The sequence below is a fragment of the Pipistrellus kuhlii genome, unplaced genomic scaffold, assembly GCF_014108245.1.
Source record: "Pipistrellus kuhlii isolate mPipKuh1 unplaced genomic scaffold, mPipKuh1.p scaffold_m20_p_13, whole genome shotgun sequence".
Lineage (NCBI taxonomy): Eukaryota > Metazoa > Chordata > Mammalia > Chiroptera > Vespertilionidae > Pipistrellus > Pipistrellus kuhlii.
The window spans coordinates 49,952,640-50,240,997 of record NW_023425438.1 but is presented as its reverse complement, the minus strand read 5'-3'; the positions used below and the strand labels follow the sequence as shown (position 1 = coordinate 50,240,997).

The 288,358-nt window shown below is 45.9% G+C and overlaps 2 protein-coding genes and 1 pseudogene across 3 annotated transcripts; 1 reads left to right on the top strand and 2 right to left on the bottom strand.

Moving 5' to 3' along the window:
• Nucleotides 1-8,414: 8,414 nt before the first annotated feature.
• Nucleotides 8,415-9,534, bottom strand: LOC118717681 (annotated as a pseudogene).
• Nucleotides 9,535-16,380: 6,846 nt separating this feature from the next.
• BUB1 (BUB1 mitotic checkpoint serine/threonine kinase) lies at nt 16,381-60,225 on the bottom strand. 2 transcript variants are annotated; one of them, XM_045580991.1, is made up of 25 exons: nt 60,218-60,225; nt 56,422-56,481; nt 56,208-56,346; nt 54,994-55,190; nt 52,563-52,606; nt 51,782-51,870; nt 47,351-47,403; nt 47,082-47,266; nt 44,470-44,621; nt 39,685-39,944; nt 38,121-38,179; nt 36,318-36,446; nt 36,113-36,223; nt 34,830-34,929; nt 33,856-33,937; nt 31,972-32,146; nt 30,224-30,311; nt 26,993-27,231; nt 25,163-25,306; nt 20,572-20,687; nt 20,112-20,273; nt 19,516-19,673; nt 19,243-19,417; nt 18,608-18,714; nt 16,381-16,728 (listed from the first exon to the last, which is right to left on the bottom strand). In XM_045580991.1, exons 2-25 carry the CDS (start codon nt 56,478-56,480, stop codon nt 16,533-16,535), a joined length of 3,219 nt encoding a protein of 1,072 aa, XP_045436947.1. In that variant the 5' UTR covers nt 56,481; nt 60,218-60,225; the 3' UTR covers nt 16,381-16,532. The 2 variants fall into 2 exon arrangements, with proteins under 2 accessions (XP_045436947.1, XP_036291928.1); XM_036436035.2 differs by lacking the exon at nt 60,218-60,225 and adding an exon at nt 59,123-59,271.
• Nucleotides 60,226-75,649: 15,424 nt separating this feature from the next.
• Nucleotides 75,650-261,870, top strand: ACOXL (acyl-CoA oxidase like). The gene is given in 16 exon segments (XM_036436138.1): nt 75,650-75,724; nt 85,652-85,690; nt 85,693-85,730; nt 86,210-86,315; nt 91,483-91,597; nt 92,309-92,347; nt 92,350-92,380; nt 95,661-95,793; nt 127,601-127,635; nt 178,471-178,581; nt 185,892-185,947; nt 187,282-187,376; nt 209,718-209,807; nt 228,842-228,951; nt 234,679-234,790; nt 261,757-261,870. Coding segments are annotated over 16 exon segments (1,299 nt in total).
• Nucleotides 261,871-288,358: the final 26,488 nt, after the last annotated feature.

Here is a 288,358-nt window from a genome sequence, read left to right as displayed (position 1 = left end):
CCTGAATTTCCTGGTGAATTTCTTGTGACTCCATTTCTTTCAGAATCAGTGGACCAAATCTCTTATGTTTAGCAATAGCACTGACTTTAAATGAGTACTTCTTGTCAAGGCAGCCTGCTCGCAGTGCATTTGCAATGCAACTGTCGGTGATTTTCTCCCATGAATTCTTCACCCAAGTCACAACTTCTTGCAGTTTAGGTTCCACAACATTTCCACGCTGAGTTCTCTCCATTCTATTTTCAATGTAGTCATTAGTTTCCATGCGCAAATTGTCTTTGAATGGCTTGTTTATTGCAATATCAAGAGTCTGGAGATAGGCCGTCATTCCTGCAGGAATCATTATCTGATCTATTTTTCTTTCGTGAGGAAATATCTTTGTGTCTTTAGCGTGGTGAGTGCTGGCTGCATCCCAGACTAGCAGACCTCTTTGGCTCCCTCGCATAACAAGTGGCAGCATTAAATCAACCCACTTCCTTATAACTGCTTGTATGGCCCAAGCTTTTCAGTTTCAAGAATAAAAATGCCCAAAACACGTTCAATCTTTTCCTTCTTACCCTTAGAAATGATTAAAGGTGGAATTTTAGTGCCATCCAGATGAATTGCCAAAATACAGGAAACACGTGCACTTTCATAAGCAGTGGAGGGAATGTACACTAAGGAGGCACCCCGCTGTTCAATTTTTGTTTGAGATGATTGGCCCATAAAAACTGCAGTTTCATCCATACAATCATGTTGAAAAGATTGTATTTAGAGAAGTCAGCATCATCAATAAAGGACTTGAATGCAAGTGCTCGCTTAATAACTTGAGTATCTTCCAACCTAAACAATGTTGTAGATCTTCTTAAGATCACTTCGCTGAAGGAAATTATCCAGCCAGTGTTGTGATGCTTTGAAGTCTTCGGGGACTATGTCAAACTGTGGTGCCATTGCAAGGGCAAATTCTTGAATCTGAGCCCTATTCACAACCAAAGCCTTTGCTCTCCTGTCAGCAACCCATTCACAGATCAGGTCTTCCAGCTCGGAAAATAATGGTTGCCAACCTGATCCACACTTGTGCTTTTTAGCATTTCCCTTGTCCACTTGTTCTCTGCTCGCTATTTTCGGACCAATCAGATATGCAACATCTTCTCTTTGCAGAAAGCAGTAAGATTTTGGCCCCCAGAGTCTTCCACGATTCCTTTCTTGTACTCCACGGAGTAGCTTTTTCTTTTTGCACTCATTTCTAGGGGTAAAAAAAAGGAATTGGGGTATCAAGGTGGGGGGAGGGGGATCACTTAAAATGACACGGGAGGATCAGAGGGGGCAATAAAAATGACACAGGAAAATCAAAAGGGGTTACTAAAATGGTAATCCCCCCTTTGATTCTCCTGTGCCATTTTGATTCCCCCCTTTGATTCCCCCTGTGTCATTTTAAGTGATCCCTCTCCCCCCACCTCTGTGCCACTGAACACCTTCACCAGACATCCCCCTTACCCCTTTATCAGACATTTACACCCTAGGGCCTGTCTGGGGACTGTCACTGGGCTTGCTGGGGCCTGGATCTGGGCTGGAGCAGGGTCTGCCACTGACTGAGAACCTTCAGTCATCATGAGGGAGGCCGAGAGCATCAGGTAGTGTCACCAGAGACAGACCAGCACTCACTACCTTCGCCAAGTCTCATCCGCTCTAATCCTCCTGTTCTTCTACACGCATCTGCGAAAGTCTCCTCCTCTTTCCTGCCCTGTGCTCACCGCTCACTCGGACCTCTGCTCCTCCTCCACACAGCAGTGACGTCAAGACTCTGCATAACATCACTGGTTGCTAGATGCCAATCGGGACGGCCCTAGCGACCAGTTTACAGTAAATTAATTTTCATTCTGAGACAGAGCCTGGTGGGGGGCCTTATTTTCAGGGGATGCCTTATATTTCACTCAGAAGGAAACCTGTAAGTAGGTCTTATTTTCGGAGGATGTTTTATTTTCGGGAAAACACGGTATTTGTTCAGTAGAGACGTATTGAGCATGTCCTATGTGTTAGGCAGCACGCATGATGCCTGCTCCCCACTCCCCAAAAACAAAGGAAACCTGTTCGATAGCAAATTTTGTCACATACTTGCTAGGTGCCTGGTCTTGTGGTTGGTCCTGAAGGCAATGCAGTAGGTCCTCAGGTTATGTTGGCGATCTGCTCCTACAGCTCCAGGTAACTCGATTTTCTTCGTGAGTCAAAACCCACCTACATAAGCACTGGTGTCACTCACAGGGAGCACAAACACAGCAGTGATGAAGTTAAACAGTAAAAAGAATTTAAAAGAGAGATAATAATTCCTGAGTTTTACTTGTGGTAAAAACAAAAAACAAAACAAACAAACAAAAAAAACCTTAAACACATACCTATGCACATACATCGAAATGACAGAACTTTTTTTTTTATATGTAAACTAGAGTTTTGATGCATGAAATTTGTGCAGGGGGGGTCCCATCAAGCCAGCCGGCACCCTCTCCAATTCAGGACCCCTCAGGGGATGTCCAAATACCGGTTTAGGCCTGATCCCCTGGCAGGTAGTTGGACATCCCTCTCACAATCTGGGACCACTGGCTCTTAATTGCTCACCTGCCTGCCTGCATGCTCCCAGATCGCCCCTAACTGCCACTTCTGCTAGCCTAGTCACCCCTTGCCAACCTAATCACTCCTAATTGCCCCTCCCACCATCCTGCTTGCCCCTCAATGCCCTCCTCTGCAGGCCTGTTGCCCCTCAGTGCCCCCTCGCCCCCAGCCAGCCTGCTCACTGCCCACTGCCCCTCCTATGGGCCTAGTCACGCCACACAGGCTGCTGCTTAGTCATTCGGTCAGCCCTCACTAACCCCCCTGAGGGCCTGGTTACCCCACACAGGCTGTTCAGTCATCCATTCCTTTGTGATGGCTGTTTAGGCTTTTATTATTATAGATGGGTGATGACGATGTAACCACAAAACGAAGTATGTTGAGTCCGATGTAACCCGAGGACTGCCTGTATGTGCATATCTCTGCCTCCTGTTATTTCTGTTTCTGTCTACAGAGCACTGTGCGCCGGGGGCTGGAGAGAGACCAAAGCCCTGCCCTGGAGTTCATGGTCTGATGCTGTGCTTCTCAGACTGCAGCCTGCTGCATGCTCACCTGGGCTGCCTGGACACAGGCTGGACCCGGGGTTTCTGGTCAGGGGCTCTGGGGTGGGGCCCCCTGAGAACTGGCATCACTGTGTGTGGAAACCACAGGACAAGATTCAGAGGACACCTGGCCCTTTCCAGCCTCAATGAGACCAAAGCAGCCTCGCTGTAGGTGTTGGCTGTGGAACCTGATGCTCCCTCCTGAGACCCCCCTCCCTCCCTCTGTGTGACACTTCTGAGCAGGCCTGAGGAGGTGGGATTCACAACTGTGCCCCTGCCCATGCTCCACTCCCTGAGTGTTGATGCTGGGAGAGGGTGTCACAAGATGGGCCCTCTGGGTGACCAGGCAGGTGCTCTCATGAAGGTGGATGTCAGATTTAGAACTGTGCAGAGAGGGGCTGGTGGTGGGAAAGACGGCTGTAGAGCCGGACAGCTGTGGGTTCAACGCCCACCTGCCACTCTCTGGATGTGGGACCAGCTGAACTGTGACCTCACTTGCCTTACCCATTGAAGGGTGTTTTAATACAGCCTTGGGAGGTTCCTTTGAGAATTGAATGACTTGGAGGATAGTGTTTATTTTGTTCTTTTGCAATTGCACCTGTGGTTTCTAGCAAAGTGCCTGGCACAGGGGAAGCAGGTGATAAATGGTACCTGTTGTGTTAGTGACCGCAGGACTTCCTGGACAAACACCCAGGACATGTGACTCCTAACCAGCATGTGAAGCAGCAGGCTGTGTCTCTGGCAAGTTGAGCGTCCAGATGTCTTCATGGGCCAGGAGTTGACAGGTGGAGGTGTCCACTGGGCTGCTGTGCCATCCTGTAGACTGAGGCTGCCTGAACCAGGTCTGGGGGCCTGGGTCTGAACCCTGACTCATCTTCTCCATGCCCTCCTTCCCTTGCTCTTCTCTGGGTGGCCCTCCTTCTAGGAGACGCCTGCACTAGGCTGCTCCAGGCTGGGAGGTGCTGGCAGAAGGCGGCAGTCACCAGAGCAGGGGCAGACCTGGGCCTCCATGGGCTCTGCTGAGTTCCTGCAGCTTCCAGATGGGGACAGGGCTGGGAGTTCCGGTCCATCATGGTCAGAGGACACGGGGTGAGTGTGATTCCTTTACAGTGTTTAAGCTTGTTAATGGTGCAGAAGATGGTCTGTCTGTGCTGTCCCAAGGGCTAAGGAGCGTGGTGCTTCACAGCTGTTGCTAATCTCAGCTTTAGTAGAAGCACTACACTTTGCTCCCACCTTATTTTGTTTTTAAACCCCACTGTGAACTTCTAAAGAATTCCAGCATGTCCTTGACATCCCCAATGCCAGCCTAGGAGAAGTGTGCTCTGGGTTCCCCAGCAGGGCTCCCTTTGTTCTGTGAGCAGGAGGCAGCACAGCCCACCGGAGGCAGGTGAGCCAGAGTGAGAGACTGACGTGTGTCCCTCTGTGTCCCTTCCCCCTGAGACCAGGTTCTTCCGAGGCAGCCCAATCCACTGCAGGCCTGAGAGCTTCCCCTGTGAGGACCTGATGCCCAGTAGGGACACAGCACTCTGCCCCGCCCCAAGATGCCAGGACACAGTACCCTCAGCCACCAGGAGGCATCCAGAAGAGGGGTGTGGCCCAGCACCAGGCGTGGGGGTGGCCCTGTGCCCCCTGAGTAGAAGATTACTTCTCCAATTACCTTGGAGAAATTACTGAAAGAGTGTGACTGGGCTCCCCCTACTCTTTGTGGAGCGCTCTCTTTCCTCACTCTCCCCTCAGATGGACCTAGACCAGAGGGGAGACCTGGACAGCAAAGTCACAGACAGGGATGGGGTGGGGCTGGCAATCTGGCAGCAGAGCTGGCTGGATGGGACATAACCACTAGCCAGAAAGTGACTGTAATGGCGGCCCGCCCAGACCTGGGAGGCTGTTCTCTCCATCAGTGCAGGGAGCGGCAGAAATGCCAACATGGAAGGTTAAGCCATGTAGTCTCTGTGGCAGTGACTCTATGCTGCCGCTGGGCAGGAGGTGGTCCTAGGCCCTCTGTCAATAAATGGGCAAGGCTGTGCTCCAATGACCCTTTCCTCATGGACATTGTCCTTTGAATTCTATAGAGCTGTTTTTAATGCCATTCTTTAAAAAAATGTTTTAATCATTTAAGAATGTAAAGACTTATTAGCTCCCAGACCATACAAAAATGAGTGGCAAGTCCTGGCTATCTTGTACAGTGGTTAGAGCCCATGGACTGAAGGGCCTCGGGTTCAGTTACCAAGCACTGTTTCACATCTTGGTTTCATTATAAGTAAAAATTACTTAATGAGCTACATTCCATTTCCCTCACTGTTTTGCTTGATTTGCTATTTGAGCAGCAAACAACCACCAGAGTAGCTGTTTACAAAATTTTAAATCACTAAGGATAGAAAGAACATTGCTTTGATTGCAAAAGAAATGATTCAGAACAACTCCTTCCTCCTCTTGCTGAAACCAGTTTGGCTCAGTGGATAGAGCATCAGCCTTCAGACTGAAAGGTCCCAGGATTGATTCCGGTCAAGGGCATGTACATGGGTTCCAGGCACATCCCCAGTGGGAGGTGTGCAGGAGGCAGCTGATCGATATTTCCCTCTCATTGATGTTTCTATCTTTCTATCCCTCTCCCTTACTTTCTATAAAAAATCAATACAATATATTTTAAAAAGCAAACAAACAAACAAACAAAAAACAACTCCCATCCACTAAACACTTCCTTAATTATTTTCCTTCCTCCAAAGAATGCCATCTGTAGGTGAATGTTTCAGAAGGAGATGCCCTGCACCAGAGGGACCCATGCAAAGGTGTGGCTGAATCAGCCAAAGGTGCTCATTCTCATGTGAACACTCTTGCTCTGAGGGAGGCACATTTTCTCTCATTTCTATTTCCTGTGAATGGAAGCCAGCCGGTCTATACACCAAGTCAGCACTCTCCAGGTATCCAGAAAGGGAAACCTAAATGTATAAGGGACCTTTACATTTTACTTCATTTTAATCAGTATAAATTTAATTTTATAAAGTTATATGTGGCTTCAGGGCTGGCATAGCTCAGTGGTTGAGCATCCAACGCATGAACCAGGAGGTCACTGTTTGATTCACAGTCAGGGAACACTCCTGGTTTGCAGGCTTGATACCTCATAGGAGCTTTGCTGGGGGTAGCCAATCAACGATTCTCTTATCATTGCGGCTTCTATCTCTTTCTCTCCCTCTCTCTGAAATCAATAAAAACATATTTTTAAAACTTTTTTTGTGGCTAATATTGACAGTATTGGACAGGTAGTTTAAGGCAGCGTTTTTCAACCGCTGTTCCGCGGCACACTAGTGTGCCGCGAGATGTTGCCTGGTGTGCCGTAGGTGCAGACAAGACAAGGATTTTATAATTTTTCACTATTTTGTTTACTTAATATTTCATAATAAAGTAATTATAAAATACTTTCTTTGTGTTTATTTGATTCCTATTCAAGAGAATTACTTTATATATAGTCAATATAGGCACAGAGTTAAATTTTTTAACATTTTCTAATGGTGGTGTGCCTCGTGATTTTTTTCATGAAACAAGTGTGCCTTTGCCCAAAAAAGGTTGAAAAACACTGGGTACTAGAAAATCGATTTAAAACAGGCATCTCTGATCTCGGGACATATTTTTTTTCTAAATGTCTAAAACGTGTTTACAGATTTTTCTATACTTTACAAAAATATATGAATGGATCATCTTCATCTCAGACCATCTTAGTGACCTAAAATCTTTCTTAAAGCTGACTGGCAACCAGCTCTCCCGTGTTTCTTTCTTTGTGTTTCCTCTGTTTTTGTCTGTAAATCACTGTCGTGCCTCCCCGTTAGGAAGCCTGTTCCCAGGAAGCATTCTGGCCGTTTGATGACTGCTTTTTGACATAACATCATGGCTTTTTTGGTTTTGACTTTTATTCCTTTCTTTGTAAGAAAATAAAGGAAAAGTGTCCTTTTCTACTCGATTCCTCTTTGATTTATAGGAGATTTTTTTTTAATTTTTTTTTTTTTACCTAATGCCAGAAAAATATTTTTTCATTCATTTTTTAATTTTAAATTTTTATCGTTAAAAGTATTACATATGTATCTTTCCCCCATTGACCTCTCCCTGGCTGCTCCACTGCACGTGGGAGCCAGGGGCCTGCCTATCAGCCCCTGTGCTGTGCTGTGATCCTAGGATAGGCCCCCAAGGACTGCCCTTTTCCTCTCTAAACCAGGATTCCTGCCTGAAGGAATGAACTCTTAGGATGTCAATGCAAAGTGAGGGTGGGGGACGCACCTTCTCTCAGGTCCTCCTTTAGAGAAGAGTCTGAGTTATAGGGAAGGGCATGAACTTCGGGAACTACAGTTAAACATACAATGCGAGCCTACAGCCCGGGTGACACCAGGCAGTTGGAGAGCTGAACTGGCATCAGAAGACCTGGGACTCCGGGCCACCTGTCCTGGCTGAAGCTTGTACCTCCTCAAACACCTCCCAGAGGGCCATGTTGTCTGGACATGTCCAAGTCTGGCCTGCCCTGGCTCAAGCAGGTCAATGTGGGGCCATGTCCCATGAGGTTTTTAGCTGATGGTGGAGATGCAACATTAGGAAGGACCCATGATGCACCAGGCAGGAGCGTGCTGAGCAGGACAGAAAGGAGCAGCTGAAGGGCCTCCTGGCAACAGATAAAGGAAAGCCCTGGTCTGGGAACTGCGGTCCCTCCTTCCCACCAGGGGCTCGGAGCCAAGACTGGCCTCCAAGGGCTGTGGCAGGATTGCCATGGTGTCCTACAGGGAACTGATGCAGAGAGGAGGCAGGGGATTGGACCCCAGAGACAGGGCTAAGGAATCATGCGAGGAAGTCCCCTCTCGACCCCCACTCCAACAAGTCCTGTGTGTGCAGAGGAGGGACCCTAGTGAGCCCTGAGGGCAGGAGAAGTGTCAGCAGTCATCTGTTAGGCCTGCCAGGAGCTGGGCCAGAAGCTATAGCACAGGCCTCTTAGGCTCACCCGTGAGGACCAGTCTCGTTGGAGGTTTTTATCTTTCTAAAAGTCAAGTCTTTCTTGATATCCAATTATGGCAAAATCCAAAGAGCAAGTCAATGAACTTAATGTTCTCCATGAAGTGAAACAATATAATTAATCACAAACCTCACCAATAATTTTTCTCATATGTTAGTAAAACCAATCATTGAAATTCCATTTTCTCATATGTCTACAAAATACTAGTATATTTTAGACTACCAACCTGAATGTTTTTTATTATAGACACAAAATGTAATTCACTAATAAGCATGTTCTTGCAATACAATAGGTAATAGATTATTAAAATATTTGCTTTATGATACAACCAATACATATAATATGTGCTTTCCTCAATTTCTAAAACGATTAGGAATTGTATAACTTTTTTTTTTTTGCATAAAACACCTTCCTCTTCATGAAATCCTGAGGTGTAAGAATATCAATGTAAAATAGTAAAAACAAGTCTTCTCATTTCTGAAATAGACTATAGCTATATGTTCAAAAAATTTTATAAAGAAGTGTGGCAACTTATAAAACTATTCTCTACAGTTTGAACAAAACATTTCCAGACCAACTTAGTCCAAAGGACCTAGGATGGCCCTTTACAAACAATGTCCTTTCAACACTTGTTAGTTCCAAGATAAATGCCACTTCCCAGCTCTACTGCTGTCTCTTCTGCTATCCGGATCATGGCTCCAGCCATTGCGATTCCTGTCTGCATAGCAGTCATCACTTTTATGTCCTCTGCAATGCTGCTCAGGGCTGTAGTGTCTGTTTACTAGGGAGGGATGAGGACTCTGCCTGGCTTTACACAGTGATGATGGTGTATCTTGATGCTATTTGGGATCTTGGAGACTCCTTATAACTATGATTATGTGACTGAACTGATGAGGAAAATCCTGATTGATCAAGATGTGGAGAACCCAATTTCCCACCATATGACTTCTGTCTCAAAAACGTTGTTCATTCCTGCTTGTTTCAGAAAATTTTCTGGAGAAGAGACAGATCTCTGAGTGACCTGTGGTGATGGAGTCATGTTATCCACAGTCCTTTCATGTCTGTTAGGAGATGGAGAGGCAGGGCTTGAATGCCCAACGTGATGTTGAGAATATGGCAAACCAACCTCCTGCAAGGCATGGCTGCTTCCTGATCTAAACTGAAAGTTGATGGGCCTTCCAAAAAGTTTTATTCCATTAAGGAGATTCATGGCCTAAGGAACAGACACTTCCTGTTTGAAATTCACAAATGCAAACTGCTTTGTTTACCATCCTTATGTGTTGGAATTTTCACTTGGATCACTTGCCCAGCCTGGTGGAAAGGCTGGGAAAGGAGCTCCTGGGTCACTTTAGTATGTAGGTTGCCCACTAAGAGAATAGGATCTCCTTCCGCGGCTACTGCCCCCATCTCGGCATCGCCCTCTCCCAGGAGGACTCCAGGGGTCCTCGCTGAGGCTCCCACTGCGCACTCTCCAAAGCTCAAGTCCTTGGGCTCCCAGACGTCGGCCACGCAAACTTCAGTCACCTCGCTCCTGCCTGGCTTCAACTTACACTGACAGAGTGTGCAAGCTCTGAGGAAAGTGCTGGTTGAAGGTCATGGCTCACGGGGCAGGCTGTCTCCATGCCGGACATGGGAGATCTGCACTGACTCGGGAGATCGGAGGCCTCCCTGAGCCCATGGGCATGAGGCAGATGCAGCGGCCACATTTGAAGATGGTCCTGAACCATGTGTCCCTGTGCACTGGGAATACAGTGGCCCATCGCACCCCCCTCCGTGACCCACCGGGGATCTCCTCCTCCACAGAAGACACAGCTCGGCTTTCAGACTAGAGCTCTGAGCAACTGGCAGCGGCTGGAGCCCACCTTTCTCAGTGAAGGCAAGGGACCCGGATGGGCCGTGCCAAGGCCACAGGTGAGACTCTCCCTCTACCTGATTCTTGATGTGGAACTGGACCTGCTGCGGAGCTCGTGCAGGATGCTGTGAGGGTGACCCTGCCATTGTGTGACCATGGCCCGCATTTCGGCCACACCTGGTGCTTCCTAACAGGGCGCTGCTCTCCTTTCCTTAGGCACTTACCAAGAGCTGGGCCCTTTGCCTGCACTGACTCACACCATCCTCACCACGCCTGCTAGGGGGGTACATCGTTAACAGATGAAGGCAGTGAGGCACACAGAGGTCCATTGGGTGTAGTCTCACTGCTGCAGGGACACCTCATGCTGCTTCATTAAGCCTCTCCAGGAGGACTCCTGTCCCCTTCCATAACAGGGGCTACACTGGACTCTGCCTTTCCCCCGCTGTGAATGCCCACTGACCTCTGGGTGCTCCACCTGGCCACTTCCATACCCCTAGGTTCTAGACACCACCCACGGGTACCTGCTTGCTGAGCTGCTGGAGGCTGCTCTCCTGCAGGGCCAGGGAGGCGTCCCTCAGCCCCTGGATGGCTCTGCTTCTCTTTAGTCCAGGTTCAGGAAGCAGCTGGAGCATGAAGAGCAAAGTGGAGTCAGAGCCCAGAGTCCAGGGGCCTCAGCTTATGCTCTCTGGCTCTGGCCCTGAGCCAGCCATCACCCCAAGCCTTAGGTTTGGGGGGCCTGGATGCTCAGCTGGATGACCTCCCTTTTTCCCAGTCTGCACCTGAGGGCTCCTCGGGTGGTTATGGCCCCTCTGCTGACTCAGCTGGATTTACTAGGGAAGCAACCAGAGCTTAAGAAGAAAGCAGGTGACAGTGGAGAAGCCAATGCAAAAGTACAAGATGATGGAACTGCTGGATCCACTTTTTACAAAGTTATAATCTGACCATCAAGTCAAGAATTTCACAAACTAACAGAGATGGCAAAGAGAGTGCACTCTCTGTGCCAGCCTCAGAATGGTGGGAGTCCAAGTGGCTCAGCAGAGGGGGTAGGGGGGACACAAACATTGACCCGCATGTCTGTGGGTGGTAGAGGCAATGGGGTGCATGTGCCCAGTACTCTCCATCTCTGGGTAAGGTCCTTCAGACAGAGATTTCATTTTGTCCTTTCACAATTGCATTGGAAAAGAATGAGACCATATATCTAAGTTGCTTTAAAAATTCTAAGTGAGATCAAAACAAGGTAAAGCCAGAAAAAGGCAGATTCCCTTCTTTGCTTTGAAACAGCTTGAATGCAGAACAGAAAAGGGAGCACAGACCTGAGGAGAATGGGAGTTCTCGGCCCCTCCCTGCCACCAGCAGGTGTGTGACTTTGGGTAAGTCCAAGGGCTTCTTCAGGAGGAAAACATGAATGCAAGAGGGGTAGGGTTCTTCCCTCAGCTGTCCCTCCAAGTCCACACACTCAGCCCTGGGAGCCTTATCACACTGTACTGCTAATAGGGCTGCTCACGAGCCCCCCAAGAAGCAGAGCAGTGGGTATTTTTGGGTAAGACAGGGGCCATAAGAACAGCCCTCCTTAGTTGGTGCCCATGGGCCAGACACAGCCTAATGCTTTGCTGTCTCCTCACAAGATCCCCATAGCAATCGGGTAGGCAGCTTCATTGCCCCATTTTGCAGGTAAGAAAAGTGAGGTTTAGGAGAGGTCACTTGGCTAACAATAGAGAAGCCAGGACTTTAACCAGGCCTTTCTGACTCAAGAAGCCACCACACCAACGGCCCAAAAGCACATTCACGCTTTGTCCGTGAGCTGCCAGCTGAGCAGGAGGAGTGGGAACACCAAGCAGAAGTCAGTCACCGGCCTGAGAGGGCTCACAGGCTGCTCTCAGCATCGGACTCAGGGAGGCTTTTCAATCCCATCAGCCACCCCGCTCTCTTGACTGAAGCACATTTGGTCTGAGCCGGTCCCTGCCAGTGGCACCGCTTCTGTGTCCCACCAGGGGGCAGCGGTGCTCCCAGCAACCTGAACTCCCAGAGCCTGGGTTCCCAGGAGTGCGGAGACACCAAACCACAGAAAGAACTAACTCCCACACAGACTCCTAGTTCAATGGACTGACTTTAGGCTTGGAGCAGATGGGAGGCCTTGAAGAGAAGGAATACCCAGCTGCTTTCAACAGCCTTTCCATTGAAGCTTAGGAATGTTGCTCAGAATTGAAAAAGCAGCTCCTCCCCAAACCAGCCAAAGGCCCTCCTGGCTCTGCAGAGCTCTAAGCGAGCCCTCACCTGCACTCTCAGGTGCACACGTGCGATTGTTGGACACAGGAACTGGCTTGTTGCAGCAAGAGCCTCAGCTCCCTGCACTGTAGGCTGCCCCACCCACCTTCCCTGGCCAATCTCACACTTCCTCTGGGAGCTGGGAGGGGGCAAATGCCAGAGGGAGAGGAAGAGGACTGGGTCCCCTTAACAGCAGCCACTGAGCAACCCCTGCCCAGGAAGGAGAGCAGACTATACCCATCTGCCTCATTATGAAAGCAATGGAGGAAACCATGGCCCAGGGGCAACTATAATGGAGGTTAGTGGCCACTAAGGACCTCTCCTGCATGCAGAGCTTCTAGTGCTCTTTGGGGAGATCTGAAACACCCTCTGGGTGTCAACGTGCTGTCATCTAGAAGCTACTGGGCCTGGCCCAATGGGAACTGAGAAATCTGGCAACACTTCCTTTAAATTTCATGTGCTGACTTTAAGGCTGCCAGGCCCTTCATGTTCTTGGGAGAATTGCAATGAAACAGTTCCAAATGGCCCTTGAATAAAACACTATTTACTTGGGCTGAGGATGGGCTGACACACATGATTCAGAGCCAAGGGCTCAGCTCCCTGGGTGAGGGAGAAGGCCCTCGGGAGCCATTAAAGTGTAATTGTCTTCTGTTGGACTGGCTCCCAGGCACCAGGGGCTGCTGCCTACTGATAGCTGCTTTCAGCTCCCAGCGCAGGTGGGTGGACTCCTTCACACTCTGCGCCTTGGGGCCAAGTTCTCTTCCCACAGCTCCTTAAGGCATTTCTGGTCTGTGTTTTCGGCCTAGTGAAGAAAGGGGTGGGGGTTGGGGTGAGGATACAGCCTGAGGCACAGGCCCCAACCCCCGTGCATCTGCCCTCGTTTCCCCAGGATGAAGGCCTCCATGCCCCTGCTCACTTCCAAAAACACTGCTGCACAGAAATGACCCCAGCACACAGCCCAGCTGTGACAGTTACAAACAATGAAAGGTATGCTGACCCAGTGACCTAGAGGTGGAAGACACCCAAGGTCTCTGAGCGGTGCCTGAACAAAGTGACATACAGCACAAGGCTTTAAAGCAAGCACTATGATGATGGCAACTCTGTGGCCCCTGAGCAGGCCTAACACCTTGGAAAGGCCATAGAGACTCACACAGCATAGCTCCACCCACACCATAAACACCAGCAGAGACCCTTTTGCAGAGGCTAAGTTAGCACATCCTTGGAGAAACAAGAGCCAGTGTACCCAGGGGTAAGAGTAGGACAATCCAGATTAAAACTCCTCAGATCCATAAGGGACATACTCAGGGGGCAGACTCAGTGAGCAAAAGCCCCACTGAAGCAAGTCTTGTCTCATAAGGGTGTCTCCAACACACAAGTTCTCCCACTGTAGACACAGCTGAGCCTCACAGCCAATTGGCTTGGAGGTCAATTCTTCCCAGGGATAACAACAATCAAGGCTTAACTACAAGACTGTGCACACAGCCCACAAAGGAGTGCATGCACCAAGAGTGTCCATCTCAGGTAACTGGGGAGGCTGAGCCACTGCACCCTATAGGACACCTACACTACAAAGCCACTCTTATCAACACAGGGAAGCAGCCAAAATGTGGAGACAAAGAAAGAGGTCACAAATGAAAGAAACAGAGGAAAGTAAACTACTGGATATAGAGTTCAAAACCATGATTATGAGGTTTTTCAAGAATTTTCTAGAAAAGGCCAATAAATTTAGCAAGACCCTCAAGGATATGAAAAAGGACCAACTAGAAATTAAGTATACACTGACTGAAATAAAGAATAATATACAGAGATCCAACAGCAGACTAGATGATTGTAAGAATCAAGTCAAAGATTTGAAATACAAAAAAGCAAAAAACACCCTACCAGAAAAGCAAAAAGAAAAAGTAATCCAAATATATGAAGTTGTGTAAGGAGTCTCTGGCATACCAACATCAGAATTATGAGGGTGCCAGAAGAAGAGAGAGAAGAAGATACTAAAAACCTATTTGAAGAAATAATGACAGAACACTTCCCTCACCTGGTGAAAAAAATAAACTTACAAGTCCAGGAAGCACAGAGAATCCCAAACAAAGGGAATCCAAAGAGGACCACACCAAAGCACATCATAATTAAAATGCCAAGAGCAAAAGACAAAGAGAGAATATTAAAAATAGCAAGAGAAAAACAGTTATCTACTGTTGTCAGCTGATTTTGCAACAGAAACTATATAGGCCAGACGGGAGTGACAAGAAATATTCAAAGTGATGAATAGCAAGAACCTGCAACAAAGATTACTATACCCAGCAAAGCTATCATTCAGAATTGAAGGTCAGATAAAGAGCTTCACTAATAAGAAAAAGCTAAAGGAGTTCATTACCACCAAACCAGTATTATATGAAATGCTGAAAGGTATTCTTTAAGAAGAGGAAGAAGAAAAAGTTAAAGATAAAAAATATAAACAACAAATACATTATCAACAAGTGAATCTAAAAATCAAGTGAATAAAAAATCTGATGAACAGAATAATCTGGTGAATATCTTATTATATTAATTATCTATTCTATTAATCAGGGCCATAGAAAGGGAGTGGACTGACAATTCTCGGGGGGAAAAGGGTGTGGGGGTGTAGGAAGAGACTGGACAAATATGGATGAGGACAGTTGTGGGGGGTTAAGGTATGGAGTGGGAACCGGGTGGAGGAGAGCCATGGGGGGAAAAAAAGGAACAACTATAATAATCTGAACAATGAAGATTTAATATAAAAAATAAAAAATTTTCCTGGCAACAGAAATGTTAAGCCAAAAACAGATAATAAACTGGAACAAATATTTGCATCTCATACATCAAGGGCTCTGACAAATTAACCTGAAAAAGAACAATCCAAATAAAATGTGCACAAAAGATTCACAGAAATACACAGCTCTTGAATATATGAATGTATTTGGTGTAATTCCTGAGAATGCAAATGAAGACAAGGAAATCCCATTTTTCACCTGTCATAGCAGTAAAGGTTACAGAGCTGTGATGTTAGTAGAGGTGTAGGGAACAAAAGCTTCCATGCAGGCTGGCACAGGCCCCATGGGGGCAGTTTGCTAATATTGACACAAAATGTTAAATTCACTCACCTTTAACCCAGCAATTTAAATTCTAGGAATTTACAGATGAATCAGATAAGTATTACACAGCCATTAACATTCAATGTGACTATGCCATATATAGTTACTCTATACTATACATTAAGTGAAAAAATAAATTTCTGCTAGTTGTGTCAGAAATACATAGAAATATGCATAAAGTCATTTTTGGAAAGATTCACAAAAAGTGGATTGTGCCCTGGCCAGCATTGCTCAGTGTCAGCCCACACACAGAAGAGTCTCAGGTTTGATTCCTGATCCAGGGCACGTACCTGTATCTTTAGTGTGTTTCAGTTTAGCTCACCACCTTATTTGGGCGAGGGAGCTAACCCTCATTGATGTCTCTCTCTTCCTGTCCCTCCCTCCCACTCTCTCTGAAAAGACAATGAAAAAAATATCCTCAGTTGAGGATTAACCAAAAAACAAAACAAAAAGGAGTGGGAGTCAGTGTAGGAGGAAGCAATTGTATGGATTCTTGAATTGGGTGCTGCCTGATTGGCTCTCCTTCATTATGCTAAAGAAGAAGGAAGTTCAGTACAGGTTTTAGGACCTACCAGGTTTAAAATTCATAAATGATAAGTTGGCTACTATGACTTTAGGGCTAACGTAATGATTTATACATCTTATAACATCATTTTCAAGATGTGAGATTTTCCTTTAAATGTTATTTTTAAATAATGAAGAAGCCTAAGATTTATTACTTTAATATTTCCCATAGATAGCAATGCAGAACAGCCAATAGGACAGGAAAACTATTCATAACAACTTGAGTCTCTTGGCTATGTTTGGGGAATTTTTGTTTATTTTACATAAATATAAACCCTCAAATTTGGAAAAAAAAAAAAAGCTGTTTTGGCCCTTTTTTGGCTTAGAGTGAACAGGTAAGTGTTTAAACACTGATTATAGAGAATGTCCACACCCCAATTCTTCTCATGAATGTTTATGTCCAAAGAGCAGCTATGCTACACAGGAACCATATCAAGCTGTGTATTTTGTTGAATTATTGACATAACCAAGTGCTCACATGAATATATTTTATAGACATTTAAAAAAGAAACATTTACAAAAAGAAAAAGAAAGAAACATTTACACAAACAATAAACATGAAGGCACTAAGGCTCAAAGTGAGCAAGCCAGCATTTACAAAGTCATTTTTCAGGAGAGGTCGAGTCTTATTTTCGAGAACGTTTATGTTCTAAGAGCAGTACAATTAGCCTGTTACGGAGGGTCTTAATCTTGTTTGTATAGTGTTGTTGGAATATTTTCTTTAGCTTTTGCCTTAACAAATCCAAAGATGGAAGATGATTACAGTCTGGTATATTCAACATGATGTGGAAAAATTCATTCCACATATCCAAATGCGGGAGCCTGGGAAAACAAAGCACAAATAAAAGATAAAATGTATTGTAGCATTCAAAATGCAGGACCCACTCCTGGCTCTGACTCTCAGTATTGGAGAACTGAACATTAACCACCTTTATCTATGTGCAACTCAATGCATAAAAAAAAAAAAATGTTCAATCTATTTATAAATAAGAGATATAATTAAACATCTATAAATATCTTGTTCTCAAAAAGTGATTAAAGAAAAGTAGTCTTAGTAATAATAGCTCTTCAGTGGAAAACCTTTCTCTTTTAAAATTATTTTTAAAGAATATTGATCTGTTCTTCACTATGGGTATTTCCAATACTGTCAGATCTGGTAATCTGGTCAATGGCTCTAACAAGCCTTACTGCATCCATGCTAGGAACAGGCAGACAGGTTAAGCTGCCCAGAACCGAGCACTGATTTAAAGTTCTAACCACTGTACTGGTTAAAGCTAGCTGCAAATATTCCAGAACGTGGAGATAATGTACTGGGGGAAATTTGTGTTCCAGGCAGGAAATCCAGCCCGTTATTAACAGGCCTGCTTAGAGTTAACTTATGGCTACTCTGGTCAGAGATTGAAGCCTCTGAATAACGCTCTGATCCTTCCATGACAAGCAAGAGAAAGCATACAGTAGTTGATAAGTTTAATGAGTCATGCAGAATAAAGCATATTGTACGTTTTCCTCTGGGGCCTCTTATTTATGTACAGACACTACATTTGATAAAATTTCTATTGACAGGTCTTCTTGTAAGGTCTGTAAAAATCCATTTGGGCTATACACTTAGGGTGAATGTCTTTTTCAACGTGTTTTCATATTTGAAAAACATTAAAAAAAAAAGTATCAAATATAATAAAAGCTCAGCGACCCTTACAGTGGAACAACCAGAACCACCGGTCACTAGGATGTGCATTGACTACCAGAGGGCAGACACTCAATGCAGGAGCTGCCGCTGGTGGTCAGTGCACTCCCACAGTGCTCTGCCAGAAGCCGGGCTGGTGAGCACAGTGGCGGTGGTGGGAGCCTCTCCCGCCGCCACAGCAGCACTGAGGAGCGGTGAGCCAAGAGGTAAGGAGCGAGCAGGTGGGCAGTTAGGAGCAAGGGGTCCCGGATTGCGAGAGGGATGTCCTACTGCTTGTTTAGGCCCGATCTCAACTGGCAGTTGGACATCCTCTGAGGGGTCCCAGAATGTAAGAGGGCGCAGGCTGGGCTGAAGCGCCCCTCCAACCCCCGCACAAATATGCGTTAGGCCTCTAGTAAATGATATAATGAGCATACATGTACCGAATGCTCAGCTTAAACATTACCAATAATTCACTCACAGATTATATTAAGAGAGCCATCTGTGTTGAAAGGAAGAATCCTAGTCAGCCATGAATTGCCACTGTGATCTTATAGATGAGAAAACAAGCTCAGAAAAACTACAGTCATGCAGGGGTGGGACTTAAAATGCTATCCTGTGATGTATAGTTGCCTCATCATATTATTCTATAATTTACAAAGCACTTTCGCATGCATTATTTCTCTTGCTTTTCATAATAAACATCTAGGGTAAGCAGGAGGAATATAATTTCCATTTCCATAGGCAAGAAGACAAGCAACTGGAGGCTTGGTAACACTAGCTGATTGGTGCTTACAGGAGGCAACCACTCAGCCAGGGGCTTTCACTGCTTCCAGGAGGGCCTTGGCTGCCACGCTGGCACAGGGGAACAGAGTAATGAAGCTGTGGAATTTGCTCACTGTACCCAGCACCCAGGACTGTGCCATGACACCATAGTTTGCCAAGGCATAGGTTTTCCATGCAGTGGCAGAGATCCATTTCCCCGAGATGGAACTCAACACACCACCACATTTATTCTCTCCTAGCACTAATACTCACCTTCTAAAAAGACCTTCAGGCTTCCAGACTCCTCCTTCATTTTTCACTTTCATGTAAGAGCCAAAAAGCATGCAGTACACGGTTGCAGCAACTCCGAAGTAATCAATCTACAAAGAAAATATCGGCTTATATATCTAAAATACTAATTCACACACCAGTATATTATTATTTCTAATTTACTTAGAAGCTGCTGAGTTACAAGATGCTTTTGAAGAATCTGGACATCATCTGATCTGTATCCCCCTGATGTGCCCTCCTGAATGCCTATCTAGGCTTTGCTGGAAGCACCCACTGGCCCCTGAAAGCTCGCTTCTCCTTGAGCTGTTGTGTCCTTTTAAGTCCTTTCTTTGTCACCCAGAGGCAAATATAACACCCGAATTCCCTCCCCCAGGGACAGTTGAGAAGGCCTAACTCCTGGCCCTAGGACCCCGGCCTCTGCTCTCACTGCACTCCAAAGCCTCGTGCCATGGAATATGCTCATAACTGAACACAACACTCAAGTATGGCCTAAATCCCAGGACAGGAGACTAGAGCGGCTCATATTAACTAGATGCACAAATTAATTCTGAAAATATAATTAAGTTATAATATAATAAAGAAAAATGTTCCCAAATCTCTCAAGTTAACTCTTATACCTGGTAGTTCCATGGTTTGTTACTGAGCATCTCAGTACATTGAAAACCAGATGTTTCACACTTTGCTGTAAATGTAGTTCCTTTTGGAAAAAGTTTCATATCTATACTCTGACCCAGATCAATAAGTGCCAAGCCATCAGATAAATTATCATCTTCTCTGTCCTGTTCCAAAAATCTGTATTAAACAAAACAAGAACAGGCCACATGAGCACAATAAAAAAGTCTGTTAGCCAAATGGTAAGAGGAGAGCCCTGTTAAAAACATAACACTTGCCTGCTTCCAAGTATGAAGTTGTCTGGCTTAATGTCTCCATGAATGATCTCGCAGCCGTGGACTTGTTCAATCATATGCAGCATTCTGATAGCAAAGGAAAGCACTAGAGCTTGAGGCATCACTTTCTCAGGGGTGTTTTTATAGAGATTGATAGCATTCTAGAAACAATGGAAAGTAGAATCATGAGTTGTTACACAAGATTAATACAATTTCAAGTCAAGAGCTTTGCCCCAGCCTACCACTCCAAAAAAAGCTCCAACTAGCCGAGACTGGTTTGACTCAGCGGTAGAGTGGTCCCAGGTTCAATTCTGGTCAAGGGCATGTACATTGGTTGCGGGCACATCCCTAGTAGGGGGTGTGCAAGAGGCAGCTGGTAGATGTTTCTCTCTCATCAATGTTTCTAGCTCTCTATCTCTCTCCCTTCCTCTCTGTAAAAAATCAATAAAATATATTTAACAAACAAATAAATAAATAAAATCCAGCTTTGTAAAAAAAAACAAAACAAAACAAAACAAAACTCCAACTATACAAGGTATGTGCAAGGCATAAGATAGAGAGCTTCAGACTCATATCCACATCAATGTGAATACACCTACCAGTAATGTTCCATAGCTGTAGAGATCTCCCACTAACACACTGCCGTCCTGGAAGAAGTGGGCAGAATAGAACTTGATAAACATGTGCCGCTCACTGGGTGATAGTCTCTCCATCAGCTGGGTCCCAATGTAGAATTCCCAGGCATTGGCGGGCTTCTGGACCTGCAAACCAAGTGTGTCACATTCAAAGCCAGTCTCACATTCTGGAAATGATGGCAGAAAAGCAATTTCTATCCCAATGAAGGACATGGGTGGGAAGTGACAACAAGCTGTGTGGTATTGCTGCATTATGGAACCTGCTAAAACATAATTTTAGTGGCAATTCTGAGTCCGTGTAGGATAATTTTGGTTCTTAAGTGGGGGATATAAACCTAAATGAAAGAAACCACCAGTCTTAAAAAGAAAAAAAAGTTCTAAGAGGGAGTTCTCTATTAAACAAAAAGCTGCCCAGATCACTTACCTTCAAAACAAATTTCTGTTTGCTTTTGGTATCCTTCACATCTCCATGGGTAACTTCATAGACTTGGGCAAAAGCCCCTTCTCCAAGAAGGTGATCAATGTAGACGAGCAAAGAACCTGAGGACACGAATATGTCAAAGGGGGGGGGAGAAAAGACTTTATCAAAATGATTAATTAAATCCAAAGAAAGAAGGAAAAAAGAACTAGAAAAAAAAAATCAATGAAGTTGAAAACAGAAAATCAATAGAGAATATAAAAAAAAAAAAACCCAAAAGCTAATTCTTATAAAAGATCGATAAAGACTATAAGCCCATACCCAGGTTACCTAAGAAAAAGAGAGGACACACAATGTTAATATCAGAAGTGAATATGTTACTATTATTAATGAAATGAAACAGAGGCATCACTACAGATTCTATGAACATTAAAAGCATAATAAAGGAATACTATGAGCAATTCTATGCCCACAAACTTGATAACCTAGATAAAAAATGGACCAATTCCTTAAAAGAAACAATGTACCACAATTCACACATGAATAGACAATCTGACTAGACTTATATCAGTAAAGAAACTGAATCAATGATTAATAGCCTTCCTAAACAGAAAGCACTAAGCCCAGATGGTTTCACTGGTGACTTTTACCAAACAAAGGAAGAAATTATACCAATTCTCTACAATTTCTTTCAAAGGATTGAAGCAGAGGAAAAACTTACTAACCCATTCTATGAGGTCAGCATTACCCTAATATCAAACCAGGCAAACACATTACAAGAAAAGAAAACTAAAAATCAGTATCTCTCAAGAACACAGATGCAAAAATTCTCAACAAAATATTAGCAAATAAAAAAAAAAAGTAAAAAAAGTCACCAACAGACTAAAAATAAAAATCATATAGTCGTATCAACAGCTGCAGAAAAAGTATTTAATAAAATTCAACATTCAATCATGATAACAATTCCCTGCAAACTAGGAATAGTGGGGCACTTCCTCAACTTGATAAAGAACATCTACAAAAAACCTACTGCTAGCACCATACTTACTGTTGAGAAACTAGATATATGTTTCCCCACTAAGATCAGGATATCTCTTTATTATTCATATTCAACATTGTACTAAATGTCCTAGCTAATGCAATAGGTGAAAAAAAAGAAAATAAGATGCATACAAACTGGGGTAAAAGAAATAAAAGTCTTCGTACACAGATGAGATTTTTCTGTCTATCCAGAAAAATCTCAAAGAATTAACAAAAATCTGTAGCTAATAAGTGATTATAGCAAGGATGCAGGATACAAGATTAATATACAAAAGTCAGTTGCTTTCCTATGTACCAAGGTGAATAAATACAATTTGAAATTTAAATCACAATACCATTGACATTTCATTCCAGGTAATGGAAGCTTATTAAAACACTTAGGTATAAATCTAACAAAATATGTACAAGATCTGCCCTGTCCACTGTTGCTCTGCAATTAGAGCATTGGTCCATATACCAAAGGATTAAGGGTTCGAGTCCCAGTTAAGGGCATGTTCCTTGACTGCAGTTCGAGCCTATGCCCCAACTAGGGGACATGTGCGAGGCAATCAAGGCAAACAACACTGGTTTTTCCGCTCTCTCCCTTTTTCTCTCTCCTCCCTTCCACTCTAAAAAAGGAATGAGAAAAACAAAAAAAACAGACCCAAAATAGCTAGCACAATATTGAAGAACAACAAATCAAAGAACTGACACTACCCAACATCAACATCAAGACTTACTATAAAAGCTACCACAATCAGGACACTGTGGTATTGGTGAAAGGATAGACAAATAGGTCAATGGAACAGAGAGAAATAGACCCAGAAACAGACCCAAACAAATATAGTCATCTGCTCATTGACAAAGAAGCAAAGGCAATTCAATTAAGAAAGCAGTCTTTTCAACAAATCATGATAGAATAACTGATCATCAACATGCAAAAATAAATCTAAATAGAGAACTTTTCACAAAAGTTCAGTCAAAATGGATCACACACCTAAATGTAAAACAAAAAATTATCAAATACAAGACCCAGAAGACAACATAGGAGAAAATCTAGGTGACCTTGGATTTGTAAATGACCTCTTAGATACAACAAAAGCATGATCTGTATGCCTTGCACCAGGAGGTTGCCAATTTGATTCCTGGTCAGGGCACATGCCTGGGTTAGAGCCTTGATCCCCAGTAGAGGGCATGCAGAAGGCAGCTAGTCAACATTTCTATCTCCCTCTCTGTCTCCCTCTCTCTCTAAACCAATAAAATGAAAAAAAAAAAAGTTTTGAAAAAAGCATGGTCTGTGAAAGAAATGAATGAAAAATAAAATGAAAAAATAAGTCAGAGACTGAAAGGAAATCTTTGTAAAACACTTATTTGATAAAGCACTATTATCTAAAAAGTACAATGAACTCTTTTACTCAACACTAAGAAAAAGAACCACCAGATTTAAAAAGAGGCAAAAGATTTATAACTCACCGAAGAAAATAAACAGATGGCAAGCAAACATATAAAAATGTTCAATATCATGTCATTAGGCAAATTAAGAATAATAATAAAAGCCCAATGGTGGGACAACCGGCACACTGACCATCAGGGGGCAGACGCTCAACACAGGAGCAGCCCCCAGCCCCCAGGCCAGCCAAAGCAGGTGAGGGGGGGTGGGGGCGGCGGTGGCGGCACAGGAGTTTCCCACAGATCAGCTCTGATCACTGGCCAAGCCTAGGGACTCTATCCATGCACGAATTTCATGTACCAGGCCTCTAGTCTATTAAGATAGTTAATATTGAAAACACTGACACCACCAAATGCTTGTGAGGATGGGAACAATAGAACTCTCATTTTTGCTGGGGGGGGGGATGCAAAATGGTAAAACCCTTCTGGAAGACAATGTAAACATATTCTTAGAATATAATCCAGCAATCAAAAACTCCTTGATATTTACCCAAATTTACTGAAAACTTATGTCCACACAAAACCTATATTGGGATATTTACTGCAGCTTTACTCATAATTGCCCAAAACTCAGACAGAGACAAGATAGCCTTTAATAGGTGAATGAATAAATAAATAAATGACAGTGCATTCATACAGTGAATTACTACTCAGCAACTGAAAAGAGCTATTAAGTCATTAAAAGACATGGAAGAATCTTAAGTGCATATCGCTTAATGAAAGAAGCCAATCTAAAAAGTCTACATATTGTATGAGTTAAAGCTATATGACATTCTGGAAAAGGCAAAAACTATGGAGATAGTAGTAAAAAAGATGGATGGTGGGCAGGGTTTTAGGCGAGCACAAGGCACATTTAGGGCAGTGAAACTACACTGTATGATATTATAATGATAGATACAGATCATTTCACATTTCTCAAAACAACACTAAGGAAAAGAACCTTAATATAAACTTTAGTTAATAATAATGTAACAATATTGGCTCATCAACATCAACAAATGTACTGCACTGAAAGAAAATGTTAATAAAGGTATCTGTGTATTATATATGGAAAGTATGTTGTTAGAATGTTATTCCCATTGTTATCCACATCCACTGTTTCTCGCTCCCATTTTTATTAATTTGGAATACCTTTCAAAAGTTCTCTGGAAATATTACCAAATATGAATATACATATGCGTGATCTTTTTAAGAAACTAAAAGCACCCTGCCCAGCATGGCTCAGTGTGTCGACCTATTAACCAGGAGGTCACAGTTTGATTTCTGGTCAGGGCACATGTCTGGGTTGCAGGCTCCATCCCCAGTGTGTGGCATGCAGGAGGTAGCCAATCAATGATTATGCAAATTGAACATCACTTCACAACACCCTCCAGGCAATCATGAGTAAGTATGCAAATTAACTCAATAAAGATGGTGGCAGCCCCACCCTCCAGCCTCTCTGGGCCTCTGGCAGCACACATGCAGGCACGGAGTAGCCAGGCAGGGCGGGACGCTTTTATGATGGGGAGGATGGGGAGAAAAGGGGGGAGGAGTGGAGGGAGCTACAGGAGCAGTGCTCCAGCCAGAGTAATGACTGAAAGCTCCAAGACTGAAGGCGGCGGCCAGAGCGAAGACCCGGGTGCCAGAGGAAAACTGGTGCTGGCAGCCAGAGGAAGGAAGGCCTACTGCACGAATCTTCGTGCAACGGGCCTCTAGTATATATATAAAAGAGCAATACATTGTACTACTCTGCCCTTTGTCTTAACAGCATGTTCTGGAGGCCATTCCCTATAAATACAGAGAGTTGTATTTCACTGCAGAGATATTCAGTTATTTAATGAAGCAGCCCCCATTGGCACCTATGTAACCTCCAATCTGCTGCTTTTACATGCACATGTTATTTGGGAATATACGCAGTATATCTGTGGGAAATCCATAGAAATGATGTCTGTATCTAAAAGTATGTGCATTTTTAATTTTGATAGGTATTGCCAACTGGCCTTCTAGACATCAGAGCCCCAATAGCAATCAAAGTGTTACCTACTATTATGGCTTAATATCCTTCCCAAGGTGATGGTGGTGCCAGAAGCAAAATCGCCAGAAGCAAAATCACCATAAGAGTTTAAAGTTATTACCACATAGCTCTTACCAAGCTGAAACTCAGTCTTGGGCTTGATGGCAGGAAGTTTACATTGCCACTCAAAAGCATTTGGACTGGAACGCACTGGTTGAGAAAGCCCGGACAGAAGCTTGAAAATCAATCGATCGTCCCATGGATTCTCAACAGTGAAGTCTTAAAGAAATGAGAACAAAATAAATCAATTTAGTACCTAAGATATTACAAATAAAGCAAGTAGAGACATGCATTAAGCTGTCAAAAGCCTCACCTATAAAGAGCACCGATTCAAATAATAAACACCATATTCAAAAGTCCAAATAAATGGTTCTATATAGTTCACTGTAATTTTAGATATATAACTTAAACCAATATTCAGTTGAAACAAAGGAAATCAATACCAAAGGTACCTGTTTCTCATTTGAACTGCCAGATACTGCCTTTAGCACAATTATGGGTATATGTCTTAAAGGGATACTTGCATATTAGTTAGGTACTTCGAATATGCTCTGATATATATTCTCTAAATTGCTTTTTCACTTATGTCTACAAAAGATGTTGCCTTAAAAAAAAAAAATCTCACTTGAGGATACATTTATTGATTTTAGAAAGAGAAACATCAATGTGAGAGAAAAATCAATGGGGGATAGGACTCCCAACCTATTTGGTATATAGGACGACCCTCCAACCGAGCCACCCTGGCAGGGCAAAAGATGCTGCCTTTTAATATGGACACTACCTATGTGCAATTTGTATGTATGAGATATTTTGGGTTCACAAAAGAGAAATCATTTCTAAGGGAAGAAAAAGTTAGTGGCAGTTATCAAGCCTAATCCAGCATCATCAACATTTACTTAGGGCTAAGCCTACATAGGACCCTGTTCTGAGTACTTTACAGTTAGTAACTTACTTGGTCCTTACAATAAGACTAAGTAGGTACTAGCATCATCGCCACTTTACAGAAAGGTCACAGATGACTGAAATAATCTCAGCTAAGATCACAGGACCTCATAGGCAGGGGAGCCAGGATTAGAACCTAGCCAGCCTAGCTCTAGAGGCTGGGCTACTAACCATTATTTAAGATAATTTTTGTGCAGCCTGGGTTGGCGGATCTCTTAACCTAGAACCGGACTACTTTTCTGTAAAATGGATACAAGAGTACTAAACGCTTGAAACACGGTATGCCTTCCAAGTCCAATTTCCTCTTCCAACAGGTATTTTTGACACTTCCTAAAATTAAAATGAATCACCCTAGTCAGTCTGGTTCAGTGGATAGAACATTGGCCCTTGGACTATAGTGTCGCAGGTGATTCTGGTCAAGGGCATATACCTCAATTGCAGGCTTAATCCCTGGCCCATGGGGAGCCAACCAATTGACATGTCTCTTTCATATCGATGTTTCATTCTTTGTTTCTCCCACTCTCTAAAAAAAAAAAATCAATGGAAGCAGAAACTGGTATGCCTCAGTGGATAGAGCGTTAGTCCGTGGACTGGAAGGTCCCAGGTTCGATTCTGGTCAAGGGCATGTACATTGGTTGTGGGCACATCCCTGGTGGGGGCGTGCAAGAGGCAGCTGGTCGATGTTTCTAGCTCTCTATTCCTCTCCCTTCCTCTCTGTAAAAAGTCAATAAAATATATATTTTAAAAATCAATGGAAAATATCCTTGGGTGACGATTAAGAAAAAAATAAAATTAAATTAAAATGAATGAACTTGCCCTCTAGCATTGGCAAATGTGATAAAGTATGCAAATTCTTTCTGAATGACATTTAAGTCCCTGCTCTTTGAGCTTTTCATGAAGCAACTTTTACTGAGTGATTATCCTTATTCAGGGGCACAATGAAGACTGAGAAGCTGTTCATACTTGAGGTATTAACATTCCCAAGTGAATGAGGCTGCACCCATTCTGCTTGGAGTCCAGCACTGGTGTCTGATGGCTCTCCCACAACAGTAAGGTTAGTATCTGTGAGTGTACAAGCTTTCAGGTTCCGCTCTGCCTCACTGGTCAGCATGCCACCTGCTGCTGGCTGGCTCAGATCAAGTAAGGATGCTGAAGACGCTTTGATGGGGAATGCTGCTTCTGGGCTTTTCTCTTGAATTGGACTGTATGTGTGAAAAGAATGAGAGAGGAGAAAACTAAACACCACATGATTACAAGACTACTAGATTTGACCACATAAAAGCCTCACAAAGCAGTTTCCTTTTCATTCTAGGAATGACATTACAAAATTGCTTCACAGAGTTGATTAAAGTATTTTCTTCAGACAAAACAAAAATATACAAATACACAGCTAGTGCCATATGATTATAAATAAATAAAAGATGTGGTAATATATTCAATAAATTGGTAGGTAATACAGGGTATATTCTTTAGTGGGAACACTGAGAGGAACCAGTGTATACCCGCCAAGTTATTATATGAGCATTAGTACTGTCACCAAGACTGAACACTTACCTTTAAACAAAATGCCTTCTTTTATAACACTGAAATAAACAGAAAGTGTGAACCACAATTCAACAATCTAACACTGGTACATTTCACACACATATACATCTGTACATTCAACCTCATTACTCATGGATTCCATATTTATGAATTCACTAGAGGCCCGGTGCATGACATTTCTGCACGGGGAGGAGGGGTCCTCAGCTTGGCCTGCGCCCCTTCCCAGCAGTCGGACATCCTCTGAGGGGTCTTTAGTGCTGCCTAGGAGGCGGAAGAGGCTCTGGCCGCTGCTGCTGCACTTGCCAGCCGTGAGCTGGGCTTCTGACTGAATGGCGCTCCTCCTGTAGGAGCACATGGACCACCAGGGAGCAGCTCCTGTGTTGAGTGTCACCTCTAGTGATCAGTGTGTGTCATAGTGACCAGTAGTTCCCATTCGGTTGATTTGCATATTAGGTTTTTATTATATACGATGTGCATGCTAAATATTATTTGTAAACCATAAATCAATACTCAACCTGCAGAGTGGTATATAGATCAATGAAACAGAACAGAGAGCCCAGAAATGAATCTCTACACATATGGTCAATTAGTATTTGAAAAAGGAGGCAAGAGCATACAGTGGAGTAAACTCAGACTCTTCAAGAAAAGAAACTAGTCCACCAACTTACACTATACACAAGAATAAACTCAAAATGGATTAAAGACTTACATGTAAATTATAAAACCATAAAAATCCTAGAAGAAAACATGGGCAGTACAATTATAGACATCTTTCATAGTAATATTTTTGCTGATGTCTTCTATGGCAAGAGAAACAAAGGGGGAAAAAAAATAAATGGGACAAAGCTTCTGTAGAGCAAAAACAAATCAACAAAATCAAAAGGGAACTCACTGTATGAGAGAACATATTTGTCAAGGATATATCTGATAAGGGGTTAATTTTCAATTATATAAAGATATATATTACCAACATATATAAAGAACTTATACAATTCAACATTAGGAAGACAACCCCAATTAAAAAATGGGCAAAGGGCCAGAATAAATACTTCTCCAAAGAGAACATAGAGCTGCCAATAGACATATGAAAAAATGGTCAAGAAAAATGCAAATTACATTCACTATGAGATATCACTTCACACCAGCCAGAATGCAACCATCACCAATAAATCAACAAACAACAAATGCTGGAGAGGATGTGGAGAACAGGGAACCCTCATGCACTGCTGGGGGGAATGCAGACTGATGCAGCCACTGTGGAAAAAAATATGGAGTTTCCTCAAAAAATTAAAAATAGAACTGCCTTTTGACCGAGTGATCCCACTTCCTAAGAATCCTGAAACATCAATTGCATCCCTATGCTCATTGCAGCATTATTTACAATAGCCACGATCTGTAAAACAGCCCAAGTGCCCCTCAGTCAATGAATGAATAAAAAACCATGCTATATTTACACAATGGAATACAATGCAGCATGGAAATAAAAAAGAAGGAAATCTTATCTTTTGTGACAGCATGGAAGAACCTAAAAATTATTATGCTAAGTAAAATAAGCTAGTCAGAGAAAAACAAATACCACATGACCTCACTTACATGTGGAATCTAATTAACCAAATTAACTGACAAATTAAATAGAAACAGAGGCATGGATATGTGGAGAGGCAGGGCAGAGGACTGGATGACAGAAAGCGAAGGGATTCGCCAAAGAACATACGTATAAGCATAGCCCATAGACAGAGGGCAGTGTGGTGATGGCCTGAGGGAAAGGGGGAGGAGAGTGGGTAGAAGTGGGCAAAGTGGAGGGAAGATGGGAACATCTGTAATAGTGTCAACAATAAAAATAAAGTAAAAAAGAAAAAAAATATTAAAAATGTACCAGAAAAAAGAAATCCATTTTCTCTAATTAAAAGAAAAAGGGGTGAGGGATTGGTAACAAGAGCACAGCCCAGTGGTGAGAGCCGGGCTTCTAAAATAAGAGGTGTGTTTTAAAGTTCCCGTGCATCCAATAAGAATCTGTATGACTTTAGGTCATTTATTTAGCCTTCTAGGCCTGGTTTCGTCTGTAACGGAAGAAAAGACTGTAACTGAAGTTACTGTAAGATTAACTAAAAGATATAGCATATGAAATGCAAAGCCACTGTTCTGGGATATAATAAATGCTTAAAATATTATAGCTACTTTCAATGTCTAACAGACTACTCATGTATGTTGGAATTTTACTTCTGCAAAACATTAATTATGGTAAGTCTGCATTGTGCACCAATTCCTAAGTTTAAATACTGTATCTTCTGCCTCATAAAAGAAAGTGACTGATTGTCTTAACTACAATGGGTATAGAGAAGGAATTCTGTTTGCTCAGTTCTCAGGGTCTTTGTCTGTTAAGCGTACTGCAGTTCTACTCCCAAAATGAGTGGAAATCAGATACAGAAACGCTTCCCACAGGGATTCTCTGCTACCTCACTGCTTTTCTCACAGCCTCAATGAACCCCATATTTAGATTAATTATTCTATTTATCTACAGAGAGGACCTTCTGACTTAAAGCTGAGAGTCCATAAAAAAGCTAGTAACCTTTAAGGACTGGAATTCTATTACATCTTGAAGCAAAGTTAGAATGAAAATGGAGTGACAGAACCACATGCTTACCATACCTGAACTTTCTGTCCTTTGAGGGCTGCACCACGTTTTCTTCACGTGAATCCAAAGTCACATGGGTGCACTGTGCTGCTATCACATTTTCTGAAACATAAAAAATTAGAGGCAGACGTTATGTGGACACGTGTGTACACACGAGTTTGTTTATAAAGTCAAGGATTCCTTTTTATAGTGACTTTTGTTATAATTTAAGAATAGTGTTCCATAGTAAATGTGCTATAAGATTTTTTAAATGGGGGGGGGAAATCATTTTAAAAAACATTCTATTACTAATATATGTGAGCATTTCAACTTTATACATCTAATCCATACAATCCTTAAGAGAATAGGGCCTGGAGAAGGGCAGGTCCACTGTGGGGAGGATGACCAGATCATGGGAGGTTACTGGTATGGGAGGCAGGCCACACCGTGCTTTGGGAGAACCTGATGACAAGAACATGGAGTATAAAAAGCTGCTAGGCTTCAGTCTTTGTTGTCTTTCAGTCAGTTGTTTAGTTGATTGAATAACATAGTATGTTTACATCAGAAAGCTCCCTGGCAACAGTTACCACTCCTTTTAACTAAGAAAACAACAACACACACACAAAGCTCCCACACATCTATTGTTAACAGAGGAGATAGGGCAGAAATAAGAATTAATTTCTACCAAGTGATGTTAATACTATGTAAAGCCAAGTATTACACTGGATTAAATTTTATCAGATATTGCCTCACCAAATAGATGCTAATATTTTTAAAAACTACAACATTAGCTCCTATTTATAGAACCAAAGTGGCAAATACTATAATTGTAGCCAATTTTTGACTGCTCTGAAAGTTTTCCTGAGGGAAAAAAAATTTAAGAACATTTCTTTATTAAAGTGGCAAACTTGTGGTAATAATTGGCAATTGTCCAGGTTTCAGCTGACATCCTCTTTGAAATTCAGAAAAGAATTTGACAAAAAAATATTTGACAAAAATTTTTTTATCCCTTTAGTTAAACATTTTTAAGCTAGGGGAGTGAAATTCCTTGGCAATTCTTTTACTGGCATGCTTCAGTGAACAATTGCTTTTTTTTTTTTTTTTTTTAAAGCGTCAGCAATGACAAGAGTTGGCTAGTAATTCAGTAGTGTTCCAAAAGGTAAAGTAGTTTCAGATCTCATTATATATATATTTTGTAGGCCAGCAGTTAATAAGTAATAACTATCTGTGCTCAATGAGAATGTTATGTATTATGGTACAATTCAAATATATAAAGATCTTGATACAGAAATATTACATTTGGGGGAAATAAGGACTATTTAAGTTTTCTCAATAGTCTCACTAAATCAGATCACTAAAAAATAAAATTTCCTGCATGACGGTGTGGCTTAGTAGTTGAGTGTCAACCCATACATCAAGAGGTTACTGGTTCAATTTCTGGTCAGGGCACATGCTCGGTTGCAGGCTCAATCCATAGAAGGGCATGCACGAGGCAGCTGATCAATGTTTCTCTCCCATGATGTTTCTCTTTCTATTCCTTTCCCTTCCTCTCTCTCCAAATATCAATAAAAACATATTTAAAAATAAATAACATTTTATTAGTACTTGGCTATGCCTCTAAATAAGATCTGTAGACATATCAAGAACTAAAAATAGCTATTTGTTACTCTTATCAAATTAATAAAATATAAATGTTAATTAATTTTTATTTAATCTGTCTGCCGTGGCCTTTCTGTTTGTTGTAAAACATAAACCTAAACCCTGTAGAGTTTTGTTATACAACCTTTATCTTCCAGAGCGTGTGCTGAGTCCACCGGAAGTTTGTGGAAAGGAGTAGATGCAAGCTGTGCAGCAGCCGTAAAGTCTCCAGGGCTCTTCGGACTGGGTGCCAGTGTCTTGGTGCAGCGGACACCCCATACTGTCGAGTCATCCCAAAACTCTTCAGCATGAGGTACTTCCTGCAACAAATGAACTGAAAAAAATCAACTATCTCCCTGTGTCATCCATGAAATTTAACACATTAATGCTTTTGAAGACTCAAAAATGAGGAATGAAAGAAGAAACAGTTGTAATTCTGGCTAACACACAGTTACTTTCCCTACTCTGTTTGTTAGAAGCAAGTCAGTAAGTCCAGCCTACACTCAAAAGTAAACTAAGCTCCACTTTCTGGAGAGAGGAACATTAAAGAATTTGTGAACAAAGGCTAAAACCACCACAGTAATTAATAATTTGGGTGAGCTACTTTGCGGCTACACTAATATCCTGTTTTCCTCTTAAAGTTTCACTAGCTAATTTTAATATTCACCTGTGGATCTTGCCTGAAACAATTATTATCGCTGTGACTGACAGCCAGCCATTTTCTATAGCCACTCATTCCTTCTATCTGACTTGGAGTTCTTCTATAAGGATGCTTTGTTCTTTCTCTGCCATTTTATTTATAGCAATATGAGTATTTTATTTCTTGGGTTAGAATTTACGTAACACTACCCTATTGTTCTTATTTTCTTGCTTATGTTGACCCAGGTTTGGCCATTGGCTGCTCAGATTGGCTCCCGTGTTCTTTTCCTGTGTTCCATCTTCTTTGCAAACACTTCCTTACTTTCTGGCACTATAAAATATTCTAAGGTTGTTTGTATTTTTCTAGCCCCAGCCTAGAATCAGCTATTTCTACAAGAACACAAAAGTCAATTTTAAGAGTCTATGACAAAAGCAGAAACTGCTAAGTCAGAATCACACTTGACCATAGCTCTTTAGTTGCCCATACAAATGCCAACCCTGGTTTTTATATATACTGTGGTCTTCATAAATTCCACCATGTCTCTTCCAACATGGCAGGAAAAGCTGGTTGATTGTTTTATCAGCTGAAAACAGGATAAAGCAATTGGCCTAGGCTTAGGGCCAGAATGTATGGATAACTCATTGTGGGTTTTTTAGTCAAAGCACATGTAGTTGAATAGTCCACTAAAATGCACCTATGAGATAATACTACTATATTTGAAATTTAGCCCATTATTTGAGAAATTGTTAAGGTAAAAAAGTCCACCAGAAGCATTAGAGAGCTGGGTAATTAATTCAAAAGAATCCACTATGGGATGAAAACCACAACTACTCAGGGTTTAGCAGAGCTTCTTAGCACCTCTGACACATCAACACAGAGGGCAGATTGGGGTAAATGAAGAGAAGTACAGCTTGGTAATACTCAGGGCTAGAGTGGAAACTCATTGTGGGCTGGACACAGAGCTGCTATAACAGAGAAATACTTTGGGTCAACAAACAGGTGACACCTGTCTGCTGCCATACCTGACAATGGATCATTCCAATTTAATGTTTGCTAACAATCCATTTGTAGGCCTCACTTCCCAGGTCTAGGAAACATGTGTATTTCTCTTCCCCATTCTTCACCCCTGTCCTCCTATATGAAGGGCAGGATCTTTGAGGGCAAGGATCACAAGATTCTTTTTCAGTTTCTATACCTATAACACTGTCTGGCACATACTAGATACTCAAAAAATTGCAGAATAATATACCCCAAAATTGCACTCTTCATATGACATATAATTTTTCAGCAGTTTTACAGAAACTATCTAATTTATCAGTCACCAGTATTTGGTAAAACAAAGAGGGAAGATTGGTCAGACCATTTCACAGATGAGCAGACATTACTTACCTTTGGTCTTGGAGAAACTCTGCTTATAGAGCGTTCTCCAAAAGTCCTCGCTCCTGTGGGTTTGTTTATAGGTTGTGGTAATCTAAGAAAAGATTTGTAAAATTATAAATAATAAAATATGCCAAGGAAATAAATGCTACTACCTGAGTGTTAGAAACATTCTCCAGTTATCCTATTTAACTAGTTAGTATTTAGCTATATATTCCCTACTTTTGCAATAGTTGTAGCAAAACTGAGTGCAAACTGAATTAATGGGACTATGTAGATAAGAGTAGAACTAGTTACTTCAGTGAGAATGGAAAATACAAAAGTTTCTATTACACCGAGTTATAAGTTTTAGGAATAAAAAGAGTTAGTGGTGCGGCCACAGGTCAGGGATGCCATGCATTTGATTTATTTCCAGTGCTTGGTCTAGTTAAGGGATTTCTGAGAGCTGGGCAGGCCCTTTCTCCATTCTGCCACAGTATAAATCACATCTATGTGGTGGCATCTTTAATTCATGGCTGACACTTCTCTTTCCATGGTTTAAATTATTAACAGAGAAAATTCCTGAAGCTATCCTCTCTAATGTAATTTCCCCTAGCCTTCAAACATATTATCTCTGCAGTATGAATCTGTATAAGCCACCTCCTTTTCTAACTGATCCTGCAAATATAAACAGATCATGTACAGATTTCAGGACTGGTGAATTCATTCATATCCAATAAAAGCTCAAACCCACAGAACCCCTCAGTTCTCTGATAATTTACTACTATAAGCTTTAACTATAGGTCTGCTTTCTTTTGGCTCCTGCATAGCACTGAGGATACGGGGAAGGTTAGCAATAATCTGGTCATGTGGTCAGAAAGATCATCAGTAGCCAGTTGGGACTGTAATGCAGATCACTTGATTGGCAGACCACTCTACTGCCACTTCACTACGTTGAGACACAGAAGAATCTCCAACAAGGTGATTTTAACTAGGTGTTTCTTTACCCGTAATTTTCTTTGTTTCCATCTTCAAACACGGAAAAAGCAGATGGCAAAGAAGAGACAATATTATTGGCTCCCCAAGTTCCAGAAGATCTTGCCTTTTCTGAAATATAGAAAAAACAGCATTTAATTATTGCATTGGGGAGAAAACATTATTCTTTATGCTAAACTTCAACTCTAAATAAGAAAATGAAATAATAGTTCACAGAAAAGAAGTGATAGCAGCTTTTCAAATACTAGGTAATGTGATAAGCCACTATGTATTGAGATAAAGTAACTTAATTATAGTCAAAGTGGTCCGCATTCAAGTTCTTGCCACATAGAAAAACATGGTGTTTATCATTCTCCTAAAACTGTGGTCGGCAAACTGCGGCTCATGAGCCACATGCGGCTCTTTGGCCCCTTGAGTGTGGCTCTTCCACAAAATACCACAGCCTGGGCGAGTCTATTTTGAAGACGTGGCGTTAGAAGAAATTGAAGTTTAAAAAAATTTGGCTCTTAAAAGAAATTTCAATTTTTGTACTGTTGATATTTGGCTCTGTTGACTAATGAGTTTGCTGACCGCTGTCCTAAAACTTTGTTATTGTCACCTGACTCACTTAACAAAGCTCTCGGTGGCTTTGTTTTCCATTTTGTTTAAGAAAGAATTAACCATTGTAGCTTTATATTTCAGATCTTCCTGAATCTAACTGGTCTTAATATTGTTTTTCTTTTAAATTTATGTTAAAGAGAGAAAAGGCGAGATAGAGAGAGGGAGGGAGGAAGAGAGAGAGAGAGAGAGAGAGAGAGAGAGAGAGAGACAGAGACAGAGAGAGACAGACAGACAGAAACATTGATTGGTTGCCTCCCACATGTGCCCCAATCTGGGATTAAACCCACAACCTGGCTGTTTGATCTGACCTTTTGGTACACAGGACAATGCTCCAACCTAGCCATTCTGGCCAGGGCTTATTTATCATGATCTCCCCCTGGCTTCCAGCAGGAAGCCTGATTCCAGGCAAATGCAAGATAGTTGCTGGCCTCCGGCACTCCACTCCTCCCATTCTACCATCAGGTAAGACTCGAGTCAGACTTTAAGTACTCAACCCTTTCTAGCTGTTTCTACCCATGGGGATCTAGTCCTTCTTTGGCACTATTATTATCATATTTTTTAATTTCACACCTTCCCTGCCCTTATGTGGCAAGCTAATCAAGGGTAGGGCCACTTCTTGTATAATCCTTGATATTACTATGACAGCCATCTATAATGCTATGTATGTACTTAGCAGTTTTAAACAAATTCTTACTTTGAAACTGAGCTTCAAATGCACCTTCATTTTGATCTAGAGATGGCCATTCATCTTTGTCATCAGAAACATCAGGAAGTGTAGGAGCTTGAAACATATTCATGATGAACCCTTAAAGGAGTAGAAAGAATAACTGTAAACAAGGCTGCAAAAACCTTTCATTAATCTGCTGTCAGAGGCTACACATTCCCATCAAAGGCTTTACCTAATGCTTCTTTTGTGTGCACGGTGGGTGATGGCTGCACTTTGGATGGTGTTGCCTGAACCATCCCCAGGGATGTGTTCGGAGTTGTATGAAAAGAACTTGTGTTAACAACTCTGTGTGTTTCACACCCTATTAAAGGAACGGGGACAAGATGCAATATTAGTAGGGAAATCAAAATTATTTAAAAGGTATACAATATAAGAAATTTATTCCATTAAAGCATTTATTATAGTCGATAATTATCACTAAGGATTTCCATTACTAACGTACTTACATTTTTTTATCCTACCTAATAAAAGAATAATATGCAAATTGACCATCAGTACAACACACAAGATGGCTGTCCCCATGTGGACACAAGATGGCCCTCTCAAGATGGCCAGCAGGGGAGGGCAACTGGGAGGGACCAGGCCTGCAAGGGAGAAGGCCTGCAAGACTAACAAGTAGGTTTCTATCTTTAGGGGCAATCAAGCTTGCAGAGGAGGGATGTTTGGGGCGACTGGGCCTGCAGGGAAGGGCAGCTGGGGGAGACCGGGCCTGCAGCAGCCTACAGGGGAGAGCAGTTAGGGGGACCAGCCCTGCAGGGGAGGGCAGTTAGGGATGACCAGGCCTACAGGGGAGGGCAGTAAGGGGTGACCAGGCCTGCAGGGGAGGGCAATTAGGGGCAAAGAGGCTGGCAGGGAAGTAGTTAGGCATCAATCAGGCTAGCAGGGGAGTGGTTAGGGGGTGATCAGGTTGGCAGGCAAAAGCAGTTAGGGGCAATCAGGAAGGCAGGCAGGGGAGCAATTGGGAGCCAGCAGTCCTGGATTGAGAGGGATCCAAGATTAGAGAGTGCAGATTGGGCTGAGGAACACCCTCCTCCCTGGGCACGAATTTCATGCACCAGGCCTCAAGTCTTATTAATAATCCCATGAGGTAGGTAAGGCCCAGATCTCTCTCTTCCTCCTCCTCTGTTCACTCCAGTCACACACACCACCACTACAACCCCCCTCCCCCTGCTTTGCTTAGATACATCAGGAACATTCCCACCTGAGGATCATTCTGCATGGGCCTGAAACAGGTTTTATAAGCTAGCCACATGAGCAGCCCCCTCTTCCAGACTTTGATCACTAAATATTACTTTCTTTTTGGACATCTTCCCAGGTCACTTCTATAATTTTGATCCACCTCTCCAACAGCAATATTTCCTTTACCCTCCACATAGGTAGGTTTTGTCCTTTCTGTTCATGACTACACCTAACTCCCTACTATAGTGCCAGGCTCCTAGAGAGTGCTCAGGAAGTCTGGGTTCAATGCAGGGGTCTCCAGCTGTTTTTGAGTAGCTCTGCTCCCAGAGAACTGTCATTGGAAAGGATGTCACAGTCACATGCAGAGAGGGGAAGGAGAGAGTGAATGTACAAGTTATGTGTTTTAGTCTTCTTATAAAACTTACATAACTTCAGTGCAAATGCCTCTAACAAATACCAAATAGAACTATTATATAACACCCCTAATTAAACCTTAATCACATTTCCTACCTCATGACATATTAAAGTTGACTCCTGTTTTAGATGAACTTGAGAAATTTACAGTAACAGTAAGGTTTTCACAAATCAAGTTTCCAAAAAATTCTAATGAGTAAGATGTGACTAACAAGTAGGTTTCTACCTCTATTTGAAACAGTCTAGGACTCATCTAACCCCTATATTCTAATAGGAAAGCTAACACACAGCTTCATGAACCACGCCACCACACAGATCTTTGAGTGACCTGGAGAAGTCTGAAAAAAAGGTCAGAAGCAAATGTATTGTAACTATACATTACCTTCTTTCATCTCTGCTCTGCTCTGTGGCTTGAATTCCTGAGTAGATCTAGTAACACATCTGGAAGAGAAAACTCTTAAGACACACTAACTCTCAAGAAATAATAGTAAAAAAATGCCAGCAATTATAAACCTACTGGTAAAAAAGAAAAAAAGAAAGCACAGAACTACTTAGGTCTACAGTATAAATAAATAAAACGTCTGTTTTACTTTTTTCCATTTCCTTTTGAGGAAAAAAATTCTTACAATTATAGGCCAGGTACTAATGCTTGCCTGACACAGTGATTATGTATTTTAATAGCATGCTAATCATTCCTTTATGTGGTACTGCAGGATAATGACTCACTAATTCAAATGTTCCCATTCATCACTTAGGCTAACAGGCTAACACAGCTCTCCTGAGTCATGGTGAGAAAAAGCACTGGTGAGCTTTAGCTGCATGGCTACCTCTCGTCATAAGCCAGTTGACACAGTACATTGTTCTCCAGATTTTAATGATTATTAAAAAGAAAAAATGGCGCAAAAGACACACTTATATTAGTTTAAGTATAGTTGTAATAGTGGATTTAATCCATTTAACACCACTAACATTTTCTTAATAGATCATGTTAAGATGTAAATTAAAAGTGACACTTGGCCCCACGCATGCTGGATTAACCTGTCATGTTAAGCAAACAAAAGCAAAGCCATGAAGTCCTTGTTAGGGACTGCTGGACAGGCATCATTTTTACAAGGCATGTCACTGCTGCTGTTATAATTTTTTAGGTGCATAAATTAACTATGAAGACCTAATGGAATCATGACTCCCATACAATAGTCCTCTTCTTACATACATGGTAAAGTAACCAGGTCTGAATTATTATCTTAATGTTAGTGGAAAAGCATGATGATTTTAAATCTTATTTCCAGGGGGAATCATTGACAAAAGTTAACTGCAGACAATAAGGGAAAACAGTATTTAAGAACCATAAGATGTGCTAAAGAGTTTAGCCCAAAGGGAGAATGTGAAATTGTAGCTTTTATTTTTTCTAATAGATCAATAAAATGGTTATATGTTGAAAGAAACTGAAGATAAAAATGTAAACAAAACAAATGATATAATACTCTATTTTAGAAATCTAGGAAAATCCCTCAAAATTGGGGATACCTCTGCAGCAGTATATAGATATTGTGAAATGAATATTAATCTCAAACTACTTCTGGTGGGAAGACAGAAGGAAGATGAGAACATATGTTAAGAAACTGCTTGGACTGTAATAATCCTATGTGTACTCAGTTAGAGGTAGTAAGCAAAGGCAGTTTCAGTTTAACAGATGTATATTCTTCTGTTATAAAAAGATTGTTGCGTTTCAGGGTAGTGAAAATTTTTAATTCAAGAGAGCAGTTTGAAGTAAAACACATATTCTAAAAGAAGTATGAAAGAAGTTAAATCTGCAAGATTTGGGGCTAAAGTTTTGGAACAGGAATTAGCTGTCTTTTACATCTTGCTCCTAACTTTGTAAACTATGTAGAAAACTGACAGATACCATTCACAGCACTGTCATCACTGGACCAACTCTGGCTCACCTGGTATCATTTCCGGCCACTGAAAACATGGAGTCTGTCCCTGGCTGGGCTGCCAAAGGAGCAGGAGGAGCTGCACTCTGGCTGATGGCTGGGGATACCAAAGCCGCAGTGACCACACTGGATTCAGGAGGAACAGCAGCAGGTGCCTGTCTGGGTTTCTCTCCCATGCCCTCTGAGGTCTGCTGAGTTATGGTTGGCAGAGACGGAGTGCTCAGTTCCTGCTGGGAGGTGACACTTGGCCCCATGCATGCTGGATTAACCTGTCATGTTAAGCAAACAAAAGCAAAGCCATGAAGTCCAGAATCTTAGTAGTTAGGTGCTACAGCGTTTCAAACACTGGCATCTGTCTTTTCCTTTCTCCTTGAGGTATTCTGAAATGAAGTCGACAAGAACACAAAGGACCATTCCACATGATGGATGGTTTTGTAGTTTAGCCATAGACACAACTGGCAGCTCAAACTTCAAACCAATGAAATAGCACCTCCTCTAGTTTTATTAGTATTTAAGAACAGTTTTATTTCTCTTCACTTAATTTTGGGAAAAGACCAAGTAAATTTATCAAATACTCATAATAATGTTTCTTTCATAAAGATTTTACCTTTGGTAGCTATCTTCTCTTTAAGGAATAGTAAGCCTGAGTATAAACTACAATTATAACCGCCACACAAACAAACATGGCTTACACAAGACAGACAACAAACTCTTCACTTAAAATCTTTGTTTTCCTATTCAATGTAGAGTGTAACTGTATACTCTCTTGTTACCAAATTTAAAGAGAGAAGAGTGAATTCCTCACCATATAAAAATATTTTTACAAATTGTTAATACCCAATATCTAGGGCAAAAATAGTTATTTCACAGACAAAAGGACAAAATATAAGACGTTCATACTCACAGCTATTGGTCTAGATGGCAGAGTAAGTAAATGGTGTTTTGGTTTACTCACATGACCACATAAAAATCACAACTAAATTATAGAACTACCCTAGAAAACTACCTGAGGACTAGGTGAATAGAAGTCTTATAACTAAGGACATAAAGAAATCATGCTGAGATAGGTAAGAGGGGCAGAGAGACACAAGGCAGGTAGTTCCAAATCCACGTGTGGCAGTTAAGAATCGGAGCAATATCTCAGCTGCCGAAGTCCTCTCCGAGGTGTGAAGGGTCCCAGCACCACACCAGGCTCCTCATCCAAGAGCACTGTGTCAGGAAGTGAAAAACCGGAAGAGTCCGTCTGGGTGAGACACAGAGCTGCTATAGTCTCAGGCATCCTCTTAACGGGTCTGAGCACAAACACTCCCCCTAATCTTCAGAGAAGGGACAGCATCTTGAAAAGTTCCAGGAACAGCCAAAACCGGTTTGGCTCAGTGGTAGAGCGTTGGTCTGCAGATTGAAAGATCCCAGGTTCGATTCCGGTCAGGGGCATGTACATTGGTTGCGGGCCCATCCCCGGTGGGGTGTGTGCAAGAGGCAGTTGGTCGATGTTTCTCTCTCATCGAGGTTTCTAGCTTTCTATCTCTCTCCCTTCCTCTCTGCAAAAAATCAATAAAACATATTTAAAAAAAGAAAAAAAAAGAAAAAGAAAGAAAGAAAAGTTCCAGGAACATACTTGGAGGAACTGAATGGTAAGGCTCAAGGTGAGGCCTAGAGGGGCAGTTATATCCCAGAAAGAAGTGCTAGCAGTTCCTTTGATTGTACCACAACTCACACAACCTACAGTTGGCACAGGTCAGGTCCATATACAGTCAAGCCTCATTTCTCAAATGTCTTCTATCTTGAACAATTTGATTCTTGACCAAGTTGTTTACTGAAAAATGTCTCAGTTATCAAACTTTAAACTTTGGTTTTTGAACTCACAACCCTTTCAAGCTGATACCTCAGCTTAAAAAAAAGTTTCTCTCAGGCAACAAAGGAGAGAGTGTTTTTGTTGCTGGGGAAATCAGGGATTAGCACAATTGTAAAACATAAAGAGGCCATCAAGAGTGGTAATGTTGCTATGGATGTGAAAGAAACAATGATCACAGATAAAGAGGTAGAAAAACTTTTGTTGATTGGATAAAGAAAAGCAGTTGGTTAACCAGTAACAGCATTTCAGAGGCAATGACATAGGAACAAGCAAAAATGCCCCATGCTGATATGAAAGACTCCTCTGGAATGAGTGCTGAAAGTGATTTAAGGCTAGTAGGGGGTGATTTGATAAATTTTTAAAAAAGTGTTTATTTATAGATTAAATAGTATATTAGATTTGTACTATATATAAGAAAGGTTAAAACAGGAAATCATTTGGGAGTTTAGAACGGATTATTTCAATTTACATGATTTTTAATGGAAAAAATGATTTGGTTTTCTAACAAATTGGTTCTTGAACAGCCTTCTGGAATGAACTGAGTTGGAGAATTGAGATTCTACTATAGAGCTATCCATTAACTGGGCTAACACAATTCTCACCCCACCTGATAATTCTCTAACCCTTGCCCCACTAGACTCACACACTGACTGAACCTCTTGTGGCTCTGATTGCCCTGTTCCTCTTACTAATCGGCCCCCAGGCACTAGTGGTAGTGGCCTGGGTTCACAGCATAATTTCACCCAGGTGTCTCTATCCCCAGCAAAGACAACTACCAATTGGAGATTACTTTGTAGCTCTTACCAGATGGCACTGGGCTGGATACAGGAAGCAGATGACCTTGGCTTGTACTGAAGATATACCCAAGAAACTCCAAAAAAAATACAGCTGGTGGCCCGCTTCAGATCACACTAGACCACCAACCAATCAGCATCACAAATGACACACCCAAAGGGTGGACTGACAGGCATTAAAGCAAGGCCTGCTCCATGGGGTCAGCCCCTGCAGAACAGCTGGTCCACTATAGTATCATGGCCAGTTTTCACAGCCAATCAGCCTGAGGATCAGTCCCACCCACTGATGTGCCCTCACACTCAGTTACAACAAGGAGGGCACACAAATCTCCCACAAGGGACAACCCTGGATCGTCCGACTCAAGTGAACAGGGAGACTGTGCCATTGGACCCCACAGAACCCCTACTACACAAAACCACCCTGCTGAGACGTAAAGGCATAACAGATAGCTTGGCCGGCGTGGCCGAGTGGCTGGCTGAACACTGACCTACGAACCAGGAGGTCATGGTTCAATTCCTGGTCATGGGCTTGATACCCAGTGAGGTAGCTGATCAATGATTCTCTCTCATCATTGCTGCTCTATCTCTCTCTCTCCCCCCTTCCTTTCCTCTGAAATCAATAAAAATATATTAAAAAAAAAAGACATAAAAGATACATCACTACACAGGAACAAACAGGGAGGCAGCCAAAATGAGGAGACAAAGAAACATGTCCCAAATGAAAGAATAGGACAAAACTCCGGAAAAAGAACTAAATAAAATGGAAGCAATCAATCTATCAGATTCAGAATTCAAAACACTGGTTATAATGGTGCTCAATGAACTTAGAAGAACAGATGATCTCAGTGAGAACATCAACAGAAACAGGAAATGGAATAAAAAATGAAAAATAACGAAAATGAAGCATATATTAGATGGAATCAATAGCAGATTAGATGAAAAAAGCAATAAATCAGCAATTTGGAATACAAAGTAGCATAAAACATAGTTAAAACAGCAAAAAAGAAAAAAAAAATTAAATGAAGATCATTTAAGGGATTTCATAGAAGTACCAGAAGGAGAAGAGAGAGAGAGAACAAAAGGTTCAAAACCTATTTGAAAAAACAATGATGGAACGCTTCCCTAACCTGGTGAAGCAAATAGACATACAAGTCCAAGAAGTACAGAGTGCCAGTAAAGATGAATCCAAAGACACTCACACCAAAATACACCATAGTCAAAATGCCCAAATTTAAAATCAAAAGAGAAAATCTTAAAAGCATCAATTGAAAAGCAGTTAAGTACAAAGGAGCTCCCATAACACTCAGCTGATTTCTCAACAGGGGTTCAGCGCCTTCAAGGATGAGAAAATGTGGTGACTTACCTTCCAGGACATCCTGAGCAACCAAGTTATCACCCAAGTGTGAGGGTGGAATAAAGGTCTTTCAAGTGTGAGATCTCAAAAAATTAACCCCCAGATATGCTTTTCTACAAAAAGCTCTTGGAGACTATGTGCCGCCAAAATGGAGATAGATATTAAGGAGCAACAATGACAAGGGAATGAGAAAACAGGGATACAACATAGGAGTTGAGCAGCTGCCCCAGGCCAGCCTAGAGGACCAAGACAGAAGGTTATGGGGGATATATGGCCAAGAAAAGTGAAACTAAGAATATATCTGATGCATTTGAACACAATGAACATTGGAACATAATTGAACAGTTTCTTTACAGAGTGTGGGGATATAGAGGTGGTAAGTACCAAGAAAATATAGCAAAAAAACCCCCCAAGATAATTCTTTTAACAATTTCTTGGAACTATCACAGGAAAAAAATTATGCAAAAAAGGAAATTCAAATAAATGAGAAAAAAACACACAAACCATTCCAATAGAATCATAAGTATATAAATACAAGGTGCAGCAAAAGTAAGTTTACAATTGTGAGTACTCAAAATGCAGAGTTTATTCTTGTATTATTATTTATTATTGATAACTACTGTATTATTATATTTTCCATATAGCACACTTTTGCCCCACACTGTACAGAAATATATAAACATGTACATGCATACTTAACACCAGAATCAACTAAAAATAGGGCCTAGAAAGGAACAAATAAAAAGGAAAAAATCAATGGCATGGCAAGTGTCAGTATAGAGCACACATACCTCAGGACTTTCCTGAAAAGCGGGAAGGTGCTCCTGGGATGTCTCTCCTGCTTGATGCAATTTCTTATAAAGTTTATCCATTTTCTCTTTCAGTAGTTGTTCTTCAAAAGCATTTGCTTCTTTTATTTGCATATAATGTCTATCTTCATTTACTTTAGAAGAGATAAATAGTTTGAATGCAAAGTTTAAATTTAGGCCATAGGATTGCAATTTTTTTACTAGTCTTTTCCATATATATTAGGTTATCAGCACTAAAACATAACATTACATTTATTTTGCCAGCCATTTATTTAAATTATGGTATAACTGACATATAACTATTAGTATTAGGGATGCAATATGATTCTATATTTGATCACAAGGTAGTTAGTAGTTAACATCTGTCACATTACATGATTATAAAAAATGTTTTTCCTATGATCAGGACTTTTAAGATCTACTCTCTTAGCAATTTATAAATGTGCAAGTTTATTAACTATAGTCCCCATGCTGTACAACATACCCCATGACCTATTTATAACTGGAACTTTGTACCCCCTTTACTCCTTTTACCCTAACCCCTGCCAACCATCAATCTGTTTGTATTTATGAGTTTTTTAATTGCAAAATAAGTGATATCATAGTTTTGTCTTTCCCTGACTTACTTCTCTTAGAATAATGGCCTCAAGGTCCAGCCATGTTTTTACAAATGGCAATTTTACATTATTTTTCACAGATGAATAATATCCCAGGGTGTGTATGTATGTAGATGCATCTATCACAATTTCTTTATCCATTTTTGCATTGATGGACCCTTATCTTGGGTATTAGAAACAATGCTGCAATAAACATGGGGGTGCATATATCTTTTTGAGTGTTTTCATTTAGCATAGTGTTTTGTATACTAACTTTGTATCTTGTAAGTTTACTGATTTTTTAAATTAATTCTAACACTTCTTTGATGTTTTTCCATAGTACACATATCATGCTATCTGCAAATAGTGAAGTTTTACTTCTTCCTTTCCAATTTGGATGCCTTTTGTTTTTAAGTGTAATTGTTTTGTGTAGAACTTCCAAAACCATGTTGAATTAGAGTGGTGAAAGTGTGCATCCTTGACTTGTTCCTGATCTTAGAGGAAAACCTTTCAACTTTCATCATTGAATTTGGGGTTAGTTAGTGGGGTTTATTATAGTGAGGTACATTCCCTTTATACCCACTTAGCTGAAAGTTTTTATCATAATGGATGTTGAATTTTGTCAAATGATTTTTCTGAATCTATTGAGATGATCAATGATTTTATCCTTTTGTTTAGTGATGCATCATGTTCAATGATTTGTGGATATTGAACCATCCCTGCATAAATCCCACCTGATCCGGGTGTATGGCCTTTTAAATGTATTCAGTTTGCTGGTATTTTGTTGAGGATTTTTGTATCTATGTTCATCAGGAGAATTGGCCTGTTATTCTTTTTTTGTGGTGTTCTTGTCTGGTTTTGGTAGTATTGTAGAATCAAGCTGGCCTTATAATAATATGAGTTTGGAAGTATTTTCTCTCTTCTATTTTTTGGAAGAGATTGAGAAGATTCGGTATTAACTGTTCTGTGAATGTTTGGTAAAATCCACCAGTGTAGTTTGATAGAATTCACCTTTTAATTATAATTTTTACCTGCCATCAGCATGGTTACTTTTACAATCAGGGCATGTAAATTACAAAATTTACATGTTGATCAACAATATTTGGTAACAACACAGTATGATACCAAATACTTCTAAAACAAACATGATTGTGGAAATCATGTGAAAATGGAATTATTTTTAAAATATTTAAATCTAAGAAGAAATAAAACTCAAGCTCTCTGAAGGGTCAGTATGTCAAGTACATTGCGGATAATCCCACTTACAATGACCGGGTTACATGACCATGTCATACAAATCAAATCATCTGGCTAAGACTTTAGGTCACAACATGTGAAAGAAAAATGCATCTGTGCATGGCACAAATTGGGTCCTCCATAGGTGTTAATGAATGAGAAAAAAAGGAAGGCTAGCAGAGTGACTACAGTACAAATAACTGAGATGGTATAAGTCCTGAGTGGAACAAAGGCTCATTTTCCTCCACGGTTTATATGATTACAGAAAAAAAAAAAAAAAAAGTACAAATGTTGGTATTAACATTCAGTTTTCTCTATGAGAAAACCTTGGATGCCTCCACAGTCATAAGTAATATAGCACTTTATCAGAGGATTCCTTCTAAATGTCTTGTTTGTATTAATTGAAGATCTTGAAAAAAATCTCTTAACTCCAATTACTAGCTTAATTCTTTGACAGTACAAATAACTGACCCAGTGATTTAGAGTTGCTATATATAGAAGTTCACCTATACAGGTAAATCAAGTTTTAAAATAACTATTTCAGTAAAGCTAAAGCAACATTGGTGTGGATATCTATGTTAGTGCTGTTTCGACAACAAGGCTACCACAATATCAATGAACAAAGATGTCTAGGCTTCTGATAGGATGAGCTGGAGTCTTTGCAGATTCTTTTACCACATCAATTATCTGTTTAAAAACGTTAGTTACTTGGAAGTAAGGATTATTTTAGTGATATAAAAATAACAAATAAAACTGCTGTACCCCACTGCTCATGCTTTCTCCGTTGATTGTACTTGTGGGCTCTCAGCTCTTCAAAGGAGAATTCTGACTCTCCACAAATGAGCTTCTCTTTGCAGTACATAACAACCTGCTGAATGTCAGTTCTGGCTGTCACAGAGGGATGTGCAGAGTATTCTGATTTAGAAATCAAGACCACCCTTTGTTCCCTATAATGGGAAAAAACACATTATTTACAACACTATACAAAAGCAGCTCTTCATAAAAACTATGGAATAAATTAATGTACTTACATATTTGACTCTTTATCACAAGCTGAAGATGTTAGTTTAGAAACTTCTGAACCCTAAAAAGACAAAATAAACAACAACAAAAAAGCCACTCACATACCTGAAAAGAAACCATCACAGAAATTATTTCACAAAACAATATGAAAATGCTTAAAGGGCCTCTTCATGATCACACAGATTTATTTATGTTCCATTAAGTTATAATTAACTAGGAGCCCAGCGCACAATTTGAAATCACGCAGCACCACCCACCCTGGAGTTGCCAGTCCAGCCTTACCTCCCTCTCCGGCCCTTGAAGTAGCCCTGTCCACTGCTGATCAGGCCACCCCCCAGCACAGGCGCACAGAGTCCCCTGCCACCCCGCCCCTAACCTCTACCTGTCCAGTTGACCAGTTACAGCGTTCCAATTAATTAGCTTATTTCTCATTTATATATATAAAGATAACTGAAACTAGAGTTTGCATTACTGGTTGTAACTTCTACTAAAAAGTCCAATAGAGAGTTTTACAAATTCTCTACTTGGTAATAGAGTAGGGCAGGCACTTATTCTTTTCAATCCAGTCTAGGAGCTGGGCCACAGTGCCTGTCATTGCAAAATGCCACATTTTAAAAAAAATATATATATATATATATATATTATTGATTTTTTAGAGAGGGAGAGGGATAGAGTTAGACACATCGATGAGAGAGAATCATCGATCAGCTGCCTCTTGCACATTCCCTACTGGGGACGTGCCCGCAACCAAGGTATATGCCCTTGACCTGAATCGAACACAAGACCTTTCAGTCCGCAGACCGACGCTCTATCCACTGAGCCAAACCAGTTTTGGCCAAAATGCCACGTTTTTAATCATTAAGATTTTCTTCTGCTACTATTCTATCCTTACAAGTTCCCAATGCTAGCATCTGTTCACTAAACAATTATTATTTTTTTAAAATATATTTTATTGATTTCTTACAGAGAGGAAGGGAGAGAGATAGAGAGCTAGAAACATCGATGAGAGAGAAACATCGACCAGCTGCCTCTTGCACACCCCCTACCGGGGATGTGCCTGCAACTGATGTACATGCCCTTGACCGGAATGGAACCCGGGACCTTTCAGTCCCCAAGCCGACGCTCTACCACTGAGCCAAACCGGTTTTGGCCACTAAACAATTATTTACTAAATATTTCATACATGGCCTGTCCTGAGTTAGGTCCTGGGAATGTAGTAATGAAGACCCATCACTGCTGTTTAAAAACTCAGGCTGGGCAATAGGAAGCAGCAAGGAGGCTGGCATGAATGTGTAAAATGTAAATTGGAAGTGTGAGTATCTATCAAAATTAGAAATTAATAATCTACTTCTAGAAATGTTATATTAAGAAAACATGCCATCTAAGATAAGATCAGAGCCATTTCCATTGGATTTAGCTTAAAGGAGGTCCCAGAAAACTCCGAAAAAGCAGTTGTGCAAGGAAAGATGCTGGAAAAAAGGCTGAGCGAAGGGAAGATGAGCATTTTAAAAAATATATATTTTATTAATTTTTACAGAGGAAGGGAGAGGGATAGAAAGTTAGGAAAATAGATGAGAAACATGGATCAGCTGTTTCCTGCACACCCCCTACTGAGGAAGTGCCCGCAACCAAGATACATGCCCTTGACCAGAATCGACCCTAGGACCCTTCAGTCCGAAGGCTGATGTTCTATCCACTGAGCCAAACCTATAAGGGCAAGATGAGCATTTTTACACTTCACTGAGCCATTAGGGCAAAAGAGATCTTGATAGGGCAAAAATCTTGAGGAGTAAAGACAAGTTCAGGTAAAAAGCTGCCTTTTTCTATGGAGATGGCAGGGAAGGGTGCAGTTACATTTATGGGTTGATGGCAAATTACAGATGTCATTTGATGGCTTCTGCTGTTATCAATGAAATGGTATTTTTGCCAGTTTCTGAGGAAGAGGTAGAGTCACATCCCAAGTACCAAATTTGAAGAGCATAAAAAGGGGTTTAAATCCTACCTAATAAAAAGCAATATGAAAATTAACCATCACTCTGCTACACCCACCTGCCACGCCAACCAGCCAATCAGAGCGAGTATGCAAGTAAACCCAACCAAGATGGCTACAGCCACAGAAAGCAGGAGGGAGGCTTGGGTTTCCCAGGCATTGGAGGAAGTCAAGCTTTCCACCTGCCCTTGCCGTCCTAAGCCTCCACTCAAGGCTACAAAGTTTTGCCGAAAACGGTTTGGCTCAAAGGATAGAGCGTCGGCTTGGGGACTGAAAGGTCCCGGGTTCCATTCCGGTCAAGGGCATGTACCTTGGTTGCGGGCATATCCCCAGTAGGGGGTGTGCAAGAGGCAGCTGATCGATGACTCTCTCTCATCGATGTTTCTAACTCTCTATCTCTCTCTCCCTTCCTCTCTGTACAAAATCAATAAAAATATATTAAAAAAAAAAAAAAAAGACAAAGGACTGTAAAAAAAAAGGCTACAAAGTTTCAATGATAGAAGGTAAACAAATCCTAACAGAAATGGCAGCAGCCATGGAGCTGGAAAGAGCAGGAGGCTAGGGTTGCCTGTGGCAATGGAGGAAGCAAAGCTTTCTGCACACCCTGGCCAGCCCAGGCCTCCACTCCAGGCAACAAAGTTTCAATTACAGAAGATACATAAATTCCAACAGAAATGGATGCTAGCCTGGGAGAGAGCAGGAGGCTTGGCTCCGCTCCAGGCTACAAAGTTTCAATTGTAGAAGGTAAATAAATTCCAGATATCAGGGCCTCCACTTGAGTCACCAGGGAGCATGGCTGGCCTGCAAACCACCACGGACCACCCCATGCCCCAAGGGAACCCCAACCTGTGCACCAGGCCTCTAACCTTCTAATAGAAGAGTAATGTGCAGATTGACCATCACTCCAACACACAATATGGCTGCCCCCATGTGGTCAAAGATCCTGCCCCCATGTGGACACAAGATGGCCACCACAAGATGGCCAGCAGGAGAGGGCAGTTAGGAGGGACCAGACCTGCAAGGGAGGGCAATTGAGAGGGACCAGGCCTGTAAAAGAGGGCAGTTGGAGGTGATCAACCCTGCATGGGAGGGCAGTTAAGGATGACCAGACTGGCAGAGGAGGGAAGTTGGGACAAACAGGCTGGCAGAGGAGCAGTTAGACATCAATCAGGATGGCATGGGAGTGGTTAGGGGGTGATCAGGCTGGCAGGTAGAAGTGGTTAGGGGCAATCAGAAGGCAAACAGGAGAGCAGTTTGGAGCCAGCAGTCCTGGATTGTGAGAGAGATCTCCAATTGCCCGTTTAAATGGGCAGTAGGACATCCCTCAAGGGGTCCCAGATTGGAGACGGTGCAGGCTGGGCTGAAGGACACCTGCACCCCCTTACCCCGCCCCATGCCCGAATATCCTGTACTGAGCCTCTAGTTCATTATAATTAGGCATTAGAGTGAAATGGGAAACAAGATATACATAAGAGTGCTTGAGAAACAGGAAATACAATTGCCTGAAGTAGTAGAGCCTGGGTTTGATGTTACAGATACCAATATTTAAAGCTGAGGTTTTTTTTTTTTAAAAAAAATTATTCACTGATTTTAGAGAGGGAAGGAGAGAAACATCAATTTGTTGTTCCTCTTATTTATGCATCCATTGGTTGATTCTTCTATGTGGTCTGACCAGAGTTCGAACCATAACCTTGACATATTGAGAGGACACTGTAACCAACTGAACTAACCAGCCAGGTGGTTTTATTTAAATTGATTTTAGTGAGGGAGGAAGAGAGAAATTAAGAGTGAGAAAGAGAGAGAAACATCAATCTGAGAGAAATCCATTGATCAGTTGCTACAATATACACCCTGACCAGGGGTTGAACCTGCAACCTAGATATGTGCCCTGAACAGGAATGGAACCTGAGACCTTCCATTGCTCAGGACAACACTCCACCAGATGGAGTCACACCGGCCAGGGCTCAGTTTTTAAAGCTGGGATCAGGAGCCTCCAGGTGAGAAGGCCAGCAGATCAAAATAAAGAAGCTGCTGGGGAGCTTCTCAGTGTATGGACACAGGAGGTTGTATAGAGGAGTGCCTAGGTCAGGTAAATGTAAGATGGTGTGGTCAGTCAGTAAGTTATTTAAATTTAATATTGGAGTCCTGGCCAGGTAGCTGTTTGTTAGAGCATTATCCTGATACACCAGGGTTCCGGGTTCAATCTTTGGTTAGGGTATATACAAGAATCAACCGATAAATGCATAAATAAGTGAAACAACAAATCAATGTCTCTCTTTCTCATTTAAATGTTTTTAAAATTTAATATTGGAAGTGAGTAGTGATAGATGACAACAGGCCAGAAAGTCACCACAGGTGCAAGTAAATGACATGGAGGTTAGGGTCATAGGATGTGTAAGGCAGAAGATTACTGTTCAATACCATCCCCAGTTTACAGAAATGTTATTACCTGATTCTTAGAAACACAGGCTGGATTTGATTTTGATGTCATCATTTGGTTTATAATCTGAGCATTATGAAGAGGTTCTGAGGTTCTAGCTACAGGACAGGGGGAATAATGAAATAAAGAGGAAAAAAAACCATATTAAAAATTATTACAAACATATTCTCCCGATCTTTCAATAGAAGTATTACAAAATAAATCAGCTCTTTCAACACTGTCTCACAAAGTAGAACTAAAACATTTTTTGGATAAGAGAAATATTGTAGAAACGGTTTTCTGATCAATTCAAAATGCCCAAGGAAATACCCAAAAATAATGTAAACTTTATTTATTTATTTATTTATTTATTCATTTTTTAAGGGCAAGTTAGTCGACTCTTACTGCTTAAATATAATCTTTATTTCTAAGGAAGAAAATGACTATATTTCTTTAAAGTTGCATTAAACACATTTGATTCAAATCAAAATAGGTAGACTCTAGAATAAGTACCACTCTCAATTTGGGGCAATTTTTATTTATTTTTTGAAATCCTAAGAATACAGTGAAATCAAGTCTTTCTTGTGGGTTTGCTCTTTTAAAATGCTAAGGAAGAGCCCCTGATCTCCAGTGCTATTTAAGCAGGCATTAATATGATTAAGAGTACCTTCCCCATTGCCTAAGACAATACAATCAATTAAACTGGAAAAAAAAAAATTTGTTTGAGGAGGATCATGGGGGTGAGAAAAAGCAGTGCAAATCTGAGACTAAATTAGCAACAATTTAAATATTTTACAGAACATTATTTTACCTTGAGCTGGCAAATGGGTTTTGGTAACACGTGTCTGAAATAACCTAAATGACAGTAGAAAGGCACAAATAATCAATATAGACAATACACTTCAATTTAATACATATTTGCAAAAACTAAATATGCCAAGTAGCCGGGGCCCCTTGTGCTTTTTTAAATAGTAATTTTGACAGTTGAACTTGTTTTTTCTATGGAGAATTTAAAGCAAATCTAAGAAAGCAATTTTAGAATTGCTCCAAAACTTAAAAGAAATTCTGGGATTATCTTCGGATCCAATAGTTTCAGATTAGAAATTCATCTGTTTGCACAGTTTTTATCAGTATTTCTTAAGCCCATATAGCAAATGCACCCTTCTTCTCTGTGTACCAAGTATGCCAATGTTCCAACATGGGGTACTTAAACACTCTTTTTAGGCATTCTATCTACCTGGAACATAATGAGTATGTTTGGGAGAAGCTACTACTTATAAAGGCACATATAGAATTGTTCACACTGTGAGAACTTAAATGTCATTCATTTTATGGCACTTTTGAACATCGATCCAATCTGTCAAGTCACATGCAACATCCAGAGCTGACGTTTTTGAATGATGTGAGCAAGAGTGCCTAGTATGAAGAGACTAAGAGACATATAGCCAAAAGTAACCAGATGCCAAATTTGATTTTACTCTTAATTCAAACAAACCAATGGTTTTTTTTTAATTACATAGCAATGAATAACTGAAAATTAGATAATAAAGAATTATTGATAATTTTTTTTTAGTGAAAATGGTGTAAGGTTCCACAAGAAATCAACCTTTACAGATGTTTATGGAAGTAATTGGGATAAAATATTTTGCTGTCTTAGATTTGCTTTAAATTCTTCATAGAAAAAACAAGTTCAACTGTCAAAATTACTATTAAAAAAAGCACAAGGGGCCCAGGCTAGGTATCTTAGTTGGTTACCGGTAAAGCATCATCCCGATACGCCAAGATTGTAGGTCCAATCTCTAGTCAGGGCACATATAAGAATCAACCAATGAATGCTTAAATGGGAACAATAAATTGATGTTTGTCTCTCTCTCTCTCTCTCTCAAAAAAAACCAAAACCAAAACCAAAACCAAAACCAAAAAAAAAAACACATGAGGACTATAACGAAGTAGAATAATAATAATAAAAAAAAAGACCATATTAAATACTGGAAGGGGTGCAGTGAGATAAACTCTCTCATATGCTGCTAAAGAGGGACCAACGGGACTCTGGTTTAACCTTTCCAGTAGGAAATCTGGTGATATATATCACAAGCCTTAAAACTCTTCCACTCAGTAGTGCCAATTCTGAGAATTTATCAGAAGAAACTAGCTAAAATTAGGAAATATATTAGGAGATACTTTAATGATGTGGGGAAAATAATCTTGACATAAGGCTGCATATGTACATAAAGCATGGCTGCTATCCTGTAAAAAGCAGAGAAATGCCAAAGGCCAACTAAAATGCCAAGAAGTTTCTTCTGCTTTATTAGTTTTCTGTACCTTTCAAATTCCCTAAATGAAGGATACTAAATAATCACAGAAAAAGTAAACAATTGTGCAAACCAAAATTATCCATTAATGTATGTTGTTTTGCCCTGGCCAGGTGGCTTAGTTTGTTAGAACACAGTCCCATACACCAAAGGGTTGCAGGTTCAATTCCCAGTCGTGGCACCTACCTAGGTTGTGAGTTTGATCCCCAGTTGGGGGACCTACACGAGGTAACGGATTGATGTTTCTTCCTCTCTCTCTCCACCCTTATCTCTCTCTAAAATCAGTAAAAACATATCTTCCAGAAAGGGGAAAAAAAGAAGAGAGACTATAGATTTGGTTGTTGTTAATCCTCACCCAAGGATATTCTTCCCATTGATTTTTAGAGAGTAGAAGGGAGGGAGACTGGGAGAAAAAGACAGAGAGGGAAACATTGATGTGAGAGAGATATAGATTGGTTGCCGCCTGCACATACTATGATGTGACCAGGGATTGAACCTACAACCCAGGTATGTGCCCTTAAACAGGAATAAAACCCACAACCCTGCCAATGCTCTAATCACTGAAAATATTGACCTGGACTATTATGCTGTTCTTTATAAAAATGTTTAACTATTAAATTGTGACAGAACTCTGGGACAGATTTATCAATCACTTTATAGGTATATAAAAGTTCATAATTTCTTAACAGCAGTATAAAGCTCAATATATACAACCTGACATACAGTACAATTTACTGTTAAAATGCAGAAACAAAACACACACAGAGGCAGAAGAAAAGATATTGGAAGTATTATTTCTGGGCAGTTTCTTTCCTTTCCACTCTATTAGCCACATTTTCCACAACAAGGAGATGACAAGGACATTATCTCCAGAGCAAATATTACATTTCAAAGCAGGAAACACCACACAGAGCTTCACTTTCTAACTACCTGTATTGTTCCTGCAGCAGCTCTTTAGGTTCCGCCTGGTTGTGAATTCCTCTCCGGAAGACGGCACTGGCATGTTGCAGCTGTCCTTGGCCCTCCAGATGCTCAGCCCAGGCTACATACAGAGGAGAGGACAGCTTTCCAACCCCATGGTTGTACAGAAATTCAAAAAACTGATGGGGGTCAGTGTTGCACTCAGCCTATAGAAACCCAAAGCAAACAGACATGAGAACAAAGGAACCTGTCTAGCCAAACCAACCAGAAGTTTCAGGCTGTACTGCATAGGGGAAAGCCCTTGTTCTGATGACAAACTTAAAAGTGAAGCTCAGCTGAAACCGGTTTGGCTCAGTGGATAGAGCATCGGCCTGCGGACTGAAGGGTCCCGGGTTCGATTCCAGTCAAGGGCATGTACCTTGGTTGCGGGCACATCCCCACTAGGGGGTGTGCAAGAGGCAGCTGATTGATGATTCTCTCTCATGGATGTTTCTAACTCTCTAACCCTCACTCTTCCTCTCTTAAAAAAAAAAAAAAAAAAAAAAAATCAATAAAAAATATATTTAAAAAAAAAGTGAAGCTCATTTCCTTCCTAATACATTCAGTATCCCCATAACTACCCAGACTATTGCCCAACATAGTGAACTCTATAATAACCCACTATATAAAGTATTGCTTTTGTTTAATTGGAGCTTGCTCAAGTTCTATAGGGTGACTCTATTTTGTAGTGACCCAATCCATGTTCATTCTAGCTATTACACTTATGATTTTATTGCTATTGTAGAATTCATGTTCCCAAGCCATAATTTCAAGATTAATGAGACCAAACCTATTAAAGTCTATAAGCTACGGCAGCCTTATCCTTTGAATACTAAATTTAGTTTCTGAGAGCTCATACTTTCTTAATTATTTGGAATGAATTTAATTTATTCTCAGGACCCATCCCCAAACACACCTGTGACAAAGTTTTTAATTGATAGTTTCTACCTTGTGTTGTAACATTTATACCCTGATACACAAAGAAGGAGGGTTTTAAAATTAAATCAGACTCTAACATACAGAAGCCAAAAGGTTCTAAATTACACATCTCTGACCATAAAAGTTTATCACTGAAAACACGAGGAATTAAGACAGTCTAAAATCATCTTAAAACCTGGGGGGGACGGGGGAAAGCAGAAGTATAATATGATTATGAATTTGAGTATACGTGGATCTATACTTACAAATTTTAAACAATAATTGATGAATCTTGGATCATTATGGTATCTCTTGTTTTCTAAAAATTCCTTCATTAAACGTTCTAATAGAACTGTAAAGTATTCTTTATTGTCAGGAAAATTCTCTTCTATCCATTGCATATAACTAGAAAAATATGGATAAAATTAGTTTTCAAGGCAACATAAAAATTTGTTTAAAGAAAATAAACTAAATGCTTACCTTTGCCATACACTAAGTGGATCATTGCCCTTGTAGCTCTGCATGTGGGCTTCAAACATTCTAGAAAAGAGAAAAATATGCACATGGGATATTGGGGATAATACCTAAAAGCAAAAAATGTATTTTATATTTAATGCTAGAGGACCAATGCATGAAATTTGTAAAAGGGGCTCAGCCCCCGCCACCATGGTGGCTGATTCTGCCTCAGCCCCCATTGGCTGTGGCCCCTGCTGTTGCAGCTTCATCAGGAAGGTCATGTGGAAGGACATTTGGTCTAATTAGCTTATTACACTTTTATTATTCTAGATACCTTAAGACAAAAATCTTAAATACCAATTCAAATGCTAACTATATAGATAAAAGGCTAATATGCTAAGTGTCCCTCCTACCATCTGACCTGTCGCTATGATGCGCACTGACCAGCAGGGAGGAGGGAGCACCCTGACATTAGAGGGGAGGGAGCACAATTCCTTGTGGGGCTGCACAATTCCCTTTAACTGTGGGTTATGCCTTTGCTGGGGCACTGAAGTCCCAAATCTGATTTACTGCACACTTGCTGTTTGCATTACACACCCTGTGCTTCCTTGCAGAGTGCCTCCGGTACTCCAGAGCCCCTCAGGAGAGGTCGGAGAGCCAGTTTTCCCTGAGGGACCCCGCTTACTCTTCAGACACCAGGGAGGGACCACTGGAGGTTGACTCTAGGGCGTGTCCAGCCCATCTTGCCCAGTCCCACCCCAATGGCCACCTTCTAATTAATTTCCTTCAATGTGCACGAATCCGTGCACTGGGTTACTAGTATAAAAATTAAGAAAGCCATCACTCAGGATGGTTAGAAGCAGCACTTTTCCAGATAAAAGTAAGACCAAGGCCTAGAGCTTACTCCTAAAACACACAGCTGGAGAGAGCTCCCAGCCCTATCCCCAAGACTTCTTCTCCCCGACTGATCCCGTCACCACCAGCGCCATGAGAGTGCCCACAAGTTTGCTGCTTCCCCCCTTACTGGTGGATTTATTTTTTGATTTAGCAAACCCTCTTCTGTAAATCTAGAAGACAATACATCTGTGTAGGTGCACAATGCCACAAATACTGGATTTTCACTGCAGCAAAATCTGTAATAGCAAGAGGCTGTCAACAACCAAGTAGGCACCAATGGAGGACTTTTCAGATCAATTATGGTACATGAAATATTACACAGTTGTAAAAAAAAATGATAAAGAGCTCTACATATTGCTAGAGAAATCTCCAAGGATAGTGTTAAGTAAAAAATGTAGTATATACCCCGCTACATCCTATGTGAGATAAAGGTAGGAATTGTACACATACAACCATAGATACATTAACATTAATGTATTATTAAAATATAAATATTTATATTTGCACAAGAAACACTTGAAAAGTAAACTAGAAAATGGTTATATATGAGATGGTGGGAGAGTAAACAGGTATAGATCTCAGTGAATACTTTTCTAAACTTTTTTTGCAACTATATTAATATATTAGTTGTTTTTTAAAAAAATCAAAAACTTTTAAATTATGAATCTCCCTTTCATGCCTCATAGCAGATAAACTCCTACAAGGTCAGGTCCAAGGCAAACATTTCATGTGTGATATCAACCCCATTTCCCTAGAAACATGACAAGTCCACTCTATATTGAAACACCCAGTTCACTAGAGCGGAGGCCAATGTAAAAGTCTTCAGAAAGTAAAAATAAAGTCAGAAATGCCCGATTTCTCCTTTTAAGGGTGGGGAGGGAAGCAAGCTTCTGGAAGTGAAATCCTTGGCGGCTACATGGAAGGCTAAAGAAAGTCTTAGAGAAAATAGATGTTTATTTTGACTGAATCTCCTGATCCCAGAGAGTAAGATCCCTCTGGTGCTGTCACATAGGTTTAACTTTTAAGTAATCTTGAAACCGTAGTATAGTCGCCTAAGTCATAGATCAAAGGCTTGGGAATTTAAAAAATGTTTAGGGGCTGACATCAATAACAATAAATGCGGATTTTTTTTTTTTCTGAAAGTGCACGTCATTCAAAGGCTTTTAAAAGTTGACTGTGAAGTAATCGGTAAGAGCAATTTTAAATTCTCCCTATGCCCTGTAGAGGCCAATTGATGCCTGCCTACCTGTCTGTCTGTCTCTCTCCTGTGTGTGTGTGTGTGTGTGTGTGTGTCCCTCCTCCTCTTCCCTCTCCCTCCTCCTCCTCCTTCTGCTTTTCTCTCTCTCTCTCTCACTCTCTCTCTCCCTCCCTCCATCCCTCCCCTTCTTCCCTCTCCCCCTCCCTTTCTCGTACTCTCTCTAAAAAGTATTACCTCAGATGAGGATTAACAACAAGAGTGAGTGGCCTTGAAAGCTCCTCAGGAAACCTACAAGAGCTTTAGGTTCAGACCGCGCTGGGTGTGTCCCCCTGAGGCGCAGGCCCAGAGCGGGCTCCTCCCGGAGGACGAGCGGGGCTCTGAGGGCCTCACAACTGCCCCAAGCTCCCCGCTCCACAGGCCGGGTTTGGGCGGAGGCGCGGGCACAGGGCGGAGACGGCCCACCACGCCAAGGGCCACAGCCTGAGGGGGAGAACGAGGGGGCGGGGTCAAAGGTGGAAAGGGGCGAGGGGGGCAGGAGCAGAACCGGCAGGCCGGGACATGCGGACCCCAGGCTGGAACCCAGGTGCCCCAGCGCACGCACGCCCACCCACCCACCAGACCCACACTCACTGCAAGACGTTTTCCGGGCCGTCCATGGCGAGAGGACACGCCGGCACCGGCCCCACCAGCGCCCCGACTGAGGAGCCGCCGCGAATTCGAATCTCCAGCGCAGCCGCAGTAGCAATGACGAGCGTTAGCCAGGCTCCTGGCCATTGGCCTCTGCTGCAGTGGAACTGGCCAACCACCGGGGCCGTTGCCAGGAGACCAAGTCCCGCCTCACCGTGATGAACATTTGCCAGGCGCCTGGCTATTGGCCTCGGCTGCAGTGGGGTTGGCCAATCACCGAGTCGTTGCCAAGGAGACCAAGTCCTTCCCCCAGGGCCGCAGCTCCTCCCACTTCCCGCGGCCTTAGACAAACCGGAAGCTTGCAGGTGGCTGAGGGGCTGAGGCGCGGGGGCGTTCTCTATGTTGGCTCGGGCGTAGGGAGTGGATCTTTTTTTCATAGCCCTTCAAGTTGCAACTGGCTCCCCCAGGGGTCATCCCAGGGAAGTCACTGTGGGAGATGAATACCTAACCTGACCCTCCCACACCCAAGCTCCGCCCCGTCAGGCGAAAAAGTGGGGCCTCGGCCCCCAATCCCAAAAGTGGTGCTTTTTCGACTCCTCTCAAATACGTGAACCAGAATCACTATGGTTCATGGAAAGAAGAAAAATCATTTATTTGTGGTACAGACAGTGGCGTCGTTCGAGGCCGGGGAACCGGGTATAGGAGATGGGCAGGTGGGGTGAACTCAGCACCCCGCAAGAATATGCAGTTCACATCCCGCAGCCTTCCGTTCAGTGTCTTCCGCTGTGAGGAGAGAAAGGAGAAGCTACGGTGACGTTTCGCCCCACAGCCTGGCATGCAGTGGCCAGAGTTAAGGCAGTTCATCAGTGACCCAGAAAACACTCTCGCGGTTGTTGGCTGAGTGACCAGAGCGGAGGGCAGGCTGGTGGGCACTTCGGGCTAGGTCATACACAGCATAGGCGCCCTCGGAGACTTCCGGGCTTGATTGAACAGATCTGATTGAACTGATCTGAAAAGTTGCGTGGGTGTCCTGGAATGCCAGCTTTCAACATTTTTTGTGGAAGTAGGAGCTCTGGAGACCAAGTTCTCAGGAATTACAAACTTATAAACAAACAAACAAACAAATAAACAAAGAGACCCAGTAGGGGGTGTGCAAGAGGCAGCTGATCGATGACTCTCATCGATGTTTCTAACTCTCTATCTCTCTCCCTTCCTCTCTGTATAAAATCAATAAAATATATTTTTTTTAAAAAAGTAGAAGATACCTAAAGGCTGGCAAAAGTGTTGTTTGTTTCTTAAAAGTTGCTAATTGGAGCCCTAGCCTGTTTTGCTCAGTGGATAGAGTGTTGGCCTGTGGACTGAAGGGTCCTAGGTTCGATTCTGTTCAAGGGCACATGTCCAGGTTGTGGGCTCATTCACCAGTAGGGGGGTATGTGGGAGGCAGCGGATCAATGATTTTCATCATGGATGTTTCTATCTCTCTCTCCCTCTCCCTTTCTCTCTAAAGTCAATAAAATTATATTTTAAAAAAAGAAGTGTGCAGTTACAACCTTCTTTTCCTTTAAAGCTCTAATTTACCTTATCTGCTAATTTCAATGTTTCAAATTTCTATCTATCTAAAATAGATTTTCTAAATTATTAGGAAGTCTAAATTAAGTGAAATATTTTTATTTGTATTTGGCCTTTCAGTGGTTTGTTATTCAAACATCATCCTATCTAATAAAATAATAATTTGCAAATTGACCATCACACCGAGACACAAGATGGACACCCCAGGTGGACAAAAGATGGCTGCCACAAGATGGCTGCCACAAATGGCCTGCAGGGGAGGGCAGTTGTGGGAAGTTAGGGGTGACTAGGTCAGCAGAGGAGGGCAGTTAGGGGAGACCAGGCCAACAAGGGAAGGCAGTTGGAGAGAGACCAGGCCTGCAGGGTAAGGCAGTTGTGGGGAACCAGGCCAGCAGGGTGGGCAGTTGGGGGAGCAGGAACTAGGCCTGCAGGGGAGGGCAGTTATGGGTGATCTGGCCAGCAAAGGAGGGCAGTTGCGGGGAGACCAGGCCTGCAGTGGAGGGCAGTTGGGGGAGGGGGGGCAGGTCTCTAGTGGAAGGCAGTTGGGGGGGGGGGCAGGCCTGCAGGGGAGGGAATTTGGAGGGTAGGCCTGCAAGGGAGAACAGTTGGGGGGGACTAGGCCTGCAGGGGAGGATAGTTGGGGGAGACCCAGGCTTATAGGAGAGGGCAGTTGTGGGGGACCAGATCAGCAGGGGAGGGTAATTGGTAGCCAGCAGTCCTGGATTGTGAGAGGGATGTTCGACCACCCGTTTAGGATTCAGTGGGATCAGGCCTAAGCAGGTGTTCGGACATCCCTCAAGGGGTCCCAGATTGAAGAGGGTGCTGACTGGGCTGAGGGACAACCCCCATCATGCACAAATTTTGTGCACCGGGCCTCTAGTAATTTCATAAACTTATTGAACAAGGAAAAGCAGGCCATATCAGAGGACACGAGCTCCAATCTTGACTTTCTCAAGAAGCAGCAAATCTGGGAGTCAGTTTCCCGATCTTTAAAATGAAGACAGCATGCCGTGACTGATTTGGCTCAGCGGTAGAGCCTCGGTCTGAGGATTGAAAGGTCCCAGGTTTGATTCCGGTCAAGGGCATGTACATTGGTTGCGGGCACATCCCCAGTAGAGGGTGTGCAAGAGGCAGCTGGTCGATGTTTCTCTCTCATTGGCGTTTCTGGCTCTCTATCTCTCTCTCTTCCTCTGTAAAAAAATCAATAAAATATATTAAAAAAAAATAAAATGAAGACAGCGGTATCATTCCTTGTCTTCATAATGATTTTCTAATGTCCCCTGTCCTATAACCTCACAAAGTTCTTTACTCAGTTTCTGAGCAACCTTGTGTTGTCACATGATATCGAAGTGTTATATTTACATGAAAAAAATGATTATTTTCCATAGGTTCAGCCTATTTGACATAAGCAAATAATCACAGATGGACAGTTACCTATCTTTCCCTGGGAAATTTAGAGCTACTTAGAATAGCAGTATTAGATGTGTTGCTGAAACCTCATATAAAAGTGAATATTTATTAGTAGACAATACAGAAAGATGATGAATAATTTAGGGGACTATGAAATATTAACAGTAAAGTTGCTATGTAGAAAGGATGATAGATATAGTCTCATCTTAGAAAAACCTTGTTCACCCTCGAGTGTGTTGTGAGTTCAGAAGATGCCCATGTGGTCAAAACTCAGTGTCCATACTGTATTGTTGTAGCCTGGGAAGAAAAATGGGAGTCTGGGAGGACCCCAGCACCCTGCCCACAACACCCTCCTCAGAACCTGGGATAGAATATTCAGTTGTGCATGCTGTCCTGGCATTTATATGAAGGACCCAAGTGATACCTACATAGCTGTCATTTCCACCTGGGCGTGGGTCTAGAGAACAGAGGACTTATTTCTTTCCCTTTCCCAGTCCTTACTGATTGGAGGCCACTTGGTTCTTCATAAGTTTAGTCTTGCAGCCTGAGCACTGATGAATGGCAGGCTGCGTTCTTTCCAAACTGGCCTTAGCTCTGTGCACCTCCTTACCACTCTGGTCAGTTACGGAGCCTTTCTTCAGTTTCTTCTGTGGAACATTGAGTGAATCCTTCGGTTGCTGTGCGAATTGTTTTAGTGCTTTCCAGTGGCACCTGCTAGAGAAGTTTTCAATCTTGTGCTTAGTGATGGAATGTGTTTTCCCCACTAAATCCCACATGGAACATCGACAGATAAATCAGATGATGGTAGAGCTGTTGGGGGTTGAGTTGGGCCCTCTCTGTAACCCCACAGTTGACCCTGAGGTGTCCCCAGCCTATGAGGCTCAGCTCCTAATCTTGACATCAATGTCATCCACCCAGGACCTGTCATGGCTCTTAATTCCCTAGGGCCTCTCTCTATAACCTGAGGCCTGGAGATGAATATTTGCCATATCTTCATATTTTATGGACCCAAGAAAACAGAAAAGAGAAATGATATCTATTAAATTACATTACTGTTTAGGATTCATTCGCTGTTATTATACAAATGTTATTTGAGGTGGTCTACTATGGTTGTTAAATGTGGAGGTTGATATTTAAAGACAGAAAATACGTAAACAACTAAGCATGTTGTGTAGGAATTTGGAGAGCTTCCGGGGCTTCCTAAAACCCCGACTTTTCCGTCACCTTTTTTCTTGAAAAATGTTAGGAATTTAGATATTCTTAATGTTCAAGTTTTCAGGCAGATAGTTTCTAAGACTTTTAAATCCACCTTTCATTCTGTAAAAAGGAAATTACTTGTGGTCTCAGCTCAATGAAGAACAAGCGCCATCTAGTGGTCATTTTAAGTGTACAATTTAAGTTTTTTGTTTTTTATTTTTTGTTTTTGGTGTGTGGTTTATTTTAACATGGTCCAAAAGTCAGAATGCATAAAAAGGCTCCTTGCCTGCTATATTTTCCCCACATCTATGCTACGTACACAAGGGATAAACACTGCTATGAGTTTCTGGTGGATTCTTTAAGAGATTAAAAAAAAGAAAAAACAGTGCAAATGCAAGCAAATATATAGTCTTTCCTTCCATTTACAAAAATTGGATAGCATGGCTGTAAAAATAATATATTCACTTGTTTATACCTTGCTTTTTTCATTTAAAACACACTTTGGAAATTTCCCCATATTGGCATATTAAGAGATTTTGATTTTTATGTAGTATCCCATTGCATGGTTGTACTGTATTTGTATTATATTTTACCCACTCTTCTGTTGTTTAACTTTTAGATGTTTTCAATGTTTGCTGTTATAGCTCTATAGTGAATAGCTATTTCTGCTCATGAAACATTAGAATCACTCCAGTAGTGCATTTTGGGGTAAGGGTGGGAAGATGAATGGGAAAAATAAGCCTTAATTAAAATGTCCTAATGTGTCTCTGTTGAGAAATTTCTTTTTAAAATTTTATATTTTTTAAAGTATTTTATATAGTATTATATAAGTCTCTCCCCCCCCCCCCCCAATTGACCTTTCCCCGGCCACCCCCACCCCCCAGCACATACCCTCACCCCCCTAGTATCTGTGTCCATTAATTATGATTATATGCATACATACAAGTCCTTTGGTTTATCTCTTTATCACCCCTCTCCCCCCGCCTTCCCTCTGAAGTTTGACGGTCGGTTTGATGCTTCTCTGATCTATTTTTGTTCATTGTTTTATGTTGTTCATCATATTCCACAAATGAGTGAGATCATGTGGTATTTGTCTTTCTCTGACTGGCTCATTTTGATTAGCATAATGCTCTCCATGTCTATCCATGCTGTTGTAAATGGTAGAGAAATTTCTTTAATGTAAGGAACATGGGTATTGATTATTGAGAGCTGTTTATTAGTAACCCAGCTTTCTTGAGGCATGTTAGTTTTATAGTTTTAGATAATGTTGCAGTTCCTTTGGTCGGTGTGTGTATTATCTGTGCATTAATGGTCCTCCTCTGCTCTTCATTGTGTCTTATTTTCCTACATAGATTGACATAAAATCATTGCTATCATTCTATTCTAATGAGATGTTTGGTATCACTATGAGCAGTAAACTTAGTTTATGTGAGAACAAATTTGGGATTTAAAAATAGATGAATTGTAATAATTTCATTGAAAAGTTACTGGAGTGGAAATGTGAAGAAAATAAATAATATGTTTTAGAATTTTGTCTGAATAACACATTTCCTGCCATTCCCCTAGGCTTTACTGTCTGGTCTCTATAGTTTGAGGTTTCTCTTGATCCACATTTTTCTTTTTTGATTACAGAACTTATAATTAATGAACACTACAGGTAATTATAAAAAGAAGATTCATTGTTTATATTATTCTAACTTATGCATACTCTTCACATGTAAGAGGACATCAAGGATAAGTCTTTAGAAGAGCAATCACCAAGTCAAAAGACAGGTTCACGTGTAATGTTGGTATATATTGTCTGGTTGAGCACAGATAGATTGTATCAATCATATCATACCTACCCCCTTCCCAGCTAGTGCATGACAGCCACCTTGCCAATGCAGTATGTTATCTGACTGTCTGGGTTTTGCTCATATAATAGGTAAAAAATTGCCATTTCAGTGCAGTTTGAATCTGTGCTTCTCTAATTGCATGTGACAGCAGATGTATAAAAAATATATACGTATCATTGGTATTTCTTATTCTGTGAACCAGTCAGTTCAAGTCATTGGCCTACCTGTTGGTCTGTTTTTGATGAATTATAGAAACTAATTAAGGAGATTGGCCCCTTTGCAATGATACCAGTAACAAATATTTTATCCAGTTTGTCATTTGTTTCTTGACTGCTCTTATGGTGCCTTTGTCATTCAGAAGTTTTTGTTATGTAGTCACATTTATTGATACTTTCCTTTAAAAAAAATTCCATGTTTTCTTTATGGCCTGTATATAGTATACTAGAAAGGATTTTTTTTTTTTTGCATTAAGATTATGAAAAATTCTTCATGTTTGATTTTAATTCTTTGTGGTTTTGTTTTTCTCCATGGAAATCATTGATCTGTTTCAAATTTATTCTGGTATATGGTGTGAGTTAGGGATCCAATTCCCCACTCTCTGTCCTGAGTTGCTAGGCAACTGCAATGTCCCCAGTGCTTTGTTTTTCCCAGTGACTTGTTATCCCAGCTTTGACTTACATATACTGAGTTTTCATGTGTATTTACTTGTTACATTCTATTTCATTCCATTGGCCTATCTGCCTGTTTGCACCTGTTGAATTAATGAGGCCTTTTCACAATCTGATTATTTGATACAGATCACAGGTCCTCAGTTTTAGAATTTTTCTGGCTGCAAAGAAGAAATCAATGCGTAATAGGCCAAATAGTGTAATATAAGCAGTGGCTAAGCCTCCCTTCTTTAGGGAGATAGAACTTTGGATATGAATTTCTTGTCTCCTTTACTTGCTGCAAGTAAATAAAACTACCCGGGACAGCCTCATCTCATTTTTGAATAGAGCACCCCAAGCAGTAAACCCCTTGAATTCTATAGAAAAACTGTTGCGACCCAAATAAGTGTAAGTTCAGCTACCATCGCAGGGGGCTTACTCTTTGGTTCTGGGACTGTCACAAAGGGTCTAGCAGTTCCTGCCCTGGAGAGGGAGGAGGGGGATAATTAGAGTATGAATGGCAGCTGATATTCCTGGGCACTTACCATGCATGTGCAAGCACAAGCTTAATAAGCATTGAAATGAGGATCCTCTGAGTCAGGTACAGTTACTGTTCTCATCTTATGAGCAACAGAGGCACCGGAGGCCAGGCCACTTGATGCTGGTCACACGGGCACAGAGCCGGGACGTCGAGTTTTCTTTCAGGCTCAGGCCGTGCTTTGCATTGAGACACGTTTAGTGGCAGAGTAGGACCTCCCCTCCTGTGTCAGTTTAAGTTCGTTGAAAAGCAGACATCAGGGTGAGACTAGACGTGCAAGTGATTATGGGGGAACCATCTTTGAAGGGCGCTGGCTCCGGGGAAGAAGATACGTACCAAGAAGGGCTCTTGGGAAGCTGGGCTCACATTTCAAAAACAGAACCTAGCAGCCACTTCTTCATGAGTGAGAGGCCCCTGTTCCTGACTAGTCCATCCTCGTGCAAATATGGACTCCAATGCACAGCCTTTGGTCCTACACTGACACAGGAGGGAGGCCCCTCCGCTAAGGGCTGCTCCTTCCCCAGCTGAAACCCTGGAGATGTGCTGCAGGACCAGGGCGGAGCCCAGCAGGAGGAGCAGGAGGAGAGGCCGCCTCCCGCCATGACCCAGCTGAGGGGAGCCTCCTCCTTCATTGCACCCCGAGCTGGAGAGCCCTGTTGATGTTGAATTGGAACCAACGACCTGTCGACCTGTTGAGGGTAATGAGGGTAAGGGAGCTGGAGGTGATGGGAGGACCTCCAGAATGTGTGCAGGTAGGGCTGAGCCCTGGGAGGAAGGAGAGAAGAAAGGGTACAGCTTGGTTGTGAGGAAGCTGCAGTGCTCCTGGGGGCATTGCTGGACAAAGGTTACCTGAACAAGAAAGACCTGGCTTTAGAACCCTGCCTTCTCAGCCACCTGCCAGGAGACTCAGGCGGACTCTGCAGGGAACCCCAAGGGTGCCAGCTGGAGGTTGGTAAACTCTGCTCCGTAGGCCTAAGCGACGCTCCTTGTGGCCACCACAGTACAGCTCCCTTCTCCCCTGTGTCCCCAGTGCCGCTCTTGGGTCATCACAGACACACAAAAATGTCTTTTCTACCTGGAGTCTTGTCAGGAAATCCTTCTTTCCTTCCATTTTGACCACTGGGATGGACCACATGGTCTGTTATACACACAGGGGGCTTTCTCGGCCGTGACCCTTTAATACAGTTCCTCATGTTGTGATGACCCCCAACCATAACATTATTTTCGTTGCTACTTCATAACTGTAATTTTGCAACTGTTAATGAATCCTAATGTAAATATCTGTGATTTCCAGTGGTCTTAGGCTCTACAGAACCACTGCATTAGGAGATGTCTGTTTGACCAGAGCCACCAGCAATCCAATCAGTGTGGAGTCAGTTTCTTTTAAAAATATTTTTATTGATTGTAGAGAGAGAGAAAGGGAGAGAGAAACATTGATGTGAGAAAGAAACGTCCACCGGCTGCCTCCTGCACACCTCCTGCCAGGGATCTAGCCTGCACCCCGGATATGTGCCCTGACAGGGAATCGAACTGGCAACCTTTAGGTGTACACCACGACACCCAGCTCACTGAGCCACACTGGCCAGGACCAGTTCAGCGTCTTAACACACATTGTGAATCTCGCCTTCACAGGTACGACCTAAGTGGAGGAGACGAGTGCTTTGACATTTGAGAGAGTGAAGTTCACCCTGAGTCTGACTGTTAAGATGTGCATTTCAGGAACAGGTGCGTGTTTTTGTAATTTTGCTGTTGTGTGTCCTGGGGAACTGCCAGTGTCACCTGCATGGGGTGTGCTTTCCTCAGCCCCCCTTTCTGCCCTGCTCTCCCTCTGCCCTGGGCCACTCACTTCTCTCAGTCTAAGGAACCAGGAGATCAGCAGAAGCAAGGAAGTATTTGTTCACAAAACCAATATAATTTTAGGCACAAAACTCAAAATACCTGTCTCCAGCAATGTAAACAACCGCTTTTAGAGGCTTTTAAGGCATTTTAGACTTCTCTGAAGTGTGTGGGCCTTGTTTGTCTAACCATTGCCATTCTAAATTCAGTGAGGTTATTTTAATTTAGCCTCATTACAAAGTGTGTGCTTTGAGAGTTCCTCTCTGATGCATTAGGAGCTATACATTTTAGCCAGGTTTAAGACTATTTCCATTTTATTCAGCTTCACGGTGTCCTTGAACCTAACACTTTACATGGAAAAAGCAAACAAACAATCTTCCTGGTGACCCACCTGGGGAGGGGGCTGACTGGGGAGAGACTTCAGCGAGCAGGTGGCTGGGAAGTGGACCGGCCTGCAGTGAGCCTGTGGAGTCTGTGGGGTAGAATCTGAGGTTTTGGGGGGTGGGGGTCTTCCATTTCAGGGGACTGCTGGAGGCTTGCTTCTCTGTGGACTGAGGGTCAGCTCTGCTGGGGGAGTCTGAGGTCCTTGTTTAGAACAGATCTCCACCCTGCCACCCCCTTTGGTTGGCGGTCCTGAGGATGCCAGGACAGAAAGTGGCATCTCAGAGCTTTGGCACCTCCTGTTAAGGTGCTGTGGCCACCTCCAAGGTGATGATTGTCACCTTACATGACGAATGTGTGGTAGGAAAGCACCCGGATGACTGAGGGAAGTGTGCTCACAGAGCCTGTAAATCATTCCGTACCAAGTTAGTAAGTCGCCTGTCAGTGGAACATAATGCTTAGAATACAGCCAACAAAGGAAAGAAAAAAAGAAAACCCAAATCGTTTTGCTTCCAGCCACTTTCTCTAGCAGAGTCTGGTTTCCGAATGCAGCAGCCTGGGGCGGGCTGCAAGGCGAAACCCCATCATGCAGCCTGGCCCCTGTCCCTTAATCAGCCCAACGCGCCTGTGGCTTTTCTCAGTGTCAGTACCTGGGACCCGGACGTGAGGGTTAATCCTTTAAAGATGTTGACTAATTGCCGCTCGACCCAGAGTCTGAAGGATTAGCCAGTGCAATCTCGCTCCTTCCTGATGAGGCGTGTGGACTCCTGGATCCAATTATCTTCCTGTTTTCTCGGTGCCCTTCGTGGCCTCAGCAGCCCGGACAGCCCTGGCCCGGGTGATCAGCTCTAATTCCTCCAGGAGGCCCTGGGCGAGCCCTCCGGTATTCACGTCTGTTAGTTATTTCAGCCTGTTTGGTGCTTCTCTCTGTGGGAATTTGCAATAGCCAGTGAACCCGAAGGAAATGGAACGAGTCAGTCATTGGTGCTGCGGGCTCATCTCATCGGGCGGAGGTCACGAGACTCAGCAGCACATCTGTGCTTGAAGGTTCTCGAGTTCCACCCTGTAAACAGCTGGAGGAGCTGTCGGTGCCCAGTAATTCTAGAAGAAGTGTTACATGATTCATCCTGCCTCTTAATAAAAATAGTGAGTCATGGCCGTACTGCCTGTTCAGAGAGCGTTCCAGGTCCTTCCCCGGCCCCTCTCTCGTGTTTCTGTTAACATTCGTGGCTGATCCGATGAGCTCCAAGGCAGAACGTGGTGTGTCATGTGTAATGATGATGTTCTCAGGACAAATGAGGAGTGAGCCCACTCGTTCCAATTCTCTGCGGACAGTCCCCAGGCCAAGAATAAGCCATTAAAATATTTCCACTGTGTTTTCCCCTTTGCCATCTGCAATAGATTTGAGATGTTCCAATAATTTTAAAAGGAAAAAGCAGTGTCTGCGTTTGACTACAGAGTGTGCATGCACACACGCACGCCCATTGTGAGCACCATTGTTGCACCTCCTCCACTTCCTATACCTGTCCCCAGTGACATCCCTTTTGTGCCTCTCAGCTACCTGTTTCTTCTCTGCCTGAGCATTCTAGCAGTGGATCCCGTGTGTGTGTGTGTGTGTGTATGTGTGTGTGTGTGTGTGTGTGTGTGTGTGTGTATGTGTGTTTGTGTTGCTGATTCCCTGAATTTCCAGGTGACACAGGACCAAGGGGTGACATTTATCTTGTGGCAATGCTGGGACTGGATCCCCTGGGTGACTTGTTCTGTGTGTGCAGCCACTTCCTCAGAGACACTTATCCCTGGAAGCTGATAGGCTGATGACCTGCATCCAAGCCATCATAACAAAAATAACAAACAAACAACAAAAAACCAGCTCAGTCCTACTGAATACACACTCTATGCCACAGTGCTAAGAACTTTCAATGAATGAACTCATGCAATAGTCACAATATCCCTAATGGTATTCCCCTTTTACAAATTAGTAATTGGCCTGAGGTTTTACAATTAGCAAGTTGCAATAAATTCCATGGAGCAAGGGTTCAAACCCAGGTGGTCTGCTTCCTGAGCATCTTACATCTGGCAGTTCTTGGCCCTGGCTGCCCGTTAGCACTGTCTGGGAGTTTTCCAAACTCATGCTTACTGTGCAGACTTTTACTCAGGCCAGTGCACTCAGCATGGAACTCTCCCGGGGGAGTGATGTGGGGTGCTGGCTGGCTGGAATGCTGCTGCACAGCCCAGCACTCTCCTGGGTCCCTGAACTATCTCCCCCGAATCATCCCCGTTTGGCATTTGGCCCCTGCCAGTCGTAGTTCAGGCCTGACTCCTAGGAGCACTCCATCCCAATGCTTCTTGCCCCAGGAGGGAGCCTGTTGGCTGGGGAAGTGGAGTGAGGAGTGGGGACAGATATGTGGATAAATGAAGCATCCACTCAGCGACCCCCCCGCCCCCAGCCACCTTTCTTCCATCCTGAGCTCTGCTTGATCTCCTCCCTATGGTCCACATGAGCGGCGGGCAGGGTAGCTCCATCATTGTCTAAACCAGTGGTTCTCAAAGTATAATCTCAGGACCCTTGGGGCCCCCAAGACACATTCAGGTTCTACCTTAAAAGTAGACATTCAGCTATCTGTGTGTATGACACCAGGTTTTCATCATAAACGTCAACCGGAACAGCATATTGTTGAAGTGTAGGGACAGGTCTGAGAGTCCAGCTATCTTTTACTAAGCCAGATGCTAAAATACTTTTTGCAAATATGTAAACAGTGCCACATTTTTCACTGATTTTTTAGGGGGTTGGAAATTATGGTTATTTTATATAAGAATCATGTCATTTACATTAACATGGGTTTATTTTTTAAATGAATAAATATTTAAGTTTTTTCCATTTTATTTTATTTTTTAAAATAAATCTTTATTGTTCAAATTATTACAAACGTTCCTCATTCCCCCCCCCCCTCCATTGCTCCCCTCCACTAGGTTCCTCTGCCCTTTCCCCACTCCCCATAGGTGCACAGTTTATGTTCAGTCTCTTCCGTACCCCCCCACTCCCCTTCCCCCCCCCCAGAATCATCAGTTCATTCCCCTTCCATACCTCTGATTCTATTATATTCACCAGTTAATATTGTTCATCAGATTTTTTAATTCCCTTGGTTTTTAGATTACTTGTTGATAGTTATGTATTTGTTGTTCATAATTTTTATCTTTATTTTCTTCCTCTTCCTAAAGAACCCCCTTCAACAATTCATATAATTCTGGTTTGGTGGTGATGAACTCCTTTAGCTTTTTTTAAATTTTTTTATTTGTGAAGCTCTTTATCTGGCCTTTGGTTCTGAATGATAGCTTTGCTGGGTAGATTATTTTTGGCTGTAGGTTCTTGCTATTCATCACCTAGAATATTTCTTGCCATTCCCATCTGGCCTGCATGGTCTCTGTTGAGAGATCAGATGATAATCATATGGGTGCTCCTTTATAGGTAACTACCTGCTTTTCTCTTGCTGCTTTTAATATTCTCTTTGTCTTTTGCTCTTGGAATTTTAATTATGATGTGTCTTGGTGTGGTCCTCTTTGGATTCCTTTTGTTTGTGGTTCTGTGAGCTTCCTGGACTTGTAAGTCTAACTCTTTCACCAGGTGGGGGAAGTTTTCTGTCACTATTTCTTTCAGTATGTTTTTGATATCTTGCTCTCTCTCATCTTCTGGGACCCTCATAATTCTGATGTTGGTTCGCTTAAAATTGTCCCAGAGGTTTCTTACATTATCTTCAACTTTCTGGATTCTCTTGCCTTCTTGCTTCTGTGGAGGAGTGTCTTCTGGCTCTTTATGTTCCAAATCTTTGACTTGATTCTTGCAATCTTCCATTCTGTTTTTAGGACTCTGTATAATATTTTTTATTTCAAACAATATATTCTTTATTTCTTGTTGATCTCTTTTTATTTCTAGTTGATCCCTTTTCATATCCTCATAAGTCTCATTTATTTTATCAACCTTTTCTAGGAAATTCTTGAAAAACCTTATAAGAGTGGTTTTGAACTCTATATCCAGTTGCTTTTTGTCCTCCATTTCTTTCGTTTGTGATCTGTTTCCTTGTCTCAGCATTTTCGCTGCTTCCCTGAGTTGGTAGGGTGGCTTTGTGTGTTAAGGTGTCCTATACGGTTCAGTGGGTCAGTCTCCCAGTTACCTGAGGTAGACACTCTTGGTGCCCCCTTTTGTGAACTGTGTGTACAGCCTTGTTGTAGTTAAGTCTTGATTGTTGTTGATATCACTGGGAGGAACTTACCTCCAGGCCAATTGGCTATGAGGATCAACTGTGTCTATGCCAGGAGAAAGCCTTATTCAACTAGACTTGGAAAATTGCAAAAGCCTCTGTGCTCAGCTTGGATGGGGCGGAGTTTCAGGGTGGAGCCTACAGCCTTGGCTTACCATCAGCCCTGCCCTATGAGGTTCCTGAGTCTCAGTGTTCCTCAGTGTCCTTTGGTACTTGCTGCAAGCACCTCTGAGAGAAAGGTGCCCTCAAGTTTCACCCACTACCAAACAGTCTAGGCTCTCCCCCAATGAGCCTGGAAATGGGGTTCAGTGCAGTCGGAACTGGGGTTCAGCACAGTCTGGAGCTTTTATCTCCTTCCTGCTAGGGAACGCTAGCCAGGCACTCAGGCTCCCCCTCCTCTTTAGCTCCTTCCTCTCCCCACGTGCACTATGTCTCTGTACCTTAGGCTTTTACAGCTACTCTGATTTTCCTTCTGGTTTTCTCTTTCCTTCTAGTTGTAGAATTTCCAGTCAGTCAACTTTCCTGTAGTTCTGGATAATGTCCATTTTGTATTTTAGTTGTATTTTTTTGAAATTGTTGTGTGAGGCTGCAGTTAGGTGTTTACCTATGCCACCATCTTGGTTTTTCCCTCAGTTTTTTCCATTTTAATCACTGGATGGTAAGTTGATACTATAACCCACATAAACAAACACTTTTTGGAATCCTTGATAATTTATTGTTGTTGTTGTGAATCCTCACCAGAGGCTATTTTTTCCCCCTGTTGCTTTTTAGAGAGAGTGGAAGGGAGGGAGGAAAGTGTGGAGAGAGAGAGAAGGAGAGGGAGAGGGAGAAAAGGGAGAGAATGGAGAGGGGGAGAAATAGAGAGAAAAAGAGGGAGAGAGAGAGAGAGAGAGAGAGAGAGAGAGAGAGAGAGAGAGAGAGAGAAACATCAACTGGTTGCCTCCCACACAAGCCCCAGCTGGTGGTGGTGTAGGGGATTGAACCCACAACCAATATATGTGCCCTTAACTGGGAATCAAATCCCCAGGACCCTTTAGTGTGTGGGCTGATGCCCTAACTATTGGGCACACCAGCCAGGTGGAACCCTTGATAATTTTGATCAGTGTAAAGGGGTCCAGAGACCATAAACTTTGAGAACTACTGATCTAAGTTACCCATTGTTTTCTCAGGAAGCCAAATCTCAGCTCAGCATATAGGAGAATTGTCAGAAGATGTGTGGCTTTAGTGTATATTTATTATACTACAGTTACCTATCATTTCTATCAGCATTTTAGGTAGTCTCCATTTGGAATGGGTTTTGGTTTTGTATTTAGAGAAGTACCGGGTGGGTGATCAGATCTAAAGTGAAAGCAGATTCTATGATCAGAATCTGAGAGGGCACCAGGCAGTGACTGAGTGCCAGCTGAGTTCCTCATTGACCCTGGAAGGAGCAGCCTTTCCCAGGAGCCATGACTCTGAAGCCTGGGACTGAGGGGTGGGGGCTAGAAAGGAGCAGGGAGGATGCCAAGAGACTGAGGATGTCTATGCTCACTCTCTAAACCTTGCTACTGGCCCTTCACCCCAGCCCGTTACTCCCAGGCCTGCCCTGCTGCCCACAACCCCCAGCTGACTGGTCCTGCAGACTCTGAGGGGCACCCCCCCCCCCACCTCAGTGCTCCTGACCTACTCTGAGCTCTTGGTTCTGCCCTTGGCCCTCTGGCTTCTGTTTGTACTGGACCCAGGCCTTTCCTACTGGGCTGTGACGGGCTGCCCCTGGCTCTATCCTGTGTGCTGTCTCTGGCTGGAGTCCCTGTTCCAGCTTGAGCTTCATGGACTTGGACACCAGCCACTTGGCCAGTACCCTGGCCAGGCCAAGAGAGGCTGTGGAGGATGTGAGCAGAGATAACAGGACAGAGCAGCCTGTTTACAGAAGTTCTTCTGTATAGATTGGCACCTCAACCTACTTGTCACCTGTGATGGCCACAGGGATCACTTGAAACGGAGTGCCAGGGAGTGAGCTGGGACTCTCCAGGGACTCACCTGCAGCTGAAATTCTGAACTCTAAACCATTCTACATAATGAAATAGTCTCATTTTAAGTCACAATTATTCTTACAATGAAATAGTATGCTAAAAATAATTTGCTAACCTTTGCTAATTTCCTCCTATGTGCCGGGTGAAATGATTCATTTGTTTTACAATTATTTATTGAACATCTATGTTGTTCAAGAAGCTGTGAGCAAAGCAGGCAAAAATACCTGTTTTTATGGAGCTGGCATTTTAGTCTGGGAGGAGGCAGACTAAACTCACAGACAAGAAATGTTTAGTGTGTCACATGGTTGTAAGTGCTGTGGGTGAAAATCAAGCATGGGAAACTGGAAGAGAAGTAAAAACGATCTCTGTCCACAGGCAACAAGATCTTATATGTAGAAAACCCTAAAGATTGCGCGCTCGTGTGCGCGCGCGCACACACACACACACACACACACACACACACAAACACACACACAATATTAGAACTAATAAACTCAACAAAATGGTGGTATTCAAAATCTACTACTGTTTTTCATTAAAAGGAAAGTAAAGTCATGCACTTTCCATGAGCAGAAGAGGAAGTGCCCGTGTCAACCTGGCAATGTCACTAGGATATAGATTCATCGTTACTTGCCATCGATATTGGTAAGTTAGTGATTGCAGAAATAGTCAGAAAACTTTCCATAGCAGCAAGGAATTTGGTAGGAAGAGGAACTGTCAGAATGCTACAATATTGTTATTGTGAAAGGAGAAATATATTTTTAGACAGAGCCATGAGGCTGCCACCTTACATCATTCCTGCATGGGGCTTTCTTGGAGTCTCCAGGGTCCCAGGAGAGCAGAAGCCAAATGGAGAAGTACAGCATATATGACAGACCTTCCAGCACTCTGTCCAAGTTCCTGACTTTGAGGCCCCAGCAGAGAGTGAGCAGAGATTATGAAGGGCCCCACGTGGGGGCCACAGAGAGAAGGTTGGATTTTCTTGCTTTTGTAGTCATTGGAGGGTTTTTACAATGGAGGGGGAGGGGAAGGAGGGAAGTAGAACACAATGCTTATTTTAAAAATACTGTAGTGCCTTTATCAAAACTTACAAGTTGATTAAAAAACCTATGGAAATTAAAAAACAAACAAACAAACAACAACAAAAAAAAAACACCCACCCTAGAATCATTAAAGCAATTATGAAAAAGGACACATGGGAAGGTTCTCATTCCTTGATTTCAAGACTTATTATAAGACACTCAGATTATGTAGTATTGGCACAGGACAGACAAATAGATGAATGGAACAGCTGGAGAGTCCTGAAATGAACCCGCAGGCACACGATCAGTGGATTTTTTGACAATGTTGTCAAGGCAATTCCATGGGAAAAGTCTTTTCAATAAATGGTATGTGAACAACTAGATAAACGCAGGAAAAGTTGGCCTTGATCCCTACCTCACACCACACACAGAAATAAGTTGAGACATGTGATACACCCTTATATACATTCTTAAATTACGAACTTTGTAGGAAGACAAAGGAGACCATCTATGTGACTTTAGGATAGGCAGAGGTTTCTTCAAGAGGATCCCCAAAGAGCTAAACATGTAAACAAAAGAACTGTTGTTCATCAAAAGACATTGTTTTAGCCGAGACCGGTTTGGCTCAACGGATAGAGCATCGGCTTGGGGACTGAAGGGACCCAGGTTCAATTCCAGTCAAGGACATGTACCTTGGTTGCGGGCATATTCCCAGTAGGGGTGTGCAAGAGGCAGCTGATTGATGACTCTCTCTCATCGATGTTTCTAACTATCTTTCTCCTTTCCACTCTGTATAAAATCAACTATATATATATATATATATATATATATATATATATATATATATAAAACATTGTTTTAAAAAATGTTAAAAGACTTGCACAGGCAAGCTCTAAAACTATAGAAATGGCAATAAACATATAAAAATGTGGTCAACATATTTAGCCTTCTCAGAAATGCATATCCTACCTAATAAAAGAGTAATATGCAAATTAACCACCACTCTGCTACACTCACAAGCCCTGCCCTCCAGCCATGCCCACCAGCCAATCAAGTGAATATGCAAATAAACCCAACCAAGATGGCTACAGCCCCTGAGAGCAGGAGGGAGGCTTGGGTTTTCCAGGCAAGAAACCAAACTTTCTGCCTGCCCTTGCCAGCCTAGGCCTCCACTCAAGGCTACAAAGTTTCAATTATAGAAGGTAAACAAATCCAAACAGAAATGGCTGCCAGCCACAGAGTGAGCAGCAGGCTTGGCTCTGCTCCAGGCTATAAGTTTCAATTGTAAAAGGTAAATAAATCCCAGATACCAGGGCCTCCGCTTGGGTCTCTGGGGAGCATGGCTGGCCTGAAAACCACCACAGGCCATCCCATGCCTCAAGGGAACCCCCACCCTCCTCTGGGCCACCCTTCAGGGCAAACCAGCTGGCCTCCACCCATGCACCAGGCCTCTATCCTATCTAATAAAAGAGTAATATGCAGATTGACCATCATTCCAATACACAAGATGGCTGCCCCCATGTGATCAGAGATTCTGCCCCCATGTGGACACAAGATGGCCACTACAAAATGGCCAGCAGGGGAGGGCAGTTGGAAGGGACCAGGCCTGCAAGAGAGGGCAGTTGTGGGTGATCACGCAAGCAAGGGAGGGTAGTTGGGAGGCACCAGGCCTGCAAGGGAGGGCAGTTGGGGGTGATCAACCCTGCAGGGGAGGGCAGTTAGGGGTGACCAGGCCAGCAGAGGAGGGAAGTTGGGGGCAAACAGGCTAGCAGAGGAGCAGTTAGACATCAATCAGGCTAAAATGGTTAGGGGGTAAGGCTGGCAGGCAGAAGCAGTTAGGGGCAATCAGGAAGGCAGGCAAGTGAGCAGTTGGGAGCCAATAGTCCACCGGGATCAGGCCTAAATGAGCAATCAGACATCCCTCAAGGGGTCCCAGATTGGAGAGGGTGCAGGCTGGGCTAAGGGACACCACCACCCCCTTCCCCTTCCCACTCTCCCCTGTGCATGAAATTCATGCACTGGAACTGTAGTCCTATATAATAAAAACATAGTATGCAAATTGTCTCTGTCAACCAGAGTTCTTCTAGGAGTTGGACCAGGGGCAGGAGGGCAGGGGGAAGGGAAGGAGTACCTGGCTGACAGCTGACAACTGCTAGGGACCCTACCAGTGCATGAACTTTATGCACTAGGCCTCTAGTTTAAACCATAATGAGTCCTGGTCAGTGTGGCTCAGTTGGTTGAACATTGTCCTATGCACCTAAAGGTCATGTTTTTTTTTTTACTGTTTAAATTATTACACACAGTAGTACATGTATCTCCCTTTTCCTCCCCATTGACTTTCCCCCAGCCTTTCCTACCCGCTGTCGCATTCCCTCATCCCTCCTCACTCCCCCCAGTGTCTTGTGTTCTGTTACTGGTCAGGGCAGATACCCAGTTTCAGGTTTGATTGTCAATGTTTCTATCTCACATTGATATTTTTCTCTCCCTCTTTCTTCTTCTCTTTCTTAAATCAATAAAAATAATCATATTTAAATCATAATGAGATGACCTCTCACTCTCTTCAAAATAGCTGAAAATGGGAAAGACTGGCTATCCTGATGAGGACGGAGAAGCTAGAACTCTCATAGGTTGTTGATTGTAGAGGAAATGGTACAACCATTTTGAAAAAATATTGGGCAGAAACTTGCCCTTTAACCCAGCAATTGCATTCCTAGGGAAATATGTCCACAAAAAGACTGGTCCATGAATGTTTATATAAGCTTTATTCATAATAAGTTTAAACTGGAAACACTCAAATATTCATCAGGAAGAGATTGGACAAACTGTGGGAAATTCATATGTGGCAAACGGCTCAGTCCTAAAAAGAAGGAACTGCCAATAAGCAGGAATACTTCTTCGCATGAAAGAACACAGACAGAAAAGAGCACATTCTTACTGTTCCCTGTAAGTCAGGAACCGGCAAAGCTAATGATGGTGATAAGAGAGAGCGGTGGTTCCCTGTGGCGGTGGGATGCTCTGAAAAGGGGCCTGGGGACACTTCCTGGAGGTGATGGGGACATTCTGTGATTTTTTATTTTATTTTTATTGTTGCACGGGTAGATAATTGACCAGAACTCCTGCACTTAAGCTCTGTGCATTGCACTCTATGTCAATATTATCTTAATGATATTATTAATAATATTAGTACCACCACAGTGTCTGATGTTTGAGGCAGATGAAGCAGGAAGGCCAGTGGGGAGGCTATTACCAGAGTCCAGTCAGCTGATGGTGGGAGATGCAGGAAGGGCCCAGCTGGGGCTCTGCCCTGGAGGGAGGTTCAGGACTTGTTAGCCTGGAGGCAAAGGTCTCTTTCCACCAGGATCAGTGAGTCCAAAAGCCCATTTATTTATTTTGTTTGAACATTTTACTCTGACCCCTTCTCTTTCTAAAATAATTTGAGGCTAACTATAGCAAAGGGCTTGTATTTAATAAAACTGAGAAGACACAACTAAAATAAAAAATTGAAACCAGAAGGCAAAAGAAGCAAATATGTCTGTTTGGAGACTGATATGAGAAAGCAGAGATCAGGCATCTGCTCAGTCTCCTTGGCTGGCACCTACCAGGGGCTGCTGATGGGTTGCCAGGGGGCAGCGAGGGTCTTTAATATCAGAGGAAAGACAGCTCAGATGATAGACCCCGCAGTGCTGGACCAAGTTGACTTTAGTGGAAGAAGAATATATCTGCCTTTTAGCTAGATACTCTCTGGGACTCATAAAACTAAAAATATACATTTTTGTAGAATTTGATTTGTGACAGATGATTATTATGCCATAGAGGTCTAAAACATCAAGTGCTCTACAAAGAAATGGGGGCTGTTTTAGGGAAAAGTACCTGCCTTTTGTTTGAGACTGAACTTAATAAGCAGAAATGTAAATAGTGTGGGGTGTAATTTAGGATAAATTCCAAGCCTAAGTTTATCCCCCATGCATTTATGGAACCATTATCATTTAGAATTACTACAAACTAACATTCTGATATGATCATTGAGCATGGTTTGAATATATCAAGTCTAAATGAAGGCAGCTATTGACACGGAAATACTGTGCAAGTGTATGGTGAAATACACATCATTTACTGATTGATTATTATCTATACAGACAGTTCATTATGTGGCCAATTGAATGAGAGTCCCCTTGTCCATATTAGACATTCCTTAATTAAGAACAATGAATAGCCAAAACCAGTTTGGCTCAGTGGACAGAGCTTCAGCCTTCGGACTGGAAGGCCCCAGGTTTGATTCCAGTCAAGGGCACATACCTTGGTTGTGGGCATAGCCCCTGTGGGGGGTGTGCAGGAGGCAACTGATAGATGTTTATAACTATCTCTCTCCCTTCCTATCTGTAAAAAAATCAATAAAAATATATTTAAAAAATTAAAAAAATAAAAATAAAAGAACAATAAAAAGATCAGAAATGATTAAAGAAAGGGGAGAATTTATGTGTAGGGAAGATGTTAAAAACAAATACCAGCAGGGCAGTCAATCAAATTAAGCTTAGTCTAAGTTCTGGAACTTCTGCTGGACTCTGGAAGGGGATCAAACCGAAGGAGTGCTTAAGTCAACATCAGTGGATCAGTGGCAAACTCCTGCTGGCATTGCCCGTCGGCTCTAATAGCAAAGTTTGCCGTCTCGTGCAGAGACTGGGGAAGGAAAGCAAGCGTCAGAAACAATTTATATGCCCCAAGAAAGCTCAATTCGGGTTGAAGCTTTAGCAAATATGATTGCAATTTATTTCAAACTAGTGGGTAATGTGACCAGATGTATACCACTAATGACAAGGTCATACTCCTCCATCAACAGTATAAATGGAGAGAATGAAATGTGAAGAAGACTATGACTCGTTGGAGGTTTTGCGGGATTTGCTTACTCATGGTGGTTTAGGTTGGCAATAACTGAGTGGTGCTGTAAGGGGAAGAAGGGCTTGCTGCCATCATGCAGAGGTGGGTGCCCTCAGGAAGATCACCTGGTCACAGGGATGCATTGATGTCAGGTGCTCACTGGAGTATAAAGTAGGGATGTACCAGTGATGAAAGGTAGGTCTCCAGAGTCCCAGGTTTCCTGCAGCTTAATCACACCACAAGGGTCAGTAGGGAGCAGGAGGGGAAGGGAAGGGGTAGACATTCGTGAGGAATCTGAAGATCTGGTTTCGGGCCCTTGTGCCACTTACTGGGTGACTCTGGTTGGACAAGCTTTGTGAGCTCTCTGAGCCTAGACATTTCCATCTGTTACATGGGGTCAGTGCCTCCTGTCCTGCTTAGCCTCAGTGGAGGGTTGTTGTGGGCATCAGGGGACAGAGGACACATGGGCCCTTCCAAAAAGCCTGCCAAGATCTGCTCCAGTTGTTTTTTATTATTTGATGGTAACCAGCTCTCCAGTGGGAGCCAGAGCTGGAGCCGGAGCCATGCGATGGTTCTTACTACAGCCTGGAGATATTTTAGGAAATAACCAATACAAGATGCACTGGGTTGGAGCCACGATAAGACTAATAAGTCTTGACAGTCTGCTGTTTGATAAAATTAATAATTCTTGAGAGAACCATTGTAAAACCCTACAGGAGGGAAAAGCAAAGTGCAGCTGGAAGAGAGCTTAAACCCATGTGGAAACTTGAGAACCATACACAGAAGGTCGGCTCTCATCCAGCTGCCATGAGGCAGGTTACACACATGTGCACACACATGTACACAGATATATACACACAGTCACACATGCTCATGTGCATACAAATACACACCCCACACAATACATCTACATGTACAATGCACATAGCACACATGTACACACACACACACACACAGACACACACTCACCCACATGTGCGCACAGGCCACAAGCACCAGCTTTGCTGGCTGGGTCACAGGAGACACTGGTGAATAAGGAAGATTAGTAGTAATGTTAAGAGTGGATCAGTGCCCCCAGCTTTAAGGAAATGCCCTGACTCTGAAATTTTAAGGCAAAGCAGTGACAATGGTTTGCACCGTCCAACTTCTCGCTGCTGGAGAAGCGAGTGCTCTTGTCACTTTGGGATTCGTGGCTGCTGTGTACAGCCAGTGAGACAGGGCAGTGAGGGGTGGGTTTCAATGAGCAACGTCTGAGATGATCTAGGTTACAAAGGGAAGTAAAGAGTATTGCTCTTCCTGTGTCCTCAACCTTTCGCTCCGCTGTCTTTATCAAGACTGTCCCTTGATTGGAGCCAGGCATTCGGCTGGCCAGAGGTCAGCGCACAGGCTGCAGGCAGAACTGCAGGGCTGGGGAGCGCCAGGGGCAAACCTGCCAAGACAGTCAAGGTCCCGGGGAATCTGTCGAGAGTCTGGCCTGCAGGCAGACACTTCTGCACTGTGCTGACCAAATGGGTGTAAAATAGCACGGCGCCGTGGGCTTGCTTTGTGTGTCCCAGCTCACCAAAGATGGGGACTGAGTGGCTTGAAGGGCATGCCTGCCTCTGCCCCTAATGGTGCCCCAAGTCTCCCGAAAAGGGTCTTTCATGTGGCCCTGCATATATATTTCCCTCCGTGGACACCCCTGGGCCTCAGAATTAGTCCCCGCATCCACACCTCAGTCTGATGTTCCCACAGGGGGAATGAAACCAGAACAGGATGAGAGAATGACCAGACCGGGAGGCCTGTGGATCGATGGTGAGTCCAGGGTGGAAGTTACTTCTATTCTGCAGTGTAGTCATCAAAAATATGTAGGAACTAGAACCAAAGAAATGAATGAGTGCCCCCTAGGGTGATGGCACCCACCATGAGGTCCTTCTGGGGAGACCGGCCTCCCTGGACTTGAGCCAGTCAAAGTCTCTTCCCTTCTGGATGCATCAGCTATGGCCCCAGAGAGAAGAAATTCAGCTGAGATGCACCAGATAGTCCCTCCTTTCATAAACAGTGAAGGACCCTGCTCTATACTCAGGGTCCCTCTCGCCCTTCCACCTGCCTTCTCTTCAGCCAGGTCTGGTGGAGTGTGACCTGGGAAATCTCCACGGGTGTCCTGATTTGTGGGCTGGGCCCTTTTGGAATCTCCAGGGTCTGGCATTGAGACTGGCGCATTGAGTCCTGCAGGGAATGTCTGACTAAATCGGGGTGGGGTGGGAGGGGAGGCAGCCTGTGGTCCATGCTGACTTGAGGAATATTCTGCCCAATTGCAATGTGTGCACATTACTTAGATCCTGGTTCAAGCAACGAACTAAAGAAAAATTACAAGCCAGTTGGGAAATGAGTACATTGCATATTTGGTGATACTAAAGAATGGTTATATTCTAGGTGGGATAATGGTTTTAGGGTTATGTTTTTAAAAAGAGTATTTCTTTTTCACAGATGGATAGAACCTGCTTGGAGAAGAAATGACAGGGCATCTGGGATAAACTTTAGAATTACCTGGGGCGTGGAATGGGGGCAAAATGGGCTGTGAGGTCGGTCACCTTTAGTCCATCATACTCTTCTATTTTGTTTGAAATTTTTCTTAATCAAAAGCTTTTTAAGAAGCTGGTCTCTTGAACAAAAATCTGAGTAGATATAGAGAAATAGATATTTTTAAACGCTTCTCTTATCACTGTGCTGCTTAAAACCCTTCCTGGCGCTGCAAGGATGGTGCAGCGTGCTGGGAGCAGTGCCTGTGAGCTCTGGGATAGCGTCCCCCACCTCCCTGCCAGCCTAGAGCTGCTGGTGGCCTCTGCCTCCTTCCTTTCACCTTCCCCTGAGCTGGCTGTTCACCTGAGCAGGGATGTCAGCATCAGTTTATCTCGTCATCTGTGCCCATAGGCCTGGCCTTCCCTTCCCTCCATGTCTGTTACTCACAGACTCGGGTGTCCCTGAGCGCTCTGGACAAACACCGCTGTGCTCACACAGCCAAGTGCTGCCCGCCAGGTTGGCTCGGCAAACAGCTCACAGTGAAGGGCAGGAAAGAGAGAGAGGTGCCAGGGGAGCGTGGAATCCTCACTTAGTTCGGGAGCCGCCCAGCACCTCTGCCAAAAACACTGATTCGGTCTGGAGGGACTCAAGGCTGAAAGAAGCGTGACCAGCTTCCTTTTCCTCTTCCCACAACCGGTCCCTCCTTACTTGAGCCATCTTACTATCCGTCTCAGTTTGCCTGGGCTGCGATGATAGAATACTATAGGTGAGTGGCTTAAACAACACACATTTATCTTCTGGCCATTCTGTAGGCTGGACATCCAAGAGCAGAGCCAGCAGGTCCAGTTGCTGAGTAGGACCCTCTCCCTGCAGATGGCTGCCTTCTCCTTGTGTCCTCACAGGAGGGTTGATGGTGAGAGAGAGACTGAAAGAGGGAAGGAAGCTGGGAGGGGGCGAGAGAGAAAACTAGCTCTCAGATATCTCTTCTAGGAACACTGATTCCATGGTGAGGGCCCCGCCCTCATGACCTCATTAAGCCTAATTAGTTCCCAAAGGTCCCATATCCTAATACCACCTCATTGGGGATTAAGGCTTCAGCATATGAATTTGGGGGTGGGGTGGCCTACAGTTCAGTCCATAGCACTGTCCTTTCTGGGGTCACCACTGTTGCAAACAGTGCCTCAGTGCATCCCCTTGGCTCTTGAAATGAAAAGCGTCGGATGCTCACAAGGGTTCTTTGGGAGACCTGCCTTCACTGTTGTGTGGGAGAGGCCTGGCCTGCCACTGCCTGGCGCTGGCTGCTTCCTGGCCCACACGACAGACCCCTGGTCCCTGGCAGCAGGGAGACCAATGACCTGGCACACGTCCAGTCTCTGGGGTTTAGTACCAGGTCTAGCGCGTCCCCTCTACATCTGAGGTCATAGTGAGTGGCCTGAGTGGCCTTGTTTCTCTCCCATGAAAATGGTACTGCCAATGCCCATTCGTAGGCTGTGTTCAGATGGAAGCTGGTGACACCTGTGATATGCTCCATGCCAGACCTGGGTGCATGCTGGGGCTGTGACTCCTGAGATGTGGCTGAGCCTTTCCCAGTGCTCTCCAGGGAGTGGCTCACTTAGTAGACTGAGGTGGGATCAGCCTGCACCCAAGCTCTTTCCCAGCTTTCCCTGCTATCATGGGTCATCCCTCTATCTAATCCCCATCTAGAGCTTAGAGGCCCAGCCAGGGGATTCCCTTCTTCTCCCTCCACCAGTAATACTTTCTGAGATTTACAAAAGACAGGATGAAGTCTTGACTGCTGACCTTCACCGAATCCTTGCAGCAGCTTTATGAAGTGCTCTTAGATGCCAGGCAGGTTGGGTTTGAACCCCAGCCCTGCCCATTTCCTCCTGCACAACCCTGCCAGGTCACTTCCCTCTCCTGATCCTTAGAGTCCTCATTTGACAAGTAGAGTGATGTTTTCTTCTCTGAGTTGTCATGAGAACCAATGACCTCGTGTGAATGGAGCTCAGTGCTCAGAAGGCGTGGGTGCTCATTAGTCGGGGTTCTCATCATTCACTCTGTTGTTGGATGGGGAACGAGGGCTTCTGTGTCATTTGTCCCAGGTCCCACAGCAGGGGGAGCTGCACGGGGATCCCACACAGCCAGCCTCCTCGCCTTCCTGTTGCTCAGTTGCATGCCTTTCATCCCCGGCCTCGTGAGCTGGACCCTGAGCACACGGGCAGAATGAACGTTCAGAAGAGTCATTTGATGGGGTGAACAGGGCACCTGGGATGGAGGACTGATTCTGTGGTGTTGGAGTGGCCTCTCTCTCCAGTGAACAGTGAGCCCTGTCTGCCAAGAAGAACTGGAGTCTGACAGGGCTGAAGGGAAGGGCATGGTGTTTGACTGGGGGCTAGCTGCTACTCAGTTGTTGACTGTTGTTCACCATGTCCTGTGCTGTCCTTGTTTCCAGTGTGGAATAATTTATTGGCTATTTGGTGGTTCAGGCAGGATATCAGAAGTCTGGGACATGTAACTAAGAGGCTTCAGCCTTCTTTTATGGAGAGCCTTAAAAATTCACAGTGCCGCGTGCGTGTGTGTGTGTGTGTGTGTGTGTGTGTGTGTTTATGCATGCTTAAGGAATGAGAATTTCTTACTCATTTTTTTTTTGTATTGCATTGAGCCTGTCATATTCTTAGCATCACATTAGCTGTCACCAGGATGGATTATAATTTTTTAAAATATGTTTTTATTGATTTCAGAGAGGAAGAGAGAGATAGAAACATCAATGATGAGGAACCAAACCTGTAATTCAGGCATGTGCCTTGACTTGGAATTGAACCATGACCTCTTGGTTCATAGGTTGATTCTCAACCACTGAGTCATACTAGCCAAGCTGGATTATAATTTTTTATAATTATTTCCAACACACCTCTTCCTCTCTCACCAACATTCCTAATGATCTGAAAGGCCTATAGTTAAATAGTCAGATTGGCCACCTGAGTAGCTAACCTCTTCTAACATCTGGTTAACTGCAGGAGCAGAAATACACTGGGATGTTTGCAATGGCAGAGAGGGACCCAGGGAGCAACGTGAGAGGGATCCAGACTGAAGCCACTTTTGACCTCTCTGCACAGGTGAGGATTCTTTCTCTTGAGTGGTTCTGGGCAGTAGGTCACCTGCACAGAACCAGTGTCTCTCTCTGACCGAGCCCAACTTCACACACTCTGGCATGAGGCACTTGGATTCACAGCAGTCATCTAAGTGCTTCAGCGGAGGTGGACTTGTGCTCACCTCCACAAGTCTAATACCAGTGTTTACACAGCACCTACTATGTGCTGTATCCACCTCCAGGAGTCTAATATCAGCAGTGCTTACACAGCACCTACTATCAATATGTGCTATGTCTCCCTCCAGGAGTCTAATACCAATATCACACAGCATCTACCATGTGCTGTGCTTACCTCCAAGAGTCTAATACCAGTCAGTGCTTACACAGCACCTTCTATGTGGTAGGTGCTGTTCTAAGCACCTTCCATGCACTCAATAAATAATGCCTATGACAACTCTATGAGAAAGGTGCCAAAGCCGCTTGGGTGTCCTTCTTGACAATAGCAGTGAGTGACAGGAAGGGATGTCGTTGTTGGTACTCTTCAGCACACTGTGCATCAGGAGGGCACTGTCCGTGCTACATCTTCCTCACCTGGAGCTAGGTCTTCTGTGCTGGCACTGTGCCATGCTCTTATTTGTTACCTGCACAAGAATTCATAGGACAACCAAAGCTAACATTTCACAGTCATACCTTTCCTATCTACTACATGTGATGAACTTCAAGAGTTTCTCTCCCCTTCTCATTAATTAAAAGTTGCTTGAGACAAATGACCCTCTAGATTTATATTTCCACTGTGGGTCACAATCAATCAGCCACATGCAACCCTACTCTGCAGATTCCCCCCCCCTCCCCACCCCCGCAATTCTTTACCTCCTACTCCCCCTGAAAAGAGAAAACAGATGTGTACTCATTTCACTTTCCTTTATAGTTTCTTGTTTGATATTGGGTATCCAGAAGAACTACAAAGGAACAAACACATTTAGAAGTTCTTTCTAGAAATGACTTTGTGTACATGTAAGTATGCAAGCATGTGCATGCGTGTAGGTGTGGCTGATACATGTGTGTGTGGCTGGTCGACCAGGTCTTCTTTTCTGCTGAGTTTGGACTTTAGAGCCTGGGCTTTGTAAGTAGGTTTCCTGACCCACAAAGACTAGGTGCTCAGTGTTGAGAATGACAGGTTCTGTGAAGGCTGTGTGGGAGGGTGCCCTGCCTTTCCTCCTGCCCTGGTGCTGGCCGTCTTCAGCAGCCAGTGATGTCCAAGGCCATGATAACAGCAACATGAGGACCGCCCTTTAGTGAAAGCTCACTTTGAGCTCGGCTCTGTGACAGACGCCCTCTGCACCATATACTGTATCCCCCCACAGCCCAGAACTGTCAGCGAGCGGCTTCTGTTCGTTGAGCACGCGCATGCTGGGCCCAGGCTTATCCCTCCACCTGCCACATGGTTAAATGTTCTATGCCAACAGGAACGTATTACTGTCCCTGTTTTACAGGTGGAGAAACTGCAGCTCACAGGGGTTAAGAAGCTGATTCTGGCTGTGCACTTCATGAGCAGGTCTTGGGTCCTAGTGTGATGATCCCTCACAGCTTAGCGTTCCTGCTAAGAGATGGGGGCTGACATCTTGTGGGTTTGGGCTGACCAATGTTTCCTCTCCCTAGACATGGTATTGAAGTCACCTTGCTGTTATTAAAGGGAAAAAAATACACTCAACCACATTATTTATTTATATGTTCCATCTTACAATTATTTTTCCCTCAAAATAATTTCCCTGTGCTGGTCCCATTTCCCCTAAACAGCACAAATGATGTAGCTCCCTGGTGTGCACCCATAATGATGCAGGGACTCTGGTGAACACTGAGTCTTCAGAGGACGGCACAGAGGAGGTGGAGGTCTCGTGTGCTGGTGTGCTTCTCCTTCATGTCCCTTTAAACTATTAGAGCGTATCAAAGAGCCTCCACTCCCTTGAGGATTGTCCCAGCTTCTCACAGTTTTGGGTTATTCCTTTCCCTATGTTGGTTGTTTTATTTTATTTTTTTAGGGTGGTGGTATGGATAGTTTAGAGGTAAAAGTTTTATTTTTATACTTTATGCTAAGTTTAACAAATAAATGAGGCTAAATTCTCTCCGGTGGAGGTATCTTCATTTTTATTTATTTATTTGTTTTTTTAATCCTCACCCAAGGATATTTTTTCCATTGATTTTTTAAAATATATTTTTATTGATTTCAAAGAGGAAAGGAGAGGGAAAAAGGCATAGAAACATTGATAATGAGAATCATTGATCAGCTTTCTCCTGCACGTCCTCTCCCCTCCCCCCCACCACTGGGATCGAGCCAGCAACCTGAGCATGTGCCCTTGATCAGAATCAAACTCAGGACCCTTCAGTCTATAGGCCATTACTCTATCCACTGAACCAAGCCAGGTAGGGCATCCATTGATTGTTTTTTTGTGTGTGTGTTTGTTTGTGTGTGTGAGAGAGTGGATGAGAGGGAGAGAGAAAAATTGATGTGAGACACATTGATTGGTTGCCTCCTGCACACACCTTGACTGGGGCTGGGAATTGAGCTTGCAATGGAGGTATGTGCCTTTGACTGAGAATCGAACCCTTGACCCTTCAGTACCAGGGCCAATGCTCTGACCACTGAGAAAACTGTCCAGGGCCATCTTAATTTTTAGAACTTACAGCATGACCACTCTGCTAGCCTTCAGCAAAGCATGATACTGGGAGCCGACACACATGGTGTGCATTATGTAGATCAGCTACAACGCCAGCGTTTGGGCTGATGCAAACTTTCCAAATCAAGTGTTTTTGCCAGAAGTGACAAACCTCCTTTCCCAGAGCATATCAGATGTTTACGGGGCCTGGTGGCCTCCTGCCATTCCTTCCCCCCACATATTTCCTGCCAGGCCAGTGGTTTCTGCTACTACCCCTTTCCCCTCGGGGTGTAATCATCTCACCACACGGGCTGTTGTTGTTTTTTGTTTGTTTGTTTTTTACTGCACCAGCCTCAAACAGTTCCTTTCTTTGAGAAGTCCTGGCTGGCCTGCCAAGACCAGGGCAACCTCCGGAGACTTCTCTTAAAAGGACTCAGCCATGTCCATTTATATCTCTGCAAAGCCCTTGCACATGTGAAAACTTTGCCTGCGCAAACATATGTCAGAACGGGTTTTCTTAGGCTTTGACACTGTGTTTCTTGGCCAGAAGGAAAGTGGAATCTACATACTTTCGAATCTGAAACCTGAGATAATCTTTCCATGATCAATAGCTTGTTGGTTTAGTACAGTCACATCTTCAATATTGTCAGCTCCAATTAAATGTGCGTTTCCCCTGGACTGCCCTGCCTGTCCAGGGTGCCTTGTATTCAGAGCTGGCCATCGTGGTATTTCAGGGTAACACAGGTGGTGAGCCAAATTAGGGAGAACCAACGGGTTAGGGGAGCATGTCCGTTGCGATCCTGTTCTGCTGGCTTCAGGGGGTAAGGGAGGAAAACTGGGTTCTGAGCAGAGACTTAAACAGAAACCTTCACTTCTTCTTACTTCTCCCTGACCAGGATTCTTTTCAGACTATTTTGAGCTGAAATCCTTGATCATGTTAAGGAGACAACCTGCATGCCACATTCTAAGATTCTCTTTCTTTACTTTTTAAAATTTTGTCTTTATTGTTGAAGGTATTACAGATGTCCCCTTTCCCCACTCCATCCCTCCCCTCCCCAGGCCTTCACCACACTACTGTCTGTGGCCATGGGTTATGCATATACTAGTATGTACCGTATTTTTCGGACCATAAGACGCACTTTTTTCCCCCCAGAAGTGGGGGGAAAAAGTCCCTGCGTCTTATGGTCCAAATATAGCCTACACATATACTTTAAAAAAAAAGTTTTTTTACTTGCCCGGCTCTGAGTGGTCTTTGTGTGCTTGCCCGGCTCTAAAATGGTTCTAAATGCTGCTATTTACTTTACAGGGTTGATTACATGTGTTTATGACTGTGATGTTGGGTTTTACTGCACATAAAATATTGCAATATTTTAGGACACTATTTGTTTCAGAATCTTTTTTTCTTCATTTCCCTTCTCTAAAAACTGGTGCGTCTTATGGTCCGGTGCGTCTTATGGTCCGAAAAATACGGCATATAAGTTCTTTGGTTGATCTCTCCCTACCCAGTCCTCCCACCCCTGCCTTCCCCCTGAGATTCCTTAGTCTGTTCCATGCTTCTGTGTCTCTGGATATGAGTGAGATCATGCGATATAAGATTCTTTTTCTTATAAGATAGAGAATCATTTAAAAATGGTTCTGAGGGCTTGTATGTGTGAACCTTTTTTGGGGAAGTTCTGAAAGAGCCATCAAAGCCTTAACTAAATTATATTTCTCTTTATACAAGTCAGAATGGTATGGGCTGAGGGCCTAAGCAGTGTGGGAGCAGGGCATGGCTGCCTGTTGGTTTTGATGGCTTTGAGCACACTGTTTTGGCCTTTGGTTAGTTGGCTGCTGTTTGAATGATAGGCCTTTCTCATGGAGACAGTTATATTCATGGCCCGGGTCACAGGGATGGGCAGGAGGAACCAAGTGATTAGTCCTGAAGGAGTGATGCCCACAGACAAAAGGAAACACATAGGCATGGACCTGGGTCCCAGATCACTGGATGTCCATTCTGTCTTGTGAACCTCATAGGTGGGATGTTTGGGGGACAGGGATGTATGGAGAGCTGAATGGATAGTACTGGGCTTTTAGGGGTCTGGGTGTTGGATTATTTAAAATCAGAGCTTCAGTGTGTCTAGAGAGAAAGATGTTGATCATTGAAGAAAGTCTTTAGACGTTGAAGCCCGGTGGCTCAGGAGTCGCACACCTGTCAGCCCACCATTATCTCATAGAGTCCAGGAAGGAGGTCTCTTACCCAATGAAAATTTATCCAGTGAAAATTGGCACCTTATTTTCCTGATGGAAGAGTCGTTGAGGTGCTTTCATTTCTAGTCATTTTCCCAGGAGATGGAGGTGAGTGTGTGAGCTGAGGTGGTGGCATAGGGCCGTGACCTCACAAGGCTGAGCCAGACGACTTCGTTGTCTCCTCCTCTGCTGTGACGTTTCCCAAGTGGGCGCACTTCACGATGCAGGTGTTTCACAGTCGTCCTTGCACTGAGCCGAGGTGACGGAATGAGCTTTAAGAAGAGAAATGCCGTAGCTTTGCTGTTTCTGTAGGAGGTTGTAATCCACACGCTGTGCGAAGATGCTGAGAAGATGTACGACAGAAATGCCATGCACGGGAACTACGCCTCGGTCTTCGCCCAGCTCGTTGTGGGTGGACGGTCTCAAGGTCAGTCACCACAGAAAACGAGAATGATCCTCCTCATCATCACTGCTCCCCGGTGAGCTCTTGGCCCTCTTGTAATATTTGTGATGATAAAGTCGATCAGACATTTAGATGTTATACACTGTTATCTGCGATCAACTGTGTCTTGCCCCAGGAAGTTGTAAAGCTTTATTCCTATCTTTTAAAAATATATATATTTTTTTATTGATTTTTTACAGAGAGGAAGGGAGAGGGATAGAGTTAGAAACATTGATGAGAGAGAAACATTAATCAGCTGCCTCCTGCACTTGGCACTGCGAGGCCTCAGAACTAGGCTGCAGGTGTGTCTGTGAGGGCTTTGCATGTGTCCTGTGGGAACCGGGACCAAAGCCCTGGCTGGCCCCACCTCTGACAGTGCCCCTGGTGTCACTGTTACTGAGTAAGGGCTTTCCTCGCCTCTCTGGTCTGACATTCTGCTGCCTGGACCACATCCTTTCCCATCACAGCAACTGCTCAGACAGGCAGGTGTGGCCCCAGAGACCCCACCTGAGGCCCAGGGAGACACAGCTGTTTAAGGTAACAGCAAGAGCATCCCCAGCCCCAGCCCCTGCACAGTGCATCACACTGGAAAGGACTTTGCATTCAAGTGGCGTAGGGCCTGGAAGTAGCAGGGACAGCATTTCTGAGGCTGGCGTGGATTTTCCCTGAGGCTCCTTCTCTTTCTGCTCTCTCTAGGTCTGCCTGCAGTGGAGAATGGGATTTTACTATTTGACAAGTTCAGATAGCAAGGGATAGCCTGCTGGATAAGTGAGTGGTCCTTCCTTACCTCATTTCTTGTGTGTGTGATCTCATTGTTCCCAGCTCGGGCCTGGCTCTTGGCCTCTTGGGCTGCAGGTCAGGACTTCGTTCTCATTACCACTCCTGCTCACTGTTGACAACTAACTGGAAAATGCAGGTAAGCAAACAGGACAAAATCAAAATGATCCGAGATGCTACTACTCTGACATAGTGTGTGTCATATTTTAACGTCTTACTTTTTAGATTTTTCTCTCTGGTGGTATACCTTTCTAAAGAGAGAAATGTTTTGAGTTTACTGAATGAGATCCTCTTAGGAATTCTTCTTTATAACTTGAATCTCTGCTTCACCTTATATGTCAGATGTTTCTGTGCAGCAGTAAACACACGTGCATGGTCAATGTTAACACTCCTGTGAAAGACTGTGAACTAAATGATCTATGACTTATGTGCTCAGTCACTATTGTTGGGTATTTAGGGTGTTAGTGTCCGTGTTGCAGGTGATAAAGCGAGCACTGCTGGGTGGTTCCTGTCACAGGTGCTCCGGGCCACTGCCCAGCTTCCCGGGGTACAGCCCAGGTGGCTAGACAGCAAGGTGAAGGCAGCTTCTCCAGCCGTAGTCCGGGGCTCACAGCGCTCTTTGCAGAGGCTCAGAAACATCAGTTCCTTTCCTTTCCTCAGCAGCATTTCCTGTATTCAGTTAAAATTCTGGACCACAGCCACATTTACTAGTAAATCTGTAAAGCAGTCAGGCTCGCTCCTGCTTTCCTATGGATTTTCCATTTGCACTTCACTCCTTTTCGTTGCTTGCAAGATCTTGTCAGCAGATAAATGGCATGGATGCCAAAAGTTTAGTAAAAATGGGCGGGAAACAGACTTAAAGTGGACCCAATTCTGTTTGTTATCTCTCCTGCCCGCAGCCCTTGAATTGCTTGAATGTAACAAAGGCTTCTTTGCAGCATCCCTGGTGAAGCCCTCGGGCCCCAAGAGCTGCCAGTGCCCATGACCCCAGATGCCTACACATTTCCTGACCGCCGTGGCATCACTCCACTGTGATCGGAGGGCAGCAGAACTACAGGTGTGAGCTCTCCCTATCGCCCCCACCCTCAGGGGGCCTCTATGGCTTGGACAGCCCTCTCCCAGAAGGTGGACCCACTGGCTTAGCATTCATCTAATGCACCAGAGATTAGAAAGTAGGTTAGGCCAGAAAGAAAAGTGGTAGGAAGCTACCTCCTCTGTAGAAAATAGGAGCATACATAGAATACTCTTTGATAAGTAAGATTTTATTTTAAAGCCATTCCATTGACATTTAGGCTGCTGTCCTTCCTTCCCCCTCCTCCATATAGATAGTACAGAACAGCAGCAGCAACACAGATGTTTTGTGGGAGGAGTCCCACTTTGAGGGTGTTGGTTTATCACTTAATCAAAAATGGGTCAGTAAATAGACATGATGAAATTGCTATCAAAATCCCAGTTGCCTTTTTTTTCTGCAGAAATTAAGAAACTGGTCCTAAAATTTGTATGGAAATATAAGAGATGTAGAATAGTGATAATAATCTTGAAAAAGAAGAACAAAGATGGTGGACTCATACTTCTTATTTGAAAAGCTATAGTAATCAAGGCAGTGTGGTATGGACATAAGAATATCTATCTATCTATCTATCTATCTATCTATCTATCTATCATCATCTATCTCCACAGTGGAATAGGACATAGAAATGTAGAAATAAACCCTTATATTTATGCAACAATGGTGACAAGACAGTTTAATCAGGAAAAAAAGTCTTCTCAACAAATGTGCTGGGACAACTAAATATTCACATGCAAAAGTATAAAGTTGGATCTTTGCCTCATACCATATATACAAATGAACTAAAAATGGGTCATAGATCTAAGTGTAAGAACTAAAACTATAAATCTCTTAGAAGAAAACATAGGTGTAAATTCTTGTGACCTCAATTTAAGCAATGATATATTATTAGATGTGATACCAAGAACAAGCAGTCAAGGAAAAAATAGATAAATTGGACTTGATCAAAATTAGCAAACTTTTATGCTTAAAAAAAAGACAATTCACAGAATGGGAGAAAATATTTGCAAATTATGTATATCATAAAGCTCTACCATCTAGAATATAAATGGAATTATTATAGTCCCACAATGAAAAAGATATATGACCCAATTAAAAATGGGCAAAAATCTAAATAGATACTTCTCCAAAAGAAAATATACAAATGGCCAATAAGCACATGAAAAGATGCTGAACATCGTTGTTGTTAGAGAAATGCCAATGAAATCACATTAAAATACCACTTCACACCCACTCTAGTCATTCTAATAGAGACAGATAACAAGTTTTGGCAAGGATTTGGAGAAATCGGAACCCTCATAAATTGCTGGTGGGATGTAAGATGGTTTTGCTGATTTGGAAAAGACTGGCAGTTCTTCAAAACTTTAAATGACCCCGCAATTTTACTCCTGGGTACATATGAAAACACTGCCCACATGGGAATTGGAAACATCTGTCCACATAAAAACTTGTACACAAATGTTCATAGCATAATTATTCTTAACAGCCAAAACTGTAGACACAACACAAATAACTGTAAACTGATGAATGAATAGATAAAATATGGTAGGTCCGTGCAATGGAATATTATTTTGGCCATAAAAAAGAATGAAGTACTTGTATACACACAACATACATGGAAATTGAAAACAGTGTGCTAAGTGAAAGAAGCAGACACAAAAGCCACATGTAGGATTTTGTTTACATGAAATGTCCAGAAGAGACAAATGCCTAGAGGTAGAAAGTAGATAAAGGTTGTTGGGACCTGAAGGGTAGGGAGTATGGTACGGGGTTTCTTTTGGGGGTGATGAAATGTTTTGGAATTAGATAGTGACAATGGTTGTACAGCTTTGTGAATATACCAAAAGCCATTGAATCGCACCCTTTAAAAAGGGGGTGGGTGTTATGGTGTGGGTTATATCTCAACAACTCAAGTGGCTTTATGGACGGTGTTCACACTCAGGCTCTAGTGTTGGGTTGATGATAGCGGCCCTCACGCCTGCCTTTGTCAGGGACACTGCCGAGCCTGAAAACCTGCTTTTCCTCATCAGCATCTCCTGGGGAGGCACCTGCCCTGCTGCATTCTGAGGGAAGTTGCAGGATGTGAGGCTGTGAGACTTTCCCTGTGGGCAGGTGGGAACTGCCTGACCTCCTTGCTGGGGGTGCCATGTTCTTCCCCTTTGTTAGCCCACCTCTCTTTCCACTACTTCTCCCGCAGCACAGGTTCGGGTCCGTACCCCCAGGTAAGCAGCACCATTCCCCTGTGGAGAACAAGAGTTCAAGATTCAACGCGATGCTGGAAGCACTGACCCCTTCGAGATTAGCGATGGCTTTCCAGGCTATTGGCGCCATGAAGGTGGCTGACGCTCATTTAACTTACCTCACTGTCATTCTCTGCAGGTCCCCAGGGTGATCATTCCTGGAGCTGAGCTTCCTGGGCCACAGTTGGTATAAGATGGCCAGTCACTAGGTAGAGACCAAGAGTGCCAGCTGGCCACACGGAACATTCCCGCACACTGTTTCCACGGGGTCTGCCGTTTATCTGCAGCCAGCTGTGTGTTGCCGGTCACGGTGCGGTCACATTGCACTGTGGCAAGAGAGCCACAGACTGTGTCTCTGGGAGCATGGCTGGTTCAGAACAAGCATGTCTGCTGAAAAGCAGCCGGAGCTGCCCCGTGGACGAGGCTGGCAGGACTTGGCTGAGTCCACAGGGCCACGTGGAGTGTGGCATCAGCACTGCCGGCTGGAGTCTGGGAGGTCAGACCTGCAGAGGCCTTTTCTGCCTCCCCTTTCCCCATATGTTGGTTTGGAAAGAGTGGCCAGGAGAGAAAGTTCTGGAAGGCCCCCTCCTCACCCTCAGGACTCAGCACTGTGTTCTCTGAGCCCTCTCTGTCGCTTTGCATGAGGGAAAAGCCTGCTTCCAGCTTCCCTGGGCTTGGTGAAGCTGGGAGAAAGTGAAGATGCCCATGGACACACATTGGTGGCTTGATCCAGTGTTGCCATCAACAAGAAATACATTTCATCCACCTGATTCCAGGCCTGACATCAGCACACAGTCGCCTGAATTGTAGGAAGTTTCTTCCTTCATCACTTCTCCCAGGTCTGTCCCATTCACAGGAAGCTTGCCAGACACCAGTTCTGTGTGGTGCCCTTCCCGCCAGCAGGCACAGCTGTGACGCTGAAAACATGCTCAGTGCCGAGCCAGCGACTGACGGCCACCTGGGGCGCTGCCCCTGCGCTCTTGCAGGGGGTCAGCGATGCGCAGCTCTGAGGTCCCGCGTGGGGAGTGGCTCAGATTCTCCCCTGGGCTAAACCGTCCTGTGGATGAACGAGGCCCCAGGAGAAGCTTATCATGCAGGCACAGGATGAGGCCAGGGCTCCATGGGGCATCAAATGCTGAGGAAACCGACTTCGCGTCTGTGATAGAAGCTGTTTCAGGACTCCAGAGAGAGGCAAAAGGAGAGAATCCAGATGAGCCCGTGATGATGGGACAGAAGTCTGCACAGGAGCCCTCTGTCCCAGTGGCCTCCCAGCAAAGAGCTGATGGGAACTACCCCAGGTCTGGAGCAGGGAGGGGAGACAGAATGGGTGATTTTTCAAAGGCAGCATTCTCCAGGCTCCGGAACATCATGGAGGGGCCAGTTGCCGCCGAGCCCAGAGGCTCTTGCAGGACCACCCTACCATCAATTCCTTGTTGGGTGTCTGACACGCGTGCTTCATTCCCGGCGGAGTGGAGGCCTTCTCCCAACCGTGGGCTATGAAGCCAGATACCCTGGGCTCCAGTCTCAGCCTGGACATGACCGCAGTGGGTTTCTGGGCCAGTCAGCTGCTCTCTCTGCCTCAGTTTCTCCTTCTGTAAAATGGGCTTTCCGCTGATGCGAGGCACAAGTGAGGGGGTGCTGTGCTGGTGTAGAGCAAGTGTTCAATAGCTCAGCGCTCTTACCCAAGTGGTGCTGGTGCTGCTGGTGCTGCTGGTGCTGCTGGTGCTGCTACTGGGAAGATTGGACTTGCCTGTAGGGAAGGACTACATGGGCTTTTCCAGGAAACAAATGCCTGAATCCTGGCCTCCAGGTGTGAGGCAGTCTGATGCATTTACAGAGGTGCCCAGTGTCTTGGGCGCCTGAAGCAACAGTTACCCCCTCACTGTCACCTGCCCTGCCCAGGAGATGGATTTGCCAAGTGATGGGAGACCCCTGGCAGAGCTTGGCAGGCCTGGGCTCTGCTCGCTCGGCCCTGATGGACAGCAACCCTGGCCACTGTGACCTCATCGCCAGCGTCTGGGAGGATGATCTCACCAGCCCTCTTGGCAGCTCCTCCTCTCCTGTGGCTCAAACGTATGACAGATGTTCTCTGGGCTGAAACCTGAGCCGGTCCCGCTCGTTCTGCTCTCACTGATGAGTGAGAAAATGGATCCCTTTCTCCGACGTGCATTCCTCGTGTATTAGGAAACTGTCACCGCGGCTCCCCACAGTGACACTCCTTCAAGGCTGAGCATACAGGGTCCTTTTAAACTTTGCCCAGATGTCTTACTTCTCATGGTTATCTCTCATTTCCATAACATTTCTCAGGACTTTCAGATTTTCTCTTAAGGGCTTGCCATAATAGCCGTCCTCTCATTTATGTCCAAGATGCCGTGTCAAATTAAATGATTAGCAGGAACAAAAGGACCAGGAAACTAAGATGTTTGGCCAGGGTGGAGGTGGGGCGAGGGGAGAGTCTGGGCGGCCCTTCCCCAAGGAGGAAGGAGGCTGGGAAGTCAGCCTGGGTTGGAGGCTGCAGTAGAGGGAGGGAGTGTGACATGCCAATGAAGGCAGCCTGTTGTTTTCTCTGAGGAGCCTCCCTAATCTTTTATGTTATTATTTTAATCCTCACCTGAGGATATGTTTTATTGATTTAGAGAGAAGAAGGGAGAGGAAGAGAGAAACATTGATTTGTTGCCTCCTGCCCTCGCCCCCACTGGGGCCAGGGATGGAATCTGCAACCCAGGTAGTGCCCTTGACCTGGAATTGAACCCGAGACCTTATTGTGCGAGGGCCGATACTTTAACTACTGATGCTCTAACCACTGAGCATATGGCAAGATTCTTAGCAGAGGTAAGTGCTCAGTACATGTTCTTGTGCCCTTCACCCTGACCCTCATTCGCTCCCATTGTGACGGGGAGGAAGGACGCAGCCCCTGGCCCAGAACAATAGGCCTTCTCCCTTCCTCTCTGCGGTCCTGCCCCGGGCACTACCCTTCCTGTCGGCTTCACATGCACATGCTTGCTCATGTGCTCTGTGAGGGGGCCTGTGGTTGCAAAAGTCTGTCGGGTGCAGGTGGGATCAAGGTGCTGGTGGTCAGGGCGCTGCCTGGGGGTGTGCACCTCATGCAGTGCGCCGGTGACACGTGGGGCACATGCAGGGTTCACCTGTCGAGTAAGGTCAGGACTGCCTCTCGGCAGGTGGGGTGTGGGAGCCAGGAACACTCATCTGGTGCGGGGCCCAAGGCCTGAGCAGACGATGTCCACCCTGGTGGCTGCCAGAAAGCACTGTTTCTGCTCCTCTCATTTCTTTGAGTTAGATGTTCAGCTGGATCTTGTCTCACTAGCATAGACTCCACTGCTCCCATTCCACCCCCCACACACAGCTGACCACGGCCATGGCCGCTTTTCAGCTGCATCCAGACTCAGTCTCCCAATTCTCCACCCCCCGCTCCAAGCAGCTACCACCATCGAGAAGTGAGTATGTGTTGTAAACACTGTTTATCCTCACAACCTCCGTATACTTGAACATCATTATATAAAGGCCCACATCCATTGTAACGACAGTGACAGCCTACATGAATTGATGACTTAGTACAGGCATGCACCTGCCTAGTGAGATCATGGTATATGGAGAGGCTCAAATCCCTCTGGGGCTGAACTGTCTGTCGGTCAGGAGAATCTGGGGGGTGGGGGTGGGGGTGGGGGTGGCAGGAAGGGTCTTCGGGCCTCCCAGGGCATGATCCGCCCGGCAGAGGACAAATGCTGGGAGTCCAGGTGACTGTTCTGTCAGGTGAGGCCACCACTCCCAGCTCTGGGCAGGAAGGAGACCCACCAGGGACAGGCTCAGGGCCTGCTGCTGTGGGTGGTGGGACACTAGGGTGGCGTGGGCCTGGGGCTAATTTTAATTTCTCTGAGCTTTAGTTTTCTCATTGGTAAAAATGAGGCAAAAATAGTCATCTCATGGAAACATTGTGAAAATTCATTGACTTAACGTGTCTCTTTAGTAGCACTATTATGAGCAGATAATATTTATTGGGCCTGTACTATAAGCCATTTCTTTGATAAGTGCTTACGAATGTTAACTCATTTCCATTGGTATGCCCATGTACCTTATATCTGGGGGAAACTGAGGCATGAGAAATAAAAGAATTTGCCTGAGATGGGTACAGAATATGTGGCCTTTGACCCTGGTTAAGGGAGTAGATGGCCCCATGTTGTGTAGATAAGAGTGACATGTAGATATTATTGAAAGACGGGATAGAGTTAAGTAAGAACAGAGGCAACCCATCCAGCACATGTGTGTCTGAGCTGCGAATTACCTGAGTTACAACTTTGTGTCATGGAGGCCGAGAGCCAGCCAGCGAGCCCGGACAGGAAGCACCTCACGTGGCATTCACAGGGACTGCAGCTGGTAGGAGCGATGCTCCTCTTCACCACCTTGCCCCGTGCCCAGTGCCGGGCCAGGTCCAGGGAAGGGGCCCCATGTGGTGTGGTTCTGGTGTCACAAGTGGGATCAGCATGCATGGAAACAGATGGCATGTGTGCTTGCCCTGGGCTCCACAGCGAGGCCATGAATTGCAAGGACTTTGGAAGTGGCCTATCTGGATTTGCATACTGCCTCTGCATGGCCTAGGCTAGTGATTGGACCTGCCCAGACCTCTGAACATACTGACAGCACTCCCTCATGGAGCTGTCGGAGGGCCCGAGAGAGTCAGTGCCTGTGCCAAGTCATCAATTCATGTAGATTTTCATTGTCATTACAAGGATGTGGGCTTTTATATAATGATGTTCAAGTATAAGGAGGTTGTGAGGAGAAGTGGGCCTTTATATAATGTTTACAACACATACTCACTTCTCAATGGTGGTAGCTGCTTGGAGCAGGGGGGGTGGAGAATTGGGAAACTGAGTCTGGATGCAGCTGAAAAGTGGCCATGGCCGTGGTCAGCTGTGTGTGTGTGGGGTGGGATGGGAGCAGTGGAGTCTATGCCATGTGCTTTTCTCCTGGGGTTCATTGAAGGACAAGTGGTCATGAGAGAAGAGACTGAATGACCATCTTTTTGAGTCATAAAGGGAGCCGTATATCAGATGGTGGGCAACTTTTCCCACTTGTGGGACTGAAGGGAGAGCAAAGGGAAGACACTGGTTCAGCTGGGATACTCAGAACTTGTGGTAGACATGCGGCCTTCCTGACAGTGAGCATTATTGACATGAATAAAGGGTCTGTGGGAGGTGGTAGAGTCCACTTTTTTAAGAGTGTCCTTGGATGACCTTTCTAAGATCATCTGACCATACGGGCCCATGAAGAGTTAGAATAATAAGGAAGAGGAGCTTGGGGCATCTGAGTGTGCTTCTGAGTCAGAGGTGGCCTTAAATGACACAGGTGGTGCAGTAACTCGGGCCTGCCCTGCGTCGGGCGAGGCTGCGTGTCTCTGCTGCCGTCTGGTCTTGCTTGCAAACTCCCCCATCACCCGGCTCAGGCACATCCCCAAAGATGTCCCAACATCAGTGCTCTCCCCCTGGTCTCTGGCTCCTACATCTGGTTTTGCAATGCTGTCTGTGTGCTTCTGTCACTGGTTGGGGAAGGGGATGGTCAGCTCGTGGCAGAGTGTAACAGTCTACCTGCCTTGATGACCACGGACCTTTCTCTGAGTTGCAGCTCACTCAGTCCCCTAAATTAATAACCTCAATTTATGTGGCTTCTCCAATAAAACTATCAGGGATTTGTCTGTTTAATTCTTGCTGGGTGATCACCTACTTTTATTTGCTTTTGCAATCATTTTATGTTTATTTCTTCTTGTCATGTAGATTGATGTCATTTTTGTTGTTGTTAATCGTCCCCTGAGGATATTTTCTCCATTGATTTTTTTATTTTATTTTAATGTTTTTATTGGTTTCAGAGAGGAATGGAGAGGGAGAGAGAAATAGAAACATCAACAATGAGAGAAAATCGTTGTCAGCTGCCTCCTTAATGTTCCTTATTGGGGATCAAGCCTGCAACCTGGACATGTGCCTTGACTGGGTATCTAACTGTGACCTGCTGGTTCATAGGTCGATGCTCAACCACTGAGCCATGCTGGTCAAGCTTTATTGATTTTTAGAGAGAGTGGAAGGGAAGAAAAGAAGGGGAGGGGAGAGAAAGAGAAAAACATTGATCAGAGAGAGACATATTGATTGGTTGCCTCTTGCACTTGCCCCAACCAGGGTCAGGGATTGACTCTACAACCCAGGTATGTGCCCTTGACCAGGAGTTGAACCTCAACCCTTTCGTTTGTGGGATGATGCTCTAATCACGGAGAAACACAGGCCAGGGCTAGATTTATCTCTCTTTTATGATTATTAACAGAACATTTAGTGAGCAGAGATCATGTCTATTTTTTAGTCTCAGTGCAGGGCCCAATAGAACACTAAATATCATGCAAGTGTTTTTACTCTTCCATCCACCCATCCACCCATCTACCCACCCACCCACCCACCCACCCATCTACCCATCCCACTACAAAGACTGAATATAACAGTGAAAGCTCTAGAGAAAAGCAGTTACCCACGTGATGAGCACCATATTTTAGAACTCCCGGGCAGGTGTGTATACGGAGAAGCTGGAGGCACCCCGTCCTCCAGAGCCTACCCCTCCAGTAGCCAGGGCTGGAAAACCAGCATCTCCACAGCACCTAGTACATGCCAGGGCTCAGGGGGGGCTTGTGTCGCATGGGGTTGGATAGAAGTGAAAAGACTCTGACAATGAGCACAGTGAGGCATCTGCCCTTCAAATAGAGGGCACAGTGGAGGGTGGAGTGAGGGAGAATGTGGATCCGCAGAGTAATGTGTTGAGAACTTATGAAGTCAAGTGTGTGCGTCATGGAGATAGATAATGTAAAGACTGGTGTTTATTCTGCTGACACTTGTGTGGAGGCCGGTCAGTGGTTCTCATGGAGGTTCTTCCTGCGTCTGGTGCATGTTTGTCTTTTTAGACACATTTTGTGTGCTTTGCTCATGTTTTACTTGGGTTGACATTCTTTCCTTGATGTACACACACACACACACACACACACACACACACACACACACACGTGCATGCGGACAAGGGGAGTAGAGCAGCAGGATTTGCTCAGAGGCTGGGAAGGTCCAGGGGGTGAAGGCTTTGGTGTGAATGTCCTTCAGAGGGACCATCTGTGAGGTGCAGTTTGGTTTTCTGGTGCAGAAACGGGGTTGACCACCAGAGGGTAGCAAATACCAATAATGACTCACAGATTATTTTTCTTCACACTTTCTATGTAAGGAGTAGCGAGGATTTTGTTGTTCTCATCAGAGTAGCTTCGTATCAGCGGTGAGTGCAGATTTTTGCCAAGTGATCAATCTAAGGAGAAACAAGGGTGCATCAGCTGGGTATTGTTTGGTCAAGGTCGACTGTGAACAGTAGGTGGAGTTACCTTGACGACTCTTCAGGGTACAATTGATTCACAAATGTCTTACAGAAGTAAGTGTGCTGCATTGTTGTTGGGTGTGAAATGGTTAAATATTTTTTGTGTGGTGTTTCCATGGCAGAACATTTTCAACAAGTGAAGTTTAAACATTTAGTTTTAAAAAGATAGTCTGTTGCCTTGTTCTCCAAAGACCAGAGGGCTCAAGACCCAGTCCAACTGAAGATAACCATTTGTAATGTACCTTTCACATGCTGTGACTATTTGAAATGGAGATTTGAAAAATCCCCAGTTTGAATTTACTTCAAGTCCATGAGCACATGTTGAAAGCTTTCCTTCAACAGGACCTGGGCAGTGAGCAGAGATGGCTAGAGCAGGGGTGTGTGCCCACCAGGGGCCCATGGTGTGTCCAGTGTAAGATGTTTCAGTTCCATAAGGGGTTTCTGGGTGAGGAAACCTCTGAGGTGATGCTGGCAGGAGGGGTGATGATAGTATGAAGAAGAATCCTATATAATAAAACCTTAATATGCAAATTGGCCAAACGGTGGAATGACCAGTTGCTTTGACACACACTGACCACCAGAGGACAGCCACTCAATACAGGAGCTGCCTCCTGGTGGTCAGTGTGCTTCTTCCTGTAGAATGCTGCTCAGCCAGAAGCCGGGCTCAGGGCTGGCGAGCACAGTGGTGGTGGTGGGAGCCTCTCCTGCCACTGCTGCAGGTGGGCAGTAAGGAGCAAGGGGTCCCAGACTGCGAAAGGGATGTCCCACTGCCATATTAGGCCCACTCCTAGCAAGCAGACATCCCCCGAGGGTTCCCAGACTGCAAGAGAGTGCAGGCCAAGCTGAAGGACACCCCCCCCCCCCCCCCCCCCCCCCCCCCCCCCCGCCGCTTCCCAGTGCACGAAATGTCATGCACTGGGCCTCTGGTGCTTCATAAGGAGAGATTCCTGGAGTTTTTATGGTTGGAAGGGAGATTACAGCCCAGTGCACATCTTTTATGGAGACTTCCTGAAGGAGGCCTCCAGGTCTCTCTGGCACAGGGACCTAGGAGTTGGCGTCCAGCCCTTTCCCTTGATTGAAGTATCGCGGTCCTGTTTGCAGATGGACGGACCTAGAGCACGTGCATGCAGAGCAGGTCTGTGCTGAACAAGAGGAAAGTCTTGGGGATCCCCCTCCCATTTGATGTGGCCCAGGAATGTTCAATGTCTGAAACTGTGATGGCGCTTAAAGGAGCAGAGCTCCCTTCATCTAAGTCACCAGCGCATGAGCAGGGCTTGTGGGCAGCCCGTCTCTCAGACCCTGGCTGGTGGCCGTGCTGCTGCGAGGGAGGCGGTGATGCTGCTGCTGGAGTTGCTGTGGGCTGGGTCCTGCTGCGGGGCTGGCCGCTGCCCGCTGTAGCAGCCTGCTCACCCGGGCAGGGAGAGGCTGCCAGGCTGAGCCGTGCGCTTCTTCTCTCCTGGGAGCCCTGCTGCGTGCCTTTGGGGTGTGTGGTGTGTGCAATCTAGAAGGTCAGATGAGGATGATTAATGGCCGGTTGCTGTCCTTAAGAGCTTTCCACCTGAAACTTGATATTCCACATGGCGCAGGCGCTTGTACAGGTCCCCGTCCCTTCCTCTCTCCTCATTTTGTTACTCCGGTCCTTTGCCCTGCAGATGAATCGGTCCCTTACTAGTTTCCCAAGAGACAGGCAGTGGCTCAAACCACAGCCAATTCATAGCTGACTTGTACTGAATGTATACGGACATGTTCTGAGCATTTCACACATTATTGCTCTTTTATTTCTTTTTACTTATTTTATTAAAACGTTTTTTAACCCTAGCTGGTTTGGCTCAGTGAATAGAGCGTTGGACTGTGGACTGAAGAGTCTAGGCTTCTGAAATCAATAAAAAAAAAATACTAAAACAACAACAAAACCCCAAAATATATATTTTTTTTAATTTTTAATTTTTTTTTTTTTTTTTTTTAGTGACATGAGAGATGAAGGGAGGGAGGGAGATAGAGAGAAAGGGGGAGAGAGACAAAGACCGATTTGTTGTTCCATTTATTTTTGCATTCATTGATTGCTTTCTGTATGTGCCTGACAGAGGATCGAACCTGCAACCTTGGCAAATTGGGACAATGTTTTAACCAACCGAGATACCCATCATAACTCTTTTAATCATCAGAACAGCCTGTGGTTCTGGTGCTGTCATGATTCCTATTTCAAGATGAGAAAATTGATATATAAGAAGAGGTAATGGCACAGAGTCCTGGGCCTCACAGCACGCTGGCCAGTCCTGGTCCACCACTGGCACTGCTTTTGTAATTCACAACTTAGTGGCTCTTTGAGTCTGGCTTAAACCCGGCTCATTGGCACTCCTGGACCTTTTTGGCGTATGATAGTATTTGCTTTGGTTAACCAACCCAAACCAAATCAAGCCAAACCAAACCAAAGATTGAAAAAATTTGTCTACATTTAAAAATACAATATTCCACTCAAACTGGGATTTGGCAGATGCCAAATGGTTAGCCGCAAGGCCAGGAGACAGGCTTTCTTCCCCTCTGTGACCTGGGGCCCGATTTATTTTTAGTGGCTTTGATAGCTGCGGGTCACTGTGGTCCTGAGCATCCATGTGCTGGGAGCAAGGGTCAGGGGAGATGGGATGGCCAGGCCTTTATATCCAATGTTCTTTTATGGGAAAAGGTTCATTTTATAATGAACATGCATTAATTGTGTTCAATTTTGGGCTCACTCCAATGTAATAATGTTGAATCTTTTTGCTTACCGCAAAAAAAAAAAAAAAAAAAAATATATATATATATATATATATATATATATATATATATATATATATATATATATATATTTTATATATATAAAACCAAAAATGTTCACACTTCCTTAAACTTAAAAAACGTAATCTGGATTGTTTAAATTTGTCTCTACATGTCCCTTACAGGCACTAGAAAGAGAAGCAAATGGTTAGTGGAATATTTGTGTATTACAACTCTCCTATTTATCAAGTCTAGAGATTTCCACATTTCTGCTATGAGAGATAAGAGTTAAGTTCATTTAAGTGACACCTCATTTTTCTCTCCTCTTTCAGTCCCCTCCTCATAATTTTTTATTATTGCATTATTATTTTAATTCTCCAAAGAATTGTCACAGTACCTGTAAATACTCTTACACCTCCGTTTCTTATCTAAACACCTCTTGATCTTTTCCATCTGCTCCCGCCTGTGTAGACTGGACCACTGACTTTTCTGTCACCAAGGCTGAGGCTCTGACACTCTATTCTGTAAATACAGTGTAACTTGGACCACAGGACACGGTGTGGTAGCCAGGGTTCTGAAGCATTGTTCACTGTGGAACCATGTTTTCAGTGAGGATTCTGTTTTCTTCCTACAGGTCCAATGTCACAACAGCTTTACAATTTGAAGAACAAGGTCAAATCGAACCACTTCTCACACTCTATAAATTACTCAATATTTGAAATCACATCACATTTTTCTTTGGTTGGTATTTAGATCATTGTGTTCTTGGTTCCCCTACAGTTACCAACTGCCTTCATTTTCTTGTTGGGAGCTGAAGCAAATATCTTCATGCACATATCACCATATCAGTAATGTCTTCTAGCTTCTTGCTCATTTTGTCTCTTGCTTGGAATCATCCATAATTCTCCTTGAAGATCTTGTGGAGCCCAATTATTTCTTATTTCAATCTATTGTTTTTAAGCCTGATGTACAGCAATCATCATCCAAGTACTTTTTCCACTGGATTTCTGGGGGTAGTTCAACTTTTTCTTCTATCCCATATTGTTCCTTTGCATGGGTTCTCTCTGTTTTTGCTATAGTTAATCCTTAAGCAATTTCTTCTGCAAGGTATATGGAGTCTTATTTTGATTCTTTGTATGTATGAAATGGTCTGTATTTTGTCCTCACATTTGATTGATAGTTTGGCTTCTAAGGTGAACTTGTTTTCTAAGCATGAAGTTTGATAATGAAAAGCCGTATGTATGAGAGACCTGCATTTCATTTCTGGAAGCTGTCTGTCTTAGGTTTGTGGAAGCTTATCAACATGTCTAGGTCTGGTATTTCATCTGTCCTGCATGGCACTTAGTAGGCTCTTGCAATTTGAAAACTGGTATCTCCTTGCATTCTGGATCTCTCCCCCCCCCCCCCCCCACCCCCAATTCTTTGGTAATTCTGTTTTTCTTAGATCTTTGATTAGTTGGAAGTTGGGATTTTTGTCTTAATTGCTTTTAAAAATTTTTCCTTGTATTTATCAACAGAATTCGCAATATGTTCTGGACATTTTCCTGAGTATACATTTATATTTGCATAGTTATTTTTAATTTTCAAGAGTTCTTTCTTTTACCTATCCCTTTTCTTTATGAATTTTTTTTATTTTTTATTTAGATACAATTGCTTCTATAATCTCTCTGTAGAAAGCAACTAGAAATTGCTTTTCAGATTTCTGTTCTCTGAATCATCTAATTTTACCCAAGGGTTGGTTGGGATTGATTAGAGGGATAGAAAGGGTTGGGGGGGGGGGTCCAAGGGATTGCCAATATGAGGTTACTCCTGTACCAAGGGCCACCAGGATTAGGTGGCCATTCAGTGGAATCCCCCAAAGACCTTACATGACTTTTGAAGGACAAGTAGAAATTGTTTGGCAAAGGCACTGGGGGAGGACATTCTAGGGAGAGGGGAGACCATGTGTGAAGACACAGAGGGATGAGCTGGTGCGGCCCACTCTGCATGAACAGAGGGTTGTCATGGCCAGAGCTTGATGGCTGCTTAAGGGGTGGTGTGGTTATTTACCACACTGACCAACCTGGCAGACCAGCCAAAGCCATAACAGAAAAGGACTCATGAGCTGAGGGAAGGCTGTGAAAGAAGGGTTATATGCAAGACAAGGATGAGATCAGATATGCATTTTAGACAGACTGTCATGTCTGGAAAGTAAAGGATAGAGGGGTAAAGTGTTGGCAACTGGGATGATGATAATGGCCCAAGGAAGACACGAGACATAGCTGGTGTGGAACGGGTGGGGAAGAGAATATGGAGTGAGGTAGGGGACAGAATGGAGAGCATGTTGGTATTGATTGGATGTGAGACACCAAGGATGACAGCAGATCTAGCTTGGTGATTGTGTGGCTTGAATTCATCCATGGAGTTAAGAAGGGGGCACCTCCCCTGCCTCCATCAGTAGAGGTTTTCCTTGAAATAAACAACTGACTTCTCCACCCTTTACACAGTCTGCCATAGGGGCTGCGGAAATTGGGAGGCAGCAATTCGGGAAATTTGATAGCAAGACCTGGGGCCTCTGCAGACCTGCTCTCCTTTTCCTCCTCCTCCAACAGCAGGTATTAAGGGCTGGCCTGGGGAAGGCTCCTTCTCCCAGGAGGCCTCCATGGGCAGTGCTGCAGGACTGCATGGCAAGTGTGTCTAAGGTTAGCCCCTCTGTTCCTTCCCCAGCTGTTTCCTCTAGCTGAATCACTAGAAAAGGTAATATTTTGGCCTGTATCTAATCTTCCCGGGCTTATTTCTCAGGTTAAACAGAAGCCAGGTAGGAGGTGCCTCAAAACTCCAATAGAGGGACCATAGAAGGAGGGGATGTAGTTTACATTTAAAATATGTGCTTGCTGCCAGGTACCCAGTGAGAAGCACAGTCCCTGGCCCTGTAGGATATGTGGTCTCACCACAATACGATACCGGAGTGGTGGTGGGGGATCCTGCTTACACTATAGGGAATGCCTCTGGGTCAGACTTGGCCTGGATTTGAAGAGGTTGCTAGAGCAGGAGAAAGTAAACTGAGGAACAGGCACACCCTGCCTGCAAAGTTGGCTCTGGGTGGGGAGGGCTTCTGTGGCAGCACCTTTATTTGTGGCTCAGAAGACTCAAGGGCAAGTAGGTGTAGTCCAGGTCCCCAACTTCTGGAGCTACTCTTTGGGAATCCACTTTCAAGAGAGCAGGACCTGTGTTTCTGGGTCATTGCTGTCCTTCGAAGAGAGCCTGGAACTTAATTACCCACTTGCTAAACAGCTGGCTGGCTGGCTGGCTGGGTGGGCTCAATGATGGGAAGGCTTCTTTGGAGGAAAAAGTCAGTCTAGATCACAGCTCCGTGGAGATCAGACGTGAGTGGCATTTTAAATGCATTATAGGCCCTGGAACCCTGATCTGAACCTTCAAAAACCACGAAGCACACATTCTCCATTTCTATGTGTGTACCCAGACCTTCGTCTCAGCTTTGAACTTGCCCATTGCAGGTATTTTCAGCCCAGGCAGGTGTACGGGGCAGAGACGGGTTTGTCTGACTTCCTGCAGGGCTCCCGGCTTCCTGGCTCGCACGTGCAGCTTGCTCATGGACGAGCCTCCCGAGGCTGACGACATTGTTGAGCCCCGAGTGCTATTCTGAGCAGATGACTCGCGTTTGGGGATAGTTTCTCATCCCCTGAAGACAGCTGTGTCATAGGGTTAAAGCTTCAGAGAGCAGCTCCAGCCCCAAACTGTGGAGGAGCTGGGGGGAATTCGTCTTGAGTGAGGAAACTGATGACATACACCAGATTACAGACTGTATTGCGGCTCCTTAAACAGGCTTCGTCCCCTTCTGAGCTGATGGCCCCTCTACGCTCTTTCCCATTCACCTGTTCCGCCGTTTTCCCAGGGAACCTGCTGCCTTACTGCTTCCCAGCACACAGCTCTCCCAGCCCCCTTTAGCCCCGGTTGCTAACTGTGGTCTGCTTCTCCTTTGCTTGTCAGACTGTTCGCTACCAGAAGGCAGGGTTGTCACACACTTCAGGTGCGTGGGAGGCCCTCAGGAAATGCCTGTGAACTTATTCAGCCCTGTGAGCACCCCAGCCCATTACGGGCATCTTCACAGAAGTGAGGCCTGGGAGGAGGGAAGGGGGCTGGCCAGTGCTGACTGCCCACAGCTGGCTGGGTGGGTAATGCTCGGGGTGCATTTTCTCATGCAGGGCTCACAGCAACTCCTGAGTTGAGGTGGCTTGGCAAGGGCAAACAGCATGTATGGGGCAGGTGGTGGGCCACAGAGGCCCCCCTGAATGCCTTTTGCTAAAGACCCTTTGTTTTGAGGCTACCCAGGGGAAGTGCTGGGTATAGGGCCTCCAAGTGCAACAACTTAAGTTCCTGGAAACTGTCATGCCTCTTGCTTGGGTGACCTCTGACCTTTGAACTGACCTGTCCTATGTGACATTCTGAGAATTATTATAAATCCCCTTGACTTGAACTTGATTTTTGTTCCCAGGGATGTCACAGGTCAGGTCTGCAGGGCTACTCAATGGTGTTAGCGCCAGAGCGATCCCAGCAGGTTGTATTTTTTTTTTTTTTTTTTTTTTGTTAACTTTCATCTGGTGAGAATGTTGTAGTGGGTAGACTTTTAAAAAAACATTTGCATATCTCATTTCTTTGTCTAATTAGCACTGTGAGATATGCCCCGGTTTCCATGCCTGAACAAATAGCTGCCAGGAGGCAGGCCCTGGGGCTGCTCACCACATGCTCGCACTTCCCTTCCTCTTGTCCATTCTCAGTAAGGTTTTGTTCAGTCACACTCCAGCCCTCGGAGCAGGGTGGGGGGGTCAGTGGGGAGGCGGGGGGGGGGGGGTGGATAGAGGGGAGAAGAGACATCCGTAATACTTTCAACAATGAAGATAACTAAAAATCAAAGAGAAGAATCCCCCTTATCAGCCAAATGACACCTTCAACTGCCACAAAGTATCCCCTACATTTAGAGAACTCTTGGGCAGTGTTGAGCCCTGGCTCTGAGCAGCCAATCACTAGAGGATTGGCTTATAATAATATGCAAAGTAAACCCTGTGCCTACACTGTTTTAAAAGTCCAGTGAATTTTAAAAAGGGAGGGAAGGAGTCAGTTTACATAAGCCCATGTTTTATATGACCTTCGGATGGGTTAAAGGCAGGACAGAATTGTAAGTTTTGGAGGACAGAACAGCGGTACAAGTCCCTGCCTAACGGGGGTTTCATTCCTGAGTGAAGAAGAGTGTAAACTTGAGAGGACCCTGTGTCCTGTGGGTGCCCGGGAGCAGCTGAAGCTCAGGAGCAGACGGAGTGGGCAGTTGCCCTCAGTGCCTGGAATGTTGCTGCTTTCTGGGCTTTGTTTTAAAGTGGAGGCAGACAAAGGCAGTCCGGCTGGAGATGGCCCCAGGGCAGGAAGGGTCACAGCTAGGATCTGGGGGTGATGAGCTGGGAGAAGAGTGGATTTTTGGGGTGGAGGCATGAACCCCACCTTCCAATAGACTGGGCTGTTGGAGGCAGCTGGGAAGATGGTTTGGACCAGACGGTGAAGGTCTTTCTTGCTTTGCTAAAGATTCTGCATTTTATTCTGTTAGCAACGGCTTGCTACTGATGGTTTCTAAGGAAGGAAGCAGCGAGATCTAGCTTGTGGATCTTCACCAGGAACGGAGAACACAGAGGAGGAACAGGTTGAGGGTGGGAGGTATGAGTTTGTGGAGGCATCAGGCAGCAGTGGAGGGTCTGGGAGGCACTGGCTAAAGCTGGGGCGTAGATGACATCGTGCAGGAAAAGGGAGCTATGATGAGCTCTGGGCAAAGCCTACATTTAAATGGTAAACTAAAGGGCACAATGGGGCATGCAAGAGGGGGGTCAGAGAAGCAGAAGGAAAACCAGAAGGTCAGAGCTTCATTGAGGCCAAAAGGAGAAAATTGCAAGGAGTGTCTGGTCAGGAACCCCACAGCAATGAGCACCATTTGCTGAAAATTGCTCCTTTCAGAGAGCCAGACTGTGCTAACTGCCTTCCACACCTCCTTTCTGATAGATTAAATAGAGAAGGTAGACCGGAGACTGGGATGGCAGGACACACAGGCTTTATTGGAGAGAAGGGTACCCCTGCCAGCTGCTTCCACAGAGAGGAGCGGAAGAGAGCGAGAGAGCGAGTGAGCGAGGGGTTTACAAGCATCTTTAAGGCTAGAGGGCGGGGCTTAGGGCACTCAGCACACGCTGATTGATTAGGGACCTAGGGACTTAGGAATGGGGGCTTAGGGTATTTGGCTGGTGCGGATTGGTGGTTCAGAGCTCAGGAATGTCTGGCCGCAGGTGGGGTTTATGTCTGTCCATCAACTGAGGGAAGGGAGGATCTATCACTTTCCCTCCCTTCTCACAGGAGCTCCATAGAAAGGCACTGATATTGATATTGTAGATAAGGGACAAGAACCAGATTGTCAGCCTTCTTGGGAGACAGGATGTGGGCTTCCGTGTGAGACAGAGTGTGAGTTCCACCTCTGGTTGTGTGAACTTTTGCAAGTTACTCGGTGCCTCTTCTCTGAAATATATCGGCCCTGTCCCCGAGGATTATTCCAAGGATGTGAGTGAAGCTCTTCACCCACGGCCTTCATACAGGAGCCTCTATAGTCTTTCCATTGCTCTTGGCTATTTCCCAGTGTCATCCAGCCGGCCAATCGTGGAGCTGAGATTTGAACCCATATATGAATACATAGCCTTCAGCCAAAGGAGAAGATATGAGACTGGAGTTTGAATGCTTGTGGAGTTGAGGAGTTTAAGAGATAGGAGTGACCTGAGTTTGAGCCCAGAGGGGAAAGAGGAAGTTGGAAGGGAGAGATTAATGCTGCCAGAGAGGGAGGGGGTGGTGGGTGACTGGTGGGAAGCTCACGGGGAGGCGTATGACATGACATTCAAACGCAGCTGAGGGATGACCCTCAAACCAAAGTAGATGTTTCTTCCTCAGAGACAGGAGGGTCAGAAATATGAAGGGAGGAGGAAACACAGTAAGTTTCAGCATTCTAATCGGTGATTTCTTTCTCTCAAGAATGCGGTGGTGGGTCAAGGTCTGAGGCGTGGGTGCTAAGATTTGGGTGGAAACTTCAGAAGAGAAGGCTTGGTCTCCACAGCCATGGAGGGCGACAGGGTGGGGAGGAGAGAGGCAAGGAAGAAGAGAGCTTGGTGGCCCACTGAAGACCAGGTCTTGAGTGGCATTCGGGGTCTAACTCACCTTTGTGGCAGTGCCAGGCAGTGTGGTTTATACCTGGGATCATGGCAGGGAAACAGGATGGTTGGGTTGGCCCAGGTGTGGAAATTCTGTGGGATTGAAAAAGGACAGAGTGCAGCTGCTGGGAAAGCATGGGACAAGGGAGCCCAGGAACTGAGAGTGGGAGGAAGGGACCCTGTGGCCAGTGTGGAAATGCTCCCTTGTCCACTGTGTTTGAATACCCAGAGGATGATTAGGAACTTTTAACGAATAATACATATGACCTACTTACAGGTCTTATCTCCCAACAAATACAGTATAAAGCATCTATATATGGGAAGAATGGCTGCATACCTCATACCTTATCTATGCATATCCACATTAGCTGGATTTTACCCAAACTGTGACCTCAAGGGCAGTCCATTAAAGCTGGGCTCTCAGGACCTCTGGACTCATGGCCATGTACCCCGAGCTCTTGGATAAAGCATTCTCCAAACAGCCCTGGTTCCTTTTACTGAAGGATGGTTTTAGAGAACAAGATTTGGGTGCTGGGTGTTTTTGTTGCTACTAGAGTGTTGTTACTTCTAGGTAGTCTCATTGACAGAGCAAGGGAATATGTGTTCGTATAATATCCTCATCTATATAGACATTCATAAATATGTGCCCATTTGTATCTATAGTAAGCTAAATACTGATGTCTCAACTCTAGTCCATTCCCATGCAGATCATCCTAGACTGCTGTTCTTGCTTGTCTGTGACCCTGGCTCTGCTCTGACAGTGGCTTTAACCATCTGCCATCTACTTACTTAATTGGTCAATTCTAGCACACATACACAGTGGTGGGCAAAAGTAGGTTTATAACTGTAATACAAATACATAATGCAATTAGAGGCCCAGTGCACAAATTCGTGTATGGGTGGGGTCCTGCCAGTCCAGACCCAATCAGGGTGGATCAGGGCTGGGCCTGTTGGAGGAAGAGATGGCAGGAAGTTGGCTGGCCAGCCTGCCCAGATCAGAGCCTGGCTGGCTTGGAGGAGGGGCTAAGGGCAATTGACCAGAGGGCCCCACCCCTGATTGGGGTTGGAGGGCAGACTGGGGGGTGGGCCAGCCACGAGGAAGAACAGCAGGCCAGCTGGCCCTGCCCCTGAATGGGATGGGTGGGGAGTACCAATCAGGGGCCAGCGGCCTGGGGGAGGGGCCATGGATGATTGGCCGCCTGGCCCTGCCTCTGTTCAGGTGGAGGGGCTGATCTGGGATGGGGCCCAGGACTGTAGGAAATTGGCCAGCCAGCCCTGCTCCCTATTGTGGTGGGGGGTGGGGGCAATCAGGGTTGGGGCCGCAGGGGGGGGAGGGGCAGCAAGCTGATCAGGGTGGTGGAGGCCCATAAAGGGTGTGGCCGGCCGGGGGAGGGGCTGCAGGAGGTTGGCATGGGGGGTTGAGATCAGGGGCAGCTGGCTGCGGGGAGAAATGGGACATTTGGCCAGCAGACCCCAGTCTTGATGGGGTGAGAGAGTATGATCAGGGGCAGGCCAGCAAGCAGGAAGGGCCTCAAGGTTGGCCACCAGCCTCACCTCCTGATCTGGCATTTGCTGGCCACAGTGGGTGTCATAGTGACTTGTTAGGTCGTTACGGCCGTTAAGGTAGCTGCCTTTTTATATAGATAATGAGTAAATAACAAGACTGAGCTCTGTGTTTTGCTTACTCACAACTGAAAACCTGTGTTTGCCATCCCTGCCTAGTGGTTTCAGAATTGTTAACTCAGACCCCACAGGAAGCAGCTCTACCAGCTGAGTGCGGTGCTCATGTTCAGTTCATTTTGCCTTCAGTCTGTGCTCAGCTCCAGAGTTCCTTAGTTCGGTGCATACCTTTATCTGCCCCCTTCAGTGAGGTTGTTTCATAGATTTGATAGGTGATTTTGCATTCCATTTTTATTCTTAGATCCCTTTGTCAACTTCTAAGTGATTTTTAAAAAAATGCATGCACCATTTTACTCTTTGTGCTGTAAAGTTCTATGAGTCTGACTAATATATAGTTTCATGTAATAATACAGTATCAGACAGAATAGTTTCACCATCCCCAAATAATACAGTGTGCTTTACCTATTAATCTTCTTCTCTCCCCAGACCTATGGCAACCACTAATCTTTAACCAACTCTATAGCTCTGCCTTTTCCAGAATGTCATATGCCAGCACATAGAATCATACAGTATGTAGCCTTTGCAGACTGGCTTCTTTCACTTAGCAATCATTTTCTTGTGAATGGCATGACTTCTGCTCCCACTGAAGGCCTGGGCGGTGTTTCTGGGCATGCCCAGTGGCAGAAGGTATGGAGGAGAGGAGAGAGAATAGGGCGTGTGGGTGTTTCAGAAGTCTTAGGGACTCACCAAGCCCTCAGCTCAGAGGTGTCAGGGATGCCTGATGCTAAAGGACAATGACAGCCCCAGCAGTTCCCAGAGAGCTGAAGGGTCCCAGGTTCAATTCCCGTCAAAGGCACTTGCCCGGGTTGTGGACTCCATCCCTAGCAGTGGGTGTGCAAGAGGCAGCTGATCAATGATTCTCTCTTATCACTGATGTTTTTATCTCTCTTTCCCTCTCTCTTTCTCTCTGAAATCAATAAAAAATTTTTTAAATAAATAGGTTATCAACAAAGAACGAAAGTTATCTTTGGAAAAAAATATAGCACATTAATCTAATAAAAACAGGCATAGGAATTACATGGCATTTATCCAAAGAAATGAAAACTTGTGTTCACAACTGTCCATAACAGCTTCACTTACAATAGCCTCAAATGCAAATAACTCAGCTGTCCTCCAACAGATCGATAGACTCTGGTCCGTCCATGCTGTGGAATACTGCCTAGCAATCCAAAGGAATGGCTTTTGGCCCATGTCACCACCCAGACAGATCCTCAGGAAATTGTGCTGAATGGAAAGATCTGATCCCACAAGGTTTACGTACTGTATGATTTTGTTTGTTTAACATTCTTGAAACAAAACTACAGGAGCAGAACATAGAACGATGATTGCCAGGGTCTAAACAGTGGGTGAATGTGGGAGGGATTGGGTGCATCTGTAAAGGGAAACACAAGGGTCAGGATGCCCTGCAGCTTGGCTGGCCAGTGTTACTGTCCTCTCCGTGATACCCTGTGATACTGGCACAGTTTCGTGAGAGTTCCCATTGGCAGGAACGGGGCTAGGATGCACAGGACCTCTCTGTTGTATTTCTCTCTATACTTTCCAATACCTACACATGAACCTACCATTATCTCCTAATGAATAGTTTAATTTAAGAATATATTTTTCCTTTTCTTTTTGCTAATCCTCACCTGAGGTTATTTTTTTCCATTGATTTTCAGGGAGAGTGGGATGGAGAGAGGAGGAACCAGGGGTGGGGAAAGAGAGAAACATTGATGAGAGACAATTTGACTGGTTGCCTCGAACACATGCCCAACTAGGGGTGGGGAGTGAACCTACAACCCAGGTACGTGCCTTGACTGGGAACTGAACTCTTGACCCTTAGGTGTGTGGGCTGACACTCTAACCACTGAGCACACTGGGCAGGCTATATTTTTCCTTTTCAATAATGGATTTTCTACACCTTTTTAAACAGCTGCTCTCATGCATAATGGAATGCCTCATTATGTGTGAAAGGAATTTTTGTTTGTCCATTTATTTGTTTTGTGTAATATTAGTAAAATTTAGAGGAGAAAGTAGGTAAAAGCTAGAAGAAAAGTGCTCTTCTTGCTTTCAAACAAGTTCCTTAAAACTGTGTTTTACATGAAAAAGAGATTTTCTTTCCTGGGAGTTTGCTTCGGACCCTGGTGGGGCCTGGGGTCAGCGTGGGTCAGCAAGCTGCGGCGGGGTCTCTCACTCTGACGGGCCGTGAAAGGCCTTTCCCTTTCTGGCCCCAACAGGCCAAATCCACCTTAGAAACGTCCTAAAATGCTTCTGTGATTGACGGCATTGGCGGGCGGCCCTGCTTTTCCTCTCGGGTCCCTGGCACGTTTCCTTTTCTCTCTTCAGCCTCTTCCTCCCCTCGGCCTCCTCTGACCTCACCCAGGTTTTCGGGTGGGTGTCGGGGTTTGGCACCCCATGCTGGAGGTGCACACACACCCAGCCCACGGCGTGCTGGTTTCCTGGGCATGGAGGCAGGCTTTCTGGGAAGTGTGGGCCTATTCATATCAGACGCCCACCCGTTCATATCAAGAGAAGCAAGGAAAAACCAAAAGCCACAATTATTTTATTTGAAACCTAAAAAAGTACATTCATGGACAAGCTGTACGAACCCAGCGCCTCCAGGAGCGAACTTCTGGGAGCCCTGGTTCCGGGGCCGGACACGATGCCGAGTGCCCAGGTCCGGCTGCGCTCACTGGGCTGCCTCAGGCATGGCCTTAGCACTTAATGACGACGACGAAGATGCCACTGGCCTCCTGAAGCCCTTCCGCTTGCTGGGCCTGCCAGCTCCTTCCTGCAGGGGTGTGTGTGTGGGGAAGGGTTAGAGCAGGGGCTCCCTCCATAGCCAGCGCCTCAGGGTTTTGTCCCTGGGAAATGCCTCACAGAAGTGGTCCCAGGGCGGTCCCTGAGGGGGCAGCAGCCCTAGACTCACACATGTTTTTAATTGGGGCAAATCGGGGGCCACAGCAAATCCCTGTGAAACATCTCCGGGGGCCCCCAGCAGCGCTGTGACTCTAAGTGCACAGCGACGGTGCCTGGCTCGGCTCTTGGGGACCGTGGGAGGAGCAGCAGCAGAATCGGTCTGACTTCTTCAGTCATCTGGGCCTCAGAGACTTAAAAACAACCTGCTTTTTTAGGCTGGTTAAGCAACCACGCCTACAGTTCAATGCTAGTTCAATGCTAATTTCCCCTGATTTAGCCACTTGCCCTTTGTATCAGGTCTCGAAAGCTTTTGATCTGAATTACCGGGTTTCTGACAGTCCTGGAAGGAGCCTGCACAGTGTAGCAGCCCCTTCTTTTCCGAGTCCTCCGTTTTCTGTTGTTTTTAAAATTTAACGCTAAGGGACAAGAAGGATCGGGAAATAAACTCAATAATGAAATGAATGTCATGAAATAAACTCCAGAATGAAAGCACGCTGCTGCTTTTCTTTCTCCTTTGATGGGAGTGACAGAGGGGAGTGCGGGGCGAGGCAGGGGGCGGAGGTTGGGGAGGTGGGGGGGGAGCCTGTGAGGCTGGCTCTTGGCTTCCACAAAGCCGAAGAAGCAGGCCCTTGTGGTGGACAGCGTCCATGGCCCTCAAGGGGCGTGGAGCTCTCCCTGCCCAGTGGGTGGTCACCTGGGTGCACCAGGAGGCCTCCCCTCCCGAGGTTCACCCTGGGCCGCCGGGGCCCCAGCTCAGAGCGGTTACGCTCTCTGACGTTGCGTGTAGGACGCTGAAATGACATGAAGAGGACGTGAAGTGAGATAGCTTTACTGTGAGCTGCAGCGTCACTGTCATCATCGTCGCCACAGCACTTAGTAAGAGTTCCCTGTGCCACGCACATGCTAAGTCCTCTCGGGGCTTCCTCGCCTGGAGGCCTGGCTCACACCCCCTGATTCAGTAGATCTCGTCAGGCCCGAGGACCTGCATCTCTCACAGGTTCCTCGGAGATGCTGAGGCGGCTGCCCGGCCTCAGCTCTGAGCTCGGAGTGAATCTGCCTAAACCACCCACAGGAGAGAGAGCGCGGTTCCCTTTCACAGCGAGGAAGCGGCAAGACAAGGCGGAGACTTGACCACTGAGCTCCTTGCAGCTGAGCTGACCACACTGGTTGGTTCGGCAAGGTTCATTTCTCGGAGGAGGTAGCATAGGCAAGCCCTAGACAGGTGCCCTGGCTGAGGAGAGTGGCTGTGGTGTGTGTGATGGGGATTTTGAGAGTCAGGCATGGAGGGTGAGGAAGCTGTGGGTGATGCCTGGGGAGGACCGGCCCTGGAGGAGCTGTGGGGGGAGCAGTGGCCTGATTGGGGGGGGGGGAGAGGGAGGACAGCACGCATGGTTCCATTTATGTGCGATACTGTCCGTGCTGTGCCTCCTCTTCTCTCCACTGCCTGCTCCTGTTCTGTATCTCCCATAAAATGGGAAGGAATAGTATAAAAAAAGAAAAAAAAAAAGAGGCAGGAGGATAATAAACAAGCTTTTCTTTTTGAGTTTATTCTGCGATGTTCTAAATCTTCGGGGTCTTGAAATTAAAGGGAAGTAAACGAAAGGAAAAGGTTCACAGTAATATAGGGAAGGGAGGAGCACTCAGAACTAATGCCAATACTTCTCCCAGGTCTGTCACAAACGCATCACGTCAGCGCTGAAGCTGGGGAAGCCGAGGAGGGGCCGCAGCGGCAGGTGCACAGAGAGGCTGCAGCCCGCGGCCGCAGGCCCCGTCCACTGACGTGCTTTGTTTGACTCACCCAGTATCTGAAAAATATTTAAATCAATGTAAAATGTGGGAGTTTTATTGTTTTGTTTTTTAAATAACAAAACCCTCGGTTTCCAGCTTTTCTCAAGGGATGAGGAGTGCCAGTGTCAGGGCTGTGGCTAATGAGCGACCCTGTGAAGCCCCTGCCAGCACGCCACCCCTGGTCTAGAATGTTCTGAACTCGCACTCTGAGCTGTCCCTGGCTGGGTGACGTGGGGGCTGGCACTTTCTGGACTCTTGCCCCTCCCCTGCCCCTGCCCACCTGTGTGTGAGAGTGCCTGCTGAACACCCAGCACAGGGGATCCATGGAAACAGGTTTGCAGTAACAGGGGCACCTTGGCCGTGGGCATCGGGAGAGACGCCGACAGCCCGTGGACACGTAAGGGAGCTCCCTCTGGCTTCTAAGACAGTGTCAATGGTTCCTTTCCTTGGAAAAACTTTAAGGTGTGTTTTAGAAATCAGTTTCTAAAATTATTAAGATTATTTTATGAGATCCATGCGGTCTACATGGTACTTTATAGGGTGTATCCAGCCACAGCTGGGGCACTTCTGGGCGTTTTATGGCAAATTATTCTCAGATTACCCTAATGCAGGAAGGCCTGCCTGCTGTCTGAGCTCCCCGGTCATATAGAAAGTGCTCGGACTTGATACAAAACAGCTGCCTCAGTCAGCTGTTCCAAAAAAGGAGCACTTCCAGGCTGAAGCAGCAGGAAAGAGGTTTTTGTAGCTGGTGGAGATTTTGAAAAATGTTCAATTACTCTTTCCTTGCCATTAAAGTGTGATTTAATTTTGTTATTAACAAATTGTGTAAATCTAAGAAGAAAATGCTCCAAATGGGGGTTTGTTAAGTGCTTCCTGGCAATACAATATGTGCTGGGGGTGTTTTCCAAGGGGTGGCAGCTCAGAACTCCCGCTGACCTCCCTGTCCCTGGGCCTCAGCCCTGCTGGGCCGGGGTCAAGGGGCCAACGCCAGGCCCCCCTCCTCCCTCTCCCCAGGATCCCTGCTGAGACCAGAAACAAAAGGGTCAATTGTCTGAGGCCTCCCTTTGTCCCAGGGGCTCTATGGGCCTCTCTGAATGCCAATGTCTGTGCACATGGGGTATGAATGCCTATGTGAACGTATATGTGCTGGCACACATATGTGTGTGCATACGAGTATAGTGCATGCACAAGCACATACAAACACACATGCATATTAATGTGTGCACTCACGTACATGTATGAATGCATATGTAGATGTGTGAGCATATTTGGTATGCACACGAGTGGGCGATGTGTATGTACGCATGTATACATGGGAGTGTGGAAGTATATGAACACTAGTGTGCACATGTATGTGGGCGTGTATGTTTGGAATATGTGTGAATACATGCAGTGAGACTTGCTTAAAGGATGTCTGAGTTGCTGATGCTTCTTGATGGGGCCTGACTGGCTGCCAGGAGTTCCTCAGGCTGAGGGAGAAGGGTCTCTGACCAGCTCTCAGTGATGACCAGCTGCCTTTACCTGGTCCGTGCTGTGGAACAGAAACCTCAGGATTTTCTGTCCCCTTCCTCCACCACGGTCAGATAATAGGCAGGAGTGAGAAGCAGGCACCAGAGGCTCCTTTCCACTGCTTAACTGGCTTCCTTGCCTTTTCCAACCTGGGTTTCATATTGAGGCTCACAAGGACTGTTCCAGATTGTTCTGGTATGTTCTTAGAGCTGCCTAATTGAATCCAGTGCTTGCTTGCTTATTTATTTATTTATTTATTTATTTATTTATTTATTTATTTATTTATAAAATTTCTTTATTGATTAAGATATTATATATTTGTCCTCATCCCCCCATTCCGATTTCCCATCCCTCCCCACTCATGCCCCCATCCCCCTATTGGTTAGGCTCGTACGTATGCACACAAGTCCTTTGGTTGATCTCTCCCTTTTATCCCCACCCTCCCTCTGAGGTCCAACAGTTTGACCCATGGCTCCATATTTCTGGGTCTGTTCTTGTTCATCAGTCTATGTCGTTCACCATTTCCCCTAGATGAGTGAGATCATGTCCTACTGAAAATATACTTATAAGATTTGAAAATGAGACAAGCAATAATGGTTATGTTGAAAGGCAAATGAATCAGTCTAGTGAGTTTCTTTCTGGGCCAACAGTTCTTTTGAGACCCAATTTCAATGTCAAACAATTCTTTATGTGTATATGTTAGCAATGATATTTCAGTTCTGGTTGGTGGACAAATGTTGGTAATGCAGGTCCAACCCTCTCTGGTTTGGTCCTGGGCAACCTGCAGTGATACACAGCTGCTGACTGCTATTATGGCAAGGCGTCGTTAGTGTCTTCCATCTCTGGACTGCTTCTCTTCTGTGTTCATGGTTGGAGTAGTCCTGTCAATTCCTCTCTGATGCCGAAATCCCCAGGGTCTCGGAGTTGTTTTCTGAAAGTATGCAATATATTCCTGACCAAAAGTTAATAAAGGAATATTTTCTATAAATTTGACTTGGGATTCTTTTTCATTTTTTGCACAAATGATTTTCCTCTGGCTTGTTTTGACACCATGTGTGTTTTTCATAGGTGTCTTGCTATTAGCATTACAATTAATTTTCTAAAGTACAAATTTTATTTTATTTAAATATTTTATTGATTTTTTTTTTTTTTTTCTTACAGAGAGGAGGAGAGAGGGATAGAGAGTTAGTAACATCGATGAGAGAGAAATATCGATCAGCTGCCTCTTGCACAACCCCCACTGGGGATGTGCCCATAACCAAGGTACATGCCCTTGACCAGAATCAAACCTTTCATTCCGCAGGCTGACGCTCTATCTACTGAGCCAAACCAGTCTCGGCTAAAGTACAAATTTTATAGGTGTAATTTACTTACAGGATATTTTTCCTTACATGATATTCTACTTTTCCCCTTTTTTGATTTAAATATTAGGAGGCTTTTGAAAATTTTATAATGTAGTCTTGATAGCGTTAAATTTTTTTGCATTATGACTGCTTTAGGTTCATTTCCTGTTGTGCAATTTTATCGTGTGATGAACTACCAATACAAATTTTAGTTAACACTTTAGGAACAGCTTTTTGTCCAGTACAATTAATTTTGGATCCAATGCTTTCCATAAGGGGTTTTGGCCTCATTTGCAGAACGACTGGGAATGCTGTGTTCCCACGCACCTGTAAGCTGGTTCCCATGTGGCACTGGCACCTTTGCATGGGCTCTGGTCACCTGGTTCCTGGTGCGGCTGCCCCAGGCCTGTGTATACAGAGGCCTGCATGTGCTTTGGCCGGCCTGCAAGGTTCCAAGATTCACACTTTCTTCCTTACAGAGGTGTCCTTTAAAAAATGGCATAAAACATATTCGATTCAAAAGCAAGGAAATCACTAATAATGCTGAATGAAATTCACCTTGGTGAGGGGTTCACTGGCAAGCCCTGCTTACCCAGCACACTGCCACCGAACAGCCCACCCTGGTCTTCCCGGGCTGTCTGTACAGCGCCACGTCCTCCCTGCCCAGCACGGGCTCGCCTCTCAGCTGTGGAAAAGCCGCCAATTAAACAGTCCTCCAAAGCTTATCCAAATATGCTGTTGGTAAAATTATCTTACAATTAGCCTAACTGTAAGCCAGAACTCTTAACCCCAGGAAACATAAGAATTACCCAGCACGTGAGATCTATAATTTGCTCTCCTGACCTTTGGCTGTAGATTCTGTTTGTATTTCATTCCCCAAATAGTTTCCTCCTTGTTCTTTAAAGTTTTGATTGTCCCAAAGCAACTTCCTCTGCTTTTTGCCTAAGTCGCAGAGGAAATATAAGCTTAGTTGAGAAAGATTGTATATAAATTCAGGTGAGTGTGCTACAACATCAGCTCGTGGTATATTTCATGCTTCACTTTGAGATAGGTGTTTTATAAAGCAGAGGCCAGTCTCCAAGATGGCTGATGGCCCATCGTTGTTGGTTCTGCACTGGGGTGGATGCGGGGATGACAGCAGCGGAGGGTTATTCTGGAGCTGAGCAGGTCTCTCAGTAGCTGGGGGACTTTGCATGCCTCATGGACAGAGTCATTGTGCTTTTATTTTTATTTTTTTACTTCTAACTATCTTCCCCATGACCTGGGGACCCTCTTGTCATCTTGCAGGACCCAGGATAGTGCCTCAGAAGTCACCCATACCTCTGTGGGGGTGACATAAAAGAAATCAGCAATGATGTGTTTGGTTATATTAACCTAAAAGTTAGGTAGACTCTTCACCTGGAAATATTATCAGTGAGGATTGAGGTTTTAACTGCTGTGAGTTCCTTAAACTAGTGATTCTATCATTCAAGTGCTAGTGGTTGAATGAAACTCATGTAGTTGTTGTCATGGTTTATTAATCTTTTTTACATGATAAAATATGTTCAAAGTTCCAAAAACTAACTTAAAAATGAGATTTTGAAAAGTGACAACATTTTATAAATGCTTATATAGAGAGGCAGTTATTATATACTAGTGGACCGGTGCACAAAATTCATGCACAGAGCAGGGGTTCCCTCAGCTCAGCCTGCACACACTCCAATCGGGGAATGTCCAACTGCTGGTTTAGGCCAGATCCCACAGGGCCCCAAACTGCCCTCTTCTGCTGGCCTGATCTTGCCCCCACAGGGATCGGGCCTAAACTGGCAATTGGGCATCCCTCCTACAATCTGGGACCACTAGCTCCTAACTGCTCACCTACCTGCCTGCCTGCCTGATCACCCCTAACTGCCTCTGCCTGCCTGTCTGATCACTCATAATTGCCTTCTCCTGCCAGCCTGATCTCACCCCCAACTGCCCTCTGCTGACGGCCTGATCTTGCTCCCACAGCGATCAGGCCTTAAGTGGTAATTGGACATCCCTCTTGCAATCTGGAACCACTGGCTCCTAACTGCTTGCTTGCCTGATTGCCCGTAACTGTCTCTGCCTGCCTGATCACCCTGAACTGCTCTCCTCTGCTGTCTGATCTCACCCCCAACTGCCCTCCCCTGCCAGCCAATTGGTTCTGATTGGTTGGTTTCTATGCTAATTAGCATCAAAAGCTCTGCCTCCTAGGCAACCATTGGCTCCTCACAGTTCATCCAGATTTGGTTCTGATTGGTCAGTTTTTATGCCAGTTAGCATCCCCAGGTTTATCTTCAGGCCTGATCAGAGAGGTGGAGCTGATCTCCTGTGGAGGCCAGGAGAGAAACAGAGGTTTGGCTGCTAGTGAAGCCAGGAGTGAAAGAGAAAGGCAACGGCTGATCAACAGCTGCCATGAAGGCTGCAGATCAGACCCTGCCTCTCTCTTCAGGCCTCACTCCAGGCCTAATCCACAGCCCAGCACTGACTGCAGGACTGACTTCCGGGGTTTAGTCGAGCCTTCAGTTGGTTGTTAAGGACCCTGGTTTTTTTTTTTTATATATATATATTAGGATAGTTTTTCCTGTTAGGCAGTTAGCAGTAGAAATGGTTAACCTGACTTTAAAAAAAAAAATAAATCTATCTTTTTATTGATTTCAGAGAGGAACGGTGAGGGAGACAGAGATAGAAACATCAATGACGAGAGAAAATCATTAATCAGCTGCCTCCTGGATGTCCCCCATAAGCCTGCACCTCAGGCATGTTCCCTTGACTGGAATCAAACCTAAAACCTTTCAATTCACAGGCCAAGGCTTTATCCACTGAGCCAAACCAGCTAGGACTTGGACTGACTTTTCCATGGTCCACAACTGACTCTGTGTGAAGGAGCTGAGGGCCAGGCCCAGGACTTGTGACTGGACCCCTAGTTATGCCTGAGAAGTTTTCACAACACCTCCAGAATAGAGAAGGAATCACTGGGTCACCTGGGCCCTCATTGGTGCTGTGTCCAGTGATCATGCACACTTTCTCTTTTTTTAGTTTTGTTTTGTTTTAGAGAAAAAGAAAGGGAGAAGGTTAGAGAAACATTGATGTGAGAGGGGAACATCCATCAGCTGCTTCCTGCACATCTCCAGGAATGGAACCAGCAACCGATGCCCAACCAAATGAGCCACATGATCGAGAGCACACACGTTCTCTCTCTCTCTCTCTCTCTCTCTCTCTCTCTCTCTCTCTCTCTCTCTCTCTCTCTTTCTCTCTCTCTCTTTTTAATTCTTTTAAAAATTTATTTATTTATTGTCTAAAGTTTTACATATGTCTCCTTTTCCCCCAATTTAACCCCTCCCCACCAGCCATTGCCTCCCTGGGAAAGCTCCCCCCACCTCAGTTTCTATATCCATTGGTTATGCTAATATGCATGCATACAAGCCTTTGGTTGCTCTCTAACCACCCTCCTCCCCTGCCATTTTTCTCTGGATCTATTCTTGTTCATCAAATTATGTTGGTCATTATATCCCACATATAAATGAGATCATGTAATATTTATCTTTCTCCAACTGTTTTATTGTGCTTAGCATAATGCTCTCCAGTTCCATCCATACTATTGTAAATGGTTAAGAATTTATTTTCATAGCAGTGTAGTATTCCATTGTGTAGCTATACCACAGTTTTTTTAATCTATTGACCTGCTGATGGGCACTTAGGCTGTTTCCAAATCTTAAGTATTATAAATTGTGCTGTTATGAACAAAAGGGTGCATATATCCTTTCTGATTGGTGTTTCTGATTTCTTGGGATATAGTCCTAGAAGTGGAATTACTGGGTCAAATGGGAGTTCCATTTTTAATTTTTTGAGGAAACTCCATACTGTTCTCCATAGTGGTTGCACCAGTCTGTATTCCCACCAGCAGTGCATGAGGGTTTCTTTTTCTCCACATCTTTGTCAGCACTTGTTGTTTGTTGATTTATTGATGATAGCCATTCTGACAGGTGTGAAATGTTACTTCATTACTGTTTTAATTTGCATCTTTCAGATGATTAGTGATTCTGAGCATATTTTCATATGCCTCTGGGCCTTCTGAACGTCCTCTTTCAAAAAAATGTTTATTTAGGTCCTTTGCCCATTTTTTTTATTGGGTCGTTTATCTTCCGTATGTTAAGTTGTATGAGTTCTCTGTAAATTTTGAAGATTAAACCCTTATCTGAAATATCATTGGCCAATATGTTCTCCCATGCAATGGGCTTTCTTATTGTTTTGTTGATGGTTTCTTTTGCTGTGCAGAAGCTTTTAATTTTGATGCAGTCCCATTTGTTTATTTTCTTCTTAGTCTCCATTGCCCTAGCAACTATGTTGGTAAAGATATTGCGATGACATATGTCTGCTATTTTGCTGCCTATGGAGTCTTGTAGAATTTTTATGGTTTCGCTTCTTGATGTCACATGTGATTTGCAGCCTCGCTGACTTGCTGTCCTTAAAACTGTGGCCTGTTGGCATCTAGCTTATGGAGTCAGAGTGAGCCCTCAGGGGGGCTCTGGTCCGGGTGGTCAGTCCCGCGGGTACGGGGGACAAAGGACATGGTCCTCTTCTAATGCAAACGTCAGAAGCAGCCCACAGAGCAGTCCTATCCTGAAGTTCTTTGTCTCAAGAATTGAGAGAACCTTGTTTTGCTCATAGAAACAGAGAGTACAATGGTGATTGCTAGGGGCTGGGGTAGGGAAATGGGGGGATGCTGGTCAAAGATACTCACTTCCAGTTTTAAATGAGTTAGTTCCAGGGATCTAGTGTACAGCATGTGACTATGGCCAACAAACTGTATTACGTGCTGTAAAGTTGCTGAGAGCAGATCTTAAGGGTTCTCAGCGAACACAGATAATTGTGTTGCTGAAGACTGTAACGTGTGGTAATCGTTTCACATTGTATATACGTATCAAATCACTAACTTGTACACTTTAAATGTGTACAGCTTTATTTGTTAATTATGCCTCAATAAAGAAGGTTTTATTTATTTATTTATTTTTAAGGAAAACAAAGAGCCCTGTTCTGGAAGTCTTTCCTGAGGAGAGATGCCTTCTGTTCAGTCCACAGTGAAATACTGGAGGCCTCATAAAGACCCTTTCAAAATGTGATTATCCCCTAAAAGCTAAGTTGAAACTGAAGAGCTATTATTAAAATGTGTTATTTATGAAGTACTCGCCAATGGGCACAATAGGAAACATTTAAAAATTATTGACCAAATTAAATTAATTTTCTGGTGACTTCAGCATATTCTGGATATTATTTAATGTGTATTTCTCTCTTAATTACAGCTTGGGTTGACAATAGCCATTCGCTACAGCCACTGGTAAAGTTTACTTTTTCTTAAAGGAATATGCTTGGCAGTATTGGCTTGCTCCAGTTTGCAGGCTTTGAGCTTCACGTTGGTGGCTGCTTTCCCCATGATGTCAGTGCCACAGCAGTTAGATAACATTGTTCTAGTTGACGGGCTAGGGCAAGAGTTAGCCGCTGTTTGGAAGGAATGAGGCTTTTGTGTGAAGTGGTGGTAGTAGCATGATACTTTTAAAAATAAAAAGTATGTTCTAGGGCAGGGACACAGAAGTGAGCAATGCACTTTGTCCAAGAGTGAGAACTGAAATTGGGGGTGTCCTGTGTGAGATGTGAACCAGAGAGCCAGGGAAGCCCCGGCCCCTCCATGAAGGCCCCCTCCCATCTTAGGTCCTTCTGAAAATGGGGAAAAGCCCCTAGTTTTATCTCGTGGCATGATTTCTACTTTGGTCTCAATTGCATCTGATGTTTGAGTCAATCTTTCCCCTTTGCACACATCAAAATGTATTAAGGTGTTGCATTAATTAAAATGCAGTCCAGCTCCAGTGGAGGGGCCATCAGCAGGTCCCTCTTGTCCTTAAATCTACTGGGATAACAGCCTCCTCAGAGCACCCCCCGCTCTCTACCCACACCAGTAAGAAGCTCCGCCTCACCTTCCTGGGCACAGCTCAGGACCTTAGGCCAGCTCTTCACAAACAAACCCTGGTGTCTGCTTTCACGAGTTTGCCTTCTACAAATGCTTAGAACCACCGTGTGCTAGGCTCACATCTCAGCAGGAATTGGGCAGTAAAGTGGGCCATGAATGAGACCTTTGACAGATGCTGTGAGCTGTGTAGGTTAGAGTAGGAGAGGGCAACAAATGAATGTATGAATAAGTGAAACAATTGAAGGTTCTATCTCTCTTCTCTTCCTAAAATCAATAAATTAAAAAACAAGTTTGCCACCACCAATCCAATGCCAACAGGAGTGCCCAATCTGGGGTGCAGTCAGAGGAGAGAACATGCAGGTGAACTTTGCACACCAGGAAAAGGCAGCCTCTGGGGGAAACTGAAACAATGGGAGGCTGCTTGTATAGAGAATCTGTTCACCCCGATTGGTCCATTTTTGTGAAAATGAAGGATCCAAATTTATGCAATTTGATTGGTTCACATAGCAGCGTCTTGATTGGCTGGAATCATGTATCCTGAATGGTTGTTGTGGAGCCACTTTGATTGGTCAGTAAATATACAAATGAGAATATCGCTGTGCAGCTCCAATTGGACAAATGGAACAGGTCTCAGGCCATTGGACAAAATATGATTCCAGGAAGTCCTTTCTAGGGGTTCACCCAGCCGGCAGGAGCACAGTGCAGGAGGCTGGCAGCTCAGTCTGCTGGAAATGGCTACTGGACTCTGGTTATGAATTTGAGCCCAGTAACCATAAGGAGTCCTTCTTAGGTATATTACTCCTTGAGGTTAAACAAGGGCTTGGGAAGGGCAGTCAGGATGGCTTGTATCTACACACACTAGGATGAATAAAACAGAAAATGTCAAGTGTTGGGGAGGATGTAGAGAGTTTGGCACCCTCATACACTGCTGGTGAAGATGTCAAATGGTGCAGCCGCTAAGGAAAACAGTCTGATGGTTCCTCAAATGATTAAACACTGAGTTACCATGTGAGCCACAGTCCACTCCTAAGTATACGCCCAAGAGAAATGAAACATATATCCATGCAAAAATCTGAACACGAATGTTCAAGTAGCATTACACATAACAGCCAAAAAGTGGAAACAACCCACGTGTCCATCAGCTGATGAGAAGATGGATAGAGAGTAAATGGAAACTTGTTTGGCCTGGAGAGGATGGGGGCGCTGGTGCATGCTGCAACGTGGAAGAACCTTGAGGATATGCCGGGCAAGTGAGGTTGGTCACAGGGGTCCCCGTACTGTATGACTCTGTTGGGGTGAAGTGTCCAGAGTGGGCAGGTCCGTGGAGGCAGAGAGTGAATTGGTAGTTGTGGAGGTTTGGGGGGAAGGAGTACGGGGAGTGGCTTCATGGTGCAGGGTTTCTATTGAGGGTGGTGGGATGGCCTGGAATCAGAGGGCTGTGATGGCTGCACAGCTCTGTTAATGCGTTAAAGACCACTGAACTGTATACTTTAAAAGAGTGAACTTTATGACATGTGAATTATATCTCCATAGCTAGTATTTAAAAAAAAAAGTGGCTGTGTCTGCTCCACAGAGTGTGGGGCCTATGCTGGAAGCCTCAAAACCAGGGGCTAGGTCATCTGAAGGCTTGGCCACCCGTGTTTGGTGGGTGATGCTGGCTCGTGGCTGGGGGTCTGTTCCTCTCCACATGGGCTTCCTCACAGCTCAGGGGTTGGCTCCCTTTGAGTGAGTGTCTGGAAAGAGAGAGCCGGCTGGAAGCTATTTCCTCTCTGTGGTCAGCCTTCCACCTCCTCTGTTGGTTGGAGCAGCCACAGAGGAGACGCCACCTCCCAGTGGAAGGAGTGTTGGTCACATTGTAATAAGAGCGTGAGAGGTGGGAGATCTTCATGCGGCCATTTTTGGAAAATGCAATTAGTCACTCGGTCAAGTGTAGGAGTACTTATTTGGCGCCTTGTGAAAAGAGATTGAAGACATTGTTTCCTTCACTGACGAGTTGGGATGCACATGAGAATGGGTGATGAAGACTTCAGGGAAGACACAGCCCTACAGGAGGAAGCAAACCCATCAGAGCAGATTTCTCAGCGGAAGCGAATCTTGGGCACTCCTGTTCCCCTAAAGTGGGGGGTGGGAGGTGGGCCCAGCGCTCAGGCAGCTGCCCTGGCAGGCTGATCCTGTGCATCCTGAGAACACAGTCTTTAAACAACTTCTGGACACCAATTGGAGGAGAGGCAGTGTGTGGGAAGGGTGTGGAGGAACGGGGTTGAGCTGGGTGGCCTCAGTCTACGTTCTGCAGCCTTAGCAGTTCAGTCTCAAGCACAAGCTTCGATCCCACCCCTCGGAACAACAGCCCCACACAGAGCTGGATGAGGTCAAGGGGAAGGTCAGCAGCTGTCTATGGTATGTGAGCAAATCTCTTTGGGATCCAGCCCCTCCCACTCAGGCAGCACAGCACGTCCTCCAGCCAGGCCACCTGTGCCCTCCCAGGGCCACCCTGTGCTGTGTGTCCAAGGATGTGTGCTGTCCTGTCCCCTGTCCTGGCTCTGGGGTGTCAAGTACAGAACAGAGAGTCATGGATATTTGCATATGTACAGCAGAAACGAATAGAAATCTAAGTAAGTTAGAAAGGAAAGTAATGAGATGGAGGAGGAGGAAATGAGGGGACATCTAATGAGACACCCTGTAAGCTCCTTCACAGTGCTTTGGAAGCTGGGGGCGTGGCTTCATGGTGCAGGGTTTGGCGTTGGATGGCGGTGCAATGACTAGTATTCACAAGCTGCTGCCCGCAGCATCTGTGTGTCCCCTGTACAGGAGACTCAGGGAACAGAAGGATGGTTAGGAAGCAATCGCCGTCACTCACGGATGATGGGCAGACTTTCCTGGTTGGGCAGGGCCTCTGACAGTGTCGGTCAGAGTTGCACATCTGGTTCGCAGCAGCCAAGGTGAGAGCATCCCAAGGAGCCTCTGACCTTGGGTATCAGCATTTTAAAATAATGAAGGCGTTATTAGAGGTTGTGTTTCCCCCAAATTACTTCTGAAATATAAGGAATTCTTAAAGTTCCAGGGAGCACAGCAGTGTCTGTAAGTTGTGTGTCTGTGTGTGTGGGAGAGGGTAAGAAACCCCATCTTCGGGGAAACCCCTTGTGTGCAGGAAGGTGGCACTTACTAACATGTCACCAAGAACCATTTGCAGGCCAGGCCCACCTGCCCTTGCCTGCCGTCTGTCCCTGGGGTGAGGGGCACAGGGGGGGTCATCTCCTCTCAGAGGCTTGCACAGTGCTGTCCCTGTGGTGGCCCTTGAGGCCCTCCTGCTGTCTGTCCCCCATCTCTGTCCTCAGAGGAGGAAGATGTTGTGTCCCCTCTTTAAAAGTCTTACTAGCTTATTTAGATTAATTGAAACTGCCATCCTTTTGTCAAATACTTAATTATTTTGTAAAATCATCTAATTCAATATCAAACTTACCATTTTAATCCTTAAAAAAAAAGGTTAAAAAGTGTATGGTTAGTTCAGTGGTATTAAGTACAGTTGTTCCTCAGTATCCATTGGGGATTGGTTCCATGGCCCTGCCCTGCCCAGGATACCAAGATCCATAGATGCCCAAGTCCCTAATATAAAACTAGAGGTTTGGTGCATGAAGTTCCTGCACTCTGGGGGGAGGTGGTTTGTCCCTCAGGCTGGATTGTGAGAGGGCAAAGGCCAGGCTGAGGGACTCCACCAATGCAAGATGGGGTCAGGGAGGGATGTGGGAGGGCTCCAGGGCATGTCCAGCCCATCTTGCTCAGTCCTGATCGGCCAGATCCCAGCAGCAAGCTAACCTACTAGTCGGTGCGACTGCCCTGGTGATCAGTGCATGTTATAGCGAGCAGTGGACTGGCTTTAGCATATCATTAGCATATTATACTTTGAGTGGTTGAATGGATGACCAGACGATTGGACACTTAGCATATTAGGCTTTTATTATATAGGACGGTATAAATATAAAATTGCATGTAACCTGTATCTACGTGTAGGTGACAGCAAGCTGAACCTGCACATCACTTCATGCATGTGGATTCAGCACAGTGCTCGGTATGTGACAAATTCAAGTTTTACTTTGTGGAACTTTCTGGAATTTTTTTCTTTCTGAGTCTTTCCGATCTGTGGTTGGTTGACTCCATGGATGCAAAAACCACAACCATACTACCATTCATCTCCAGAACTTCCTCATCGTTCCAAACTGAAACTCTGTCTCCATTGAACACTGCCTCTCCATTTTCCCTCTCTCACCCTCTGGGAACTCCCATTCTAGTTTCTGTCTCTGAATTTGACTACTCTACGAACCTTATATAAGTTGAATTATATGTATTTTTATTTTTGTGACTGGCTTATTTCACTTACAGAATGTCCTCAGGGTTTATCCATGTTGCAATACATGTCAGAATTTCATTCCATTTCAAGGCTGCATAATATTCCACTGTAAGTAAACACACATTTTGTTTATCCCATTCATCAGTCAATGGATACTTGAATTGCTTCCACCTTTTGGCTGTTGTAAATATACTGATGTGAACACATGCAAGTATCTCTTTCATATCCTGCTTTCAGTTTGTTTGGGTATTTATCCACGAGTGGAATTGCTGAATCATATGGGATTCTCCTTTTAGATTTTGAGGAACTGCCATTACTTTTTAAATAGGAATGCATCCTATGCCTTTACAGTCCCAGGTCATTGCAGACCATTTGCTACTGATAAATGGTTTGCATGGTCCTAGCCTGTTTGGCTCAGTGGATAGAGTGTGGGCCTGCAGACTGAAGGGTCTCCAGTTTGATTCTGATCAAGGGCACATGCCTAGGTTTCAGGCTCTATCATAAGTCCGGGGAGTGTACAGGAGGTAGCCAATCAATGATTCGCTCTCATCATTGATGTTTCTATCCCTCTTTCCCTCTACCTTCCTCCCTGAAATCAATAAAACTATATTTAAAAAAAACTATGAAATCAATAAAAAATATTTTTAAAAATATATTAAAAAAATGATTTCCATATCTGTCGTCTCTTTGACCCAGAACTCACACGATGGAATTGAGGGCTTTCCTGGGTCCTCGTGGTATGATGGGGATCTTTAGAAACAGAGTTTGGAACATCAGGCTCTAATCACCAGATCTGTTTCCAGAATTCTAACAGGAGGGCTGGCACCATGAGAAATGGCAGAGAAAACCCAGCAGCCTCCTGTAGTAGGTGAGGGCAGGTGAAGGAACAGGAGAGGGCAAACATGGTTCCACAGTAACAATATTGGGAGGATGGTTCGCTTACAAAGAGGAATGAACTTCGGGGACTTAGAGGACATGAATGTGGGAAGGAGGAGAAGAAGTCACTAAAACCCTCTAACTTTAGTGGCCAGGCTGCCTCAGACACACAGGGCAGAGCTGCCTGGAGCAGGAGTCTACAGGCTTGAAGGGGGGCCTGGTTCTGTTTCCACGCATGTGCATCGGTGCCCCCGCTGTCACATCTCCCTTGTTACAACGAACATGCTCAGAGGTAAGGAATCTCCCTGCTCACTGACCCAGGCACACCCTGCCTCTCCCACTCCTGTCCCCAGACATGGTGGGTCAGTCTCCAACTCCTGCTAGACCGGTTCCTCAGACCGGTCTGTGTGGCACCGAGCGTGTGTGTGTGTGTGTGTGTGTGTGTGTGTGTGTGTGTGTGTGTATACGCACGCGCACGTGCACACGGGAACATCATGTGGGGTAGGTGCCGAGGAGGGGGAAGTCGGGAGTGACGGCGTCCTGTTCCGAATGTATAGATGCTCCAAGCAAAGAAGAGCATCTGCCCGACCACCTGGGCGCTGGACAACAGGTCCCGCACACGTTTCGTTTATTATCGTGGAGTTTTCATTTATTTTTGTAAAGTCAAGTCATTTTCGTGGAGTGGAAAATTGTCTCTTGATGCTCATTCCCCACTGTTTGGCTTGAGGTTTTCGGGTGGAATCCACACGGTGGTGACAGCTGGGTAACCCCCAGAGTGCCCTTTGCAGATAACAGCTCTTGGGGCCCCGCCGCCCACACAGTGGGGAAATTGTTCCCCGCTGCGTGGGTGTTTTGTTTTTTCTTTCTCTCAAGATTGAGAGTTTAGATGATCTTCCTGCCTGCTGCCTACAACAGCCCGAAGGAGCCTGCTGCCTCCTGGCGGGAACCCCGCGGCCCTGAACCGGGCCCAGAAGCGATTGCCGCTTTAACGCTCAACCTCTGACACCAGGGACAGGTCTCGGGACCCAGCAGCACGGGGGTTTGCACGTGGCACTTAGGCCCACATTTCCAAGAAAAGCTCAGGAAAGCAGCGTGAGAGCAGGGAACTGGCCCCCAACAGAAGTATTTTGTTGTGTTTTTATCATTTTGTTGGTTGTCTTTTATTTTTTTAGTTCTCACTGGAAGATATTTTTTCCATTGATTTTTAGAGAGAGTAGAGGGAGTGCAAGGAGAAACATTGATGTGAGAGAGACACATTGATTGGTTGCCTCTGGCACACACCCTGATAGGTGCCGGGGATGGAATCTATAACTCAGGTACCTGCCTTTGACTGGGAATAGAAGCCATGACCCCTTGGTGCACAGGCTGACGCTCTAACCACTGAGCAACACCACGAAATGGAAGCAGATTCTTGTTTGGCTCTGCTCTAGTTCAGTGGACGCCCACAGAGGCATGACTTGATAGACAAGCCTAAAGTTGTCTCTTTTTCCACAACTGACTTCTTTCTTATAGGCCCTAAGAAAGGCCAAATTTGGTATCCAGGTTATAGGTACTAACCCCTAAAAGTCCTCGGAGTCCCCCGAGGCTGGCAGGGGAAGGGAGAAAAGGGAGCCTGCATGTGGCCACAGGTGGGCAGCATCTGGGCGTCCCTGAGCTGGACCGGTGGGACAACGCGGGCCCGTGGGGTGTGTAGGAGGCGATCTGGGGCAACAGAAGGTCCCTAAAGGACAAGGCTACCGACATGACACCCGACATGAGAGTAAAAGTGGATGGAGAGGCCCAGGATGGCACAGCCCCAGAGATAACTTTTTTTGTCGCCCCAGATCGCCTTCTGTGTTGGTTTTGCGAGAACTCAGAGGGCCGACCAGGAATTGAACGGGTGGTGTCTTTGTGTTCTGATTTAGATTAGAAGCGGGGTTTGAAGTTCACAGATGAATCAGACTCGTATTGAATGGGCAGACGGCATCAATGCACAAATGAAATTGTCATCTCGACATCCCAAGGGATGAACAGACAAGAAACAGGGCATGGGCCCCTTGGACTTTGATTTTGATGTTGGCAAACCCCTCTCGACTCCCATTTGCAGCTGGTTTGATCTCGCGGAGACAGCTGGGGGAGACTGTGTTCTCCAAATTTTGTAAAAATAAACAAAGATGCCTTTCTGCCCTTTCTTCCCCTTCCAGAGAATAGTTGTTTCTGTCACCGGGGTTCTCCGCTGACTGTTCCATCTGCCTCTCTTCCAGGCCTCACAGATTCATACGTGAGGCTGCCAAGAATGTTACTCAGCCCCAGTGGTAGAATCTGAAAAGCAAACCATCTTTCCGAAGGTTGCGTTTTTTTAGATGACCTTAATACAAAATATTGCCCCCGGAGAGCAGAATAGGAATATTCGTGGGATGGCTTGAGTTATATGTTCTTACCTAGTGATGTTCTTTTAAAAAAAAAAAAAAAAAAAAAAAAAAATATATATATATATATATATATATATATATATATATATATATATATATATTTCTTTATTGATTTCAGAGAGGAAGGGAGAAGGAGAGAGAGAAATATCAATGGTGAGAGAGAATCATTGATCGGCTGCTTGCTGCACATTCCCCACTGAGGATTGAGCCCACAACCCAGGCATGTTCCCTTGGCCGGAATCAACCTTGGACCCTTCAGCTCTATCCACTGAGCCAACCCGGCTAGGGTTTTTTTTTTTTTTTAAAGAATTTTAAGTTGATTTTTAGAGAGAGAGGACGAAAAAGGGTACGAGAGAGAAGCAAGGATGTGAGAGGGAAATAGCAATCATTTATCAGCTACCTCCTACACAACCCACCGACACCCTTTTGGTGCACAGGGCTATGTCCAACCAACTGAGCCCACTGGCCAGGGCTAGTGACGTTCTTGAGGGCCGAGGTTGCTGTTAGTATCACCGCGGAGCTCAGCTGGGGCTGTGAATGTGCTGGCTGACCGGTGGGCGCTTTCAGAGCCCAGGGGAGTAAGGAGATGGCTGTGCCATCCCGGGCCTCTCCATCTGCTTTTACTCTCGTGTCGGTAGCCTTGTCCTTTAGGGACCTTTTGGCCCAGGCTCTTGGCTGTTGCCCCAGTCAGACCTGCTCGTCATGTCTGCTGCCACATCCCCAGGACCGTCTTCAAGGAAGCCCAAGGGTTTTTTTTTTGTTTTGTTTTGTTTTTTTAATCAAGCACAGAGCTGATCATGCCTCCTTCCCCCCTCCCCCCCTCCAGAAGCTTCCCTGGGCTTCTGTGTCCACAGATCAGAATTCTGAGTCTCAGCTTGGGATCTCAGGTCTCATCCCAACCTATCTCCTCCCACTGAGCAGCCTGGGCTTCCTGCCTCCCTACCCTTTGCTCTTGCTCTTCCTTTCAGGAGTTAATTCCCCCTCGTTCTTCTGCATTAGTGAATTCCACTCACTGTCCAATGGCTCCTACAAGTCAACGCCTTTTCAAGTATTTGTCAAAGAAGCATGCTCTTTTCTGTTGTTAGGTCTCGGGCTGCTGAAGGCCAGACCTCAACTCCATGTCTTTCCCCTTCTGCCTTAGGCAGCAGATTTGAGAGGCAGTTTGCATTCCTGCCTGCCACCCTCGCCCCCATGCACACGTCTGCATCAGAACCTGTGGACTCCACAGCCTAGCCCTCAGAGCTGGGCCAGTCGATAAAGCCATCCCGTGTGGGTGGGCCTGGGAGGAATGATTAGTCTTTTTTTTATACTATCTCTGACAATGACTGCTTCTTTACTTTTTAAAGGATAAGGCACCCAATTCAAATTGTTCTAGAGATTCCACAACCCAAATTCAAACAGAAATATAAATTGAAATGTTTTGTGTAATGATAAGCTAATTTAAAAAAATGATAAGTTATAAAAAAACTTATATGTAAATATAAATTTGAAATTTTGAAAAAGAACACGTTGGAAGACTTACACTGTCCAATTTTACGACTTACTCTAAATCTTCAATCAAGACAGTGTGCTATTGGTGCAAAGACAGATACGTGGGTCAGTGGAAGAGAGGAGAGTCTGGAAGTAGACCTACACATAAATGACCAATTGATTCTCAACGGAAGTGCCGAGGTAATTCAATGGAAACACACAATCTGTTTAACAAATGGTATTGGTACAATTGGACATCCATTAAAACAAAAAACAACCCAAGCTCTACCTTATAACATGTACAATAACAAACAAAAATGGGTGACTGTCGAAAGTAGAAGGCAAAACTAAAAACTTTATAGAAGAAAACAGCAGAAAATCTTTGTGACCTTGGGCCAGGCAAAGATTGCTTTGACACAAAAAGCATACACTGTGAACAAAAAAGTTGGTAAAATGGGTTTTATCAAAATTAAAAACATCTGCTCTTTGAAAACCGCTGCTGAGGAACTAAATGACAAGCCACAAACCAGGAGAAAAAAGTTTCAAAACATGTACCTGATAAAGGACTAGTGTCTAGAATATGTGTAAGATTCTTATAGCCCTTTACCAAATAAAGGAATTTAATAAATGGGCAGGAAATCCTTTTTTTAAAAAAATACCTTATTGATTTTTTTTACAGAGAGGAAGGGAGAGGGATAGAGAGTTAGAAACATCGATGAAAGAGAAACATTAACCAGCTGCCTCCTGCACAACCCCTACTGAGGATGTGCCCGCAACCAAGGTACATGCCCTTGACCGGAATCAAACCTGGGACCCTTCCGTCTGTAGGCTGATGCTCTATCCACTGAGCCAAACCGGTTAGAAAATTCTTGAACTGACACTTTACTGAAGAAGAGCTGTAAGCAGCAAGCGGAGACATGAGCTGCTCAATATTATAAGATCATTAAAGAAACACAAAATAAGACCACTATGAGGTGCCATTACACATGAATCAGAATGGCTTAAAAAACAAAACAAACCCAAAACCATACACACACACACACACACACACACACCACCACCACCACCACCACCACCAACAACAACAACAGCAACAACAAACAAACAAAAAACAAAACAAAAAACAAAAAGTTTCCTCAAACAACAACAAAACACAGAACTCCCAAAACCTGACAACGTGAAGGTGCTGGTGAGCACATGGAGTAAGTCCCACTCCATACACTGCTGGAGGGAAGGCCAAAACGACCACTCTGGAGAACATCCACGATTTTTTGTGGGGCTCAACAGTACCGGACCATTCGACTCAGTGACTCCATTCCTGGGGAGTACGACACCGAGACATGAAATGTCTCTCACACAAAGACTCATGTGCCAATGGCCACAGCGGCTCTATTCAGAATGGCCCCACACTGAAACCAAGCCCAGTGCCCTTCGCCGCGAAACGGGGAAACTGTGGCCGATCCGCCCGGTTTACTCCGCAGTGAAGACATGAGGCTGAGTGAGGGAGCCAGACGGGTGCACACGGGGTGATTCCATCTCTGTGACATTCCGGAAGAGGGAAGCTCAGGGAAGGAAGCAGATCAGCGGTTGACAGGAGCCGGGGAAGGGATTATTAGAAAGTGGCACGAGTGGTTTTTTGGGGGGAGATAGAAATATTCTAAATCTTGAGTGTGGTGGTTACATGACTGTACAGTGGTTTTGCTTTCCACGGTTTCATTTATCTGTGGTCAACCGTGTGCTATCTGAAACATTAAATGGAAAATTCCAGAAACAAACAATTCATACGTTTTAAATTGCATGCTGTTCAGGTGGTGTGATGGAATCTTGTACCGTCCTGCTCCGTCCTGGTTGGGAGTGACCCGTCCCCTTGTCCAGCGTCTCTGGGTTGTGGCTGTAGATGCTCCCCACCTGCTTGCCACCTGGGAGCCGTCTCTGTGATCAGACCGAGTGCTGTGCCATCGCAGGGCTGTGGGCAAGTCCCCTGTTTTACTGAATCACATCCCAAAGCGCAAGAGGAGTTGGTAACTCGGATTTGCCAGAGAGAAGCCATACATGTTTGCTGTAGGTGAAAAGGTAGAAGTTCTCAATTTACTAAGGAAAGAAAAGGAATTGCCTGCTTTGCTTGCTAAGATCTACGGTAAGAATGAACCTTTGATCCCTGAAGTTGTGAAGAAGGTAAAAGAAATCCATGCTAGATTTGCTGTTGCGCCTCACACTACAAAAGTCATGGCCATGCCTGTGCTAAGGGCTTGCTTAGGTGGAAAGGGCATTGCATTTGTGGGTGGAAAACAGGAGCAGTATGTGTCCCAGGAGCCACACGTGCTTCTCAGAAAGCACTGAGCCTTGGCGAGCTCTTCAGCAAGGGACCCTGAAACAGTGGCCACAGCCATGTAACTTACTCAGAATATTGTTACAATTGTGCTATTACTGTTCACCTCTTACTGTGCCTAATATATACCTGTAAACCATCACAGGCATGTATGTGTAGGAAAAAGCCGTGTAGATGGGGTTAGGTGCCACCTGCGGTCTCAGGCACCTTCTGGGGGGTCTAGAATGTGTCATCTGTGATAAGGGGGATCATGGTATATGTTTGTCAAAACTCATGAAACTGGAACGCCAAAAAGCAGAAAACTTCACTGAAATTCAACTACACCTCAGTGGACTTGAAGAGCGCTAAAGCCGGGACAGCCTGGCCGCTCCTGGAGCTGAGGCCACCTTGCCTGAGGCCAGGCTGAGGTCCTGTGTCCACGTGCTTTGGGGTGAGGTCTCCAGGATTCCGCATGTGGAGTTATGCTGTGTCTGCACTCCCGGCACCGGGCGCGGACTTTACACTTTTGCTCACTTTGGCATTTCCCGGGACGGTGAGCATTAGCTGTAACGGCACCACTGTTGGTCTTTCTCCTGTGGACCCCTCACAGGGGCAGGCAGGCCTCTGTCAACTGTGGACGCTTCGGCTGGAAAAGTGCTTGAGTGAGGCCCCCTTGGCGGAGGCGGTTCAGCCAGAGGCAATCGGCTTTGACCTTTTCTTCACCCCAGGGCGGCTGCCAGGGCGGGGGGGCCATCTCAGGGCTGCCAGGGCCGGCTCTGCAGTCTGTGGCCACTGAGTCGCAGGGCCTGGTTTGACACGTGAGCTTGGTCTGCTCCCCTCTGAGGAGCGAGCTCCCAGGTGCAGGTGCCTGAGGTCACGCTCCAGGACCTGCTCATCTCATCCACCCCCTTCCATCTGGAAAACGGCTGGAGGAGACCCAGGCGGTGGGTGCAGCTGTTTGCAGATTTACCAGTGACGGAGCAGTGAGAATGCGGCTCCCTGTTGGCCCCTGGCAGTCGAACAGATGTGGCTGGTGTCACCCCATCTTCCACTCGGTTGCTCCCTGTGAGGCTGGTCGAGTCCAGTGCCCTGCAGCGAAGTAAACGTGTCCCTCTCCCTCCCCTGTCTTTTATAAGGTGGATATGACTGCTTGTCACAGGCTCATTCTGTTGTGTGACAGTGCCCATCTGGGTAGCGCCCACGGTGAGGGGGTGCTCAGAGGCACAATGTCCACAGCATTCCTCCCCCCAAGCCCATGCTCACCCATCCACTCGCATCCTGTTGGCCTCTTGAGAGACATGACAGACACATCTAGTGTTCACTTATTTACACCCTCCTCGTCCAGTGGCTCTAAATTGGCTGCCCCAACTCAGGGGAGGGTGCTCCTGGCATCCTGTGGGTGGAGGCCAGGGATGCCGTTTACCGCCTGCAGGTCCAGGGCGCCCCAGAAGGACATCCATCTGTCCAATGAGACCAGTGCCAAGATGAGAGTCGCTGCCTTGGGCCAGCCTGTGCTGGGTTGGCTTTGTGTTGACAAAAGCTCCCATGTTCCCTGGAAATCTTTTTGTTCCATTCTGCTTGCTTGGTTGTTTGTCTAAACGTTAAATCACTTTCAATGGACTGACAACTGCTGAGCGGCAGCACCCACAGCCCACTTCTGTGGTTTGAGCAGCGACTTAGAGCTGCGCGTCCACAGCGAGGCTCACGGCGCCCGGGGGAGCCGCCCACCTCCCCCCGCGGTCTGGCTGTCATTGGAGACACACAGGAGGAGTTCGGCCCTGCTGATAATCCCCAAGGAGAGACAGGAAATTGGAAGGTAACTGATTATTTTGCCTTGACTGTGCTATTCCAGTCTCCCTTCCTCCCATATTTAAATATTAAAATGAAAAAGAAATAACATTGGGACATTTTTAAAAAATCCAACTGAATTTAATTCCATTTCCTTGTTCATTTCTGTTGAGTGTCTGCCATGGCGTGACAGAGGGTAAGTACACATCTGCCTCTGGGACCGGTGAGAACACTGCATGTACAGGCGATAAAGGGAGTGCTCAGTGAGCTAGGCTATGCGTGTACGTGTGCACACGTGTGCGTGCTGTAGCCTATTGGTGGGCTGGGGGCAAATGCTGGAAGAGGGACAGGAGTCCGGCAGGAGGATGTGGTGGAGGGTAGAATGGGCACCGTGGTTACAATTCCCACATGACCCTCTCTCTGTACCTGGACCTTCCCGGCAGAGGCTCAGGGAGGAGGTGGGACCTGTGGTTTTACACCAGGTGGACGTGGGGATTTGAACTCAGGTCATGGACTCCCAACAGAGGATGTGTTTCCCACAAGGTTCTGGGGGCCCTGAGGGGGTTTCATGCGGCTCACAGCCATGATCCAGCCCAGCCCTGGATGCTTGTTCGGGGTCCTCAGCAGGGACTACAGCCTGTGGGCTGCAGGGGCAGGTGATGCTGATGAAAACCTTTCTTCTAAAATAAATGCATTTCAGTAAGAACAGAGTAGATTTATGGAAGAGTGTGAAGGAGACTGCAGGTGGTGGGATGGTGTGACAGAAACCGAGGAGGGCCACCCGGGTGGCAGGGTCTGGAGAGCGCCTGCCCAGCCCTGGGGCATGGCCCGCCCCAGTGATGGGGGAGGGACCAGGCTTCATGCATTTTCAGGTCCTCCCTTGGGAAAGGGAGGAGACTGTTTTCTGCCCTACTGGGGGAGGGTTGAGAGTTTGGAGACCAGGGCTTCTGTCGGCCTGTCCCCACCTCGATGCCTCACACCTGAGAGGAGTGGGGCTGGGGAAGGAGCGACCAGCCCGAGATGCTCTCTTCCAGCTGGAGTAGCTGACTGGCCTGCAGGGCTGCCTGTTTTGTTTGAAAGGATACTTCTGGGCATCTTCTTTTTAATCACATGTCCTCTGTGATCAGAGTGGGTAGGGAAAAAATAAATGTGAGGTGTGGGAGACAAGACTGCATAAAAAAGAAAATTCTATTGTTTCTTCTTTGATACTTACTACTTTTTTTTTTTGGTATCCCTGAAAACACGTGTAGAGGAAAAAGCAGTGATTCTGTCAGTTGCCAACAGTTACCACTGACCTTAGAGCTGGTCTGGATGGGGATGAAATGGCTGTGAGCTATGCTTTAGGCTAGTGGTCGCCAACCAGTGGTCCGTGAGGTTCGAAGGGTTGGCGACAGCTGCGTTTAGACCACATGCTCCATGCCTCCCCATTCCACGCTCTCAGCCCTACAGTGGACATCACTGTCTTACAGATGGGGCACTAGTGCTCAGAGAGGGTGAGGCATTTGTCCGAGGCCACACCGCCACTTTATAAAGGCTTTGCAGTCTCCTGGGAGCTCCTATTAACCTGGATGAAGCTGTTACTTGGAAATACCATTGGGGGAAATGTTGCTAACAAACCAAAGAGCAACTTGAGAGAAGATACAAGGAAGGGTCTGATTGGCTTCCAGAGAAGTAAAATATATACAGTGTGCTGCTCAATAAGAGAGAGAAGACCCCGTGTGCCAGGGGCATGGATAATGTAAACATCAGCCCTTGCTTGCAATGACAACAATGTTGACTTTACTAAGACTCCTGCTGCTGCTAAGACTGTTGGATTATTCTCTCTCTGCACCAGTCTTTGCCTTTTATTTTCTTTTGTCTTCACCTATTCTTTCTTTGTTTCACTGACAGTTACTTTACATCAGGTAGGATGTGTTCAGCTAAAGTAACAGGAAACTCTGGCTCACCTGTTTTAAACAGTAACTGAATGATTCCTTAAGTGAGGCCGATGCAGAGCAGGTGTGTTGTGGGGTCGAACCCTGGGTTCAAAATAAGACCACTGGAGGCTGATGATATATTAAAAAAAATCAGGCAAGAATTTATTGAAATATCTGGCCAGGGCAGCCACAAGAGTACCACACGCAGGTGGACCCTACAAGACTGCGCCGCTTTAGGGGCAGGTAGTTATTTTTAAAGGTTCTGAGAAGGAAAACCTCCATTCTACAACAAAGTATTGTTTGGAATTTTCTGCTGTTCTTCCTAGATAAAATGTTGCTTTCTAGTTTGCTTTAGCCCGTTTGAAGAATGATGAAGATAAACTTAGCTGTCTGACCTTGCAGGCCAGAGACCAGATATGCCCACAATCTCAATACCATGCCAGGTGCACTTTATTTTTTAATTGGATAGAACAGCATCGTTTTTCAAGGCCAGCATCGAGATAACCACTAAGTGCACACAGGGCTGGCTCTTTAATAAAAAATAAAAAAAAGGAAGTTCTGCCTGTAACCTTGCTTAGAATTTGAATTCATCCTATTTCAGGTGTTTCGTGGCTTGGTGACACCCTGTAGGGCTGGGCTTGCTTTGATATTTCCTCTCTGTCGTACTTTGCAGATTGGTTTTGATTTTGGCTGATTTCTTCATGGTTGAAAATGGCTGCTGAGGGTCTTGCTGTCGCATGCAGACACAGCAGCATTTGTCCGAAGAAGAGGACCCACCCGGCCCTTCCTCATCTTTGTAGCAGCCAGAAACCTGTCAAGGGACTTTCCCTCAAGACTCATTGGCCAGATCCACTGCCTGCCCACTGCTAAGGCGGTCGTTAGCAAGAGAATTGGGATGGCTGTGATGGGCTTGGCGAAGCACAGTGGGTCCTTGGAGGAAGGTGACTTACATGAACAAAACGGGGATTCTACAAAGAGGAGTTGGCCAACAGCTGAAAATATTGCTACATACACTGAGTGTCCAGATTATTATGATCTCTGAATGCATAGTAATCTGGCCACTCAGTATATATCAGAGACCCAGTGCATGAATTTGTGCATGGGTGTGGTTCGGACAGCCTGGCCAGGGGAAGGGGACATGGCGGCTGGCCAGCCTGCCTGCTGGTCAAACTCCTGGTCAAGGGGACAATTTGCATATTAGCCTTTTATTATAAAGGATATACACTGAGTGGCCAGATTATTATTTGTTCAGAGATCATAATAATCTGGACACTCAGTGTATTTAAATATTATGTATGTATCCCTGGCCAGTGTGGCCCAGTGGTTGAACATTGACCAACAAACCAGAAGATCTTGGTTTGATTCCCAATCAAAGCACATGCCAGGCTTTCAGGCTTAATCCCCAGTAGGAGGCATGCAGGAGGCAACTAAGCAGTGATTCTCATCATTGGTGTTTCTGTCTCTTTCTCCCTCTTCTTTCCTCTCTGAAATCAATACAAATATATTTAAAATAAGAATACGTTTATTCTGAGGGAATTTCAAAACACAAAAGGGAATAGCATAGTCGATTTCCAATTACCTCTCAGTTTATAGATTTATCAAATTTTGACAATTTTAGTTCATCTCTAGCCTGCCCTTTACCTCCTGCTGAAGTATTTTGAAATGAACCCCAGGTACATCGTTTTAAGAAATGTGCTCCATGCCTATACTGAGTACCTTCTACCTGCCCAGTCACAGATGCAAAGAGAAAAGTCGTTTCAGGGTCAAGAAATTAGTAAAGACTAACCTGGTGTTTACAACTACCTTTAACAAAGAGACCGAATTCCCTGAAGCAAAGGAACACGCAACATCCCGGGAGCGGGCTTTCTGCAGCTTCTGTTCCGGCTGCATGTGGAGTCCTTGGGGTGCGTGGGGCCAAGTGTCCGGGGAGCCAGAGCTGGACAAGGAAGGTGAATGGAAGTTCAGCATCTCGTTTGTCATTTGCACTCCCGGGCGGATGAGGTAAACGCTTTCTAAGAGTGGGGTTGGTTTGATGACACCTGCTTCTGCATGCTAATAGATTTCTGGGGCGAGAGAGAGCGGTGATGTCACCTGCAGGTGTGTGAGCCTGCGGTGGCGGTCTGCTGCGTGGCATTTGTTTCCGCAAGGCGTTGCAGCCACCTCTGTCCTCGGCTGGGAGGGCACCCTCCGCAGCAGGCGGGAGAAAGGCCTCCTCAGCGGTGCAGAATGTCAGATGTCACAGGCGGACCCCGGGCTGGGCTGCAGACACCGCGGACTTTCCCAGGCCTGAGCTCATCGCATTGAGTTATGGAACAAAGTGCAAATGTTACTTCTTTAAGATATCGCGGCGGCAGGAAGAGAGCGTTTCCGCGGCCCTTTCTGCGCTCCCCTGCCTCAGCTCAGGTGGAAACGACCCCTCTTCTCCCCGCGGCTGAAACAGGAAGCTGCCTTCAGATTTTCCCGCAGTGTTTATTTAGGCATTTGCTGCTCTAACGAGAGCTCACATGCTTGAGGAGGGCTGGGCCCTTTGTGCAGAACATAAAAAGAAACTCCCCATTTCTCTGAGCACGTGCCTCCACTCCTACCCGACAGTTAAAGGTCAAATTGCTGAGCTGAATCAGTTATAGCCTCGTGCTCAGGATACACTCAAGCTGAGCTGATTTTATCTGCTGGGCTTTGTGAAATGTTAGTGCGGGCACAGAGAGATTAAAAACAGAAGCATTTTGCATCACTCCATTTGAAAAATCTTAAAGAATGTGTGAGAGAGAGAGAGAGAGAGACAGACAGAGAGAGAGACAGAGAGAGAGGATAGTGTCATGACACGAAATGGTGCCGCATGCCCTGCTGTTTGGAGGTGCGGGCAGCTGTCCAGGCGGTTCCACTGCTGCAGCCGAGCCTTCTAGAGCGAGCGGGCTGTGAGTGGGTGGCCTTTGTTTTGCGTGCTGCGCGCTTTGGTGCCATGTGAGAATCTGCCGGCCCCAATACGTTTTACTTGACATGCACAGCTGGGTCGCTGGCACACAGTCCAGGCCCTGGAAAGGAATGCGAAAGGAAAACACAGACGATCTATTCATCAGGGCCTGTGACAGGGAGACATGGGCCGGCCGGGGCAGGAGTGCACCTGCAGGAAGCAGGAGGGAGGCAGAGCGGGGCTCAGCGAGCGGGCGGGGAACTCACAGCTGCTGCTGACCCCGAGGCCTCCATGGCAGGGGCTTGGTCAAAGGTGGAAGCTGACTCCATTTCCAACGTGCGGACTCTGTTTTGGGGGGCTCTGCGGGCAGGAGCTCGGGCGATGGCGCTGAGCTCTGACTCCTCACGCGTGGAGGGTGTGTGCTCAGCAGGTGCCGGGTGCCCAGCGACACCCAGGGAGCGGTGTGTGAGGAGGGCGCTCGGGTTCCTGACTGTGGGACCAGGCTAGTTTTGTCCCCCCAAAGAGGGTGGAGGACCCACAGACACAGACAATAGAGAAGTGAAGGCCTGGGGCATGGTGAGGGCAGGCTAGAAGGAATTAATGGGGGAAGGGGACATATGTAAAACTTTCAACAATAATTAGTTAATTAATTAAAAACAAAATTAAACCAAGTAAATTTGAAAATCTTCGAGAGAAAGAAAGAGAGAGAGAGAGGAGCAAAGAGAGAAGAGGCAGCTTCTGGAACCCTGGGAAGCCTTTGTTTGGCCACAAGGATGTCTAGTCACCTCAGTCCCAGTCCGGTTCACACACCGCCTGGCCCCAGGCCCCGCCTTCCACTTCCTGCGTTTATTTGCAATTTTGCAGCTGGTTTCACACATTGTTTTTTTTTTTTTTTTTACCAGGAAAGCAAGCTTTCCATTTCCGTGTGCACATGAGCCTGTCACCTGAACAGCTGTTTGCATTCCTGTGTAAAGACTCGGGGAAGACCCCTCCCAGCCCAGCTGCAGCAGAGGCCGGGCGCCTGTCACTCAGGCTCCCGGAGCGGTACGGGGCTGGGCTGGGTACGCTTACTGTCCCAGCTGCTCACAGCTCGTGGGAGGACATCAGTATGAAGGTAGCGGGAGGCCGGGGGCCCCTGAGCACCTTCCTCTTGGGCCCGAGCTACACACAGGTTTGCACTGCAAAGACTGGGAGCTTGGGAGACAGGCAGACAGACAGACTTGGGTTCAAATCCAGTTCCACCGCTCTGTGGCTGGGAGAGGGTTCAAGTCCAGCACGTTGCAGGGAGCTCAGCACAAGAGGCCCCAGAAAGCAGCGATGGGCTTGTCTGGGTATTGGGACCCCTGGCCCTGCCAGCTGTTCACGGTGCTGGAACTGTCACTTTCCTGGACCGACGTCAGCAGTAAATTCTGCAAGGCTTCTATGAGCAACAAGGTGCCTTTTGAAAAACGGTTTTTTGTTTCAATATTGAATTTTGCAAATGTTTATACCTCTCAAACCAAACAAGGTCCAGACTTATTTTCAGAAACTTTTTTTCTTTTGTGTTGCCTGTATAGTTCAGTGAAATTCTACAGCATATTAAAATAACAAAGAGAGAGAGAGAGAGAGAGAGAGAGAGAGAGAGAGAGAGAGAACTCGTCTAGAGCTAAGGTCCTTGACAAGACTGGTTTTAAAAAGCAACAACTGCCCAGCTAGCATGGCTCAGTGGTTGAGCATCGACCTATGAACCAGAGGTCAGGGTTCGATTTCCGGTCAGGGCACATGCCTGGTTTGTGGTCTCGATCCCCAGTGTTGGGGCGTGCAGGGGGCAGCCAATCAATGATTCTCATCATTGATGTTTCTATCTCTCTTTCCCTCTCCCTTCATCTCTGGAAAAAAGGAAAAAAAAAGAAAAGAAAAAGGCAACAATCAAACCCAAACCACCGAGAATGCATGTGGCTTCTTCCCCCGGGACAGCAGGGAAGGTGTGCATCTGGTGAGCTGCCTCTGGGAAGGACCAGAGTGAAAATGCTGGCTGGCCACTTTCGGTGCTTTATCTCCCCCCCCCCCCCCCCCCGGCCCCCGGTCCCTCACATATGTCCTGCTCCTTGACCTGGAACGGGGAATCAGGACCTAACCCTGGCTGTTATTAAATTGTAAACTTTAAATTCAAATTCACAGGGCAGTTGATGGGAATTTGAAAACACAGGGCGAAATCCTGCCCTTACAAAGACGGAACAAAAGTGCTCTGTCTTCCCGAGGTCACTAATCCGGTGTTTGCACCTTATTGTCACTACGTCATGTCTGAAAACCTCGGAATTATTTCCAATTAGAGGGTTTAAGTGGCTCTTGCTCTCTGAGCCGCTGACCCCTCGAGTCTGTTTGGAGGATTGTCTCCCGGGCCTCACCTGGGCGCACATTGTGCTGCTGTCAGGGGCCTGAGCCGCTCCCGGTGACCCCGCAGGACCATGCACACCGCGAGGCGCAGGGGCTGTTGTGAGGTTTACAATGACAGATGGCAGAGGCATAAAAGGCACCTCGTGGCCTTTGTGACTGGGGATTTGGATGTTCAGAAGCCTTTCTTCCCTTGCGTTCTGGAGGCCGCTGTGATTGCTGTCAGCGCTGCGAGGCCCGTGTGGGGCTGGCCTGGTGGGTGCACACCTGCTCGCACAGCGCTGCTCCTCCCGGCGTCCCTGCCATTCAGCCGAGCCTCAGCCCCGAGGCCCTGGCCACCGGCTTCCTGGGGGCGGCCTCCTGGAGCATCAGGCTTTTGCGGGACAGGAACTCGCCTGATTTCTGGACTCGAGGGGCGAGTTATCGAGGTGGAGCGCAGAGGCCTCTGGTTCTGCTTTCGGGACTCTGACTGGACTTAGAGATCGGTGCTGCGGCCGTTTCTATGTGTGGGAAGAAACAGAGAGAAGGAACAACCGAGTTTTGCAGTTGGTGCAACTTACAAACCACTGGGGTGTGGCCCTAGACACGCGCATTGTAGCCTCTTTCCAGCCTGAAGGGCAAGTGCAGCACTGCTGCCAGTGCTTCCGCGTCCGTAGAGACTGTGCGATTCCCGCTTCTCTGGAAAAGTGGGCAGTGCAGCAGCACTCTGGCTCCCGGCCCACGTGACAGCCACCAGCTGGAGCCCTGGAGCAGCTGCCACCTTTGACGGGTCACACCACTGGATGTTGTTTTGTTCTTCTTCCATCCAGCCAATGCGCTCACTTCCAGAGAAAGTGAAATGTAAACATATGACAAGGACCTTTAGAATTCATCCTAATATCATAGTCCGAGAGGCACCAAACATTTCATGTTACAGAGATGTTTCCCTCTGCTACCCGTAGTGTATCGATACAAATTGGAAGCGATGTAACCGTGGAAGCGGGCTGGCCCGTTACGATGCATTCCTACGATGGAATATTATATGGCCGTGAAGGCAGCTTTAATAACCCAGAGAGATGGTCATGCTTCGCTGATGGATTACAAAAACTAGAAATTGCCCTGGCTGATGTGGCTCAGCTGCTTGGGTGTCATCCTGTGCACTGAAAGGTAGCTGTTCGGTTTTGTCAGGGCACCGGCCTAGGTTTTGGGCTGGATCCCCTGTAGGCGGGTGCAGGAGGCAGCCCAATGCTCCACTCTCATGTCAGTGTTTCTCTCTCTTCCCTTTTCTCTCTCTAAAAATCAATTAAAGTTTTTTTGTTTTTTTTTTTTTAAAAACCTAGACATTAAGTTGTGCGCAGTACCCTCTAATTATCTCCCAAAGTGTACAAGTAATGATCAGTATACATAAAATAAGCCTGGAAACAAAATTTTCAAAATATTAACAGCAGTTGCTTTTTGTCAATGAAATGATCCATGATGGGTTTCCTCTTTATTTTATTCTGGGCTTTCCATGTTTTCCACAGGGAATGTGCATAGCTTTATATTCAAGAAAAAAAAAAAAAAGAAAGAAAGAAAAAGAAAACCATGAATAAGTGTGGGAGAAATAGAAGCCTAGACGATGGGGGATTTTCTCCACGTCGTGCAGCCGGCTGGTGACAGGACAGTTCTCCGGTTCCCAGATGGTCTCGTCCCCCTCCTGAGGGCTGGGCTGCCTACAGCTGTGCACCCGGCATGGAGGGTGGGCCCAGGGTCTCCCCTAGGACCTGTGAGCTCCATGTGGGCATGCTTGTCTGTATGGGGATGTATATAATTTCAGGTCCTTTGTTTTGCCTTTAGGAATGAGCAGTCTTTAAAAACCAGACATCTATGCCCTTGAGTAGAAATTAGGGCTAATTTGGGTGTTATTGCATGAATGGCTAATTTCACAGCTCATGTGACTTGTATTTTGGGGGCGAGAGGAGGGGCACATGTAGGCTGGGTTTGCCGTTGTTCCCTCCTCTTGCATCCAGCCATTGCACTCACTTCCCTCGCTGCCAAAGAAGTGCCATGTAACTGCATGACCATGACCGGGACCTTTAGAATGGTCCTGTCCGCCAGGGAGGGTATGTCAGAGCAACTCAGCGCTCTCCCTGGGAGGAGGGGCGCCGTGCTTAGCAGAGCCTCTGCACCATGGACACCGCCCAGCGTGGTCGCTGCTGGGGAAGAGGAGTCCCTTCCTAGCCCCGCCTCAGCTGCTCTGGCGACCTGCTCAAATCTGTTCTTTCTCAGTGCTTGTCCCACACAGCTTTCTACGGGACAGGTCGGGAGAGATGCTCAGGGAAGGTTTTCCCAGTTCCCAGGAGGAGGAGGAGCCCCAGAACTGAACACAAGAACCGCACCCCCCCATCTCTTAGGGGTCCACCCTATGATGTGTCCGCAGAAGGCACCTTCTCTAGGCTTGGGCAGGTACTGAGTGTGGAGATGTGCTCTTAGCTGAGGGCGTGTGAGCCCGCTGGCCACGTGGGAGTAGCCTTTCCTAAGAGACTGGCCCTAGGTCCCTCCCAGAGGTCGTGTGCTGCTGGCTGTTCCTCCAGGGCAGGGGTCCTCAAACTTTTTAAAGTGGGGGCCAGATCACGGTCCCTCAGAGAGCTGGAGGGCCGGACTATATGAACTACTAATTCCTACTGTAACACCTCGGCTGCGCTCACTGCCCAAAAAACCTGGCGGGCCGGATCAGACTCCTCTGCGGGCCGCATGTGGCCTGCGGGCCGTAGTTTGAAGACGCCTGCTCCAGCGGGTGCGCCCCGCGCTGTTTCCAGGCTGCGTCTCTCCCCTCCACTGTGGGTCTGCAGCGTTGATCAGGCATCCACGCCCCTGAGACAGCCCACTGGCTTGGGGCTCTGGGGTTGGGTAGACTTTGTCAGTGAGCAGTCTCGAACCCAGGTTCCTGGTGTCTCCCTGTGGTCGCATGGCCAGCAAGTCTTGCTCTGATGAGGCACCTGCTGGTCATTTCTTCTAGCAAATGGGCGGCGTGTGGATATCAGGGCGGGCACGGTGGCAGGAAGGCGGCTGCCTCCCGCAGTGCTGGCTGATGGCTCCATTTCTTAGTAGTTCTGTACAGTGTATGTATTTCTATTTTCCATGCTTCTAAAAAGACTAAATCAGGGCCTTCAGGAGAATTTCTGGTTACTGCGAAAATCAATACAAACTGGAAATATAAGAACCAATATTCCCAAACCTAAGTTTGCCTGTTAAAAAATGTAACTGTATGTTTCCCGCTGTAAATGTTGAAGGAAGGAATGGAGCACCTTGGCCTGAGGCCCCTGTGGCCTGGCTGGTGGGGGTCAGAGCAGGACACTGCATTGCATGGTAGGGTGTGTGCATGGTGGGGGGTGGTGCACGGTGCGGTGTGTGCGCGGTGGGGGTGTACGGTAGGGGCATACATGGTGGGGGGTGTATAGTGGGGTCGGGCCAGAGCTGCCCGATGCTGCCTCCTCACATCTGCCTCTCAAACACCTCTGTTTTTACTTGGGCTCTTAACTTTGCATTTCTAGCTCACAGCCCAATTTCACATTCTGAAACTAAGCATGAGACTCAATTCTGTGAAGAAAAGGTTGTTTCGGAGGAGTGATGACTCAACTTCTATTTCGAGCGCAATGAGAAGACTCTGCCTAAAAGTCAGTAAAGAACGAGCCTTTGCTGTATTTGGATCCATTCTTACCTTTTATTTTTAATTACACAAGTGTTATGTGAGCGCATTCATGTTATAAAGTTTAGAGTGCCCCTCCCCCTCTCCCCCTGGTTCCAGGCCCCGCGCCCAGGGCACCACTACTGACAGCTTGGTGACTTCTCTGCATTGATGTGTGTGTGGCATATGAGTGGCAGCATAATCCATGTGATGGTGCCGCTGTTTTCCCACGGGCCATCTGCCGTGGAGACCGTCCCTGTCATTAAGGATCTGCCTTCGTTCAAACTGCTGACTCACACTGGGTTAGATTCCGTTAGCTCGCCCCCTCCTTATGGGTGGAAAGTGACTGCACTGCTCAGTGTGTCTAAGTGAAGCTCTTTCAGAGACAAAGTCCCTTTCTTTTCCTCCCCAGGTGGCAGGGTGGTAGGAATTAGTCTGAAAAGGCAGTAGAGAAAGAAGGGTTTCCCAGAGGAGGAGGGGAGCAGGCTTGTCCCCCGACAGAGGGTCAGAGCTGCGGCTGGAGCCTGACTGTTGTCAGCGGGTAGGTGCATGGTGGGGTGTGCATGTATGTATGGGGGCCTCGTGACAGGTGGTCGTGGGGGTGCCGGGTGGTGGAGCTGAAGGGAGTGCCAGCCGTTGCAGAAGCCCAGTAAGGGGAGGCAGCGCTGGGGTTTGGCGCATACAGGGCAGTGTCTTTGAGTTGAGGGGGCAGAGGAAGCCACACTCACTTGGCATAAGCTCTGCCCTGAGCAATGCCAGGTGCTGGGGATCCTGGTGCCTGAGATTGGGATTCTGTCCTTCAGCGCCTCCTGTCTGGTCAGGGAGAAAGCCATGCACAGACGTGGTGCAGGGAGGGGCACTGGGCTCCTGGGTGTCGAGGGAGAAGGCCCCAAGACTTCTTTCTGGTCTTGAAGGATGAGCAGGGCCTCGCTGAGTAAGGAAGGGAAGGGACAGGCATTCCCGGGCAGGGCCAGCAGCCCTGGCACAGAGGTGTGAAGTGGCCAGGGTGTCCTGGGATGGTGGGCAGCTGAGTATGGCTGGACAGTAAGGCCCAGGTGGAGGATGAGGGAGGCAGGGGCAGCAGGCAGGAGTGAGGGCAGGAAGGGCCTGGAGAGCACAGAGCTGGCCTTTTGGCTGTAGCTGGGTCAGTGACAATGGGGCACCCTGGCACCTGATGGCCTCCAGGAGGAGGCGATCTTGGGGTCAAGGAGTGGATGTGCTTGGGGTCAAGGAGCCGAGAGGTGCAGGCTGGGATACTGGCTGGAATGTGGGTCTTTGTGCGTCCCTCGGTGTGCATCTGTCTGTCTGTCCGTCCTTTGGCATTCCCAGAGAACTTCTTCGGTTCCAGGTTGTGGGAAATGAGATGCGGCCCAGATCGCTGGGGCAATAGGCTGTTGAATGGCACCTTGTGTCCCTGCTAAGCATGGGGTTATTTTAAGGACAAATATATTCTTTTTGACTTACAGAGCCTTTATTATTATTTCAATAACTTCTTGATTCTCAGTATTGACCAAAATTATTAATGCCCACTCTCTTTAAAAAAGATTTTAAAATGATTTTTAGAGAGAGGGAGAGGGAGAGAGAAACACTGATGTGAGAGGGAATCATTGATCTGTTGCTTCCTGCACTCTCTCTATTGGGGATCAAGCCCACAACCCGGGCATGTGCCCTGGCCAGGAATTGAACCAGTGACCTTTTGATGTCCGGGACAATGCCCAGCGGACTGAACCACACTTGTCAGGACAATGCCTGCTCTCTTTGTAATAGAACTTTCTTTTAAAATTGTACTTGAAGACACACTGCTCTGGGTGGAAAAGTAAGAATGCATATTAAAGGGTAGCATGCTTAGCATGGAAACATGCTGCAGACATTTAGTATCTCTCAGGGAGATTGCTTACACAAAAAATAGCTAATCCATACCATGAGAAACTGTGATTGTCACAAAGAATGGGGTAGGAGGGTAATATGCATGAATATAAACAGCTCAAACTGTTATTAAGTGAAAAGAGCAAGGTACAGAAGAGTAGGTGCTGCATGATCTTACTTGTGTAAAGAAAAGGCTGGCTGGATGGAGACACATGTGCTTGTGTGTGCACGTGCTTTCTGATGGACTTATATGCGACTGTCGCTAGCAGCGGGCAGGGGTGGAGAAGGAGAAAGTCTTTTATTTTTGTACCAATTTTTACATGTGTGCAGCTATTACTTTAATATTAAACACTGTTCAGAGTTTTTAACGCTTGTTTGGCTGCATTTAATGGGTATGTTCTCGGGTAGCTCTTCCCTGTGAATCCCTGCAGTCTCCCACCTGCCTGGCCTTTCTCCCAAGACCTGCCGCATGCCAGGGTTCTGTTTGCCTAGAATTAGTCTCAAAGGACAGGGAACGCTTTGCCACCTCAGGTTCCTGTCCCTTTTCTGGGCCCAGAATCATCTTGCAGGATGGCTCCCTGGTCTCATTGGGCTAATTGAGCCCCCAGCACAGGCCAGGCCTGCTGCCTGCAGGGTGGTGCCTGGCTAGCATTTCTCACTTGCTCATGAGATCTGCCAGTCCCTGTGCTGGTTCCGCATGACACGTCAGATGGGCTTGCCGTGCATTAGCCCCGGTCCAGCTCCTCACCGCGGTCCTGAGCGTGCTGTTGTTTTGCAAGTGATCTGCAGAGCGTGGATTTGGAAATGGGGGCATGGTGTGGTTTCTCCAGGCAGATGACAGCCTCCACGTGTCAGCGGTGGCCTGGGATGCATGACCTTGGGTCTGGAAGTGAAATTGTTGACTGCGTTAGCATGTTCTGAATTTTCAGATCTCATTGTGTGGAGTAGACATTTGGCTTCTTTTAAAGTTCATCATACTGCTTTTGCACAGGACCAGGCGGCTAATCTAAAAGGCAGGGCACCGCTTCTTGGTTCCTCTGCTTCCTTTGATCATGAGCCCACCTTCCAATGAGAGCTGAGAGCAAAGGGGCCCTGACCCCTGCCTTTCGCCCACTCCCCAGCGCCCCCCACGTGGCCGCCGTGACACGCGCTGCTCAGTGTGAGCCAGTTACCGGAGCTTCCGGGGTGAATTTCCTGTTTCTTTAAAGTGTGAGCTGCCTTTCGGGTTTGGATAAAAAGCCCAGCACTCCCCTTTTGGATGGCGTTCCAGTGCTGTCCTTGCTTTTCTGTCCTGGAAGCTTTCACCAGTTGCTCTTGCTGACAGCCAAGGGTGTCTTTTCTCCTGTCCTCATAGGCACTCACAACTCCCAACATTTCTCTTAAAAGAAACACAACTATTTGAATAAATTAATATTTTAAACTGATTCCCCCAAGAATGTACCTGCAGATAACTATTTAGTGTGCTTAAGACGGACAGATTGCTGCTGCCTTCCTTAGTCTCAGAGAGAACTTTAGAATCAGTCAAGCCTTAGAAGTCTGCTTCCCTCAGCGATGACAGCTGCCCACTAACCCAGACTCAGTGCCCTCCCTGCTCACTGGCCCTGAGGCTGCCCACTGGCCATGGGGCAGTTTACTGGCCATGGGGGGGGTCACTGGCTGTGGGGGGTCACTGGCCACAGGGAGGGTCACTGGCCATGGGGGGTCACTGGCCATGGGGGTCACTGGCCATGGGGGGTCACTGGCCACAGGGAGGGTCACTGGCCATGGGCTGGTCACTGGCCATGGGGGTCACTGGCCATGGGGGGTCACTGGCCATGGGGGTCACTGGCCATGGGGGGTCACTGGCCATGGGGGGGTCACTGGCCATGGGGGGTCACTGGCCATGGGGGGTCACTTGCCATGGGGGTCACTGGCCATGGGGGGTCACTGGCCATGGGGGTCACTGGCCACAGGGAGGGTCACTGGCCATGGGGTGGTCACTGGCCATGGGGGGGGTCACTGGCCGTGGGGGGTCACTGGCCATGGGGGGGTCACTGGCCGTGGGGGGTCACTGGCCATGGGGGGTCACTGGCCGTGGGGGGTCACTGGCCGTGGGGGGTCACTGGCCCTGTGGCTGGTCCCCGCAGAGTGGCCCGGCAGAGGCTAGAGAGTAGGGATGAGCTGAGGTCAGGCTCTGACGTGGCCTGGCTTGTCCTGGGGCCTCAGGCTACGTGATGCAGCTCCACGGGGTTGGGCTCCTTCTGGAAACTTGGGTTTCCTGGCATAGAGCCTCCCTTAGAGATGGCTTTGTGCCTAACTGCTGTGGCTCCTGTGAGTGTAGCGGGCAGCAGGGCAGCTGCTCCGTAAGTTCTTGTTTCCTTTCTTTATTCCCAACGCGCTTACACGTAAAATCAGTAAGAACCGGAACCTCCTTCCCGCCCCCTCCTGCATCCCCCAGGAGAGGCCGTGGACTCAGATGAATGGGCCAAGGCTCTCTCCCTGGTCGGTACGTAGAGTTGGTCTAATGTGTGCCAGCCTCCAAGCCTTCTGCTTCCACTTGCCCGGACTGGTGACCACCTGGAGACACAGCCACACCTCCGGACAGGAAGACAGGGGCGCTTCACTGGAACGTACGTTCCTTTAGTGGCTGCAGCTTCTGGTTCTGATAGAACCTGAAGGAAGTTTTCGGCGTCGCGGAGGAACTGTGACAGAATACTGTACAAGCAAAGGGGAAGCCATGGTTAGGAGGCCACACCTGTTTGCTCTAAAGCACATGTGTCAAACACAAGGCCCGCGGGCCAAATCCGTCCCGCCAGGCCTTGCAATGTGGCCCGCACCGCGCTGTCATCACTGCACTCCACTGCGTTTCCATCACAATGACAGTTTATGACTGTTCAGTAAACCATTCGGCCTGCGATTTAGGCTGGATTTTGGCCCCTTCTCTGATTGAGTTCGACACCCCTACTCTAAAGGGAACTGCAGTGCAGACCAAAGCGCCTGCCCAGTCCCTTTCAACAGGTCAGCCACCCTGCAACTCAGTCTAGAATGCCAGCTGCTCCTGAAGGGGCTTTGTCTTCCGTTTCAGCAGTCCCCCGTTGTACCTTCGAAATGAACCTATGAGGACATGTTTGTTGCTATTCTGCCTCGTTCTGTGGGTTCTCCATGTTCTCACACACGCGCATGTGCTGCCCCTTACCGTCCCCGCTGGGTGAGAGGCACACACAGCCTCGTCCACAGCAGCGAGTTTCTGACTCTGGGGCTGGGACTTGAGCTCGTGACAAAGAAAAACCAACTTTTTTTTTTTTTTTTTTTTTTTTTTTTTTTTCTTCAAATAAACAGCCTTATTGAGATATATTTCAGCTACCATAATATTTGCCCATTTAAAGTATGTTATTCAATACTTTCTAATATATTCACAGTTGTGCATCCATCACGCAATCTAACTTAAACAAAATTTTTCAACCTCCAGAAGAAATCTTGTACTCATTAGCAGTCACACCCATTACTCATCTCCCGCCTTACACCTTAGGTGAGAAGTAATCTACTTTTTGTCTCAAGATTTGCCGATCTGGGCATTTCATATTAGTAAAACTGTACAACATGCATTATCTTGTGACTGACATCCTTCACTTAACATAATGTTTTCCAAATTTATGCATGCCATACATAGTGTACATCAGAACCTTATTCCTTTTTATATTCCAAATAACATCCCCCCGTATGGATAGGCTACATTTTATTTACCCATGTGTCATTTGATGAATATTGAGTTGCTCCCACTTTTATAGCTATTGTGAAAAAGTGCTGCTATTAAGAGTCGTGCCCAAGTTTTGTGTGGTTATATGTTTTCATCTCTCTACCTGGGAGTAGGATTGCTGGGACATATGGTAACTGTATGTTTAAGGAACTGCCAGACTGTTTACCAAAGCGGCTGCACCATTTGACCTTCCCACCAGCAGTATCTAAGGGTCTGTCTCTTTTATTACAGGCATCTGAGTGGGGTAAAGTGCTATTTGATCAGGGGTTTGGTTTGCATTTTTCTGGTGACTAGTGATATTTAGCATATTTCCATATGATTATTGACCATTTGCATATGTTCATTGGAGAAATGCCTTTTTAGATCCTATATCCATTTTTAAATTGGGTTATTTTACTAGTGAGTTGCAAGTGCTCTTTATATATTCTGGATACAAGTCCCTTATCAGATAGATAGTGCGAAAACATGCTCCCTTTCTGTGGGTTGTCTTTTCACTTCCTTGGTGATGTCTTTGGAAGCACAGAAGTTTTACATTTTGATGAAGTCCAACATGTCTTTTTTCCCCTCCTTCCTCTTGTTGCTTTTGGTGTCAAACTCAAGAAACCATTATCCAAACCTCTGTCACGAAGATTTACTCTTACACTTTCCCCTAAGAGCGTTAGAGTTTTAGCCCCTACATTTAGGTCTGTGATTCACTTTGAGCTAATTTTTATGTATGATCTGAGGAAGGACTCTAATTTCGTTCTTTTGCATGTGGACACCCAGTTGTCCCAGGACAATTTGCTGAAAAGACTGCTCTTCCCCATTGATTGGCCTCAGCAACCCGTGGAAATACCAATGGACCACGAATGTAAGGATGTGTTACTGGACTCTCAATTTTATTCCATTGATCTTTGTGTCTCTCCTATGCCATACCACCCTGTCCTGATTACTGTAGTTATGCAGTAAGACTTCAAATTGAGAAGTGTGAGCTTTACATTATTCTTTTTAAAAAAAATTGTTTTGGCTATCTGGGTCCCTTCCATTTTCGTGTGAATTTCAGGAGCATTGTGTCAATTTCTGAAAGCAGCTTGGTTTCTGATGGGTATTTCATTGACTCTGTAGATCAGTTTGGAGTACACTGCCATCTTAATGATATTAAACCTCCCAGCCAGGAACCTGGAATATATTTCATTTATTTAGATATGTAATTTTATTCAACAATATTTGTAGTTTTCAGTGTATACGGCTTATACTTCTTTTGTTACATTTTTATTCATGTGTATTTTATTCTCTTTGGTGCTATTATAAATGGAACTGTTTTCTTAATTCCATTTTTTGATTTATCATTGTTAGTGTACAGAAATAAAATTAATTTTATATGTTGATTATATGTTAAACTTTGCTGAACTTGTTTATTAGTCCTAACAGATTTTTAGTGGATTCCTTAGGATTTTCTATATAAAAATTCATGGTATCTGCAAACACAGGTAGCTTATTTCTTCCTTAGAGAGTGTTCCTCTGAATTTCTAGTAACATTTTTGTTTTCAAGACTATTTTCTGATATTAGCGTACCCATTCCAGCTCTTCTGGTTGCTGTTTACATGATGTGCCTGTTTTCATCATTTCACTTTGAACTTATCTTTGAATCTAAGGTGCATCTCTTATAGAGAGAATATTGTTGCATTCTGTTTAAGTCTGTGTGACAGTGGTTAAGTGAAGTATTTGGGTATCAGTGCCATTGTATGCAGGTTAACAAACGTGGTTGAGCCCAGCTAGGGACGAAGTCAGATTTTCTTTAGGAGCAAAGCCCAGAGGTTTGCTGTTGTCCCAGGTTCAGAGCTGAGAGTGTGGAACGGGGACCCTGGCTCCTGACACCTGGTGGTTTCTCTGGGGTCCAGCCTGACTCGCCTCCCGTGCCTCTTCGAAATGCACTCACCACGCTGTCACGTTCTTTAGCATCCCATGATCTGGAAACTTTCCAGTACCTAAGATCATACATAAAAACTCAAATGACCTTGTGGAAGTTTATTTCCAGGCAGTATCCTTGCGAAGCTGATGAATTATTTTTGTCACAGGAATAATAAATTGTTAACTTTGGAAATGTTTTTTGTAAAGAAAACAACAGTTGGGTTATTTTGTTTTACATTTTTAATTATGTGCAAGGATACATTAGTTCAAAGAAACGAGCTGGACTCGTCATAACGCAGATGATGGCACTGCCCGCTGGGCCAGGTAGCAGGGCAGTGGACATTTCAGGGCAAAGTGTGGTAGAGAGTCTGGGCGGTGAAGGACGAATGTCATGAAATGAAGCTCCGGGAACCTGCGCCTGTCACGGGCACCACGCAGGCCCACCTGGGGCCCAGGAGGACAAACCGATGGAGGAGTGTTCTTGGGACAACTCCAGCTGAGGGGACTTTTCATTGCTTTAAGGACAGATGTGCTCATCTGACACCTGACATTCAGATGCTGGACATAAATGAGGCCCAAGAATGGGGTAGAGAGAAACAGATGGAGAATGAAGTGTTTAGTTTATGCTGGGAGGGGTGGTTATTACAATACAGACCCACTCAAAGAGATTGTTTTCCTAAAATAAATATTTCTTGAAGGCACATATGCTGTTGCCAACAGAATAGCAAAGCTTGCTTTTACATATTATTTCAATTTGAGAATCAAAGATGAAAAAGCACGCCTGGAAAGGGCTGTGTTTAGGGAGGCTCAGGACTTGCATTAATTTCCTGGCAGATTAGAGAATAAAGTGGGAGAGAGGTTAAAGCAAGGACTTGCCTGCCAAGTCGATTGGAAGGAGGAAGATCAAGGGAATTGTCTGGGACCAGGGAATGGCTATTTTAAGCAAATCTGAGCAAGTCTGTTCACCTTCACAGATCCTTCCTGGGCCAGGTCAGCCTGGTGACATTTGCTGCGGTGAACATGGTAGTAGATTTATTCCTGTATCTCACTGGGCTAGACCTACATTTCTCACCTCTGCTTATCTCTAAAGTTAAAACAAACCACAAAATAACATCGATGAAGGGGAAAAGTGACTCATCCTTTTGCGTAGTTTCAAAAACATTCCAAAGAGAAAAAAAATCCCCCCCCCAAAAAGTGTTAAAGTGATTATGTAAAAATTTAAAAATGTACATATTTCAAAAGCAAAGGTAAAACATGGCACAGTAGAGAAATAGTTAAGCAAATATGACTGAAAATGGTTTAATTTTCTTAACATATAAAAAGTCTCTATGTATAAATAAGAACAATGCTAGCATCACCATATATAAATGGCAACATAATATCCATGAAGTAAAGAAAAAATATTCATGGCTAATTAATATGTAACAAACTAAGTTATAGCGAAAAAGGTGAATTAAAATGAGATCATTTTTTACTTTGTTAAATTAGCAAAAACTTTGGACAGAACAATACTCAGCTCTAGCACAAGTGTATTAAGATGGGCAATCTTATGCTCTAGGAGAAGGGGTAAAAATTGATACAATCTTTTTGGAAAGTTAGTTGGTGATACATGTCAAGATCTTTAAGAAAAGGATTACTTTTTTTTTTTAAAACCAGTAATATTTTTTCTAGACATTTATCTTGAGGAAATCATTAAAATTGTGACTTCAAGGAAATTTAATGACCTACAATGAAATATTACTAGGTAAACAGAAAAACAGGATAAAGAACTCATGATATATTACTAATTGAATATATTAATATATGCTGGAGATATTCATATCCCTTGACAGTAACACACATACTTGTCCATTTTACCTTTTTCTGGCATTGAGGTGTCTATAATTTTATACACATTTACCATGTAACATTTCCTTATTCACGATAAATTATTATGAAAGTAGTGGTACATCTTTAAGAGATTTTTAAAAGGAAGGACATATTATATATTAACATTTCTACATGATCTTCTCTCTTTCTCTTTCTGTCTCTCTATCTCTCTTAATGTATGTGGAAGCTAAATAAGTCTAATCCTTTATCAATCCATTATCATATTCTGCCAGATGAACTTACTAAAATTTAAACCCATGGTTGGGAACTTACAATAGGACCACACTCCTGGGAAGATGAAGTAGGTATGCTTTTCTCTATTCCTCCCACTAAGGACAATTAAAAAGCCTTGACATTACATATAAAACAAATGCCAGGAGACTCTGAGAGGTGGAGACAAGAGAGCAGACCAGCAAGGCCTTGAATCCAAGGAATGACATAGTGGGCAAGCCCTTGTTCCCTTTTTGTCTCATCTACCCTAGACTGGGTACCAAGGAGGCTGACAACCCAGAAATACCAGTGAAGACAGCCAAACAACAGTTTCAATGAAGTCGGCTTTCTCTAGCCAAAGGAAAGGATACTTAGCAAGACAGAAAACTTTTAGACAGAATTGGTGCACCTTAGTCAAATATCACAGACAGAGCTGTGCCCTCCTGCCCCATGCCAGCAAAGGCCTAGGTTTCTGCTCTACCTATGCTGTAACGAGGTGCCCCTGCTCCACCAGCATGGTGTTGTCAGAGAAGGCCATGCAGGGAGCTGAGACTCTCACCATGGTGGGGGAAAGGGAGTCCACATCTGTTGTGTGAGTGGAGGTCATATGGGGAGCATGGACATCGACCACTACTCCGCACCTCCTCCCACCTCCCACTGCAGTGGCGTCAGAAGCAGCCAAAGGGAAAGTTGGAACTTTCACTACCACTCAGCAGCAATGACACTCCACCCACTGCATGTGGAGACTACCTAGGGAGCCAGAACACCCACCCCTACCCAGCAATAATGAGGAACTCATCCCCATGGCTTGGGTGCCAGTGGAGATCAAGTGAGAACCTACCCTTCTACCTCCACTGGTCAGGAACGACTCCCTTCCTTGCAACATTGTGTCAGGGAAATCCACAAGGTTTAGATAAGATCCAGAATCTCACAATACATTCTGAAAATGTACCTGTTCCAATAAAAATCACTTGTCACACAAAGAATCAGGAAGCTCTCAAAATGAATGGAAGAAATGGTAATAATGTATGTCAACATCAAGATGACAGATGTGTGAGAATAATCTGAAAAATATTTACAACAGTCATCATAAAAATGCTTCAAAGAGTAATTATAAACACACTCAAAACATGAAAAAAAAAAGAAAGTCTTGGCTAAGAAAATCTAAGCAAAGAAATTGAAGATGTAAAGGAGAACCAAATGGAAATATTAGAATAGAAATATGCAATAATATAAGTAAAAAATTTAGTATATGGTCTCAACAGTAGAAAGGAGAGAACAGAGGACAGAACCAATGAATTAGAAAATAAAACAATGGAAATAACCCAATCTAAACAACACAGAAACTAGACTAAAAAATAAAAATAAACAAGGACAGCCTTAGGAACTGGTGGGACTATAACAAAAGATCTAATGCTTATGCCTTTGAAGTGTCAGAAGAAAATGAGAAAAGAGCAGGGCTGAAAAAGCACTCCAGGAAATAATGATTGAGGCCTTCCCCCTTCCCACAATTTAGCAAAAGACATAGCCTACCAGTTCAATAAGTTCAGTAGATTCCAAAGAGGATAAACCCATACAAAGTCACTCCAACACACATTATAGTGAAACTTCTGAAAACTGAAAACAAAAAACAAAATCTTGAAAGCAGTGAGAAAGGAACAGTTTGAATTATAGATTTATTATCAGAAACCATTGAGGCCAGAAGGAAGCATGACTCTTTTTAAGCACTTAAAGAAAAGAACTATCAAGTTAGAACCATATACCAACAAAAACATCATCAGTCAGGAATGAAATAGAAATCAAGACATTTTCAGATGAATGAAAATTAAAAGAAGTTGGCAGGTATATCAGAAAAGAATAGCTAAAAAAAAATCTCTCTAAACAGGAAGAAAACAAAAGGAACCTTGGAGCATCAGGAAGGAAAGAAGAACATAATAACAAAAATGTAGATAAATACAATAAATTTTCTTCTCTTGAGTTCCCTAAATTATGTTTGATAGTTGGACCAAAAGTTATAATACTGCTTATATGAAAATGAAAGTAGAGGGAATATTAAGACTATTATATCATACACAGAGGAGGGTAAAAGGATGTAAGAGAGGTAAGGTTTTTATTCTTCTCTTGAGCTGATAAAATATTGACACCATAGGCTGTGATAAGCATATATATGTAATGTTATAGCTAGAGCAAGCCCTAAAAAAGATATATAGACAGATACACTATGAATGCTATATACACATCAAAATGGAATTTTTTAAATGTTCAAGTAATCTTAGAAAAAGGCAAAAATAATAAAATAGAGAAATGAAAAACAGAGGGAACAATGAAAAAAGTCAGATTTAGTCCCTAACATACCAATAATTATACTACATATAAATAGTCTAAATAGTTCAGTTAAAAAACACAGGTTGGCAAAGTTGATTAATAACCAAACTCTATGCTGCCCATAAGAAACTTATGTCAAATATAATAATATAGGCAAGTTGAATGAAAAAGGATGGAAAAAAAATAAGTTTTGGAAAGATTATCTGAAGAAAAGCAGAGTGACTACATTAATTTCATATCACAAACTTCAGAGAAGAGAAATTGTCAAAGACAAGGAAGGACATTCAATAATGATAAAAAGGGTCACTCCTTCAAAAAGATACTGGTATAGTAATTCTAAATGTGCACTGAAAAATATGTGATAGAAAAGCTGGTAGAACTGAAAGGAGAAATAGACAAATCCACAATTATAGTGGGAGACTTCAACATTCTTCTTTCAGCAATTGGTATGACAACTAGACAGAAAATCAACAAGGATATAGGGAAAGGCAACATCATCAACCAACAGGATCGAACTGATATCACAGAACATCACCAAAAATAAACAAACCAATAAATCAATAAAGCAGAGTACACATTCTTTTCAAGTGCCTCCTGACCTTACCAAGATAGACCATATCCTGCTCCTTAGAGGAAACTGCAACACATTTTTAAAAACTGACGTTACACAGAGTACGTTTCTGACCATGATGGGATTCAAACTAGAAAACTGTAAGAGAAAGACAACAGAAAAAAAAAATCTCCAAACTCATGTATCGATAGACTAAACAACACACTTCTAAATGACCACAGTAAAAAGAGAAATTCTCAAGAAAAAATTTAGAAACATATAGAACTGGATGGAAATGCAATATATCAAAATTTGTGGGATATAACTCAAGCAGATCTGAGAGGAAAAGTTGTATTACTAATACATATACTAGTAAAGAGGAAAAATCTCAAATCAACATCTAACTTTCCCCTCCAATTAATATCTAAGCTCTTCTTTAACCTAGAAAAAACCCCATAATAAACTGAAAGGAAGCAGAGGAATGAAATAATAAGTTTAAGAGCAGATATGAATAAAATTGAAAACAGCAACAACAGAGAATATCAATAAAGCAGAGCTTTTTAATAAAATAAAATAAAATAAAATAAAATAAAATAAAATAGACAAACCTAAGATTGACCAAAAACAAACAAACAAACAAAAAACAACAATAGGAGAAACCACAAATTAATAAAATGAGATAATATCACAGACACTGGAAACACCAAAAACTAATAAGGGAATAGTGAGAACAACTCTGTACATGGGAACATTTAAAAACTTATATGAAATAAATCATTACTTCCCAAAATACAAAACACACAATATGAGAGACAGTTCGAACCCTATAACTATTAAGGACATTGAATTATTTTAAAACTCTTTAAAAAAATCCTGGGCCAGATGGTTTCATTGGAGAATTCTGCCAAACATTTAACAAAGAATTGACAATTCTGAACGGCTCTTCTAGGAAATAGAAGAGGAATTACAATTCATTTTGTAGAAATAATCATATCCTGATCCCAAAACCAATTAGAGACAATATAATAAAAGGAAACTATAGAGCAATATTCTTCATGAATATAGACACAAACATTTTTAGTAAAATATTAGTAAATAGAATTTAGCAATGGATAAAAAGACTTACACAACATGACCAAGTGAAGTTTATTTCAGGAATGCAAGGTTTAATATTAAAAAATCAATGTAATCTATCATATTAACCAGCTAAAGAAGAAAAATCACACAATTATTATCAATTTGTGTAGAAAAGCATTTGAAAATTTTAACTTACATTCTTAATAAAAATTTATATAGAAATAGTGAGAAATTCGTTAAACTTGATAAAGAGCATAAATTCAAGTACCTAAAAAAGCTGTGGTAGCCCAGCTGGCATGGCTCAATGCTGGAGCATGGACCTATGAACAGGAAGTCACAATTCCAGTTCCCAGTCAGGGTACAGCTTACCCAGGGTGGGGCATGCTGGAGGCAGCTGATCAATGATTCTAAAGCTATGGTACATTTACACAGCCATAACAGAGGTAATTCTTGCCTTTCGCTTCAGCATGCATGGATCTGGAGAACATTATGCTAAGTGAAAGGTAGTCAGAGAAAGACAGGTACCATATGATTTCACTCATAGGTGGAATCTAATGAAAAATAAAAAAAGGGATAACAAGCAAAATAGTGACAGTATCAGGTAGAGAGCAGGCTGACAGCTTTTGGGAGAGGGGCTATTTGGAGAGAGGGGAGGGATTGAGCAAAAAAGAGAGAAAAACTCATGGACAAAGACAACAATGGAGAGGGAGTTGGGGAAGTGGAGGAGGAGTAGAGGGGGTATTAATGCTGATGGACAGAGATTTGACTTGGGGTGGTGAACACACAACATGGTGTACAGGTGATGTGTTGTAGAATTGTGTACCTGAACCTGCCTACTGTTGTTAACCAGTGTCACCCTGATCAATTCAATAAAAAGGAAAATAAGTAAATAAAAAACCTGAAAAGGACTCTTAAATATGCCCTGGTGAAATAAAACAAGCTTTAAAATAATAAGAGGGATCTTTTCTATTAAAGTGGAATATCATCATATAAAAATGGCCTAAATTCAACATTATACTTGATGGTGAAAGAGTGAATGTTCCCTCTATGAGGATAAGGCAGCAATATCTTCTCTCACCATTCTTATTCAATACCATTATAGAAACCCAATGCATGAAATTTGTGTAAGGGACTCGGCTGCCTCTCCGCCCTGCGGCCCCACGCCCCACACCTGGCCCACTGGTCCACTAGTTGTTCTGGAAGGTCGTTCCATAAGGTCGTTCAGGAAGGTCATTCTGCTGTCTGATCTAATTAGCATATTAGCTCTTTATTATATAGGATAGTGATGGGAATTGTAGCCAGTGCAATAAGACAAGAAAAAGAAATAAAAACCATATAGATTGGGAAAGAAGTAATAAAACTTTTCTACATTCAGATGTAAAAAAGAAAAAATCTGATTTTTTCTTTCTCTGTATGGAAACCAGACAACCAATAGGTCTGGGCTGCCTGTCACTACTTAAGCCAATTCAGCAGACACAGGGTTGAATCACATAGAAGTGCTTATTCCAATATTGCCAATGGTATGGGAGCGCAGCACTTCATCCACAAAACTCTGCAATCCCCATAAGCCAGCTGCTCCTATTGGGTAGGACCAAAATTAGGCAAAAAGGAAAGTGGGCAAAAGGATTAAGAGTGGGTATGAAAAATGGGCATTACAGGTGTGAGGATGTAGACAATGTGGGCTGGGGTGGAACTCCATGGTGTGGGAAACAAAGTTGTTAATCTTTCTATGATAACAGTTCTTGAATGAGAATGGACTGCTGACATTCCAAGACTGACTCCCAGGTCCTGGGGGCATACAACTCCCAGCCACGTGCTTTCTTTAATCAGAACAAAACAATCAGGGTGAGCAGAATGTGATTAATATAGCTAGTCCCCAATATTCTATTTCTGTCCCTAACATGTAGGGAAAAACCTAGTTCTTTCCTACTGTGTGTTACTGTGTCCTCTGACCCTCCTTTACTACTCACCCAGAACACTTCACCTCTGACACTCTGGTCACCAAAGGTGTGTGGGTTTTTCCTCACAACAATAACCAAGTCTAGTGCCAACTGGATGTGCTACAATTTAACCCAGTTCTGACATTTTAAAGGCAGAGTCAGATCTCGTAGGTTAGGGCTCACACAAGGCTGTCCCACCCCACTTCAGACCTAGTCACAAGCTCCGGTGGTCACCTGTGCTTCTGATTGACCAGCTACAGATCAGAGGCTCCAATAACTTCATCCCCAAGTTTGATTCATATGTGGGAGGGGCTGACAGCACTCAGGAAAACAAAAGTTATTGAAAGATAGGTTAAGGAACACAGATGAACAGCCAGATGGAGAGATGCTTAGTATAAGGTCTGGGGGTTCTCAGAACAGAAGCATCTGTCCCCATGGAATTGGGGTGTGTCATCCTCCAACTGCGGGTGTATTAGTCAGTCTAGAAGCTCTTTGAACCTCACCCTTTTGGGGTTTTATGCAGGCTTACTCACAGCCATGATCAATCATTAACTCCATTTCTAGCTCCTCTTCCTCAAGAGAACCAAGGGTGGGGCTGAAAATTCCAAGCTTCTGCTCATGGCTTAGTTTTGCAGGTGACCAGCCCTCATCCTATCAGGAGCCCACTCCTAGTCACCACATTAGAACAAAAGACTCCCTTATCACTCAGCAAATGACAAAGGTTTTAAGAGCTCTGTTCCAGAATCAGGGATCAAAGACCAATATATGTTTTTCCCCCATTATCTCACAAGATGACGTAACTGTTTATGTAGAAAATTCCAAGGAATTTCCAGAAGAGTGCTAGAACTAAGAAGTGAGCTCAAGGTCACAGGATACAAAATAAACATACAAAAGTCAATTGCATTTTTATATACTAGCATTGAGCACAAAGATCCCAGAATTTAAAATATAATACCATTTTCAATTGCTCATAAAAAGTTAAATACTTTGGTGCAAATGGAACAAAGCATGTATAGGACTTATAGGCTGAAAGCTACAAAACATTGATAAAAGAAGATCTAAAGAACTGGGAAGACATACCATGTTAATAGATTGAAAGACCCTTGAGTTTGAAGAGTCTACTGGTGTTTTTGGGTGCTGGAAAGGGGCAGCTGCTCTTAGGGAGCTTCAATGCTTTCTAACACACACACACACACACACACACACACACACACACACACACAATTTTTCTAAAATTTCAGTAGATAGCATGCTTTACCTTTCATGCTGTGGACTAAAAGAGAATGTGAAGGCAGCAGCCTGCCCTTAAGTCCTCAGGCATGTCCCATGGCCAGGGAGAGTCTAAAGTCAGCCGAAAGCATTAATACACGGATGCCAATCCTAAGGATGGCTGTCATCTGATGCCCAACATCTGTAGGGAGGTGGGGGGGGGGTGGCGGGGACCTGGAGCTTGTGTGGGCCTTCCTGTCTATCTCTTTTATTTCACTGCACATACACGGGATCCCCCAGAATATTGGCAGGCTCTGGCTGGCTGTTGAGCAGGCAGGATGCACACAGACCCTGCACCTGATGTAGGCTGGAGGGGAAGAGGAGAGAGGGGCTGGCTGTCATGGTGGGGGGGCCAAGGCTTGCTTCCGCACCCCAGCGGCTGAAGTGCTGGGAGCTCCTGCAGTATCTCTGCAGTGCTGCTCGTGATGGAAGACTTCTCTATACAGATGCAATTTTTAAAAACATGAAAATAATTCCATAGTGAAATCATTAGCCCACCACAGGCAGTCTCAGCTATAATTTATGGCTCCATGTCTCCCACACCATAATTTTGAGAATCCATTAGGATATGATTTTTTTTTTTAAAGAAATCTCAAGGAGTTGCAGTTTTGAAGACTACCATTAACCACCATGCCATTCACAGATATTACTGAGGCTGTGATTCTGGGAAATGAATTAATTTCCGGAGGCGGGAACTATCTGAACAACGTTCAAAGTCCTCTCTAGAGGCGGCTGTGTGCTCTGGGTAGAAGCTGCTGCTTTGATGGCCACATGGAGGCTGCCACCACCTTCTCTGGCTTTGTTTTGTCCACTTGGTCTCTCCCAAAGAGTTGACTGGTGTTTTTGGGTGTGGGAAAGGGGCACTGCTCTTAGGGAGCTTCATGTGTTTCCTAACACACACACACACACACACACACACACACACCCTAACACACACACACACACACACACACACACACACACACACCCTAACACACACACACACACACACACACCCTAACACACACACACCCTAACACACACACACATATACACACACACACCCTAACACACACACACACCCTAACACACACACACACACCCTAACACACACACACACCCTAACACACACACACACACACACACAACCTAACACACACACACACACCCTAACACACACACACACCCTAACACACACACACACACCCTAACACACACACACACCCTAACACACACACACACAACCTAACACACACATACACACCCTAACACACACACACACACACCCTAACACACACACACACCCTAACACACACACACACACACCCTAACACACAGACACACATACACACACACACACCCTAACACACACACACACACAACCTAACACACACACCCTAACACACACACACACACACACCCTAACACACACACACACACACCCTAACACACACACACACCCTAACACACACACACACACACACACACACACACACTTTTCTAGCACTTCAGTAGACAGCCTGCTCTCTTCACTGTCAGCAATTTCAGTGTCTCTTCCCTCTGAAACTTTTTTATAGCCGTTTTAGTGCTACAGGAGAGATTAGTGCTTTGTTTGGGTTAAATAAAAAAGAAAGAGTGATTCTTTGGGGAATTTTTTAAATGGTTTTTCTAGATCAAGAATGAATAGAATAGGGGGGAATTCTAGGAACTGGGGATATTGGTAATGAGTATGATGATGGCACCTAATGGGAAGCCAGAGGTAAGTGTGGGGAAGGGACCCCCTAAATTAGGGGTGTCGAACTCAATCAGAGAAGGGGCCAAAATCTAAAATCCAGCCTAAATCGCGGGCCGAATGGTTTAATGAACAGTCATAAACTGTCATTGTGATGGAAACGCAGCGGAGTGCAGTGATGACAGCGCGGTGCGGGCCACATTGCAAGGCCTGGCGGGACGGATTTGGCCCGCGGGCCTTGTGTTTGACACATGTGCCCTAAATCAAGAACCCAGTCAGCAATGTCCCCACCACCGAGAGAGCAGGGAGGCAGCAGACATGGGGTGTGGCCAGGTGGGAAATCAGTGTTGTCAGGAGGGCAGGGGATGACATGGGGTGAGGGGGTTGCTGGGAACCAGACCAAAGGAGAGTTGCTATCCACTCGGGCCACCAGGGCCTGGCTGGTATGCTGTGTGGTGTGGCTGGCAGGCGGGCTCAGGTGTGTGTGAGAGTGGTCAGCAGGCACATGCAGATGTGTGGGGGTGGCCAGGGTGGCCAGCAGGGGGGTGTAGATGTATGGGGGTGGCCTGGTCAGGGGAAGGAGCAGAGCAGTGGGAGTGAAGCTATCCCAGAAGGAACCTGCTGGGCTCTGTGGAGGCTGCTTTCGAAGCGTGCTCACCTTCCCTTCCCTGCAGAGCAGGCGAGGAGCAGTGGCTGGGTGCACGAGCTGGGCGCAGGCCTGTGGTGCTGCTCCTGCTGCCAGAAGCCACGGTGCCGGGCGCCAAGGACCAGCCTGGCTTCCCGAATCCCTACGCCTTCTTGGAGCCTCACCAGGGCCAGAAAGAGCCCGACTCCGAGTCCCCATTAGAGGATTGCATCGGCCTCTTTCTGGAACTGACCACAAAGCACCTCGTTTCCCTCTCAAAATGCAGTCGTGTTTAAAAGCAGGCCTTGCCATGGACCCATCCCAACCACTGGGGGTCACCTCTTCGGCCCTGGCGCTGGCCTGACAGCCTGCTGAGGGGGGAGGAGGCAGGGCGTGTGGAAGGTGCTCCAGTTCTTCCTTGGGAATTCTGCAGACGGAAGGGCGCGTGGAGACTCTTCCTTCGGGCCCTCTCCCATAGTGAACCACAGCGGAGGCTACAGCTAAAGACGCATTTGTCTCTGTGCCACACACACCTTGGAAGTCTGAGCGCCAAAACAGGGGGCTGCCACAGGCTGAGCCTGACATCTCTGCACAGGTCTGCCTGAAAAGCGGCTGGCACCCAGGAAGTCTTGGGGTGAAGGCCAAGGCCCACCCGCAAAGCTCCTCTCCTTCTGGTTTGGGGGGACGTCACAGAGAAGGCCGATGCAGTGATGCTGCAGAGCAGGAAACAGGCGGAGCAATTACCGTTTCAGTGGGTCACTGGCCTCCTGGGGAGCAGTGGCAGGAGGGAGCGCAGGGCGGTGGCCGGCCTCCCCGCGCGGCGGCCACGCAGTAGCCGCTTCTGATTAATAGCCGTGTCACTTCCCATGAATGTTGCTTCAAGCAGCCGCGTTCAGAATTGAGTGGGAATGAAATAAAACAACCCAAAATAGACATTTCCTCTCTTTCTTACAAGTTGCTGAGATCCAGAAATAGCTTTTCAAATCCCCAATCTTACACAGCGTCGTTCGCAGCCCTCGGAGCTGCGGCTGCCTCCTCACGCGGATGCTGTGCGCGTGCACACACGTCACTTGTTTCTAAAGAGCAGGAAATTTGAGCTCAGTGACTTCGAGATTTTTTTTCAGAACTGAAATTAAAAATTACGTTTACAGAGAAAAAATATAGCTTTTGTATGTATTTTAAAGGAAAAATAACCCAGTGGAGGGAAAGGACTCGGAAAACCATGTGCCCATGCAGATGACAACCTGGAGTAGTAAGGCGCCTGGCACAGTGGCTGCCGGCCGGCCACAGGGCTGAGCCCCAGGACCTGGCAGCCAGAGGGTGACCACAGAGCGGCAGGCAGGGCGCCCGCACTGTCCACGCCTCTCAGAGCGCGGTCCCGAGGCCCGCCTCTCTGCGGCCGCCGCCGGAGCCGGGCTGCAGCATTGGGGCGGTTGGTGGCTGTCGGGTCTGACCTCTGGCTGCATCTCCGGGCAGAAGGATGAGCCTGTAGAGTCACACATTCCCCTGGAGAAGCCAAAGAACACATCTCGGGGCAAGGCTGGCAGGAACGCGGCGCAGTGCTTTGGGAAATCAGTGTTGGTCCAGAGGGACAGCGTGGTGCTGCCCGCCTTCTCCCCACTCATTGGTTGCTTTCCAGCCCAGAGCAAAAAACACAAAACAAACCAGCAGGGGTGGGGCTGTGGCAAGCTGGGTCCTTCTCTTATTTGCCTCCTCTGCCCATTGCTCCACCCAGATGCTTTGATCAGAACACTGGCCAGCTCCAGCCTGGCATTCTTTCTGTCTTTCCTGGGGACCACACCTGGCCAGGCTGGGTGCCCTAAGATGGAGCATCCTGCCCTCAGCGAGCTCTGAGTCCTGCCACAAGGACTGTTTAAAACACAGGTTTGTTACTGTTCGGGGATGGTGATGACTGCCATTGAGAAGATAAGTTGCTCTCACAGTTCCTAAGAGGAGGGGCATGCCATGCTTCACAAGGCCACCCCGGAAGCACCAGGGCAGTCAGGGGGCAGAGGGGGCACGGGGAGCCCTGGACACCAGCCTTCACTGTGGTTCAACGAGAAGGAATGGGGAGGGAGGGCAGCTGGCTAACAGGGTTGGGACTGGCTGGTTGGATCAGTTTGAAGGTTCTGGTGCATGGGGGCTGTCCCTGGTGGGCTGGTAGCCAGCCCTGGGGAGATGCGTGGCCCTGAGTGGGAGAGTGGACAAAGGTGGTGGTTGACTGGGGCGTGGCTCACGGTGACTGGTTTGCCTTGGAAATGTGCTCGCAGAGGAGTCACTTGCTCTCTAGGAAACGGCTGGCCCTGGGAGGGGCAGTCCCTTCGGTGTCAGCAAGGGCCCAGATGTCAACGCATCGAAACCTGTGGTTAATACAGGTGCACACGCCAGTGCGAAGGGAAAAGTGCTCCCGTGTGGGAGGAGCATGAGACGCTTGGGCTTTCTGAGGGGAGGCAGCTTGCTGCTCAGGCTGGGTTGGATTTTGAAGAGTGTGCTGAGGAGGGAGAGGGTCTTGGCTCAGCCACCAGCAGTGATGTGTGGCAGTTAGGGGTGGGGTCGGCTGCAAACGGAGAGCTCTGCCTGCACAGAGGCCCCCTGGGAAGGTGTCTGAGGGTCTTAGCAAGAAAGTGGTCCACTAGAGGCCCCTCCCACCAATCCAAGGCCAACAGGAGTCCGCAATCTGGGGTGGTGAAAGGAGAAACTTTGTAAAGATGAGTGGTTTGCAGCCTGGGAAACACAGTCTCAGGTGGAAACTGAATGTGTGCTCCCCAGACTAAAGGAAGGTCCCTTTTTATAGAGAAACTTCTCATCCTGATTCCTGATTGGTCCATTTTTATGCTAATGAAGAACCCAAGTTTGCACAGCCTGATTGGTTGGAATGACACAGTGGTCAGTAAACTGCAGCTCATGAGCCACATGCAGCTCTTTGGCCCCTTAAGTGTTTTAACACCACTTCTTCAAAATAGATTTGCCCAGGCCAAAAACCGACTTCTGCGCATGGGCCATGAAGTTTCAATTGCACTGTATGTGCATGCCTGTAAGTGGTACCGTATTTTTCGGACCATAAGACACACTTTTTTCCCCCCAGAAGTGGGGGGAAAAAGTCCCTGCGTCTTATGGTCCAAATATAGCCTACACATATACTTTAAAAGAAAAGTTTTTTTACTTGCCCGGCTCTGTGTGGTCTCTGTGTGCTTGCCCGGCTCTAAAATGGTTCTAAATGCTGCTGTTTACTTTACAGGGTTGATTACATGTGTTTATGACTGTGATGTTGGGTTTTAATGCATATAAAATATTTTAGGACACTATTTGTTTCAGAATCTTTTTTTCTTCATTTCCCTTCTCTAAAAACTGGTGCGTCTTATGGTCCGGAGCATCTTATGGTCCGAAAAATACGGTATTTTGTGGAAGAGCCACACTCAAGGGGCCAAAGAGCCTCCTGTGGCTCACGAGCCATGGTTTGCAGACCACTGGAATAACACATTCAGATTGGTGTTACAGAGCTGCTCTCATTGGTCAGTAAAGATGCAAATGCAGTTTTGCTATTTTTTTTTTATAAACACTTCTTTTTTTCTTTCTTTTTTTAAAAAAAAAATATATTTTATTGATTTTTTACAGAGGGGAAGGGAGGGAGATAGAGAGCCAGAAACGTCAATGAGAGAGAAACATTGACCAGCCGCCTCCTGCACATCCTTGACCCGGGGATGTGCCTGCAGCCAACATACATGCCCTTGACCAGAATCGAACCCGGGACCTTTCAGTCCGCAGACCGACGCTCTACCACTGAGCCAAACCGGTTTCGGCTGCAAATGCAGTTTTGATTGGACAGGGAAGGTCTCAGCCCATTGATTAAAGGAGCTCCTTTAAAGAGACAGCTCAGCCTGCAGGCACATAGTACAGGAGGCTTGGCAGCCCAGTGTGCAGCTTTTCCAGGAAATGTAGTTTGTGTGAGAGGCCCCTGTACAAACAATGGCTCCTAGTCTCTGCTATGATTTTGAGCCCAGTTAACTATGAGGAGCCCTTCTTGGCAGGTATATTCCTTCTTGAGGTCAACAGATGGTTGGGACACTCACAGCCAACGCCAGCGCCTGGATGCCCCGCTGAGCACCTGGGCGTCACTCTGTAAGAGCCGGGCAGAGCAGCAGCTGTCTCCTCTCAGAGTTCTCCCAATGAACTCACAGATTCACGGTCACAGAACTTGATCAAGTGAGGGTGCTGGTGTGGATTTATTCCTAATGAAAAAGGAGATCTACGGTGGCAGGGGCTGAAAATCAGTCTCCCAGGCCTGCAGGTAATGCCAGTGAGTGACAGGGGTCTGGGAACTGCTGAGGGCAGCCAGGCCCCAGCCGAGAGGTCAGAGACCTCTGAGCTCCAGCAGATAACAGCACAGGAATGGGGTCCAGAGTTGCTAGCTCCTGCCAGTTTTTGGGCAGGCAGGGAATCCAGATCTTGCTGTGAAATCCCCTTAATTTTGTGAAATCATCTTGTATCTTGGTGGAAACTTAACTAAATTCTCCTTCTTATCGCCATGATGGAAGGCACCGGAGGCCTGCCACTCGGGCTTTTGGTCGCCTCTTTATGCTCTGTTGAACTGAAGGTCAAAGAGGAAATGGATGAAAGCTCAATTGGGAAACTGAGGCACACTAGGGATGGGCTCAGATCTAGCATCAAAAATAACCCTGAGGTATGAGCAAGCCTCTTTGTTGAGCTTTATCTGCATGTCCCAGTGGGTTAAACTTGTTTGTTCTATAGACATTGAATGTCTGTGTGTGCTGCGCCCAGGCTGAGCCTGCACACTCGAACCAGAAAATTTGATGGCAGCTCTGGAAAATTGTGCTGTTATTATTATAATAATTACTTTTCAACAAACTGAAATGAGAAGGTCTGTGGTCAGTCTCTTCTTTTGCTATCACTGGTGAAGGCTCCTGAAAGGGTCTTCTCGTAGCAAATGGGAAATATGGTGATTGGCACAGGGCCTTCCTGCTCATGCTAACTGGCCTGGTTCTGTGGGCCAGGCTGTGAGCTCAGTGGCTGGGCCTGGCCTTCCTGGTCCTGGTGGGTGTCCAGCACCTAGTGTGGTGCAGGCATGGGCAGGCGTGCAGATATCTCCCTGAGGAGTGGATTGGGTATGGCTGTGTCTCATTTTGTTTTAGTAGATAGTATTTTAGGCAAACAGCAATAGAACAGGTTACACTATAATCACAGCATTTAAAAATGAAAGTCAAGAGAGTGAGAACAAGTGGAATTTGTAAAATGATCCGGCACTGTGATGTCAACATTGTTGAGGTGGTGAGTTTTTAAGGCCTCATTTGGTGCCACACCCTGCTGTGTCGGATGGGGTGGACAGAGGACAGGGCTGGCAGTGTTCCTGGGACAGGCAGCTGTGGGTGCAGACTGCCTGGGAACTCGTAGAAAATCCACCTGACAATGCTCACTGTCACCTGGGTCCTTACCATCTTTCACCCATGCTATAGAATTAGGAGTGGACTCTAGACACCTTATCCACTAAAAAGATTATGATACTCTAAAAATTACAAATAAAGTATCAAGTATAAAATTTAAGACAAATTGCTACTTCCCGTCTCTCCTTGAGGATGGATGGGTATCCTCATTTCACTGGGCTCTGAAGCACAAGTGTGCCCTGTTTGCTAACGTAGACTGTGTTTCTGTGTGTATATGCCTGTGTATGTGTGTGTGAGCATATATGTATGTGTGTGTGAAATGTTCTTTCAGAAATCAACATAAAGATCAGAGGTGCACAAAGACAGGATGCTGCCCCAGCCAGGACTGTAGGGCCTGGTCTGCCTACCATGGGCTAAAAGATGCTGCAAGAATGGTTCATGGTGTTGCCAGGGGGGACAGTCCCACACCACAGTATAAACTTATCACAGGAAAGACTCAGTCCACATGGATGTGTTAACATAAAAAACCATTCAAACCTGTAAAGACTTTTTGTGAGTTTATTTGAGCTAATCTGTCGACAATTGCCGGGAAGCAGAATCTCAATGGATTGAGATAATGCTCTGGAGAATGACGGGTTATATCTATATTTATACATTGCAATCAAAGGAAGGAACATAGGTGGGTTACATGAAATCCACTGGTGATAGACTAGAGAGGTGGGAGAAAGCAAAGGGGGGAAACCCCTGGAATTGGATAAAAAGTAAAATGATGGACACTTAGGTGGTTGTAGGAACAAGTAACCTGATGATAACAATGAAGGAACTTGTGGTATCTGTCCCGGCACCAGCACATTGAGTTGTGCCCCAAGGGGTTCAGAAAAAGGGAAGTTACAAGTTACCTAGACATTTCAAAGGGCATGTTATTATACGTAGATGCAAAAAGACTCATAGGCTCAGTTAAGGTAAAGGTTGACCTTGTCAGGGAAGACACCAGCCTAGGAGGTGACTACCCACGAAAACTGCTTTTAGTTAAAGTTTAATTTCAGACCATTCTTTGTGGTTACTTTGGGTCTCTGACTCTGCAAGACTGGTATGCAGGCCTCCCCTGAGCTGGTCAGGTCAGCATGTGGCCCTTTCCATCCACAGACACAACTGCCTCAAAGCAAAATGCCGCACAGGATTCCAGGCGAGATGAGGAGAGCACCTTCTCTGCGGAGCTGAGCGGCCCTGAGTGGGCTGAACGGCATGACCGCCTGCGAGTCTGACAGGAGCGCCAGCATGAGCATCGCCTCCCTATAGAGAATGTCCTTTTGAAATATGTTCCAGGAGGCTGCTTCCATCCTATTAATTATGTCACTAACAGTAAAGCCGAATAATTAATGATCGTGGGACACTCGAAACTCTGAAATGCCATGTAAATGTTAAGGAGTAAATTACTCTGTGTACTAAATAGACATGCCGTTTTAAAAATATTCCACAGGGGAAGGGTAATTTCCAGAAGGGCCAGCAAGCTTGGTTTCACTGTCTTCGGGAACTTTTTATTCCTGATTGTCTTACCCACGTTGTCAGAGGCTTGTATTCTGTTTTCTGAAGTGTTGTAACGCCTTCCATCTGAAAGGCTGCTTGGTCCTTTCGGCCCTGGGAACCAAGCTGCCTATTGGACTTGAGTAAACCTGAGTTTATTTGATTCTCTCTAGCTGGAGGCAGTTTGGGCCCAAAGAGAAGGAAGAGGTCAAGGTCATTGAGCACCAAACGCAGATCCTTGGGCTGATGCCTCTCCTGGCCATGACCTTGGCGCTGGCCAGCCGGTGAGATGCCTCAGGGTTTGCTTTCTCAGGTGAATTGAGGCTCTGGCACTCGTAGGGCTGAGGAGAGGCAGGGGCTTCACTTTCTCACTGTGAGCGTGAAAGGGTCTGTGGTTAACCGGGCCCCAGCCTTACAAGTGGTGCTCACATCTGGCCATCTGTGCCCAGATGACGGGATCACCGAGAATTTGAGGAGACTTGGACCAGCTTTTCTCCAGAGTTTCTAAGAGAAACAGAGCCAGACCCATTTACAATTTCTCTCCTCTGGTAAAGGTTCTAATTTACAGTGCCGTTTTCAAAAATAGATCAAAGTGTATGAATATGTCCGGAGCAGGGGAGCCCGGCTGCAATAAACAGCAGCAACAGCACTATCGGTTCACCCAGGCCCTCATCATCCCTGCTCAGACCTGGGCCGCTGGAGGCCATCGCTGCCTGCTGAAGATCAGACTCTGGGGGCTGCCTATTCCAGTTCTGACTCAGAACTCCTGAAACTCTTGGGATATTCTGGGCGATAAGAGCCTCTTTTATTCTGGCGAGGTGACTCAGGGTGGGCTTCTGGATGGAGGCTGGACACAAAAAAAGACCCAGCTGTGATTAGAAACTTGGTATTTTCAGCCCCACCCCCATCCTGCAGAGAGGAGCTGGAAATGGAGTGGATGAGGGAGTGGATGATGGATCAAACCTACATGATAAAGTCTCCGTAGAATCTGGGAGGTATCAGATTCAGGTGGTTCGGCTCCCTTCTCGGCTGGGCTGGCTGACCACCTCCACTACAATACTGACTTGCAGTGGTGAGAGTGGACGGGCCTCTTTTCCTGACTTCGAGGAAAAACAATCAGTATTTCCCTCTCTAGTGTGAGACTCACTGCAGGATCTGGTGGGCGCCTCTTGTTACGGTGAGGAAGTTTCCTTCTGATCCTAGTTGGCTGAACATTTTATCAGAGATGTTGAATTTTGACTGAAGTTCTCCCTCTCCTCTTTATCTTATTTATTTAGTTGCTATGATTGTTCCAGCTTTGGCCTTGGGAGTTCTTTTATGTTGACTCCCATATTGTCTTTATCTCTTGATCCTTATGTCCAACTTCTGCCAAACCTGTTTAGGTCTCAAACGGTGTATAAACTCCCTTGGTTGTGGACAAGCACGCTTTGTCTTTAGCTTAATATTTTTAACATTATTTTCTACCAAAATTCTTTTATTAATGATATGTCAAAAAACACCTAGCCAGTGCATGCAGGTTTGGTAACACTTTTTAATTGATATGCTGTTCTTTATTGTTCTTACACCCTAGTTGAATGTTAACATAAAAGTATCCAAACCTGTAAAGAATTTTTGTGAGTTTATGCTGAAACCGGTTTGGCTCAGTGGTAGAGCGTCGGTCTGCGGACTGAAAGGTCCCAGGTTCGATTCCGGTCAAGGGCGTGTACCTGAGTTGCGGGCACATCCCCACTAGGGGTTGTGCAAGAGGCAGCTGGTCGATGTTTCTCTCTCATTGACGTTTCTAGCTTTCTGTATCTCTCTCTACCTCTCTGTAAAAAGTCAATAAAATATATTTAAAAAAAAAAAAGAATTTTTGTGACTTTATTTGAGCCTATCTGTCAATAATTGCCAGGAAACAGAATGTCTGTGGATTGGGATAATGCTCCGAAGAATGGTGAGCTATATCTATAGTTATACATTATAATCAAAGGAAGGGACGTAGATGGGTTACATGAAATCCATTGGTAATAGACTAGAGAGGCGGGAGAAAGCAAAGTGAGGAAACCTCTGGGATTGGATAAAAAGTAAAATGATAGACACACACTTAGGTGAGTGCAGGAACAATTAACATGATGATAATAATGAAGGAACTTGTGGTATCTGTCCTGGCACCCAGCACATTCGGTTGTGTTCCAAGAGGTCTGGAAAAAGGGAAGTTACAAGTTACCCAGACACTTCAAGTGTATGTTATTATAGATACAAAAAGACAGGCTCAGTTAAGGTAAAGGTTGACCTTGTCAGTGAAGATATCAGCCTACAACGTAACTACCTACCATAACTGCTTTTAGTTAAAGTATTAATTTCAGATCATCCTCTGTGGTTTCTTTAGGTCTCTGAGTTTGTAAGCGCCATGCAGGCCTCCTCTGAGCTTGTCAGGGTAGCATGTGGCCTCTTTTGTTCACACAAAGCACCCATTTCTTATGAGAAACTCAAGGCTGGTTCCCATTTCTCACAAATAGTATAGTGACCAGACAGCCTGGGTATTCTAATAAAGTATCAAGTAAGGCAATTCTGTTAAGTTAGCATACCATGTGTTCATTAGTATTCTGGCAAAACATGGTCACATAGACAGGACATAAGCTGGCCTACTAAGTAAGTCACACAGATGTGGAGGGGAACACCTTACAGCATTGCTCAGGGCAAAGTTGTCAAACACCTGACGTGTATGCGTGTGTGTGTGTGTGTGTGTGTGTGTGTGTTTCGAGTGTGTGTGTGTGTGTGTGTGTGTGTGTGCACACCGCCTCTTTTCATTCCTTGCTTATAGCAGACATCAACGAGTGGTCACAATTATTTTTCCACTGAGCTTATTGCTATATCCTTTAGAAATGCAGTGGTGCCTCGCATAAAGAACGCCTCGCACAGCGAACGCTGCACACAACGAACTTCATTTCATGATTCATACAACGAACTTCGTTTCACACAACGAAGTCGCCCGAGCTTCCACGACCGCTTTGCCCGAGCTTCCACGACCGCTTCGCCCGAGCTTCCACGATCGCTGCCGATGTATTGCATCCTTCCGCGCAGGCACTGCAGGCAGTCATTAGTCACTGCGCTTAACTTAAGCACGTATCGCGGCAATCGTTCTTCATTACGAATTAAATCACGCACGTATCACGGCAGTCGTCCTTTTAAGTTAAACTCAATATTTTTTTTATATCATGGCTTCTAAAAAAAGCAGGAAGGTGATTTCCGTTGAAATGAAACAGGACAATGCTCAAAGGGAAGCGTCATCTGATAACGAGGAGCAACAATCAAACAATCAACCAATCCCAACTGCTGACATCAAGAACATCCTGGTCAAATGGAAAGCAGTTCAGGAGTTTACCAATGCCCACTATCCGGATTCAGCTGAAGCAAACAGGATCAACGATCTTTACTCCAATACTCTTGTCCGTTATTTCCGGCAGATGTTGGAGAAAAGAGAAAAACAAACGACTTTGGACAGGTTTTTCATGAAACCATCGGCCAAAAAGCAGAAAATGGATGAAGATGTGCAAGATTCGGTAGACTCTACTTAGTCTGTCTTAAAATTAAAAAAATGTGTGGTTTTTTTTTTAAAAAAATATGTTTTTAGATGTATCTAAATAAAAATAATAACAAAAAATTTATCTTTTTTTATGTCATCTTAGCATATTTTATGCTACAGAACGAATTATTTTTTTTAACATGTATTGTTATGGGAAAACGGGTTTCACATAACGAACTTTTCGCATAACAAACTTGCTCCTGGAACGAATTAAGTTCGTTGTGTGAGGCACCACTGTGCTTACTTTTTTTTTTTTCATGGCCCCAGAAGATGCTCCGGGGTCATGCATTTCTCCTTTTTCCTGTCCCAGTCCTGCTCAGAGGATGAGGCTGGGAAATGTACGTCCATCAGTATATATAGCAACATTTTACAAATGAGTTCACACTGAGCCCTCTGACCCCAGGCCCGCACCACAGGATTTATTCTAGCATGCTTCCTTTTCCTCATTTGTAACGTCTGTCTCTAACTGAGAAAGCTGACTCTCAGTATTTCCACTACATTTTCTTATGCGTTGTGTTCCATGTGTTTTTTAAAAACTTTTTCATTTAGAGTTGAAATACAGATATTGTTTAGTTTCAGGTGTGGTGGACATAGTGATTAGACATTTATATACCTTATGAAGTGACCCCCTGGTAAGTCTAGTCCTACCTGACACCATACATAGTTATTATAGTATTGACTATATTCCTTCTGCTGTACTTTAATTTACAGGCACAGTGTAGTCAGATGAGAAAACCCATTGTAGCCCAGGGACTATTTTTACAAATTGCCAGTTATAAAAATACTCACCAGCTACAATAGGTCTTCTTGTTTGATCAGAGTACGCATGTAAACTAGTTTCAGAATTGCAAATCCATACCACTGTGGGGAAAACGTTACCAACTAGATGACACTGTTAGGGTATAGTTTTTCTTTTCTTCAGCCTAATCTAATCACGGCACATTAAAATGTCTCTTGAAGCATTGCTTTAACTGCCTCCCGCGGTGGGTTTTCATATGTTGTATTTTCATTTTCACTTTCATTCAATTCAAAATAGTTTAAAGTTTCCCTTGAGACATCTGCTGTGACTGCTTTGGTTATTTAGAAGTCATGGCCCAAGAACATTCTTTATATGAATTCTCTTCTTTTAAATGTGTGGCCAAAGGAATGCACACACACATGCACACGCACAGGCACACACACAGGCACACGTTGAGAAGAAAGTGTGATCTGTTACAGGTGGGAAGATAGTCTTATAAATGTCTGGTAGGTTAAGTTGATTGATTATACTCCTTGCTGATTTTCTGCCTATCTGCTCCTTTAATAACCGAGAGAAGAGGGTTGGCATTCTAAGTTGTCTATTTCAGGTCCTGCCTCAGTATTTTGAGTCTGGTTTTTTTTTTTTGTTTTGTTTTGTTTTTTTATACATTCATGTGCAGGATTGCTATGACTTATGGAGAATTGATTCTTCTGTTATGTAATTTTGCTTTAAATCCCAGAAACTGTTCCTTGCCCTGAAGCCCATTATGTGGTATTAATATAGGTCCTCCAGGTTTCTTTTGTTTAGTGTTTTCATGGTGCATCATCCTTCATATTTTTAATTTTAACTTACCTATATTTTTAAGGGGGGTTCTTGTAAAACAATATACAGTTGGGTCATGGCTTTTTATCTAACTTGAAAATCTCTAACATTTAACTGGTATGGTTAGACCAATGGCATTTAAAGTGATATTTGATATTTTAGGATTAAATCCATATTGTTAGCTGATTTTTATTTCCACCACTTTTGTTTCTTTTTTCCTGTTTGCTCTTGGATTAATTGAACATTTTCAATTATTCCATTTTATCTTTTTAATTGATTTGTTACTCATGCTTCTTTTCAAAATATTTTAACTGTTGATCTGGGATTTACAGTATAAATCTTAGTGAATCAGAAATTACCTTCAAATAACATTATACTGCTCCCCATGTGGTGTAAGGACCACAAACATTGTATTTCCAATTCCTCCCTTCCATCCTTTTTTCTATTACTGTTTTCATATAATTTACTTCTAAATATGCTATAAACACATTGCTACTCTTTTTTTTACAGTTATATTTTAAATCAATTAAAAATAATGATGACAATCAAATATCATTTTATCTTTATTTAATTTCCAACACTTAATTTCTTTGTGCATATCTAAGTTTCTAACTGATACTATATTTGTTCTGCTTGAACTTTTAATGGTTTTTTGTAGAATAGGTCCACTAACAGTAGATTTTTTCCAGTTTTTGTGTTTTGTTTTTTTTTGAGATAATCTTTATTTCTCTCTTTTCTCTAAAAACATTGCCAATAGATACAGAATTCTGTGTTGGTAGTGTTATTTTTTCTTTGAGCACTTTAAAGATGCCCCTCAGTCACCTTCTTGATTCCTAGATTCTCAGGAGAGAACAGCCATCATTTCTCTGGCTGTTTCCTTATATTCCCATTCCAGATGCTCTTAAGATTCTCTTTGGTTTCTCAGAGCTAAATTATACTGGCCTAGGTGTGGTTTCGTGGTTTGTGTGTTTGTTGTTTGTTGAGCCTCTGGGATGTGTGGGTTGAGGTTTTAAATCAAATTTGGAAATAAATTTAGCCATTATTTTTTCTTCTTCTTCTTCTTTTTTTTCTTTCTCGTTTTGGGAGGCTGAGGGGAGGTCAAGGGGGGAAAAAGGAGATATATGTACTACTATTTGTAATCCTTCAAACAACAAAAAAAAGGCAGCCATAAACAATTAAAAAAATAAAATTCTGAAAAAATAAAATTGCTTCGTATTGTCTACTGGTCACGGAAGTGATGGCTTTTCTTCTATCTTTTTTCTCTTTGCTTGAACATGGATGACATTCATGGATCCAGCTTCAGGCTCTCTGTTCCTTCCTTATGCGACGTCCAATCCCTGAGCGAGAGGTGCTGTCCCCTAGGTGGAATTACGTTCATCGAGGCTCCCTGCAGTCTTTTCACACTGTTTACAAGCCCATGACACAAAGGGTGACTAGGCCACATAACAGAGTGGCATATATCCTACATGTGTATACACACGTGTCCTTGTGTGGAACATAACATGTCCTGCGCATCATGTTTCCTTTTTCTTCATCTCCATTTTTATTGTTTAGCTGGATTTAAAACTTATATCCCTTTTTATTAATTTATTTGTTTATTTTTGTTTTTGTTAATACTCACCTGAGGATATTTTTCCATTGACTTTTAGAGAGAGTGGAGGAGAGGGAGAGACAGAGAGAAACATCGATGTGAGAGAGACATATCGATTGGTTGCCTCCTGCATGCACCCCAGCCATGGCTGGAGATTCAGCCTGCAGTCAAGGTACATGCCCTTGGCCGTGTAGTCTGAGGGCCACCACTCTATCCAAGGATCCAAACTTCCAGGGCAAACATTATATCTTGATTTTTAAGAAGTATATTGCCACTCACTAAAAATTAAAGTTTTTCTTGATGTTATGGAAGCCTCCCCAAATGCCAACATCAGAGACATAGTGAGAGATCATGTTCTAGCTTTAGGTTTCAAAGGTAGAAACGAGAAGTGATTAATGGAAATGAATTAATTAATAACCCCGAGCCCTGAGCATGGCTATGCAGGTGACAGAGCTGACAGGACCGAGCTCTCACCCCTGCAGGCTAAGGGCCAGACCTTTCAGATTTCCTTGGCTTCCGGCTCCCTGTGCCCCCTGGTCCCTGAGTCCCTATCACAGCTCTGCCCTCCTTCACCTTCCTGCTTTTCCTCTGTGCCCCCTGGTGGGAGGGGTCCTGGGAAGAAGTGTAGCAGTCGGGGGAGAGGTATCCATGTCCCCAAACAAGCCCAGGAGAAGCAGGTGTTTCTGGATGCCTCTGGCTTTCCCGCGTCTCTCCAGTTCCCTGACCCTGCTCCCTGTCCCTCAGCGGATGAGGAAGCAGCTTAATGACACTATGCTGGCACCTCCTGGTGCCCAGCACCCGCTTGCTTGTTAAATCTCAGGGTGGGGCTGTGACTATCGCCTGTCTCCGCCCCTGTTTCTGTTTGTTGTGTCTGCAGCCCGGCTGGCCAGGCCTGGACAGACAGCGCTGCTGAGTCAGGCCTGGACCTGCTGCGTGCAGCTTGCGCTGCCTTGTCTGGGGGTTTACAGTAACTGGTCAGCATCAGGCCGGGCTCCTAACCCCCCACCCTCTCTGCTCCACAGGCCCCAGTGATCCCCCCACTGCATCGCTCTTGCCCTCAGCACGCCTGTGGGTCCAGAGGGAGGGGAGCCCAGATTTTGCTGGCTACTCCGCTGCTGGGCAGTGCTGTGACCTGTGTAAATGCCTTTGAACTTGGTGACAGGATGGGCAGGAGCCAGTGAGGTCAGGTGAGCAGAGCTCTGCTCAGTGTTTTAGGCCCGTGAGAGAGAGCAGGCGCTGACCCAGGAGTTTCTAGCCTGGGGAGGAGGCAGGGATGTGCCTTGCATTTAGACTGTGTAGTGTGTCCCCAGTTCTCGGCCTCAGGCTGGGCTATGTGGTGAGGGGCACCAGGGGTGAGAAATACTGAATGATTCTTTGGGGATTTGGGGGGACGGAGAGGAGCAGGGACCTGTGCCCTGTTCCCACCACCCTGAGAGCAGAGACAAGTGGGAGGCAAGGGAATCTCTGCACTTGGTGGGGCCCAGAGATGGTGAGAAGAGGCCCCAGGATGGTCGCTGAAGGCAGGACAGGCAGGGGTGGGCTGTCGACCTGTGACTTGGTCATATGGCAGGACTATCGCAATCAGCTGTGGTGGCAGCTGTGGTTCAGTCCCAGAGACAACCCTGTGTCTGCAACCCCGGGCGGCACTGCTTCCTGGCCCTCAGACGTTGCTTCCCAGTGGAGAGTGGGACCTTTGGCCTGAGGTGAATCCTGCACTTGGCTGATTATTTGCCTCAAACAGCAATTCTGAACCTGAGGTGATGGATGAAGAGTTTTAGCCTCAATGAGAAGGGGTCAAGAGGAGGTCAAGGGCAGTTGTAGTAAGGGAAAGGGGGGGATGAGTGTCTGGAGAGGGGACTCCCTGCCTCTGCATCAGAGCCAGACCCAGGGAGGGCGAGGTGAGCGGGCTGGGCCTTCACACAGGCAGGGACCAAGGGTTTCCCCCGTGAGAATGATGATCGTGAGAATGATCACCTCCTGTGCTCTCTCATGTGAGAACCAGCATGGTCATTTCTCTGAAGGAGGCTTAGTAAAGGAGTACATGTGAATGGGGGCTGTGGTCAGTCATGTGTGTGCTCGTGTCCGTGGTAGTGGTGGTGGTGGTGATGGTGGTGATGATGGTGGTGGTGGTGGTGGTGGTGGTGGTGATGGTGGTGTGATGGTGATGGTGGTTATGATGGTGGTGGTGATGGTGATGGTGGTTATGATGATGGTGGTTATGATGATGGTGATGGTGGTAGTGGTGACGGTGGTGGTGATGGTGGCAGTGGTGGTGATGGTGGTGGCGATGGTGGCAGTGTTGGTGGTGGTGGTGGTGATGGTGGTGGTGATTGTGGTGATTATGGTGGTGATGATGGTGGTGGTGGTAATGGTGGTGGTGATGATGATGCTGGTGGCAGTGGTGGTGGTGGTGATGGTGGTGATGGTGATGGTGGCATTGGTGGTGATGGTGGTGGTGATGGTGGCAGTGGTGGTAGTGATTGGTGGTGATGGTGATTGTGGTGATAATGATGGTGATGATGTGGTAACGGTGGTGGTGATGATGATGGTGGTGGTGATGGTGATTGTGGTGATGATGGTGATGGTGATAGTGGTGATAATGGTAATGGTAGTGATAATAATGGTGGTAGTGGTGGTGGTGATGGTGATGATGGTGGTGGTGATGGTGGCAGTGGTGGTGATGGTGGTGGTGGTGGTGATAGTGGGGTGGTGATGATGGTGATGGTGATGGTGGTGATAATGGTAATGGTGGTGATAATGGTGGTGGTGGTGATGATGATGGTGGTGGTGGTGGTGGTGATGGACATGCTTGCTTTTCTCCTCTGGGATAATGTGTGGTGTCTACATGGAGGAGAAGAGAATGGAGAAGAAAGTGACAGCAGGCATGGGGATGGTCTGAGGCCCCATGAGGAGGCCAGGCACAGTGACTCCCTATGACCATCCCTAGTCCTGACGGTCAGAGCACTGCCAGGGCCCGTTTCCACCTACACTTCAGGGAGGCTGCCCCTCAACAGACTTGGTAGCACGTGGGAACAGAACAGGGGTTCCCGGCACAGCAAGAAGGGTTAGGCCGGCAGCTGGGAGGTATGACCTAGAGGACCCTCAGTCAGGGAAGCAGCACAGGAGAAAATGGGGGCACTGCTGGGAGTGCTGGGCAGACTCAGATACTGAGGCCAGTGGCAGGTCTCTCAACCCGAGGGTCTGATCAAAGCCACTGTTGTCTTTGAGTCTTCTAGTCTCCCTCCAGTGGCTCAATTCCTTTCACACCTTCATGGGCTGGTGCACCCAGTGGTCTCCTTGCCCCGGCATTAGACCCTCCCTGCACAGAGGCCTCTGCCCTCCTCCTGTCCTGTATGCCCTCCAACCTCAGACCCAGTCCTGTGCTCCATTCTGAGAGGCTGTTCCCCCTCCAATGCTGAGCCCTGGTGGGCCTGCCTTAAACAGCTGGCCCTCATCTTGCTATCCAGTGGCCCTATCCAGGCATGCTGTCCTCACTGCCCAGCACCACCAGGGCAGAAATGACCCCTCCACCTGCCATGTTGCAGACAGACCTGACACTGTTCCTCCCTTCCCCTTCCCACCCTCGTGTCCATCAACACGTGCTGCCAGGCTGTTGGTGGAGGCAGAGATTTGCTGAGAGGCAAGCATGAGCATCTCCCCATTGTTGTCAGTTTGGATTTCCAGACACTAGTCATCTTCAGACAGGTCTCCAGGGGTGAGGGCATGTGGACTGGAGTTTGAGGGCTGCTGAGACCACATGGAAAGTCACCTCTTTGCCTGGCATATGCATCTTTGAGACATTTACTGTCCTTGTAAATGGACAGTAAATGTGTATTTCAGCACATTTACTGTCCTTGGAGCTGCAACCACCATTGTGACCTTGGATAAGTCACTTCCTCTGTACACCTGGGTTTTCCAATGGATTCAATAAGGATAAGACTTCCTCTGTAGACACTGTGAGAGCTAAGTCATATGAGACCATGAGCATAAAATGCTTCCATGTGTACCCAGCATGGGGCCACCGACATCTCTGCGATGTGCCCACTCTGAGTGTTTTGAGAGAAAAACACCACTGTCTCATGTGGTGCAGAGACCGGCAGATGTGGCAGGCCCTGGGCAGCTGGGCTGGACAGACTCTGAGGGCTGGGGAGGGGTCCCCAAGCAATGTCACTTTAGTAAGGTGAGCAGGAGCCTCCAGGTGTATGTGGGAGGACCTGCGGGGAGGGGACCTCTGCACACAGAATGAAGCGTGCGAGAATGTGACCCATCTAGGGACCCCAGGATAGGCATGGGCTGGGATGGAAACCATCGTGTAGCTTGTCAGGATATCAGTATATCCAGAACCTGGTTTTCACCTGTGCTCCAAACACAATCCCTGAAACCCTGCTTCTCCCGACCGCCGACTTCAGTGTTTGCCGCCATTGCTAACGTGGGCACGCACTGTGGGCAGCAGCTCCTCAGTAAAGCATATTGGTAAACATCACATTTATTGTCCTGTTTTTACCAATTTCAAAAGTAATGCATATCCATTGTAGAGGTTTTCGAAAAGACAAACACAAAGAGGAAAGTAAATATATCCACAAACACCCTTCCTGGGTTTATTGCACCACTTACATCGCATTCTTTCTCTGCAGTGTGTGTGTTTGTGTTTAAAATTCCATAGCTCCCCTTCTCACCTAAGAGTTGGTATGGTTACTCCTTTGCAGTGCAGATGTAATGGCTGGTGCCATTTATCACACAGATGTGCCAAATTTATTCAGTCAGTTGATTCATACCTATTTTTTCCTAGCTGTGACTGTTTCCTTGAGATCAGGTATTTAGACAATGTTTGTATTGTCAACAAAAGTTATACCCATTCCCACTCCCACCAGGAGTTAAACACAAATCTTAATAGTTGTGGGATCAATGACACTGATCAACTCTAGACCTTGACCCAAAGTAAAAGTTACCCTTTTCATTACTACTCTGTGTATTCAAATGTATAATACATACACGCCATCAAAGAGAGAAATCTCCTGTAGCAGTCAGTGCTTACCTCACCGCTGAGCTGTGCTCTAGTATTTTCTTTTCATTTTATATCATTTTGAGAAAAGCTAGTCGTGAAGAGTTAAACTGACTTCATTTTATTAAACTGTTATTTTTCAAACACAGCCCAGACTCAGTGATCAGATGGAAGGGCCTTGCTCAGTGTAGCTGAGAGCTGCAGGTCATCAGAGAGCTCCCAGGATGACGGAAAGAAGCCAGGGTTCCAGGGGGTACACCTTCCAGTTCAGGCTGTGGGTGGCTTCTGCTGACACTCTGATCTCAGACAGTTCAGTTTTCACTGGAAGTTAGTGGTTTGGCCCTTTGGGACCTCAGGTTATGTGTTTGGAAATGGGAAAGAAAGAGATAAAGGTCTGTCAGTGTCCCCTAAGCACTGACACTTACAAAGAATGACTGGCTCTTCCTGTCTTCTTGGCTGATGTGGATCTTGGGAGAGCTTGTGCACAGCAGGTCTGTCTGTAGCATGGCGGGTGGAGGGTCATTTCTGCCCTGGTGGTGCTGGGCAGCGAGGACAGCATGCCTGGATAGGGCCACTGGATAGCAGGGTGAGGGCCAGGCGGAGTTCATGCTCCCACACATGTTCAGCAGGGAGTTGGTTGCTGCATGTGTGTGAGGAAAGAGTTGCTCTTAAACTCTTCTGTGGAAATCTTTGGATTCTGAGATACTTTCTCCCTACATTTCAATGTTTCCCTAGCACTTGGTAGATTTTTTTTTTTTAAAAAAAACATGCTTTAAAAATTTAAAATTTTAATTTAATTTTTAAAATCCTCACCGGAGGATATGTTTTCTAAATTCATTTTAGAGAGGGAGGTGGGGGGAGGGAGAGAGGGAGAGTGAGAGAAGAGAAACATTAGACAGTTGTCTCCTGTATGCACCCTGACCCAGTAATGAACCTGCAACCTAGGTATGTGCCCTGCCTGGGAATTGAACCCGAGACCTTTTGGTGTATAAGATGACGTTCCAACCGACTGAGCCACCCAGCTGGAGTGGAGGTAGATGTTAATAACATCACGTTATGTCAGGAAACGAGGAGAAAATCTGAGACCGGCTATTTCTACAGGAGCCATGGCCATGACTGCTTTCTATGGGTGACAGGCTGAATGTTGCAAGAGTGACATTTAGTTACTTAGCAGTGAAGTAGATGAATGCAGAGTACACACCGAAGTGAAACTGTAGAATTAAATCATATTTTTGTCCTTTAACCCCTTTATTTCCAAGCTCAAACTTCTTTCAACCCTATGTACCTTTTCAACTTTACTTTTTGTGCATTACAACCTGGGAGAAATTAGATTTTATACCACACACACAAAAAAAAACTCCCCACCCCCATCCCCTAAAATCAGATTATCAAATGAACAATACAGTTTGAACTTATTATTCATGCAAACACATCGTTGCCTAATGACTGCTGATTAAGAGTCCCTGATAAGTGTTTCTACGTCCTCTCTCTCTGTGGAGCAGTGGACAAGGTACATGTTCCTGTTCTAAGAGCTAGAGGAGGGGGCACACTGCATACTGTGCATGGAACTGGGAGGCCCTAAGATTCCATCAGATAAGCAATAGGGGATTTTTGTTTCTAACCAGGTAGAAGTAACATGCAGAAGGTGTACCCTTCTGACTGAAACAAAAAGAAAAAAGGACACTAGATTGTGTGTGTGTGTGTGTGTGTGTGTGTATGTGTGTGTGTGTAGTTCATATATTGTGCTGAATAGTTTGGACCTCAGGCATTGAAGAACAGTGCTCTCTGAGACAGAGGAAATAAGACGAGTGCCATAATTGTCCCATTTACTGCCTGAGAGGGTCACCAGGCTGTGCCTTGGAATGGGGAACTGAGGCAAAGCAAAGCGAACTCCATGATTTGTAGACTTGAGCATCCAAGAAGACCAAAGCATCTAGGATTCACAGGATAGATGACCTAACAGAAGAGAAACAAGAGAGAACTTGTCTGGACAAGAGAGAACTTGGAGATCTCCAGCAGGCTCCCTTTAAATGTTCAACTGAGTGCTGATTGCTACATGTGTATGAGGAAAGAGTCACCTGAAAGGATCAGAAGGAACAGTAGCTGCTGCTCACACATGATTTAAATAATGTAAGACTTAGAGCTAAAGGGAGTGGGGGAATCCTATATAATAAAAGGCTAATATGCAAATAGACCAAACAGTGGAACAACTGAACAACTGGTCGCTGTGATGTGTGCTGACCACCAGGGGGTGCACGTGGAACATGGCAGATGTCAGCTGCAGCAGGATGGTGGAACAGGTGAGGGGGGGTGTGCTCCAGGCCAAGGCAAGGTGTTGGTCGCTGTCATCGAGGCAAGCCTCTTGTGGTTACTGAAAATTTTTTGCTCTCTTGCGCTGCAGTCCCACCTGGTGCTCACACCTGCTGCTGGTGCTGGCCCCACTTGTACCCACTGCTGGCACCCAGCACCGGCCCCTATCACTCGGCACCATCAATGGGTATGAGTGGCAGCTGTTGGCCCCAATCACCCCTCAGGGCTTCCTCACTTCCCCCTGCTCCTGAAGAGCTATCAGGGACAGCAACTGCCTTTTGCACCCACTGCTGGTGCCAGCCCCAATCGCTCTGTGCCATCAGCTGGTGAGAGCAGGGCCAATGCCATCAGCGCTTGGGAATGGAGCTGCTGGTAGACAACGGACCTGGGGATTGTGGCAGAAGGGCCTGGGCAGGGGCACAGAGGATGGACCGAGACCCACCCCTGTGCCCACCACAGTCTCACCCCACAGTTTCTTTTAAGGTGCATGAATTCATGCACTGGACCCCTAGTGTTATGTATAAGAACAGATATAGGATGATAGCAGATTTCTCATTGGAAAAATGCAAGCAAGAACACAGTGGAACTACAATACAAAAAAAAAAAAAATCAATCTGAAATTCTATACTCTAAAAAGTTAAGTTTCAGGAACCAAAGTATAATAAAGACATGTTCATGTAAAAGTTGAAAGAACTTATCACCAACAGCCTTAACTACTTAACTATAAGAAATATCAAAGGAAATATTTAGGCAAAAGAAAATAATACCAGATAGAAATATGGATCTACATAAAGGAATTTAAAGCTCCAAAATCTGGGTCAACATATAAAAGGTATTTTTTTTTTTTTTTTTTTTTTTTTTTTTTTTTTTTTTTTTTTTTTTTTAGTATTTAACTCTCTTTAAAAATAATGGACTGTTTAAACAAAAATCATAACAATGTAGTGTGAGGTTAACCTAAAAATATAACATAAAAGTAAAATGTATGACACTATCATAAAGGAGGGGGGTGGGGAGAAAAGGAGCAGGTAATATTGTAAGGTTCTCACACTATAGGTGAATATAATATTACCTGAAAGTAGACTATGATAAGTTGGAGATTAGTAATAAAACACTAAAGTAATAAAATGGAGCTATAACTAATAAAACAACAAACTCATTAAAATCCTATATAATGAAGAGCGAATATACTAATTAGGTTGAACAGCAGAATGACTGCCCGAACATCCTTCCAGACGACCATTTAGATGACCTTTCAGATGAAGCCGGGGCTGTGAGGGCTGAGCCCCTTGCATGGATTTTGTGCATTGGGCCTCTAGTGGAATTATCACAAAGAGAGGCAGGAAAAGGATAAATATGAGAAAATGAAGAGATGGTTGAAATAGAACACAAATAGCCAAATGGTAGATGCAAGCCCAAACATATTAATAACACATTAAATTCAAATAGCTCAATTAAAAGATAGAGACTGTCAGATTGGATAAAAAAGCAAGACTTAAGAAAAACACTTCAAATATAAAAACAAATAAATAGTTTAAAAGTTAAAGAATGGAAAAAGACATACCATGATAACACCAGAGGAAAGTTGGAGTGTCTGTTAATAGTAAATAAAGTAGATGTCAGAGCAAAGAATATCACCAGGGATAAATAAGGTCATTTCATAGTGACAAAGGGGCTGAGTCATCAATAGGACATAATGATCCTAAAACCAGGAACAATCCTCTGAGGCAGCTCCTTTGCTAATCCCCACTTTGCAGATGAGGAAACAGGCAGTAGTATGGTTTTCCAGGAACTGGAAGCCTGCTTTGTCTGCCCCTAGAGCACATGTTGATAGGGTGGGCTGTGCCCGGAGAGGAGTCAGGAGATCACACTGGGGTGCCTGGAGGTGCTCTAAGGCACCAAGCCTGAGCTCTGCTCTGTGGAATGGGGAGCTATCACTCGACAAATCTGAACCCATCACACCTAGCAGGTCCTACTTCAGCCTAACAAGCCTCTCACCGTTAGGAGGCTCACCAAAGATGAGGTTCTGCCCTCTGTGGGGTACTCCCGACCTGCCCGTATAGATGATTGTCCCTGCTGATGAATGGGCAGCCTCTCCCATGTGAGACTCAGTGTGCATGGCCCAGGACCCAGGCCCTGTGGGGCCTCTTTGCTTTTCCTTTGTTTTTGTTAATAGTCTTTAAGCACTTCTTATACACACTAGAGGCCCAGTGCACAAAATTTGTGCACTGGTAGGGTCCCTAGCAGCTGCTGCCTGACACTGGTCAAGGCCTCCCTACCTTCCCCTGGCTGGCCCTGCCCCTGGTTGAACTCCAGGAGGAACTCCCAGTTGAGGGGACAACTTACATACTTACTACGTTATTATCATATAGGATAGGCACCTTGATAAGTGCTTTACCTATAGTAACTTAGGTAATTCTCAAGTTTAATGAGTTTGTTATACTTTTACTAGAGGCTCAGTGCATGAAATTCGTGCAAGGGGCTCGGCCGGCACTGCCTCAATGACTGCCTCTGCTTTGGATCCCACTGACATGGCTTTGTCTGGAAGGTCATCTGGAAGGACATCTGGTCTAATTAGCATATTATGCTTTTATTGTTATAGATTAGACTAACTTTACACAGGAAACTGAGGCCAGAGAGAGAGAGAGATGAAAGAACTTGTCTAAGTGAAGCAGCTACAAAACAATCAAGCTAGACTTTGAACCTAGAGTCTGTTCACTTGTGCTCCAGAAAATAGCTGGGTTCATTGCAGTGGGATGAGCACGGTTTGAATTTAACCCATCACTTTGCAGCTGTGTGACCTGGGGCAGGTCACCCCCCTCCTGAGCCCGTTTGCAGGTGCCCAGAAGTGAGTGCTGAACCGTCTCTTTCCGTGATGGTGGAGGCTGGCTGGAGGACCAGGCCCTCCTTTCCCTATCAGGCCTGGGAGGTGATCCGGCTCTTTCCTTGTGCTGCAGAACGGAGGGAAATGCGGGGAGTGTGATTAAACTACTCACCCAAACCCTCTGTGAGTCAGGGAGGGACTGGAACAGGAGCTGGAAGCAAAGCCAGCTCCTCTCCTGCAGCCGCACCGTCCCCAGTGGCCAGGCTTTGTGCTCACACGCGACCTGCATGTTGGCTTCTAAGTCTCAGTGTGTAAGTGAGAACCCCATTGGCCTCATCAGACATGATGCAAACCCTTCACCTGCCCATGTGGAAACACTGAGCTGGAGCTTTGCAGGCTCTGCTGCTTTTCCCCGCTTCCCTCCTTTCTTTATGGTGTGACGACGTCAGCTGAGCCCTTAAAGCTATTGATATTAACTGTATTTGCACATGGCCTCTCCTCCTCATCCAACACACCCAGGTTGACGCAGAAACCAGATTGCATCTTTGCCTCTGACCACTGTGTTGTGGAGAGGGACATTCTGAGAAGTGGGGACATCTGTGGGGATGGATCTCCCTGCCAGAGCTCTGTGACCTTGGACCTCACCCTGGGAGCCTCCGTGTCCTTATCTCTGAAATTCTAGCACATAGTAGGTGCTCAATAAATGCTTGACTTGTCTTCTTCTTTTTTTCTTGGTCATGATTACAGGCACATGTGCTTTTGTTGCTCTTTGCTTTATTGCACTTTGCAGGTACTGCATTTTCATCAACATTGAGGCAAAAAGACTACAACTCTCTGAAGGTCAGATGAGGTTAGCATTTTTATCAATTAGTAATAAAGGAATTTTTAATTAAGGTATGTACATTTTTTAGACATCATTGCACACTTAATAGATTACAGGAGAGTGTAAACATAACTTTTATATGCACTGTGAAACCAAATTATGCATGTGATTCACTTTATTTCCATATTTGCCTTATTGTGATGATCTGGAACCAAACCCACGATATCTCTGACATATGACCTGTACAGTGAAGGACCCCAGCTCTCTCCTCTGCTCCTCTCCCCTCCTCCACTATGACCCACTAGACATGTGTGGAAGCTGCTTGGTTGGGGCTCCTCAGGGTGTGGCCTTGGACCATGGAAGCAAGTCACAGTCTCAGCAAATCTGACTTTAAAGCCTTAGTATCTACAGGGCCAGGCTGGAGGCTGGACTGGCCGCATGTTTCCCTGCGCTGCCACTGGGGTGGAGCTGTGACTAGAGCCCCAAGGGCTGGACTTGGCCTTGCAGCGCAAATTCTTTATTCACAGAGCATCCCTAGGCCTGTGAGTGTCACCTGTACCTGGGTGTCCTTGGCCAGGGGCTGTACCTGCACATTGGCCCCTGCACATCAGCACTGGAAGATACCACCCCCGAGCTCACTGGCCACAGGATCAGTTTCCACGGCAGGATTTGGGGCCCTGCCATTGGGTCTCCCTTGAGAGCCTGCTCCTCTCAGCTCCCAGCTGCTCCGCTCCTCTTCGCTATGTTGTTCCAGAATCCCATGTGGAAAAGCAACCCTGGCCAGAGCAGAATGAAGAAAGATCTGTACAGAACTGGAGCAGGATAAGGTCTCAGAGAGCGCCAGCCCAGCCTGATGATAAGGTTATCAGCAAGCATGCGCTGACCGAGCCTTTCATGTTGGATGCAGAGCTGCTGTGAGCTGTTTGGAAACGTGATCCAGCTGGACCATGGCTGGAGGCTTATATGATAAAGGTTGCCTAAGAAAGCACTAAAGCAATTACAAGTGTTTGTAAATTAAAGTAAGAGTGTGATGGCCAGCCCTTGCCCCCACACCCTCCACCTCCACACCCCCCATCCCTGGTTATTTAGTTGATTGATCCAAGACTAAATTCCCTGGGGAGGTTCAGCCCCACTTTGTTCATCTGGCATCAACCACTTTCTGGAACAGAGCCAAGGCCCAAAATAAGCAAAGCAGAACTCTGGGATCCGACAGAGGTGACATGAGGTCCCTGTGCTGAAGCTCAAGCCCTGACTCCCCTCCTGGGAGTCCTGCTCCTACCGTTGGCTCTCACACATACTCCTGGTTCCCTGGGGTGACAAGAGGAGTAGGGGCAGAGGGAATGCGAATGCAAGCAGCTAAGAGTGCTGGGATCACAGAAGAGTCAGATGAGAAGCGTGAGGCTCAGGCATCCAAGAGCAGAGTGAGTGAGCCCAGCCTGGAGGAGGAATGCGAGCTCTTCTGGACACGAAGTCCTGTAGGCAGGCCGGCTGGTCCGAAGACAGTTGGAGGCTCATCCTCCCATCCTGGACGTTGCGGATTTACTATTGCCTGGGTAACAGTCTTCCACAGCAACCCCCTGGACGTGTATTTCTCAGAGCAGATAAGCAGGTCAGCCTGACTTGGATCTAACACGGCAGAGACCACTTGGCTCCCCATCCAGTTTCTTAAGAAGAAACAGCCAAGAAAAATCCTGGCTGGTGCCTGGACCTTGTGCAGCCATCAATGCTGGTGGAGAGTCGAGTCTAAGTTTGAATGTCATGGCTAGGATTGCATATGTTAGTAGGGGAGGGACAAAATGGGCTTCACTCTAACACCAAGTAACTGTGTAGTAGAGAAAAAGGAGGTCAGGTATAGCTCCTACTCTGAAAGGGCCCAAAAGGTCGGATCTGGCAACTATTCTGAGAAGAGCTTGGTTGGGGTTCAAGTATTGACCCCCAGAGAAAGGGCCTTCTGAATGGTTAACGTGATTTTATCAGCCAGACCATTTGCTCAGCCTCAACCTGATATTCCAAGGGCACTAACAGGTTTCTTACTAACTTCTTCCCTCATAAAATATTTCATGGATCAGAGGCTCCGTTCTTTGGGTTGAGTGGAGGTCTTCAAGAAGAATCCCAACATTCTGGGGCTCAGGACTAAATTCTAGGATTCTCATTTTTGCTTCTACCTTTTGAACATTACACAGACAATCACCTGTTGGTTATAGGGATGTAGAAAGACAGTGCAATGGAAATCGCTTCATGATGATAAATTATTTCTCATCTGAAAGAATCTTGCTCTAAAATTAAAGCAATTGGCTCTTATTTTTTTAAAGATGTTTTTATTTTTGACCTCCTGACATGTGAGCCGCTGGTAGATAAAGTGTCACTTCTGTATAGATGTGGCCACCTTCAGTCCTCTAGTAGTCCAGTGAGTGGGATTTTTATCCTCATGGTTTTCCCACAAATGGCAGAACTAAGACCAGAGATGAGAGGCTGTTTCTTTGGGTCTAGTAAAAGGTGCAGGTTGGGGCTCTACTTCACATCTTGCAAGTCCAAGGCCCTTGTCCCTTGCTTATTTTGGGGGCAGAAGGGTGATAACTTTGCTTTTGGACCCTGTGTTCATCAGTGTTCTACACTTAAGTCTCCTTGAACATAATCTATGCTTTTTTTTTTTTTTTTTTTTTTAAAGCAAGCCTCTATGTTTTTCTGTGAACCTGTAATCATTGGAAAAGAGCTTCTCACAGTGAGGAAATCCACATGTGCTATTTGTGAGTGTCTTACATTAATTAGTAGGCCTTATCTTGTCAGGAAATTAGAGTGGGAGAGCATTGGGCAGTAAAACTGACCCTCATCACTGATAAAGAAAAGAGTGATTTCCTAAATGACCCAAGGAAAATCCATTTTATTGGCAACATTCCTCTGAAGAGCTCAGTCAGCCCAAACTTCATAGGCCGTAAAGAAGGTGATTATAAATTTTGTTATAGAATAGATAGCATCCAGGCATATAAGAGAATAATGGCTAGAGCTGGCATTTATCCTGGGCCAACTTGCCAAATTTTGAATCTACTGTATTCTTTTTCCCTCCTTTACGATGATTCATGCTTCATCCCAACACATCAAGGAAATAGGAGGGGAAAATAAGGCTTCCCAAATTGTCTTCTGCATTTGATCATCTTGCTCAGATTTGTTTGGATGCAAGGAGAGACCCCTTTCAAATCTGCTCAAGCAGGAAAGGAGAATGAATTCACGCTACAGGAGAGAGGGAGTCCAGAGCTCCCAGGGACAGGAACTGGGGATGGATCTGGTGTCCGGGCAGCTCAGCTCTGGTGCCTTGGTTCCCACAGTCTCAGCCTCTGCATCTCTGGTATCTACCCTCTCTCCTTGCTCTGCGGCATTGGAGGCTGCCCTTCGGCTGTGCAGTCTAGCTTCTCCATTTCAGCTGCACTGAGACGGATCTCGCAGGTCTGGTGCTGCATCCCAGCTCTGTTGGAGCTGAGTCTTTCCTGACTTAGTCATCTTTGGTTAGGAAATGGGGTCACGTATCATGAACATGCCTGCTGATTCCCTCCTCATGTGGAAAGAGACAGTTCTCAAAGAATGGGAGCTGAGCAAACATCTACTGCAGTAAATGTGATAGATTTTAAAGCAGTTTCTAACAATCTTTTGTAGCTGATGTATAGACATGGAGTTGACCTTTATGTGTTGCTCTTACACCCAGCAAGTTTGTTAAACTCTCAAATCTTTTTATTTTAAAAAATTTTTATTTTAGAGAGGAAGGGAGAGGAGGAAAGAGAGAGAGAGAGAGAGAGAAACATCAATGATGAGAGAGGATCATTGATCGGTTGCCTTCTGCATGCCCCACACTGGGGATTGAGCCCACAACTTGGGCATGTACCCTGATTGGGAATCGAACTGTGACCTGATTTAGAGGTTAATGCTCAACCACTGAGCAATGCTGGCTGGGTACAAAACAATTCTGATAATCTGTTTGTAGTTCTTTTGCATTTTTTGTGAAGATAATCATATCATCTGTGAAAATGTTAGCTTGTTTCTTCCCTTACAATTACTCATATTTATTTTGTTGTCATATTATTGAAGTGGCAAGGACCTCGAGCACAGCCTTTGAAAGAAGTGGCCAGTAGCAGGCACTCATATTTTATTCTTGGCCTTAATGGCCACGTGCTCACTGTTTCACTGTTGAGGATGCTATTTTGGGTGGGTGTTTTTCATACATTCTTTATCATGTTAAGAAAGGTCTGTTCTAGCCAAAACCGGTTTGGCTCAGTGGATAGAGTGTTGGCCTGTGGACTGAAAGGTCCCAGGTTCAATTCCAGTCAAGGACATGTACCTTGGTTGCAGGCACATCCCCAGTGGGGGGTGTGCAAGAGGCAGCTGATCAATGATTCTCTTTCATTGATGTTTCTAACTCTCTATCCCTCTCTCTTCCTCTCTGTAAAAAAATCAATAAAATATATATTAAAAAAAAAAAAGAAAGGTCTGTTTTACCCTAAGTTTATGAGGAGGCCTGTGTGAGAGTGTGTGTGTGTGTGTGTGTGTGTGTGTGTGTGTGTGTTTAATACACGTTGATTCTGTCTGCTAATGCTCATTTAGGATTTTTCAATCTGTAATCATAAGTGAGGTTGACTATGTTATTTCTTCCTGATACTGCCCTTTTCTAATTTGCATATCAAAGTTATACCACCCTTGTTTGACAATTGGATGTGGGGTGATCCTTTTTCTATTCTCTCGAAGAGTTTGTACAAAATTGAAGGATCTGTTCCTTTGCTATTTGTACAAGTACCTTTATGAAGCCATCTAAGGCTCATTTTGTTCTTTCTGGGGATATTTTGAATAACTGATTCTTTTTTTGAGTGGTTATAGCTACTCAGGCTTTCTATTTCTTTTTGTGTCTATTTTAGTAATTTATATTTTTCTAGTAATTTGTCCATTTCCTCTTGTTTTAAAAGTTATTGACATAAAGTCTATAATGCATTCATATTTTTTTCAACTCTGCTCTAACTCCTTTGCATTTCTCATATTGTTTACTTTCTCCATTTCTGTGTCTCTTGAAATGATATTTCATTTTTTTTCAAATAATACACTGTTTTTGCTCTTAGTCCTCTCCAAGTTGTATCTGGTTTTTTTTTGTTTTGTTTTTTCTATTCCTTTTATTTTTATCTTCATTGTTTTTTTCCTTCTACTTTCTTTGGATTTGTTTCCAGTACCTTCATTTGGGTATTATCTCATTACTTTTCATAATTTTTCTTTTTCAGTTATAAATATTTGAAGTTGTAACTTAAAAAAAAAAAAAAAGATGTGTTGACTAATCAACCATGATTCAACACATAAAAATTTCTGTTTATTAATTCTGTTTTAATTTCCATCATGATTTATTTGAATCATGAATTATTTGAGTATGGTTTTTAAAATATTATAATGTCTGGTATTTAAAAATAATAATAGCAAACTTGGTTGAATTCTTGCTTTATGCCAGGTACCAGTCTTCACATTTCACATGACCTTATATGATGTTTACAACAGCTCTACAAAGTAGACTGTTATGACCCCAATATCATGTACTAGTATGTGGACAATGAGAGTGTAAGCAGTGTGCTTGAGATTACACAGCTCCTGGTTGGCTGTGCAAAGACTCAAACATGGACAGCTGGCCACAGAGTGTAACCACTAACACTACTGCCTTCAGTTAGTAACTGTTCTCATTGTCTAACTGCAGTTTTTCATAGCAATCTAATTTGTTCTCTATTTCTTTTAAGCTATTTTACTTATTTTTTTGGTGACCTATGTTTTCACTATCCTGTGTTAAATATGAATTTCCTTTTTGTTTTTCCCTTTTGGGGTCATTTGGACTTATTGAATGTGTGGACTCGCATCTTTAAACAATTCTGGGAAATTTTAGGTCATTGCCATTTTGAAGACAGTCTCTTCATTCTATTATTTCATTCTACTGGTAAGTGTTTTAGGCTAACGTCAGTATCTCTGTGGTTTTGACTCTGTTGGTTGTCTATCACTTCTAATTTTCCTTTGATTCCCTTGGTGTTTTGCGTTTTGTGATTTTTTTTTTTTTTTGTCTGTCTCATGATTTTGGAATTTTATTTGGGTAATTCAGGCCAGAGTGAATCTGCATCAACTGTAAGATGCCTGGAGACTGCAGTCCACTTAACCCTGGGTCCTGCACAGGCTCCCAGGGCCTCATGGACTCAGGCCACAGAACCATGCATGCAGGCGCTAGTTGAAAATTCTGAGAGATATTTTTGCCCCATCCATGGCCAGAACTGAGGCTGGAATTTCCTCATTATCTCCTCAGGTGAGGGTAGTGTTATTTCTGCCATGGTGAGCACTGTTTCCCAAGGACTGTGCTGTGAGGGTGTCTTTAACCTCCTATAGGGCCTCAGCACCTGCCACCCTTGTTGGAGTCATATTTTCTTATTGTGTCTAGCCTCTGAATATTTCTCTTTATCACCTTACTGAAGGCCCAGAGCACAATTGAAATCACGTGAGAAGGTGCCCTGCTATGCCAGGAGGCAACCCTCAGGGGGCTGGATCCTGTGCCTGACTCGCAGTGTCCTTCAGCATCCCTGCTTGTGTCACTCAGGGGCCGCTTGAGCCATTGCACAGGCTTGGGCAGGCCCCCCTGACTCTGTCTTCCTCTCCGCTCCGGGCCTCACCTGTACGTGCAACCTCTTCCTATCTGGTCCTGACTGTTATGGAGTCCTGGCCTAATTTGCATATTCTCTTTCTCTCTCTCTCTCTCTCTCTCTCTCTCTTTCTCTCTCTCTCTCTCTCTCCATCCTACCAAATAAAAGATAAACCTGCAAATTGACCGCACCTTCGCTATGCCCACAAGCCCTGCCCACCAGCCAATCAGGGCAAGTATGCAAATTAGCCCAAACCAAGATGGCAGTTAATTTGCATACCCAGGCCAGAGAGAAGACTGAAGACACAGTAGAAGGAAGCCAAACACTGCAGAGAAGCAGGCAAGTGGGGCGGGGTGGGGGGAGGGGGGTGGAGATGGGGGGAGGAAGGGAAGCAGGTGGGCCAGTGAACAGGGGGGAAAGCAGGCGGGGCAGCGACTAAAGCAGGAAGCCCTGTTGCAGCAATCTTCAGGGAATCTAGTATATATATATTCCGTGTTTCCCCCAAAATAAGACATCCTCTGAAAATAAGACCTACTTACAGGTTTCCTTCTGAGTGAAATATAAGGCATCCCCCCGAAAATAAGGCCCCCCATAGGCTAAACATGAGAGATTTGGCCCACTGATTCTGAAAGAAATGGAATTACAAGAAATTCACCAGGAAATTCAGGAATTGGATTGTTATGATGATGTTCCAGAAGATGATGACATGATTGTCATTGAATAAATGAGTAAATTTTTGATACTGTAGGATTCACAGTTTGTGTTGACAACTACTGTACTACCGTACTGTATACAGGTAATAAATTTCCTTTATTTTCATTTAACAATAAATGTGTACTGTATTTTTCTTCATGGAAAAATAAGACATACCCTGAAAATAAGACCTAGCGCATCCTTGGGAACAAAAATTAATATAAGACACTGTTTTATTTTCGGGGAAACAGGATAGATGCCTTCAAATTATTTTTTTTTTTTAAATACTCATCAAGCTGAAACCGGTTTGGCTCAGTGGATAGAGCGTCGGTCTGTGGACTGAAAGGTCCCAGGTTCGATTCTGGTCAGGGGCATGTACATTGGTTGTGGGCACATCCCTGTTAGGGGAGTGTGCAGGAGGCAGCTGGTCAATATTTCTCTCTCATCAATGTTTCTAGCTTTCTATCCCTCTCCCTTCCTCTCTGTAAAAAATCAATAAAATATATTTTAAAAAAATACTCATCAAGCATGTTTTCAACAGTTTCTTCTGGAGAATCAGTTTTCCCAAAGGCAATCTATTCTGCCATATTGCCAGAGCTAGATGTCCCACACGTATCTGGTGGCCCCTCCTCATGCCACAGATTATTTCTGTTGATTCTTATGGCTCTTGGTCCTCACCGGTCTGATCTCTCAGGACACATGCTTCTCAGCTCCCAGGACCCCATGCCTTCCCGGTCCTTCCTGCTGCATTACCCTCTTGGTCCCCTCAGCCATTGCTCCTCACCTGAGCCCTGAGTGTGGCCATTTCCAGAAAGGGAGCCTGGTCCTCTCTGTGCAGCCACGTTCCAGATAACCCTGTCCCTCCCGGAGGGTTAAATACTGCTCACACGGCGAGGACTGTTGGATTCACATCTCCATCCCAGGCATCTTCACATCACCAGAGGTTGTTTCTAACTATCATCCTGGCCAGTCCTCCTGGATGTCTCACTGGTTCTCACCTCTACCTGTAACAGAGGTGAACACTGGGTCTTCCCCCACAAACAGGCTCCTCTCCAGGACTATCCTCCTCAGGAAGCACTGCCCTGGACATTTGCTGTCCGTATGGTCCAGCTTTTCTCCTTCCCGTGCACACCCAGCCCTCACTAAACCCTCCTCCGACCTCCCTGCCACCGGTGTCCCATCTTACACCATCAACACCTTCCCTCTCACCTCCTGGGCTGTGCTCACTCAGCAGTTAGAACTATCTTTTAAAATTGCAAGTCATCTTACTCCTGACTTAATTGCTCCTAAACTTGCACCAAGATGGCTCCTGAGACCCCAAGTCCCTTGAGCCCCGCCTGCCTCCATCCTTGTGTTTGGGCCACTTTCCGCCGGCTCAGCCCAGCCTTGTCTCCTGTTGAGCACATTCTGAGCTCCTGTGGCCTCAGATGTTGCCACAGGCTGTTTGCGTGGCAAAGCAAGCTTCTTCCCATTCCTGACTCGCTGACTCCCTGTATGTTTTCAAGTTAAACAGCCCCTGTGAACTCCTCTGGTATCAGAAGGGTTCTGTCTTGGTATCTTTTTCTCATGAAACTTAGACACACACACCCCCTCCGCCGCCCCCGGCACTTAGCCACAGTTCTTTAATTACATAATTAATTTAATTTATTTTATTACCAACACCTGTCTCTCCTGAGGACAGGACCACGTTTTCAGTTTGCAATGTGTGGCGTCATGACAGTGACAGGAGACCCTCCATATATAATTGGTGACGGACCTAGAAGTGATTCTCTCCCACCCCCTGTCCCCAGCTCATGAGCCTGAGAGGGCAGCTTCACCTCAAAGCATGTGGGGCAGGCGGGAAAACGTGGCCTCACTCATCAGAGCACCCACCATTTCTGCGTCTTGAACTGGGGTGTCAGGAGGCCCCACCCAGACCTGGCTGTCCCAGAAGAGGGTGCAGTGAATGTGAGGTCCCCCCACCCAGGGCGGGGAAAGGCACAGCATAAAATTAATGCAACTCTCACACAGCCCTTCCTGGTTGGTCTTTAGGTTCAACTGACCCTCCCCTCACAGATAAGATTGATTTTGTCTGTTTCTTCTTCTTCAAATAAACAAAATTTACCCTCAATTTGTTTAAAAGGGGAAAGAAAGCCTGTTTCTCATTTGTTCCCATACACTTGTTAAATGTAATCATACAGTAAAAAAAATCAGAGCTGTTATAAACAGCAGGGAAATATTAAGCTTTCGGTGTGCAAAGTCTGAATCATAAAGTATGTTTAGTGGGGCTCCCTCTGCAACGAGACACAGCCAGATGACAGTCACAATTACCGGCTCCGAGGCCGATGCAACCCAGAGGCAGAGAGAGGAGCCGTGGGACGAGCGCTTCCCCGAGACCAGATCCCGCCTGCATCTCCCGAGGGCTCCTTTGGCCGTAGGCGCACGGAATTTACAGTTCCCGCTGTCTGTTCCACGGTTCTTTTAAAAATATATTAAGAGTGAAGTAAGCTAATGGAAAATATTATTCACTTATTTTTTTGGATGAAACCTCTTTCTTTCCTCACTACCCTTCTTTTTCTCATCTTTGTCCTCCTATCCCCGATCTGAAACGGACAAGCAGACATCCCCTACCGCAGAGATCAGTGTGGGAAGAGCAAAAGCGCTGGGAACTACCATTTCGTTTGCAATGACAGCTCCAAGGGCTGTGAGTGCCTGGAGGTGGTGCCTAGAGAGGCCGTCCCGAGACTCCGGAGGCTTTATTCACATTGAGCAGAGGCACATCGATTATCTCTGGCTGTGTGCCAGCGAGATGCAGGGCAGCACCTGACACGGCACACCGTGTTAACGGTCCGGGGCTGCCATCACCGAGTGCTTCGCCTGGGGCTTAACCCACAGGAACTCATTTGCTCAAGGCCCTGGAGGCTGGAAGGCCCGGATGAAGGTATTGGCAGGGTTGGTTCCTCTCATTGGCTTATGGATGTTCTCCTCCTCCCTGGGTCTTCACCTGGTCTCTGCCTGGGTCTGTGTCCTGATCTCCTCGTATAAGGACTCAGAGTGGATCGCAGCCCACCCCCATGACCTCATTTAACCCTAATCACCTTTTCAAAGATCCTGTTGCCCAATACAGCCCCATTCTGCAGTCTGAGGATTAGGCCTTAAATATATGGATTGTGGGGGGAGGACACAGTTTAGCCCATAGTAAGCACACTCACGCACACACTCTGAAATGTTTCGATAGGCCTCCCCAAAGTAAAGTTTCCATTTTAACTTGAGCTACACTGAGGGCCAAATCATAGGGTCTTGCAATGGAGAGATCCCCAGCCCAGATGCACATACAGGGCGAGAGCTCAGCCCACTCCCCAGCGAGGTGTCAGCACACAGGGGCCTCCCCCTAGAACTCTCCATGGTTTCCTTTGCCCGGATCAGCTCTGTTGGTTTTGGGGTCTCCACATGTGTCTCCTCCCCCACCCCCAACTTCTACCCCCTTCTTACTCTCTTCAGTTCCTATCTCAAGTCTGTCCCTGTGGCCTTTCTTTCTCAGGTGCCCACATCGTAAGATCATGGATGACTTTTTATCTTTTCTTCTTCAGTTTCATTATTTATTGGTTTATTTGTTTTTACAATGCTCATGTACTGCTTTAAGTGATTAATTTTAAAAGTTAATTTTTAAATTAGAAAATAACATTTAAGGCATCTGTGTGTGGGCATGTGCACACACGGTTTATAATAACTTGACCCGAAGGACTGGGAGCCACAGATATGGAACTCAAGTCCCTCAAGAAGCCAGATCTGGCTGCCAGCCCCGGGCAGGAACTTCTCTATGCCACTATCTTTCTCTGCCCCGGACACATTTTCTCACAACTCTATGCCGGGGACGTGAGGAACATGACTAGTTTTAAAGGGGCCACTCAGAGACCCCCAAATCCTCACCGTCAACGAGGAAGGGCCCTTGGGCCTGTCCTAAGGAGATCAGGTCATCAGTCAGCCCACGGCATCTGAGACGGGGTGGCCTGCTGGCACAGCACTGCCTCGCCTGGGTGTGATGGGCCTCTGGGCTTCTCTCTGCTGGTCCTTTTGGTGGCTCCCACACTGGGAAAGGGCTGTGAGCTCCTCCCCACAGCTCCGTTGGGGCCCTGAGAGTCCTGAGTGCTCAGAACAGTCTGAAGTTATACTCCAGCCTTCAACCAGGACAGGGCTCGGAGCTGGTTCAGTACCTGCAAGAGAAGCCAGTTCTGTTGCATTCATGGAGCTGGTTAGGATGTTCGCAGGGCCGAGGCCTGTTGGGGGTAGGGGTTGGACACGAGGTGGGGTGGTGTATTTCAACAAATCTGTCAGTGTCCTTCCCTGATCCTGCTGTCCTGGGAGGTGACCCGTCTGGTCCTGTTAGCGCCCCACTGGCCCGGCTCAGAGGCAGGGTGGGACCAGTTTAAATGTGGGTGTCAGAAAGCAGGGAGAGTCTGTTCCTCCTTCCTCAAGGGGTGAAACTAGAACAGGAAGCGCAAATAAAATGTGTTTTGCTCCTGCCAAGTATTGTCCTGAGCACTGAGCGGCTATGCCTCTGTGCCTAGTGCATCTGCCTAACACCAAGGTTCTGTATTTTGTGTTATCTTTTCTTCACAAGACCTTGGGAGATTACTCAAGAACAAGATAACATAGCCCACAAGCCTCGCTTTCTTTGTCTGTAAAATGGGTACCACCGGCCTCACAGGGCTGCTGTGAGGGTGGAAACAGGAAGTGAAATAATACGTGAGAGTTTGAGAAGGGCTCGTGGTGGGTCCTTGACAAACGCAGCATGATGATGCTGGAAATGAGTCTGTCCTGGGCCAGTGCTGGAGCAGAATTGAGTTTCGTGTGGTTTGCCTGTGGGGCGGCTTTGGCCGGATGCTTGGTGGCGGGGAGGCAGAGGCTGACCTTCCCCAGGGAAATGCTACTGACTGGCTTACCCATAAGTACAGCCCCTTGCCTGTGGGACATTGATTCGGGATTCCTGAGGGCGGGTGAGGCTGCCGTAGCTCTCTAACCTGTACCTCGTGTCACCAGGAGCCCGGCCTGCCCGTGCTGGGGGACGAAGAAGGGGGCACCACTGGGCGGAAGGCACTGATGCTCACAGGACTGCAGGGCCTCGAATGACCATGTTCAGAGGTGAAGCCGGTTCCCAAGGCGTCAGGGTCCCTGGAGAAAGGAGTGCACGGCTTCCCACAGGAGCACCTCCCGGGAGCCAGAGCCCGCAGTGCAGTGGCCCGAGCATGTCCACAGGGTGAGATCCTGTCATGCCCCCGGCGGAGCTGAAGGCCAAAGGCAGGTGCTCCTGGCAGGAGTGGCAGGGCAGCTGCCGCTGACACGACTCCCCGAGGCAGGATGGGTTTGTGGTAGGTTGGAGAGTGGGAAGTTCTGGGGGTTTAGTGGGGAGAGCAAGGAGCTGGAAGAAATAGAACTCAGGGTTGTCAGGAGATGGGGCTCGAGGCCAAAGGAAAGGCGACTTTGCTCCCCTCACGGTTTGCCTGGGGCTGAGTGACTTACTCTTGAGCAGCCAATTCTCCCAGGTTGTGCAGAAACATTATGAACACTTTGGAAAGGAGCAGTAGGCTCCTGCCATGTAAGGGAAGGTCTCAGGAGGTAAAAACGAGGGGAAACTTAGCTAAAAGCTGGAGTGCGGATTTAAGTTGCAAGGTATTTAATGATATTAAGATGCAGAGTGTCAATTTAGGACTTAGATGTTGTCTTCCAAGAAGCATAGGTATGTTTGCTCATTTTAAAAAAAGGGGGGTGGGCTGGGAGGGGAAGCACCATTCTCTTGTATATTAGGTACAGTCACTAAATACCTGACATTTATTAGAACTTACAAGATTTGGAAAAATTAGCATGATTTGTTGAAATATTTTGAAAAAACTATGATGTGACTACTTTTAAATGTTTTTACCATCACTGAAGGCAATACGCAACATAAAATTTATGCACCAAAAGCAACTGTGATGGCTCAAAATTCTAAGCATGATTATTTTGAGTAGGAGAAATAAGTTAATTTGTTTTTCTCAATTTTCTGTATTCTTTTTTAATTTCAAAAAAATGTTAGTCTTTTATAATGATGGGATTGCAAATTGAAAATGTGTTTCTTTTCTTTTCTTTAAAAATGTATTTCTTTATTGATTTCAGAGAGGAAGGGAGAAGGAGAGAGAGATAGAAACATGAATGATGAGAGAGAATCATTGATTGGCTGCCTCCTGCACAACCCCTACTGGAGATTGAGCCCACAACCCAGGCGTGTGCCCTTGGCCAGAATCCAACATAGGACATTTTCTTCTTCTTCTCCTCCTCCTCCTCCTCCTCCTCCTCCTCCTCCTCCTCCTTCTCCTCCTCCTTCTTCTTCTCCTCCTCCTCCTCCTCCTCCTCCTCCTCCTCCTCCTCCTCCTCCTCCTCCTCCTCCTTCTTCTTCGAAAAAGGGTTACATGATGGAAATACAAATCTCAGGCTTAAAATGTGCCTCAGATGTGTTTGTCACTTTTGAAGGTGACAATGTTGTTACGCTGCAGGTAAGATTCAGGAAATGTTTATTCTTCTTAAACAGCATCAAATTCAGGATCTAGAGTTACCCCGGGATTGGAAGTGTTTCCTATATTTCATCTTCCTCTGACGTCTTCCTGTAATTAGCAAGGGTTTTCCCGCCGGGCACCTGCTTTGTGCAATAGTTGAACAGGGATTATATTCTTCTCCTTGCTGACCTTTGACGTTGAATTCTATCTTTTCTTTTTGGTTTAAGAAAACTAGCTGGGCATATTGAGTCAGATTCTTCTGCTGGGAGGGCTTGTCCCAAAGGGTATGTGAGGCCCCAGAAGATGGACAGGCAAAATATGCAAAAAGCTAATTTACAAAAGGAGAGCTTGATCAGCCTCATCAGGGATAGGGAAGTGCACACGAGAGCATGCGTAGCACCGTGTTCTTTTCTCTATCAAACTGGCTTGCATGTTAGTGTGTCTGAGGCCCAGTGCTGGCGAGAACAAAAGGAGGCACTCGTCCATGTTTCTGCCGGGCCATGTAGGGTTGTCCTCTGGGACGCTACCTAAGGCAATAATCCTAAATGCAGAGAAACTTGAGGGCACAAATGTTTTCACTAGGATATTATTTATTATAGCAATAATGTTGGAATCTAAATTTTCAACAATAGGAAAATTATTATGTAAAATGTGTTCTGGCCACTCAGTGGGGAATTATATTGCCTTTAGAATTATACTTACCAAGAGTTTATTATAGAAATAAAAACTTTATGAAGTGATAAGTAAAGTGATATAAGGTTGTAGATGGAATGTGACCACAATTTGACATTGAAAAAGAAGAATAGGGACTTCAGGTTCTGCTAAGAAGGTGTGGCCCCATCTTCCCAGGGCCACCTCTTGACAGTGAAACACCCTGGATGTAACACAATGAACTAGCACAGACAGATGCTGAAAGGGGCGGAAGGAAGCAGGCTGCCCAGAGAAGGAAATGGCAGTCGGCTCTCTGGGTCTCCTCTTTGCCTCCCATAAATCCTGGACAGGGCATGTCTCCCACAGGCACAGGCGAAAAGCCTGCTCTCCCAAGCCAAAGGATGGGAAGGAGGGTGCTAATGGCAGAAAACCTGCTGGCAACACTCACTCTGCATTAGTCAGTCACACACACACACACACACACACACACACACACACACACACACCAACTTTAGCAGGGCCTGGCCGGAAATGGTCTTCCCCCTGACTTCCAATCTGAGGAGGCAGAAGAAGGCAACTGCCCACCCGGTGGGACTGAGCAGGGAACTAACCCTCCATCCCCTCCTGGGGGAGTGAATGGAGCTCAAGGACCTGCCTGGCAGAGTGAGTGGAATGCAGACCCTCCCATCAGGGTAACGCCAGCAGGGCCCATTGGCAAGCCCAGCCTTCACCTCTGTGGGCAGCAGTAAGACCCAGTGAGGGGAGGTAAGGTGGAGCTAATTACTAGTATACTCCACCCCTCAATCCCAGTGTCACCAAGGTCTGTTGAAGAGCTGAGCTCCTACCTCCATCTGATGACCAGGATGTGTAAGTCAGAGCTGCTCACCACTCACATGACCCATCCCTGGTGTAGTGGCCCATTGAGGAGCTGAAGCTACACACTCACATAGCAACAAGAAACCAAATTAGACAGAAAGAAGCAGGACATTTGATCCCTTCTCTTCCTGTCCTCTCACCCCCATACTAAAGGGGCCTTTGGGAGCTGAGCCTCCAGCCACACCTGGCAGTGGTGGAATGAGCTGGAGCAGTTGATAGTCCACATCCCTCTCTCCTAGTTTTAGAAGGAGCCAGTGGAAGCTTGACCTCTGTCCTTTCCCAGCATCAGTGGAAGGCAGGAAGAGGTGATGGGAAGTTGGGCTGGTTGGCACTCTGCTTTCCCACTCTTTTCTGCTGGTTTCAAGACCAAGAGGGAGCTGAAGTTTCAGCTCACCAGTCTGCCACAAGGCCATGCCAGGTAGTGCACCAGTTTTGTCAGAATGGTGTTGACAACATCCACTGGGAAGCTGAACATAGACACACACCCAGACCTTGTAGTGAAGATCAAATTCAATCTCAATCACCCCGGATGCAGTAGGAAAATCGCTCATCATACAATCAGCCAACTTGAATGAGAAAGCAACACATAATGACACTGAGAAGAACCAGGTGTTGGATTTATCTGACAAAGATAATACTTCAAAGGTAATTACAAATACTCTTGAAAAAATAAAAATAGTAGAACATTTTAGCAAAGATAGAACAAAATGTAGAATTGAAAAATACAAGAGCTGAAACAGCACATTTGCAGAATGGCATTGATAGTAGTGTACAGATGATGGGGAAGAGAATCTGTAAAACTGGGGACAGTACAGCAGAACTTATCCAGTCTGAACAGAATGGATGAAAATTAGCAGTCTTGGGGACCTTGGAACATAACAGAGTATCTGTATCACTAAGGCCTCACAAGGAAAGGAAAGCAGATGAGGGTGAACAAATACTCAAGGAAATAATACCCGAAAGACAGGAAAGTGAAAATCCAAGGTGCTGAGCGAATCCCAAATAGAATGAACACGAAGAAATTCACCAGAGGTTAAATCATAGCTGATACCAGTTTGGCTCAGTGGTAGAGTGTCGGTCTGTGGACTGAAAGGTCCCCGGTTCGATTCCAGTCAAGGGCATGTACCTTGGTTGTGGGCACGTCCCTGGTGGAGGGGGTGCAGGAGGCAGCTGGTCGATGTTTCTCTCTCATCAACGTTTCTAGCTCTCTATCTCTCTTCCTTCCTCTCTGTAAAAAATCAATAAAATATATTTAAAAAATCATAATTAACCTTCTGAAAGCTAAGAGTAAGGAAAAAATATCAAAAGCAGACAGAGAAATGGTGCATCACTTTTAGGGAAATACTAACTCAAATGACAGCAGGCTTCTCATCTGACAATGATGCCAGGAGGAATCGACACACCATGTTCAAGTGCTATAAGAAAACAGTCAACCGCAAATTCTATACCCAGTGAAAATGCATGTCCAGGTTGAAAGGGAAATAAAAATATTATCAGATTAAGGGGAATAAAGAGAATTTGTTGCTAGTCAATATTCTTAAAGAATGAATAAAGGAAGTTCTATAAACAGAAAGAAAATGATTTAAAAAAAAAAGAAGGCTTAAAACTCCAAAGAAAGGAAAGTATGTATAAAGTACGAGTATATGTAACACACTGTCCTTGTCATTTGATGTTTGAAGCAACAATCATATCTCCTTTTGGTGAAATGCTCAATGTGTATAGAGAAATTACTTTATGCAATTAAGTGTTTTTTGTTTTATTTTGTTTAAATAAAGGGAGAGTAAAAAACCTAAATATAAGTGAGGTTTCTAAACATCACAAAGTCATAAAACATCAATACTACTAGACTATGATACATGCATACCCACGCACACACACACATAAACGCTGAAACCATCCATCTCATAGAAGAAACACAAGGTAAAGTCTCCGTGGCATTGGTCTTGTAACAATCTTTTGGATGACACCCAAAGCAAAAGCAACAAAAGCCAAAATAAACAAGTTGCACTACATCAAACTAAAAAGCTTCTTCACAGCAAAACAAACCACAAAATGAAAAGGCAACCTATGACATGAAGAAAACACAAACCACCCATCTGATAGGGGTTAATATTCAAAATATACAAGGAACTTATACAGCTCAATAGCAAACAAACAATCTGATTTTTAAAATAGGCAACCTGAATGGAAGACACACAAATGGCCAAGAGGTATGCTAAGATCTGGAAACAACCTAATAAATGAGTGGATAAAAAAACAGTGGAATACTTTGCAGCTGTATAAAAGAAGGAAATATTACCCTTTTAGAAAGCATGAATGAACCTGGAGATTATTATGCTAAGTGAAATAGTCAGAGAAAGAAAAATATCACATGATTTCACATATATGTACAATCTAATGAATAAAATAAACTGACAAGAGATGGAGCCAATGGCATAGATGCATGGGACAGACTGACAGGTCAGAGGAAAGGAGGCATTGAGTGGGAAGAGATTAACAAAAGAACTTCTATGCATATATGCATAGTCCCAGGACATAGAGGATAGTGCTGTGAAGGACTGGGGTGGGGCAGGAGCCAGGTGGAGGGGGCAACGGAGGGAAAATTGGGACATCTGTAATACTCTCAACAATAAAAATACATTTAAAAAAATGAAAAATTTTAAAAAGAGGTTCTCAACATTATGAGTCACCAGTAAATGCAAATCAAAACCACAGTGAGATATCACCTCATACTGGTTAGAATGACTGTTCCAAAAAAGACAAGAAAATGAGTGTTGGCGAGGATGTAGAGAAAAGGGAACCCTTGTGCACTATTAGTGGGAATGGAAATCGATACAGCCGCTGTGGAAAATACTGAGGCCATTCCTCAAAATTTAAAAACAGAACTACCATATGTTACAGCAACCCCCTTCTGAATATTTAGCCAAAGGAAAAGCAATCAGGACCTCAAATAAATACCTGCACCTCCATGTTCATTGTAGCATTATGGACAATAGCTATGTTATGGAAACCACCTAAGTATCCATAGAAACAGGAGTGAATAAAGAAAATGTGATGTGCATATAGTAGAATATTAGCAATATAAATGAAGGATATCCTGCCATTTGAGACAATAAGGATGGACCTTGAGGGCATTTTATTCTAAGCAAAAGAAGTCAGAGAAAAACAATTACTCTATGGCACACTTATATGTGGAATATAAAAAAACAGAGCTCATGAAAAATGAGAAGAATGGTGATTGTCAAGGGGTGGGGGAGAGGAGAGGGAATGGAGAGATGTTGGACAAAGGGTACAAACCATTTATAATAATAAAAACATAATATACTAATTAGACCAGAGGTCCTTCTGGACATCCTTCCAGACGACCTTTTGTATGAAGCTGGGGCTGTGAGGAAAGCCCTGGTCCTGGGTGCCAGAGGGAAGCCTGTGCTGGCAGCCGGGGGAAGGAAGGAAGGCCTACTCTTGCACTAATTTTGTGCATCCAGCCTTTAGTCCAGTCATAACATGAATACATCCTGGTGCTCTGAAGTGCAACATGGTGACTCTAGCGAACAACACTGTATTATATACTTGAAAGCTGCCAAGAGAGTAAATCTTAAATGTTCTCACCACATTCAGACACAAAATTATAGAGATGGAGATCAGATCAATGTTGCCAGGACTGAGGGAGGGAAATGAGAGGGAAGTGGCTGTGGCTATAAAAAGGCAGCATGAGAGACCTGGTCAGTGTGTCTCACTTGATTGGAGCATCATCCCATACACCACAAGGTTGTGGGTTCAATTCCCAGTCAGGGCACATACTGAGGTTGTGGGTTCGACTCCCCAGTTGGAGTGCATACAGGAAATAATGGATCAGTGTTTTTCCCTCACATCAATAGTTTTTTTTCCTCTCTCTTTCCACTCTCTAAAAACCAATAAAACACACACATATCTTTGGGTGAGGATTTTAAAAAATGGTATCATGAGGTATGCTTGGGTTGGAGCTTTTATGTATTTGGCTGTAGTGGTCACACAGAGCTACACATGCGATAACACTGCATATAACTAAACACACACACACACACACACACACACACACACACACACACCTGCATCTAAAACTGATAAACACTGAATAGGCTCTGTTGCTTGTACCAACATTTTCCTGGTTGTGATACACACTATAGTTATGCAAGCTATTACTCTTAGGAGAAACTGGAAAAGGGGGATCACTAAACCATTTCTTACAGCTGCATGGGAATTTACAACTAACCTATCTAATAAAAGAGTAATATGCAAATTGACCATCATTCTAAGACACAAGATGGCCGCCCCCATGTGGTCAAAGTTGGCTGCCCCCATGTGGACACAAGATGGCCACCACAAGATGGCCTGTAGGGGAGGGCAGTTATGGGCAGTTAGGGGTACCAGGCCAGCAGAGGAGGGCAGTTGAGGGAGACAAGGCCAGCAAGGGAGGGCAATTGGCGGGGGCTAACCCAGCCTGCAGGGGAAAGCAGTTGGGGGGAACCAGATCTTCAGGGGAGGGCAGTTGTGGGGCAATAAAGCTGGCAGGGGAGCAGTTAGACATCAATCAGGCTGGCAGGGGAGTGGTTAGGGGGTGATTATGGCAGGCAGAAGCAGTTAGAGGCAATCAGGCAGAGGCAGGCGAGCGGTTGGGAGCCAGCAGTCTTGGATTGTGAGAGGGATGCCTGACTGCCCATAAATGGACAGTTGGACACTCCTTAAAAGGTCCCATATTGGAGAGAATGCAGGCTGGGCTGAGGGAAACCTGCCCCTCACAGGGTCTCTAGTATTAAAAAAAAAAAAAAAAAAAAAAAGAAAACGCATGCATGGATAACTTTAGAAGGACACATAAAAATAAAAATAATAGATACAGTTACCTCTATGTTGAAGGACTCTGGATAATTGAAAACTTTTTATTGAAATACATTTTTACATTAAGAACTTTTATAATGAAAATGATTGCTACCTTACAGAGTGCTGCAGATATTTCTAGAATGGTATTCGGATTTGTCGTTTACTCCATTGAGAACTCAGCGACACCTCTCTGCTGCCCACGTACCTTAACTCCTAGGAAGATCTCCAGGAAAGCACACGATTGGGGGGATTGTCTAGGAAGCCATTAATTTGGGTAGCTTAAAAACTGCCTGTTCTTCTATCTCCCTCCTCCTGAGATAAACACTTCTGTTTGTTTGTTTTTGTTTTTTAAATATATTTTTATTGATTTTGTACAGAGAGGAAGGGAGAGAGTTAGAAACATTGATGAGACAGAGTCATCGATCAGGTGCCTCTTGCACACCCCATACTGGGGATGTGCCCGCAACCAAGGTTCATGCCCTTGACCGGAATCGAACCTGGGACCCTTCAGTCCTCAAGCCGACGCTCTATCCATTGAGTTAAACCAGTTTTGGCAACACTTCTGTTTTAATGAAGAATACTCACTAATTTCGATGTTGCACTAATTCACATGTCCCTCTTGGCTGCACTAATTCACATGTCCCAAGTGTGAGAGGTTTTTCGGCAGCTTTCTCTTAGGGCAAGTATTTTAAACTTAAGGTAGAGTCAACAGCGCTTGAATTTGAAGCTGTGATTCGGACCTTTAATTGAAGCTCTCCTTGCGGGCTCCACGGAAAGGCTATTTTTTTGAATGAGGGAGTGGGAGCACATGGAGAAACGGGGACTTGTTCTTTGTCCTGTGGATGGGAGCAGGGGTGGGGGGCGGAGTGGGGGCGGAGAGGGAGGCACTGACAGCATCTGGAAGTAGGTGTGCGGGGACACTGGGCCGCCTGCTCGGGAGGGACGGGGGCGGGGGTGGGGGGATGATGTGCCAGCACACGCAGGGCAGGTAGAGCTCATGGGCAGAAAGGGCCCACACGGGACTTCAGAGCACAGGCAGAGGATGGGAACGGGTGGTCCAGTTTCAGACCTGCCAGAAAGGCGGTCACCGAAAACCCTAAAACCAGGCAATGTGGACCTTCCTGGCCATTTTTGCAGGCAGACACCTTTCCCACACGTGCTGGATAACAGCACCCACGCCTCGATGGGCACATATCGAGAGTGGGAAGTTATTTTGTAAGCAGTGTGGTGGGTGCGGTGTGTGTCGGGTCCCCAGCACCTGGATTTGACAGTGCTCTGTAGGACTCACAGGACTCAGCATGGAGTTGTGGTTCTGGTTGTGATTTATTGTATCAGGAGGACAAAGCGCAGAGTCAGCAAGGGGGAAGGCAGGAGGGTGGGGGGGAGTCTGAAGGGAACCAGAAGCATGCGTGCCCCGCCCACTGGAGCCACACTGCCTGGACAGGCCCGTTCTCCTGGACGGGCGACAGCCCGTGGGAGGCCTTGTTTGCAGGAAGGCTCCTTAGAGACTCAGCATGAGGAGTTTTTAAGCTTCATTTTTATTGTGGACACTATTACAGTGCTCCCAGCTTTCTTGGGCACCCTCCAAAACTCCACTTTCAGAAGGAAAACAGGTGGCAGCATAAGCCAAAGTGTTTGCAGGAGCAGCCCAGGCCCAGTGAGCCACACTGACCAGAGGGGAATGCTGGGCGCCCTCCCACACCCCCAGGGCCTTCCAGAGGGCAGCAGTCAGGCCCGCCCCCCTGCTCCCGAGAGTTGTCTGCACCCCCAGATGCCCTCCTGGCTTAGGACAGCAAGAGGGAAGATGAAAGGCTGTGGCGGCTGGGGAGGCGACCCCACAGCAGCAGCACGGGGAGGACAGACTCAGACCTGCAGCATGAGCCGGAGGCTTAGAACCGGGAGGACTCCTGGTCCAGGACGCTGCTCCTCTCTCTTCCAAAACCTGGGAAATAACCGCAGGAAAAAACAGAGGGAACAGCCCTCAGTGGCACTGAAGGTAGAAGGGGGTGTCCGTGGGGGACCAGGAGTTGGACAGACTCTGGAGAACAGAAAGCCAGTGGAGTGGATTTGATGGATGGACCCCATAGGCATGGCCGAGGTGGGAGTTGTCTCTGTGGGTGTCTCCGGGCAGATACTGAGTCGCACAGTCAGAGAGCAGGAGAGGGTGGGAGGCAGCAGGCCCGTCTGTGAAGGCTCCTGTCTGCAGGATGGCTGCCTCCCACTTCTGAGCACTTGACCAGCCTGGAAATCACCCTGGGAAGGACTCGGGCAGCCTGCCCAGCGAAGGCTTGGTCTCCTGTGGGGAGAACCAAGACCCGAGTGTATGTTAGCTTTGTACGGGGCTGGGGTCAGCCCTTCTGCTTGCCAGCTGTCCACACGCCCTAACAGGAAACTGATCCATTGACATGCCTGGCTTTGTCCCCAGAGCTCTCAGGCTGCCTGGCACCCACACAGTGACGGGGAAGGTGGTGCTGGCTGCCCGACTGCCCAGCTGGCCTTCCACTAGAGGCTGGAAGCTGCCCCTGGTGGGGAGGCTTCCCTGCTCTGGCTGGATTCTGCTTTCACCCCACTTACTGAAGTAGAGAGAGAAATGTTAGGAGACCGGGGGACGGCCTTCGGCCTGAAGGGGAGGCTGGCCCCCTTGAAGGTGCTGAGACTGTCCGGTGAGTGAGGCGCTGTGGGCAGGGCCGTTGCGTGCTCAGCAAGACAGAGGGTCTTCCGACCCTTTCATTATTTGCCCGGGGCAGGGGTTGGAGGCCCTGGGAGAAATTTAATCATATCCTCCACCAAATCCAATTATGTCCACACCCATGAAATCCCATTTTCACTTTCTTTTGCTTCATTAGAGATTCGCCAGGACAGGAGCGCTCCTAATCCACTCGGGCAGATTTCCTAAAGAATATTAGTCAGCAACTGCAGACATTGTTCACCACTCTGCAAGGCGAGCAAGTGTATAGAAATGCAAATGGCCTACAGCCCAGGTGGCTTCAAAACCATGCCAGTACCTGGCTTCCTACAGGAAAGCTGATACCCTAGGGACTCTGGGCCCAGAGGTACTGTCTCAGGATATTCAGAGATTCTTGTTTTGTTCTTTTTTATTTCCAACTTTCACTATAAATATTTTCAAACCAATTTCAAGAGGAAAATGTAAAGTCTAGCACAAAACACTTGAGAATACTCTCTACTTCCCAGTGTTAATACTTCGCTATATTTCAGTTCTGTCTTTCTTATTCTCTCTATCTCTATCTATCTCTATCTCTATCTCTATCTCTATCTCTATCTCTATCTCTATCTCTATCTCTATCTCTATCTCACATTTGAAAGTAAATTGTGGATATTAGACACATCATTCCTAAAAACTTCAACATCCATTGTCTACAATAAGGACATTTTCTTACATAAATACCATCAGCATACTTAAGCAAAAGAATAGGAGTTCTATAATCTTATCTAATGAGGATGATGAGACACTTAAGAAAAATCAACATGAAAAAGAAGGAGCAAACAGAACTACAGGTGCTGGAGAAAACTAAACAGAGAAACTAAAACCAATTATTGTCCCTAGAGATGTGTGATTTATTCAAAAAAACAGAAACAGCCTGCTCAGAAAAATGAACATTCAGAGAACCATAGTTCAAGCCAGAGTAATCGTAGTCTAGAGAATATAGTAAATTAAAATATGCTTTCACAAAAGTTGGAAAATCTAATATAGGGGCTGAAGGATAAGTTTGAGGAAACTTCTCAGAACGGAGTGCAGAAAACCCAAGTGAAGAGAAATAAAGGAAAAGGCTAAGAGGTAAGGATGATCAACTCAGGAAAAAGGGAACAGATGCTACAGAGACACGGAAAAAACCAGCGAAATACAGGAAGAAAATTTTTGTGAAGGAAGGCACAAGTCTTGAATTGGCAGGGCCACTGGAAATGTCAGAACCTAAGGGAGTACCAAGTAAGGATAAAGAGAGCCCCCAGATTTTAGACTGAAAACACATTCCTCAGAAAAGGGTCAGATTGGCCTCTGCCCCTTGAGCCAGTGGGACAGAGGCCAGCCGGCACTTCCTCTCCGGCGCACCAGAGTCCCCAGCGTCCTGTTCACACTTGGGCTGCTGTCTGCGAAGCACACTGAGAATGGCCAGAAAATAGAGGAGAATGGAGCAATGGCTTGGAATTCAGAAGAAAGTTGTCTTGAATGTAAAATCTTATAGCTGGCCCAATTTTTGAAGAAATCTGTGGTGAAATCACAAATTACAGATCTTCAGATGCTTAATAAATGTGCGCCATGCACTTTCTGAAAGTGTTCCTTGTCGATGAACTGCAGAAAAGCGCGAAGGGCATTAAGAATTAGAAGATGTGGATGCGATCTGGAGCTAACCCAAGAGGAGAATGCTTAAAGGTAGACATGGAGGGCGGTGGTGCGGGGACCCAGGGACACAGTTAGTCCAAATTGGAATAGGAAGCCAGAGGAATCAAAAGGACGTGAAGAAGGAAGCGATTTGCTTCGAAATGGGACAATTAAGAAGCAGGAAGATCTTAGTGATGTGATGGGAAAGGCATATGTTTCTCCATGAAACAAAGGGGAAGAGTTCATGAAGACTCGGGGGAAACAAAACCACTCAAGAGAAGCAAGGGTAATATGAGGTCCCCAGGGGCAGGACACGGAGTCTGGCTGACCTGGACACTGGACACTTCCCCTCCCAGGAGAACAACGTTGCTAAGAATGGTCATTCCTGGATTTGAATGGTCATTGGGTAGGAAAGGAGCACTTTTTTTTAAAGGCCATTTCACCTGGCTTGAATTTTAAAAATCAAGTATATTTTAAAACCATTTAAAAATAGTTTCTCCTTCCAGTGTGAAAGCTGAGGAAGAGGCGAGAAAGAGTGAAGGGTAACAAAGAAAGGAAAAGCTCCCCCTGCCCCCTCCCTCCTACACCTCACTCTCCCCCCCTGGTATTCTTCCCCCTTCCCCCCAGGACTGTGGAGAATTCCAAATTCTCCTCCCAGATAAGCAGGACTCAGGTGCTGGGCTGGGACGTGCCATCAGGTGAGAACCTGGACTCTTATCCTGGAAGGAAGCACACGGAAACCTGAAGGAACCTCCTCCCTGGGCCCCGCCTCCTGCCTGTGGTGCACCCCGTGGTCAGGCCAGAAGGAGGAGAGTGCAGATGGCCTGACACTGGAGGGGCAGTTGGTGAAGTGCGTGGCAGCACCACAGCGCATCTGCCGTACAGGGCAAAGACCCGGTGGCCAAGGCAGGGGTGATGGCGTGGAGGACAGCTCTGCTACGGAAAGACCAGAGGCTTCCTCCGGTCAGGGCCTCTTCTGAGAGGCAGTGGGTGCCAGGCGGAGGGCTGCCAGCCCCGGAAGAATGAGGAGAGATGGTTGCAGGGATCTGCCCCCAAGACCAACAGGTGGGGAATTACACCCAGAATCACCCTGATGACGGCAGGAAAAGCAGAGGGAGGTGTGTGGAATGAGACCCAAGAGGTCTGCCCGGTGAGGGTGGTGAGGGCCATGGTGGAGCAGTCTCAGCCTAGGGGCGGTGTGGTGCCCAGGCCAGCCTGGTGGCATCAGAAATGGAGTGAGGAGGCGGCTTGAAGATCCGCTCAGGGCACAGAGTCGATGTGAAGCATTTACAAACGGGGTCAGTTGGGGGCCTGGAGGGAAGCAGGGAGTGAGCCGGGCATTACCCCTCTAGTGAGAGAAGGTGTGGGCCAGAAAGGAAAGTCTGTGTGGGGCGTGGGGGCATGGCATCTGGAAGCAGACAGCCGACCAGCTGCTGTCCTGCAGGGTAGGGGTGCTCCTGAGCCGGCCCCACTGTTGTGAGCTGGCCAGTCACAGATGGCTGGTCCATCAGTGTGGGCAATGGGGAGAGGGGGAGAGGAGGGTCAGGACTCACTCCTGGGGTTCTTACATGAGCTGCTTGGGGCCCTTTGACCAGGGGGTCCGAGTCTTTAGGGCCAGGCAGAGACCAGCATAAGGGCAGCAGGCCCCTGGACCTCAGCGTGGGTGGGACTGAGGCCACAGAGGCCCTGCCCCCCAGCCCAGGGGTTGCCATCACCTCCACTGACTTTTGTCCAAGAGAATATAGTCTCAGACTTCACAGAAATGCCACTGACCTACAGGCCCAGGGCCCAGTCCCTCCTCTGGCGTGCAGCAACCTGGGCTAGTCCCTGGTCTCCCTGAGCCCCCTCCCACATCTCTAAATGGGGTGCTGACTCTGGAGGGTTAAGTGAGGGTCACAAAGTGTTAACCACAGGCACACCTTGTTCTGCTGTGGTTCTCTTTATTGTGCTTCTCAGATGTTGCATTTTTTGCAAATTGAAAGCAACATCTACTCCCCACACCTCAGCAAAAATATAATTCTCACTGTATTATGGTGGTCTGGAACCAAACACCAGAATCTCTGAGCCATGCCTGTCCACATAATGAAAAGTCAGTATCCTTCGCCTGTTGCTAGCGTCATGCAGGACACACATAGGTGCTCAGTAAATGCATAGTGGATCCATGTGGTGCCAAGGGTCTGGTTTGGCCTGGACCACGTGAGGGGCTTTTCTTACGGCGGGGGGCAGTGTTTCCAGAAGCAAGGCCTTGTTCAGGATGGAGGCAGAAAGCAGCAGGGCTGTGCCCAGCACCAGCACGAAAGGTTAAGTGGAGTCTTGGAAGAAGAGAAGGCTCGGGTAGGGGGATGTGTGGGCTGGGTCCCAGCAGCCCAGGAGGGCCAGATGTCTATGGCAGGAGGAGCCCGGGTTCTGCTTGGGTCAGGTGCATGGAATGGTGGCCTTCGCATGGTTGAAAGATACCTTTTGAGATAGATCAGTGAGCAAATGTGGAAAGAGGGAGGGGGAGGGGAGAGAAGTCTTCCCTGAGCATCACAGAAAAGGATCTCCTTTTGACTTGCTGTACTTCCGTGCCTGTCGGGTTCGAGTTCTGACAGATGCCCCCAGAGTGTCGTGCGTGTTCCTGTGCTGATCTCTCCTATCAGACCGGAAGCCCAATTAACTGGAAGCTTTAGTGACACTGGATGCCTTGCACATAGTAGGTGCTCCATAAAGGGGGGTGGAGTGAAGGAAGGAAAACAACAAAGAAGCACTTTGTTTTCTGTGGGGAAGAGACATTGAGAAAATAGACTGAATTTGATCCAGATTTAATTAAACAAACAAAAAAAAATTAACCACTATTGAGTTCATTTTGGAAGTGCATGAATTTTTGCAGAGCTTAAATCACTGCTTTGGACACATCCATCCTCCGAAATAAAATTCAAATTTGGGTTAAAGGCCCAGCAATTACTCCGAGCAGTCTAGGTGTTGGTTTATGTGTTTTAAAGCAGTTCTTTTCCCTCTCTGGCCCTCCCTATCATTCATTTCTTCTAGTTAGGCAATCTTTAAAAATTCTCCTCAAAGAACCTTATTTTGATGTGTTGTTCAGCATCTAACCGAGGTGAAGTGCTAGAATGCTTGGTGGTGAGTTACATCCACTTGGTCTTTCCTTCAACCTTTTACCCGGTGACACCTGGGCTGCCCTCAGGAAACCGAGGTGGCCAGATGTAGATGTGATGCACATGCAGGACATGCAGGTACATTCATGTCTGATGGTCCTACTGGGGCCCCGGGGACCAGATCCAGCTTCCTGGGGTGAAAGCTAAACAGTCGTACAGGACCTTGAGCTCAGAGGGGCCCTGATTGCTTTAATGCTCTGCTCTCACCATCTGGAAATTCTTAATACTTTTGGGACATTTTCATTGTGCACTGGGCCCCACATTTTGTGGCCTGTCCTGCTCGGCATTATTTGGGTCCCCAATGCCATCCGTACTGCCACTCCGAATGACTCTGTTGCCCTCCGTGGCTCACACCTGAGTGCATCCCCACTGCCTGGTGTGTCCTGGTCGCAGAGTGGGTGGCGTCTGGTGGCTTTGCTTAGACACCTGTTTCTGTTCTCATTGGCTCTGTGTGTTCCTACCTTGGCACTAGATCCCACCTTTTAGACTTTGTAACCCAAATTTCCCTGAGCCTGGCATAAATCAGTGAGATGCTGCATGCGTGGAAATGCTAGTTGCTTCATAGATGCCTTGAAAAGCCATTTGTCCTAAAAACTCACTCTTGTTGATGTTACCTGATTGCCGTTGCCTGATGCATATGATATCCATTATGAATGCATGCTTATGATGTCATTTTTTGCACAACTGCCTAGACTCAGAGTTTCCAAGGCTGTAGATGAGTGTGATTCCACCTGCAGGTGGGTCTTTTCCAGAGGGAAGGATGTCGCTGTGCTGACTGCTCAGGCCCCTGGAGTTCTCCGGAGAAAGGCTCGGGAACAGGTGCACCAGGCTCAGCCGCTGGGGATTAATCACACACAGAGGGCGGCGGAGAGAATTCACGGGCAGAACTGGAGAACGGCTCAGCCACAAAAATAATCGCCTAGCGAGAAATAGCGTCATTGGTCCACTTGGGAAAATCTGGTATAGGTATTAAAAACCCAGGCTTAGATAAGGAGGTGATTACTCATTTTGCAAAAAGGATACTTCGAATTGCAGAGTGATCTACTTTTCAGTTCATTTTTAAATAACGAGATCTCTAGTGAATATATAAAAATGCTAGTGCACTTCCTGGTTTGGATAATTGCTGCTGTTATGTGAGATCTCACTTTTGGGGTAATTTGGGTGATGACTGGACAGTAATACCTCTCTGTGCTATTTTAACTTTTGGGGGATCTATAATTATTTTAAAATAGAAAGTTAAAAATACTTATATGGGTATACTTATGTGTATATAATGTATTAGTATGTAACATGTGGCATGTTGGTATTAGTATATAGCACATATATTGTGTATGTATGCACACATAATACACTATAGTGTGTTCCAGACACATCTCCGAGGTGAAGCGAGCTCGCCTTCATTGCACGCCCGGTAGAGAAGGTGACTGCTCTATCTTTGTCTTCGCCTGGTCATTTATCAAGTGAAGTACTGGACCCAGAGAGTGCTATCCCCAAACCCCATGGTAGATGATGGCTTCAATCATTTAATCTTTCACCACAGGGGCTTCAGCAGCAGAAAATACACTCATTTTTAAAATCACGTTTTCTTGTCTCATGACCTAGAAAAGGAGGAAAGATGCCAAGAGCAAGAGGCAAAGAGGAAAGAAAGGAGAAAAAAAAATCTGCTTTTGTGACATCAGCCAGGGCCCAGTGCTCTCTTTTTTCCGTTGTGTTTAGCACCTGAACTGGATAATTATGTCATTCCAAAGCAGAAGGAAGTCATTCAGGAATTGGTCAGATTGGATGAGATACTGGACATGGAGGGGGTTTGTTAGGGTTCAGGAGAGATTGCTCAGCTTGCAGTGTGGGGCTGTGCGTCCTTGGACAGCACACAGTGGGCACTCTGATCTCCAGCATTCATCTTCCAGCAGTATAAAGACAGGAGACCATAACAGGTGGTTGTGCTCTATGTCATCAGGAGCAATAAAGGCAAGAAGATAAATGAAGAAAGATAAAGGTATGAGGTAAAGAGAAAGCAAAATTTAATTCTTGGGATGACAGTACTCTCGTACCAAGAGGGAGTTAGAGTTATAGCCATCATAAACTTAACAAATTAGAAAAAAAGTATATAAGTGTTAATCCTAGTGATGTGTCAGTGAAACTTGAATTATTATTAGAATTCTAGTTAAAATGTGTCAATTTCCCTCCAATTTTTCCTCTGCTAGAAATGTTTTGATTCTCACCTTTATTTTGTATAGCAGCCATACTAATGTTCATGTCCTTCAATCCCTAATACAATGATTCTTAAACTTATTAGGCCTGATGCCCTCTTTTTAATTAATTAATTAATTATCTATCATTTGTTAATTCTCACCAAAGGACATGTTCATTGACTTTTAGAGAGAGGCAAAGGGAGAGAGAGAGAGAGAGAGAAACATAGAAGTGAGAGAGAAACATTGTTTGGTTGCTCCTGCACTCTTTCATCCACGTCTGGGGATTGAACCTGCAACCTAGGTATATGCCCCAACTGGGAATCAAACCCAGAACCCTTCATTGTACAGGACATTGCTCCTGTGTTACAATATTTTGTGACACCCCTTTATTATCCTGAAATGAAATCATAGTATAATTTATCTAGAGGCATAAATTCAAGAATTCAAGATAATACATCAAAAAACAAAAGGAGCCAGGACCGGTGTGGCTCAGTGGATAGAGCGTCGGCCTGTAGACTGAAGGGTCCCAGGTTCGATTCCTGTCAAGGGCATGTACCTTGGTTGCGGGCACATCCCCAGTGGGGGGTGTGCAAGAGGCAGCTGATCGATGTTTCTCTCTCATCAACATTTCTAACTCTCTGTCCCTCTCAATTCCTCTCTGTGTAAAATCAATAAAATATATTTAAAAAAAAAACACGAAAAAAAACAAAAACAAAAGGAAAGTACTCCTATATAATAAAATCCTAATATGCAAATTGACTGAACAGTAGAACGACCGGTTGCTATGAGCACTGACCACCAGGGATAGATGCTCAACACAGGAGCTGCCCCCTGGTGGTCAGTGTGGTCCCACTGGGGGAGCATCGCTCAGCCAAAAGCCGAGCTCGCTGCTGGTGAGAGCAGTGGTGGTAGTAGGAGCCTCTCTCACCTCTATGGCAGCATTAAGGACCAGTGAGCCAAGCAGTAAGGAGCAGCTAACAGGCAGGCGGTAAGAAGCAAGGGATACAGGATTGCAAGAGGGATCCCAGACTGTGTGAGGGATATCCGACTGCCAGCTTAGGCCCGATCACAAGCCGGCAGGCAGATATCCCTCAAGGGGCCTTCAAGGGGTCCTGGACTGTGAGAGGATGCAGGCTGGGCTGAGGGAGCCCCCCACCCACCACCCAGTGCACAAATTTCCTGCCTCTAGTCCTATATAATCCTATAAAATAAAAGCATAATATGCTAGGTGTCCAAATCATTGGTCAACTATTTGGTGGATCTCTCGACCAGTTGCTATGACCTACATTAACCACCAGGGGGCAGATGCTCCCACTGGTAGATTAGCTTGTTTCTGGGGTTGGCTGATTGGGACAGGATGAGAGGGCCGGACACACCCTGGAGCCTTCCCGTGGTCCCTCCCCCACTCACCAACCCCTTCAGCCCCACTTGGGACAGGGCGAGACGGCTCTGATTCCTGGCCAGGCTGAGGGACCCTCCACCCATGCACAAATTTGTGCACTGAGTCTCTAGTTTATAATAAACAGGCAACATCGTAAGGCCTAAGAATGCCACATCTATGCATGGAATTGGCGTGGCAGCCTCAGATGTAGACTAAAGCCAGAGTTAGGGAGCAGTCACAAGTGGGAGCATCACACCAGCTTGCATGTCACTTGCCTAAAGTGGGCCCTGTGGCCCCCATGGGCTTTAGGGGGCAGGCCGGGGTGGGGAGAACCTGAAAGCTTCGGTGTAACTGCATGAGGCTCTGGGTTGTCAGTCCGCTGCTTCTGTTTGGCACATGGCATTGGACAGAACATGGGTGTGACACTGTCCTATGATTGCACGCCTGGCTCTGCTCCCACTGCCAGGAGAGCTTCGCAGACATGTGACTGGAGGAGCTACCAGTGTCCCTCATATAGGCAGGATGGCCTTTACAAAAACCTCCGTGTCGGCTGATGCATGGATTTATCCTTAGGTGACAACCAGAAAGAGGGCAGTGCTCTTTGTTGGAATGTGTTGATGTCAAGGTATTAGTGACACTACATAATTGGAAACAGCCTAAATATCTAACTGAACAGATAGCCATTAAACACATAGCTAGAATCCGAAACAACAATGGGAACCATAAATACTACTTATGATATACCGCGGGTCAAAAGCATATATACTTTATAGCATCTCTATATAAAACATGAACATATATAGAACAAAAAAGGAAATATTCTGACACTGGTTTTATAGGAGAATGAATCAGCCACTTATTCCTACATAATAAACCATCCCCAAATTTAGTGACTTAAAACAAGTCACAGTTGTTAGCTCACGGATCTGTGGTTCGTTTGGGCTGGGTCACCCAGTGCGATTCACTGGCCTTGCCTGGGCCGCTCTCACCAAGGCGGTCAGCTGGAGGCTCGTGGGCAGGGTGGTCCAAGGTGGTCTCTTGGACAGGCCTGGCAGCTGAGGCCACCAGCTGGGCCTGGCTCTGCCACAGGCGAGCCACGGGCATCTTTGACAAACCTGGAAGAGCATGCAGTACGTTCAGGCCAAATCACAGCTTTAAAGCAAACGAGGAAGGAGATGGATGGAAATGGTTTTACGTGTACATTTTAATGCTTTTTCCACCCAAACCTAATCAGCCATAGACTATCAGAGGCACAAAAGAAAACAGACTAAACGTCTGTCTGGTCCAGGAAAGGCAAGTTGGTTTAATCTGAAGTGGCAGCTGAAGTAAGTGGCACTGGGACCAGCATTCATGCCTGGGGTCCCCGAGGAGAGGGAGCTGCTGGCCATGCTGGGAGGAATGAGAGTGGATGGTAAGCTCCACCCACTTGCTGTGGGGCAGAGAGGACCCTGGAAGGAGGAGGTCATTGGTTCCTTTCAGGGAGTTTACTCGAAGCAACTAGAACTCACTGGGATGTAGCATGTGAAGGCACTGATATTTTTTGCATTCTGGACAAAATGACTGACAAATGGTAACTCTGCAGGCAGGTCGTGGTGCAGGAACTGCTGGCTCAACACACTAAACAACATGGAGAAAGGCTACTGGTTAGCCTGCCTGGAAGCTGGGCCAAGTCTGGGGGTGACAAGCTCAGAACCAGGTACGAAACTGCTCAGGCTGTCACCACCCTCGGCCCTCAGTGTCTTATTATTGAGCCCGAGAACACAGAGCCTTGTCACTGCAGCTCATGCGATTGAAATGTGTACTACTTGGTTTATAAACAAAAATACACGGACACGTAAAATGAACATTCGTGCACCCACTCCCCAACTTAAGAACCGTAACGATGCTAATTCTGTTCTTTCTTCTGTGCTCCTTCATAGGTTTTAATGATAAAAACACGAGGTAGGTTATTATTTCCATTTCACAGACGAGAAACTGAGGCTCAGAAGGTAAGGATGTTGCCCTAGGTGGCATGGTAATGGAGGGTGGAGCTAGGAGTTGAGCCCAGACAGTCTGGCTTCTAGATCCACACTTTTGGTTGTCTTTATTGATTTTTTTTAGTATGGACTTTAAACTTGATGATTAAGGTGTGAAGTATGTGGAATTCTGAGGCTTCCTGTTGTCACCCAGTATTCGAAGACCCATCCAAGCTGTTATGTGTGGCTGAAGAGCTGTTCTCCTCACTCACTACATTTCACTATGTCTGTACACCATCATCTACTTACCATTCTCATCTCCAGTGGCCAATCAATCAGGCTGTGTTTTTGATATTTTGCATAAAAGCTCTTGTGAAGGAACTTTATCCACGTTTTCAAGGGAAATGAGTGAGTTCCCACAGGGTTTTCCCGTTTAGCTGCCATGACGCAGAGAAAGAAAGACATTTGACGCCACGGTGACACCCACATATCCACCAAGCACCCCGTCCCACAGGCCCAGCCGACGTAAACACGCCATGAAACGATGCTCATCCTATTTGCTCATCCTGCTTTCGGATGTTTTTAATTTTTAAAAAATTCTGATCTCAATCCTTTCAGCTGATTTCATGACTCGGTAGTGGTTTTCAGTCTGCTGTTTGGAAAACCCTCCTCAGCCGTATGTACTGCCCGGAGGTCAGGGTTCCGCGTCACCCGCTGGGGCCAGGCTGCTTTCTAACGAGTCAGTACAGCTTCTACCTGCCCACAGCGCGTGTCCTGTGAAGCCATATCCTGCCAACACTGGGCCTTATGAGACTTACTTTTTGTCAATACAGCATAAGAAAAGGTCTCTCGCTGACTTTACATTGCATTGTTTTTGTTACTGTGAGAGCTGGTTTATTGCCATTTGTGCTTCTTCTAAAGTGAAGTGTCTATTCATGCATTTTGCCAATTTTTCTATTTTTTTGTCTTATTATTTGTTTTTAATATTTATCTATCTATTTATTTATTTATTATTTTTAATTCTCACCTGAGGATATTTTTCCATTGATTTTTAGAGAGAGTGGAAGGGAGAAGGAGAGACAAGAGAGAAACACCGATGTAAAGGAGATGCATCGATTGGTTGCCTTCCATGTGCTCCCAGCCAGAGCCGGGAGCTTCCTACAGAGACATGTGCCCTTGACCAGAATGGAACCTGGGACCCTGCGAACAGCTTGAACAGGCTGATGCTCTATCCACTAAGCCAAAGCAGCTAGGGCTTTATTTATTAACTTCAGAGAGAGAAAAATATCAATTTGTTATTCCACTTCTTTATGCATTTATTATATCTTCTTACATTCACCCTGACCGGGAATTTAACCGGAAACCTAGATGTACTGGGATGATGCTCCAACCAATTGGGCTATGTAGTTGGGCCCTGCTCTTATTCTTGTGGATTTTTAGGGTTTTTTTGTCCTCTGTTATTATTGATGTTACAATTATATTCTTCAAGTTTGTGGCCTCTTTTAAATTTTTCTTATGGTGTCTTTTTTTCTTTCTTTTTTTTTTTAAGTCTTCCCCTGAGGATATGTTTTTTATTGATTTTAAAGGGAGGAAGGGAGAGAGGAAGAAACATCCATGTGAGAAACATTGATCTGTTGCTTCCTGTATGCACCCAGGCTTGAGATTGAACCAGAAACCTAGGTATGTGCCCTGATGGGAAATCAAACCCACTACCTTTTGGTGTATAGGATGACATTTCAATCAACTGAGCCACCTGGCCAGAGCTTTCTTAGGGTTTCTGTACATTGATTGGAATACTGTTTTCCATTCTCTTACTTTCCTGATTTGGATTCATAGCAAGCTTTTCTGGTCTCATAAAGTCGATGTGGGAGTAGATAGTTTCTTATGCTGTAGAAGAATTTATAAGTTAATTGAAACCTATCTGTGCCCGGGGGAATATTTAAACAAACTACTGATTTAATTCATTTAATTATTTTAAGGCCATTTAGGCTTTTTGTGTCAGTTATAGTAAAAGGTATTTTTTTTTTTTTTAGAAATCTGTCCATTTGTTTTTTAATTTATTGGCATAAGGTTTTTCATACTATTCTCTAACTACATGTTTTGCTTTCACTAGTCTGTAGTTATGTCCCATTTGTCATTGGTAAAATTATTTGTGTGTTTATCTCATCAGATGTTTTTTCTAAAACAGCCAGCTTTTTCCTTTATTGATCTGCTCTGTTCTACCTGTCTTTCCTACTTCATTGATTTATGCTCATAAATGTATTGTCTCCTTTATTCTACTTTTGAGCAGCTTACATGCTTTTTTTTCTTTGTGTATTTTTAAAATTATTATTTTTACTTGGAGGCAGATTATTGATCTCCATAACCCAAATGTATTGAACTAATTTCTAAGAAAACTGTTTATTAGAAAATATAATCTTACAATCCTGATTAAAAATAGGGGAAACACATAAATGACGGTGTGGGACTTTCCACACTGGTGGCATGAAGTGGAATTAAGAAAGCTATACTCTGTCCTTCTTTCCTTTTTTCCTGCTGCTCAGAAGACTCCTGTCTGTTCACTCCATAGTCTCTCAGCAGTCCCTGCCTCCCAGGACTGTCTCAGGCTCCTCTCTGTTTCAGTGTCTCCGTTTGTCCTGCGCCCTCTATGGAGTCAGTGCATCTTCTCACTACGCCTGGTCCTGAGAGGGATTTCATAGTCTTCATAGCCTTGGCCCAGGTTGTCAGTCTGACATTTTTCCACATACAAGGGGTGAAAGGACGGCACTGTCTCCATCGGCACCAGTTCCATTCACTCAGGAACTTCTCCTCTCCCCTCCCCTCCCTCCCCTCTCCTCTCCTCTCCTCTCCTCTCCTCTCCTCTCCTCTCCTCTCCTCTCCTCTCCTCTCCTCTCTTCTCCTGATCTCGCCTCTCTCCCATCCTCTTCCCTCCTCTCCCCTCCTCTCCCCTCCTCTCCCCTCCTCTCCCCTCCTCACCTCTCCTCTCCTCTCCTCTCCTCTGCTCTCCTCTCCTCTCCTCTCTTCTCCTGATCTCGCCCCTCCCCTCCCCTCCCCTCCCCTCCCCTCCCCTCCCCTCCCCTCCTCTCCTCTCCTCTTCTCTCCTCTCCTCTCTTCTCCTCTCCCCTCCTCTCCCCTCCTCTCCTCTCCTCTCCTCTCCTCTCCTCTCCTCTCCCCTCCCCTCCCCTCCTCTCCCCTCCTCCTCTCCTCTCCTCTCCTCTCCTCCTCCCTCCTCTCCCTTCTCCTCCCCTCCACTCCCCTCCCCTTCCCTCCCCTTCCCTCCCCTCTCCTCTCCTCTCCTCTCCTCTCCTCTCCTCTCCTCTCCTCTCCTCTCTTCTCCTGATCTCGCCTCTCTCCCATCCTCTCCCATCCTCTCCCATCCTCTCCCATCCTCTCCTCTCCTCTCCATCCTCTCCTCTCCTCTCCTCTCCTCTCCTCTCCTCTCCTCTCCTCTCCATCCTCTCCTCTCCTCCCCTCCCTCCCCTCCCTCCCCTCCCCTCCCCTCCCCTCCCCTCTCCTCCCTTCCCCTCTCCTCTCCTCTCCTCTCCTCTCCTCTCCTCTCCTCTCCTCTCCTCTCCTCTCCTCTCCTCTCCTCTCCTCTCCTCTCCTCTCTCCTCTCCTCTTCTCTCCTTTCCTGACAGTGGAATGGGTCCTCCTCACTCCAAGAGCACAATAGCCCCTCACCCATGTGCAACCCTCTGCTCCCAGCACATGTTCCAGGACAGACTTGAGATGCGCCAAAGGCAGTTTTCCAATTGTAAATATTTGGAAAGTTCCAGTCCATTTATTTTTGTTTCGGTTATTAACCTCCAAAACAGTACACATCTCTCTCCCACACAGTCAGACGCCCTGATTCCTCTGCCTTTGTTCTGCGTAAGTCCCCAAACCTACTGCTCTGATTGTTACTTGTATAAGAAAAGCCTTTGGCCGGGACCGGTTTAGCTCAATGGATAGAGCGTCGGCTTGGGGACTGAAGGGACCCGGGTTCGATTCCGGTCAAGGGCATGTACCTTGGTTTCGGGCATATCCCCAGTAGGGGGTGTGCAAGAGGCAGCTGATCGATGACTCTCTCTCATCGATGTTTCTAACTCTCTATCTCTCTCCCTTCCTCTCTGTACAAAATCAATAAAATATATTTAAAAAAAAAAAGAAAAGAAAAAAGAAAAGCCTTTGTCATCCACACTGTGACCTGGCACCTCCCTGGGCCTTGGCGGGCCAGGGCGAAGGGTTCTCGGCCATGCGGAGCTCACACCCCACTGCACAGGACGGCAGTCACAGGACAGGCACATGAGGGACGAGAACGTGAGGAGAGATGGGCTGGGAACTTCCCGCTGCCCTGAAATCCCTCCAATTAGCCGACATAGCGTGGACACCCATGGGCCCGCTCTGGACTGCAGGAGGCTGAGTCATTGAGATGAGGCGAGGGAGGCAGGGCACAGCTCCCACACTGGGGTTTTGGAGTCTGTTTGTGCCCAAGTCTCACCTCCTCTGTGCCTCCGCTTCCTCATTGGCCCCATGGGGAAGGTGGGCATCTCTGTGCTGAAGAAAGCCACTCCCTCTGTGCTTGCCCACACCCCTCCCTGCCCCTCCTGCTCCTCTTCCCTTAATTCGAGTATCCCCGGGGCCAAGCCCACCCTTGAGTGTGTTCTGCCCATGTGATCTTGAGCAGGTTCCCACATTTTTTTTATTATTAAATATATTTTATTGATTTTTTTACAGAGAGGAAGAGAGAGGAACAGAGAGCTAGAAACATCGATGAGAGAGAATCATCGATCAGCTGCCTCTTGCACACCCCCTACTGGGGCTGTGTCCGCAACCAAGGTACATGCCCTTGACCGGAATCGAACCTGGGACCTTTCAGTCTGCAGGCCGACACTCTATCCACTGAGCCAAACCGGTTTCGGCAGTTCTCACATTTGGCTGAGCCTCAGTTTCTCAAACTCTACATTGAATGATTACAATAACTTCATCGTAGAATTATTGAATCACTGAATAATTCACAGCAGCAATTAGCCCAGTGTCTGACACATGATGTATATAATAAATAGTATTCATTGACAAAAATTTTATGATAAATGTATTTTATTAGTAATGTTCACATATCATCATTATTACGCCACATGCCCAACAGTGGTGAGCAAATTAGGGTAAGCCCACTTGATGGAAGTTATATGGTTGTGAGTGAAGGAATACTATATAAAATATTGAACATTATTTGTAAAACCATTATAGTGGGAGAAGCAGGAAACCAAATGATCTTTATACCAGAAGGACCACCATGTAGATAAAGGAGAGCCACGCATTCATGAGGCAAGGACCTTCAGAAGCACGAATCAAAGGCGCAGTTATATACTGACACCACGTCTCCACTGGAAGAAAATCCCTTTTGAAAACACAAGCCCTGTCCATTTCTTTCAACTGTGTTCCTTGGTGAGGACAAATAAGGATGATGGCCACTGTTTTTCCTTCAGTTTCCTGGGATTTAACAGGGACACAGTCAGTAACCTCACCTTTCTGTTGAAAGCGGTGAATTTTCACGAAAGGGTTCCTCAGCGGGGTTCGGTGGCCAGAATGGATTACAAGGTAAGGATACATCATGTTACATTTTCCCTCTTGATGTGTGTAAGACACATTCTTACTGGTGACCTGTCCGCTGGTTGTGGTCGGGGCGGAATCAGTGTAATGATAAGCTTCTGGGAGCAGCCGGACTCCCTACCGGCCACTGCACTGACCTGACCGCCCGTCTGTGCTGGAGGCCCTCCCGCTGTATGGAACCCTGGGTGCCCATCTCCAGAATTCCACCCGCCAGCATGGTTTGGCTGCCACGGGAGTTGGAGAATGGAGTGATCTGGGGCCCTAATTGGGATTGAAAATTCATTCTCTATGTATAAGAAGAGCATTGTTCTCTGGGGGGAAGTGTGCCAGGCATATGTCAAAATTAACCACTGGATTAGCCTGAGATGCACTCTCTTTCCTATTAAAACACTCGTGACTCTCTGCAAAGACCTAAACCTAGCATGAGCATTGATAGAAATCTAAAAGGAATGTTCACCAAGTACAATGCCCGTGGGGCTGGTCCCCACCCCAGCAACATCTGTTTTATCTTCTCATCACAACGCTGAATAGACAACTCAAGAGAGGATCTGCTTATCCCAACCTCTGCCAGGCTCAGGGAGCCGGGCTCTTGTAACCTGAAAACAGACCACTGTTACCCTCTGCATGGGAATAAGGCTCACAAAAGGGCCAAAATGGGGGTCCCATGCACGCCTCCTTCCGTTTCATATGGATTCCAAAATCACAACTTCCTGTACACCTCGGAGTGAGTAGGGAGAGGAGGACGAGTCCCATATGGGGATGGATGTTCCCTTAGGAAACGCTCTGGAGGCAGAGCATCCCTGAGAGCACAGTGTGCTTTGGCTCCAACTGGTGCACCAGAGCCAGACTGATGACACCTGCTGGGGACTGGGCCAGGGTGGCCCAAGGCAGGCCATGCTCCCTATACAGATCTGAGGTCAGGCCCTGCCTGATGCCACCCTGCAGGTGAGTTTAAGTCACTCCAGGTAACCTGCCCTGATCAAGCATGGAGACAGTCAAAATGAGAGAAGGATGCAAACATAAAAATGCTACAGTTGCACCAACGAGCAGACTTGACAATGGATAAAATATAATCTATGAACCGCTTTCCTGTGTAAAGTATACAGATGGGATGTCATAACAGACACAGAGTGAAAGGAGTATAAATCCAACCTGTGGGTAACAGATCCTCCTGAAAATACTGGAACAAACAGAGCAGAAGTAATAATCACAGATGAAATAGAAAATATTTCCCTTAGTGTAAAAACAATCAAGATTTTGAAGGGGGGAGGAGGCGAGAATGTCTATATCCAGAGAAAAGATATTATCATACGAGCAACCAGACAGAAAAGAACAGTTCACCTACAAAGGGAAAAAATAGGGCTAGCTCCCGTTTTATTCACCAGTTCTAAATGGAGAAATAACTGCTTCTCTAAAGAGGAAACTTCATGATCTGAGCATGCCATTCCAAGCCAAATTTAACCCAAGAGGCCAGGCAGTGAAAAGACATTTTCAGATATCTAAGAATCAGAGGCAATTTCACCCATTTGGTCTTCCTGAAAAATTATTCAAAGACTTCTCTATAGGAAATAAACAAACAAACAAATAAATAAATATTCGCCTTGGCTGGGTGACTCAGTTGGTTTGAGCGTTGTTCATACACCAGAAGGTGGCAAGTTTGATTCCTATTCAGGGCACATATCCAGATTGTGTATCTGATCCCCAGTCGGGTGCATGCGGGAGGCAACTGACTGATGTTTGTCTCTCACATTGATGTTTCTCTCTACCTCTCCCTCTTCCTCTCTAAAACAAACAAACAAAATCAAAATTAATAACTTAGAAATAAGGAAGTCAAGATATAAAAGGATTGGTAGTCCCTGTGTTTTTAAAAAATAGTTACAAAGTTCAGAAGCTAAAAATATTTTGGGGAAGAACATGAATTAAAAAAAAATCTGGACTGGTTTGTTATATAATAGATTGGGTTTATAATGTATTTTAAGGTAAGATAAAAGCTAAAGTAAAGTAAGAACTTGCTCAGCTTCTTACTTTAATTGCAAGGTAGGCAAAAGACATTGTTTTGCTCTGACTTTGATCATTAGAGAAACTTAGATTAAAATATATGTTTTATTAAATGGAAAGTCAACATGGGTTCTAGACATAGGATGCTTGCTATGCAAATCACCGCAGAAGATACAGAAAAGATAACTAAGTGACCAGAAGTTTGTGTGATCAGAGAGAGAGCAATGAAGAGTGAGTGAGAAAGCACGTTCTCTGTTCTCAGAGGTCTCAGAGACCCTGAGCTGCTCCTGGTGACCTACATGGAGGCTGGAAGGGCAGCTGCAGAGCTCCCCCGGACGCCGGCTCCTCAGATGGAGAGCTCCTCTGGAATCGCTTCCTGAAATCTGGTTCCTTGTCATGGTGAGGTCCCCGCTGTCTCTCCTGTGACTGGGCGAAGTGCAAGTTCCGCCCCCTGGCTCTGAAGAGTAAGGATTTGGTCTTGAAATGCACTGACCTGGTGATTCTTTGAACACAACTTTCTCATTACAATGTGATCCCTAAATTCAGTCACAGTAAGCCTGAAAGGCATCTTCTGTCACATTTCCATCCTACAGTCCTAAGCTTGGGCTTCCACCTCTGGAAGGTGGAGGTTAGATCTGAAATGGGCCCTAACGTGAAATGATAGGTTCCAATTCTTCCAGTGAAAGCAGACTCTCAGATTATATTAGGAACAAATCTAATCATATGCATTCTGTATAGAAACAAATTATATACATTGATGTGTAGTTATATGCATCAAAAATGATTTTTAAAAAGAAGAGTAAATTTGGATTGGGCAATAGCAAGGACGTTTTCAGATATCTTCAGAAGAAGGATAAATTAGTCTGCTTGGGCTGCCATAGCACAATGCCAGATATTGGGAAGGCTTAAACAGCATGAATTTGTACTCTCACAGTTCTGGAGGTTGGAAGTCCAGGAGGAAAAAACCAAGAGCCATGGGTGAACCCAAGAGCCATGGACAATAAAGAACTGGGCTCAGGGGACACACTCAGTCAAGGAGCTTCTGACATTTGCTCAGCTGGATTTCAGAATTTTTGTGGCTCACTAGCCCCTGTATGCCTCCCATTTTTCTTCCTTTATATGGTGACTATTTTACTATTATCCCACTTTTGTATGTTGGCCAGCCAGGGGACAGAAGACTTGTCTCTTCAGTTACAATCTTTAAACTAAGAGGAAATGTCCTGAAGGAATGACATCTGAGGAGCCTCGTGTGCACCTACGCTGGATTTAGATGATGGGATTCTGGAATTTTTAACTGGTGCTGTAATGGGATAAGACTTTTATGGGCTTTGGACAAGAGTGAGGATGAGCTATGACAGGCACAGCCCAAGATGGCCTTCAGTGCCCCTTTCTCAAGGTAGTCACACTCTTAAAATGGCCTCACACTGACCAATAGAACACAGCCCAAGTGGTGGTGTCTTTTCTGAGACTGTGTTATAAAGACACTGTGGCTTCTGTCTAAGCCCCTTCCTTCCTCCTCTTCCCCAACTCCCTCCCCTCACTTGGGGAAAGGCTCATGAGCAGCCCATGTGGCAAGGCACTGAGGCTTCTTGCCAAGACCTGTGAGGACGGGCATGGAAGGGTTTCCTCCAGCTCTAGGCATGTTTTCAGAAATGGCAAGGACTGGAGCAGTTGACAACTTGACTGCCACCTCCCTCATGAGAGAGCCTGAGCCTGAAGCACCCAATCGAGACATACCCCGTTCCTAACCCTCAGAAATCATGTCAGAGAATAAAAGTTATTTTTTTCAGATGCTACATTTGCAGATAATTTGTTGCACAACAATAGATAATTGATACAGCGTCTGAAAGCAAAAGGTGTTCAGTATTTTTGGCATTGATGTATTTTTTAATACAAAAAAGAGATTATCATAATGTTTTTACCCAACATTTCCATTTAATAATATGTCTTTTTTTTTCTTTCATGTAAGAACATCACACAATGAAAAGCAAGGATTTTTGAACCAGGCGATGCTACTTTACCGCTTCTGATGTTTCTAGCTTTTCGGTTATTGTAGAGAGCGCCATAGTGAGCATGCCTAACCGTGTGCAGATTTTCGACTTGACACACTGCCAGATTGTGCTCCACAAGCGCTGAACCAAACTGTCCTTCCCAGGGGTCCCCTCTCTGCACTCAACGTTTTCCCAACACTTTATTTCCTCAACGTTTTCATGCTTTATCTTCAGGATTAGGAAATCTGACATCTCCTTTTCACATTTTTATTTTATTGGCAGAAGAACCATAGGCCCACTGTAAAATACTTACTTTTACTTCTATTTCAGCATGATATTAGATGCTCTTCAGTGCTATTTCAATACCCAGAGCTGTTCTCTGCCAGAGAACAAATTGTTCACAAGTGTTGATCTTCTGATCTTTGAGCAAAGAAAACCTTCACACACACACACACACACACACACACACACACACACACACGGAAGTGGTATTTGAACATTAAAAAAAAAATTCATAGGCATGTGGCGAGGTGAAGAAATACAAGGGTTTTAGAATCAGATAATATTTTGCCACTCTGAGTCTCTGCTTCTATAACTATAAATTTTGTTTAATAAGCATAGGCACTGCAGAAACCGGTTTGGCTCAGTGGATAGATGGTCTGTGAACTGAGAGGTCCCAGGTTTGATTCCAGTCAAGGGCATGTACATTGGTTGTGGGCACATGCCCGGTAGCAGGTGTTTAGGAGGCAGCTGGTCAATGTTTCTCTCTCATCGATGTTTCTAGCTCCCTTCCTCTCTGTAAAATATCAATAAAATATATATATTTTTAAAAGAATAGAATAGGCATGATACAAACTTGTCACAAAGAATCACATAGCATATGCTTCTTTAAAAAATATATATTTTATTGATATTTTACAGAGAGGAGGAAGGGAGAGAGATAGAGAGCTAGAAATGTCGATGAGAGAGAAACATCGACCAGCTGCCTCTTGCACACCCCTTACTGGAGATGTGCCCGCAACCAATGTACATGCCCTTGACCGGAATCAAACCTGGGACCTTTCAGTCCGCAGACCGATGCTCTACCACTGAGCCAAACCAGTTTCGGCTAGCATATGCTTCTTAAAAAGCATTTTTAAAAGTGATAAACTTTGTACTCGTGTTAATCATCTTAGTAACTACCATTAATTAAATCAATTCAAGAGTTAAATAGTCAAGGCAATTAAATAGTCGTCGAGCAATCCCGTTTTCTAGGACCAAGCATGGGAAGAGTGCAAAGATGTTTAAGACATGCCCCTGCTTTGGGCTAAAGCCACTTGGTTAGCACAAGGAAGAATGAGCTGAGTGCTAAATTAGGGCAAAGCCTACAAGTGTAGAGGAAAGAATATTGACTTCTGTATTTCACATTGTCTTTTGGCTCAGCTTTTTGTTCAGCTAACTGCAATGATATTTTTGGATACAACACCAGAAGCAGAGGCAACAAAAGCAAAACTAAACAAATGGGACTACATCAAACTAAAAAGCTTCTGCACAGAAAAAGAAACATTACGATGAAAAGGCAGCCTATGAAATGGGAGGAAATCTTTGCAAACCATTTACGTGGTAGAATTTAATATCTAAACTATGTAAGGAACTCATATAATTCAATGGTTTTAAAAATCCAATTTGATAAATAGGCAGATGACCTGAATAGACATTTCCAGAGAAGAAATACAAATGGCCAACCGGTACATGAAAAGATGCTCAGCATCACTAGTCATCAGGGAAATGCAAATTAAAACCACAATAAGATATCACCTCGCGAGTGTTAGAGTGGTTCTCTTAGAAGAGACAAGAGAGGGGGCTGGCGAGGAGGTGGAGAAAGGGAGCTCTCGTGCACTGCTGGCAGGAAGGTAAATTGGAGCAGCCACTATGAAAAACAGTGTGGAGGGTCCTCAAAAAAAGAAAAAAAAATGGATTGCTGTTTGACCCAGTGATACCACTTTGGAGTACTTATCTGAAGGAAATGAAATCACTATCTTGGAGAGATATCCTATGTTCATTGCACCATTATTCACACTAGCCAAGATATGGAAGCAACCAAAGTGTCTGTCTATAGATAAATGGATAAAAATAATGTTTGTTTATGTACAATGGAATATTATTCAGTCATGAGAAAAAATAAAATCTTTCCATTTGTGACAACATGGGGGGGGGGTGGCAGTTTGAGGGCATTATGCTCAGTGAAGTATGTCAGACAGAGAAAGATAAATACTGTGTGACTGCACATATATGTGAAACCTGACAACACTGAAGTCACAGAAACAGAGGAGAATGTCTGCCAGGGGTTGGGGTGGGGAAATGGGGAGATGCTGGACAAAAGATACAAACTTCTAGTTACAAGTGAATATGTTCTGGGATCTAATATACAGCGTGGTGACTCCAGCCACAACACGCCCTCTGGGATCGCACATCACCACCAGGCAATGTCACCGCTGCCTCGCTGAGTGTCATCGAATGGAGTCACACTTATGAACTCTTTTGTGTCAGGCTTCTCTCACTACACCTAACACCTGTGAAATCCATTCATGTTGCTGCTTGCAGGGTAATTTACCCCTTTTTATTGCTGGGGACAATTCCATCGATCGAATACTCCACAACTGGTTTTTCCAATGTCATCACAACGAACTTGAGGGCTGTTTCCAGTTTTAGAAAACCAACTTTTAGCTTCGATTGATAAAGCTGCTACAAACATTCTTTCACAAGTCTTTTTGTGAGCATGTTTTTCATTCCTCTTGGGTAAATGCCTGGGAGGGAATTGCTGGTCACAGGATGTGTATATATTTAACCGTCTGAAAATTTGCCAAACTGTTTTCCAGAGTGGTTACCATTTGACACTACCAACAGCAAGTATGAAAGTCCGCGTTGACCACATTGCCACAGGATTGAGTGTTATCAATCGTTTGCATTTAAACCACTTCAGTGTCACGCTATTTCATTGTGGTTTTAATTTCTATTTCCCTGATGACTAATAAGATTGAGCAAAGTTTCATGTGCTTGTTAGCAGTCTTTCATCTTCTTCAGTGAAGTGTCTTTTCAAGTCTTTTTTTTTTTTTTCACTATAATTGACTTTTATTTCTTTCAAAGAACTACATTATTTAGAGACCATGGTGGCCTTTTGATGTGTCATCTTGGTTAGATTGCCATCTCCAGTTGTTTATTCCACACCGGTGCTGAGAAGGCGTTTTGTGGATGTGATTAAAGCCCACAATCAGGTGAAGGGCAGGAAACATTGTGGATACTAGGGCTGTGCCTGATTTCCTCAGTTGCTCGGTCCTGAAGACGAAGCCAGGCTTCCCCTCGCTGGGCAGCAGCTCTGCCACCCAGCTTCCCAGCCTGCTCTGCGGACAGGCTGCCATGCGGGTGTCAGACTTGCCTGGCCAGCCTGGGACTGCAACTATGGAAGTCGACTTCTTGTGGTATCTTTTGTTAATGATCTCCCACTGGTTTGTCTTTTTTGATTGAACTGTGGCGATATAGGGAGAAAATTTTGCTTTTTAGAAACAGTATTGCCACAGAAGGTTGGTTGAAGTAGAGCACATGTGTCAAACACAAGGCCCGCGGGCCAAATCCGTCCCGCCAGGCCTTGCAATGTGGCCTGCACCGCGCTGTCATCACTGCACTCCGCTGCGTTTCCATCACAATGACAGTTTATGACTGTTCAGTAAACCATTCGGCCCGCAATTTAGGCTGGATTTTAGATTTTGGCCCCTTCTCTGATTGAGTTTGACACCCCTAATAGAGAATAAACAACCAAGAGAAGGTATCGGCCTAGTGACTAATGCAGGAAGTACAGAACCTCGGAAAACCCTTTTCAAGTGTCTTCTGGCATTTTTCTTGGATTGAGTCTCTGCTAGAGTATGAGTGAGTCATGAAAGTTCTTTACATATTCTAGATAAAAGTCTTTTGTCAGATCCATGTATTGTAGATAATTTCTCCAAGATTATGGTTGGCCTTTTTGTTTGCTTAAAGAACAAAAATATTTTTAATTTTGGAAAACATCCAGTTAATCAATATTTAACTTAATGGTTCGTGCCTTTTATCTCTTTTCTAAAATAATAATAATAATAATAATAATAATAATAATAATCTTAGTTTACCCAGCTCCACAAAGATATTCTTCTGTGCTGTCTTCTGAATGTTTCATGGTTTTTACTTTCACTTTAAGTGTCTGATCAATCTCAAGTTATTTTTTGTGTATTCTACAGGGATTCCCTCAAGGTTAACCTTTTGTCCATTCAGATATCCATTGTTTCCTACACAGTCTGTTGTGCGGGGGTTGGGGGAGGGGATCTTTCCATTATTTAATTTTCTTTATATCTTTGTGAAAAATCAAATGAACATATGTATGCGGGTCAATTTCTGGACCCTAGTATTTTGTTGGTCTATTTGTTTATCCTCATCCCAATCACAAACTGCCTGGATAATTGGAACTGTACCATTAACTTTGAAGACAGGTAGTGGGAGGCCTCCACATTTCTTCAACTTTTTCCATAGTCATTTTGACTATTTTTAAGCCACTTTTATTTCCCTATAAATTATCAAGTGAGTATGTGAGTTTCTAAATAATTTCCTGCTGGGATTTTTATTGATATGGTGTTGAATCTATAAGCCAATTGGAGGAGAATAGACATCATAGCAATATTAGTTTTGTTATGCACAAACATGATGTACTTCTCCACTTATTTAGGCTTTTTTAAATTACTTTCTGCAATGTCTTATAGTTTTCAATGTACAGATTTGGCACTGTTTGAATTTTTATTGTTAAAAGTATTCCTAAGAACTTCATGCTTCATATATATATATAGTTGTATTGATTTCAGAGAGGAAGGGAGAGAGATAGAGAGATAGAATATCAATGATGAGAGAGAATCATTGATCGGCTGCCTCCTGCACACCCCACATTGGGGATTGAGCTCACAACCTGGGCATGTGCCCAGACTAGGAATCAAACTATGATCTCCTGGTTCATAGGTTGACACTCAACCACTGAGCCATGTCAGCTAGACAAGAATTTAATGTTTTTAAAGAATATTGTAAAATTAACTTTACATGTTTTCTAATTGTTTATTAATAAGCATAAAAATAAAAATCTACTTTGGATATTGAGTTTGTATCCTATAACCTTGTATTGATTTATTAATACTATTATAGTTCCGGTAGTGTTTAGGTTTTGAGTATTTTTAGTAAATTTTCATGTTTTCTATGTAAACAATTATTTCACCTGCTAATTAAGACAGCCTTCTTTCTTCCTTTACAAGTTTTGGGTCATTTATTATTTTTCTGCCTTGCTGTGCAGCTAGCACCTCCAGGGTAATGTCAATAGAAGTGGAGGAAGTGTGCATTCTTGCCCTGTTTTCTACCTTCAGGAAAAACAAAGCATGCAATATTTCTCCATAGGATATGATGTTAACTATAATTTTATGGTAGATATACTCTCAAAATTGAGGAAATTACTTTCTATTCATACTTTGCTAAGACTTTTTAACCATGAATTAGTGTTGGATGTTGTCTTTTTTTTCTGCATTACATAATCATATAATTTTCTCCTTTATTTTGTCAATATTGAAAATAATATTGACTGATATTTAAAAGTTAAAGTACTCTTGCATTCTTGGAATGAACAGCACCTGGTGATATACCCTTTCACATATTGCTGGCTTTGATTTTTAATATTTCATTATACATTTCTATCTACATCCATGAAGAATATTGGTTTACATACTTATTAGAGGCCTGGAGCATGAAAATTCATACCCTGTGGGGGGGTCCCTCAGCCTGTCCTGCCCCCTTTCACAGTCTGGGAGCCCTCAGGGGATGTCCTACTGATGGCTTAGGCCTTCCTCTGTGGGAGGCAATTGGGTCAATCAGGAGAAGGCACTGTCCCCATCACTCTGCTGCTGCTGCCACTGCCAGCCATGGCTCTGGCCCTCCTCGGCCCTCGCAGCAGCCTCCACTACCTGCCCTCCTCTGCCCTCACATCTGCCCTCACATCTGCCCTCACATACCTGCCCTTCTCCGCCCTCGCAGCTGCTGCAGCTTTGTCCAGAAGGAAGTCCGGAAGACATCTGGTCTATCCAGTCTAATTAGCATATTACCCTTTTATTAGTATAGATTAGTTTTTGGTATCAATCTTATGCAGGTTTTTGGAAGGGTTTTATGTAAGATTGGCATTGGTTTATCTTTAAATATTTGAGAGTTTTCAACAGAAAAACCATCTGAACATGGAACTTTCTTTGTGAGATGTTTTCATAACAAACCAAATTCATTTAATACATATTTTTTGCCTGCTTTGGAAAGCTGTGTTGTTGATGTTGTTTTCCTTTTGAAAGGAATTTATTCTAATTTCTTAAATTCATTTGCATAAAATTGGTTATAATATTCTCTTATATTTTTAATTTATAAGCTATCTTTCCTGTATAATCCTATATAATAAAAGGGTAATATGCAAATCAACCAAATGGAAGAACGACCAGTCACTATGACATGCACTGACCACCAGGGGGCAAACGCTTAAAGCAGGAGCTGCCCACAGGCCTCAATCACTTGGTCCCTTTCTCTGGCTGTCAGGCTCTGATTGCTGGATGGTGAATGGGGAACCAGGGGTGGGTGGCAGCAGGGCGCGGGCTGGCTGCTGGTAGCCTGGGAAGATGGCCCTGATGGCAGGCCAGACCTAGGGACTGTACCCATGCATAAATTTCATGCTCTGGGCCTCTAGTGTGTGTGTGTGTGTGTATATATATATATATATATATATATATATATATATATATATATATATAAAAGCCTAATATGCAAAGTGTCCCTTTGGTAGTTTGACCAACCGGGAGTTTGATTGTTTGCTATGATGTGCACTTACCAACAGGGGGTGGCAAGGAATGAAGGAAGGCTCCAACTGGCAGCTGGCAGCCACTAGAAACCCTACAAATTTTATGCACTGGGCCTCTAGTATGTTAAAATGTCTCCTTTTAGTCTTGATTTCTCATATAATCTTGCTAAGGGTCAATTTACCAATTATTCCATAGAATAAACTTTTAGATTTATTTTCTCTAGTTTGTTCTCCATTGACTTTTCTCTAATTTTTATTGTGACCTTTATTTTACTCTTCTTTTTATAGCTTCTTAAGGTGGAGGCTTACATTATTTATTTAAAACCTTTTGTTGTTGTTAATCCTAACCCGAGGATATTTTTTTCTATTACTTTTTAGAGAGAGTGAAAGAGAGGGAGTGAGGGAAACCTCAGTATGAGAGAGACTCATTGATTGGTTGTCTCCTGTATTTGGGGCCAGGAATTGAACCTGCATCCCAGTTATATGCCCTTGACCAGGAATCAAACCTGTGACTCTTAGATATGCAGGCCAAAGCTCTAACCACTGAGAAACACCAGCCCAAGCTATTTGAAATCTTTCTTATTGTCTAAGCATTTCAAGCTATAAATTTTCCTCTAAGGACTCCTTTCACTACAGCCCACAAAGTTTGATATGTTGTGTTTTCAATATATTCAGTTTGAAATACTAACTCCCTGAGTGATTCCTCCTTTGATTCATAGATTATTTAGAGATGTAGTGTTTAATATTTAGATATTTGGGAGGTTGTCCACATAGCTTTTTGTTAGTGATCTCTAATTGAATTGTCAATCAACAATATATTCTGTATCATTTCAATCTTTTAAAAATGTATTGGGACTTGTCTTATGGACAGTAGTTTCAATAGATGTCTGAAAATAGGTTGAGTTGAATGATGTTCACATTTTCAGTAGCCATACTGGCCCAGCCCTTCTGAAGGAGAATCTGACAATGCCTAACTGAACTACATATGCACCTACCCTCAGACCCAGCAATCACATTTCCAGAAATCTGTCCTAAAGATACACCTTAAGCAATTCTAAAATTTATATGCATCTAGTTGTTCCACTGAGCAGTATTTCCAATTGAAAAATATTAGGAGGAAATTCAAATGCCCACGTATTAGAGAAGGGTTGAATAAACTTTGGCACATCCTCACAGTATATTATTTTTGCTATTTTTTTTAATGTGGTAGATCTCTATGAAGTGATTCCAGGATATATTATACTATTAAATAGAACAAAATTGCAGAAGAGTATCTATAGTATTCTACCCTTCATGTAAGAGAGAAAGCAATACTATATGAGAAAACACACACTTCTGCTTTTTTGTATGAAAGAAATATAGGAATGATAACTCCATGTAAGGACTAAAACTGGGGATGAGGAAGAAGTGCTCATTCTCTCAGCATACCTTTTTGTGCAGTTTTGAGTCCTAGACACTTGGTGGATTTCACACAGCCAAAACATGAAGATCTAAACCAGTCAGCACTGAGCAGATCCCAACATAGAAGATACAGAGGAGCAAAATAACCCAACAGTGTCATAAATGAGTGACACAACCTCACAGAAACGTATAGAGAAGGAAAAAACAAATGAAAACTGGAAATGCTGAGGAATTAAAATACTATTTTGGTTAAATGCTATAAAGCTAGATTCACAAACAAAACCACTGTGTTCTTTCCTGAAATGACTTAGTGTGTGCACTAGGGGAGACCAAATAAGAAAATACGGAAGACAATGAAGGCCAGGTTTCTCACTTTCTCGGAGAAAGAAATTACAAATATGAAAGGGGGAAGGCCCGTGGTTTGGAGGGATTGGAATCAGAGCCCCACTGTGAACTCATGGTGTCCAAGATACATACATACAGATCTCTGGGAGAATGTGTGAGTTAGGAAACATACATGCATGTATATAATTCCCTAGCCTCGCTCAGGACAGGGGAAGAAGCAGTGACACCCAGTAGCAATTAGTACACCCACCAGGTATTGGTTCTTTTCCGCAGCAAAAGGAACCAGGGATTCTTGGAGAAACTGATGACTATGGGTGTGGCAAGGGAAATACAAGATGCATCTGGAACATTCTGTGGTGCCTAAAAATAAGGAAGTGCTAAAAGAGAGAAAGAATAGGGACGTATCACGGGGTCAGAAGGGCTAACCTTAAGGAGCTCTCACTGGCCACAGCTGGAACATTGAGAGCAGGAAAATAAATAACTGTAGCACTGATTGTAGTTCAAACACAAGATACATATCTGTGAATCCACAATGATATAAACTGAATAAATAAGCAACTAGAGAAGAAACATCTCTTGCCTCTAATTCATAAATGTAGCAGAAATAGGGAAATAGAAAAGTCCCCACTAGGCACGCACCTCTGTAACACTGTTACAGGAGGATCCGTGAACGGACACTAAAACTAGTGGGCAAAGTTTGAGGAGGTTGAGAATGTTTGCACAGTGAAATGCCAGTCTCACATCTGCTCTGGGTGACTGGGTTACCTTGGCAAAATCACTAACCGTCTTGATGCTCAGATTGCCTGTCTGGAAATGGGCGGGACTGACCAGATCGCCCTGAGTCCAGCTCTCCCTCCAAAGAAATGACTGCATCTCCCCTGTGTCTCTCAGAGACACATTTCCTTTTACTTTCCTTTCTCTTTGCTCCCCCTTCTTCTTTCTTTTCCATTCCTTACCCATAATACATTTCTATAGAAAGAGAATTTAGGTTGTTTTCTATGAGAGAAAGAAAAAATTAAAAGTGAGGGGGAAAAGAGGAAATGCCACTCTTAAAATTAACTGGGTTGCATCCGGCCATGTGGTTCAGATTGAGCGTGGACCCATGCACCAAGAGGTCACAGGTTCAATTCTTGGTCGGGGTGCATGCCTGGTTTTCAGGCTTGATCCCCAGCAGAGGTTGTGCAGGAAGCAGACAATTGATGTTGATGTTTCTCTCTCATTGATATTTCTAGCTCTCTCTCCCTTGCCCTTCTTCTCTCTTTAAAATCAATAAAAAATATATATTTTTTAAAGTTCCCTGGATTGCTACAGGATAAAGAAGGGAGAGAGGAAAACATCACAAAAGAGAAAATTTTTCTACGACCAAAACCAACAAAGAAGGAAGTGCCAAGCTAAGGCCATTCAGAGGGGAGCACCATTCACAGGGGAGCAGGCATCAGCAGCCCCGGTCTTCCTGCCTGTCCCTCTGGGTCTCTCTACCACCACCTGCCCCTTCCTCAGCCACCGTGGGGAGCTTCCTGTGAGGTACAGTTGGAAGCTTCTCTCTCTGGAGCTTCCCAAGTTTAACCTGATTTCTCCCTGAGGAATGGGATTACGTTCCCAATAAAGGACTCGACTGCTCTGAAGGAACAAAGGCCCCTCCATCAGGTTGTTCCAGCCTCCTGGTGGTCTTCCCAACCCAACTCGACCACAGAAGTCAGAAGGTGTATCAAGATCAACGTAAACTATGAACTCAGGAAATTTGGCTTCTAATCCTGTTTCCTGTCTTTGATGATCTGTCTCTGGAACAAAGTTATTGATATTTCTGTGCCATAAGTTTCTCTTTTTAAAAAAATATGGTTTTATTGATCTCAGAGATGAAGGCAGAGGGAGTGAGAGATAGAAACATCAATGATGAGAGAGAATCATTGATCAGCTGCCTCCTATACACCCCACACTGGGGATCGATCCCACAGCATGTGCCCTGACCAGGAATCAAACCATGACTTCCTGGTTCATAGGTCGATGCTCAACCACTGAGCCACACTAAATGAGCTGTGCCGTGAGATTTTTAGTAAAACATCCGCTGTCCGGGCCACTGTGTTATTTTTAAAGGATGTAACAAACACAACTCAGCTGTTATCTCTGCTCCCCATTCCCACTCTCAAACTCCCGGAGAACCAGCAAGCCAGCACGAGGTTTCCTCTCTGGGTCCTTGGACAATGGCCCTTTCTCAGCTCCTCTCAGGAGCTCCCGGCTCCAGGCGGCCAGAGCTCTTGAGGACTCGACTGCTGCAGATTCCAACAGCCCGCCCTCAGGCACCTGCTACCTGAGTGCCTGCACCTGCCAAGGCAGGCAACCTGCATTTTCCACAGACAAGAACTCAGATAAGATTCCAAACCCAACACGGCGACCCGAGCCTAGACGCTGTCAGTCTAAAATTATGACAGGAAGATGGGCTTTACAGAAATACTAAGATTGCATGGTGTTTTAAAGATCTAAACTTAGAGTTTCAAAGTCACATGTACCCAAAAGAGCAGTCAGGTCATACACTGACCAACAATTAAAACTGTAGGTGAAATTGATTTTTCTAAACAGAAAGCTCTGGAAAGTTACACCTCTGATAACCTTATTTCCAGCCTCCACCAATTCTTCTCCATCCAAATCTCAAGTTCTGAATCAGAAAAATAACTGAAGGCTGTTGTTTCCAAGTTAGCTTGCTGCCACTGGGTTTTGAGCGCGACCCATTTGCACCCCACCTTCCTTCTCCTTGACACTTGGCTCCAACCTACAAGGACAACCTACACCTCACATTTATCAACCCTGAGGGGAGCCGCTAGTGTGAAGAGACAGACGTGTGTCCATGCCTGGTTACCTGCAATGATTCCCATCCCGTCTGCATTCCCATCCCTCCACCGGCCCAACTTTCGTCAAATGCACACTAGTCATTTATCATATAAATTGATTACTGAGGAGGATCTGCATTTTCTCCACAGATTTTTCTCCATAAAACTACCTGAGTCCTTAACAGAATCTTTTAAAAATGAGAAGCAGGGTTTGTTCATGGGTTTGTTTTCTCTTCCCACTGGTGGGAAATAATGCAGCCACCACGATGGGCAATGTTGGCAACGTGAGTTTGGAAAATTAGGAAGTGGGGCTTGTGAGGGAAGGTGAGGGGCTGGGCTGCCTCAGTGGCCACCCACACACCGAGGGGCATTTCCTGGCCCTGTGAGGAGTCAATTCTGGCTATACCAGGGAGGGAAAGGCATATTCTCTCATTAGGACCTAGGTCTGGACTGTCCAGGTCTGACTGTGAGCTGCTGGCCATTAGCACTTGGTTCCAGGTCAGAGGCAGAGGGACCACTTAATGTGCAGACAGGCTTGACGAGGCATCTCTAAAATAAAATGTGCTTTTGAGGAAAATTATAGAGCATTACTCAACAGCTGAGGAGAAAAGGAGATTTCTAAACCCCACTCGTGTTTTTTGCCTCTTTAAAAGATTCTCGGGGTGGGGGGGACGCCTGGTTATTCTTACAGAACCCTGGCATTCTAGATGAGATCACCCACTTTTGGATACCATCCAAAGACTCTGGTCCAGACTCTGTTTGGGTCAGATGTTCAAACTGCTGGACGGACCATTTTTTTTTTCAAGAGACATGAAATTAATAAAGGCAGACATAACCTAATACAACATCTAGGAGCTTTATAAAATATTTCCTTCTAGGAGTTTTACGGTTCTAGGTCTTATATTTAAGTCTTTAATGAATTTTGAATTAGTTTTTGTGGTTTCTGTAAGATAAACATCCAGTTTTATCCTGCTCTGTGTGGTTATCTAGTTTTCCCAACACCATTTATTTAAAAGACTACCTTTCCCATTGAGTATTCTTGGCTTTCTTTTCAAATATTAATTGCCATATATATGAGATTTTATTTTGGGGCTCTTGAGTCCATTCCATCATTCTGTGTGTCTATTATATTGTTATAGTACCATACTGTTTTTATTACTATAACTTTGTAATATAGTTTGAAACCAGGAAATGTGATATATCAAGCTTAGTTCTTTCTCAGGATTACTTTGGCTATCTGGGGTCTTTTGTGGTTCCATATAAATGTTAAGATTGCCTTTTTTTTTTTTTCAATTTCTGGGGAAAATGCCTTTGGAATTTTGATAAGAATTGTACTGAATTAATAGATTGTTTTGGTTATTATAGACATTTTAACAATATTAATTCTTCTGATCCATGAACGTAAGATATCTTTCCATTTGTATCTTCATTTTTTTTTTTATCAATGTTTTAGTGAGCCAATATTTCACACCCTTGGTTAAATTTATTCCCAATTGTAAATGGGATAGTTTTGTTTTTCTTTTTCACCTATTTTATTGTTAGTGGATAGAAATGCAACTGATTTCTGTATGTTGATTTCGAGTCTTGCAACTTCACTGAATGCATATATTTTAATGGTGTTTTGGTAGAAGATTTCCTCTATATAAGCTCCTGTGCTTCGCAAATAGAGTCAGTTTTTCTTCTCCTTTCCAATTTGGATGACTTTTATTATTTGTTCCCTTACCTAATTACTCTGGTTAGGACTTCCAGTACTATGCTGAACAGGACTGGTAAGAGTGGGAATCTTGTCTTGTTGCTGATCTTCAAGGGAAAGCTTTCAGCCTTTCACTGTTGGGTATGATATTAGCTGTGGGCTTGAATGAAGCTCTCGTGATGATGGAGTCAACTTGTCCTCAGCCTTAATGGTACTGGATACTGTAGTATTGGGTTCAACAGGAATGCACCTAAAGTTCTTACTCAGTCTGCCCTTCCACAAAGCCTGTGGGCAGGCCCCCGTGGTTAGCTAGGACCAAGGACATTCCTAATGGGGGGCAGCCTAGGGCCTGGTACTTTGCCATAGAGCCAACAACTTGTTGCAAGACTGAGAAGAAGGAAGTTGTCCAGTGGTGGCAGGGACCTCCATCCCGCTGGCACTTAGGACCAAGCATACAGGTGGTGGATGGCATTGGGAAACAGCAATGTGCAAAGGAGGGAGTCATACATCTCTGTGAAGGCCCACACTCCCTGCTGGGCCTCTCCACTGAGGCAGCGCTAAGTCCCACCCCCCTGCCAGCATGATGGCGTGGTACGGGGCTAGACACTTATCGACCTAGACTTCATGCAGCAGCTCCTGGGGGCCCGCCCCCTTCCTTCCCTGCTCCCCAGAGCTGGCACCGCATGCTGTTTGAATAGGCTGTTCTGTTGTAATTTGTTAATCCCCTGTAAGTCACTGCTTCTCCCAAGCATCTCAGCTCCTCTCCCTGAGCACACAGAGCTCACACAGAGAGTGTCTCATGTTCTAATCATGGGCTGTTTTAGAATCCCTCAAAGATTAGCCAAAACTATTAGCCTCCCAGTGACAATCAAATGAAAATGCTTTGTTGGAGCTTTGGATAAATATTTAAATAAACAAACAAAAAGATGCCCTGTAACCATTTTTATTTAAGTAGTTCCTCTTTTGAAAGATGTTGCTCCCAATGACACAATTGGCTGGGCACCAGCGTCTGGCTGGGAGGCTGGGCGGGAGGGGTGGGTGGCAGTGAGGAGGTGCAGTGGGAGGTGCAGTGAGAGGCTCTGAGCGCTGGGAGGGCCTCCCATTCTGAAGACAGGCAGGTGGCACATACGGCGGAGTGTGAACTGAGCCTGCATGTGAACGGCAGAGTGTGCCTCTCCGCTCATCCCAGGCAGAGCGGGCAGGGCTGTGAAGCAAGGCATGGATGTGAGTGAGGCCTGAGCAGCAAGCCAGTGAGCATCCCAGTCCTGGCTAGAAAGGCTGGGAAGAGGCTGACTGGGGCGGCCCCTGGGTCCTCACTGAGCCTGGTGCACCCCGTGCACAGGGCTGAGAACCTTCCGCCTTCCCTGCAGGTGATGGGGCATGGCCTGCCCACCTTGGTGTCAGAAAGATCATCCTGGAGTCAGCGCTGAAAGGGTGACCCTTTGGGAGGCCACAGTTCCAACCCCCGAGGAAGAGTTAGGATGCAGCCTGAGCTGTGGGATGGGCCCTGAGCCAGAGGGGGCATTTGGTGACACTGGGACAGTGTGATGCTAAGAACGCTGAAGGTGGAGTCGTGGATGTGCCCGCGCTCCAGCTCGTGCCCTGGGAAGACAGGACACCCTCGGCGGACACAGAGCCCTGGTGAGGTCCAAACTGCAGTGTGCTCCTTGCTTTGCACCCCAACCCCCTGTTTGCTGATTCAGCCTGAAGCCCCGTGCCCACTGCCTTCCACTCAGCCCCTGCAATGCCTCCTGCAGCATCTCATGGGCTGAGCACCAGATGAGCTGCCACGGAGATTCAGCAAACAGATCTCGAGGCCTCGTTCCTTTCAAGTATTAAATGCTCACCATCCTGCCTTATGTACGCTGTCAGCCGCCGCTGGGGCAGTCAGGTTCCATCGCGTCGTCTTCGGCTGAACGCGAGGACCGTGTTGTTGAAACAGGATCGCGCCAGCTGACCGTGACCGCGTTCCAGGGGCCCGCTGGTGCCTGTGAAATCTATTCAAGGCCTCCGTCCCCCCTCCGCTCCTCTCTCCACCAGAACCGGAAGTGTGGGAGGGGCTTTTCAACCCAGGAGGCTGTTCAGAAAGGGAGAAGCTATCAAGCATCTGTTTATTTACATATCTGTTGTCAAAAGTCATCAAGAGCGATTGAAGGAGCGTGGAGTTCAAATGCACGCTAAATGACCAGAGACGCGAGGCACCCAGGATCGCTTTCCATTCTGAAAGGCTGCTAATGAGAAGCAGACTCTTCGCCTGGCACGGAAGAGGGAAAGGAGGAGAAATTAGGAAGTAATAGAGTCGATTAGAGGAGCCCTTTGCCAAGACCCTATCGAGTTCATGTTCTGACAGTTTCGGTTAAGCCTCGTGGAGGGGAAGAGACTCAGGAACAGGTGAGATCAAACGTGTGGCCCCCAGTCCTGCAGCACTTGTGTGTGTGACAGAAACAGTCAGATCTTGGCCAGGAACGGACTCCACTCGTCCTGGGGTCTGTTCACACTGCCAGCCCAGGCCTGAGCGTGGAGGACAGTGCGCGTGAGAGAAGAGATGCAGAAGCAAGCCTGGCAGACCCCGCAGCTCTCTGCTCAGTTCCTTCTTGCTGTCTCTCTGTGCTCTGAATCCAGTTTCTCCTCCGCTCCCTCTTTGCACCCATGCCCACTGGCACCCCATCTGGGTGAGGGGCTCTTTCCTGTGGTCATAGGCCTGACCGCTGTGCTGGGCCGGGCTGGTCCCTGTTCTGTCTGGGCCGGAGCAGCACTCACCCTGCAGTGGAGGGACGTGCCACCAGTGCGAGCCTAGAGGACACAGGGGCGGGAAGCTGGGCAGGCACTTCCTGAAACCAGAGGAACCAGAGGCGGGCAGAGAGCACTGCACACATCAGTGTCTGACGCGGGAGGCCTGGTGTGCTGGGCCTGGACATAGATCAGGGCAGAGGCAGCCTGGCGTGTGCATGTGTGTGTGTCTGAAAGCACGTGTGCTGGGAACCCGTGCAGCGCGGCATGCTTGGGCACAGGGTGCTGTCCATGCTCTCGGGGATGGGGACTCTGAGGCCGCAGGACACTCCCCTCCACTCCCCCCCACCCCCTCCCCGCCCAGCACACCACACTCACTGGAGCCAGACGTCGTCGGTGTTCGTGTGTGAGGGAGGGACTGTCCAGGACTTTCCGGAGACTCGCTGTAAAGCCAGAGGGTCTGCCCTAGGCAGGGGCACGGGGTGCACAGCAAGTGCTCACGACTGCGCCCCTTCACACCTCACGTCCCTCATTGTTCCTGTGCCTCTCAAGGGGCTCCAGCTGTGCATCCGGGCTCACTCCCCTACAGGGGCTATTCCCTCCCTCGCCTGGGGTGCTGCCCCCTGCCTCCATCTGAGGGAACGGGTGCTGGGGCAGTGGAGCCAGGGGAGGGGGCAGGCGTGGGAGACCAAGGGCCCTGAGTGTGACTGTTAAAAAGACTGTATTGGCTTTTTTTGCCCATTTAGTTACCTTAGTATTACCTTGATTGGAAATCAGTTGAGCAATCCTGTGTGGCTTTATTTCTGAACGCTATACATTTTTTTTTCATTCATCTCTATGTTTATCCTTATCTCAGTACAATATAGTTGTGTTTATAAAGGCTTTATAGTAAGTCTTGATACGAGTGTGAATCCTCTAATTTTCTCAAAATCGTTTTGACAATTTTAGGTTTTGTGTATTTCTTTAATATTTATTAATATAAACTTGTTTTAAAAAGTTTTTTTAAAAAGGCTGCTGAGATTTTAAAAAATATTTTTAAATTGTTTTTTATTTATTTTTAGAGAGAGAGAGGAAGGGAAAGGGATAGAGAGACAGAAATATCGATAAAAGAGGAACACCCCTCTCCCCCCTCCTCCCCCCACACACACCCGACTGGGACTTGAACTGATGACCTCTCAGTTCTTGGGTGGACACTCAACTGCTGAGCCACACCAGCCGGGAGTCTGCTGGGACTTTGATTGGCATTGTGTTGAATCCATAGCTCAACATGAGAAGTGACGTCTTGGCGATACAGACCTTCCTGTCCTATGGACACAGATCCCCTCGGCCGTGCAGTGCAGTTCTCATGTACAGATATTGCACTATCTTGTAAAATGTATCTGTAAGTATGTCATGTTCTTGATCCTATTGCAATGGCATTTTTCTTTTAAATTCCAGTTGTTCATTGCTAGAATATAAAAAATACAACTGATTTTTATCAAAATCTTGTATCTTGTGACTGCTTAAGTTGTGTATTATTTCTAGATGCTTTAGTGGTTATTCCTTAGGTTTTTCTGCATAGAAAAGTATGTCTTTTTGCATGGAGATAGCTTTACTTATTCCTTTCCAACTTCTTCACCTTTAATTTCTTTTTTTTCCCCTTATTGCCCTGCCTGGGCCTATAATACAATGTTGAATGGCAGTGGCGGTAACAGGCATCCTGTTCTTTTCCCAAATCATAGTGGGGAAGCACTTAGTCTTTTATTATTAAATATTTACACCCAAATATTTAGGTGTACCTCACTATCAATCCTATGCATCTTCTATACAGAGGTAATTATTTGGCTATATTGCTGCCCAAAGTCATTTGGGTTTTTCTAGAAAAGAATATTTGAGCACCTACCAAAGGGGATGTCAGCAGGGGTTACCAAAGCTCTGTCTTTGCTGTGTGATGGTTTATTAGGAAATAAGTATTTATTTTCATTACAGGCTGTGAGTGTGGGGTGTGGCTCACAGTAAATGTGACCATGTGTGACAGTGCATCCTTATGTACTGTGTATTTGGGAGGCACAGATATTGCCAGGGAACTAACTCCTTGTTAGTCCATCAGGAGGCAGTATAGCCTATGATTAGGATCACAGGCTCAGAAATCTCAGCACCTAGTCTGAATCCAATTCTGCAACCTTGGGCAGGTCCCTCAACCTTTCTGTGCCACAGTTTTCCACCTGCAAAATGAAGATATCAGAAAGATCAATAATACCTACTACCCTCCAGGACCTCTGAAGATAAATGAGTAAATGCAACAAAGGGCTTAAATTAGGGCCTGATGTCTGAAGCACTTTAAGAAGAATTTATCAATAGTTTGCATACAGCCAATTCAGTAGCAGGTTTATGACTTGAAGTAAAGAACAACCATGGCATTGAAATGTCATCTCTCCAGAAACCTTGCATTAAGGTTTTGTAAGGTGGGAGTGTTGGCTGACAACACACCTGCCTCTGGCAAGGCATGTGTCCAGGGTAAGGCACTTCTTGGCACTGCTGGATTCAGGTGACAGTCAGCTCAGGGGCCTTTCCCAGGCACTCTCTCCTAATACAATACATAGAAACAAACCCAGGGAGGAGCCAAAATTAAGAGACAAAGTAACATCCTAAATGAAAGAACAGAACAAAACACCAGGAAAAGAACTAACAAAATGGAAATGAACAATGAACAAGGTGCAGAATTCAAAACAGTGGTTATAAGTATACTCAATGAACTTAGAGGAAGAATAGATGAATTTAGTGTGGACTTCAACAAAGAGATAGGAAACATAAAAATGAAGATATTCAACATGAAAAAACAGTCAGAAATGAAGAATACATTATAGGGAATCAACAGATTAGGTAAAGTTGAGAATGAAATTAAAAGATAGGATAGCAGAGAAAAACTCAATCAGATCAACAACAACAAAAAATAATAATTTTTTTAAAAATGAAGATAGCTTAAGGCACCTCTGGGACAACATCAAGCACACTAATATTTGCATCACAGGAGAAGAGAGAGCAAAGAGTTGAAAACCTACTTGAAGAAATAATGATGAAAAACTTTTCTAACCAAATGCAGGAAATAGGCATACAATCCCAGGAAGTGCAGAGAGTCCCAAACAATGAGGCCCACACCAAGATGCATAATAATTAAAATGCAAACATTTAAAGGCAAAGAGAGAATCTTAAAAGCAGTAAAAGAGACAGTTACCTAAAAGGGTGCTCCCATAAAACTGTCAGGTGAGCCGAGACTGGTTTGGCTCAATGGATAGAGCATCGGCTTGGGGACTGAAGGGACCCGGGTTCCATTCCGGTCAAGGGCATGTACCTTAGTTGCGGGCATATCCCCAGTAGGGGGTGTGCAAGAGGCAGCTGATCGATGACTCTCTCTCATCGATGTTTCTAACTCTCTATCTCTCTCACTTCCTCTCTGTACAAAATCAATAAAATATATTTTAAAAAAATTAAAAAACAAAACAAAACAAAACAAAAAAACTGTCAGGTGATTTCTTAACAGAAACTTTTCAGGCCAGAAAGGATTGGCATGAAATATTCAGGGATGAAAAGCAAGGATCTACCATCAAGATTACTCTACCCAGCAAAGGTATCATTTAGAATTGAAGGACAAATAAAGAGCTTCCCAGACAGAACAAACTAAAATAGTTCATTACCATCAAACTTGTATTACAAAAAATGTTAAAGGAATTTCTTTAAGAAGTAGCAGAAAAAAGATAGAAAATAGGAGCAATAAAATTACAATAACTATATATCTATTAACAATTACTATAAATGTAAATGGACTAAATACTCTGATAAAAAGACCTAGAGTGACTGAATGTATAAGAAAACAATACCTTTATTTACGATGCCCACAAGAGACTCACTTCAGACTAAAGGTAAAGGGATGGAAACAGGTATTTTATGAAAATTGAAATGAAAAACAAAACCTGGGTAGCAATATTATGCCACTCAAAATAGACTTTAAAACAAGGGCTAAATAACAAATGACAAAGGAAGGACCCAGCAACTTTACTTCTGTGTATTTATCTAAAGAAAACAACAAAACTAACGAATCCATGTGTTCACTGCAGCGTTATATACAATAGCCAATACATGGAAGCAACCCAAGTGCCCATCAATAGATGAAGGGATAAAGAAGAAGTGGAACATATAGGCAACAGGATGTTACTCAGCCATAAAAAAAGGAATGAAATCTTGCCATTGAATGGATAGACCTAGAACATATTGTGCTGAGTGAAGTAAGTTAGACAGAGAAAGACAAGTACCATATGATTTCACTTATATGTGGAATCTTAGAAACAAAATAAACAAACAAATTAAGCAGAAACAAATGCAGAGATACAGAGAACATTTTGCTAATTGCCAGATGGGAAGTGTGTGGAAGGATGGGTGTAAAAGGGGAAGGGATTTAGAAGTACAGATTGGTAGTTACAGAATAGTCACAGGGATGTAAAGTACAGCAGAGGGAATCCTGTCTAATAAAGAGGCAATATGCAAACTGACCATAACTCCAATACACAAGATGGCTGCCTCCATGTGGTCAAAGATGGCCACCCCAAGGTGGACACAAGATGGTCGCCACAAGATGGCCAGCAGGAGAGGGCAGTTGGGAGGGACTAGGCCTGCAAGGGAGAGCATTTAGGGGTGACCAGGCTGGACTGAGGGATACCGCATTACCCTTCCCAGTGCATGAATTTTGTGCACTGGGCCTCTAGTATAATCAATAATATTATAATAACTATGTATGGCATCAGGTGGGTACTAGACTTACTCATGCAATCAATTCATAAGTTACATAAATGTCTAATCACTGTATTGGAAACCTGAAACTAATATAATATTGTGTGCCAACTTTAGTTGAAAAATAAATAATTATTTTAAAAAATAAAAATGAATAAAGACTTCTCAGCCTGTCGCTCTCCTGGGCATCTGCCCTAGCAAAGCTGCCTTCTTGTTAACATGATTGAGTTCCTGACTGTCATTCTTTGGGCGGGGGAGTCGTGCCAGCCTGCTGTTTGCGAAGGTGGGGAGGGGACACTGAGCTGTAGAGTGCGTCCCACAGCGGCTTGTGGTGCCGACATGTGGTGGGAAGCTGGCCGGCAGGCTCGTCCCCTCCACTTGGACTTGCTTTTTCTTTTTTCTCGTTCTCTCTGAGGGGTGTAGTCACAGCAGACTTTGCAAAGGGCCCTCTGCAAAGTGCACCTCCCTCCCCCTGAGTCCATCTCAGGTCAGTTCCACTCTGTCCCGTCTCTGCCAGCTTTCCTCTAGGTCAGGCCAGAGAAAGACCCACTCTGGACACGGAATTTAAAACTACTTTGAAGTGGCCTCAATTCTGTTTGGACACATCTGCACAAAATTGTGTCCCTCCCCTCTCCCCATGCAGTGGTGGGGCAGCCAGGGCAGGTGTAGGCAGCCTGTCTGCTGACTTTGACATGGGTTGCCCAGCCTTCTCCTCAGCAGTGAGCTGGCAGAGTTTGGGGCCCGAAGTGTTTGCCAGCTCTTGTCCTCGCCTCTGCTGGAGATGTCCTGTGAACTGTTCCTGGTGAGTTGCAAATCTCCAGCCTTGTCGGTTGTAACCGTGACTCTGGTGCAGAGAGATACGTGATTCAGGGAGTCAGACATTCTCTCCCTCGTGTCCTCAGATGCCCCAGTTAGTGGGGAGTCTGAGGCACACGTGACCTACTCCTCCAAGCTGTGCCAGCCGCCCCAGGTGGCTGCTGAATTATAGATGGGCCGGCTCTCAGCAGCGCTGCTTTCCAAGGGCACAAAGCTCTGTCACAGGAGGGGTGCTCAGGCCCCCGTGGGACCTGGGAGCTGCGGGGGGCAGCGGGCCCTCTATTCATGGCTCGGGCTGAGCCCACAACAAGTGGGGAGCAGATACAGTCTGACCTTCTATTTGAATATTCTTTCTTTGAAAAAAAAAAAAAAGATTTGCTAAAAGTTTAAATAGCAAACTGTTAGGTTTTGAAACAAAGAAAGGCAAGAAGAAACCCAGAAAAGTCAGGAGTGCCAAATTTAACTCTGGTCAGATAAGAATCTGCCTTTCACTCCACCTGCACAGCTAACTGTCAGCTCCGTGATTCGGCATCTTTCTCTTGCTCCAGTATTCTCTCCATTCTTACTTTATTCCAGTTATGCTTTCTCATCTTTCTCCAACTAAAAACCAAACAAAGCAAACCAAAAAACAAAAACAAACAAAGAAAACCCCACAATACCTTTCTTTGTTAGAGCGACTGAAAGACCACCTCACACAGACTGGACCCACAAGATGAACATGTAAACTAACTGTGCCATAAGTTGGTTTCCATGTTTAGGGATAATTTCTGGTGCCTGTCAAACAGGCCAATTCCAGTGCCAGCTCTGGATGGTGGCAGGCGGTGAGGAGACGATTTGAAAACAACTGGCACCCCTCACTACGGTGGAAGGAAGGAGGGAGAGACACATGGTGCATTGGTTTTGTTGCTGATTAGATTTTTTCTTAGGTTAATCCTCACTGGAGGGTATTTTTCCTCTTGATTTTTAGAGAGAATAAAAGGGAGAGAAGGAGGGAGAGAGAGAAAAACATCAATGTGAGAGACACATAGATCCTTTGCTTCCTGCACTCACCCTGACAGGAGATGGGGATGGAACCTGCAACCCAGGTACATGCCCTTGACCGGGAATTGAACCTGTGACTCTGATGTGCAGGCCCAACTCCAACCCTGAGCACATGGGCCCAGGCAGCTGATTAGATGTAAGTAGCTCATTCTGGTATTAGGACTCTTCAGGCAGTGAGAGGCCAATTAAACAATCTCACTTTCTGCCTGTACGTGCTCTCTCTTCAGATTGGTCTTTGCCTGTTTCATGTCTGGAATTGGTGCCCGGTGGTGGCCATATTGATACGTGTGAGGAATTCATATGAACTGGGCACAAACACTTGTGGCATTTCCTCATCTAATAAATAGCTTCTGTGGGTCACCAAGGCCGGCCCTGCCACAGGCCCACAAGGAAGGGCGTGTTGGAGTGTGTACATGCCTTGCTGCTAAGTGCGTGCCCTCAGACTATCGCCAGTGTTTCTTTTTCTTCTGTCAACCGGACAGGTAGTGGCCAGGAAGGAGGATGTCTTTGAGGCCTGGAACACATGTCTACACCACATCGCCTGCCCGTCTCTGGTGCACGTCCACAGAGGTCAGCGGCCTGTTGCCTATGCATGATTGACGGTCTCAGAGTTAGGAGACTTTGGGAAAAGACAATCTCTGCACCAGTCTGAGCTCCTATTGAATGTGGGGTCCCCCAGTAACTCCCCCCCACACTGAACCCCAGGAGCAGTGCCCTGAACACCCATGGCTGCCAGCAGCCTGGCAGGAGTCAGCTGGCAGACGGCAGATCCTCAGCGGTGGCCCTCTGCCCAGCGGTGACGGCCATTCCCAAGTAAACCAAGGGGAGCTGCGTACAGATAAAGGGAGGGCCTCTTCCCGGGACCACTGCCTGGAGGATGTCGGATACCAGCGCCAACTCCTTAAGCCGCAGGCCTGGGTCAGCCTCTGAGAGCCGTGGCCTCACCCAGAGGCGGGTGCCTTCCAGGGGACCTGCAGGGTCGTTGGGGACACATTGGGTTGTCACGCTGAGCAGCGGTTGCTAGTCGGTAGGGGCAGGGGCGTCTACAGCACAAACAGCCCCACAACAAGCATGGTCCTGCCCCAAATGTCTGTCGTGCTGAGGGCGAGAAGCCCTGAATGTGTATTCTGACCTCAAAAGGGCAAAATCACATAAAATAAAAGGACACATTGAAAGCAAAGTAAGACCCATGAAGATATGCCCAATTAATTATTCCTGGAATTGTGGTTTAACTTCAAGGACCATTAGTTGATCCGCCGTCATGCCCGTCCCCGTGGGGAGCAGCAAAGAGGCCCTGTGTGGTTGCCGTGTGGGGCTCCCCATCAGCCAGCCTCACTGCTGACCCAGGACAGCAGGGACAGCGTGGTCACCACAGCTCCAGGGCCTGGCTCCAGTCCGCCTCCCTGGGCACTGTCTCGGGGGCGGAGTCCATCATGGTTTCTGTTAGGAGTCGGGCCAGTGACCTCCCAGCCAGCAGCTCCAGAAGGGAAAGTGCCATGTCCTTCATCGCAGTGGGACTGCCAGGACCCTCCTAGGAGCTGACCAGGCGACTGCAGTGAGCAGTGTGGGCACAGACAGTCCAGCCCAGGGATCTTGGTGAGCTCAGCCCACAGGGTCAGGGGGAAGGACTGGAGAGCAGTGTGCAGGTGACTGCCACGAGCACAGGGGCCTCACCGGATGGAGCCATCAGGCACACCACCCCCGGGACCCGCCTTTCTATAGGGACAAACCTGGTGCTGCCTCATAGCATCTCTGATTCTGATGGCCCTCCACCTCCTGCTCCCCGGGGCCAGGGGAGGGGCTGAGGGAGCAAGGGTCCTTCCCTACAGGTTATTCAGGAGCAGGATGAGGTGCCCTCATTTGCAGATCCAGAAATTTCAATTTGTCTTCAGCCCACAATAAATGAGGCATGGGGGAACTGACTCACCTTAATCAAGCTCAGATTCAGAAACCAGAAAGCCCGAGTTCTCAGCACAAATCAAAACCCAGCTGCCGAGTCATGTGTACCCGCTACAGCCTCTCAGGGAGTTCTCCTCTGACGGGCTCGGAGGTTGGACTGTCCGCACACTTCTCAGCGGGGGTCTGAGTGTCCACGCCAGCCTGGAGGCCTCATCCCGGAGCACACAGGGTGTCTGCTTCCTGGGCTGCCTCAGTACTCAGCACCAACCTCGCCCCTGGGCACCTGTAAGCCCCCTCTCCCGCTAGTGGGTCATGTTTTCGGATTGATGAGTCAGGCCGACACTGGGATATGAAGCAGCACTCCAGGCGACAGCCTCTCGTCCACTCCGTGGGGACTGTGGAGGCTCTACTCTCTGGCCATGGTCCCAGTGTCTGGGCTCCTCCCCCTGGGAACTGGCCATGGCTCTGACGCTTCCCAGGAGACACGGATGGGCCATGTGGACGCTGGGTGAAAAGCTCGCAGACATTCAGAGAGGGAACAAATCTGAAGAGGCCTCATAGAATCAGGAACTCGTGCCTTTGCCTTAGAAACACTGACCGTTGCTCCCTGCGCCCCACACCCCGTGGTTGAGAGCATAAGAAAGCTCGGTGTGCGGGTGGAGGATCATCCCCTGTCAGGCTGTCTGAATTCAGAGGCCTCCTCTATCCTAACCCCCACTCTGTGACTACAGGTCAGCTCATTAACCTCTCTGACCTTCAATATCCTTTATTTACAAAATACAGATGCTGTGAGATTCACTTTGTAGGCTCCTGAGGAGAGACTTGAAAGCACCTGCCCCATACTTGGTGTTCGATGAAAACGTTTTGTTACTGTCAACCACTACTCTCCAAAAGCCTTCGTACCCATAGCCAACCTGGAACCGCTAGATCCCTGCTCCTTAAGAGGAAGAAAAAGAGAAAAGGTAAATAGGTCAGGTTCCAGTGGGTGAAGCCTCAACCACAGGAAGAAGCACCGAGGATCTGATGTTGCCACAGCACAGAAGAAACCCAGACCTTTTATTGGTTAGTAACCAACAGTGTCTTCAGGAAATTGTCCTCAAGTTTAGTGCCAAATAAAGAGGCTCTGGCTGAATAAGGTAACGGGAGAAAAATAATAAGCATCAGTTCAATGGCAACATTGGCAGATCTTGAGAACATTCTAAAGAGAAATCCATCAATAATGAGGAGGCCTGTCAGGTGCAGAATGCATTCCCCAGGTAGGCGCACGGAGCACGCGGTCCCCGCGAAGAAGGGGGCAGCATGTCTTTGCATTTCAATAGCCCCGGACCCTTGGCAGAGGCCTGGGAGGTGTCGGGGGTGGGGAGGTGGGGGAGACAAGAAGAGGAGCCCCCATCCTCGGTGACCGCCTGATGTTGCCCCTGGAGAGGCTAGAAGGAGCACGCAGGAGGGAGGGCAGGAGGGAGGGAAGGCTCCGTCTGTGAATGCGCAGACCTTTACGTCACCCCAGATGAAAATGAGCTCGGGACCCAGCCGCTTTTATTAGGAACAAATGGGGAAAAGCCTTCTGCCATCAGTGTTCGTGTGTCACCTGAGGACTGGGAAAACCGTGTTTGAAATAAAAATGTTAAGCAGTCTCTAGTGGTTTCTGAAGTGGGATGTGACCATTACAATGATAAATTGTTATTTTCCTATGATCCACATTTTTATCTTGCCCTAGAAATAGCAGTTCTGAAGCGTGGAGCTGTCTGAACCCCTAAGGATGTACCAATTCCTCAGCTAAGCACTTTTATTAAATAAATTACATCTACCACCTCCAGCTCCGTGCCCAACTGTCTCTTGGTTTCTTTTTTTCCTTCTTGAAGCCGTGACTAGTGCTCATTATGCTGCAGGAAGTCCCTTTTTTGGTTCTTAGTAAAGAGACTAATAACTTTGAATGTTTGAGTTAAGAGCAAGTTGTAATTATAATTAGGATACATAAATCGTGTGGGTTTCTGCCTCTTGGAGGATTAATTTCAGACTCCTCTCAGGGATGTTTTATTTCCAAACAGGACTTTCTTTGTTAATAGAACTGTGATGACGGGTGTTATTAAAGCATCGTCTCTGTACTTGCTCCGTGAGGGTTTGTGCCAGTGTTCTTCAGGGATCAGCACCTTCCTCACCATGGTTAATGGGACCCTGTGTTCTTTATGCAAACCACACTCACCCTGCTATGGTTTCAGTTCCACATCCACCTTCTGGGAAATTATGGAAATGCTAGAGGCCTGGTGCACGAATTCATGCTCAGATGGGGTCCCGCGGCCTGGCTGATGATTGGGGCCAATGGGGACGAGCCGGCCAGGGACGGACCCCGGGAGGGCTCCAGGGCATGTCTAGCTCTTGCCCAGTCCCGATTGGCCAGACCCTAGCAGCAAGCTAACCTACCTGTGGGAGCATCTGCCCCTTGGTGGTCAGTGCATGTCATAGGGACTGGTCAAGTGGCCATTGAACTGTAAACTGATTGGTTGGACACTTAGCATATCACATCTTTATCATACAGGGTACTTACCATCACCTTGAATGTGCATTACATTCTTTGAGCTCAGAAAAATAGAATGCCGGCTTCCTCTAGAAGTTGCGTGTGAGTTTCAGTTCTTGTCCTCCATTTAGCGGCAGAAGCTTCCCTTCCAGCTAGAAGGGTGAACCTGATCTCAGGTGGACCCGAGGTCACAGGTCACACACCTTGCTCTTTGAATAACAGGTTCTGTGCTTTTCCTGCTAGAAGGGAGCTCTGGCAGGTGGGAGGGAGGGTGGGCGTTGGCTATGACGACCTATTGCCGTCCCTTCCCGTGGGCACCTCTGCAGGGGACAGTCCCAGCACCCGGAGTCGGTGGTCTAGGGCCCAAGGAGCTGTCCCTGTGGCTGACCTTTCTCTGTCTGGCTCCCCTGGAATCTGTGGTGGCAGAAACAGGCTAGGACGTCTGGGGGGGCCAAGAATCCTGCTGACCAGCTTCTTCGAGGCCCCCTACTGTGCCGGCAACAACATGCCCTTGACTGGAATCGAACCCGGGACCTTTCAGTCCAAAGGCCGACGTTCTATTCATTGAGCCAAACCTGTTTTGGCACCAAGGGACTCTTGTCTTTCTTTCTCTGAGACCTCTCAAAGCCCGAGGAGGGAACCGAGGCACAGGGGGTGGGGGGGGCGGTGGGGAGACACAGATGCTGGGACCCCATGCACTTAGTGTGGTGCTGGGCTCACCCAGGCCCGGTGGACCCCGGCTCTGTGCTCAGCAGGCTTTTCAGGCCCCGGGCGTGGAAGAGGCCCGTCCACCCACTCCCAGGCTTTCTTCCTGCAGATGCGCACAGAGGAGTGGGCATTCCAGCATCCTCAAACTTCCTGAGATTCTTTGGTATATATTTATTCAGCACACACCTGCCTGTGTTAAAGCTGGCCTGACTGCCTTTCAGGACTCTTACTGTGTTTGACTCGGAATAATGCCTCTTATTTTTTCTATCTCATGAGCTTTCGGTGAGGATTAAATGAAAAAAACAAAACAAAACACACAAACATGTGTGGGAGCCCTAGGGCCTTAGCATCATGGGAGAGCTAACACACGGCCTGGGCAAAATGTGATGGCGAGCACTGCCTGCTTCCCACAAAACCAGCGAGTAAAGGACACCAGCTCCCAGGGCTCACCTGAGGAAGCTGAGGCACAGAGAGGTTAAGTAAGTTACCCAGGGTCACACAGCACCAGGAGGATCCCAACAGATGGCTGTCCTCTGCCCCCTTGGCGGGGCTCCTCCGTGCTTGTCAGACCTGACCTGGGAGCTCAGCACTGCCATGGAGGCGAAAACCCGTGCCCTCCTTGCTTGTGAGGCAGGTTTGCTCCTTTGCGCCTTGTGTGATGTGCCACGGACGTCCAATGTGCATCCACGCTGACCCCAAAGCCTGGGGCCTAGGACCTTTCAAAACAAGGCTGGTCAGCACTCAGTCGGCAGGCAGAGCTAACACACAAACAAGGAAGGGGCTGTTTGTGCTGTGCAACTCACAACTGTGACTTTTCTAGTGAGAGTAGACCTTCTAAGCTGATGAAAGTAGGAGCCTGGGAACTCTTCTCTATCACAGCAGTTCCAGGTAGGATTTTACGTGAAAAACCGGGTCCCGTGGCTCATGCCCTAGAGTGAAGCGTATCTGCAGTACACGTTCACTTAAATTTAGGTTCTAAAGGACAACATGTTCTAGTCTCACAAAACACAGAGCAAATAACCTTTGAGTTCACATGAGCCACCCACACAAAAGCCAAAATGGGCTACAGAAAAACATAGAAGAAGCAACTGCCTGTTGGTGACCAGATTTTCTTTCAGTTCTTTGAGTGTTTTGTCTATAAATAATCTGCATGTTTCAAGGGTGACCATTGTCTTGAAGGTGCCTCCTGGCATGTCCTCACGTGGGGTGTGTTTTAAAAACAAGAATTAAATGTGTAAATCACGGCGACTATGGGGTTTTTGGAGGGGAGATCTTTGATACACATGCTTTTTAGATACCCACAGTGTCAAAATGAAGCATTAAGATGATGTATTCTTTCTTCGGTGCATCTGTTAATCTTTTATGAAATCTGCAGTTTGATAAATCACCGGAGATAAAAACATCATTTTTAACCCAGCGTAGATCCCAAATGTCAGGAGGAAAAATAGCCCCGTGTCTCCTGTGCTGAAGTTGCCTCTCCCTCTGCTTATGAGTTATGGGATTTTATTTGCAGAGAAAACATAATGCTCTATTAACTTGAAAATGATGGCTTTTACTCAGAAATGTGAGAAGAGCAGAGGAAAAAAGAAGCATTCGGGCCTCTGCGGGGTGATGGTGCGGCCCGGGGTGAGATACCCTGAAAGCCCGGCGGGGAGAGGGGAAGTGACTGCGAGGTAACGCAAACCGAGGTCTCACCGGCGTTCGCCTTCCTTCCCTGACGCTCGGCACCTGTGTTTGGTGCAACGAGGGGCGGATACTCACATTTTGGTGGGAAATTTCACTTCATGTCTATGTAATTAGAGAATGATGAAGCTATTTATTGTGATCTATTAATACTTTTTTTTTTTTCCCCAAAAAAAATTCACTCAGAATTTTTCTCTCGAGTGGCACCTGGTGCACTGGGCCACGTGGAATGAGGGGGATGGGGGTATCCCGTCATCTGAGGACAGCAGCCTCTGGGCATGCTTAAGACCATGGGTCCGGAGAGGAGGCCCAGGGAGCTGCGCCCTCAGCTCTGCCGAGGGAATGGCCACGTTGGCCACCGGACGCCACCTGTGGGTGAGCCTCATGCAGTCATGCCTGATGGGAGCCAAGGACCGCAGGCAGGTGGCTCCCTTCCCAGCAGCTCTGCAGGAAAGACCCCAGGAGGAAGAGGAGACGCCATGCGATGCTCACGCTTGGAGAGAGGGAAGCCACTGTCCTCCGGGCCCAGACGCTGCTGACAGGGCTTGGCCCCTCCTGCAGCTGCCCCCACCACCGCTGCAGAGCTGCTCACATCTGGAACTTGGCGGCCAGTCCTCTGCATCTCTCTCCCAGGCTCAGACGAGGACCAAGGTTTCCAACATGTCAGTGAGACCCTATGCTGCTCCATCCCAGGGCCTGGCCAAACTGGCCCTTTGCCTGCCTGGAGAGGCTGTCCCTGCTCATCCATACCGCCCCTCCCCCCGGGGCAGGGTCCTTACACATGTCAGAGCAGTGGGGGAGGATATTTATTTGCTGATGAAGTTTTCAGTGCCTCTTATTTTCAAGGCTTTGGGCTAGGATGACTCGGGATGCTTTTCAGCGCAGCAGTGGGGAGTAAGATGTGATGAGCCCGTGAGAGCTGCGGGAGCCAGAGTCACAGGACTCTGAGATGGCTTTTGGAAGGTCTCTTGGGATTGGGCCTTGAAGTGTGACTAGGATCCCAAAGGGAGAAATGCGCAGTGCCTTGTCAGAGGGACTCCGGGGTGAACACGGGAGAAGGTGACAAAGTGAAGGACTCATCCAGGCACAGCCAAGCCCCTGCTCCACCAGAACGGAAGTGTTTTGGGGGTGAACACTGGGACAGTGGGCTGGGAGGGTGGTGTGTGTGCAGAACGCTTCATCACAGCGCGTGGCCTTTGCGGGGCGGACAGTAGGAAGCCGCCAAGGACGGGGCTGGAGAGCGACTTCACACACAGGCTCCGTGAGGGACTTCTCCCGGCCCAGGGCCACGATGCCTTGGAGAAAGGCCCTGGGTGGGTGGGTGGAGTGGGGAGACCAGGTGTGACCAGCAAGAAAGAGGACAAGGATCTGCAAGGAGGTGGTAATGGAGGATTGAAAGGGGGGTCTGCAGTGGGGAGGCGGGCCTGTAGGGTGCCGAGGTCCCGGTACTCGGCCGAAAGACCTAGTGCAGGGAACCGGAGCATGTGCTCCCGCTGTGTCCCGGACGTGCTCGCAGATGCTGTAGCTGGAAGGAGGAGCGGGCCTGTGACCGCAGCAGAGCAGGCAGGGGCAGGGCCTGGGCCCTCGCCTGGCACGAAGGGCCTGTCCTCACATCCCGATGGCAGGAGGCCAGAACCCCACAACTGCCAGTTGCCAAGAAGCTACAAGGCCCTGCTCCCCTCTGCTGATTCTGAAAGCAAAGCAAGTGTTCTTCTTGCAATCCAAAGGCCTCCTGTTGCTCGCCCTTTCAACATCTCCCTGTTGCGAAGAAGAGGTGGGTGGGGGACTTCGGAAGCCTGAGTGACAGTTCTGCAAGATGAGCTGAGGGCACTGCTGCCACACACACACAGGAGAGAAGAGGGCTGGGCACAGCCCCGCCAAGGCCTACTTTGTGCCACAGAAGAGCAGAGGGTCCCGGCCGGGGTGCTGGACGTGGGCACAGGTGAGCCTGACCTTCGGGGCTCCCAGGAAGAAGACGTGGGACCCACTGCCCTGGTGCCAGGAAAGCCTTGGCCTGGGAGGGCACTGCCCAGGGCACAGCTGGTGCATCCTGCAGGAGAGACCTGCTGACCTGGGCAGGTGGCGGCCTCCCCATTTGGCTGCCTCTGAGGAGAGGCTGGTCCTCATCCTCCCGGAGCCGTGTGAGAAAGCCCTTGTTCTCCCGCCGGACCCAGCACTTTCCCGGGCCACACGCAAGGCCGGGCCTTGAAGAGCCGGGCCAGCCTGTCGGCATCAGTCTTCACTCTGGCGCACACCTGCCCACGCTGAGGGGCGAGAGGACCGCGCAAGAAACCACAGATGCTTTCATTTTGAGTGTTGTTTTCCTACTTATGTCGAGGAGGGAAGTGTTTGAAGAAAACACTCTGTTTTCCTGGGCACATGGGTCTTCACTCGTGCAGAAGGCCAGGCTCGAATTTGGAATCCTCAGGCTCCAGGGAGATGTGGACCCGCAGCAGCTGGGACAGGCCTCACTGCTCATCTGCTGCTCCCACTGCCCCCCCCCCTACACACACACACACACACACACACACACACACACACACACACACTGTGTACCCTCCAGTGTCAACGCCCACGGTCTGCCTGGGCCCCAGCAGCAGCTGCCCCGGGCCCCTGGGGCCTGGTGTGCCCAGCCCAGGAGGAGGAGCGCGTTCCCAGGGAAGAGGCTCCAGCTATTTGCGTCAGGAAGTGACCCCTGTGAGCCCTGGGCACCTGGAGAAGCAGGGTGTGGGCTCCAGGGGGGCACTGCTCATGCCCCTGGGAAAGGCTGTGCTGGAGGGATGCCAGAGAGTGGCTCGCTAAAGCTTGGCCCCTGGGCCATAACCCCGTCCCCCAGGCTCCTGCCACAGGGATGGAGAGGAGGTGAGAGAGCATTCTGAGACTGGATGTCTGAGCCCCTGTGCCATGTTCAAGGTCATCCCCGCCCGCTGTCCCCGCCACACCGGCCACATTTCACAGAGAAGATACGTGTCTTGCTCCCCCACCTCCAATATTTGCATCAACATGTGACCAGGAAAGCTATTATGGGTGCAGCCATTTCCTTGAGTTCGATGTCTTTCCATGTTACAAAGCCCCGTGTCCCTCTCACAGGGGCTGCGGGGAGGGACTGCTGTCCACACTGACGCCCAGCCCGGCAGCTCGTGTCCAGAGGGGGGACTTCTCTCCATGTGCACAGCCCGGCTTCGGTCAGACCAGGCGCAAAGGTGGAGCCCAGGAGAAGGAGACTCGGGTACAGGCCTCTGTGTCCCCTATGGACGTGCCTGCGGCACTGGGACACCCACGAGCAGCCGTCGCAGCTGATGTCGAATCAAGGACAAGGTTTGGGCTTCAGTCTCTCAGGAGCAGCCTGCAGGGCAGGGCTGGGGTGGGGGAGCGCGGAGTTCTGGCCTGCAGGAGCTTGCTCTGCGCACCCCTCCCTCTCACCGGGCAGCCAGCCCTTGAATCAGCAACAAAGACAGAGCAGAGACCACAATGCTTTCATTTTGAGTGTTTTTTTTCCTACTGAAGTTGAGGAGGAGGAGGGAGCAGGAGTGAAATGTCAGCGTGTTGTGGTGAATGGGGTCAGGCCGCGTGGCCGCACAGGCCTGGGAGGGGAGCTGCCGCGGTGCCCGCCCCTCTCTCCAGGCTCAGGATCCGTCAGGGCGAGCGGCAGAGAGTCCAGGGCGGGCGGCGGAGCACGTGTCACATGGACACCAGGTGAGGGGACAGCCAGAGGCTGGGAGCCTGGCTTCCTCTTGGCCTGACCTGGAAGGTTGGCTGCTGCTGGTACATTTCTGCGGGAGATGCTCATCCATGACACTCAGTGGCCGGGGCCCAGCCCACAAGCACTGCAGTCCAGTTCTGCAAAACCGGGTCATAGGACAAGAGACACTTGGGAGCTCACAGTCTCACCCCTGAGACAGCTCAGCATCTGCAGCTAAACACTAAAGGAAGATCTGAAAAGAAAACCCCAGTGTGTGCAAGCCACACGGAGATGTCGACAGGAAGAAATTGTGTGGCCGGGAATGTCTGAGAAAGCTTCTTAACGGAGCCCGGGACGGGGTGCTGATGCCGGGCTAATCTGCTCCCCGAGACAGCCTCTAGTCCTCCTCACGCCAGGGCCCAGTCTGCACGGAGGACTGAGGAGGAGACGGAGGCTCGATGAGAGGATGTGAGGGGTCTGAGGACAGCAGCTGCAGGTGGTGGATGAGGACTTCGAGTCCCGTCCATCTGACTAGGCCTGCACTGGTGACTGCTGCAGCAGCTGGCCCGGGAGAGGGTAGGGCTTACCGGGTGGACGGTGACAGGGAGAGGATTGTGTGGGCCGAGGTCTGAGCCTGGAGCAATGATAGTGAGGATCCATCAGAAAGCATGGTTTGCCCCAAGGGAAGAGGGGCTAAGGCGGGGAGGTGGGGAGAGGCATACGGCCTGGCAGTGCCAGGTTTTCCATGGAGAAAATCAGGTTAAGCAGGAGAGGGAGGCTGGGCATCAAGTTGGAAGGGATCTGCAGAGAGGAAGTAGCACCGGTGCCGTGGGGAGGGGCGCACCCTAAGACATCGTGCAGGGAGAGTCCGTGGCCTTGGGGGTGCGGGGAGGCCGGCCTGTGGCTGGTGGTGACCGTCCCACAGAAATGGGAACATGGGGAAAAGGTGGGCTAGGCCTAAGAGCCAACTGGTCTAGACTGGACGTAAAATTCAAGGTATCAGCTGCTCGATTGGGTGCCACGTCTTCTGAGCAACAAGGACTGTCACAGTGGAGTCCAGTGGTGGGCAGGGGAGGCGTGGAGGTGGGCCTCAGAGAGGGCAAGGGGTGAGAACCTAGCAGCCAAGTAGCAAGAGTTTAGATTCCCAGTCACAGCACAGACCTTCCGCAAAGCAGAGAGCCGGCTTCCGAAGGTGCAAAGCAGGGCCGGTGGTGGGGCCGCCCGCGGGGGCCGTGTGCCCCTTGGGTGCGGGCAGCGCCTCGGGCACTCACAGAGCTCCGGCTCTCAGCACGTCCTCCCGTTTCTGTTGAGCCACTTGTATGAGCAAATCACGCTTCAATTCGTAACTCCTGTTAAAATGTTTACATTTTTTTTAAACTTAAGATTCTATGTGATTCACCTTGGCCCTAGCCATGGGCATCACAAGGGCACTGGCAATGCCCAGCCTCTGTGGGTCCCGAGCTCTGCTGTCGCTATGGTTGGACAGAGGAAAGTCAGATGTGGAGGAAATGCTCAGCACCAGAGAAAACTGACAGCAGTGAAGGCTACGCAGTAGAATTTATCACAGATGGAAACTGAAGAGTTTTATTTGTAAGTAACGCTGAAAACGACAAAAATAAAAAATAAAAAATGACACTGAAAATGCTTAACTAGTGAGGATCCATTGCTGCTGATACAATTGTCATTAAAATACCTGCATATGGCCGAACCTGGTTTGGCTCAGTGGATAGAGCGTCGGACTGTGGACTGAAAGGTCCCGGGTTCGATTCCAGTCAAGGGCATGTACCTTGGTTGCAGGCACATCCCCAGTACGAGGTGTGCAGGAGGCAGCTGATTGATGATTCTCTGTCATCTATGTTTCTAACTCTCTATCCCTCTCTCTTTCTCTCTGTAAAAAATCAATAAAATATATTTTAAAATAAATAAATAAAAAATAAAATACCTGCGTCTGTACACATGACATTCTTGGGGTGGGAACAGCGGGCTTGGCGTGTCCCTCTGCCGTGAGCGGGCGAGTGTGCTGGGCTGGTCCCGGGTGGCCAGTGACTGTGAGAGGCGGGATGTGCAGGCCTGCGGGGTTCCAGGGAGGGCAGCTGTGTGGGCCCAGAGGCGAGAGGCGGGGCTGTGGCGGGTATGACACGTGCAGCATGAGCAGCGGCTCAGAGCCCGGGAGTAAGAGGCTCGTGTGGCGGCTGGCCAAGGTGAAGCCCGAATGCCTGTCGGGAGAAGTGGGTTTAAACCCGAGGGTGGCAGGGACTGCTGGGGGCGTGTCCAAGTGCAACAGCGCAGTCCAAGTAGCGTGCAGGGAAGCGGTCTGTGGGTTGGGGCTTACTTGGGTCAAAGCACAAAGGGGTGCTCCCTGGAGTGGGTGTGGGATGAGACTGGGCCCCTGATGGGAAGGGGGAGGGTGTCATGTGTATAAGTTGTCTGGGCTAGGATTGCTTGAGCTGTCACGGCAACTTGAATGGATTGTAAAAACACATTTTTCAAGCCTTCCTGAGGCTGTCTTGGCCATTGTGTGGGAGAAGGATGGTTGGGGAAACGTGACTTGAACATTTGGCCGAGGGGAGGGACAGTCTGCGTGAGTGGACACTGGGGCGTGCCATGCTCAGACCAGGAGAAAACTTTCAGGAGTCACGATGGGAGGCTGGGACAGGACGTTCAGCCGGATCAACAGAGGCAGGTGCAGCGAGGGAGGCCACAGGAAATGGGGTACCGTGGGCCTTTGGGGGACAGGACGGGCCCTGTGGTGGCTGAACCCAGGATTCCCCCCGAGGTCTAGGATAGAGTCTGGCTGTGACAAAAGCCACGTGCTCTGCTGCCATTGTGCCCGCTGACCTCAGGGCGGCCACTCTCCTGCCCTCTCCCTCCCAGCGATGGGAGAGCCGTCCTCCCTGGCCGGGCGGCGCTGTCCAGCCACGAGGCCCCGGCTCCGCTGGGGACGGCAGCTTATTGCACGGAGCCCAAGTGCCTGAGCGCCGGCAGCGCCGAGGCTGGCCGGAGGAGAGCTTCATTTGTACCAGCAGGAGTAAATTTATCATCCCCGGACTCTGTGCGCGGCGGGGATAAACTTGTCATCGGCGGGAGGAGGGTTGCTGGTTAATGAGCACAGCCCTGTCCGCGGAGCTCCGACAAGTGACAGGAGAGTGGGTGTCAGCCACAAGCGGGCAGTCTGCTGATTCTCCGGAGGGCTCGCTTGGTTCTAGTTAAGCTTCTCTGACAGAGTCTTGATTCTTTCAGCAGATTTATGAGGCTTGGCCCAACTCCCCGACGCTCACCGCGCTTGTTAATTAAGACAAAGGTCCCCAGCGCCCCGCGCCTGCCACAGCCTCGCTCTTCGTCGCCGCGGGGAAGGCTGCACAAATGAGGCTGCTCATTCTCACCCCTGGAGAGGGAGGCCTGGGTCGCAGATTCCTTGACCTGGAATGCAAACAGGCTTCTTTATTTCTTGGGAGCCATCCTTTCATCTCCTTCCGAGTGACCAGGGAGCACAGGTGGGGTGTGACCTACACATTGGCTGTGCACACAGGTGAGCCAGCCTGTGGGAAGCCTGGCCAGGCCCCCGTGTGCATTTAAGTAAAACTTTGTCTTCGAGGCAGAAAACGGCAGGGATCCCCACCAATCACAGAGGCACACGCGTGCTTTTCCACTCACAGCGAAGGCGCGTGTCCTCGCCTGGGCGGGGGCTCGGGCCGTCCTGGAGGCGCACGCGTTTCCGTGACGTCACCGTGTTCTGCGCCCGCAGGAAGCCCTGAGCGCCAGGAATTCCGTTTCTTCACCCAAACGCCAGGCCAGGTGTCCTCTGGCTTTAGGAGGGAGTGGAAAAAGCAGGGTGTCGCTGTAAGGGATTTTCAGCTCATTTGCCTAAGGGGTGATATTTCTGGTCTGCCTTTTTTTTTTTTTCTTGCTTTCAGTGATGTTAATCTTATAATGAAGAAGTGCTGACACCGCATCTATTGGCTTTGCCTGGGGGACCTGGCATCGCGCACCCCCTCTGAGTGGCACACCCTCAGCCGTAAGCTCTTCTCGGCATTTTTGTGGTTTTGCACGCTGCGCCCTGGCTCCCCACGGAGACCTCTTCCCCAGGGATCTTCGCAGCCAGGCACAGCATGTGTTTCTGTGGCCTCGAGCAGCAGTGGGGCCCAGACACTCACCTCTGACCCCATCACTCTTCCAGGTGACAGGGACACAGAGCCTGGCCTCTGTCCTGCTGTGCTGTCCAGCGTCGTCTCCTGCCCTTCCCCATCTTCCCAATGCTTCGAGCTTTGTGCCTGCAGCGAGGCACATGGGCGTCTCGGGCCATGCCGGGCAGAGAGGGCAGGGCCTGGGGCTGGCGTCAGGGGCTAGGCCTCCCGTCCTGGGTCTAACGTCTGGAGCATGCCTTTCTGCAGTGACATGCAGTGTGTGTGCCCCATCTTGGCTTCTGCAGGCTGTGACGCTGTGGCAGCCGAGGACGGTGTCTGTGGGCGAGTTCTCAATATTTGCAGATATTTGAACAGGCATCATCAAAGCAGTTTCACTGCAGAAAGATGTGAGCTCGGTTCAAATATACTGAAACTACTTGATTTTCTTTCAGGAGATGGAGGTTTTATGTCAGATATTGGAGCGCACCCTGTGGGTGTGGGACTGAGTGGTGGCAGGATTTCTGTGCTGACATGTGGGACAGCTGGCGCGGGTAACAGGGGGACCCTGGTTACACCCACCCGCAGTTGTGCGTGTGCTTCGTGGGGGAGCTGTTCACGGTCACCTGCCGGCAAACAGAAATATCAAACTCCACCTTACTGGGAGAAAAGTGGCTGCAGGCAGAAGGTGCTGATCTGGATGGAATATGATGCTTTAAAATGGTACTCTGTGTGCCATCTGTTGCATCCCTCCGTGGTCAGGGGTCATGGAGACCCGTGAACAGGTGCTCTGACTGTAGGGTGCGGGCCGCAGAGCCACTGCAGGAGGTCGCTGTGCAGCTGTGCCTCCTGCCGAGTGAGGTCGGGACTCAGGGGCAGGCAGAGGCAGGAGCCTTCATCTGATGGCCAGGAGGGGGAGGGGCGGGGTGACTGCACCACGGCACCTCGAGTTAGCGGGCAGGGAACTGGGGCCCTGGCTGGGCTTCTTCCCGGAACCCCCGCCCCGGTGACCAGGCTACCCCACTCCCCACCGCACCAGAGCCACTCGGGCGGTGAGACTGATGAAACCACAGGTGTGCCCTGTGGCCGGCTCCGTGTCGCTGCCCAGCATGCCCGTCCTCAGAGGTCAGGGACAGCAGCGAACTTGCTTCTCCAGGGCGCGGTTTCCCATCTCCCGAGTAGAGGTCAAGGCTGTTGGCACCTTTGAATCTCCCACCTGCTAAGGGGCTAGGAGAGCTATGCTGAGGGCATGCCAGCTGCCATTGGGGTCGGCCTGTCAGTGAGATTCCACCACTACCTGAAAGGTACAAAAGATTCAGACTCATCGATTTACTTCCTCCCCACACTTCCCCGTTTCTTCTCTCATTCCTAGTTCCACTGGCAGGGCGTCTGCTCGGCCCCTCACTGCCACGGCCCGCAGAGCCCACCGCCTCGCTCCACACCCTGCTGCAGCTGCAAGTCAGCTCTGGTCCCACACCCGCCGTCTCTGCAGTCTCACCCTCCCCCGCCTCTGCCCTCCCTCCTCAGCCCAGAGCCACGGGACAGTCTGTGACTCTCCCCTATCCTGGGGTTGCCACGCCAGACCCAGGACATCTATTCACTCCTCACAGCGCCTTTCAGGGTCCTCCCTTCTCCTCTCCCAGAGCAGAGCCCCTGGCTGCTCCCTGGGGCAGCTCCTGACCCTGCTCGGCAGGCACCGGGGTGGCCGTGGCCGGGTCCCTGTTCTCTGTGTTAGCCCTTCCTCCTCACCTGGGAAAAGAGGTGAACCGGAGGAGTTTGGGGACCCATCCAGCATCCACACTCTGCATCCGGAGAGTGCACCAGCCTGATCCTTCACTGCCCGCCTCTCCTCCTCCCAGACCGGGCTCCTGAAGCCCCTGTCCGCCATGCTGCCCTCTGCATTCGCTTCTGTCCCGTGGACGAGGGTGATCGCAGAGCGCGTCACCCAAACCGGGACTCTTGGGAGTGAAAGGGGCACCATTAAAACGAAGCTTGGATGGCCGGCATCAGTCATGACCGTTGGCACTGGGTAAGCCTGGTTTTGAGTCAAGTCCAAAATCCCTCCCTTGGTCAAAGGGCTCGGCCCTGCCCCCCCAGTGCCTGGCCCAGATGCTCCTGTCTCCACCCCAACCTCCCCCCGTCCCCCACCCCCACCAGAACTGTCTCCTCTTAAAAGCGACAGGAAGGGCGTTGTCAGGAAGACTGGCCTCTCAGGGCCAGTCTGCAATCATTTTCTAAATCACACAGAAGTGATCAGCTTCCCATGTGGCTCTCAGAGTTTCCGCAGCACATCTGGCGCAGTGCTGGGTGCCTCTGGGAGTGGTCCTTCCCCCTGGGAGGCTGGGAGGTGCTTCCCTGCCCCTTGAGGAGAGGAGAGGAGAGGAGAGGAGAGGAGAGGAGAAGAGAGGAGAGGAGAGGAGAGGAGGCCTGGGCGGGGAGTGACCGCCTAAGGGCCGCTCCCTGCACAGGAGGCAGGAGCCAGCCCAAGGAGCTCTGGCTGTTCTCAGAACTGGGACAGGACAGAGAGGCCAGGGCTGGCTCAGAGCAAGGCTTTCACACTCAGTGACGCCGAGCCAGTGCTCCGGTGCCCGGAACATTCCGCACAGTGCACTCACAGTGCAGGCCCTCGGCGCCTGAGGCCTCCGCTGGAGACCCCGTGTGGTAGGGCTCGATATCACACCCCCCTTTGTTATGGAAACCGTGTCAAGAACCAGACTGTCTGTATGGCACCAGCAGCCCTTCTGGGTCTCTGTTCCCCAGGCTGCAGCGGGCACAAGGCTCCAGCAGGCAGAGCCACGCGGGCAGGGGCCACTGTCTGGGCTCGGTGTGCAGCACGCGCAGAGCAGCTCTGGGTCTGCTGGCAGCATGCTGGCAGGTGCAGCATCGGCGCGGGGGAGGGCACAGTGGCCAGGTGCTAAGGCCCAGGTGGAGGAGAGCCACAGACACTCCCCAGGACGAGGGAGCAGGGCTGGAGCGTGGCCACATAGTAACCCTGCCCGAAGCCGGGGTGCTGGGCAGATGGGGGCGGCAGCATGCCGGCCGCGCTGCCCCTGGGCCCCCGCCTCCGGCTGGGCCAGACCGAGCGCTGACTCTGTCTGACGGTGTTCTAGGAAATCGGACACACTTGAGTCCTTCTTGAAACCAGAAGTCCCCAGGGAATGAGGTGACGCAGCCCCTCCGTCCTCCAGGTTCACAACCTACAACTTCTTCCCAGCAACAGGCGTCTTCCCAGCCGAGGGGCCTGGGCGTTCGGATGCGGGGTCTCACAGGACAAGAAGCGGCTTTGGCTTGCGTGGGAATGGCTGCGTTTGAGGAGAAAGACATGTTTTCGCATGACCGCTCCACTGGTTCCCCGCCCCTCAGAGGGCTTAGAAAGCCCACAGGCCAGTGGTCTGGTGTCCCTTACACTGCCGTTGTCACAAAGACCCTTTCCTCGCCGCCTCTCCTCTCCCACGGCCGCCCCTGCCCCCGGCCCGCCCACGGCCTCCACACAGCTGGGCCCCGAGCGGTTCAGCTTCAGACCGGGCAGGGTCTCTGCCTCCTTTGTGCTGCAGAGGAGGCCCCCGCCTCTTCAGGCTGATGGAGCTCAGCACACCTCCCGGCTCCACAGCAGGCGACACAGGGGACTGTCCCTGCCCCACGGCGGCTGGCAGCGGCTGGGCGAGCCTGCCGAGTGGGCGAGGTGGGGTTTTTCCCTCTTTCCTGCATTCTAACTGCTCTTTCTTCCTTTTCTCAGCGTGTGTAGGTGGCAGCTAGTTTAAGCACCAGGCCTCGCAGCCAGTACTCAGTTACAAGCACCTTCCAAGCGCGCAGGGAGGACGGTGACCTGGGGTGTCCTCTCTCTGCAAGTGGCTCTCTCGTGCCCACGGACTCCATGGTGGCCCCTGGCCTTGCCTGGGAGAGCGCCCTGGGCCCCTGAGCCGCAGGCGGGAGCCGATATCCTGTGTGTGCCCCAGGCCTGCCCACAGCCTCACTCAGCCACGCGGGGCTGGTCATGGGATCTGCCTCCCACACGGAAGAGGCTGTCACCTGGGGTGTGACTGCATTGCCAAGCCCAGCGCCCGGTGAGCAGGGCCAGTGCCGTGGCGGCTTCCGCTGGCCCGATCATGAAGGGCGGCAGGGCCCGCGAGGGAGAAGCCCAGGCCTTATCCCGGCTCTTTCCTGCCGCCTACTCCCACTGACAGAGCAGTGAGCGTGTGGCTGACACGCTCCTAAGACAGGGCATTCCATAAATGTGTGCCGAATGCCATTATGTGCCAGGAAGTGTGTTTCTAGTACCTGGCTCACCGGAATAGGTATCAATTTTATTTTTCATTTAATAAGCGAATAGAGGTACAAGTGACTACAGATGAAATTTCAGACCTACCCTCCCAGCAATAAAGATTTTTCTCTCATTCCTTATCTCTTGTTCCTGTTCCCGGAAAGCCTCCACCCTTATTCCTCACAAGTTCGCCCTGTGTGAAGGGTCTGCGAGGCTCATCTCAAACCAACCCCCCAAAACCTCCTTGACGGTTCTCCCGCCCGGTGAAGTCCTTATTTTGGAACGGAATCCAGGGTTCATATGACTAACTTTGTAAATTAGGGGAATAAATGCCGAATGGTAGAATGTCAGGCTCCACAATAAGGCAACAGAGGCGCTATTCTGGTAGCTATCTGCACAATCTGCAAGGGTCCTCTTCAAAACATTTATGAGTACCTAGTATGTGCCAGGTCAATACCTACTATGTGCTAGGCCCTGGGGTGCTAACACCAGTAAGGCCTCATCTTCAGATGGCTTCCCAACTAATGACTGAAGCAGGCATTTTATCGCACCCCACGGAGAAAGCACATGGACATCCCCGTGAGGCAGGGACAGGGAGGGAAGGGAGGCTGCTGGCTGAGCACTCCTCTAGGGAGCCCACCTCATGGGTTTACAGCAGCCTCGCCAAGGAGTGGGGGTAGGGAGGACATTTGAACTAAGCCTCTGTCCCTGCAGGAAGTTAAATGAACCAACAGTGTGGGCTCCACTGTTTACTGGTGGGGTCAGTGCGAGAGCTGTGTTCTGAGTTTTCCATTTATAGCGTGTTTCGAGTGCACTCATGCGTGCCCTGAGAGCGGGCTGCCAAAGCAGGGCACCCGGCAGCTGCCTCTCCAGGGGAGGGGTGCTCAGAGCTTCCACTCTGGCTGTGCTGTGCACGTTTTCCCAGCATGCTGTGCCTCTCTTGGAATTATAGTGTTCCATGTCCCTTCCTTTCGCTTGTAAAACTTGCCTGGCTTCCAGAGGTTAATGTCAAAGCCAGTATCTCTGAGAGGGGACCCAGCGGAAGCCATCAGCAGCTAACAGTTGCTCCAGAATTGTTGAGAGCATGGTGTCCAGGCCAGGGGTCAGGATAGAGAGTGAGATGGTTGGTGGGAGTTGGGAAAAGAAAGGCATGGGGATTTCTGCTCTGTGCAGTTCATCCATCTCCTTCACAAAGGTCCCCTGCCAGGGGAAACGGACCAGTGTTTACCCAGGCCAACGCCACAGGTGCAAGCCCTCCCTGCGCCTGGCTAAGATGAGCAAACAATTATAGGACGGCAGAATCCACGAGGCCTTTACATCTACTCTGCTCTTGACACTTCTTTATCAATCATCAGAATGAATCTCTAAGGGGAGAACTGCTGGGAGCGGAAATCCCAGGGTTGGGAAGAACAGTGCTTTCTGAGCAGGGAGAGCATGCGCGGGAGGCCTGGCCTGCGGGCTTGGCCCAGGACACCTGCAGGGTGTCCCTTCCTGAGCACTCTGCCCCCTTCCTCCGTGCACACCTGTGCGGGGCAGATTTCATTCCGGGCTGCTCTAGGAGACAGGGTGGAGGGCAGGTGAGGATATTGCTTGAGACAAATAAGAAAATTAGAAGGATTTGGTGAAAGTCACCTGTGGGAAACAGCAAAATTTGACTCCAAGGGGACTGAAGTTAGTGGGAGAAGGGAGGAGGAGTCAGTGGGAGAAGGGAGGAGGAGTCAGTGGGAGAAGGGAGGAGGAGTCAGTGGGAGAAGGGAGGAGGAGTCAGTGGGAGAAGGGAGGAGGAGTTAGTGGGAGAAGGGAGGAGGAGTCAGTGGGAGAAGGGAGGAGGAGTCAGTGGGAGAAGGGAGGAGGAGTCAGTGGGAGAAGGGAGGAGAGTCAGTGGGAGAAGGGAGGAGGAGTCAGTGGGAGAAGGGAGCAGGGGCTCTCAAGTTGCTGAAGGGCCCAGGAGACTTGAGTGACTTACTTAGAATTAGGGGCATTCTATCAGGGAGTTTCAATGACAGGAATACCAGACATTGACAGAATTGCCACGTGGTTGAGGGTGGCAGATTTCACTGCACACAGCAAAGGGCATGTGAGCACTAAAGCCATGTGGGAAGTCACACGGAGGGGCCATATCATGGCCGTGGAGCTGGGCACTCACACTGGGGCAGCTCCCCTGCTGGTAACCAGGCACGCCTGCGCCCAGATGGGAACTGGAAACGTCGCTCCATCCTTTCACTTTTGATCTATGTGCCTATGGTTTTGTAGGCAGCATGTAATTGGTTCATACAAGCTCTGTTTTCAGTTGTTGCATTTAGAACACTGCATTTAATACTTCAATATATTGATATACTTAGACTTAAGATTGCCATTTTATTTCTATTTCTGTTTGTTCCGTTTTTCATTTATGTTTTCTTGCCTAACTATGCAGTACTTGAGCATTTTTTACAGTATCATTTTTATTTATCTATAGCACTTTGGGGTATGTTTCTCTGAGTAGCTTTTTTTTTTAGTTGTTCTAGTAATTCCTAGAGAAATTTATTGTGCAAACTTTAATTAGAAGAAAGCAAAGTGGCTATATTAATATCACATAAAGTAGATATCAGAGCAAAGAAAATTACTGCAGGTGGAGGGAGACATGACATGATGATTAAAAAGGTCAATTTACCACGAAGATACATGTCGCATTGTTCAGTGTATACACAGCACACATCAGAGCTGCAAAACATGTGAATCAAAACATTATAGACCTGAAGATAAAAGCAAGTACATGATTATAGTTGGAGATTTCAACACCTCTCTGGATAATTGGTAGAACAATTAGAAAAACTCAACACCATTGACAAAGACGATCTAATAGACACTCCACCCAGTAACAAATTACATAATTTCCATCTGCCCACGGAACATATACCAAGTTAGACCATCACTTGAAACATAAAGTAAACCTTAAAAAAAAATTTTTTAAAGCTTTTTACATTTCCTTTTTTTTTTTTAGTTTTATTTATTTTTTTTTTAGATTTTTTTTTTTTTTTTTTTTTTTTAACATTTCTTTGTTGATTAGACTAACCAATGGACACAGACAACAGGGTAGGTGAGGGCGTGAGTGGGGGGGATGGGAGAGGGTAATGGGGGAATAAGGAAACCTTAAAATTTTTTAAAGTTGCTAATGAAATTTAAAAATACATTGAATTGGATGAAAATGAAAATTCAATATATCAAATTTGTGGACAGAACTAAATCAACACTGAGGGGAATTTATAGCTCACAAGAAATAGGGGGAAAGCCTTAAATCAATAACCTAAGCTACCACCTTAAGAGCCTCAAAAAAAATGGAGAGAAAAATTAACCAAAGAAAGCAGAAAGAAAATAATAGCCAAGAGTAAAGATCAATGCAATTAAAACAAAACAAAACAAAAAAAAATAGAGAAAAACAATGAAGCAAAGGGTCTTTGAAAAGATTAGTAACAAGACCAACAAAGAGAACACACAAATTACTAATTAGGAATGAAACCTGGTATCAGCACACACCCTGTAGACATCAGAATGATAATAAAGAAATACTAAGAACATTCTACACACATAAATTTGGCAACTTAGATTAAATGGGCCAATTCCTCAAAAACACAAATTACCATACTGGATATGAAATAGATAATTTGAATAGCCATAGAGCTACTAAGAAAATTGAACATGTAATCTTTTTTTTTTTAAATATATTTTTATTGATTTTTTTTACAGAGAGGAAGGGAGAGGGATAGAGAGTTGGAAACATCAATGAGAGAGAAACATCGATCAGCTGCCTCCTGCACACCCCCTCTTGGGGATGTGCCCACAACCAAGGTACATGCCCCCGACAGGAATCGAACCTGGGACCTTTCAGTCCACAGGCCGATGCTCTATCCACTGAGCCAAACAGGTTTTGGCTGAACTTGTAATCTTAAAATTCTATAAGGAAAATTAGTTTTCTAATGCTTAACTGCAGAATGCTTATTATTATTATTATTATTATTATTATTTTTTATTCCCAAAGTAGCTTCTGGAAAGATTATAGCTTCACTAATCACACTTTGGAATATTGGTATTTAGCATTTTAAAGTCCCAAGATGGTGGCAGAGTAGATGGATGTTACACACTCCTCCTCACAGGACCAAACAGGAATTACTACTAAAATATAGAGCAATGGCCCTGAATAACCAACTGAAGAAGATCCTTATAACCAAGGACTTATAAAAATCACAGTGAGACTGGTAGGAAGGATAGAGATGCAAAAGGAGCTGGCCCTGCTCCCATGGGTGGCAGCTGAGATTCCAGAGGGATGTCTCAGCTGCAAAGATTTTCTCTGAGAAGCATGGGGTCTCAACCCCACGCTGGTCTCTCCAGTTTAAAACAGCAGACCTGGGGAGAGGCATCCTCATAATATCTTGCTGTGAAAATCAACAGGCACCCTCTTTAAGAACCAATACACAAAATCCAGTTTATAGCCACTCACCTTGGGTGCCAGTGGAGGGAGGGCAGAGTTACATGAGAAGAGACGGGTTTGTGGCTCTGGGGAGAGAGCTGAAGGGACAGTCACCAGAATCACTGAGCTGAGTTCTTCTCCCACATCGCAGACATTGTTTTTCCTAGGTGGAGCACTTCTCTCCATATGGCATCAGCCTGGGGAAATGCAGTAGCCCCACCCTCTGGACTTCCTGTTATCCCACCCGGCAGAACTTGTGCCCTGCTGAGGAATCAGCTGCCTGGATTGGGGTGTAGAGGTCTGGGCAAACTCGGGGAGTATCAGTGATTGATTTGTGTGGCTCTAGAATGGGGGACACTTTGACCTAGCACACCGATATTGGTTCAGAACCTTCCCTTTACATGGGCAAATCTTGATCTGGTTGGGCGGAAGAAACACTACGGGTCTCGCCCTGACAACTCCCTGAGACCTCACCGCATCACAAAGGTATGCAAGTACCCAATGGGCAGCAACTAGACTTGGAATACCCTGAGACATTGGCTGAGTGGCCTCAAACGCAACTCTGGCAATGACTTTGAACCTGTATTGAACTGGTGAACATTACTTATCCCTAGCAGGTGACTCACTGAGAGTCTATCTCATCAGCTTGAATACCACTAGAGCCTCTTTCAGTGACTAAGCCTAACAGGCAGCTGGCAGCAAAGGAAGGCTTAGGCAGATTTTGGAGTTCCTTGAGATTTTTGCTGGCCTGCTGCTGGGCTTGGTTCTGGCAAAAGCTAGCCCTCATACACAGGTTGGTCCTTCTCATGCACACCAAGGCCCAGGAGAGGCAGCCACAGACAGTGACTTGCTTGTAGCTCCAAACAAGTTGCCCAGGGCCAGTTATAGGCAGTGAATAACATTGGCCTGTACCAGAGTCCCTCCCAGAGGCCAGCTTCAGAGCATTTTACCCAAAACAGCAACATTTACATTATTTTCAAGTTCATATGGAACATTTTGTAGGATAGATTACATTTTAGGGCACAAAACATCTCAATAAATTTGAAAGGATTGAAATATCAAGCATCTTTTCTTACATAAGGGTATGAAACTAGAAATCAATCACAAGAAAAAACTTAAAAAACACACAAAGATCTGGTGGCAACAATGAATGGCTAACAATGATATCAAGGAAGAAATCAAAAGATACCTTGAAACAAATGAAAATGAGAACACAACAATCCCAAATCTATGGAACACAGCAAAAGCAGTACTAAGAGGGAAATTCATAGCATTAAAGGCCTTCCTCAAGAAACAAGAAAAATCTCAAATAAACAATATTACTTATACTCAAAGGAACTTGGAAAAGAACAACAACCAAAATCAGTAGAAGAAAGGAAATAATTAAGATCAGAGCAGAAATAAATGAAATAGAATTTAAAATAACAATTCAAAATGTCAATAAAACCAAGAACTGGTTCTTTGAAAACATTGATAGACCTTTAACAAGACTCATAAAAAAAGAGAGAGAGAGAGAGAGAGAGAGAGAGAGAGAGAGAGAGAATAAATTAAATCAGAAATGAAAGAGGAGTAGTAACAACTGATATCAAAGAAATACAAAGGATTGTAAGAAAATGATATGAACAACTATATGCCAAATATTGGACAATCTGGATGAAATAGATAAATTTCCTAAGGTCATATTCTTCCAAAACTGAATCAGGATGCTTCAGGAATACGACTACATAGAGTACAACTAATGAAATTGAAGCACTAATAATAATAATAATTTTTTAAAACTTCCAACAAATGAAAGTCCTGGATCAGATGGCTTCACAAGTAAATTTTACCAAACATTTGAAGAACTAAAACTTAACTTTCTCAAATTATTCCAAAATATTTAAGACTGCAGAAGACTCCTAAGCTCATATTACAAGGCCAGCATTATCATAAGTCCAAAACTAAATAAAGAAAGAAAATTATAAGCTAATATACCTGATGGATAATGCTAAAATCCTCAGCAAAATACTAGCAAACAGATCCAGGTACACATTAAGAATATTATTCACGCCGAAACCAATTTGGCTCAGTGGATAGAGTGTCGGTCTGCAGACTGAAGGACCCCAGGTTCGATTCTGGTCAAGGGCATGTACGTTGGTTGTGGGCACATCCCTGGTTGGGGGTGTGCAGGAGGCAGCTGGTCAATGTTTCTCTCTCATCAATGTTTCTAGCTCTCTATCCTTCTCCCTTCCTCTCTGTAAAAAAATCAATAAAATGTATTTAAAAAATGCATGTTCAGCATGATCAAGTGGGATTTATTCTGGGGATGCAAAGTTGGTAATATATCTACAAATTAATAAACATGATACACCACACACAGAAAATGAAGGATAAAAAAAACACATAACCACATCAGTAAATGCAATAAAAGCATTTTTATTTTATAAAATCCTGCACCCAGATGGTTGCAGTATTTTATAAAATGCTTTTATTGTGGTTGTCAAATGCTTTTTAAATGTGGTTGTCAAATTATAAAATGTGGCTGTCAAATTTTTAAAATGTGGTTTTCAAATTATAAAATGCTTTTATTGTGATTTTATAAAAGCCGATGTGGTTGTCACGCCCTCACACTGTGATGTACTCACGCTGTAACAATCCATCACCAGGAAGCTGTGTGTGCAGTGGTTACCTACGGGTGAGCAGGGACTTGATGCTGCTTGTGTAGCACTGAGGAAAGGACCCCTGGCTCTGGCTTACCGCTTTGGGGCAATCCATCGAGGATCCTTGGATGGGTGGGTGGGACCTCCTCTTTAGAGCAATTGAGAGTGGGGATCCCGCACTATGAGAGGGCACAGGCCAGGTTGGGGGACATCCCCCCTCCATACATGAATTTCATGCCCTGGGCCTCTAGTATATGATAAAAACTCTCAACAAAACCAGAATAGAGAGAACATACCTCAATGTAATAAAAGCCTTATATGACAAACACATAGCCAGCATCATACTCGGTGTGCAAAAACTACAAGTATTACCCTTAAGACTGAAATAAGACAGGGATATCTGCTTTCACCATTTTTATTCAACATAGCCACAGCAATCAGACAAGAAGAAATAAAGTGAATCCAAGTTGGAAAGGAAGACATAAAACTGTTATTATTTGCAGATGACATCATACTGTATATAGAGAACCCTAAAAATTCCACCAAAAAATTACTAGAACCAATTAATTCAGTAAAGTAGCAGGATAAAAAAATAAATAACCCCAAATTAGTTGCATTTTATATATCAACTAGAGACCCAGTGCACAAATTCGTGCACAGGTGGGGTCTAGCTGGCCTGCCCCAATCAGGGACGATTGGGCTGAGCTGGCTGGGGGGGATGGGCTGCAGGCAGTTGGCCAGCCAGCCCCACCTCCTGGTCAAATTTCTGGTTGAACTTCCAGTCAAGGGGACAATTTGCATATTAGCCTTTTATTATATAGGATAGTGACCTATCCAAAAGGGATACTAAGAAAACAAACTCATTTACAATTATATCAGAACTAAACTAAAATACCTAAGAATAAATTTAACCAAGGATATAAAAACAAAAACAAAACCTGTACTCAGAAAAGTAAAAGAGACTGAAGAAATTGAAGAAGACATTATGCTAAGTGACTTCAGCCAGTCACAAAAGGACAAATATGTCTGATTCCATTTCTGTGAAGGACCTAGGATGGTCAAGTTCACCAAGACAGGTGGGTGGTGGTGATAGTTGCAAAGCTAAGGACAGATGGGAAATTGGGAGCGG

Coding starts and splice junctions, on each gene's coding strand:
- BUB1 (XM_036436035.2), bottom strand. CDS start 59,148: ATGGACGGCCCGGAAAACGTCTTGCA. Junction 44,622..47,081: donor GAGAAAGCATGAGCAGTGGG/GTACAGCAGTTT, acceptor TCTCTTCTAAAG/TAAATGAAGATAGACATTAT. Junction 27,232..30,223: donor TCAAAGGACAGAAAGTTCAG/GTATGGTAAGCA, acceptor TCACACATACAG/TCCAATTCAAGAGAAAAGCC.